This window comes from Adelges cooleyi, unplaced genomic scaffold, assembly GCF_023614345.1.
Source record: "Adelges cooleyi isolate 19-005CV unplaced genomic scaffold, UGA_ACOO_1.1 ACOO_flye_CR_arks_rails_tigmint_CR_PRNA_381, whole genome shotgun sequence".
In the NCBI taxonomy this organism is placed as follows: domain Eukaryota; kingdom Metazoa; phylum Arthropoda; class Insecta; order Hemiptera; family Adelgidae; genus Adelges; species Adelges cooleyi.
The window spans coordinates 1,586,751-1,875,108 of NW_026096058.1; the positions used below are offsets into that span (position 1 = coordinate 1,586,751).

General features: G+C 34.1%; 21 protein-coding genes across 37 annotated transcripts in view; 8 read left to right on the forward strand and 13 right to left on the reverse strand.

Moving 5' to 3' along the window:
- Positions 1-11,577: 11,577 nt before the first annotated feature.
- On the forward strand, positions 11,578-73,563 carry LOC126841428 (low-density lipoprotein receptor-related protein 2). The gene is made up of 47 exons (XM_050577908.1): positions 11,578-12,083; positions 48,984-49,139; positions 51,151-51,282; positions 52,389-52,649; positions 53,261-53,512; positions 53,598-53,714; positions 53,799-54,734; positions 55,452-55,595; positions 55,692-55,901; positions 55,978-56,173; positions 56,400-56,653; positions 57,329-57,772; positions 58,217-58,476; positions 58,539-58,752; positions 58,977-59,253; positions 59,326-59,503; positions 59,608-59,791; positions 59,852-60,054; positions 60,122-60,306; positions 60,403-60,703; positions 60,781-61,012; positions 61,092-61,297; positions 61,382-61,641; positions 61,711-61,882; positions 61,980-62,205; positions 62,292-62,516; positions 62,834-63,354; positions 63,430-63,867; positions 63,937-64,244; positions 64,332-64,987; positions 65,108-65,289; positions 65,358-65,805; positions 66,010-66,631; positions 67,379-67,958; positions 68,053-68,344; positions 68,414-68,738; positions 68,984-69,279; positions 69,360-70,118; positions 70,296-70,556; positions 70,633-70,770; positions 70,870-71,388; positions 71,457-71,720; positions 71,804-71,956; positions 72,036-72,191; positions 72,271-72,532; positions 72,782-72,893; positions 73,210-73,563. Exons 1-47 carry the CDS (start codon positions 11,981-11,983, stop codon positions 73,513-73,515), a joined length of 13,926 nt encoding a protein of 4,641 aa, XP_050433865.1. The 5' UTR covers positions 11,578-11,980; the 3' UTR covers positions 73,516-73,563.
- An 898-nt stretch (positions 73,564-74,461) lies between these two features.
- On the reverse strand, positions 74,462-82,334 carry LOC126841429 (clavesin-1). 2 transcript variants are annotated; one of them, XM_050577909.1, is made up of 8 exons: positions 82,208-82,334; positions 76,704-76,972; positions 76,194-76,353; positions 75,949-76,109; positions 75,768-75,862; positions 75,122-75,238; positions 74,955-75,048; positions 74,462-74,865 (listed from the first exon to the last, which is right to left on the reverse strand). In XM_050577909.1, the coding sequence occupies exons 1-8, from the start codon at positions 82,237-82,239 to the stop codon at positions 74,711-74,713; spliced, it is 1,083 nt and encodes a 360-aa protein (XP_050433866.1). In that variant the 5' UTR covers positions 82,240-82,334; the 3' UTR covers positions 74,462-74,710. The 2 variants fall into 2 exon arrangements, with proteins under 2 accessions (XP_050433866.1, XP_050433868.1); XM_050577911.1 differs by lacking the exon at positions 82,208-82,334 and adding an exon at positions 80,430-80,549.
- A 9,141-nt stretch (positions 82,335-91,475) lies between these two features.
- On the reverse strand, positions 91,476-95,818 carry LOC126841402 (uncharacterized). The gene is made up of 11 exons (XM_050577865.1): positions 95,686-95,818; positions 94,788-94,854; positions 94,560-94,589; positions 94,433-94,474; positions 93,858-93,908; positions 93,754-93,783; positions 93,626-93,661; positions 93,086-93,136; positions 92,592-92,621; positions 92,209-92,298; positions 91,476-91,870 (listed from the first exon to the last, which is right to left on the reverse strand). The coding sequence occupies exons 2-11, from the start codon at positions 94,846-94,848 to the stop codon at positions 91,635-91,637; spliced, it is 657 nt and encodes a 218-aa protein (XP_050433822.1). The 5' UTR covers positions 94,849-94,854; positions 95,686-95,818; the 3' UTR covers positions 91,476-91,634.
- Positions 95,819-97,915: 2,097 nt separating this feature from the next.
- On the forward strand, positions 97,916-102,533 carry LOC126841401 (uncharacterized). Its single transcript, XM_050577864.1, has 11 exons — positions 97,916-98,054; positions 98,749-98,815; positions 99,013-99,042; positions 99,150-99,182; positions 99,571-99,621; positions 100,343-100,372; positions 100,451-100,486; positions 100,882-100,940; positions 101,405-101,450; positions 101,672-101,761; positions 102,133-102,533. The coding sequence occupies exons 2-11, from the start codon at positions 98,755-98,757 to the stop codon at positions 102,375-102,377; spliced, it is 681 nt and encodes a 226-aa protein (XP_050433821.1). The 5' UTR covers positions 97,916-98,054; positions 98,749-98,754; the 3' UTR covers positions 102,378-102,533.
- A 3,233-nt stretch (positions 102,534-105,766) lies between these two features.
- On the reverse strand, positions 105,767-111,128 carry LOC126841389 (kelch-like protein 18). The gene is made up of 11 exons (XM_050577841.1): positions 110,918-111,128; positions 109,462-109,597; positions 108,766-108,997; positions 108,512-108,687; positions 108,326-108,434; positions 107,997-108,150; positions 107,723-107,811; positions 107,292-107,615; positions 107,053-107,202; positions 106,131-106,374; positions 105,767-106,065 (listed from the first exon to the last, which is right to left on the reverse strand). Exons 2-11 carry the CDS (start codon positions 109,515-109,517, stop codon positions 105,881-105,883), a joined length of 1,719 nt encoding a protein of 572 aa, XP_050433798.1. The 5' UTR covers positions 109,518-109,597; positions 110,918-111,128; the 3' UTR covers positions 105,767-105,880.
- Positions 111,129-112,540: 1,412 nt separating this feature from the next.
- LOC126841404 (dual specificity mitogen-activated protein kinase kinase 6) lies at positions 112,541-116,732 on the reverse strand. Its single transcript, XM_050577867.1, has 7 exons — positions 115,929-116,732; positions 115,810-115,864; positions 115,571-115,736; positions 115,267-115,503; positions 115,024-115,203; positions 113,268-113,485; positions 112,541-113,174 (listed from the first exon to the last, which is right to left on the reverse strand). Exons 1-7 carry the CDS (start codon positions 115,933-115,935, stop codon positions 113,027-113,029), a joined length of 1,011 nt encoding a protein of 336 aa, XP_050433824.1. The 5' UTR covers positions 115,936-116,732; the 3' UTR covers positions 112,541-113,026.
- Positions 116,733-117,104: 372 nt separating this feature from the next.
- Positions 117,105-127,276, reverse strand: LOC126841374 (cleavage and polyadenylation specificity factor subunit 6-like). Of its 7 annotated transcripts, none has more exons than XM_050577812.1 (12): positions 127,085-127,276; positions 124,599-124,814; positions 124,293-124,520; positions 123,877-124,207; positions 123,732-123,799; positions 123,446-123,635; positions 122,169-122,582; positions 121,970-122,096; positions 121,631-121,738; positions 121,446-121,541; positions 121,096-121,290; positions 117,105-118,040 (listed from the first exon to the last, which is right to left on the reverse strand). In XM_050577812.1, exons 1-11 carry the CDS (start codon positions 127,151-127,153, stop codon positions 121,107-121,109), a joined length of 2,031 nt encoding a protein of 676 aa, XP_050433769.1. In that variant the 5' UTR covers positions 127,154-127,276; the 3' UTR covers positions 117,105-118,040; positions 121,096-121,106. The 7 variants fall into 7 exon arrangements, with proteins under 7 accessions (XP_050433769.1, XP_050433770.1, XP_050433771.1 ...); XM_050577813.1 differs by having other exon boundaries at positions 121,631-121,726; positions 127,085-127,275; XM_050577814.1 differs by having other exon boundaries at positions 121,446-121,526; positions 127,085-127,275.
- A 4,767-nt stretch (positions 127,277-132,043) lies between these two features.
- Positions 132,044-134,347, forward strand: LOC126841321 (protein doublesex-like). The gene is made up of 3 exons (XM_050577724.1): positions 132,044-132,258; positions 132,538-132,961; positions 134,089-134,347. The coding sequence occupies exons 1-3, from the start codon at positions 132,147-132,149 to the stop codon at positions 134,102-134,104; spliced, it is 552 nt and encodes a 183-aa protein (XP_050433681.1). The 5' UTR covers positions 132,044-132,146; the 3' UTR covers positions 134,105-134,347.
- Positions 134,348-135,283: 936 nt separating this feature from the next.
- LOC126841319 (myrosinase 1-like) lies at positions 135,284-139,573 on the reverse strand. 3 transcript variants are annotated; one of them, XM_050577721.1, is made up of 12 exons: positions 139,463-139,573; positions 138,291-138,432; positions 137,444-137,577; positions 137,217-137,351; positions 136,995-137,117; positions 136,748-136,928; positions 136,572-136,669; positions 136,369-136,510; positions 136,004-136,149; positions 135,786-135,920; positions 135,614-135,720; positions 135,285-135,515 (listed from the first exon to the last, which is right to left on the reverse strand). In XM_050577721.1, exons 2-12 carry the CDS (start codon positions 138,424-138,426, stop codon positions 135,305-135,307), a joined length of 1,548 nt encoding a protein of 515 aa, XP_050433678.1. In that variant the 5' UTR covers positions 138,427-138,432; positions 139,463-139,573; the 3' UTR covers positions 135,285-135,304. The 3 variants fall into 3 exon arrangements, with proteins under 3 accessions (XP_050433676.1, XP_050433678.1, XP_050433677.1); XM_050577720.1 differs by lacking the exon at positions 139,463-139,573 and adding an exon at positions 139,162-139,294; XM_050577719.1 differs by lacking the exon at positions 139,463-139,573 and having other exon boundaries at positions 135,284-135,515; positions 138,291-138,659.
- LOC126841320 (translocon-associated protein subunit alpha) lies at positions 139,509-142,062 on the forward strand. Its single transcript, XM_050577723.1, has 5 exons — positions 139,509-139,716; positions 139,814-139,990; positions 140,690-140,949; positions 141,013-141,289; positions 141,376-142,062. Exons 1-5 carry the CDS (start codon positions 139,665-139,667, stop codon positions 141,426-141,428), a joined length of 819 nt encoding a protein of 272 aa, XP_050433680.1. The 5' UTR covers positions 139,509-139,664; the 3' UTR covers positions 141,429-142,062.
- Positions 142,063-145,148: 3,086 nt separating this feature from the next.
- LOC126841364 (ataxin-1-like) lies at positions 145,149-156,498 on the reverse strand. The gene is made up of 3 exons (XM_050577801.1): positions 156,262-156,498; positions 153,244-154,207; positions 145,149-145,705 (listed from the first exon to the last, which is right to left on the reverse strand). The coding sequence occupies exons 2-3, from the start codon at positions 154,189-154,191 to the stop codon at positions 145,259-145,261; spliced, it is 1,395 nt and encodes a 464-aa protein (XP_050433758.1). The 5' UTR covers positions 154,192-154,207; positions 156,262-156,498; the 3' UTR covers positions 145,149-145,258.
- A 39,069-nt stretch (positions 156,499-195,567) lies between these two features.
- On the reverse strand, positions 195,568-198,159 carry LOC126841391 (uncharacterized). Its single transcript, XM_050577844.1, has 3 exons — positions 197,749-198,159; positions 196,706-197,152; positions 195,568-195,801 (listed from the first exon to the last, which is right to left on the reverse strand). Exons 1-3 carry the CDS (start codon positions 197,861-197,863, stop codon positions 195,758-195,760), a joined length of 606 nt encoding a protein of 201 aa, XP_050433801.1. The 5' UTR covers positions 197,864-198,159; the 3' UTR covers positions 195,568-195,757.
- Positions 198,160-208,821: 10,662 nt separating this feature from the next.
- On the reverse strand, positions 208,822-213,380 carry LOC126841312 (sodium/hydrogen exchanger 8-like). Its single transcript, XM_050577709.1, has 6 exons — positions 211,959-213,380; positions 211,560-211,871; positions 210,706-210,848; positions 210,537-210,620; positions 210,306-210,449; positions 208,822-210,126 (listed from the first exon to the last, which is right to left on the reverse strand). Exons 1-6 carry the CDS (start codon positions 213,049-213,051, stop codon positions 209,986-209,988), a joined length of 1,917 nt encoding a protein of 638 aa, XP_050433666.1. The 5' UTR covers positions 213,052-213,380; the 3' UTR covers positions 208,822-209,985.
- An 80-nt stretch (positions 213,381-213,460) lies between these two features.
- LOC126841314 (aurora kinase C-like) lies at positions 213,461-216,204 on the forward strand. The gene is made up of 2 exons (XM_050577710.1): positions 213,461-213,785; positions 214,841-216,204. The coding sequence occupies exon 2, from the start codon at positions 214,856-214,858 to the stop codon at positions 215,795-215,797; it is 942 nt and encodes a 313-aa protein (XP_050433667.1). The 5' UTR covers positions 213,461-213,785; positions 214,841-214,855; the 3' UTR covers positions 215,798-216,204.
- A 1,167-nt stretch (positions 216,205-217,371) lies between these two features.
- On the reverse strand, positions 217,372-220,785 carry LOC126841342 (uncharacterized). The gene is made up of 6 exons (XM_050577757.1): positions 220,543-220,785; positions 220,361-220,445; positions 220,171-220,292; positions 218,320-218,358; positions 218,183-218,236; positions 217,372-218,114 (listed from the first exon to the last, which is right to left on the reverse strand). Exons 1-6 carry the CDS (start codon positions 220,592-220,594, stop codon positions 218,041-218,043), a joined length of 426 nt encoding a protein of 141 aa, XP_050433714.1. The 5' UTR covers positions 220,595-220,785; the 3' UTR covers positions 217,372-218,040.
- Positions 220,786-222,530: 1,745 nt separating this feature from the next.
- On the reverse strand, positions 222,531-226,991 carry LOC126841434 (ras-related protein Rab-30-like). Its single transcript, XM_050577922.1, has 6 exons — positions 226,739-226,991; positions 226,526-226,629; positions 226,234-226,317; positions 225,843-226,026; positions 225,423-225,574; positions 222,531-224,335 (listed from the first exon to the last, which is right to left on the reverse strand). Exons 2-6 carry the CDS (start codon positions 226,610-226,612, stop codon positions 224,237-224,239), a joined length of 606 nt encoding a protein of 201 aa, XP_050433879.1. The 5' UTR covers positions 226,613-226,629; positions 226,739-226,991; the 3' UTR covers positions 222,531-224,236.
- A 221-nt stretch (positions 226,992-227,212) lies between these two features.
- LOC126841432 (uncharacterized) lies at positions 227,213-245,264 on the forward strand. Of its 4 annotated transcripts, none has more exons than XM_050577914.1 (13): positions 227,213-227,730; positions 230,475-230,696; positions 233,253-233,378; positions 233,460-233,633; positions 233,706-233,897; positions 234,499-235,336; positions 236,197-236,344; positions 240,662-241,025; positions 241,195-242,965; positions 243,042-243,348; positions 243,465-243,691; positions 243,775-244,007; positions 244,141-245,264. In XM_050577914.1, exons 2-13 carry the CDS (start codon positions 230,535-230,537, stop codon positions 245,104-245,106), a joined length of 5,508 nt encoding a protein of 1,835 aa, XP_050433871.1. In that variant the 5' UTR covers positions 227,213-227,730; positions 230,475-230,534; the 3' UTR covers positions 245,107-245,264. The 4 variants fall into 4 exon arrangements, with proteins under 4 accessions (XP_050433871.1, XP_050433874.1, XP_050433873.1 ...); XM_050577917.1 differs by having other exon boundaries at positions 236,209-236,344; positions 244,141-245,263; XM_050577916.1 differs by lacking the exon at positions 227,213-227,730 and adding an exon at positions 227,759-227,876.
- Positions 245,265-246,059: 795 nt separating this feature from the next.
- Positions 246,060-248,048, reverse strand: LOC126841433 (probable asparagine--tRNA ligase, mitochondrial). Of its 2 annotated transcripts, none has more exons than XM_050577921.1 (3): positions 247,671-247,790; positions 246,544-247,590; positions 246,060-246,477 (listed from the first exon to the last, which is right to left on the reverse strand). In XM_050577921.1, exons 2-3 carry the CDS (start codon positions 247,573-247,575, stop codon positions 246,208-246,210), a joined length of 1,302 nt encoding a protein of 433 aa, XP_050433878.1. In that variant the 5' UTR covers positions 247,576-247,590; positions 247,671-247,790; the 3' UTR covers positions 246,060-246,207. The 2 variants fall into 2 exon arrangements, with proteins under 2 accessions (XP_050433878.1, XP_050433877.1); XM_050577920.1 differs by having other exon boundaries at positions 246,061-246,477; positions 247,761-248,048.
- Positions 248,049-248,363: 315 nt separating this feature from the next.
- LOC126841323 (cytoplasmic FMR1-interacting protein) lies at positions 248,364-253,466 on the forward strand. Its single transcript, XM_050577726.1, has 12 exons — positions 248,364-248,875; positions 248,938-249,117; positions 249,201-249,608; positions 249,675-249,779; positions 249,864-250,605; positions 250,676-250,846; positions 250,929-251,560; positions 251,622-251,955; positions 252,040-252,530; positions 252,624-252,862; positions 252,935-253,082; positions 253,159-253,466. Exons 1-12 carry the CDS (start codon positions 248,666-248,668, stop codon positions 253,354-253,356), a joined length of 3,858 nt encoding a protein of 1,285 aa, XP_050433683.1. The 5' UTR covers positions 248,364-248,665; the 3' UTR covers positions 253,357-253,466.
- Positions 253,467-254,137: 671 nt separating this feature from the next.
- On the reverse strand, positions 254,138-257,196 carry LOC126841324 (WD repeat-containing protein 55 homolog). Of its 3 annotated transcripts, XM_050577728.1 has the most exons (9): positions 256,835-256,895; positions 256,558-256,716; positions 255,917-256,301; positions 255,656-255,847; positions 255,415-255,488; positions 255,178-255,338; positions 254,760-254,980; positions 254,367-254,667; positions 254,138-254,283 (listed from the first exon to the last, which is right to left on the reverse strand). In XM_050577728.1, exons 2-8 carry the CDS (start codon positions 256,709-256,711, stop codon positions 254,406-254,408), a joined length of 1,449 nt encoding a protein of 482 aa, XP_050433685.1. In that variant the 5' UTR covers positions 256,712-256,716; positions 256,835-256,895; the 3' UTR covers positions 254,138-254,283; positions 254,367-254,405. The 3 variants fall into 3 exon arrangements, with proteins under 3 accessions (XP_050433685.1, XP_050433686.1, XP_050433684.1); XM_050577729.1 differs by lacking the exons at positions 254,138-254,283; positions 256,835-256,895 and adding an exon at positions 256,917-257,196 and having other exon boundaries at positions 254,299-254,667; XM_050577727.1 differs by lacking the exon at positions 254,138-254,283 and having other exon boundaries at positions 254,299-254,667.
- Positions 257,197-263,322: 6,126 nt separating this feature from the next.
- Positions 263,323-288,358, forward strand: part of LOC126841390 (ubiquitin-like protein 3) — a 34,674-nt gene continuing 9,638 nt past the window's right edge. The window contains exons 1-2 of one of the 2 annotated variants that reach the window (XM_050577843.1): positions 263,323-264,115; positions 278,440-278,548. In XM_050577843.1, the coding sequence (XP_050433800.1) occupies positions 264,080-264,115; positions 278,440-278,548 (145 nt within the window). In that variant the 5' untranslated portion in view covers positions 263,323-264,079. Of the gene's footprint in view, positions 264,116-278,209; positions 278,349-278,439; positions 278,549-288,358 lie in introns of those variants that run through there. The other variant, XM_050577842.1, reaches the window with a different exon arrangement.

Below are 288,358 nucleotides of genomic sequence, written 5' to 3' on the forward strand. Positions count from 1 at the left end.
CCTGTAGAATTACTTTTATAAAAATATAAATATGTTTTTATTACTAATACAGTGCAGCCAACATAATATAATTGTCTATGCAAAAACCCGGTTTTAAAATCCCGGTATCTGTGGTACGTTCCGGTATTTACCCGGTTACAGGGATCTCATATAATATAAAACTTTATTTTTAACTTCCCAAAAGCGGTACTGGATTAAAATCACAATATTACTGTATTATTCAATTAAATTAGAGGCGCAAAAGTAAAATATTATGTAATGGCCATATTGTACGTCTTGCAAGGATACTAAACACATTACGCGATCTAAAGCGTTATGTAACCTGTACCCAGTTTGATTTATAATAAAATTTGCGATGACACGTCATAATATATCTACTACTAGGACGTACTTAAATGATTGATTTTAATAACAAGTAAGTACATAGATATATTATACATACCCGCGTGACTTCCAGAGGGAACTCTTGATGTGCTCACCACATATTGTAGATAGTATATAATATATTACTAGTGTACGGCTATATGTATATAGGTATTATATTATATTTTAGATTCACACGAACGGCCGTCGCGTTATTAAAGTCAAGTCATTGAATGACTGTAAAGCAAAAGCGAATGGAAAAAAAACAATAGAGACAAGTGATTTTCGTGCCAATTCGAACACGGCCGTTATTATCGCTAACTATATATTTACAAGTCAAGCATATAATATACCGTTTAAATTTTAAGAATATTAAAATATAATATAGCCATATGGAATAAGTGACTGTTTTCTTTTAAAACCCAACGACATCTTACCAATTACACGGGTTCTTGTAGTATGAAATCAGTGTTGGCAGCGTAGGATAATTTTAAATTATAGTTTTGATGTCTGGCTACACTGATTCTTGCAAAAAATGTTTTTTTTTCTTCAAATTTTAAGTATAAATTGTTTTTTTTTTTTTTTACTCTAATTGCGTTTTTTGGTATGTAAAGATAATATTATGAAAACTGATTTCAGAAACAAGCGACCTAAAAAATTATTTTTGTTTTATCTAGTTTTAACTTTCAAAAATTGAACTCAAAGCATATGACTATCATATTAGATATTTAGTCCAACCAAAACCTGATTCGAATAATTTTTACTTGAATCGCAAATAAAAAAATATTTACATTTTAACACTTTTAATAATTCAAATTAAGATGAATCATTACTTCTACCAGTTTATTTGTATTTGAATAAAATATAATGTTTCCAAACTTTCATCTTTCAAACGCTACACCGACCTACTATTATATCTAGGTTTATTGTCGATTTTGTATTATTTTGTTCTACAATATTAGTATTAAAGGAAATAAAGGGAGGCGATGAGAACAAAATATAAGGAAAGGGATTAAGGAGAGATAAAACAATTTGATAGTCATAATACTGATAAGGAAGGAAAATATAAAAGTAGTGATCAACGTGGTAGGTAATGCATTTTATTAATAGGAACTCGCTGATGAAAGATAATATTGTGATAAGAATGGTGATTTGTATTTGGCAGGTACCAGCTGAAATAATATCCAGATATTATAATAAACCCGATTTCAATAACCCTAAATTGTTGGTTGAATTCTTCTTGTTTGTATTCGACCGTTAAGTTCATACACGGTTCTTGTCACTTTGTGTCCATCCATCGCCAAAACATGCCAATCAGTATCCGGCTCCATCGACATCCTTCTTCACTCGGTCGTCCCATCTTAGGTCGCCCCAAATGTAGCTCTCTCCTTTCCCCATGTGCTGCCCATAGGAGTCTCCTTTTTTTTTGTAGTTTCCCTAATTAGTTTGCCGGGCATTTCATACGGCTCTTGGTTTTTCTCCGAATTCTCCATTCCCACGTGATTTCGTCTAAACACACGGTCCGAAGATTTATTTTTGTGTTTAAGCCGCTGAACCGCGATTCCGTCAAGTACCTTCAGCCAGTTTATGGATCCAAAATACTTAACCGAAAGGTAATATAAAAACGCATTCCTTTTGACTTCGGTAAGAAACTTTTATCTTTATTTCACTTTTTAGCGAATTTTTTTGTGGAAAATCTGTAGTCAGTCATATCAGGGGCATTAGGCCGACGATATCAGCTGTCTCAATACGGCTTTGGTTAATATATTTTTGTTTCGGAGTAGCGGTAGGTTTGTGCTACTTGTCGTCTCCTCCTCGGCGCTTAATATGTATCTCATTACAACAGGTGGGTGTACACCGGCATTAGGTACTATCTGTTGAGTCGGTCGCGTCGCTTCCAGTTTGCTTTACACACACACACACACACACGGTTGACGGTGAATCCCAAAGACCAAGTTTATACCGGTTTAAAAAAAAAAAAAAATGAGTTAACTATGTTTTGGTGTGCGTGTGTGCACGTTTTATCGACAGCGGTGCAATGGCCAGTGACTTGATCAATGGAGAAAAGTCTCGAGGCCACGGCGACAACGATAATTAATTATTGTACATAATATAATGTACAATTATTTTTTGCACGTCGGAGATGTGTGTGTGTGTTTGAAAACTATTATATTTGAGTTTCCAAACGCGCAGGTCTACTCTCGCGGAGACGCTAAATAATAAATTAACAATTACAACAAAATAGCCGTACATGTGTTTCCCCAGTCTGGTTCGGTCCGTGTATAAATTGTATATGTATTGTATATTGTATATATATTGTAAATAGGAAGTGGTTTTATTTTTTTATTTTTAGTTTCAACGCAAGCAATCTCTGCACACACCGGCTAGCGTGTCAAGAGGAAGAATATACAAGAAGGTAAAGGCGAAGGAGCCGAATCCTCCTTGCTTTCGGTCAGAACGCGCGCATTGTCAGCTGCTCTGGTCGTCGGTCTGACCTAGAAATCAAAACGCTCGGTGTACGGTCTCTTATATACACACAGCGTGCATCTATACAGGTATATAACACATATTATATACCTATACGGATAGGTATATAATATGTGTTATATAGGTTTATATACCAACCATAACCGTTGTCCAACAGGTTTTCCACACACATACACAACCCACTGTATGTGCGCACGATTGGCCTGAATTTTCACGGCAACCCTTTTGGTTTTACTTGTTCTATTTATAGATAGACCTCTATGACCACGTGTGACGAATATAAAAACCTCAACGGTTCGCCCAAGAACGATGGCGCGGTTGTTTGTTTGTTGATTTTCTGTTAAAGAAAAACAGAAAAAGGTCGTTCGCCTTTCACGCCCCAAGTCGACCCTGTCGGGATGTTTATACGTGTAATAATAAATAGACTAATATAATATAATATTTTAATTCTCCATTCTACAGCCACATCAGCTGTTCTTAGGATAAATAGTCACAGTTTTTTGTTGAACTACCCGTAAACGTCTTTAAGTATACAGTCGATGCAAACGGCCAAACCGATATACACTAAGAAACCGCACTGTACAATTTAAATACACAAAACAATTACACACCTCTTGGAAAATGTTTTTTTTTTTTCAAAGCTAAGAGCTCCCATTTTAAATACACGGACTACGGATTCAGAAAAAAATACCAACTAAAAATATTATGGTTAATATATATATGGATTCAATAAATTTCTAGTTGGAATAACTTAATAAATAGTCGGACCAACTTAATTTTTAGTAAAAGCAACTTTTTAGTAAATTCCAATTAGAAATTCATTGTGTCTCTATATTTTAACCATAATTTTAGTTGGACCAACTATATATTTAAAAGTGCTGTTGGCGGTAAACTCGTTGAAGTGTTAAACAAAGAGGTAAATTTAAACGATTTGTTTTTATTAATAATTGTAGGTTTTCCTACGATAAAAAAACTACAACTAAAATCCGTTTAATAGATAAATCGTTTACCATCATAACAGAGCACTAAAAAAACGTATACCTACATTAAAAGTCATTTAACCATAAATAATTATTCGGAGGCATATTGAGGTATTTTAATTCGGTGAGAATTACTTCCAGTATTTTTGTTTTTTTTTTGTCTCAACAACCTATATCTGTATTGGGCTGGATACAAGAAATTTCATGACGCCATTTTTGCGTTACGCTAAGAGATGTGTGATAAGAGATAATATAAAGTGATAAATGATAATAGATAAGTGATGTGTACTACATACAATGAGTTGTTTTTTATTATTAGACGGGCTTAGCCTTTCATTTTGTTACTCCCGTCAAATTAGTTTAAAATTCTTCCCAAATCAATTGACGTGCCAATCTTCGGCTAGGTTATTAGCTGTTATCTCTTTCTGCGTGGGTTTCAACCGAATCCCTTTGGCGGTTAACGTATTACCACAAATTAAACGATACCTAAAGTAAAATTAAAAATCCTTTATACATTTGCCTAGTTTATTCACAATTTTCTCAAACGATCCAAATATTACACATGTAATAACATGCCACGTGTATCATGCTCGTGTGTGATTCATTTTTTTCCCTCTCTAAACGTGTATCGAATATTTAATAAATGATCATACTCGGTTGACAGTAATAATACAGCGCGGAGTTCAATTATACGCACCTTCCCCCATCTAAAAACAAAAAACCAAAAAAAAAAAAAACAGGTAGGTATGCGCGGTGTGCAATGGTGCGGTTAATGACTGTGGCTTAATCGGTTAAATTTTTGCATTCCTGTTTGACTGTTACGAAGACGGCGTGCAATCCAGGTGAATACACTATATGCTATACAGTGTTGCTCTTGAGATTTTACTATTCTGCATGCATCTAGTACCTGTTACTGAATTATTACTTCATATTATGTATGTAGAAAATTATTATTTCCCCAATAATTGCAGACACGGTTACTGCGGTGACGTCATCACTAGAGCTCGGACGTTAATGACCATAAATATGTTAGAATATGTATATTTGTAATATGCATCATATTTAGGTCTACATATCTAAGTAAAATATGCAATAATATGCCTCAATCGAGTTGGACAGTCCAACTCAATAAAGGCATATTATTGCACTTGGACTAAAACAATTTAGCCGACTTGAACGTATAAATAACATTTCACATAGGTTAATATTATTTAAAAAGGTATTATACGTATCAGGATGACATTGAATTACAATTATTTATTGGTAAAGTTTTCAAATTAAAACAACAACGGTGATTATTTTAGAAATTTTGGCCAATATTTTAAAAACCAACATTTTTGTGCAATACTATTTTCATAACGTTATGTATAATTTTCTTAACCTCAACTCATAAATACGATTAAAGATAATAATAATAAAATGGAACATTTTCAATAATTAATAACTATCCTTACAAATATGCTACTAAATCTAGAAATAATCGTTACAGGCGAATATATTATGCTCAAAAGTGTCGAAATCACGTTTTTGTTTCTTCTTTACTAAACGGTTTTTTTTTTTTTTTTAAAACATTGAGATTAGAATTTTTTTTTTTAATACAATGCAAAAACTGTAAAACAATTGGTCATGACTCGGTTGATTGTTCGGTTCCTGTCGCAAATTTAATTTGGTCAGATTAGATATATTTTTTTGTCTAACGTTTTTTGGGTTGTCGTTTATTTTTCAACAAGAAATCATCAATACGGTTTTTTGTTCATTAAAACATATAAAAAAAATTATATTATACTACTCAATCGGTCCTTTAGAAACTGTTAAAATGCGCATTTTGGTAATAAATAACGTAATGTAAAACTTGTTTTTTTATTAACGGTAATTACAAAATTAGCTCAAAATCAACAACAATAATATGATTTTTGTATCAAAGGTTTTTTTAGCCAATATATAATATATATGTAAAGATGTACCTCTTCAATCACTATATTTTGTATTTCTTGTTATCATAGAATATTATGCTGTTATCAATCTCACTGCTTATGATTACAGCAGGTCGATAACAGATAAGATGAGTCGAGTAAAGAGTGAAATATTGTTATATTAAAGTGTTAAGAGTTTATTTTAATTAACGTGTACTATTAAGGACAGACTTTAATTGTCGTTTATTTGTTTTCAGGTAAGTTTTGTATATAGTAAAAATAAGGCATGTAAATAATAAAATAAATAATTTGTTTTCAGATCAAATGTTTCTTATAATTGATTATAAATTGAATGTTATATAAAAAAACTATATATATATATATTTTAGGCTATATGGAGATTACACAGCACTTGGCAATGTTGACGAAAACACGCATATTAACAATAAAAAACTAATAGGTAGGTAATTAACTAATATGACGTCTTGTGTACACCATTATTATATTAATAATTTGATGTATATATATATAGCTCCTTTGTTATCTCGTTTACAATACAGTTTAAAGGAAAAGGAATGTCAAATAAAATAATATTCGAATAGCACGGGACCAATGGGTTTAACTTTGGCGCGGTTATATAGCAGTTGGGCTGTAAGTTTTATTGGTTTAACAATGATGTATCATTTTTAAAAACAATTTTTTTATTAATTTGATGTCTTTTTTTTTTCAGAGGTTGGGCACGTGGACAATACTATGCGGTGGGTTGCACCATATTGACCTTCATATGTAAATACAGTATATTATAATAATGAAAATGATGAGGCCGAAATTTTAGCACTATAATATAACATAGGTATGTATTTTAATGGGAAACGGATTTATCGCCAGCACAAATCAGTAAGTCGGTGTATTTTTTTTTTTTTTAATGTAAAAAATCCAACTTAAAATTACAGAATGTCATTTCGACAACAACAACAACAAGTAACAACGTTATAATAATATTTTACAGTACATATTCGCCAACGCGTTTAATTAGATTCGTTTCAATAAAACTACTCCACAATACTTTTGAAACAATAGCGACAGAGTTGAAAAAATTATATACCATGATTTTTTTTTTTTTTTTAATACTAAATTTCGTTTTCAATAGAACAATACAACAACTTCGGGCACAACACAACCGTATACGTTTTGATTTGAAATAACGGTGTCTATATTATTATTACTATTATAACTTATTCTGAACATATCCTGATCGAAAATAGCAGGGTACCTAGAGGGTGAGGGGGTGGAGTGGTCTAAGTAAGTTCAGACCTTTTTTTATAGTATAAAAGGAACACTGGAATCTACTTGCCTAGCCCATGTCCATGTGTGACTGTGAGCTGTCCAAGATGATATTATATTAAAACATATTATAATTAATTAGTGACGGTGGTTTAATATTGTAATTACTATTATTATTATTTTATTTTAATGTCGGACTCGAATAAACTCGTTGCAGCAACCCAAGTAAAACTACTTGGCACGTCACACGTTCACATCTGTCTGACAAACTGGTTTTCTTTGTATGTATATACAATATATAGTAATAATGTATTACTATTAAGCCAAAAAGGTCATTGTATCGAAGACACCGCGCAAACACGGGTAAGCGTATATGATATATTATAATATGTTAAAAAAAAATTAAACATGTATAATATATGTATATAAATTATATACACACAGGTACAACCGTATTAAGACTTAAAAGCAAAAAACAAATTGTATCGACTCAACTGCGCTACACTGTACGATTTTATTTGTTCGTGCTTATACTGTTATATAACATATAATATATTATTTAGATACTTGAGATTTTGTTTTTTTTCAAATTAATTTATACTCATTTGCGCCACGATTTTTATTGCACTTAACTGTTTTACTTTTTTAAATAATTTTTTTTAAAATAAAATCCAAGATAGCCGTTTTATTGAGAATAATTTTCTGAGTATTTTGACTGGTCGACAACCAGTTTTGGATTATTAGAATGGAAGATGGTGTGCGGTAGATAGTTATTTTTATCTGCACGCATCACAAAATAATTATCCAAAAATAGTTGTCGACCAGTAAAAATGATCAGCAAATCATTCTCAATAAAATGGCTATCTTGATTTTTTGAATCTTAAAAATATTCACTAGAACACAAGTTATTTTATTTGTTTTATCTTTGTGGGACACCTTGTTGTGTAACGGCAAATGTAAATTTGATATTCAAAGAGCTTTTATATAATAAAGCTTAATAATTTAATATTGATTATATATTTAATCAATATTTTATACATTGGAAAAAAGTGGACAAATTTTGGAAAAAATCTTCTAACAAGAAGTGTGTGCGCTACTAAGCCCAATAGATGTTAAAAAAAAACCCCTCCCAGCTCTAAGTTACACAGGCTTTAAGGTTTTTTTTTTTTTAAAAAACTATAAGACCCAAAGCATATTATAACACTTAACCTGGGTCTCACTGGACGTTTTTGGGAATTACTTAGAAAATATTTTCCTTCTTATTATTACTACTCCCATCCAAGTATCGGACGACGGTTTTTTGCACACAGCAGCAATAGGTGTCTCTTATCGCGCCGGTGTTTTATGGACTTATATTATAATATGCAGATTTTCGTTCGTGTGTTAACAACGGGCATACCGTGGGGTTTTTAATGTATATGGTACTAATGTACTTATATATGTGTATATATATATATATATATTAATATATGCCGTGGGTGTGGGTTCGATGTGCCGTTATATTCGCTTTTATTCCGTCGTGACTGTGCACAGACACTGATGGCAATATTATTATTTGTCTGCCAAGCCGGGGGAGCCGGTCGTCATCCGATTTTGCATATTATCATACGAATATATATATATATATATATATAAATACATTTCTTATTTTTTTTTTCCATTCCTTACCATACTCTTCGGCGTACAACCGTACAACCTCGCCGTATGTGGATGAATAGAGTGCCGAATAATTGTTGTTTGTGTATATGTAAGTGTGTGTAAAGTTTCAATGTCAAAATCGTTATGTATGTGTACACTCATAAACACTGATCAACACTACCTAACAAAATAGATTGTTTGCCTTTTTTTTTACAGAAAGACAATAATCTAATGTACATATAGTTGTTATTTTGTCAAGTATAAGATCTGCCATGGCTTTACAACAGTTATTATAGTATAACATACATTAAGAAGATTTCCACAATTAGGGCTGTCTTTAGTTTCCAGGGCTGTCTACCGAATAATGGGGATATTAAATGAAATGCCTTGGACTATACATAGTATATACCTATAGTTGTTGCATATAATGACGGTACAGACAGTATACACATGTATTGTATAATATGATACCAGACGATTACAGAGCTGTACAGTTTAGTCGAGGGATAATATACATTACACTGGTACGGTTTTACCCCTTGGCAAATATAATAATATAGGCTCTTAGGTTTTTGACATACTGATTGCCAATCAGTAATGGGATAGTGTGTGTATTATATAATATATAAACTATTTGTGCTCACAGTATTTATTTCAAGTATACATTGTTTTTGTATACAATTATATTTCTAATGTACTTGTTTGAAATTAGAAAATAGGAGTCATTTTTTTTTTTTTTACTAAAAACCGCTTCACAGTGTTCTCACTGAACTCAATTCCGTTCTGTGTACATTCTATTTTATTCAGAATTCAGCATTGATCAATAATTCAGGTAAGTAAGTTTTTTTTTTTTTTGGAATTTCTTATGTATTCGCTCATATATTGTGGCCGTGCACGTCATCGGTGATTATTATCCGAACAGGCATAATTATTATATTTAAAAATACATCTATTAGATATCAATTATCGTTGAATGGCACGCAGAAAACAATACTCTAAACTACATTTTAACACTATGTATACGGTGGTGATATTCTTATTACCTATGTTACCTATATGTTCATATATCTTAATCTATGTTGCACGTTGCGGTCTGTACCTACCCGTGTGTGTGTGTAAATTAAATATGAATTAACTATCGTTTAGTAGAAAAATATCTGAAAATCTATAGTGGCCTGGTTGTTTTTTTGTAACTGCTATTTACAAGAGCCAGCACAAAATTATTATTTATATTCAGCTAATTTATTCGGCACTGTGGTCGCATCTCGAATGACATCTTAGAATTTTCTAAGATTTCACATTTTAATTATGTACATATTGATTATTATTATCATAGGCCATATTAGTGTATTTGTATTCATAAACAAAAATTATGCATGAACATAAAGATGAAGTTTATAATTTTACAAACGCATGTGTCGTCGTTACTCGTTCGTTGTAAAACCAGTTTTTTACAGTAATCATTGTCGAGTTAATAAAGTTAATAAACATAATATGAATCATGCAAGAGTTTTATGGCGTCTTATTGTCTCTCCTTATCTCTTGTGTGAGGCGTCGATTAGTTACAAAAACCAGCTAAAAGCGATTATTGAAAATGGTTTGAAAAATGTTTTCAGTGTCTATTTTAGCTGGTTTTAATAAAGTAGACGCCTCGTTTAATGTCAACAATGGCACGGATATTTGATCTTACTAAAAATCATTAGGCACCTTTTTGAACTGACTCCCAACCGTAGAACGTGTTTAAAATGAAAACCAAAAAAGACAAGTTTTGATATACTGTGATCTCAATTTTCATGTTCTCACCCCATTTCCAAATTAGTTTTTTTCATAGCAACTTTTGAAACTTGAATGGTAATGCAAACGTTTCATTGACTTTTTAAATCGAGAATAATTTACTAAACATATTTTTGACTGGTCGACAACCAGTTTTGGATAACTATTTTTGAAGTTATTCAAGTTTCAAGGGCAGGGGGAAAGGCGGAGTGTAGTATTATTTTGATCTGCCCGCCATTCCCCTCTTGTCCTAGCTTTTAAACTCTTATAACTTTAAATATAGTGGGAGGGGGTAGGAACATAAAAAAAGTTAAGAGTACCTATCCACACTTCATGCAGATACATGTATCTCTAGACTCTAATCCACTATCTGTATAATCCTTAATACTCGTCCATACTCCTCCGTAATTCCTTAATACTCCTTCATACTCCTCCATAATTCCTTAATACTCCTCAATGATGCTCCTCCATAACCATAATGACGTCAGCACTGTGACACAAAACGTGATGGACAAATTTTCAGAATTACCCCAGCCATAAGACACCCCGTGTAACCATAAGTCGCTTAAAGTTTTTTACTAGACCTTAAAAATAAAGTTCAAAAACCATTTATTTGACCGTCTAATTTGAATTTTTATTTTGTACCTACCGCGGCCGCAGTAAAGTCTAATAGGGGTGGTCGAGGATTTTATTGATAATTTTTTTTTTTTTTTTGGGGGTCGATAAGGTGCGGCGCCTGCACGCGCCATCAGGTAAAAAAAAAATAACAAAATAATTAAACGCCTTTGCGTCGCGCGGCGTCCGACCTCACCGCGGGCCGCCCCGGCACCTGTACACCACTATACACACCGAACCGGTCGCCGGTGTCTTCGGTGTACGTACGATCCGGTTGTTCGTGCGTGTGCCCGGTCGTCCGTCGTCGTCGCGGTACGTGCGTGAGTGCGTGCGTGCGTGTATGTACGCGGTACGTACCGGCCGAAGAGAGAGAGAGAGGGCGTGTGTGCGTGTGTGTGCGAGTGGGAGACCGATGTAGAGCGGCGGCACCGCGGAGGAGCGAGCGAGAACGCGGCACCGGAGAGCGGGCACAGCGGCAGCGGCTCATTCCACAAGCGAACGCAGTCAACAAGTAGGTAGTGACTAGTGCCGCCGCCGCCTCCGCCGCCGGTAGTTTGTGACTTGGACGCCAACAGTGACAACGCGCGCGCCGCAGAGTGCTATCGATAAAAACGTTGACGACCTTTTTTTTGTTTTTTGAAATCGTTTTCGATTATAGTTTCGGCAAAATTAGCTTCGAAATAATACAGTAATATAAATATATATTTATTAATTATACTCTACTGATCGGTTCGCTTTTTATTTTTTTTTTAATAATAATACTACTACAATATCGTCGTCGTCGTCGTCTTATTCTTCGGGATATCGAAACCGTTCCGGCCGCGAGTGCATGTCTCTGGCGGTCACCACTGACGTTTGGTTCGGTCGTGCGTGCCGCGCCGCCGTGATGTTCTGAAAGCGAAAAAAGTGAGCCGTACTCATCGCCAAATGGTGGAGACGGTGACCCGACCGTCGGTGACGGCCAGCCTGCACGTCCTGGCCGCAGCCGCCGTTCTGCTGGCGGCCGCCGGATGCGCTCGGGACGCAACAGGTACCTACTCGCGAGCTTTTTTTTGCTTTACAGTTTTTATATTCGAGCGTGTATCTATTATAGTATAAATTTTATAAAAAAAAAAGTTGCGCAGGAGGATGATTTTTTCTTCTTAAGATTTATGATTTATCTAGATCGATATCGAAACGATTATTGTCTGCTGTTAAGTGCACAAACGACTTAAGTCTCATAGCTGTCTAGAAAAATATACCGTTTTCCCAAGGTATACCCAAAAGGAGGACGGGGAGAGCGATCTGATCCGGAATAGCATAATATAATAAACGCAGCTATCAACCCTCGAAAACAATTTCCGGCAACAGTATTGACAATGTTATATTGTTTGATATGATTTTGTTTATTGCCATTTATATATACATACACACATATATACCTATTATTTTGCCGGCGTTATCATTCGTTCGTATCACACAACGACAGAGTGGTTATATTTATAGCAATCCAATACCGGAATCGATTGTACCGGACTTTTGTAAACAAACGGTATTGTAATAATTTTTATTAAGAATTTTATAAGCGCAAAATATAGACTGTGTCCGTACCTGAAAGTATTAAACCTTTAAAGCTATTTGTGTCGAAGCTGTTTTCACAAACTTTCATTCTAACCGTGTCGAATTTTTATAGATTTGTGCCCATGTGTGAATATAAAACCGTTGGTTGTAACGGTGTTGAGTTAATAAAAAAAAATCTCTACGCTTGTATTAGTTTTCTCTATTAGCGAAATTAGTTCAAACTAGTTGGACGATTAAAATCCCAGTTAGTGTCGATAAGTCTAGTAGTGCCCAGGCGGTAGGTAGATAACATATATATATATATATATATTAATATAAAGTGAGTAATTTGGGTTAGTTTTGCGCAATATAAAAAAAAAAACTCGACTAGTTAGATTTGTCGACTAAACTAGCCTTATCTGTTTTGACTCTGACTTTGTTTTTTTTTTACCAAATTCGGTATTACCTATATTTCAATCTCGTTGACGTTTCTATCAGACTAAATATTATGATAATTTATCAACTTGAACTTTGATGAATTGTCATTGGAGATCACATATATTATACAATATAATAAACTAGATTGCTAAGTGTACATGCCGCCAATAATATTGAAGTTACCGTTTTCCACCATCTTAGTGTGTTGTTAGAACCCAGAATCACAGATGTATTATATATTATTTTATACCACAGATAGGTAGATAGAATAAAGTAGAATGGGAATTTATGTGTGTATAAAATAATATATCTAAATTTGTAGTTCTGTGTTATCAGCTAAAATTGTAATTGTGATAAGCAGTGATAACAGTTATAAACATGAGATAAGGTTCTAATTCCCTCAAAGATGGCAAAAGAAGGTTAAATCAATTAATCTCAATTGGAGGCATGTACACGCGTGCGATCTAGCTGTATAATTATAATTAGTTAGAATTATACATATATATTATTTTCTACACACATAAATCCCATAAAAAAAACGGCCGAGTCGATTTCCATTCTTATCACTAGTTGGCGCAATCATCTATGGCGTCGACTGATAAGAATTTTTAGTTAGTAAACCGTTGGGGACTTTAACGAGCCCCCAGCCTCGCCGTCGCATCGGTAGACAAGTTTTTTACACGAGCTATTCTTGTGCTAATTTTTTTAGTTTATCGAGTTTCCAAGTATCGGAAACGGCTTTGAGTAATATTGTCGATGGAGCTGTCTATTATTTAGGTAGGTTTTCGCACAAACGTACTTAATTGCTCGGCAAGTCCGGTCATTGGTTCGGTCGTTTGCGGACATTTGTCCAATTTTCGACAGTAACAATAATTTACAATGGCATTGAATAACGACAATAATAATAATGCTTTGACGGTGTGTGTGAAAAGAGTGCAAATTAGCAGCCCGGACGGTGTGTATGTGTGTGATAATTGGTTATTATTTTCCGAACCGGTTTACAGTTATAACTTATATATATATATATATATATATATATTATATTATACCCGTGCAACCGACTGAAATATTAAATGATATTATACTAATACGATATTGTTATTTGGTTATCAGTGAAAAACCGACCAACCAACAAACTTTACCCGTTATCTGTCGGACCGGCCGGCTATTTAGCTGCAGCTATAGGTGTGTTTAGTATAATACACCTACTGTTTATAATATTGGCAAGTGAGCTAAGAAGGAAGGTGGAAAAAAACCGCACAAAAGTATAAACATGTATTTGTTTTTTTTTCTCAACACAACGCACGTATTATGCCCATTGTTTGTGCGCCGATGATAAAAAAAACAACACATAAAACTAATATAATAATATGTACGATATTTTCTACTTTGGCTGTATTTTTTTATTTGCATATAACGCGGACACATTGTTTTTTATGTATGCACCACTCGTTCAGTGACCAGATATAAAAATCCTCCCAAAAAAAAATGTACATTTTAAAACTCTGCTCTTCCTCTATCATAATAATTGGCGAATGTATGTATGTGTACATTTCTACCCATTTAGCCTATGCGGTATACCATATCCCATAGGTCATCTCTCCGTCTATATAAATTGTTTTTTTTTTCCATCTGATTACTCTATTATTTCTATTTTTATTATCAACTATGAAAACTAATAATTTGAAATTATAATGTCAACTTATTAGGTGTGTGTTTTACGATGAAATCACTTTGAAGCTTAACGCATTGGAAATATAAGAAATATTCTAATGTATCATTATTGAATGAAAAGTATGTACATTTAAATTACAAGTACAAAACTTTATTAATATAATTCCTACATATTATTTAACACGCTTCCTTCATGGTGAAAATGTAATTTTAATTGTATTTTTAATTTTAACATGATAAAAAAGTAAAATGTATTTTTGAGATCCGTGAATTTCATTCAGTAACTTAGTGGCCGACTTTAATGTTTTAATTAATATTTACTACAATTTTCATCAGGGCTTGTAAAATCCAGCATTATATATTCATATGCATAAGGTACAATTTCATGTAGTTAACACATAGTGTTGAGGGCACCAGGACAATGCATAGAAAAAAAGTACTGTCCTACTAAAAAAAAGAATACGTCTGGTCACCATGTTATGTATAGTCTATGTGATAAAAAAAACGAAAAAAAATGTTTAAAAAAACGTTGGCACTACAAAATAAAAAAACAGCCGTGGTCGACAGCGGTCGCTGCCGGTGTGTTTACCGCGGAAACCCCGGGGAAGGTCAGCTCCGGCCCCGCTCTGTTGCACCGGTTGGTCTGTGTGTGTGTGTGTGTGTGTGCAGTAGGTACACTACAGGTGGATCAATACGGTAAAAGTGTAAATTATAATTTATATTATGTTATAAGTACGTTTAACGCGGACGAGATCGAACGGGAGTGGAGTAAAAAAAATATATATACGAGTAAACCGGCCGTCGCTACCGTTAACTCTATCAAGCTAAAAAAATTACTGGTTTAGGCGCTCACGAGCACTTGGATAGAGAGAGAGAGAGAGAGAGAAAAGTTCTGTTAAAAAAAAAAACTTTATTAATACATACAACGCGGCAAATAGATAAGGAATTAGTTTTCTCCCACGAAAAAAAAAAAAAATTAGAGCTACTAGATTTCCCCTGACGCGCGTCCGACGTAGCTTCTGTGTGTAATAGTAACCTATATAATATGTTGTACATATAAACACTGTTAATTAAAAAAAAAAAAAAAATACCGTCCAAATTAGACTTCACCGGTCACACACACACACACACTTGACGGTCACGGTCGACTTACTTTAAGAAGGATCGACTGTGTTAACAAGCGTTTGCTTGTCACTTTATTTTTTTTTTTTTTTGATAAAGTCAAGACTTTTGACAAACAGTCTTCCGACCGTCAGAAACTGAAAATCAGCCAAAGTCACCAAAGAACGATCTCTTTACAGCATTGAAAAACCGGTCCATCCCATATGTAGTGGACATTTTAGCTGGCTTTTTTAAGCATAAAAAAAAATTCTTTTTTCTTTTACTCTTGTTTGAAACCCTAACTTAATAAATCTTACCTATTTCGACGATACGAACCGCACGTGAACTGCTCACGCGAACCGTCCTAAGTGGCGCAATATTCCTCTCTCGTTGGACTGTATATTGATCAAATTATTTGGGATTATCTTCGAACCGACTCGAGGAGACTCGATCATCGTTGTCGGGGCGTTATGTATAATATTATAATAATACGGAGAATGATTATTACGTTTTTTTTTTTTTTTTTTCTATAATCTATATACGTATAATATACAAGATCTGCGATGGCCGACCAGCAGCACCGAGGAGCTGGATGTGTTTTTCTTTCTCGAAACTGGTTCCGCCCGGAACAACCGGTTTTCGCCAACCAATAAACGCGCGGCCGTCGGACTTGTATATCGCGTGTATTATTATCATTAATGTTATTGAAATATAAATTTTCAAAAAAAACATCAACACCGTAACAAAATTACATGTACCTACTCCTCCTACTGTCGACTAGCCAAAATTATTACCAACCATTTGCGTTTGGCCGGCCTTTTCAGATCACTTGACCAGCAACTTGATAACTTATTATCATATTGCATACACAAAAAGCTAGTACAGCGTGAGGTCGAGGCATAGTGGGAACGGCGAGGTCTGATAATTTAAAAAATATTTTTTTGGTGTTTTTCCACGATTATTAAGGGGAAAGAGTGAATTATTATTATTTTCCAATCATATTGTATTGGTGGAAACCAAATTCTTATGAAGATTGCTCGAACAATCCACAAATTCGTTTGTTGTGAAATAAAAACAACCTATGTTTTAATTTTGTTATGTGGTTAGGTTATGTTAGGTTAGGTTTAGGTTAGGTTAGGTTAGGTTAGGTTTGGTTTAGGTTAGGTTAGGTTTAGGTTAGGTTTAGGTTAGGTTAGGTTAGGTTAGGTTAGGTTAGGTTTAGGTTAGGTTAGGTTAGGTTTTACATTGAATAATTTTATTCTAAACAACACGGTTGGTATGTCAAGGAAGAGCGTAGGGCCAAATGCTCTACGGCTTTCTTATGTACCTTAGGATATCCCTAACATTCTCAAAAATTTTACCCGAGTTGCGCTCATGTACAGTGTGTAATATTATTAGTGTGACGTATACAATACAACAAGTGACACGTCTTGGGCATTCGGCATGGCGACGGGGGTTTATGAGGTGGAATACTTTGTTTCCTTCTTGTTCGTGTGGTTCGCCTTCTTTCGTTGCTTCCCGCGTCCGTCTTAGTTATAATTTTACCCAAACAATGAAGGGCGTTGGTCGTCGTCGTCGTCGTCGCCGCTGCCGTCTTACCTGAGACGGGCGACCGCTATCAGACACAACCGGCGACAACCGGTGATCTTTTACGGCCCCGAAGATTATTATCTTTTGTGTACGACATGATGTATTTATTTTTATGATCATCTCGTTGCCGTTTAAGCCTTATTATATAGCCTGGTAACCCTGGTAATAACCGCCATAACCCTGGTCTCGGTCCGGCAATAATTATTACTACTTGTACGTTGTATATATATATATATATAATACAAATTAAACTACTATTACAATAGTAATGGAACTTTGGGAACGTTCTCTGGTGTGTACCTACCTACATATTAATAATAATATAATATACCTACTGATTAATGGTGAAAATATTTAAAGGTAAAACCCGTGACGCGGGTTAGGTTAAACAAGAAAAATAAATCTATGAGTCACGTTGGTAGAAACTGTCGTCCGGCTACAATAATATACATATAATAAATTAATAGCCGAGACAAAACAAAACACTGTAGTCGATTCGCAGTATGTAGTTTAAGACGTTGAAAAAAAACGGTTATATATTAAAATATGACCGTCCTCGCTTTTCCGAAGACGTTTGATTGTATATATGCTGCGACTTACCATAATAATAATAATAATAATAATAAACAAGTTACACGATTAATTATAGAATATTAATTAGCGTTTAAGTAATTTGCGCCGCAAAAACAATTTTTAAATATTTGTATGTGATTAAATAAAAATATATTCTATTATAATGTCGTGTTAAAACCGGCCAATTTATACACTTTGGACGAGCGAGCAAAATAATAATAAGAAAATGTTCTACGTTTTATAGTTTGGCCGTATAACTTGCTTAATATTTTTTTCTTATTATGGTCTTACACGGAAACGTTATAACAACTTCTTCATAACATAGTATATCATACTTAGGTATAAGTGCATAATAATAATAATAATATTGTAACCGTTGTACGGCGTGGCAACATTGTCAGTGTGTTCGATTCATTAGTCTTGAAAATAATATCTCATCACCCATAAACCACAGTCTTCAATGTGTCTGGACATGGAAAAAAAAATAATTAAAAACCATTTTTTAACGTCAATGTAATAATGTTTAAGAGCTTCCCGTTATAGTAATAATAATTATCGTTATCGTTGTATTTCACGACGGGCAACTGACAACTTGTTAATGACAAGAACCTAACCGCGACAAAGCGTCTTACTTACTTTTGTACTTACATGGACGACATTCGTTAGCACACACACACACACAGACTTGACAGTTTATAGCTCATTTAACAATATGTGCACATGTTAGGAAGGATTAATCGTACCTATATTTATAAATTAGTGGATTTTGGTGTAACGGAGGGATTTTTTTTTGGAAGGGAACATCGAGCTTAAGCCTTTTTAGACACTAGAAAAAAAAGGCTATTAAGTGTTGGTTTATAAACCAAAGTATAAATATAGTTTTCATTAAAAAAATAATATATATGTACCTAGAAATATAGCTTTTTTTTTTGTCCTTGTTCTAATAAGCGTTGGAAAAACAGAGTTATATTATACATTAATTTTCAGTAAAAACTTAAACCATATTGAGCGACGATTGAAAATACTTGTAAACATTTTTTTTTTTTTGTAGAAACTAAGATTTAGATTAGGACATAAATTCGATAGAGAGACCTGAGACCTATATTTTAGCTTCGGTTTGCGGAAGTGACGATATGGCGCAATAAATTCAATAATAGTTTTTGTTTTTGAAAAACACACTGGCCAGAAGATTATGTTTATCAAACAAAACATCGCATGCATTTGGAACGTAATAGAAAATAATAATAATAATAATACACTAACATTAGCAGTCGGACTTGTGTTCAATTCAGTCGAATTGAATTATTTTATATTTTTCTCTACACACATAATACGTTTCTTCTCCGCATGGGCTTTTCTTTAAACTCTTCAACACCCCCTCCCTCTCGCCCTTTGTCGGTTTGCTGCGAATCATAATTACTTCCCAACTGTGATATTAAAATATCGACTATCGACTAAACTTGTGTGCACACACGCCAATGTCGCATGGGTATACAAACTACACATTATATGAATAATAACGACGCTTTTTCCCGTATCTTAGCGACGTGTGTCGTCAAAACAACACCGGATTGATCGTTTCGTGCTTAGGTTTTTGAAAATGAGCGGTGGGGAGGAGGGTTGGAAGGGGTCACTCGACCCTATAGTAATATAGCACCTATCGCAACGGGGACGGGATGGTGGTAGTCTATATTTTATGTTGTCAATCTATGAGAAATAGTAATAGGCAAATTTTCGTTATTTTTTTTTTTGTTTGTTTATTGAAAATTACCTGATAACGGTCAGTTCGATAACGTAGTGATTAGATATCAATGATAACAAGGTATCATTGATGTCTTATCAGTGATAACATATCAAATCTCTTATTATCTAGGGGAAAAAAAACAATAATATTTCAAGATAAGAGGTGAAAAATGTAAACCATCATAATAATATAGAGAGTAACGATGAGGACTTTTTTCTTTTGTGTGGCCATGTCAAGTATAATATTATGTCAGTTCACCACTTTATTATATTATTACTCTGTTTCCGTTTTCCGCCAAAATGACTCTAGACCATAACGCCGTGACTATTTTCGGCCAAAATAAATTAAAACTCGATGCTAAAACCACTGAACCAAAATCTATACAAAAATAATCCGCCATAAGCGAGTATTAGCTCATATAGATGCTATATATTAATTATTCTAACGAGTTCCTTATTATAATTTGTAAAAATGTTAGCCGTATACTTTTTTATTTTTATGGCATTTCCGCTGAACTAAAAACGAGTCGCAAAGCTCTAATGAATGTGTATTAATCGATAGCGGCTGTTCTCAGTATAATTATTAATGTAAAAAAATCGCTCCATTTTTTCAAACCTGCCTGCCAATGACGTTATAACAGCTATGTCAGCAGAAAGTCTTGGGGACGGTCGTCTTAGAGCGGGTGAAGGATGTGAACATTTTAACTAGGTGTATTATTAAAATTTATATTTTTAGCGTTATGTCTATTTGTCTAGCTGTTGTCTTGAGCTCTTGTGATTTGCAGGTAGTCAGTCAACTGCGCTCTTTTCGAATACACCGATTTGCTGGTCTGTTTTTTTTTTTTTTTGGTCTTTGGGATTTTGGGCGAGTTACGGTTCTTAGTATACAGGTAAACAAGTCTTGTAAACACAAAAAATAGTGTATAGCGTTGAATCAAAGATTTTCGGGCAAACGGACAACAAGAAAAGAGAGGTGTGAAAACAGGTACGACACAGTGTGTCGGTGTCGTTTTTTTTTTTTTTTTAAATGATAATATATATCTTATTAACACTATATATATATATATATATATATATATATATATTGTGTTTCAAGGTGACCTTTCTCTTTAGCATCTAAGTCACGGCAGGCGCCTCCGGCAAACTCGGAAGACGACCGAGTGAATTTTACTAAATTGTATTGACTGTAGATGATGGTAACATATCTTTGAATATACCGTCGTCTCGTCTCTCGGCTTCTTAAAAATAATCTAATAGAATTTACCTGTACGTCATATTATATATACAACGTTTATTATATACCTACCTACTGGGCCACCTTCGGTTGGTACTGCGTTATTTGTTGTGAATGCTCAAATGAGACACGGCCGGGCGCATTCACGGTCACAGAGCACACACACACACACAGCCAAGGCGGGGGAGCGGTCAACACATAAAATACCTGTATAATATTATAGTATCCCATTAATAAATATTAAAAAAAAAAAAAAAATACCTGGACGTTTATACAGTCGTCAATAACCAATGCGCGTGTCGTCGAATGTCGTCGTTTGCCGCCAAGTATACTAATAGTACAGCTAAGTACACTTAGTATATACCTGCTCTATAGTCTATTTGATTATCTGTCCAAAAGTGGGAAAGTTCACCGTAAACTGTAACAAGCAGAGAACAGAAAAAACGATTAAATGGTGTGCGTGCGGTCTGTTTTCTTTTTTTAATGTAAAAAAAATGAGTTTTTTAATATTGTAAAAAACTGCAAATTTAATTCCTTCAATACTAACAAGAAACTGAAATTTATAAAAACCACTTTTTTCCTAAATATTGCCCGTACAAAAAACTCATCAAACACCGACAGCGTGTATTCCCCCCTTAACCTATGAATTAACCAGCTACCATTTTGAACCCGGACTAGTTAAACATTCTATTTTTGTGATAACACTTTATCCGTAGGTATATCCGTGTTCTACATACGTCACTTAGGAAGTCACGATTTCGGTTGTTGTTGTGTTTGTTGATCTCAAGTACTATGTAGACATTTCTCTGAGGTTAATAACTGGGTTTCAATCAATTGGGGTTGACACGAGACAAGTTTTCGACAAATCTCTATTGTGTTATTAAAATATATGGGCATGAGGTAGTGATTAGGTCCGTGTATAAAAGTTCAGTAGTTACCTGTACTTTCGAATGAAGCCAAAAGAGTTATGGGTACAGCTGAGTGTACTTAAAAACACCATTAAATCGATATTTCCATTTATTATTTATTCGAGAACTGTTCCAGTACAAGCTCTGTTCGAAGATGTTTTAAGTGCTTGCCATCGGATCATATGTCTTTTGCTGTGTAAAAATAGTCACAACCAAAAAATCTAACACACATTTGTTTATGGACATGTTCACATTAAACGATTCATATTATTTAATTAGGTACCCAATGATCGTCGGGTGAGTTACAATATTAAAATTGACTGTACAGTCATATTTGATATCTACCTAATACAAATAAAGTAGTACCAATCACAAGTATACTCGTGGATAAAAGTGTTTTAAAGATTTTTTTTATTTTGGTATATCATCGAACGTAATTGAAAATACTTTTACTTGAGTGTACTTAACAACGGAGCTCTGTTCTTGTACACGCTGTACTCAGGTTATTGACTACACAGTGTTATTGATTAACTATATGACACTGCATTTGCGTTGTGTTCAAAGACCTATACATGGGTTTTGTTAAAGTCTTTTTTCATTAATTATTTATACTAAACTATAATAGTAATAATAGTGTGTACTTTATACAAATGTACAATCAACTTGAGCGATTATTATATTTAAATAATACCATTCGGATGTTGTATTTTACTCTCAAACACCTTTTGAAGTAGTTTCGAAACCGCACACTGGTAGTACATAGTCAAATCGTGTATAAGCTTAACGGTATACTTATAAACGACGTTTGCGCCCGTATCCACCTTTTTTTTTTCACTTTGATTGAATGATTATGATGCTGAGATTAAATTGAACTTCCCATTCCGACCTAACCGTTGAGAGAGAGAGAGAGAGGGAGAGACAGTGGTGCATTGCCGGTCAATTGATGATGATGGTGCGTTAGACTTTTATTTTCAGTTCATATACAACAGCATTGTTATCCGTCTCTGTGTTACCATTATTATTGTATATATGTATATTATACTTTCCTTCCCCTCCCCCGCCCCTTCTCACCGGTACACGTCGTTGCCGAGTCGCATACACAAAATATTATTATTACTATAAATGTGATAATAATCGATGATGGCCGATGACACACTTACGGGCGGCGACTGGTTTACAAAACAATTCAATTTTACCATTGGACATGACGTGAACTAAACAAAGCAAGACTATGGACTCTGGAGAGAGAGAGAGAGAGTAGCGAGAGGAAAAGAAAGAAGGAGAAGTCTGTCGGTCGTGGTCGCAAGTGTGTCACGAAGAGTATAATACACGTTGATGATCGTTGGAGCTGTGTGTGTGTGTGTATTTTTTTCAAATTGCAAAAAAAAACATCTTAAGACAATTGTTTTCTCAGTATATTAACCCTAGTCGTGGAATAAGATTAATAATAATCGATCTAAGCGCACTAGGGGAGGGGGTGGTATTTTTATCACCAAGCAACACTTGTGGTTATATCACAATTTTGTTACTTCACAACGACATATTATTCTCAGCCAGGTTTGTCCTATTGTTGTTAATATGTTAATAACTATCACAGACTCTCTTATTTCCAGCCTAAGTGAGAACTCCAAGTGAACATTTTGATTGTGTTAGATTTGGCGCGTTTCGAGTTTGGTCGTATATTCGTTTGTTTTACTTGTAATTTTCGAATCGGTTTAATTTAAATTTTATCCAACTTACCTTGCGCTGGCCGTGTTAGACGCGTTTGTCACAAGACACTTAAATCTGTGATCATATTTAACTATTTTCGGTGGTAGATTCGATGGCTTTACAAATGGCTAATGCTCCATAATTATGCTACACGTGAATGGTGTACAGCATTTTTTTTTTTTTTTTGTCTGTGTAGATTCGGTTTTTGGTCGTTGTGACGATTAATTTTTTAAATTGAGATTTTTCAATAATACACTTTTTTTTATCAAAACGAAACTATATTTTGGCGAGTTTTCCGACTGGGTATTGTTTTTTTTTTTCTTCTAAAGTATATAAATCGGATATCCGGCCGGTCTGCCGCGGATGTGTGTCAGTGGCGACCGTGAAAATCGGTGGACTTGTCCACGGTGTAGTGCATACTGTAATAACACACATATACACTGTGGCCGGGGTAGGGGTGACCCAGTTACTGACCGTGAAGAGATCGCCAAAGCTTATATAGGTACCATAGTAGAGAGAGAGAGAGAGAGAGAGAGGAGCTCCACACACACACACACATACACTACACTTATAATGCGTTTAAATGTGTTTACAATAATTATTGTTCCAATAACATTTTTTGCCGATTGCTTTTTTTTATTATTGTTAACAAATTTTTTTCCACCCAATCTAAAATATACATGTATACGAATATCCCGGCCTACTTACGGCCAAGTACGGTCAGTAGTATACACAAGTACACTGAGTACCATTGTACTACACAAGTACGCAAGTATACTTATACACTGTCTGTACTGTATTAAATAAAAATGAATACCTAATAAAAATGAATAACAAACGTTCAATTAAATCTGGTACAGCAACGTTGGAAAACGATTGTTTTTTGCACTCTGTACCCTTCAAATAATTATATTCTTTAAGTTCAACACCAGGCGTTTATTTTACCACAAAATTCAATAAGTTTACAAATGTTGTTTTAGTTTAATTTCAAATTGTTCGAATTTTCCGAGTTAGGATTACATAACATAATAATACTATAGGTACATAAATATTATACTGGTTCTTAAAAAAATCGCCTATGCGGTATGTCGTCTGAGCGTTTTTCTTGGGTTGAAAAATGTATTTATTTTATTATTATAATAATGAACAAAAATATAAATCATGAGCGCGTTAAGATTATTATCTAGTCACGACTATAATTTAACAGTACGACGATTTGGAGTTATTATTTTTTTTTTTTCCTCGACTTTATGAATGAAACGGTCGTTTTTTTTAAAATTAATGAACAGGCTTTCTTTTTTTGGCTTCGACGCCGAAGCGGGTACAACTGTTTCGCATTGGAATACATAAAAACACACACACTGTTGGCTACATTTTTTTTTTACGCCTTTAGATTTTATGTGTGTGGCCACTCAGCTTATAGTAAATATTATAGCGATTATTCTATAAAAAAAAAAAACAAAATAATAATAATAATAGAAAGTATCACCGTTTTTACATTTTGGTAACATCATTTTTTTCAAACAAAGTTTGCATTTATTATGCTGAAATTTTATAAAAATATTATTGCACATATTTGTGCAATGTTTAACGCATAATATAATAAATGCGTGTGTGGTATATTCGTCGTGTGTCTTTTGTATAATTTAATATGTATATACCTACTAGTATTATATTTTTAACGACGACGGAATTGAGTAGTCAATACAGTCATCGGCCATCTTACTCTGTAAGTATGATAATAATATGATAATTAATAACTCAATTACATAAAAAACGTTTATGAAATCAGTTTTTTGCGCGTTTTGTTTGTCTTTAATTATTCTTGAAATCCGACCTTGAGCTACGGCTAAATAATGTTTATCTATTGTCGGCCACTTTAAGAAAATACGGTATAGTCATGACGGATTATACCCATATAAGTCGATAATAAAATATACATACAAATATATTAACCCTTAATTATGGCGACCAAGTTGTTGTAAAAACACTATTACATTTTACACAAAACTTTTATAGGCAAGGCACTGCGGCGACAACAGTACATCATATACGGATAGAAAATGGCCGGATTTTAATAATTAGTGATAACAATAACGTCGGTAATAATATTATAATAATCGATATAAGAAGGAACGCCTTGTGGTGGCCGTCTGTTGTTAATTTTTACCGGTAATTAACCGTATATCAAATAATATGCGAGAGGAGTTATTCGATTCGATTGAAATGGTAATGGGTTTTTTTCGGTTTTTTTTTTTACACTTGCAATCGTATGTAAAAAAATTGTTTCTTAATTACCTACGACGTCTAAGTTCGTGAACCCTTATAATATATTATATATTTATCGTGGTGGTTTATATGGCCGCAGCTCTCTTGTCGAAGGTCGAAACCGCGGGATACGATACACTACATAGATAGATAGATAGATAGATGGGTACGCATACTTTCATAAGACGCAGGAGTCGATGGCTGCTCTTTTGTCGTCATCATCATGTTATTATATTAGAAGCAAGCGACCTATAGGTATATAACTATACTATAGCATAGCATGTATAGAGACCGAAATCGAAAAGAAAAAAGAAGGAGCTCATTTTGAAAAACACCTCTCGGTTGGCCTCTTGCGGATTACACTATACGGATCGAAAGAATGTTGTTGTTTGCTATCCCAATATTTTTATACCTATATAGAGTGATAGGTGCACATGACGTGACTCTTCTGTTCTTTCTGGTCCACCTCGTGCTTTTATAGCGAAAAAAAAATATGCATTAACGCAATCGTCATCATCGCCCAAACAGTGCCGGAATAATGCGCGAATAATAAACATAATATTCTAGCAAAAAAAAAAAAAATTTTTAAATGGCGCTATGTATTTTGTAAAGGAAATAGAAACGTGTACATAGAATAGGTCGATCGGTGAATTACCGAAATAAGTTTCTCACAACGAAAAAAACAAACAAAAATGTATAGGAACATAGTTGAAATAAGGTCACGATAGAATTTATAGTTGGAATGACTAAATAAAATATTATATAGTCTGGTAAACCTAAACGCGGATAGTCGATTTAGTTAAAAAGCATAAAAAAAAAACCTAGTTATTTTCTACGTTCCAGGGAAAAACATTAATCAATCATGGAAATGTTATCTCTTATCACATATCTTATCACTAGCTGAAAGTTTAAGTGTAACGCGAAAACGGCGACAAACATTTCGGCCAAACATAATATTATCCATGTTAAAAGGGGAGGTTTATAAGGTTTTTTTTAGATTGGAAATATTTTAGGAAAAAGTGATTTTAATAAATTTCCACCATTTACCAATTTGTATTCAGGCTAAATCAAGTTAAGGGTATTATTTTGAACGTATACAATTTTTTCTATGAGTAAAAGCCATTTTGGTGTTGGAAAAAATGCTTTCGCTGTGACCAAATCGTGAGAATCGTTGTGTTTAGTGACCGATTTTCATTTAGGTTTTTTTTTTAACGGTTATGTTATATTATATCGAGTTATATTGGTTCTGGTTGCTGTTCGGTCAAATTGTGATTTAAAACGATTTATCTAGTGAAAATACCCGCATAGCCTGTCTGGAATTCCTCGCCTGACGGTATGTTATTGTATTAATTAAACTGTAATTTTGCATATTTTATTTGAGTTAATAAAGTCCGGGGACAAAAAACCCCAACGTTTGGCATGCTGGGAATCCAACGGAAAACATATTTTATTTTTGTTTCTGTTTTTGTCGCTTTGGTCCGAGACTTGTTGTCTACGTGCAAAATACCGTCTTGCGTTTAATTATTGTGGATTTGGGTGTTTGATAGTATACAAACAACGAACGGGACATGCTAATTGCAATGGCAGACTTTATAAGTACCCAAAACCCGAATGTCGTAGTGCTATATTGCTCGGACTGATGTGTTTTGTTGGCGATTTCTCTTGCTGTTGTCGTTTGTTTGTTTACACGGAATTCCAGCTGTGTTTTCATGGACTGCATCTGAGCCCTCCGATTAATTATACAACGATAGCATAAGTACCTACACTTGTACAATGCGTAGGTACAATGCTAGTATAAACTTTTAAATGTAATTTTGTAGTCCACAAAGTATAGTTGTTGATCCTCTTTCCGCTGAATTCAATATACTATCGAATCGGTTTGAAAAATAAATTAGCCAAATAATATGCATAATTATGTATATATATATTACAATTGACAGTAATAATTGTTGTAATTGCATGGTAACAATTACTCGATAAAAATAAAAACACTAACTAAAGCGACGAACGGCTAGAAAACTATAACTGTAAGTGTGGAAGATTGGCCGTAGATGTTGTTGACTTGTCGATAGTAGAAAAAAAAAATCGTTTAATTATCTCTCTGTAATTCGATATAATTGACGTTTAAGTATTTGATTACTCGACGTGAGAAACCGATCCGTTTCAGTGTGTATATAATTATATTATTTCTCGGTAAAAATCATCATTATAATATTTTACATTATGTACCTAAATGTAGTGTGCGCATTGAACGATAAACTCGAGTCGATTGCCAAGAATAATAATACAATGTTTAAAACAGTAAACTTAACTGTACATATTATCACAGCGCGGCAGTTGTCGATTGACGCACACAAATTTAGAAGTAGTAAAATTTATCAAAATGCTGATTTTTCATGTTTTTTGAAAGTATTAATGTTTTCATATGAAATTAGGTACCCAAGTCGTTATTTTTTTGGGGAATTGAAATTAATTTTAACATGGATACGTTATTAGGCTTGATACAAGAAACACAATGTCGCCATTTTCGTCTTACACTTTTGTTTTCGGTGAGAGATAAGTGATAAGAGATAACAGACCAAATATAAGAGATAACACATCTATGATTGATTAATGTTTTTTCGTGGATCGGAGAAAATAGCTAAGTTTTTTTGTTGGCGATTGATTTTTATTTAAAAATAAGAAAGGAAAATGTTTACTTCTTAGGAGTTTTGGTTGTGAATTTTGGTAAAGTAAATTTTGCCTTTGCACAAGTGTTGCGATCGTCTCCTCGGTCGTCACCGCCTTTGCTTAGTAATCCTTTTGGGCCCCGCACACAATAGACCGGTCGACGACAATATAGAGTAGTAAGTAATATAATATAATATAATATGATGATGATGATAATAGTAATAATAATAATAACTGGGCGACCTATAAATGTTAATAACCGCCATCGTCCCCGGCTCGCGTATGTATCACTTAACAGTATAATATAAAAAAGAATGGTCGTTACTAAAGTTAGTCTTCCGGCCAATTCGGCGGTCATCTCCGCCGTCGATTTAGAATATAATAATTTAATAGTTGTAATAATAATATATCACCGTAATAGTGTGTATATATTATCACACATAGGTCGGATAAAAATACCGCCGGACACCGTGACAGCGTTCACGCTGGGATGGTCGAGAGATGTGGGTTTTATTTTTGCATAATAATATTATCAACGATTATTATTTCACACAGTAAATGCCTACCGTGTAGGTAAAGGCTCGACCAGAATTTATACACTTACACCCCAATTGTAATATAATAAAAGAGGAAAAACAATATTATATTGCTAGAAAAAATGTTTTTTTTTTGTGGTGTAAAATATTCGAATACAATTTTTTATAAATCAATTATTTTAAATTAAAATTTCGAATTATTGTTTTATTTATTAAAAATAATAATACAATTTTAGAAAAAAATATTTACACATCTGTCTTTATTCAAATACAATATTATTATTAGTGTTTTTTTTTTTATTAATTTTAACTATATTTCGTTTTCAAAGTATTCCAAGTATTTTCTAAGATCTAAAACGCACCTGGTAGATTTGATAAATAACATACAAATTAACCAACTCTCTATAGTTATTCTATTCTTACAAGAATTTTATTATAAGTCTGGTTTTTTCTAGACCATACTTTAGACTTGTTGTTACTTAAAAATTATCTCTCTAAATGTCTCAATGAACCGCTATCTCTCCTCCTCTGGTCGTTGTCTTGGTCTCTTGCACTTGTTATTTTTTCGGTTAAGTATAAGTCGGCATTCTTCTGGTCGGCTCAACTTATAGTCTTGGGCGTTAGAGATGACTTTGATACTATTACTAGGTGCCTATAGTTGATAAAAATGCATAGTATTCGACAAATAACACACAACGGAGGAAGTTTTTTACCTAAACAAACTTTTGTACTTGTACCGGTAAAAAAAAATTTACACACATTCCCCCTGGAAAACTCGCAACAAGAAACTTATTTAATTATAATTAATCCATTTGCTTTTGCTCTACTATATGAATTTAAATATAAAGTTTCCAGTGCCGCCTGTGTGAACGATGATTTTGTCCAAGGCACGGCCGATTGGAATTCGTCTGTATAATATTACTACATTATAAGTGTGTGCGAGGAGGGTCTTTAACAATTGTCGTGATTACCACTGTGTACATATACTGTACACACGGATAAGGTTAATTGTCCGAGGAGTGTTGGTGGAGATATTTTGTTTTTTTACAGGAAACCTCCGTCCTTATATTATTATATACCGAGAGAATTAGTCGTTAGTTATATACGTGTAAAATAATAAAAAAATTTAAATGATTTCACACAGTCACACACACACCGATACGGTGGTTACCACTTATACGTTTTGTTGTTTCTTTTTAGCTTTTTATAACATTGTAGGCTTATTAAAAAAAAAAAAATACACTATATGTACTGTGTGTACATGCGAGTAGCATTCCCGTCGATTAATCATTTCCAGAGGTAACTTGTAACACTCGGGTGTATATTTTGGATACGGATTGTAATAAAAAAAAAATCAGTCGATTAAATAGTACTACTCATAATATAGCATAAGTAATAGAAATAATTCTGACCTTTAGAGGGTGCAATGTACGTTTGAACCATCAATAAAATACTATTAGAAACCAAGTGAGTTCAAGCTCTGGCAGAGAGGTGTTCAATGTACTTGCTTAACTATCCTGTTCAATTACAACTAAAATGAAATAACCCACCGTGACAATACTTGCAGGTATTTACTAATAATTATAAAAATAATGGCAAGGTATTGGCCGGTATTGTATATACTTACTAACGGGTGCAATTTGGCGACAACTAATAGCCTACATACATAGCATTGTGGACTATAGTTGGGCAACTTGAGTAGTATTTGTGTAATAAACGAGATATTAATTATTATTCGATTTTCTCAACCCGTTTAAAATGATATTCGATAATATGTTTGTAATGTCGGCGTTTGTGGATATTGTGTACAATTTTTACCATAAAACAAGTATAATAAATGTGGATAGTTTGTTTTACCAATTAAATACCGCTATTTTCAAACGAAATCTTGGTAATATAATATTCCAACATTTAGTATATATTTTATATAATCAATTAGTACTATATAAGAAATAATGCCCTCGTAAAACTCTATTATTTGCAAAGAAAAACAACCATCGACCGTGTTTTTTTTAAAAATTAGCACATACACAATATATTGTGTTTTTTAATCCTTTGTTAAAAGCGCATGTGTGTTTATCAATCGACCACCAGCATCGCGCGGTAATAAAAAAAAAACTTAAATCGCGCAATCGTGTAATTGTAAAATAATAACAATAATAGAGTACATATAAAAAATGATAAATAATTGTCTAGTCGGTGATTCATAATAATAATAGCGTGGACGTACAAACGATAAGTTCGCAGAAAATATCAACGCGAAGGGTTTGGGCACAGACAAAAACCATGACGTCACATGGGTCATACAATGTAATCAGTGTGACCGCAGATTCGAGCATAAAATTTCACAATAATATCACAGGTTATTTAACAAAATTATCCAATTAATGATAATAATATATAGTCGGTTGTCATTTAAATCGGTTAATGATTGATGAGTACTGTACTAATGTATAAAATATCTGCACGATAATTATTCACATACTGTAAGTCACGCGGCTACACTGATTTCTTTGCTAATCGGTCTTTTTAAACGTTTAATCCTTTGTTTTCGGCAGAGCCGTCTGTTTTCATATTATTATTACAGTCTGTGGTTTATGTATATATTATGTTGTATAGTTTAAAATCTTAACGGATAGGAATATCGTTGTGTGCGCTGCTGCGCTTTGCGACTCGCGCCAAGACGTTATGACAACGTCATCTTGTCTATAGGTTGTTTTTTTTTTTTTTATTAGCAAAACAACTACCGTCACCATCGTATCTACATTGACAGACGGACCAAACGAAATGCATAAAAATATCACGAGAACAGAGATGATCGTAAAATAATAATAAGTAATAACCGACGGACGTTCTACGACGACGGTACACCACCACCACCTGTATTGTACCTACATAATTTATGGAATGCGCAATATCGATGAAAGTGTATGCACCTGGGCATAGGATCGTATACACGACTCGTTAACGAGGGTATTATTATTATTCTAATAGGTGAACGGACTTTCTACGGGTATATATGTGTACATACATTATATATTGTATTCACACGCACGCTCAGGCATTCGTCGGATATGATTTGAAAATTGCCTGGTTAATGCTTGAAAAACGTGTGCCCCCCCCCCCTCGCCCCCACCCCCATTTAAGGTCGCGCTATTAAAAAGAAAGATTTAGGTTATACGAATTTCACCGGTTTTACAATAATAATAATAATAGCGGTAACTAATAAATATTGTATACACACGCGCGCGATCCCTGAACTATAGAAAATCGAAAAACGTAGGAAGGGTCACTTTCGAATGTAAACAAAAAAAAAGTGACGACCATTTTGTAAAGATCAAAATATTCAGTATTGTGCGTTATATTATATTCTATACACAACGAATAATAATAACGTAAGGATTTATTGTAAATTATATCATAATGTGAAATTGTAGACGTGGTGTGTAGTCTTAAGAAGATGATCGCCTCGTTTTTGTGTGATAAGGATCTTCCGGGGCCTGATAACACAGTACAGGCAAGATGATGTGATAACAATAATATCATTAGTTTTCTATGTGAAATCCATGTATATATATATATATATGATATAATAATATTATTGTATAATAACGACAGCAAGTCAATAATTATAGAAACATTTTTACTATGGCGGTCCGGGGTCTAACACTACATGATAGTGGTGTAGAATATGACCGCCGCTTTTTTGTGCGATAAGTACCTATCAGCTTCGCCGTGTTAATTTTCATCAGCGTCCGGAGCCTGCCTGAACCGGGTTTTGCTACGACCACGACCACGGTCGCGGTATCGCGGTATTCAAGAAGATCCATGCGCGCGTGCGCCTACCTACTGTGTTGCGTATGTGTGTGCGCGAGAGATGCTAATGAGAAAACCAATTTTTTTTCTTCTTTCTTTCTTGTTCCACCGTCGACAAACGCTCCTGGATGTATAATATATTATTCTTTCCTGCATCGTCGTTGTTGTACTGTATTATTTATACTTGCGTCACACACCGGCCAAGGTCGTCTATGGTCGATCCGTGCACGTGTAATTTCTCTATACCTAACCGACCAAGTGCACATTACCCACACGCAAGCCCATACAGGTAGGCGCAACGGAATCGTCGGCGCGCATTAATGATCTCGCCAGTGTTTGTGTGTATTTTGTTTTGTATTTATTTTACCATTTTCGGTAGCCCCAATAAAATATAATTACCGCGGTGTTAATTACTCGGCGACGGTGCGTTTCCACGGCCGTCGTATTTTTTGCATTATTCATCGCAAGTGTGATATTGTCTCAATCACGTACCTACCTCCTTACACTATTTATATATGTATATTATATACTTAGAACTTATTAGTATTGGCGTCGTCGTGTGCGATGCGATGCGATGAGATAGAAGAAAAAAAAATAAACCACTGATTTAAAGAAATCGAAACCGAGTGCACGACTGTGTATTTGGGGGGGGGGGGCGTTTTAATAAGTTACAAGGAAACCAGAGTGCCCCTCTTCTCCTCCCCCGCAAGAGACGATTTTAAACTTATTAGAAATTTTTTTAAAATATCTGTCACAGTCGGTATTTATAAAATAGTAAAAGGGAACACGTTTTTTTAAAACCTCATCTATCGCGTGGAAGCTAATATTATAAGAAACAGACAAATTGTGTAGATCTTACCTTGAAAACAAATAAAGTCTATCCTTAGTAGTTAACGTTAATTTTAAATAAACATTTAACAATTTCATACAACAATATTTCACTCTTTACTCAACTCATCTTAACTGTTATCAACATGCTGTAATCATAAGCATTCGCTACAGTGAGTTTGATAACAGCATAGTATTCTATGATAACAAATATAATACAAATGGTGGTTGAAGAGGTACATTTTTAGGATTCGTAGGATTTCTTTCACGCTTTCTTATTTCAATTTTAAAATAGCAATGTTGTGAATTGCACAAATAAACAGAGAGTGGTCCCTTAGATTTTCGAAACGTATCCACGGCACACCCGGACCGTGTGCAAAAATCTGGGCTTCCATAGGTGGACTTATATACGGTTGCTTAGAGTTGTTCAAGAGGTTTTATCAATGGAAAAACCCTAGTCGTTGCAATTGTTATTTATAATACTAATTCGGTGAAAACCCGTTGTGGCCGGGTTGGCGGTCACGAAATTCCTTTTGGCCGACGTTCTTCCTCGTCGTACCCAACAACAACCTATAACCGTAAGATTTAATTACTTAGCGTTGTGTAAAGTATAGCCGTATACGATCGGTGTATTATAACAACGCCAACGACGGTACAATATAATACTTGGGTACATTATAATAACTTGTAAGGAAGTGTGTGTGCTTATCCGACGTCCTGCGGTGATGGTTTGTTTACATTGCACGTCAAGTCCTTGACAAGATCGATGTGGCCAACTGACAATTTTATCCCGATCGTACGCCTCATTGTTGCTGTGTGTGTGTTGATGGTTGTATATTATATTGTATTGTGAAAGAATAAGAAAAAAAAAACCAGAACAGACGTGCATATTATAATGTTTTACTATTATTATTATTATTATTATGGCGCGCACAACTATGGGAAAACGATAGGGAAACAAAACGCTTCGGGTGGCTATCGACGAGGAGATCTTCTAGGATAAAGATATACATTCGAATATGTCTTATTGCCGGTTCCCTATGGATCGCCCCTTTGTTTACAGCCTATAGACCGAGTTCAAAGTTCATGGCAACCAGTTGGCCCGTTTGGATGGCCGTTCTTTAGGCGGTATCAACACTTTCTTGGAGCCGTATGTCGGTGGTTTTGTAACAATGTATCCTTTTTGCTTTTTTGAATAGCTTCTCGAATCAGAATACAATTGCTGCTAGGTGTTGTTTTTTCGCGGAAAGAAACTACTACCATCGACGACTGCGGCAGTCATTACGGTGTTATGCGAACCCGACGATTGGATACAAATGCCGTTTTCTGATTTGCATTTAACGACCGCAAATACCGAGTTTCACCGTAATTATTCGAACCGATTCCGAAAAACGCACTCATTCTCTTGTGTGATTCATGTGTATCACAGGCCACAGGACGTGACAAAGGTACTGTCGCTGTGTTTGTTTATGTTGTGCACGAAAGACGTGTCGTTAAACCACAGATTAAACAAAAACCAGCTGATAGTGCGCATGTAAACTACAAATTCTCATAATCTCAGGTCAGTCTGACAACAAACAATGATCCAAAAAATAAATCCTTCTGTCGTACAGCGAGGTCAAAGAAATTTTATCAATCATCTGTAACGTATTATGACCATCGTTAATCAACTACTTGTTATCAGTTCGTAAACTGATAACAAGTTAACTGATAACGTTATCATTGCAAACAGTGTGCATAAATCTTTTGAAAATCCATTGTTTCACTATGAAGTGCTCTGTATTCTGGTTTTATTAAATCTGTGCTTAAACGCTCAATAATAATAATAATATGATTTATATGTATAGGCTGGTTAGGTATTATGAGGACCATATAGTTGCTTGTCGTGGACGCATAATAAACGCGGAAAGGGTCGATACGACCGTTAGACGGTAAGTCGTTGGCAAAGAATTTATAATCAATTTTTAACAATATATTCTTCGGTAATATAAATCTGACCTCAGCCGTTTAGTTATTATTATCATTACTTTAGCGCTCGCTTGTATTTTTATGATTTACCGCTCCTACGGCTAGAGTGTAACCTAGCCAGGTTAGACCTATAAGTGTATATATATACTATTTAAAAAGGTGAAGAAAGAGAGAGAGACCGTATCGGCCCCAATGTAATTATCCCGTCGGTTTTCCATCGGCTAATATACGAGAAAATCTGTAATCCAACACTGTACACACGATAAAGACCCACGAATCAGAATGTATAAATAATATATTATATTTATGATAGTCCGGCGAAAGTATTATTATCATTAAAAAAAAAAAGAAGAGTTTCCTTTCGCACTTTTGAGTTAATTTTTTTTAGTTTCGAAAAAAAAAATTATTTCAAGTGCGATTATTATTATTATATTATAGTTTCTAAACGCCGCCGTGTTTACGGTGCATTATCGTGATTATTATTTTGTATAAGTCTGCGGTCAGTATGGTGATGAATGATAATAATAATATATTATAATCATCAAGATATAATATATATTTAGTAGATATACATATATGGTACGCGCTAAGAACCGCAAAAACCGTACCTATAGTGTGTGTGTGCAAACCTTGTGATATATTCTATATAAGCCCGCACTTGAATAATGTATACACTCGAGTACTTGCCATAATAATAATATATTCTAATCGGGGTGCATTTAGCGGTCTTAATCTTGACTTAAATTGTTTGATTGCATACCTACTTTCCGGCACTGTCCATAACCGTTTGTCGCAGTGTACACTGTACAGGCAGGGCAAGATCATATTATGAACATTAACTGGAGTTAAAATAAATTCTATTTCATAAACCATATTATGTTTTAAATTGCATCAGTTGTTAAAAATGTATGAATAGTTTGATTTTGTTATCAATGTTTTGCATTAAAGTGGTGATAATGGTAATGTGCGTTATCATTTTATCATTTATTAAACCCTGTATGATAATGATATATTAACACCCTTCTGCTTATACCATTTATTCGATAACCATAAACCAGTATACTGGTATTAACCCGAATATAAAACACATGTTAATTTAACAAAAGTTAGTTTATTATGGTGGTAAATAATTCACCAAAAGATACCTAACGACAAGTTTGGTGCAACCGAGCATAAGTTTTCGAAAATTATTAAAATTATAAAAATTAAAGACAAAACTTTAGGATCACATTTCAATTGCCCTTTTTTCATAAGATAGGATTAGGATATTATACCTATATTTTTTTTTGCGGCCATTGGCGTTTGGCGTGTGAATATTTTGCAACGTTCACTAGGAGGTACACATATATGTATTTTTCACACAGGCGTTAAAGTCACCGGCGGCGCTTTATTGTATTAGATAATAATAATAATATATAGTTTAAGTCTATATAACTGTATAATATTGTTGTTTTACCGTCTTACTCGTTCGTGATCGAGACAATAGTACGCAATTACGCAATCCGACGCGTTATTTATTATCATTCAACATATAGATATAATAATGCTCATGATAATACGGTATATATGGCGTATATTGTGGTGCCAACAGAAGGAAAAGACAAGATGAGATTATAGATTTTAAATATATGGCGAGGTTGAACGAAGATGGGCGAAAAAGATCTCGTTTAAAATGTATATACCTACTGATATACCTATTCTGATAAGCCGCACAGTACACATAAAACAGAGTTGATTAAATCAGAGAGAGAGGACACCTACTATAATGACAATGTTTTTTAGTTGGAGGCCGCCATCTTCATCATTATTAATCCTAAAATGTAAAATGTAAAATTTATCATAAATCTATACACATAAATAATGTATGAAAATAATATTGTACTATATCCTATGCGTCTGTAGTATATGATACAGATCATAAACTAATGATCACAGTGCAAATAAAATTATATCACGAAATGTTATTTCACTCATATAACTGCTTGCAGTACGATGGTAACAAACTGATGAGTTTGTTAAAAAAAAACTTGTATGAAATAGATAAGACATTTTATCTCATAAAAGACGTCGTTAGTTTTTCTAAATTATTAATTTTATCTTTTATTTTTTTTTCAAATAATTTAACCAATTTTTTTTATTAGAAAAATATACAATTTATACAGTTAAAAATTAGTACAATATAGGAAAGATAATTAGCTGTGTATGGCGTGTCCATATAGATACTATCCACAATGATGGAACTCCAATGGCTAGGAAAAAGTGGTGATAACCAATCTTTTGATAGGTAAACAATTTCCTTCACAGCAAAAAAAACATACAGCTTTAAGTTAGAACTCAGGATACCTGGCACCCTTCACGTCCAAACTGGATGACACGAGACAGCTATTGAAATAGGTGGTTTATCCGTTTGTCAAAACTGTACACAGTTGATTTGTGCTTTTTGAAACGGATTTGTGGCAAAGACATAATATCGTGAAATAATTATATTGTATGTGGCAGCAGAACGGGCTTGTAGAGAGATAAGCTGTGTTATGACCGCTATCAGGAAATATTATGTGTTTTTTTTTTTTTGGTCGGAAACGTACAAAATTGCCATATAAACCGCTTGTAAGTGCGTATTATACCTATATGTGTGTATATAAATGTTTAGTATTATTTTTCGAGTGTACATGTACGTTCGTGCCGTACACACATTATATGTATATACCTATGCGTTCTCTCGCGGCCGCGGGTAAAAAACCAGTTAGAGGTCGGCTCGAAACAGATGGGTGTGACCCGGGCGACCGGGTGAACGAACTCCGCGCTCACGGGTCGGATGCAGGTCATGTTTGCCACGGGAGAGAAGAAATCAAAAGTACCGATAAATCCGCTAATTGCGCGTTGCATAACATAGAAAATAAAAATTATAAAAATTATTATACTTAAACCGTTCTCAGGAGAGGCGACGAGGGACCGTCGTAGATGAGATATTTTTCTTACACAGGAGCCGAGCAAAGATAACGGTACACGACCGATGCGATGACGACACCGCGTTAAAGTCTCTCCAATCTTACCTAAGCAGCTTGACGATATAGTATAATACAAGTAGTAGCCCAATAAAAAGCTCATTACACTAAACGAAAATGTCACCCAAATATATATCTTTTATCTGATACTTGCGTCGTGGACAGAATAGAAACATAATCGTCGGGTCCTAGTTGATAATTAGTTAAGTTATAATTATATTTAACAATTCAAAACTAAAAAAATATATTATATTATTATTCACGAAAAATCAATACAATACTATTGGTTTTTCTAAAGGAAATGATAACATATACTCATATCATACCTATATTTAAGTCATTGGCTCCCAAATTTTTTGTTATACTTGGTTTTGTGTTTTAAATTGAAGAAACGACCGAAAACTGAATCGGTTTTTACCAGTTTAGAGTTTAGTCTATTTTTGCAACACTACCGTTGTTATTCTTACCGAGTTTGGTCGTTTTCTACGGTTTGTCGGTTAAGTTCATATGCCCAAGTGGCTTTTTGTGTTGACTACCCGAACACGATATTATCATAATATAGAAACACAATTGAAATTTCACATTTCCACAGTTGCACACCGTCTCCCTTTGTACGGAGTCCTTCGTGTTTATTATTCGCCATTATTTTGTGTACAGCACACACACAGATAAAGCACGTTTCCTGTAATTACAGTGTTGTTTGGCGGCCCTTCAATAAATATGTTAATGAGTGCATACAAACATGTATGTATTCAAAAACAAACAAAAACCGTACACTATAGTTGTTGTTTTTTTTTCGCTCTATCAGCAAAGTCTATCCGTTAGGCTTCCATTAAAATAAATAATAATACAAAAAGAGCGGCGACTCGTGGCATCATCAGTGACGGCAAGTCCGCGTTTTGCCGATATATATTACAGTAACAATAATAATAGTAATAGTAATGATATGTAGACGATAACGTACCTACTACTAGTACTACTACTACTACTGTTGTCAGAAACGGGACAAAACAACAATAAAAAAAAATATGTTATATTACCCATTCGGTTGTATATTATAATAATATATACGTGGCCCAGATACTACACTCTGTGACACATATTATTATTATTATTACTATTATATCCTGTGGTTGCGCACCGGACCGCCATGCCATAGTAAAATTTTTATCCACAATTATTGACTTGTTGTCGTTATTATACAATAATATTATTAAATACATTTCACATAGAAAACTAATGATAATATTGTTATCACATAATCTTGCCCGTACTGTTATCAGGCCACTGATAAGAATTAACACGGAGAAGATCCTTATCACACAAAAACGAGGCGGCCATCTTCTTAAGACTACACCACGTCTACAATTTCATACATAATTTATAATAATCCATACGTTATTATAATTTGTCGTGTTTAGATATAATATACAATACTTAAATAGGTCATCACAAAATGGCTGTCACTTTTATGTTTACATTTAAAAGTGGCCCATCTGCTTTCATCAAAAATACTATAAATGACCAAACCGGAAGACTAGGTATTTTTAGGTGCCTGATTTTTTTACCCCCAACATTAGTGTATTGTGATACAATTATAGAGTAATAATACAAAGAGATGAACTAACATATACTAGATTGTATGCAATAGTGAAGTAAATAGTAGGACTAAAACCAGTATGGTCACACAAAGGAAAAAAGAGTCCACATTGTCAAGTGATTATTATGATAAACAATTTTTTTAACCCATATCTTAAAACATTTTTGTTTTTTCAAGATTACTATTTTTTTCCTTCTACTATAGCCACCCCTGGACACAATATACCGTATGTATGATAGTAAATAATGAAAATTGATGTATTTTTTATGTAAGCATATGTATAATTTCAACTTTTAGTGTAGACATCGTTTCAGTATAATGCTATTTTGATTCCTTGATTTGGAAAACACTGTTGTTGTTGGAGGGAATTAACTTTCTGACTTTCTGGTATTATCAATTTATAGTATTTGCTATCAACTATAATTCTATGCTATTATTGCGAACCGTGAAAAATGTGCAGGTATAAACCGCTATGGTATGATAATATTTTTAAGGTGTAGATGACATATTTTCGGTCTATACCTACTCTGTGGTCGTTAAACAATAACGACTCACGAAAATAATTAACCACTGTGATTTAGTTAATTCAATTTTAATTCGTTTGGTCGACGTTTTTATGAAATTATGTACATATATATATATATATATTATATATATATATATATGGTCATAATATTTTATATTGCCAGCTTAAGTACCTATACATAGGTTTGTGCGTGTGTGCTCACTGCAGGCCGTCCGGGACGAGCCAAATGTTTTTATAATGTATTTTTTTCTTACACTCGGATAGAGTAAGCTATGACGTTTACAATATTATATATGTTTTAGGTTAATGCGTTGCCCACTGCTGCCAAATTGACGGACTAAAAATGTATTAAACAACCAATTGAGGTTCTGCACACGATACCCTTTGACCCGGAACGTTACATTCAAAAGTCGTTAAGCTTAAACGGAAAAAAAACGCCTAGTCGGTCCGAATAAAATTAAGGTTTAACAATTTGGGACACAATACATTACTCTTGCAGGGAATAGTTGGCTCAACAAAACGTTTAGTTGACCGAACAAAATGTGTAGTTGCTGCTTTAAGTGAAAATGTATAAATTGTGTCCCTGTATCAACCATAATATTTTTGTTGGACCAACTATATGTATTTTTTTTCTCTGTTTAAACGTGCAAAGGTATATTGTTTAGATTTTTTCAACAAGTGTCCCTCTCCCCTCTCCGTCCATTAAGGTTCAAATGCTAATGTGCACTTGTATGTGAAATCCACCTCTGGTCGATTCCAAACAGACGGCTTGTCACCAGTCACTCGTATAGTAGTATAAAGTTTAGTTGAAAAAAAATTCCACTTTAGCGCAGGGCTTTGAACCCGAACGGTGTATTAGCGTTGTATATATAAGTTCTATGGTACTGGTTTTTGGAATATTGTTTTTTTTTTCTCCAAGATTTTGTCCGTCCAGTTCACAATGTATATGGTTTTATTCTAAAAATTACATTATTTTCTTTTCCAAGTTCAATATGGCATACTGAAATGGCCGCTTAGTATTTTATATTATAGGGGACTATTCTGGATTTACACTGAAAATAGCGCGTTTTGTATTTGCAGCCTAGATATTATTACGGTTGGTAGGTATACCAGGTATACCAGGTATACTATACCTATTCGGGTCAAGTGTATAATATATTCTATATATTATTTACTCGCCCGTGAGATCCCATGTTATGTTAAAGGCGATTTTTTACCATTACCGTATCGCGTTTTCTCTTTTTTTATATGAAAACGAAAACCGATCTCTCTGATTGAATATCATTTTTTTCCTCTTTTTTTTTTTTTAGACATTTTAACGTTTTTCCAGCATAATATTCCAGCATCGCGCATTGGACACGTGCAATTTCCAAGAGCCTATACAAATAACACTATAACCTATACCTTAGGTACTGCACACACTGTGGTAAAAAAAAAAAAAAAAAATTATGAATCATTACATTGTTGTTGGTTGCAGTGAATTTTGCTTTCACTCGCCATTGCCGCGGATGACACCGACCATAATATAATATATATGTGTATATATACAAGAGATGAGGTGAACGACACGGTTAACATTTTTTTTTCTCTCTTTCTTTTCTATACACGCTTAAGACTGAAGACTCGAAGAGAGTGCGAGGTGTTATTATAATATGGGTATGTTTTGTCACGACCAGAGTTGTATATATATATATTATTATATAGGCGCTACTGCTATGTATGATGCGCGCGTACGATGGGCCATAATTTTTTTATTGATTTTTTTTAATTTCGATATTCGGAAATTAGGCCGACAAAGAGGTTGGAAGTGGTGGAGTAGGTGGAAAAGGTTAATTTTTTTAAGATATGCGAGACGCCGCCTAAAGATATAGACAATATCCATACCGTACCAACTATGCTATTGTTGTATTCTCTACACGACGATTGATTAATCGTGTCGCGCTTATTGTTTAAGAAAAGAAATATATATATATATATATATAACCATTGTGCGGTGGTAGTATATATTATATACTCGACGGATCGACCCACCGACTTAAGTATTTAAAGTGTATAATATTATAATAATTGTGTATTATTATATTGTACAAATTGTGCCCGTTACACTTATATGGAGTGCACGTGAAAACAGAGTTCACTCTGGTGTGTGTTCCCAGTTCCTGTATATGTAAATCATGTTTAATTATCTGATTAACAAAAAAAAAAACCAACACTTACCTACTTTTTTTAGACCAACGCAGTGTGAAACTAATTTATTTCTAGTGGATAGACTTAAAGGGCAAGGTAAATCTGTCGCCTCTTGTATAGTACTAAAAAAAAACAAGTTACCATCCATTCTTGTTTCACCTATTAAAAACCTCAAAAGCGGTTTAAGAGCAATGCGATTTTTGTCTTGGTTATATAACAAAAATAATAATTTTGAACGATTAACCGAAACAGTGTGTGTTTGTTACAAAATATGATCAATAAAAAAAATATACACTAAAATAATAAACAAATTACACGGCTGATATGAATTATTAATCATTCGGTTATTCCAACGGCCGTGACTTGATAATATGTGTGTTGATCTTGGTATTGAAATAGCATGCTTGACTAACCCCCCAGGCATGAAATATAATAATAATTAATATTATCATCGTAACATAAAAAACTCAAAGTTTATATACCATCGAAACGTCGTTTCGATTGAAAAATTTAATGTACATTTTTTTTTTTTAAAGAAATTTCAAACTAGCGATTTATTTATTTGTTATTATGTAACCGTTATCACATCGACTATGGTCCGGTCTATTGTCTTTGGACTTGTGGTCGCCCATTTCTTTGAAGCGATGCTACTACATTCGCAGTGCTGTGCTGAGGACAAACGAGTAAATAATATTATTATTGAATAAAGAAATAAAAAAAAAACAAGTCTTATCCTCAATATGATTCATTGCTGCGGGACGACATAATATTACCTTATAACCTACCTAATTTTTTTTCATTTTTACTATGCACTATTGTACATGGGTAATAATAATATAGTATATTCTATTGTCGACCGTGGTTAATTCGTGAGATTATCGCGCATCGCTGGTTTACCAATAACAGTATTATAATATATTATATTATTTTTTATGTATATTGTAGAAAAAAATATAATATATACCTACAGTTCTGTCTCCGCCGAATATCTACTTACCTACTCCAGCTCGCTTGTATTATGATTTAGTCATGTTCATGGCCACGACAGTTTTTTTTTTTACTTTTTTTTGCTAGGGGAAAAAACATAAGAAATACATGAAAAAAAAAAAAAAAATGTTATTATATTATCGTTATAATTTTTTTTTTCTCTCTCTCTAAACGTTTTAGCATAGAATCACTATTTATCCTACTTGACTCGGCCTATTAGTTTAATAGTCATAGAGAATAAAAAAAAATCTGCTCAACGTTTATATTATTATTTATTTAGTATTATACACGAGCACAAGGTGACCGAGTTGCGACTAAGAATAACACACAGTATCATATTGCAGTTTTTCTTTCTTTTTATTTATTGGGGTTTTTTTTTTACATATCCGACTAGTTTGTGACAAGGTTGGACGAGACGTTTATGCATTAGTTTTGCATCACTATTTTTGTACTATTATTATTCGTGTGGATGATGATAAAAATGCATTTTTTTTTTTTTTTACCATTTGTAGTAAACAACAGTGCCTGTTTGTCTCTGGAATAGCTGTCAATTATACTGCAATACTTCTGCATAACGCAAACCGTACGTTATATAATATTATATAAATTACTAGTTGTGTTCACCGGTTGATGGTAACCTCGAAAATCGCACAAATTGCGCGTTTCGAACAGACTAAATTGGTGTAGGTATTTATTTCGAATAAGGTCGAACATTATTGTGTTTTTTTTTTTTTTTTTTTACTCTGTTTAATTGATCGATATTACTATTTTCCAACAGTACCTATACATTGTATTTTATTGGCCGTTTGCATTAAAATTCTGCCGTTATTATACAGTGGACTATTTTATTACAATAATTATTTTAACCCCGTTTAGGGTTGGTTTTCACAAGTACCGGATGACGTACACACATTAACCTTGTTGTAGTATTTCATCATATTATAGTTGATTAGACTAGACATGTATACCTGTATACATTTGTTTTATCACTATATAATATCTAATTTGACGGTAATTATTATTATCGTATTATAACCTCGATGGCATGATGTCAATAGGGTCTACGTTAATATTATTTTATACCATTTATTATTAGGCCGTCATGACCTCATCCAATGCATAAAACTTAGGCTATCACTTAGAATATTTTCCATCTAAATCGACAAACAGCATTATAATATTGCTATAGTCCACCTAGCAGTTTCGCCCCATCATTGTGTATTCGGGGAAAAAACCCCACTAATAAAGTTTACAAGTTAAATATTTTATTATAACTTGGAATCAAAAATATTGTCGTTAAAAAGACAAATCATACTTTAGCAGCCCTCCTAACTTGAATGTCACTTTAATGTCCTATTTTACATTTGTTTTTTTATAATTATTATCATTGTCATGTTAGTATTTACCAAGTTATAGATGTTACGCTTATAGTCGATACTGCTGGAAATTTGTAAAAAGTATTTTTTAAACAATTTTTTAATTTTATAAATAAAATGTAGTATTTTTGTCTTCAAAAAGTTCTTAACAACTATGAAATCAAGTCATTTGTTATGTAAATAAATATAGGTATATAAATATATTTTTAAAATAACTTTTTTTTTTTTAATGTCGTATAGGTATTTTATTAAGTTTAGTGGCGTAACTAAGGAGTAATATGATAAAATTGTTCATACTTAAGATCTATAAATTATATATTATATATATATATATATTATATTTATATTTATTATATATATATATATATATATATATTTATATACTAATATTAAATAGGCATTAACACATTTAGTTAGTGCACTTCTTTTTACATTTATTAAACCGGGTCCCCTTTTCTTAGGTGGCTTTGGGCTAAATTTCTCTTAGCCCTAAAAGGGGGGGAGAAGGTTCTAGCCCCAAAATCCGGATCTGGGCATGTAGATTAGAGTTTAACTAACGAAAACTCGAGTATTTTCTGAATATAATATATTATGGCGAAGTAGGTATATTATTTTGATGTTCACATCGACGATGCCAATTAGTGTGTACACGGCCCTTATGTGCACCGTATAACGGTGTCAAAGGCCCGGTGGGTCATTGTGAGCTCGTTTATTGTAATACATGTGTGTGTGTGTGTGTATGTACATTAAAAATATTATTATTATTATGTGTCGGTCGAGTACGTGGGCCGTAAGTCAATTCGCGAACGACCCGATTTCCTCGCAAAATGCGGGCAAATAATACAATTTTTTTTTTTTTTAATATTACTACTTGTACTATATTATGTACCTTCACGACATTCGAGTTCGGGTTTATTGCCATTGTTATTAACGTCCAATCGTTATTAGAGAATTACCAATATGACACCGGATCCGTCAAACGGAAATAACAATAATAGGTACCGATGGACAAATACATATTATAATAATATTATTCAATTAACGAAGTTCAGACCTTTTAAAAAAAACTCTTAAAGCTCCCTCGGAATTTCAGTTTACTTGGCAGCAGGCCGTGCCTGATTGGTTGCTGACATTTTTTTTTTTTTAGAGCTTAAACAACAAGTTTAGAAAGATTTTGAACACCGGGGCTGGGCTGTAAAATATTATTATATTATATTATAATCAACAAAAATAGTAATACGACATGTGTACACCTCTACAATGTACATAATATTATTATATTGTACCTGCCTACCTACTAATTATTGCGGTCACGTCCCCCGGGCTGTGTGTGTCGGTCGTCACAACTGCGGGTCAATGGTTCGTAAACCTATAGTCTAAGTACACACACTCACACAAACCGTTATAGTAAAAAAAAAACCACGTCTAAACCCTTTACCTCTGACGGATGTAGTGTAAAATGTGTGAATAGGCCGAAATAGAAACCGGTATGATCCGAAAATCAAATTGCTCACTAAACAAATAGCGGGCGCTACTTGATTTTTAGCTAAAGCAACAACAGCTATACGTTTAGTGGGGCCAGCTACATTTTTAGATGGACCGACTGAGTATTAGTAGATTTGTTTGTTTTTTGTCGAGGCTTACACAAAAAAATAAGACATACTCGTTAAGAAAGCCTTCGGTGTCCGGGATATGCACTATACAATGGGGAACTTGTTAGTTTTTGATATTGATCACAACTCTGTGTGTTTTCAAACAAACCGACAACGGTTGACCGTCAAAAATCTTATAACATAAGACACTGTGAGTCGAAGATTTCAGCCTACTCACGTCCAAACGGTTGGTGTCGCCAAAATGTGATGATTTATGCTCAACTACAACTAATAAATGATAAAAACAATAAATATCGAAAAACTGTTGTGACAACGTTTTCTTTTAAAAAGGTGGTATTTTTCAATTAATTTGCCGTCTCGATTATTTTTTTTTTTAACCTATCAAATTGCACTTCATTGAAGATTTACAACGTAGTGTAGGGCTCTTGTTCATAAATAATTAATTAAAGGCGGTGATCAAGTGGCGGCGCATTTATTTTAAGCACAAATTAACAGTGTTGGTAACGTTATCTATCCTTCTGCGATGAAATACGTTCACTTGTCGTTCCTATAAAATAATAAAAAGAACTACTTCCAATACTTTGTTTATTCTCTAAGACAATAATTGTTTCATCTACTTGTTTCTTTTTCCATAGCCAGAATCAAAAATTATAAACTATAATCAAGATAGTTTACTATAGTTTTGGAACGTATTACGGTCTAGTCGTTTGTTTTCTTTGAAATTATTATGTTTTTTTAATTTTTTTTTTATAAGCTAGACAGTGTTTTTCAGACTATACTGCGGTCACGCTTGGCTTTTAATTAAATTATAAGTAATTGTAAAATTCCTGATTCGCTTGTGAAAAAATTAAAATATTTCTCAGGTCATTAAACGTAGAATTATATAACCAAACAAACTATCCTAACCTAACTAGTTTAGATTTAATACAATACAATTAGTGTAGGAACGCGTTTTTGTGAAAATTGATTTTTTTTGTAAATTAATTGCCATTTGTGTCAAGTAGGCAAACTGATTTCTTATTCTTTCTGGTAGGAATTTATTACTATTGAAAAGACAAAATTTCCGAATTTGTTTGGTTCCTGGCAAAACTATAGAATAATTCCACGAATCCGTCGTGGTCTATAAGTCGGTGTGTTAAAAAATATAAAATATGCAAAATAATATAATAATATTTTTACTACCGAAAGACATGTTATACTGAAGAAAAACATACAGGTGCCGTTGCTGCTCGTCTCGACGGTGGCCGGTCTATTGTCGAACGTGGATTTGTCTGACCGATTAGGCGCATGATAATATGCATATTATTATTATTCGTACATATATTATAATATAATATAATAATATATAGGACGACACGAGGATTGTGTTGTGGATACCGTGAACGGATTTATTTTTTTGCTAGTTTGTTGATTTTGTTCCGGCATGAAATATGTGTGTCAGAAAAACTTCAGGTGGCTTTTCGGGTCGGTTTACAAGTGGATATTTTTAAACAGCAGCGATAGCACAACGACAGCTGTCAATAGCGTTGATACAAAGGAATAGCTAAAATAATTGCAAAAATAAGACATGTCCATAATGGCCAAACATTGTTTGGCCATCCACCTTTAACCCTTAAGCTGGCACAGGCTAATTTTTTAACAGCAAAAAATAAAATAATAGTACTTTTTAGAACGGTCGTGGAAAGTTTTATAAATAAGACGTGTATATCTTTAAAGATACAATATAAATTTATGGGTTAACAAAAGAATCCTCTCGATAATTTTCTGACTGTAGATTAACTGACTATATATTATCACAGATTAGATAATTTTGTTGTATCTAATCTGTGATACTATTATGAAATTTTATGCCCAAGACTGTGGTCACACTGATTTATTTTGTTTCATGGTTTTTGTTTACACATGCCAATTGAGGAACTACCCGTTTTAATAATATAGTCTGTGCTTTTGATTTGTTTGATCGCGTCTGGTTTTTTGTCTAATCTGCGGTAACATCATTATTAACATAATATTAACATAGTTTTTTTTTGTTTTGTTCAGTTACAGTTCCGGAAACGACAACGTCCTCCGTTCCCGTGGCTTCGACATGCGGTCCTGGCATGTTTCGGTGTTCCGACGGCAAGTGCATACCGTTAGACTTGCTGTGCAATATGCAAAAAGATTGCGACCGGGGAGAGGACGAGTTTCAAAGTTGCCGTGAGTAGACATTTTTTTATGGTTAAACATTTTTTAGTAAAACACTCAAAAGGGTGTCACGCGTAAAAAGTTTAAAAAATCACAACAGTGTGGTGACCACTTTGAATAATTTTTTAATAATGAGTTACTGAACGCTGCACAGTATAATAATTGTAATCAACTGTACAGATTAGCGTGATCATGTTAATGGCCGATAAGTTATGTGTTTTGTAGTACCACACGGTTGCAGTAGTAAAACAAAAATCAAAAATATATGTACCAAAGAAATGCGATTTCGTCGTACTGGTCACACTGCAGCTCGCCTTTTTGCTTACTTCATTGTATTTTACTCATTGTAAACAATATTGAAAATTTCATATTTTTCGGTGAGTTCTAATCAAACAAATAGTATGTAGGTTACCATTTAGGCTTTGACTTTTCATAGGGGCTCAACACATAAGGGGTGGAGTTATTTCGTTGAAAAATATATCAAATTCGGGCTGACTAATAACTTTATAAAGTATGAAAAAGAATAATTTTAAAAAGCCTAGGTAATATCTTTTAAGATTTTGACAGGATCATAGATAACCAATCGCTAATATAATATATTATATGTGCTATCTATATATTATAATGCATATATATATATATATATATATATATATATATAATTATAATTTATAGATCTTAAGTATGAACAATTTTATCATATTACTCCTTAGTTACGCCACTAAACTTAATAAAATACCTATACGACATTAAAAAAAAAAAGTAATTAAAAAAATATATTTGTTTTACTACTGCAACCGTGTGGTACTACAAAACACATAACTTATCGGCCATTAATATGATCACGCGAATCTGTATAGTTGATTACAATTATATATATATATATATATATATTATTATATACAAGTGTTTTCACTATTTAATTATCCCAAAATGTATAATTATTTATTATTTTTTATTCAGATAACTTTTTATTTGAATTAATTGTGAAAGGTATATAATTTACTCCTTAATAAATATGTGTGGTGTGACCCCCTTAGCGGTAGGTTAAAGGACAACGTGTAAAAAAAATAGTTGATAAAAAAAATATCTATTACTGCGCCTATAAAGTTTATATTATGCTGATTAAGATTAAGAAACCATCTTCTCCGAGAAGGCAGCGATTGACCCAAATGGACTGTTCAAGCTGTATTGCGAGTCCAATTTTGCCTGTTTTTTTTGGGGGGGGAGGAGGGGAAAAATGTCAACTTAATTAAAAAAGCTGTATTGTGAAAATTTCGTAATAAGTTTGTCCCTCGCAAAGCAGTCTTGATGGAAAAGAAACTATACTTTATCCTATAGAAATGACCGCGATGGTAAACAAAAATTACAATCAATAAAGAATCCTCATTGCTGTATCAATAAGTAGGTATACACTATAATAGTTCAAGGACTAAATTAATATTTTGCGAAAATCTTACATACTTAACTGTAAACAATTGATCTCAATACAAATGGAACGTCGCATATTCAGATTGAAAAATGTCCCGACCTGGGAGGCAGCCCTTTAGTGTGTCAGTTTCATGGAGAGTAAAAACGCTGCGTTACTTTTCCATGATAAATATTAAAATGTCAGGTTAGGTGATGATAACTCGACGACACAGATATGCATAATAAACTAGATTGCTAAGTGTACATGCCGCCAGTAGAGACAATCGAAGTTACCGTTTTCCGCCATCTCGTGGGAATTAGAACCTTATCACATGTTATAAACAGTGATAACAGTTATCAACATGTGATAAGGTATTATTATATTATATATATATATATGCATCTGTACATCTCCGTCGTATTTTAGATAAATCGTAGAAAAAACAATACATATCATCATGGACAAAACAATAACTATAAATTGGCAGCCGACTGAGTAGTTCAGTGACTGTAGGGCTGTACTTTTTGTAATATTTCTTAATTACTGACATGTTATATCAAATGAGACGTTGGCGGTGATAATTATTGAATGTCTGTCTTGTTGTGTTCACAGCTCCTCCCGAATGCGAGCCCGTCTTGTTGCCGTGCCGTCAATATCACTGGAACAAGACTTACTGTTACCCGCCGCACTACAGGTGTGATGTTACCGTGGACTGCGTGGACGGTTCGGACGAGGCCGATTGCAGTGAGTGTTTCTATACTCGAGCGAAAACTCCATGAGATACTCTCGTCGGCCTTATTAAAAAACAAAATAAATTAAATAAATAATGGCAACGAAAAAATGGGGAAAGAGTGTGTGATTGTGTGTGTGTGTGTGTGAGCTGGAATTATTTCAAACACAGTTAATTATGGTGCGCGTTTCGAAATGTTGTTATTAGGCTTGTGTAAAATAATACACACACCGCATAGTGAATCCAGTAGGGTATTGACAACGAGTATGATGTTATTATCATTGCACGGATTTTCACGAAATTCAGTGCCAGTCGACAGAGTCGAGCTCTGCTTTTGCGTTACAAATAATTAAATAGTTCAATTGCGAGAGCAGAGGGGAAGGGCAGAGAATCGGCTGATTAGAGACACGCTGGTACAATTTTCCTTCAAGGGAAGATAAGGTTAAATTGTACTTTTGTTAAAACGGTTATGTTATTGGGCTGGATACAAGAAATTTCATATCGCCTATTGTCATGCTTCGCTTTCACTTTCAGTTAAAATAAGCAACAGTAAGATACTAGAGAGAAAAGATCGGAGATAAGTGATTAGAGATAAATGATAAGAGATAAGAGACAAAAAGCGTATTTTCGCGGAGGTACCGAAAGCAAACGGTTTGCTGTTAACCATTTTGGCGGCGTTTTAATGTCAAAACTGTTTACTGTTTTATTAAAATGTTTATGCCCTTATCAGTAAAACGCTTTTCCAGCAGTTTTTAATGTTTGGTACTTGTGATAATGTAAAATCATTTTTGCGGACAATCCTTATTAATCCCATTATAATCAGCTCATATCAGCAAACTCATGTTTGTTTTCGGGGTAAGCGGTCATAGGTTCCCAAGCCATCCTTGTAGTATTATTCTTCAATTGGTATAATTTGGTTATAACCTGGTAAAAAAATAAAAAAGGACCACGAAGGGCTGGGTAAAGCGGGGCCGTCGTAACCATAGTGGTAACCTGTTATCATTTGGGAACCTATGACCGAATGCCTGCTCTCAAATATAAATGATAAAAGATAAGAGACAAATGATAAGTGATAAGAGATAACGCGTCCATGACTAACTGGGTTTTGTTTTTCTTCAAGCGTATCGAAAATGTCAGACCGAAGACTTTCGATGCGAGGTCAACGGTCCGGGCAGCGGTCCGTGTTTGCCCAAGTCGAAGAAATGCGACGGCTACTACGACTGTCGCAATCACAAGGACGAGGAGAACTGCGGGCCGGCTATCAACATGTCTTGTCCGCTGGACAAATTCCGCTGTTTGAACGGCCAAAAGTGCATCGACCCGAAACTCAAGTGCGACCACCAGAACAATTGCGGCGACAACAGCGACGAAGAGAATTGCAGTGAGTTTATCATCCCTTAGTTTTCGCCACCCTCGTGTATGGCCATAGGGGAGCCGTTCCGTCAAAATTGTTTATTCATACTAGGTCATTGTGTAACCTCATTTTATTATATTCAATCAATTCACAAAATGGTAGCGTAAGGGTGTACATCGTTGTCTTTTTTTGTTTTGTTAAATATGTACATAATACCTTTAAGAAATACATTAATTTGATCGGCTGACCCTTACGCTGCCATTTTATTTAGAGATGCAATAACCTAGTATATTAAGCCGTGGGTTATTATTCACATGGATATGTCTTATAGCTTGGGTTCATTCTGAAAACGTGTCCGTCACAGTGCTGACGTCATTATGGATTATGGAGGAGGATTATGGAAGAGTATGGAGGGATTATAGAAGAGTATTAAGGAATTATGTAGAAGCATGGATGAGTATTAAGTGATTTTGGAAGAGGATTATGGAGGTACTAGATAGTGGATTAGAGATACTAGATTGCAGGACATATCCATGTATTGATGTATATGCATGAAGTGTGGATACTCTTAACTGATATACTGCTTATGGTTTTACCTGTATAAATATATAATTTTTATATTATCATTATTTATGAAGACTTTGCCGCTTGTCACGTCGGACAGTTCCGGTGCGGCAACGGGCTTTGCATTCCACTCAATTACCAGTGCGACGGTTACGCGGACTGTCACGACGGCACGGACGAACTCAACTGCACGGCCCAGTCTTGTCCCGGTAAATATCTGTGTCCCCAGGGCGGCCCGAACAAACGGCCCAAGTGTATCAACAAGTCGCAATTGTGCGACGGACACAAAGACTGCGAGGACAACGCCGACGAAGAGGCGGCTTGTTGTGAGTGAATACAACAATACTAACAATAATAATAATCGTCAATTTCGTGCGTGCCTCTACACCTTTTTTTATTCATTTTCCACAGCCTCGTTGAGTTGTCCGGCGTTGGGTTGCGAACACAAGTGTCAGGCGTCGCCCACCGGAGGCGCTTGTTATTGTCCGGAGGGACGGAAAATCGCCAACGACTCAAAGTCTTGTATAGGTTAGCATTGTGGCGTTAACCGAACCTAACCTAACCCGACCCGACCTGATCTAATCGTATGTTTTTTTTTTTTTTTTTTTGTAGACCGCGACGAATGCGCCGAATGGGGATTTTGCGAACAGATTTGCAAGAACATGGACGGATCGTACGCGTGCAGTTGTTATCCGGGTTACGACCTGGTGGACCGCAAGAAGTGCGTGGCCAACAACCGGACGCAATCGTATCAGGTGTACTTCGCGCAAGACAAGTCGGTCATCAAAATGGACTACAAGTACCAGAATCAAATCGTGTTGGCCAACACCACGTCGGCCAGCGGCATGGACTACCATTACCAGTACAACACGCTGTTCTGGTCGGACGTGAAGCTGAAGAAAATCAAGTCCGCGCAGCTGCTGGACACCAAGAAGTTCATCCGGGACGGCAACGCGATGCCGTCCGAGATCACGCTGCCCGGCATGTGGGAACCCATATCGGTCGCGGTCGACTGGATCGGCAACAAGCTGTACGTGGTCGACGGCGTCGGCCAGAAGATCGACGTGTTCGAGCTGAACGGCCGGTGGCACGCCGTCGTCCTCAGCAGCAACCTGACCAACCCGTCGGACATCGCGCTGGACCCGACCCAGGGGTACATGTTCATCGCCGACGGCAACCAGCTGATCCGGGCCAACATGGACGGCAGCGACGCCAAGGCCATCGTCACCGACGCGGTGTACAGGGCGTCCGGCGTGGCCGTGGACATACTCGACGGCCGGCTGTACTGGTGCGACTCGCTGTTGGACTACATCGAGACGGTCGACTATCAGGGCAACGACAGGCATTTGATACTGAGAGGGCCACAGGTGCCGTCGCCTTCCCGGTTGGCCGTGTTCGAGAACCGCGTCTACTGGTCGGACGGTACCAAGCAGGGCATCTTGAGCGTCAACAAGTACGACCCGTCCACCGTGTCGTCCGTGTACAAGAACCGCGACATCAAAGACCCGAAATCGGTGAAAATCGTCCACTCGTTGGTCCAGAGAGACGGTGAGTGTAATCGGCAAACGAACCGGCATGTCATGAGGACAAAATTCTCCGGTTCTGGAGCGTACTGCTAGACTCTGGAGTACACGAACAGGCGTTTTAGTCGCTGACCTAACTTGACCGTTTTTCCAACCGTGTAGAGGGAGGGCGAGAAACCTAAACTGACGTTATATTTAAATTTTCAAAATTCTAGAACCTTTTTTCAACCAAGTAGAGAGAGGGAGAACAAAGCTAAACCTAACATTATGTCTTAAATTTCAGAATTTTAGAACCTAACCTAACCTAACCTTTTTTCTAACCAAGTCCAAGGAGAACAAAACTAACTTGACCTTTTTTTTTTCAATTGAGTGCAGCGAAGGAGAACAAACCTAAACTACCCTTATATTTAAATTTTCAGAATTGTAGAACCTAACCTAACCTTTTTTTCAACCAAGTGAGGGAGAACAAAATTAACCCTACCTAACTCATTTTTTACGCTGCAGAATTTTAGAACTCAACCTAACCTAAACTTTTTATTTAACACCAGAATTGTAGGCGGGCCCGGAAGCCAACCTGCAAGGTATTAAGATTAAAGTTCTATGATAAAAGCACAATACCACTGTTTTATGTCTAACAAATGGTCCAAGACCGCCGTAACACCCTTTACCAGAGTACTCTCTCCCGAAAAAAACGGTTCGTCAAATAGGTCTAAAATTAATTTTTTGTCCGTTGTCCCCGCAGTGCCGTCGCCTTGCAGTAAGAACAACGCCGGTTGCCAACACATGTGCATAGTGACCAAAGGCGGAGAAGGCAAAGGCTCGTTGGCTTACAGATGTGCTTGCAACATGGGATATCAATTGGCGCAGGACATGCACAATTGCGTTGGTAAGTTTTCGCACGAGAAGCAATTTTTTTAGAGGAGTGTGGGGACGATTCGAATTTGTTGTTAATTATTTCGTTGGTGTAATTTTTTGTCAATAGCGGTCGAAGAATTTCTACTGTACTCGCAACAAAGGTTCATCAAAGGTAAAGTGCTGAACAAAGTGTCGCAGGGATTCAGCGACGCCATACTGCCGGTGTCGTCGAGAAGAGCCAGATTTGTCGGTCTGGATTTCGATGCGCGAGACAACTATATTTACTATTCGGACGTTCTGCAAGACGTCATCTACAGGATACACAGAAACGGGACAGGTATGTGTGTTTTTTGGAGAGTCGTCGGTTCGAAATGAAATGTTTGGTGTGTAAAACACGTACCGTTTTGCTGCAGGCAGGGAAATAGTGTTGGCTTCGCAAAACGAAGGAGTCGAAGGGCTGGCCGTGGATTGGGTGGCGAAAAACCTGTACTACATCGACAGCAGGAAGGGCACGTTGAACGTGCTGAGCACCCGTAACGTGACCAACAAGAGGGTATTATTGAAAAACATGAAGAGGCCGCGTGCAATCGTCGTGCATCCCAATAAGGGGTAAGCATTTCTCGAATAGAGATTACCAAATGCAATACCGTTTAGGGGGCGAGTCCACGCGACTTCTTTACCTATGCTAAACTCCGCAATTGGACCACTTTTTACCATTATGGACCTCTTAGAAACGTTTGACTTCGATGAAATCACTTTCAGATTGTGCAATCCTCTTGACACGGATGCTTTTGCTAAATTCTCACTGTGCTAACTGTACTTTTTTTTTTTGCAGTTACATATTTTTCTCCGAGTGGGACCGTCCGGCCAACATAAGCCGGGCGCACACGGACGGCACGAACCTGGTCGTGTTCCGCAACATAACGCTGGGTTGGCCCAACGGTCTGGCCGTGGACTTCGAGACGGACCGGCTTTACTGGTGCGACGCGCTGTTGGATCACGTGCAGCATTCCAATTTGGACGGCACCGATTTGAAAACCATCAACACCACGTTGATCAAACATCCGTTCTCGATTGTCACGCATTACGGTACGCGTCGCTTCGTTTTTATCATCGACGGTGGTTTTTTTTTTTTTTTGTAAATGGATATGTTAATGGGGCTGCGTGTACAAGAAATTTTCGCGTTACACTTTCACTTTTACGTGATAAGAGATGAGCTAAGATTGATAAGAGATGTGATATGATATTAGAGATAACACATCCACGATTCAATGTTTTGCCGTGGAGCGGAGAGAAATAGTTAGAGTATCCACACTTCATTCAGATACATCAACACGTATGGATATGTCCTGCAATCTAGTATCTCTAATATCTTATCTCTAATCCACTATCTCTATTAATTCACCTCCATAATCCTACTCCGTACTTCTCCATAATTCTTTAAAACTACTCCACAATTCCTTTACACTCATCCATAATTCCTTAATACTCCTCCACAATTCTTTAATCCTCCTCCTATAATCCCTCCATTATTCTCCTCCATAATCCATAATTCTTTAAAACTGCTCCACAATTCCTTTATACTCATCCATAATTCCTTAATACTCCTCCACAATTCTTTAATCCTCCTCCATTCCCATAATCCATAATGGCGTCAGCACTGTGACACATAACGTGACGGACAAATGTTCAGAACGACCCCCAGCCATAATACATATCCATGTCTATAAAAACTAATTGTTTATTTTGTTTTTCGTCCCGCAGATTGGTTGTACATCACCGACTGGCGGCTAGACGCCATAATCAAAATACACAAGACGACCGGCGCGGTGGCCGGCATCGAAGTGCGGGAGCCGCAGAACAACCGGCTGTACGGCGTCAAGATCTACAGCGAACACGAGCAGTTCATCGAATATTCGCATCCGTGTTCCAAAGTGTTCAACTACGGCAGCTGTCAGAAGTTGTGTTTCGGCGTGCCCACCAACGGGTCGTCCACGCTGAAAGCCGTGTGCGGTTGTCCGTACGGCGAGAAAGTCGACGTGGACGGCAAGACTTGCGTCCCCGACCCGAACGCCGAGCCGCCGGTGACCGCTTGCCCGAACGTGTGGGACTTCACTTGCAACAACATGAGGTGCATACCCAAAGCTTGGGTGTGCGACGGAGACGACGACTGTCTGGACAATTCCGACGAAGAACAGAACTGCACGAGTGAGTAGACAGTTACTGGCAGTATCAGTGTTTCTTTAAGTCCCATCAACCTAACGGATTTACTTCCTAGAAAATCTTAACCTAACCAACAACGCCTGACCTTATTCTTAATTTTGCCACTTTAGAACCGTAAACCGCTTTAAGCGTTACTCGAGGGCCGCCCACGTCATTTATTAGGTTAAACAAAACAAACAAGTACATAAATAAAGTTCAAAACACAATCTGTTTCTCGGCTAATCTTCGCTCTCTCTTAATTTGCGTTACGGACACCCCGCCGGGTTCGGTGTCTCGGGTTTTGCCCGTTTTCGTTGCCTTTTGTTTGTACTTTTTGTAACGCAACGTAATTTCTAATTTTTTCTCACCTCGAGTTTTAGACGCCGCCGGGTTCGTTCCGTGCCCGATTCGACTTCTAAACGGTGGTTTTGATTTGTTTTATTGTTGCAGAACCCACCTGTGCCCCAGGCGAATGGCAGTGCGGTTCCGGTCGTTGTGTGCCCGGCACGTTCCGGTGCGATGGCGAAAACGATTGCGGAGATTACAGCGACGAAACCGGATGCACGAACGTGACGTGCTCGACCACACAATTCTTATGCGATAACGGCCGTTGTGTGCCATCCACGTGGAAATGCGATTCGGAGAACGACTGCGGAGACGGTTCGGACGAGGGTGACTTTTGCGCGGAGAAGACTTGCGCATACTTCCAGGTACGAGTCGCGGCTCAGCAAACGAGAGAGACGGTTTAACGAACGGTTCTTTGCCCTTTCAGTTCACTTGCCCGCGTTCCGGACACTGTATTCCGCAGACTTGGGTGTGCGACGGCGACAACGATTGTTTCGACAACCAAGACGAAGAGGGTTGCCCGCCGATCACGTGTTCGCCCACGCAATTCAAATGCGCCGACCTCAGACAGTGCATACAAGAAACGTACAAGTGCGACGGTATCCTGGACTGCAACGACGGCAGCGACGAACTCGGTTGTCGTGAGTACAATATACACATTAGTTCTCTCGGGGGGGGTGTCGAACCGTAGCACCGTGGATACATAACACTAGTGTCCGAGTTGTCGGCGCTTAAGTTTGTCATAAACTGTTCGTGTAGTTCCCTGAATTTTATAGGAATTTTCACGAATATAACCGTCCTAGATTTTTCAAAGCATACGTGGTCATGTTAACTGTTCACACCGTCGTCTGTCTTTATTATACAGCTACGTTGGCGCCCAACCAGTGCGACACCGAAAAGCAATTCAGGTGCGAAAAATCCGGCATATGCATACCGAAAACGTGGTACTGCGACGGCACGGCCGACTGCGATGACGATTCCGACGAGCCGAAAACCTGCGGCCAAGTGTCGTGCCAGTCCAACTACTTCAAGTGCAACAACTCGCAGTGCATTTTCAAAGGTTACATTTGCGACGGCCGGGACGACTGCGGCGACGGGTCCGACGAAGACTACAGGCTCGCTTGCACCGCTCCGCCTTTCAGGTACGAGATGTTTGTCTCTTTGGATGGAACTGTGAATTGTTACATGATTGTTGTGCTTTTTGTTTTTTGCAGATGCATGTCCGGCGAATGGCAGTGTCCGAACGCGACGGAACGTTGTATAAACGTGACGAGCGTTTGCGACGGTAAACCCGATTGTCCGAACGGCGCCGACGAAGGTCCCAACTGCGACCTGCCGGAATGCGACAAACAGGGTAGTTACTGCTCCAACGGTTGTAAACAAACTCCAGTAGTAAGTTAGTTTAGATTGCAGCATCACTGGTACAACTGTGTCGCGCACGTCCGGCGGTTCACGCGGGTACATCGTAATAATGGCAATTGTCAATGATTTTCCAGGGACCGCTGTGCACTTGTCCGCAAGGCGAAATCCTCAACACCACGTACGAGTGCATGGACTTGAACGAGTGCGATCCGCCCGGCCTGTGTTCCCAACACTGTACCAACACCAAAGGAAGCTACTTCTGTTCGTGCGCGACCGGCTACGTTCTAGAATCGGACAAACACGCGTGCAAAGCTCTGAGTGAGTTGTCGACGATTTTTTTTTAGATTTTGTACTCTGTTTCTAATCGGCTCGTATCAGATCATAGCGCGGCGTTTTTGATCATATCCAACCGGCACTCCATCCTGGTGGCCGATCTCAAAGAGCAGGGTCTGGAACGAGTGCCGATCACGGTGGAGAACGTTGTGGCCACGGCTTCGAACATGCACACGGGCACCATATTCTGGTCGGACATGAAACTGAAAAAGATATCCCGGTTGGACAAGAGCAGCGAACCAAAAGACGTAAGTACACGCGATTGTTTCTCAAATTGTTTCACACTGATGACAATTAACACGTGTCCTGCTTTAGATTATCACCTCGGGTCTAGACTTGGTCGAAGGATTGGCTTACGATTGGATCGGCGGACATGTGTATTGGCTGGACTCTCGGCTGAACACCGTCGAAGTGGCCAACGAGAACGGCACGAATAGAATTATACTGCTCAAGGAAAACATCACGCAACCCAGAGGAATGATGCTGGACCCCAGTCCCGGGTAAGTTTACTGGCAGAGGTTTGTTTTTGTTTTGAAACAAATACAACAACAACACGCATATGTATGGAAATTAATCAAAATCGTTTGTCCCGTCAGTGCGCGGTGGCTGTTCTGGACCGATTGGGGAGAAAATCCGAGAATCGAACGTGTCGGCATGGACGGCACCAACCGTTCTGTTATCATAAGCACCAAAATATATTGGCCGAACGGTTTGACGTTGGACATTGTCAATCAGCGCGTTTATTTCGCCGACTCCAAGTTGGACTTTATCGATTTCTGTTACTACAACGGCAGCGGCCGTCAACAGGTGATCGCCGGTAGTCATTACCTTTTGCACCCTCATTCGCTGACCCTCTTCGAAGACACGCTGTACTGGACCGACAGGCAACTGAACAGGGTAATTGCAACGCGTGACAAACGCGTGCGCGATGACCACGACCGTTGCTAACCGCCGAACTGTTTCTCGCATTTCAGGTGATATCGGCTCATAAATTTAAAGGGAAAAATCAAACCGTCATTTCGCATCTGATTTCGCAACCGCTCAGTATTCTCGTACACCATCCGTCGTTGCAGCCGATCACTCCCAACCCGTGTGAAAATGCCACCTGCGAACAGCTGTGTCTGCTTTCGCCGTACGCGCCCAACGGTTACACGTGCAAATGTAAACCAGGATACAAAGTCACCAGTTCGGGCCGGTGTCTGGAAAGTAATCGAACGATTTAAACGTTATTTAACCGGTCGCGACGTTTTTCCTTGTCTAAACCGCCAATGTCGTTTGTTTTTAGCCGAATCTCCTTTCCTGTTGGTCATGAGGGGCTACCAAATAATCGACGTCAGCTTAACGCCCGGCGACAAGACCACCGGGCACATTATTCCCATTGTCGGAATCGAAGGAGGCACGCAGACGGACTACGACACCGAAACCAGATCTCTGTTCTGGGTGGAAGGACTGAAAGTGAACGAAGAAGACGAGACGGTCAACACCGTTAATGTAACGATTTAAAACTAGCGGGAGTGTAAAAAAAAAAAAAACAAATACATTATTAACATGATATATTTCTCGTTTTCCGCGTAGTGTACGCTCATGATGTCACCGTATCACGGAGGAAACAAATCGTCGTTGCTGGGAGAACTCACAGGGTTCGTCGGCGCTCCGTTCGTGATAGCTTTTGATTGGATAGGCCGCAATTTATACATCGGCAACCGAGAGTCGTCCAGTTTGGAATTGGTCAAAATCGACGGCGTCAACAAGTACAGAATGGTTTTGCTGTCGAACAACGGCAAAGACGTATCGGTGGCGACACCCATCGGCATCGTTTTAGACCCCGGCGAAGGGTATTTAACAACGGCATAGCGTTTATAATACATTGTCGGTGTACAATTTGTTTCTCTGTCGGTTTCCAGAAAACTCTATTGGGCCGATCAAGGTGGGTTCGGTGTGCCGCCGAAAATCGGAAAAATGAACATGGACGGTACCAACCCTCAAGTGTTGATTAACGACGGACACACGCCGGAATCGATAGCTATCGATTTGGAGCAGAAAAACATTTACTACAGCACACAATATCCCAGCAACGTGAGTGCATCACTCCGGTGGTCGGCGGACACGGTCGGGGGGACTTGGGCGTTGTTCTGTAGATTTGAAAAACTGGACGTTTTTGGGTTTTCCGTAGATAAAAGTCATGAGCGTTAACGGAATGAATCATCGGACGTTGATGAGCGACTACAACAGCATCTCTTACCCGAAATCCATGGCCGTCTACGATCGGTACTTGTATTTCATCGATTCCAGGTACGATCATCTAGTGCGAGTCAATTCCGACGACGGGACGAACATGGAAATAATCATCGAAAACGACCCGGACCTGAAATCGTTGACGGTTTTCAACAAGCGGACCAGTAAGTGTTTACCAGGGATATTTGATAATATCGACTATTTCGGCGTGTACAACCTACATTGTTACGTTTGAATACATATTTTCCAGACGCCAACCATCCTTGCGCTTTGACCAAAAACGGCGGTTGTCAGCAATTGTGCATTCCCCGCGAAAACAACAACAGGGTGTGCGCTTGTTCGGTGGGCTACAAAAAGGAATTGGACACAAAGTGCACTCCACACACGTCTTTCGCGGTCGTTTCTCAAGTAGATCTGGTCCGCGGGTACAGTCTCACCGACACGTTGGACGCTATCGTTCCGATATCGGGACCAGGTAAAATTCACTGCCAGACGTATGGATTTCCAGTACGGTCGTAGTTAAATGCATTAGCTAACGATAGAGCGCTCATTTGGTTGAGAATTTACAGTCGAGTGATCTTTTACACTGAAAGCTGTTCGAAGATAAAAAAACTCCAGGCGTTCGATTTGGTGTAAAAGAGTCGTTTTTCTGCGAATTGTTTTCCAATTGAGAAGGCACAGCGCTCTAGAGTTAGCTATTGAACTATAACCTTAATGCAAACAGCTCCCAGACAGTGTAGTTTATATACAGTTTATACCTTTGTATGTTAATTGTGTTTTTCTTTCGCAAAGGACATCACATCTTGCACGTGGACGTGCACGTCGCGCAAAATTGGATATACTGGGTGGAGTTCAACCGAGGCATATGGAACGGCATATACCGGATAAGGCCCAACGGCACAGAACTGCAACACGTGATCAAAGACGGCATCGGCTCCAACGGTATCCGGGGGCTGACCGTCGATTGGATTGCGGGAAACATGTACTTCACCAACGTGTTCCCGCACGAGAACTACGTCGAGGTTTGCTGGCTGGACGGCTCCATGCGGAAAATCCTGGTGAAAACCACAACGGACGCGCCCAAAGAACTGGCGGTCAATCCGATCAAACGGCTGTTGTACTGGATCGACTACGGCCAGTACCCGAAAATCGGCAAAGCCTACTTGGACGGGTCCAACTGGATGCCGATCGTCACCACCGGCATAAGTCAACCCAGAGACTTGACCGTGGACATGGTCACGCACGACGTGTACTGGGTGGACGCTAGGCTGGACACCATTCAAAAGGTGTCGTTCAGCGGCGGCGAGAGACAGGTGAGTGGTTTTATTTTTCTTTCGCCAATCTAAACAAAACACGTTTAATGTGTGTCCCCGGTCGTTTTTGCCTAGGTCGTCCGGAGGAACGTGCCGAACCCGATGGGCATCGCCATTCACCTGAGCGACATGTACTGGGTGGACAGGAACCTGAAGACCGTGTTCAAGGCATCGAAACTACCGGGAAACAGCACGGCGCCCGTTCCGATCAGGACGGGACTTCCCAGGTTGCGCGACATAGCCATCTTCGACATAAACACCCAGCCCAACGACGATTCCAACTCTTGTTCCCGGTTCGGCAACGGTGGATGCGATCAGCTGTGTTTCTCGTTCCCGCCGTCGTATTCGATAAATAAATATCTGTTCCGGTGCGACTGCGCCACCGGCGTCATAGCCGCCGGCACCGGCACCAAATGCGACACCGTGTCCGAGTACTTGGTGTACGCCACAAGGACCGAAATAAGATCGGCCAGCTTAGACCCTCTGTCCAACATACTTCCGTTCAAACCGGTGGTGAGTGTTTTAATTCCAATACGACTCTGTCGATTCGACTTTTTCTATTACAATCAAACGCGCTTTCAGGGTAATTTGTCGAACGTCGTCGGCTTGGACTTTGACTACGCCGACAACAAGTTGTTCTTCACGCAAATACGGCCCATGTCGCAGATATCGTCGATCAGCAGTAACGCGCCCAGTTACAGTCAAATCAAAACGATAATCAGCCGCCGGATCAACCCGGAAGGTATATCGTACGACTGGACTCAAAAGAAAATCTATTGGACCGACTCGTCCAACAACTCGATCTACGCGATGAACCTGGACGGTTCCGGGGTAGTGATGATCGCCAGAGTGGACAGGCCGCGAGCAATCGTGGTCGACCCTTGCAACGGGTAAGAATACGAATTTCGAACGGACGTGCTGCCATAATCTACGCTGTCTATTATTGTGTTAACCGTGTGTGTTTGTTGTTGCTCTAGAACCCTGTACTTTACCGATTGGGGACGATTCGGTACGGCCGGCATGATCTACAGAACGACGATGGCGGGATCGTTGAAAAAGGCCATCATAGACAAAGATTTGTCGCAGCCCAGCGGACTGACGATCGATTTCGACGAGCAGATGTTGTACTGGTCGGACGCGGTGCGCGAGAAAATCGAAAGGTCCACGCTGGACGGCGCCAACCGGGAGGTGCTGATCACGGCCACGATATACCCGTTCGCGTTGACCGTGCACGACAACTACATCTACTGGACGGACCTGCAGCTGAGGGGCGTGTACCGGGCCGAGAAGCACACGGGCGCCAACATGATCGAAATCGTCAAGCGGCTGGACGACTCGCCCCGAGACATTGCCATCTACTCCAAAGGCCGGCAAAAGTGTTCGGTCAACCCGTGCTCGATAAACAACGGCGGGTGCGCCCAGAGCTGTCATCCCGGGCCCAACTCCACGGCCGAGTGCAAGTGCGACGACAATTCCAAACTGGTCAACGAGGGTCGGATGTGCGTCAACAAGAACATCACGTGCGAGGCCAACAAGTTCCATTGCCGTAACGGCAAGTGTATATCGCGCATGTGGTCTTGCGACGGCGACGACGACTGCGGGGACAACAGCGACGAAGACGTCAACTACTGCAGTGAGTACAAGTTACCACCGTCGTCGTGTCTTTACAATTAAAAATTTACATATATACTCGCACTTGAATCGCGGTACACGGTTTGTGTAATAAAGACGATTTTATAACGAACGTTTCCAGCGTACCATTCGTGCAGCAGCAACGAGTTCAGATGTGCCAACGGCAGGTGTATATTCAAAACGTGGAAATGCGACCACGAGAACGACTGTAAAGACGGTTCGGACGAAGTCGGATGCGTCTATCCGCCGTGTGCCGACGGGGAGTTCACCTGTGCCAATTTCAGATGTATTTCCATGTCGCAGGTGAGTGTGGTTTAATGCGTTGTTGTGTTTCGGGTAGAATAAAAACCCGCGCGTTTGTTCCTCTATAGGTGTGCAACGGCGTAAACGATTGCAAAGACAACGTGACATCGGACGAGACGCACGACCGGTGTCCAAAGAACCTCACCTGTCCGGTGAACCACTTGAAGTGCGAGAAGACCAACATATGCGTCGAACCGTATTGGCTGTGCGACGGCGACAACGACTGCGGCGACAACAGTGACGAGGATCCGCTACATTGCGCCCAGCGGACGTGCCCGGCCAACAGCTTCCGATGTCCCAACCACCGGTGCATACCTGCCACGTGGTACTGCGATGGCGACGACGACTGCGGCGACGGGTCCGACGAACCGCCCGAGTACTGCAAGTCGGAGGGACGGACTTGCTTCGGCGACCTGTTCACTTGCGACAACGGCAATTGTATACCCAGGATTTACATATGCGACGGCGACAACGACTGTTTGGACAACTCGGACGAGGACTCCAGACACCAGTGCAGTGAGTACCCGATAGGAAATAACGAGCGATGTGAGAACGAGCTGTTGAGACGAGTAATAGCAATCAAAGGAGACACGTAGTGAGTGAAGTTTTAAAGTGTAATAGTCTGAGGATGAGGAAGTGTGATGACGAGGGGCGATAAGGATAATCGTTTTGTGCCAACAACGGGACAGCTGATGACGACACGATCTCTTACGTTTACAGACAACCGCAAGTGCGACGAGACCACCGAGTTCACGTGTTTGGCAAACAAAGCGTGGAACCGAGCGCAGTGCATACCGCGCAAGTGGCTGTGCGACGGCGACCCCGACTGCGTGGACGGCGCGGACGAGAACGCGACGGCGCTCAACTGCTCGACCGTGGTCAACTGCAGCGCCGACCAGTTCACGTGCGGCAACGGCCGGTGCATCAACAAGGGATGGGTGTGCGACCACGACAACGACTGCGGCGACGGCACGGACGAGGGCAAGGACTGTCACTCGCAGTACCGGACATGTTCGCCGCGGGAGTTCGCCTGCCAGAACTTCAAGTGCATCCGCAGCACGTACAGGTGCGACAACGAAGACGACTGCGGCGACAACTCGGACGAGTTCAACTGCGCCGGCAAAAACGCCACGTTGTGCGCACCGGATCAGTTCCAGTGCACCAACGGCCAGTGCATCAACTCGCGTTTGGTGTGCAACAAGGTGTCGGACTGCTCGGACGACAGCGACGAGCCGGCGCACTGCAACGTCGACGAGTGCGCCAAGGTGGAACTCAACCAGTGCGCGCACAAGTGCATCGACACGCCAACCGGTTTCAACTGCGAGTGCAACGAAGGATACAAGTGAGCGTCCGACCGATGATCGCCATAATGTCATTAGATTTAGTTTTTACCCAACCGGTCGTTTATTTAGAAGAGGCTTTATTTTTGAAAAAATATTTTAATTTCAATTTTCTAAAAAAAAAAAAGACCTTCCGGGTATATTCTAGCTTCCATGTGATAGCCGAGAAGGTATTGGTTTCATAATGATGTGATTTATTGTGCCAATTTAGTATTAACTTTAAAAAAAATTAAACCGTCCTCCCTCCCAAGTAAGGGTTAAAACTGATGTTAAAATTGAAACCGGCATGGGATAAAATCACATTTTGATTTTTCATAATTGAAGACCTTGGGGCAACAACAAGACATGTCCTTTTTTAAAATTTTTTTTTTTTTTCAAAATGTTTTTAAACCCAAAAATGTTTTTCAAAATATTCCAAAAAATTTATTTTTTTTTCATAACATTTTAAATTCTAAAAAAAATTTTTTTAGAATATTTTGAAAAACATTTTTTGGGTTTAAAAACATTTTGAAAAAAAAAAAAAAATTTAAAAAAAGGACATGTCTTGTTGTTGCCCCAAGGTCTTCAATTGCTCTGCTAATTACTTTGTACTGATTTATACTTGGTTTGGACTGCGCCGGTTTAGACTGATCATGGTTTGAACTGTGCTAGTTGAACTGTTTGTTTAAATTAATCATTATAATTTTTTTTATAGACGCCATTTACCGATTAAACCAGTACATAACGTATGCTCGTGTGTTTGTTATTAGATTGATGGACGACGGAAAAGCGTGTCAAGACATCAACGAGTGTATGGAACTACCCGGAGCTTGTCCCCAATACTGTCTGAACACGCCGGGATCGTATTATTGCAAGTGCGACGAAACGTTCTACGACCGCACGTCCGACGAACGGACCTGTAAACGACGGGATCGGATCAAGCCGTGGTTGATTTTCACGAACAAATATTACGTGCGAAATATGTCGTTGGACGCCTCGGAATATGCACTTAACCACCAGGATTTGTTGAACGTGGTGGCGTTGGACTTTGACTATCTGGACGGTAAATTGTACTTCTGCGACGTCAGCGCAAAGACCATATACAGAACGGCGGTGGGCAGTACCGAGAGGGAGAAAATCATCAGGCACGACAGCCACGGGCTGGAAGGTATCGCCGTGGACTGGGTGGGCAGGAAAATCTACTGGCTCGACCGGCACAGCAAACATTTGGAAGTGGCCGAGCTGAACGGCACGAACAGAAGGACCCTGAAGTCCGGCATCCAAGACCCAAGAGCCATCGCCGTCCACCCCGGCACCGGTTACTTGTACTTCACCAGCTGGCACCTACAGGTAATCTCTATTGCGTCTATATCGCTTCGATTATAAACATCTCCAATCGAAACTCGCTACTAACTGATGAAAAAAAAAAATGATTGTTTTTAAGGCTTACATTGGCAAAATCGGCATGGACGGTAGCAACTTCACTCAGATTTTAACCCACGAAGACGACATAGCTTGGCCGAACGCGCTCACCATCGATTACTTCACCGAGCGCATTTATTGGGCCGACGCCCATTTGGACTACATAGCTTCGGCCGACCTGGAAGGCAAACACAAACACATAGTGTTGTCGGGAGATTCAGTGCCGCACGTGTTCGCCCTGTCTCTGTTCGAAGACGAGCTGTTCTGGACCGACTGGAACCTGAAGGCGATAGTGAAATCCAACAAATTTACAGGTAAATATTGCCGTTTACATTACCGGCCGGACAGCAACGTGATTTATATGTATATTTATTTCGTCGTAGGACACCATTACCAAGTGTTGAGAAACACCACGCACAGGCCGTACGATTTGAACGTGTACCATCCGCTCAGGCAAATACCGTACGCTAACCCGTGCGGAAGCGACAACGGCGGTTGTTCTCATTTGTGTTTGCTGCGACCCGTCCCGGGAGTGGAGCCGTCGCCGGACAGTTACTTGAACTCCAAAAGTCCGGTGGCGTTCACTTGCGCTTGCCCCAACCAGTTCTATTTGGATCCACGCGACAACAAGACTTGCGTCTCCAACTGCACTACCGGACAACACGAGTGCAAGCAAAACGATCAGAAATGCATTCCTTGGTTCTGGAAGTACGTTGGCTTTTTTTTAACGTTTACGAACTATGCGGGTGTCTCAAAAAGAATGGCGGGAAACGGCTGTAGGTTGTGAAGTATTGGACCTACAGCGCTGGCAGGGCAGTCATTCGAATCTTGGCGACTCCCTCTTTCGTTCGAGCCCTGCCGGAGCGCCGTACCGAAACCCAGCCATTCTTAACCCCACCATTATTTTGTCAGACACCCTGTATCGCTAAAAAAAAAAACCTATTATTGCGCAGATGTGACGGCGAAAAAGACTGTGCCGACGGGACGGACGAAATCCAAAGCGAATGCCCCACGAGATATTGTCGCGGAGGAGCGTTCCAATGTCAGAACCGCAACTGCACGCCGTCGGCTACTATTTGCGACGGAATCGACGACTGCGGCGACGGATCGGACGAGAAGAACTGCGATTTGCCGTGTCCCGATTTGGAGTTCAAATGCCGGTCGAACGGTCGGTGCATCCTGGACGCGTGGAAGTGTGACGGCGAACCCGACTGCAAAGACGGTAGCGACGAAGACCCGTCGTTGTGCCGTGAGTGTACTCGGGGAGGGAAATGATTTTTGTAAATTTCAACTGGTTTTTTTTTTTTGTTGTTGTTGTTCCGATTTTAGATAACAGACCTTGCGACCCGAAAACCGAGTTCTCCTGCAAGAACGGCCGGTGTATACCGAAGCTGTGGGTGTGCGACTTCGACAACGACTGCGGCGACGATTCGGACGAGCCGGCTTTCATGTGCCGGCAACGGAACTGCACGACCGGCTGGCAACGGTGTCCCGGCCGGACCAACTACCGGTGCATCCCCAAGTGGTTGTTCTGCGACGGCAAGGACGATTGTCGCGACGGCTCCGACGAACTGGCGGAGAACTGCCCGAAGTGCCACGTGACCGGCGACTTCCAGTGCAAGAACAACAGGTGCATACCGAAGAGATGGCTGTGCGATTTCGAGAACGACTGCGGCGACAACTCGGACGAGTCCGAAGACATGTGCAAGGGCCTGTACCGGCAGTGTTCCGAGTCGGAGTTCCAGTGTTCCAACGGCAAGTGCGTACCGGGCCAGTGGAGGTGCGACCACGACGACGACTGCGGCGACAACTCGGACGAGCTCAACTGCGGCGGTTTCCAGTGCAAAAACGGCACGTTCCAGTGCAAGAGCGGCCACTGCATCGCGTCGTACTTCCGGTGCGACGGCGACCGGGACTGCAGGGACTTCAGCGACGAGATCGGTTGCCCCCCCAGATATCCGGGAGGCCGGTACTGTCCCGTGTCCAAGTTCGAGTGCAAGACCACCAAACTGTGTATCTTCAACACCGAACTGTGCGACGGCGAAGACGATTGCGGCGACGGTTCCGACGAAGCGCCCGAACTTTGCTGTAAGTCAGTCAAAGGGCAGGCAAAGGGACTTGTTGATTCCTGTGTTGTTCGTCCATATTGTTATCAATATTTTTTTACCGCTATCGATCCTCAGTCGTCCCCCGTCTCCCGAGTGCTTTCTCTCCGAGGTAATGATTGATTCTGATTGTTTTTTTTTTTTTGTAATTTGTTCACAGCCAACTTGAGTTGCACTCTCGACAACCGGTTTTTGTGCGAAAACAAACATTGCATCCCGATGTACAAACGCTGCGACGGCGTGGACAACTGCGGCGACGGGTCGGACGAGAACGACTTGAGCGTTTGCGGCATAACGCACAACGGCCGGCAATGCGACCACTACACCGAATTCACGTGCGCCGACCGCAAATGCGTGAACAAGTCGAAACTGTGCAACTTGCAATACGACTGCGAAGATTTGTCCGACGAGAAAGGATGCAGTAAGTACCGTCGTACCGAAAACTAACAACGTCGTCGTCTCTGACCGTGTGTGTGTGTGTGTGTGTGTATTTTCAGTTTACAGCGGCACCTGTTTGGAGTCGACCAAAGGAGGTTGCGAGCACTATTGTTTGAACGTGACTTCCGGCAGGGGATACAGCTGTGCTTGTTACGCCGGATACGAAGTGAGCGCGGACAATAGTAAAAAATGCACCGGTAAGTGTTGTTGCGCCGTAACAAAAAAAAAAAAACAAGCCAAATCCAACAACCTGGCCCCCGAATAATCGTCATTTTTTTTTTTTTTCTACTCGCCAGATCTGGACGAATGCGAACTGGGACTGCACCATTGTTCGCAGGAGTGCACGAACGTAAACGGTACGTACATGTGTTCGTGTCGCGACGGTTTCGTCTTGAGCGACCTGTTGAGCGGCGTGTGCAAAGCGTTGGATCCAAAGGTGACGGTGGTCTACACGAACGGACCGGAAATCCGAGGGTACGACGCCAACGAGAAGAAGTACCTGTCGATATTGAGCAACGAGAAACGCATACGCGCCATCGACTTCGACCCCAACACCGAGATAATCTACTGGGCCGACTCGTACGACCAGTCGATCAAGCGGTCTTACATGGTGGACGCCAAGGGCGGTCAAGTCAAAGTGGGATACCCGCAGGACCTGGACATCCAAGGACCGAACAAGCCGGTGGCCGTGGCTATCGATTGGATCGGCGATAATCTGTACTGGGCCGAGATCGACATGACCAACGAGAAGCCCAAGGGCCGGATAATGGTGTCCAAACAAGACGGCCGGTACAGGCGGTCGATCGTCAGCAGCGGTATGTACTTTAGTCGGATAGTTTCGTGTTTCTTAAGCTCGACTGACTTTTCGCTTTTGCAATTGAAGAACTGGAATCGCCGTCGTCGATGGTATTGGATCCGGAAATGGGCAAAATGTTCTGGGCCGACGTCGGGGAGAGCCCGAAAATCGAAATGTCCTGGATGGACGGTTCCAGACGGCTGCCGTTGGTCACCACTAGGTTGCACCATCCCACGGGATTGACCGTCGACACGGCCGTGGGCCATTCCCTTTACTGGGTGGACACCAAACTCAACACGATCGAGACGATCAAATACGATCAGAGAAACCGTAAAGTAGTCGTACGAGGAGGTGAGTGTAGAGCGCAGCTGGTACTACTTGCGCGTCGTTTTTAACCTCGTCCCCGTTCGCTTATTCCGTTTATTTTTGTACAGAACACCTCCGCCATCCCGTGTCTTTGGACCTGTTCGAAAATCAACTGTACTGGTTGACCAGAGAAACGGGAGAACTGATGAGACAAGACAAATTCGGCCGAGGCGTAGCCGTGACTATCGCCAAAGACCTGGTCAATCCCGCCGGAGTCAAAGGTACCGACACCGTTTGCCTCGATTGTTTTGCTCGAATTAACGCCGTTTTCGTGTGTGTTTTTTTTTCGATCCGTTTCAGTTTATCACAGCCAGAGGTACAACGTGTCGTTGCCAAACCATTGCCTGGATGCCGGCTGTTCGCACTTGTGTCTGTTGGTGCCCGGCGGCGTGTACTGCGCTTGTCCCGACCACACGCACGTCCAACAGGGCGCCAGCGAGAAAATCTGCGACGCCGGTAAGACGGTGTTAACTCGACCCTTTTATAATGTGTGCCTGCCTGCTTATGTATGTGTTCGCTTGTGTGTTTTCCGTAGCCGAAGAACCGCCCAAACCGGCACCGCGGATCTGCCCGTGCCAGAACGGCGGCATTTGTATCGGCGACAACGCTGCTTTGGGTTCGACCGCCGAATTGAATTGCCTTTGTCAACCGGACTTTAGCGGAAGGTTCTGCGACATCACTTCCCGGCGATCCAGGCGAACCGGCATTTTCAGCTCGATGCTCGTCGTGCCGCTCACGGGACTCCTGTTGCTCCTGGTGGCCGGAGCCATATTCTTATTCATCCGGAAAAGACCGTTGTGAGTACACACCGTGGCCGCCACAGGGCCTGATTTTGATAACCGCAAGGCAAAATATCTTTGGTGACAGGTGGGAGGGGCTCCTCTGACAATTGTCTCTATTTTCTATTGCCACTAAACAGGGACCTCTTAAATGAGTAACACGTCGTCTACTTGGATGTAGCTGTTTCTTCAGTGCACGAAAACTCTACAAAGAAACCGTCGCTTTAAAATGTATATTGTTGTTTTGACCGTGTGTTTTTGTTGCAGTGGCAAAGGAGCCGTTTTGGGCGGCCTGACAAATTCGCAGAGCGTGTCGTTCAGACAAGGGACTAACGTGGAATTCGGTCCGAACGCGTTCAACAACGGTCCCGGTGGAGGGGTAAGCAAGCAATTATTATTGAGGTCCAGTGTTGCCAACTGGGCCGGCAAAGTCAAATTCCCCTGGAAGTTTTCAAAAAATCACAAAACAAATGCGATTATAGTATTATTTGTTTGAAAAATCTCTTATCAAATGTTCGGATGAACTGATCCTTCACCGCGGTTTTATGACCCGGTCTGGTAGCTCCCCTTACGCGGAAAGACAGTTGGCGACACTGGCCGCCGTCGGTCCGTCAACACTGGCCGCCCGTCTAATCGCCATACCCGATATTATTTCCCCATATTATATTAAACGTGTTCCTCATTTTCTTGCACAGGAACCGTTGGACGTGGAATACAACATGACCGACATAAGCGGCAAAAACCGGGACTTCAGCAATCCCATGTACGACGCCCTGGGCGGCAACCTGGACTCGGACACGGGCGGCGGTATTTACGAAGTGCCTCTGGACGTTACCAAAACCAAGGGTCTGGTGCAAGAGCCGGCCTCGGCCATACTGGCGCCTTCCACGATCATACAGAAGACCTCGCCGCAGATACAGAGAAGGCACCGGGAACTGGAACCGGCCACGACGGACACGGGCAAAGACACGCAAATGTTGGTCGAAGAAACCGACGACTGAAAGAGAGAGAGAGACCAAAAAAAAAAAAAATATTAACAATAATAATAGTAGCTACAACACAAAATCCACCTGGAGACGACCGATATGATGATATATGAGATGATACAACGAGAATAAAAAGTAATTATTCTTAAAAGGAAAAAAAAAAACCCGGAAGCCTTTTTAAACGGCCCGCGTTATATTTATTAAACATTTTTTTCGACACCGTTCCCCCCCTCCCTTATCTTTCCCCTCCCACCAATCCTCCTACCCCTCTCTCCATTCCTCCCTCTCCCTCCCTCCATTCCTCTCACCCGCTACTGGTATTTTAAACTATACGAGTGATTTTTTTTTTTTTTTTTTGAGAGTTTTTAACAGAGTAACTTTTTTTTTTTTGTCGTTTTGGTTAAGTTAATTTTATTGTAGTTTTTTTTTTTTTTTTGTAAAAATTTTCCATGTTTGCCAGTATTTAACAACAACAACAACAACAACATAGCCTTTTGGTTTACTTCTAGTATTTTTTTTTTTTTTTGTTTTTGTTTTACTGGTAGCGACTGACCAATACCATGGTGTAAGCGTGTAAAAAGAAAAAAAAATAAGAAAAGAAAAAAAATTCAAACGTATTATGTTATAAAGATATTTTTGTTTTTTTTTTTTTTTACACCATGACCCCAAAACGCGTTAATCGTTTGAACTTGTGATATCGATTATATATCATACTTTATAGCGTATAATATTTTTATTTTATTTTTTATTTTGTTAAGTGTATTATAAATATATTTAAATAATTTTACTATAAATATATATATTTATATATATATATGTATTTTTTGTTTTATGTACATTTTTAGCTTCGATGCGGAGCTGTTTTTTTTTTTTTTTTTTATTATTATTACTACTAGATACATTCGCGTGTAATTATTTTTAATGGATAATAAGACAATAAAATTTTATGAAATTTGTTGACTCCCGTTGTGCATTGTTCGTTTATTGTCTAAAAAAAATCTAAAACAATAATTACAGCTATCAATTATTGTTTACATGTACATACGTTCGCCGATGGTGGTAGTACATAATATTATAATATAGATGTACAATAATAATAATAAAATTAAAATAATAATAATATAATATAATATAGTATAACGATAACAAATTAAAAGGAATGTACAATTTTTTTTTTTTCAATTTTTTTCAATTATCATTTAATATCAATTTAGTCTACTTCCAGCTTTCTGAACGAGCCGACCAGTTCTGGCTGCGCGTCTTCGATCTCGCTGATTATTTTCCCTTTGTTGTTTATGTTGATTTTCATTTCGTCCAGAGCCAGGATCACGTCGCGTTGGGCTCGGAGCTTCTTTTTTAAATCGGCTAAGAAAAACGCACGCATTTGTTAATAAAAAAAAAAAAAAATAGATGTACAGTGACCGCGGGAAACCGAGTGCAAACACAATAATTACCAATCAAGCTGGCCATCGGTATGTCGCCGCCGTACTCTTTGGGAAGATACTTGGGGTCGACGAGTTTGTGGATTTCTTGAACGTCGTTGGTAAACTATAAAAATAAAAATAAAAATATATAGTAAAACGTTTCAGCGTAAAACCACCATATCCAAGCACACTGTTACCTTTATTCGGTTTTTGAATTTGGCGCTCAAAAACGACGTGCATATGTTGAGAAATTTGTCGGCGAAATTCGGCACGTTCAAGAAGTACGTGGATTTGTGTCTCATCGGCGCCGCGTTCTGGAAATATATTGTTTAGTAAGTACTTAATAAGGTACTCGAAGAAGTAAAAAAAAAAAAAAAAGTACGTCTGTCCCATTATAATCAACGTTTGGAAAATTCTCGTGTCAAGCATTCCAAAAAAAAAAAATCACGTTTACTCCTGTGCTAAATAGGCAAAACAAAACGTATGCTTTATCCTCAAACTTACAGACAGACTAGCTGTAGGTAAACCTAGATGTAAGTAGATGAAAATTGACAAAAACGCATTTGCACATATTGTGTCAACTCGAGTTCTGGTACTGTACAACTCGTTGTTGGTCACAGACAGACGATCAACCCCAACCGTATCCTTCCCAATGCTCGTAAAATGATTCATACGTTTTTTGTATACTGCTACAGTCTACAGATTATTTAAGCCTTTGCAGCATTTTATTCGAAAGCGATTTTCAGTTGGAATATTTATTCCTGTAGACCCGTGTTACCTGCCGACTACGGCCTGACCCTACCGTACCGGCTTTCTTCGGATGGGCTGGAGATTTATCCGTACCTGTATCATGCGGACGACTCGTTTCACGTCGGTGAGCGACCACAACGACAAGTGTCCCATCGTCGTACCGCAGTAGTCGTTGGCGTAACTGTATCCTGTGAAAGACGGTGACGGTGTTAAAAGCAAAAGCGTTTGCAGCAAATCGTCGCTAGACAAACATAGTACCACCGTAAACACATACCTTTGATCTGGTGTTCGGGATCGTCCATCAGACTCTCGGAGACCAATCCGAAAACCCGGATCATGTCGTCCGACGTGTACTTGTAAGCGTTGAACCGGCCTGTGCACGACAGCAGCACGCACCTGCCGTCTTTCTCCCGGCCCGGCAACGGTATTATGAATCTAAAGGGGCAAAAGAGTGATGATGAACGTTGGAAAAACGATTAACACTGTTCTGCACGGTGATATGCGCGACCACAACAGTACCCGCTGTCTAAGATGTCCGAAATCACGGGATCGTCGACGTCCATTTTCCTGTACCACTGCGGATACAGCTCTCTGATGATCAAGTACCGTTCGAGCATGTTCTGGGCCATCGGCACGCTGAACTTCTTGGTCCTCAAGAACCGCAGTAGAAACGGAGCGTCTAAAAACAACAATAAACATCAACCCTTGTAATATTAACACACACGCTAGCAACGCGCGCGGTAACAACAAAGCTCTTTTCGTTTTTCCAATCGATTCCACAATACGACCGTAGGAGTACTCTGTCTGTCCACGTCTTAAGGTTTACTCTCTGCATCGTTTGCAAACTATCACTGCCTCGCAAGGGTAACCGGAAAGAACCACGGCAAGGAAAAGGACAAGGTAGGGTCTCGTTGGAAAGCATCGGCTACGGATAGCCAAAGCGGTATCCAACGTGTATGACTGGATGGTCCCGGGGTCCAGGTGGGCCTAGATATGAATACGAATGCGCTCGGCCAAGACGCTACTTACCCACGCGGCAATTGATGATGTCCGGATGCTTCCTGATCCAGCTCCTCATGGCCCGCAACGAGTGTGTCCTGATCTCTTCGTCCTCGCGCAGTTCTTGTTTGGCGATCAGCCTCAAGTCGTCGGCCAGCGGACACTCCTCGAACGTGTCGTCGTCGCTGTCGTAGCCCACGCCCATGTTGTCGGTTTTGTATCGGGTGACGACGTCGTAAGACAACGGTAGATAGGCCGACTGGTCGGGAGACGCCCGGGTGTTGCACTCGAGACTTTGGCTGTGACAAAAAAAAAGAAAAAAAAAACCCCATCACAAACGAGTGACGATATTGTCGACGATACACGCCGAGTTTCCCCAGCGGGCAGATACCGGGTGGATTATGTCGCACACGAGCCACGCCGTACGCGAGAACGGCCGACGATTTCATGCGGGATTCCCGCCGTCGACGGCGGTACCCCCGCCGTAGTCTGCGGACCGGCGGATGGCGAACCGTGACGGGGGTACCCCCGTTGACGGCGGGAATCCCGGACGAGACCGTTGGCCGTTTTCGCGTGTAGCACGGCTCGTTACAACACAAACCTACAATAAGTACACTTATTTACATCCCTCCTCGCAGCGGCGCCCGTCGTTCCGCTTACAATTATCATTATTATTACTATCGTCGTCCGTACACGTAACAGCTGTCGCCGTGGCCGTATAGTTGGCTTCGGTCCACGTCGTCGGCCGGCGTTTACTTCCTGGTCCGGAAGGATTACCCCACGGTTACATAAATCGGTCGTACACACCGGTCTCGCGCGACCGGTGACCATATAATCGTTTTCCTTGTAGAGGTCTAACGCAGACTCTAACGTCTCGAGAAATAGCCAACAAATATATATATATATATAACATACACAGTCCTACCGACTGTAAAAATAAAAATAAAAATGATCACGGCCTATTATTATTGGCCGGATTCGACCGTTTCCGCGTTGGTCCTTCGCACGGGCACGGTAAATGGAAACGAATTTTGTGCCAATACCAATATCAATATGTGCACTCTAAGGCTAACGTAGAATAGCCCATGGTTGTATTATTTATTCGGCGCGCGTTTGCGGAAAGACGTACTCAAGAATCGAAGATGAGCACCACGCTATGTACACCGACCTTGGTCTTAGGTTTCATCGAATTTAAAATACATGTAAACACTTGAACAGTGTTCGCGGTCGGCGAAACGAACCAACAACCTGTCCGAGTCACTTGTAAAATATTGCTGACAAAAATAAAAAAATAAACGCCAAAGCCACTCCAGCCAATGTTTCGGAACCATGTTGGACAAACAAAGCAATGGCCGGGTGTCGGTGAACAAACGGCTGTGACGTATTGGAAAAAATAAATAAGAAAGCGACCTAGAAGCCGGAAAACCGCCAATTTGCGGATATATTTTCGACATAATATACCAGCGCACACACACACACACACACACATTTGTATTTGCCGTTATTGCATCAGTGCGCTTACTTTCACTATACACACACTCGGTATAATAATATTACAGTCGCTGACAAAGACATCCTCCCGCGGCCGGTCTTATTACCGGTTGCCGTATAATAATAATGTATCGTATCGAATCGAATGGAAATGCTGGGAAACAAATATATGAATACAACTTAAACCTCGTCCTTGGACAGAAATCGTTATTTTTATATTTTCGACCGACCAGTTATACGTAACTGGTCGATGAGTTTTATGTAAAAAAATACATATAACTATGTATATATTTATTTGCAGAGAAAGAAATAATCGGCGAGATGCAACTAGGTCAATTGCCCCGGCGCCGGTCCTTGGACTTTGGAGGAGTTGTTAATTTTTTTTTTTGTTGAAATTTGTTTATTTTAATTTTTATTACCGAGACGACGGCCGAAGACTCGCCGCGGCCGAGCTCTTTTCGGGCCGGTCGATTCGGACCAAAGAAACGAAAGTGGCAGCTGACTGGAGGTTGCATAATTCACTGACAGTGAGAAAACCGGTTTCGGTATCCTAACACGGCGGAGTGGGTGTGCACAGAGCACATATAATATTATATAGTTGGGCGACTTGACGCACCGAAAACGGACACGAGTATAGGTAAGTGCTGTGATGCAACTTCCAGCTGAGGTAATAAAAAAAAAAAAAAAACCGTACAAATAAAATATAATAGAGGTGCCCGATAATAATGATACGCACTACGGGCTCGGTTCGACGAATCTGCATTTTGTAAAGAAATAAAAGAGGTTAACACAGTAATACAGCCGACTTTTCCGCAACCCCTTTTGCGCAGAAATAGCGCACAAAACGAATTCCTATAAAAAAATCACTTGCACGTACACACGACAACTATACTCATACCATGGCGGTGGTAACCGCGGTTTCGGTTTCGGCTATTATACGATTCCTACAGATACAATTTCTACACGATAGGCTAGGTCTTGTTAATTAAACAACAACAAAGGCCCTTTCCCTCGTACCGCCTAACAATAATAATAATAATAATTACATTTAACCGATGATCGCTTTCCCTCGGCGCAACAATAACTCGGTAGGTGCGAAAACCGAACTCGGCACAACATAATAACATTATTATTATTATTATTATCTAGTTCCTATCTGTCCGCTTGACGGTGTACAAACGAACGGCCAGATTTGTCGGCCACGAGCTACCCAAAAGTGAATTAAAAAAATTATACTAATATCGACTCTGCTTTCCGGACGATCCAAGTGATGACAATCAAAACGGATGTAAGTAAATCAAACTGTTCGACGTGTTGACTAGTTCTGTTCAATTGGAAAACCAATACCGAGTTTCATTCAAAGCACACTGCACGATCAACCTTTTCGCTTCGATGATTATATATATATATATATATATTATATTCAATAAAACCAACAACCTTTGAAAATTACCCGGGTTTTTCCAGAAATTAATATATATATATATATAATTGATTCTATTTTATTCGTTATAATCAATAACAATAATAACCGACCAGGGTTTTCCCAGATATTAATAAATAATTGATTGTATTACAATCAAAAACAATAATAACCTTTGAGAATTACCCGGTTTTTCCCAGAAATGAATATACAATTGATTCTATTTTAATCGTTATGATCAATTATAATAATAAAAAAACCTTTGAAAACGACCAGGGTTTTTCCAGAAATTAAAACGGGTAGTCTGTGATCTCTCTATGGGAAAACGGCTGGACTTAACGACCGTGTCACGACACATTCGGTAGCATTTTTTACAATTGCTTTTTGAAAATTGTTTAATAATAATGTAAAAAAAAAAAAAAAGTAATAATCCAATACGCGCACACGACCGACCGTCACCCGAGTGGATGTGAATTGAATCTCGATTGGCCTTGAGACTTTTTCCTTCGAACGTTGCCCTACATTGAACGTACTTTGACGACGGCGATGAGTATAATATATTCTTATATAATATAAAAAAAAACATAAATAAATAAATAAAGTCCACGATATTATAAACGTACAATACCGGTGTACGACACGCCGTTTAACGCCTTTCGGACGAGAAGACGACCTCCACCTCGTTAGAAAAGCCTTCTTTTTTTTTTCGTTTGCAGCGATTATTATTATTGGATTTTTAATTGTTCGCCTACTCTTTTAAAACGAACCGACCGGATAAATATACGATAAACAACTTGGGCGACTAAAAAAAGTCAAAATAAAAGCGCCACTATAATATTTACCTGACTGTCTACAGAGGAGCTGGTTTCGTGTCCTGGTGTGCTATTCCGATCCGGGCGGCTGCGGGTTCAGAAGTATACAAACCCAATTGTCCGGACTATGCCGACAGGATAATAATATTTTGCCTTTCCCCCTTTCGCCGGTGTCGACCACCGCGGTCCCCTTCCCAAGTCGATGAAAACAAGATGCCAGTGTTTTATGTACGTTTTACATCACAAGTTACATACTGTATAAACATACACTACAATATACAAACGGGAACGGAAAGTGTCGAATTTTATAAAAAAAAAGAAGCTCACTCGCTTTTCAAAGTGTTAAATAAACCGAATGAAAATTAAGCACCCAGCGGGGTCAGGGCAAGACGCAGGGGACGAAGAAGCATAATATCCCGGGGCTGTTGCTTAAAAAATTAAGTAAATAACTGAGAATGACAGTAAAAAATTTAAAAAATTCCGTTTTCAACGGTGATTTCCGAATATTTGTAATTTTTTGTTTCGGTATTTTCTAAAGCGGTACTGGCATGTTATTCAGTTAGGAATAGTAATGTACTGGAAAAAATGACTTTTGTCAGTGAGCCGACGAAGCTCTGGAAAATGTACAGAAATGGTCTGAGCTGTCTTGGAATCGTTTTTGAAAAGGATAAATAAATAAAAACTTTCCTCCAAACTGTTTAAAACCCATGAGAATTTTGCCAGGAACGTTGCCAAGCAGTTTATTTGTTAACTAGTGTGAGTTAAATTACCAAAACAGATTGAAGTTTAAATTTTTGAGCCTCAGTAAAAAAATTCACAAAATCCCTCATCATTTCTAAAATATAGCTGCTACATTGTGTTAATAGCTGTAGAATGTTCTCATTGGTGACTTGCTATGAAGTTTATATATTTATGTGGTAAAAACATTTTTACTTGACAGATTGAGTTTTAGATTTCTTAGTAGACAACAAGCACAAAAAGGGGTTTGATATTTTTTGGGGGTTTTCGACGTATACATTGTTCCTTAAATTAATTGCCATACTTCAAATGACTGTTAGACCAATAATCTCCAAATATTTTGCCCTTTAACGAACAGCCCTTTCCATTCGTCTTAAATCGGCGATCGCTAACCAAATAATAATAACATATAATATTAAAAATTAGGTTCGTGTATACGAAAAAAGCAGGGCATGGCCGTTAGCCCTCAGATAAGATTTTATATACACATTTATATATTTTACGTTGATAAATTAATTTAAAAGGTCATCGACTACCGAATCTTATAAAAAAAAAAAACAAGTAAACCATACCGTGAGACCAGCGTGCCTCTTCCTTAAAATATAATTATTTTCTCTTATTATTATTGATTGCAACAATTATTGTAAATAATTCAAGGTTTAATTGCAATTTTATTTTTATGTAGCCTCGAAAACGCTATAAATTCATCGCGATAATGTCTTTCGTCATTGTTTAAAAACGTTATTTTTATGCGTGTTTATTTGCAGATAATATATTATATTTGTGTGAACTAGTTATTTATAACACCCTCACATTTCCAATATCAGAAAAACTAACAATCGAAAACAGAAATCTACAGAACCGAATAATTTATAATAATTTAAAAAACAACGTCTTAACTACAAAAAATTCCTTTACAACGTTAGGTATTACTTACAAATGTTATTTTTTTTTTTATATTTTATTTCTCGACTATAACCGCAAATTTTGTTTAATTTACTACATCATATCCCCTTACTTTTTTTGCCGCCGAGGGTAGGGGGGTGTACTTAAGGAAAATCAACACTCACATAAGCTGAAACGCTGCATTTCCACTAGTCATCTCGTATGGATTAAAATATTAAGGCGTTTCGGGTGGATTCCAACAGCCCGATGAACTTTGTCGATTTTGAATGTATAAAAAAACGATTAGGAATGCAAAACAAAATCACATACATTTATATTAATTTTTTATTTTTCACTTCTGAGTTCTCAGTCCTGCCGTGGACCGTACTCGACTGACAACCAAGACTTAACGACCAAGTGTATACAAAATGTACACTTTAAGTACACAAGGGCGAGGTTTTATGCTTTGGCTTAAGACCGGTAAAATTATATTTTTTTTTTCTATTAAAAATGACTAGGCATATTTTTCTATGTACACCACAAAAGAGTCGACCCGGACGACGAATAGGCAATAGTTAAAATCAAAATGTTTACCTACCAATTATATCTTGAAAATACATACGCCAATATTTACATATATTATAATGTGTATTATAAAGTATAATTTTCCAACATCCGACCTTGAATGCGACAAACACTATTAATAGGAAATAGGAATACTAACACAAAGAGTGTTGTTATTTATAATGTACAATTTGTATTTATATTTTGTTTTCCCATCCATTTCACACACAACCATTGTTGTACTGGACTTTGATTCATTTGTATAAGTACCTAATTAATATAATTAATTTGCACGGTTTTTTTTTAAATTTTAAACTATTCAATTATGACCATAATTATATACCACAGGCTATTAAAAGGAACATTACTTGACTGAACATTTTTTGAGTTATACACATTTCTTAACTAGACATTTTTAATTTTTGACATTTCATGATGGAAAATTTCTCAGTTGGCCTTTTTTTTTATTTGATCGCGTTCGTTAATTAATTAGTTGAATTAAAAAAAAAAAAGTCCAAATTGACTCACCAATTTTCATGGACATTTTTTTTTACATTATCAACCATTCTGGTTCAGGTTAATATTCCTTCTAGTAAAATACAACAAACGGTAGTAGGTATATACTGTTATTACAGCAACGCTGTGTGCCATGTCGATAAATAGCGTTGGTTATTATTATTGTTTGTGTAATTATAATAATATGATTAGGTATTATTATTATTAGTATGCGGTTGTCCTACAAAAATAAATTATTATATAATAGCGTATTGTATTTGCCAAACTGCGTGTTATCGGAACACACTATAATAATGATGTAACGAGCTCAGCAGCTATTGATGTGGAAAAAACAAAATAAACGGTGTGTATGTGAATTATGAATGCTCAATATTAGGTAATGCGGATTTAATCATATTATTTTCCAAACAACCCACTAACGGTATAAACTGATCCAACCGAACTTGACAGAAAATTATGTATATAAAAACAAATTATTCAAAAAAAAAAAATACATTTAACCGACCGATTTCCATATTGTTATATAGACATACCTAATACTATATCATTTTGCTTCCAGTAAAAAAAAAGTGAACACAACCATAACTCATAGAGTACACATATATAGAGCTAAAGATAACTAATCAAGAAGGCGAGCGACAGTGTGGCCACTTTAAATACATATAAATATATATTATTTTAAAGTGGCTGCTTCAAATCCTCTCTATTAGTGACATGTACAGTTAGCAATCTAGTTTATTATAATATATATCTGAGAGATCAATAGATAAATTTAAATTTCACATAATAATGTGATATTAATATTATAACCGATAAGTCAAATCACAAGTGAAACAAATTCAAAAAAATATATACCAGAGAAATGTAGTTTTGGGACTCTGGTCACACTGCTGCTCGGCTTTTCGCTCACTTCACACAAAATTTGAATTTTTGCGACCCCCTGTAAATTATACAACTATAATTTTGTAATACACGCTTTGTGTAAATTAATAATGTTTAAACACATTTGTTTAAATTATTTAAATTATATATTAGAGAAAAAACACGTGTATTTTTTTTATTTTGTCCTTAAGACTTTTTCGTTAATTAATATTATATTAAGCTCATACAAAATGAGTTTTGTACAAAAAATACAAACACTATGATGTGAATTACAGTTTCGGCGACCTTCTAGATTATATCGGGTGGTTCTTTTAACAGCCAACACCAGTTATCTCTTAAAATAATTGATATTTTTTCTCTTTGGAAACACTTTTGTTTACGCTATATTACTGTGTACAAGATTTTAAATATTTTTTTAGAGCTTTATCAACTTTTGAAACTTTAACGGTAACGTATATGGTATTTTATTAACTGTTTTAATTAAGAATAATTTGCTGGACATTTTTACTGGTCGGAAAATACAATTTTTTTAGCAAACGGTTATAAACTTAAAAATTGAACTAAATTTGTACATATATATATTTATTGATGTATGTTTCAAAAGTTGATAAAGCTTTAGAAAATAATAAAATGATACAAATTCGAACATTTTATACTATGATATAAATAAAATTGTTTCCTAAAATAAAAACAATACAAAATTACAATTTATTTAGAGCGTACGCTTTATTTTAAAAGTGTTTCAAATTTAAGACGTTAAAATAATCACCCGGTGTTATTATTATTACACATAGGTTGGGTTTTATAATGTATCAGTACTGCACTTGTAACTTACCTAGGAACATTTATTTTTTTGTTGTATTTTAGTACACCAACTAAACGGGTTTCTATATCCTCGACACCGTTATTTTATACACATTATAATACCATGTTCAATGTACAATCGTAAAACAATTATTATTTAAATGTCTTAAGGACTTTGTAAGACTGTGCTCGGCTGTTGGCGGAACGTCAAATTGAAAAAAAAAACGGTAACCGGTTGTCGACCGAGTGAAATTAAATTATATTAACTGTAAACCATAAAAAGTAAAAAGTAAAGAAAAATTGTTTTCTAAAATTCGACATGTTTTTGTGTGTGATTGAATAATAATAAAAAATACGAATGATAGTACATAAAATTGTTATTATCTATTACAGTGTTGTTCGGTTTAACCGGTCCAGTTTTCTATTTTCTTTATTTTTGTACAAGTTTTTGTACCAAACGATATTGATTTAAACGCTGAGCATTTTTCTTAGCTAAATTTAATTTTATTTTTTTACTGTACCATGGAAATAATACTTAGTAAGTTTTGTTGTTATTTTAGTTTTAAACAAATACATATTCACTATGATCAATTCTGTATTTTATGGAATTATAAATAATATTATTATTAGTATTTACTGAAGATGAGTTATTAAAAACAAATTTCATCTAAAATGAATTGTTAAAATGTACCTACGGTAAACGACTATTGCGTCACATTTAACTGTAGACAAAATGTAGATAATATAAAATATGATATAATAACGGTTTTGTTGAGATTATTCACTTCTCAAGAGTTATTAGTGTTAAAGATGAGCAGAAACCATCGCGGTCTGTGAATGATGAGCATTAGTGTTTACCAACCGTGATAGATCTGTTCAATTTGATACATAAAAAAAAAGTTACTTTTTTAGAAAACAGGAAACAATTGGCTTTCGTGTGCGAAACACAGAGGAAGTAAAAAAAGAGTCTATGGAAATATTTATGTAATCACAAAGTGGTCATAAGTAAAATAAAAAAAAAACCGCATGATAATAATAATTGTAAACCTACACGGTCTGGCAATTTGATTTCTATATTTTTTCAAAACGATTTCTTTAGGTTGTTCAATTTTGTTGTTGTTGTCCACCAAAAACACAATATTGTATACTTGTTATTAGCAAGGACGCTTAAGTATGATATTGTATTTCGTTCGCAATTTTGATTTTTGGAAAATAGGTATTCCTACGCGGTATATATATATATATATATTCTTGCGTGGTATATATTACCACGCAGTTTTTGTGATAATTGTTATTATGACAATACATTTCAATAGAATATCGTTTTAATTGCGAATAAACGAAGGACGATCATACTTCATTAATTAAAATTCTATTGTTGTGTGTGATTTTCTATTTTTACCATAATATATTTCTATTTTAAACGCGCATAATCTTACATGGGTCAAATTACACTGCATGTGAAAAGAATGTGCTCAAATTTTTTTGGTCCCCCCCCCCCATTATTTTGCTCATGGTCTCAAAAGGTATTTTTAATTTTTTTCTCGACACTCCTTTTTTATCGTAAAATAAAAAAGCGCCATATAAAATATGCACATATTTTGACAACATGTTGTTTTTACAAATTCAATTTAAACAAGTCTGCCATCATATTTTTTAATAAAGGCTAATAAAAAAAAAAAAAATTTAAACAAGTCTATTTTGCATGGAGGATCCAGATAATAATATAGTAATTATTGGAAATATAGTTAATTACTGTGTACGAGTACAATAATTAATAGAGTATTAACTATTATAAATATTATAACAGTAGTAACAAATCCATAATGCGCGCTCCGTACTGAAAATTATTATGTGTATCGATAAATAATAACCGATGAATGATGCCCTTGGAATAATTGATAATAATATTATATTATCAATGTGTAATGTTTTACTTTGGCAACTATTATTATACAAACGCTTAGGACGTGCCGGTATTAATATTTAACGAGTAAAATATCATTGATGATCCTGTAGCCTTAAGTGTGAAACAAATGACACCAGTGTGTGTGCGATGTACTCAATGTACTTCATAGTATATACATATATATATATATATCAGATTAACTCGAATTCAATTATATCTAGATATAAAACAATATAATAACGTTCAATTACCGGTTCTCGCTGTGGTCCATGGAGACGACGTCTTTGCAATACTAAATAAAAGTCGTCGACGAGACGTGACCGAGTTTGTATATGATGATTACCTTTCAAGGGTAAAACACTAGATAAACAAAAATGTACATGTATATTATATACGTCTCGACGACCGACAACGAATGAAACTCGGAAAACCGTCTGCGCTGGGTTTTTATTCTTCAACCGAATCTCGTTTATTGTAAAACAAACATTTCCCATGGTTTGCAATCGCTACTACTGTGAAACCGGACATTGGACGATAGTGAAACAATAATTAAGAATACAATACAAATAAATGTGCTAAAAATAAAATGTATAAACAGGGTGTCCCGCAAGCAAGTTGGACAAATGAAATGACTTTTGTTCTGACGAGTATTTTTGAGATATAGCATGATTTGTATTCACCTCTTAATGGGATTGCACGCGGTCTGTTTTCAAGGAGTTTTGTATAGGCAATATTTAAGAATGAAGAGTTTTTAATAAATTTCGACTATGTCAATATCGATTTACCGGTTAATATTTATTGGTAAGCTTCAAGGTGTATGTTATTATTTTATTTTTATTTTCTCTACAAAAGCCCTTTTGGTTTATTTTAGACCAAAAAGTCAGACAAATATTCGATTACACAGGATGGTCCAATTATTTCAGTTGTGTAAAGAGAAAAAATTGTTATGGTTCAGTTCAAGAGTTATTTCTTTCTGCATGTACAAAAGTTATTTAATTTGTCCAATCTTTGTGAAACATACTGTATATTATATAATTGAATCGATTGTTATTTGATTGCTGTATAAAACGACTAATAATACAACACGTTTTATTTTATTTAACTTCTAACACCGTCTAAATTTGCATAAATTGTATAAAGAATAGTTAAGGATGTGTTAGTTAGTGAAGTGTGTGTGAAGTTAGTGTTAAGGATAATAGTTGAATAAAGGAAATATATTAGGAATTAGGATACATATTATAATATATTTATAAATATAATAATACTAATATTATATTATATTATTTTAAAATACTATCAATATTAAATATAAATTTATTTATTGGAAAAAAAAAATTGAAAAGACTGAGCCCTATTATTATATTGTTATGATATTAGTTCATCTAAAAATGATTTTGAAATTTCAAAATGTACTTGGACATATTTCCCTCTGGATATTTTTACCTAGGCCCTAGACTAATATTTTTTTTTTTTGCATTTTGCTACATAACGAACACATTAACATATAATGACGTTTAATAAACATTTCAAAATATAGCCATTTCGTGTTGTTCAAATAACATGTAATTGATGAGAATTTTTGAAATTTAACAACAAAATGTAAAACAGCAAAACAATTATTGTACGTTTTCGTAATAACATTCATCATATAATAAAACAATAATATTTTAATGGCCTAAGTGCGGAAGTAATTAAAATAATATTCATTATTTCAAGTTATTATTAACCCTTTGGAACGAGGAAAATTTTTGGTGACTATTCTCTGTGCATACATCCTAGTCATGCTGAAACCGCAGCCGATGACATCACAGGATGAGTGTTAGGTATTGGACAATTTTTTTTGCAAAACAACCATTCAATGCCAATTTTATTTTATTTAATATTATACAATTTTTCTCATACAGATTAAGCTGTCGAGATTTTGGGAAAAATAAGTTAGCAAGTATACATCTAAAAAAGCACATTTTTAAAACATCTAATAGATAATAATATGTCTTTAATATCTATAGAGCGCTAGCTAAATTAAATGTATTTCTTTTCTAACACACTAAGCAATAAATTAGTAAAATATTAATTTTGATAAATTAAGTTACCAAATAGCAATTATATATTTTTTTCAATTCCTAAAAATTATGATTAAATGAAAACTATTTTGATTACAGGTTAAAAATATTATACAAATCATTTGTTTTTTAAATGTTTAAAAATATTAAATAGAACACATGTTTTTTTTGTCAAAGAAGATAACACCTCTGGCCATATAAGTAACATAGTTACCTAAAATACTTTTTAAGGAGTAGGAAAAATCATTAGAACATTATCAAAGTATGATTGAATTTCGAGTTTAACTATTGACTTCCCTAGCTGTTTCTTTTTTTAGGCGATAATTAATAGTTTTTTTTTTTTAATTATATATATATAAACGAAGGTAACCGACTAATTGCAGTGACCATGTACAAAATATATATATATATATATATATATATTATATAATTAAAAATATAACTTACCTATTAATTAAAGATAATAATAAAAAAACAACAATAATAATAGATCACAAATAGCTTTTTCTCTAAAATAAAGTATTAATTAGTATGCGTTTTTAGGAAAAAAGATAGTGCCGTTTTCAATCGCCATTAGAGTATAATTATTAGCCGGAGAAAGAGAGGAGACTTAGTTTTAATATTGTTAATGAAAAATGTGTCTTTGTAACAGCTGATTTTAAAATGTGTTTTCTCTATTAAGCGACGACAGTCTATTTAGTTATGCGGTAAATTATTATAAAGGAATTATTATACAAGGAATTCGGCCGTTTTCTTAGAGTTGATATTTTGAAGAAATCGTTATGTATATCGAATGGAGAGGTCTAGCAGAATGGAGATAAAACGAAGAAAAGAGATTTGTATTGATTCTAAGTGTTGAGTATGAAGACTGGCGACTTTGGCCTACTTCTCCTTCTAAATTTTTTATTTCTCTACACTTATCCGAGCCCATTAAAGCGCACGTGTTTCCGAATGGATGTGATTTTTGAAAATCATTACTTACGACGTTACACACCCATAGTGGCGTTTATTTGACAACTATTTTTTTTATTCAATTGCGATAAATCTAAGACACCATCTAAGACGTCACAAACCTCAAAGTCGAATCCGTCGACTGTCGTTGGACTTGGGCAATCCGACCACTGTAATCGTCATCAGAGTGGCATCGTTGATGAGTAGCTGCTGCTAATTGCGTTTAAATTAATGTTTCCTTTTCCGGATTTGTATTTTAATGCGACAAACCGTCCGCACCCTGTATGTACAAACACAAACACTACATTAAGCAACAACCACGTCGGTTTTAGAATTATTGTTCACAAATTGTGTACATCCGGTTAAGCAATATAATAATATAAGAACCATGATATGGCCATTCGTAGTGTCTTGTACAAAACAATATTGTTAATATATATTATGTTTAATGCTTTTGTATTTTGCTACGCAACCGACGTATTAATAATACATATATGTATGGTATATTATATTGTTATTTTCTGCGTTGTTGTATTAAGGGGTAAGGATAGGCAATTGTGGCAGTTTTCGATATGCCTATTAATTTAAACGTGAAACAATGCGTAAAGTAATTCTAGCTGTAAAACATATAAAGTCAATAATCGTTCTCCGAGTTGTGGCGAAAGTCTGATAAAAAAATGACCTAAATAGAAGTCTATTGGACGGATTAAAATATATTTTTTGTTTTATGTCAAGCTTATTATTTTCCCTGTGTATAGGGCTCAAGGTCGATTTTGATTTAGCTATTAGGAGACTAGTTATATTTATCAGAACACAACCACATATATATATACAATAAAATGTTGAGATGTTAAACTTAAACCAATATTGGAACTCTGTTCGGTGGACACTTCAGAAAGTGACTTGTCGTTTAACAAGTTGACTGGCAAGCTATATTAGAGCTCTTGAGTGTTGAATATTATGATACTCAAACCGGTCAACTTGTCAAGTCTATGTTTGTATAAAACTAGGCGAGTTCCGTCCCCCTGGACGGATACAACAAAAACACACCAAAGCGCTTGTTGTTGTGTTTACAACGATATAATAATAACTTAAGTAGCTAGGTACAAGAGAAACATACACTTGTAATTATATTATTATGTATTTTCTTATTATACAACGGCAATGAGTCTGTTTTTACCGTTTAGATTGCCTATCGTTGCGCATTACACATGTAAAATAATAGTGTATAAGTGTACAACGGTTGTTTATAACGACAATGTATATTTATTGGTTGTCATGCGGAATACTGAAAAAAAAATTTCAAACGTTAGATCATGCTTGTTTGGTGTATTGATTGGTTATTGCAAAATTGTTTTTGACAGGTTACTCAATAGAAATTTCTTAGAAACCTTAATATTTTGTCTTGTTTCAAAAAAAATTAGGCTTATGTCCGTTGAAGTGTTTTTTCCAAATATAACTTTAAAAAATGTACAATAGCCATTGTTTGTCAATAAAATATTGTGATATAAAAACTAAATTAAACGTTAAAGGTCAATTTTTTCCCCGCATTCAAACAACAAGCTTGCTATTAATAACAGTTGAACATTTTTTTTTCATGGACAGAGTTAATTGGACACAATATAGTAGCATATAAGAAGCATTGTATTGCAACACTTAGCGCCACCATAATAAGTCTAGAGCTATTATAGTGTGAACCGGACTTAGGGGTTCGCGATAAATATGTTGAGGCCAAAGCAAATAACATTGTGTTTGATTAGAGAAAAGTTGTTTATTAGGATTTATAAAATTAAACAACTAACGTCCAGTACATAAAGTGCGCGCTGAAAATCAACTGACAAAGTGACATCGACGCTATAATTTTACATACATAGTTTTCGCGTTGATAAATGTCGATAAATGTCTACAACTAGGTAGGTTTCGTTATAATATCTCATTCGTAAGTTTGCTGATTTTATTTAGAGTATGGTCAGCTATTTTATAAAATCCGTCGTCAAACTTTATGTAAGTGGAAACAATGTCGAAAATTTCAATAAGACGACAATCGCTATCTTCTTCGACTCTCACTTCCTTTATGCGATATCTGCGGTCCGTTCCAGTTTTCAACAACGCTATTAAATCACATGTCTGCTGTGAATTGAACCGAGTGACAAGTCCTCCTTCAAAAAATTATTTTTACTCTTATTAATTATTTGGAAAAAGAGTTGTAACATCATAATAATATAATGCCTTATGCCATGCACTCGGCAACGAATAGGGCAGCAAGAAGGCGAGGCGACAGTGTGACCACTTTAAATACAAATAAATACTTTTTTCTACAAGGTGTTAAACACTGCACAGTATAATCCTTATTATAGTATATTTTATAATTAATGCACTTTATATAGACTTAAATTAGATGTTTAAATCATTTAAATCAAAATCAATGGAAACTATTACCGTCCCAAGTACAAATTATACATCAAAGGCACGGGGCTTTATTCTTAAAAATACTTACTTTCGACTTTGTGCAATAAACGTTTCAAAGACGGGTAAGTTATACTTCTTCTAGTTATCCCCAAAGCTACTAAACTCTTTTTACTAAAATCTGTAATTACAAAATGTAGGTATAGTTATGATAACCATTTTTTTTTTTGATAGAGCTCCGATGCGAAGCTGAGATTTTGTTTAGAATGTGTATTTTTTTTTTTTTAAGAAATGTATTTTTTTTTGTGTGTCTTGATCTATAATTGGTATATTTTGGTCAAGAAAAACCTAATTACACCATTATAATTTTTTTTTTAAAACACTTATAGGTCTGTGTGTAATGAAAAGTTTCGCATCGAAGGATTTTTTTTGGAAAGTGATTTTATATAAGGGTTTTAATAGTTTTTATATTACCTATGCCTGCGGGAATAAGCACTTCGTTACCTGCAACAAAAGTGAGCTATTTAAATCTAGTGAAATATTTAAATTAAACAATAAAATGTATTTAAGAGCAATATAAGTATTTGTAATGTATAACATTTTTATCTATAACTCCGAAGACTAGTCAATCAATGTCGAAAAAATGTTTTTTATAATCAATTTGTCAATAATGTATAAACAATAAACATTCAACGATTTGGGTACTTTCGTTTGACTTTAGGACTTGCGTTATAGTTTGAACAATGAACAATTATGGTTTTGTTGAATGTTGGATATCAAATCTAATAGTAAAAAAAATACATAGGTCCCCTCAAGTTTTCCAATACGTTTCCTTTCGTGTTGTCTAGGTTTTAGTTCTCGAGATTTATGTCATATTAGTGGAGATCTAAATTGCAAGGAATCTAGGTAAGGTATTGTACCAATCGAATGTGTATTGAATTTATAATTTATTCAGTGCACATGTTTACCATGGTCCAATCTTATTCTGTTCTGTATTAGTTTCTCGTTGTTTATCAATTCTGAAATTCAAAACACAAAAAATGTTATGAGTTAATTTTATTCATATCATTACATAATTATTCCACTTATTATAGCTATAATGATCATGCGTCCTACCCTTCTTTAAATTAAAATAATCAGATAAACGTTCAAGTTTTTTTACAGCTTAGGTTTAGTTGTTATTACAATATAGTATTACGTTTTATTATGTATATATTTTCAACAAATTTAATATATTAATGTCCTTAAACGAATGGGTTGTTTACCTCCAACTAAACTCAATTAAGGAATATATTAGTAGGGCTGTATATAATTTTAATTATTACATAAAATTGCCCTAATTATCGACACTGAGATCGATATAGTAACGAATTAAAAACACTAATATCATAAAGTTAACCAAAAAATTGTGTACCTAGGCGATATCTCTATTTTTTATAATATTGATATTTGATGGACTACAACGTATAATAATTACTATTGGTGGTAAAATAAATAAAATTACTTACTTTGTAGATAGTCCGAGTCATAGTCTGTTGTGTTTTCTGAAATTTCGACAAATACATTGATTACTTAGTAAATATCAATCGTATAACTATCTGTAAAAAAAATACTGTCTATATAATCGTGTAATTACCTGGTGCAACCAACATTAATGCCAAAAACGCTGAAATTAATAAAAAAATTATCAGCAAACACAATTGGCTTACTTTACTATACATTTATCAACTACACACATACTAATGGGCATATTTGAACATATTAAAGCTTCGACCGATTTGTCCACTAAATCTAGAAATAATAAAATACTATAAAATTAACCAAAATTATATATTATATTATTAACATTTAATTATTTGATTTAATACATGTTTTTTGGATCTTTCACATTATTGTATGCTAAATAGGGTAATCTATTGGAAATTATGTATAATTTTAAGTGGTAAAAAAGAAAGCTATAAGTTACATACTAAGTTTTTTTTTAATTTAACTAAATAGTGCTCAAACATTTAAAAATACCATATTGAGAAGGCATATTTTCTCGAATACAAAGAAAAATAGAAAAAATATTTTTTAAAATACAATTTCCCCTCTGTTCCATCAGTACATACCATACTTTACAGTGTAACATTACACAATATTATAAACGTTATTTTTGGTTAAAAAGTATTCAAAAATAATTAGCTAGTTTGCAATTATTACTCTGTACTATATTATATAACAACGTGATTCTTCTAAAACAACAAGTATCACTCAGCAGAATAAACGTATATTATACATTATATTTCTATTTTTAATTTTTTTTAATATTTTACCTCCGAATTGCCCTTTTGATTCTATTGATTGGAAGAAGTAGTCTGTAATCGAAATGGTAAACAAATGTATTTAACAGTTTTAAATTATATTTGATGAATAACAATATATAAAAAAATAGGTACTGACTTGAAATGTATACTTGCTTCTTATAGTCAGCTGTAAAAAAAAAGTGAATTAAATTTTAGACAATCATTATAAGTAATCGATTTCTAAAATTATTAAAAAGTAATTAAAAAACAAAATCATCCTATAAAACATTTTATAAGTGAAACAGTAGTGCACGAAAATGTTTTATGTAGCACTAGACTGCGTTTTCTTAAAACTTTAAGTATGTCGAAAAATTGTAATGATTACTTTCGGTGACTGCCAAAACATTTACAATGGAAAATGATAAAAATAAACAATATAATTTCATTTTTATCTGGAAAAAAAATCAATTCATATTAGACACAATGACCAATCGATTATTTATTTATTTGACAACTATGATCCTTAAAGACTAATAATAAATAACCACAATAATCAATGATCATGGGTTCCAAATAAACTTTTATGGAAAAAGCAGAAAAAGTCAGAATTTTAAAATCACAGTATCCTCTTAACCATTAATTTTAATGTTTGCTCTAATATATTCTTAAGTAGTCAAAAAGTCATTTACCGAGATAATTTAATTTTCATATGTTAAATAGGCAACAAGATACTATTATATAATATTATAAATATGCTGTAAATATTATGTTCATCATATTTAAGCAAGTCTTAGGCAGTAGTCAGACTGTTCGACTAAAATTACTTGTTACTTATTAGTTATTCATATTAATATTACAAATACGTTTATACATTAAACAACAAACTGTTTCCTTTTTTTTATATTTTACAACTAATTGAGTAAAAAATCGCTATGATATAATAGTCTACAGCTGTAGGCTAATATATAGCAATTACAATAATTAACAATGATCCGGATAAAATTCGCATCCAAAAAATCTCTCAAACGGAAAAAAAAGGGTTTAAACTAACAGTTTAAACTCAAGCAAATCTTTTGTAATGGAGATTGTCAATTTCTAGTAAACACATTAATTTAAGACATTTTTTTTTAATGTGAATTTTGCCCGCAAATTTATTCGGCCCGTCGATACTGTCTTTTAGGCTTTATTAAAAAATTAAAAAAACCGTTTATAAATATTTGCAATGATAATTCATAAACAATATAATAAAAACGCTGACTTGTAGATTTGATGGAAAGACTTACTTAAAATGATTTTAACTCTTGAGAAAGAAACTAATTCGATTAGCTTGTTGAACTGAGTTCTGACTTTTTGAATGTGATATTCTTTCGGTCTTGTCTATGTGTTAAATAATAATCGTTTCGATTAAAATGTAAACATACTACACGTGCTGATCTGTGCAATATATAAGATGTTTGTTTTATAATATTTGTTTGATTGTTTGTGTTTGATATTTACTTTATTAAAATAATTGCACATCGAGGTCTGCAGTCTAGACGTTCTATCTATGAGTCATTCAAAATAATTAAATAAATATAAAATTTAAATCATTTTAAATCCTAATTTCGATATTTTATTCATGTTCATTATCTTGTTTTTTTTCATACAGTAGAATATTATTAATATACTATAGTTGTGATTTGTTTTTGTTTCCAATTAGCCATACCAAAAATATCGTTTTAAAAATGTGTTATTAAAAAACAAAACACAATTTTGCAATATAATTCATTTTTTTATATAGGCTGGAGTATTTATAAACACTGATAGTAAAATTCTATCAATAGAAACTTCTAAGAATAAAGGAATTTTTGCCAAGCTATCTCTCCTAGTTATCACTTGTCTCATACTGATTTGTTTGTGTGCTACTTTATACTCGCCCAAGTCCTTAGAGTGTTTCTTTTTATATCTTTTTTTTATTTAACACAAATCATAACAATAGTTAATTATTATTTATTCGCTGAAATATGATTAGATTATATCTGCATGTATTGGACATTATAACTAAATATATATTTGTGTCATAACAAACAGTGAAATAATGTGTAGATTTTTTTTATAGAATTTATTGATTAGGGTATTTAAATATTCAAGCTTTTGGTATACATACATTTTTCATACAAGCTATGTTAGGTAAAATTATAAGTTGTATCTAATGGCGTAGTAGAAAAATCGTGGGCTCTATGCCAGTATACAGATTGAAGCCCTTCTAAAAGACATAATCCATTCTTCTGAAAGGGTAATCTATTTATTAGAAATAGATTAACTAAAACATATTTACTTATATTTTATGAGTTGGACTATTGGTTATATCCAAGTTGTTAATTAGTCTAAAAGTTCATACGAACAGTTCAAATTCGAATTCGCGACCACTTTGAATTCGGACGTCAATTGAACACGATTGTTTTGGCGACGTTTACCAAAATATACGGTTGTGTTCGAATGTGTTTGTTTTAAATGTAACTCATACATAAATTAAGAATGAATTGTGTGAGCGCATCTTGCCGCCCCGGTAGAACAATGACACAATTGCAAAATTTGGTAAAATGGACTAAATGCTTCAACGTGTTTAGATATAGCGAACGCTTAAGGTAGAAAAAACGACGTAACTGTAGTTGTAATAATTTCCCAAGCATTCCCATTCCATTAAAATTACATCCCATAACATTTTAGTGAAAATAATTTAGTTTTTTGGTTCTCCTGAGTCCTGTAAAATTGTAATTATTGCAGTTGTGTCATTGTTCTACCGTGGCGGCGATATTATGTTGTAGATTTTAGGAATGCCTAAATTTACACATTTTTTTTATGGACGTATTGCGTTTGAATATAAATTTCCAACAAAAATACGGTCAATAATCATACATAAAATAATTAATGAAAAAAAAAACACAAAACGGGATTACCATTTAATTGTATAAAAGCGCACTTGTTCATAAATTAAATAAGGACTTAGAGGTGGAATGTAAACTCCAATAATTGAGTAATTCAATTTATTATAAGTAAAAGAGACAAACCTATGCCAAAAACACCTGAAAGGGAAAAGAACATGATGAATGATAAAAGTGTACAACGCATGCCAACGAGTACCACACCGCCAATTTGAGAGGAACTAGTTTGAGTCCTCTATGACATCTGTGAATTTTATAATTATTCAAAATGCCTAATTCAATATTACAAATATTATTATTTAACCAAGTTTCAGTTAAGACAACACAAATATGATTAAAACATGCAACGTTACTTTTTTGGTGTAAACTACTTGCAGTTACACGGTTTAGATGGGCACCGAGAACAGACAATGGACAAATTATAACAATTTACAGTATTCTTGCATTTGCGCTCAGAAGTTACCATTAGGAACATATGTAGACTCAAGGTTTTAACCGTATTATAAGGAACGACGAGCCGGCGCCTCCACGTGGCTAACACGCAACCAAATATTATAAAACAAACATCTCATAAATTGCACAAATCAACATGCGAATTTATTATAAAATTTTCCTCGATAACGAGCATTATAAAGTACACCGACAAGACCAAAATAACATAACATACAAAAAGTCAGAACTTAGTTTAACAAGCCTAACGTTGCATCGCAAGAGTTAAATCGTTTTAAGTAAGTCTTACCACCAAACCTACTAGTCAGCGCTTTTATAATATCGTTTTATGAATTATTATTTCCATAATTTATAAACTGTTATATTATTTTTATTTTTTAATAAAGCCCAAAAGACAGAATGGACGGTCCGAATAAATATGCGGGCACAATTTACATAAAACATTTTTTTCCTAAAGTTAATGTGTTTACTAGAAATTGACAATCTCCATTACAAAAGATTTGCTTCAAAATGTCTTTTCAAAATGTCAGTTTATACTCATTATTTTCCCGTTTAAGAGATTTTTTAAATACGAATTTTATCAGAACCTTTGTTAATTATTGTAATTACTATATAATAGCCTAAAGTTGTAGACTATTTTAACATGGCGATTTTAATCAATTAGCGGTAAAATATAAAAAAGAAAAAACGTTTGCTGTTTAATGTAATACTTATTTGTAATATTATTAGTAATAACTAATAAGTAACAAGTAACTTTAGTGGAACAGTGACTTCTGCCTAAGAATTGGTAATGGTTAATAGGCTACTGTGTTTTGAAAATTGTATTTTCAGACTTTTTCCATAGAATTTTATTTGGAATCCATGATCTTTAGCTATTGCGAATAATTTTTTATTAGTCCTTAAGCTTTATAGTTGTCAAATAAATAAATAATCAATTGGCAATCGTATCTAATAAAAATTGATTTTTTTCAGATAAAAATGAAATTATATTGTTTATTTTTATCATTTTTCATTGTAAATGTTTTGGCAGTCACCGAAAGTAATCATTACAATTTTTTGACATTCTTAAAGTTTTAAGAAAACGCAGTCTAGTGCTACATAAAACATATTCGTGCACTACTGTGTCACTTAAATGTTTTATAGGATGATTTTGTTTTTTAATTACTTTTTGATAATTTTAGAAATCCATTACTTACAAAGAATGTCAAAAAAAAAAATTTTCATTTGTTTTTACAGCTGACTTAAAGAAGCAAGTATACATTTCAAGTCAGTACTCAATAATTATATCAATAATAGTATTATTATCCACAAAATTTAATTTAAAATTGTTAAATACATATTAACTTTTTTTTTATTTACCATTTTCCTTACAGACTTCTTATTCCAATCAATACAAATATTCGGAGGTAAAATATTTAAAAAATGTGATAAAATGAAAAATAATGTATTACTAACGTTTATGCTGATGAGTAATACTTTGATTTTATAAGTATCACGTTGTTCTATGAAATGCAACCTTAAATAATTTTAGCATATTGATTTACCGTTCGATAATGTGAAAGATCCAGAAAAAAATGTTTAAAAAAAAATGAATATATATTAATTTGGGTTTATTTATAGTATTGTATTATTCAATGTTTTATATTAATATTTATTTCTTAAACAGCCTGTAACCTCACCGATCTCCCTTTGCGGGCTTTTATTTTATCATATTTACATCATTATACGACTATAATACACTATAATCTCTATTTTACTATACAATACACCATTTATAAGTATGTGTTTTTCTAGATTCTGTAGACAAAGTGGTCGAAACTTTAATATGTTCAAATAGTTCCATTAGTAAGTGTATAGTTTATTAATTTATAGTAATCATACGCCTCTTGTGTATGTTTGGTTGTGCCTTTGTTATACATTCGGAAGGGTACAGGAAAACGGAGGAATATCAATAATTCCTGGATAACTGATCAGAGATAAAGATTAAAGAATGATTAAAGAATCAGTTTGTAATAACACGAAAGCGCCATAAGACATTCCTTATTTCTAGCCATCATTCTTGGTCGGTTTGCCTTTTTGGCATCAGTCCATGCACAATAATAAATTACTAGTATACTATTGTTATTAGTTAGGACTTAGTTGTACAACAATTATTACTAATGTTTTACAACACTATTAAAAATAACGAGTGTAGATTTTATAAATTATTACTTATGCACCCATACCGCAAATATTAAGACTTCAATATTTCTTAACACTAAGTAGCCTTACTTTTGTTAATTTAATAGATTGCCGATAGGTGATAACGTGGTGTCAAGTTTGCGAAGTGTTGATATAACATATAATATAATTTTTCCAAATATAAAAATTTTGTAAATAAAAAAAAAATATTATTATTAATCATTACAGATTTTGTATTTTGAACCGGTTTTCTGTATTTTGTTTTTTTTTAAAAAGCTACAAGATACTGTATCAGATATATGTCTGTATCGAGGTTCCTATCATCTCCATAATAATGTCTAGTAATAACTAATCCTGTTAGCTGATCATTTTTTATTAATTTTAGAGTCGTTGGCATTAATGTTGGCTGCACCAGGTAATAATACGATTATATAGACAGTATTTTTTTTTATTGATATTTACTAAGTAATAAATGTATTTGTCGAAATTTCAGAAAACATAGAATACAATGACACGAACGATCTGCAACGTAATTGATTTTATTTATTATACAACAAATATTAACTATTAAATATGTAGTAGTCCCTAAATTTTTTTTTCAAAAAGAGGTATCGCCTAGCTGGTACCTACTTAATTTTCTGGTTAACTTTATAACTAATATTTCTTAATTGAGTTACGTTAGAGGTAAATAAGCCATTCGTGTAAGGACGTATATATTAAATTTGTTGAAAATATATACATAATAAAACGTATTACTACATTGTAATAATAACTAAAATTAAGCTGTAAAAAAACTTGAACGTTTATCTGTTTATTTTAATTTAAAGAAGGGTAGAACGCATGATCAATAGCCACAATAAGTGGAATGGCTATTAAATGATATGAATATAATTAACTCATAATATTTTTTGTTTGGAATTTCAGAGTTGATAAACAACGAGATGCACATGCAGGGCAGAATTAGATTAGCAAAATATGACTTGGTAAATAAAACAGAACACATGGTAAAAATGTGCACTGAAAAAATTATAAATTCAATACACGTTAGATTGGTACAATACCTTACCTAGATCCCTTGCAATATAGATCTCCACTAATATGTTATATGACATAAATCTCGAGAATTAAAACCTAGACAACACGGAGGGAAAAGTATTGGAAAACTTGAGGGGACCTAGGTGTTTATTTACTATTAGATTTGATATCCAACATTCAACAAAACCATAATTGTTCATTGTTCAAACTATAACGCAAGTCCTAAAGTCAAACGAAAGTACTCAAATCGTTGAATGTTTATTTTTTATACAGTATTGACAAATTGATTATAAAAAACATTTTATCGACATTGTTTGACTAGGTCTTCGGAGTTAAAGATAAAAATATTATACATAAAAATACTTATATTGCTCTTAAATATAATTTATTGTTTAATTTTAATATTTCTTAGTTTAGCTATCTTACAGGAACCGAAGAGGTTAATACCGCGGGCATAGGTAATATAAAAATTATTAAAAAGAAGTCTAATCTGTATATGGTAGAAGACGATTATGCAAAGGGTCGGTTCAGTTATTATAGATCCAGACGCATAAAAAATAATAATGAATTCCTTAAAAAAAACCACATTCTAAATAAAATCTCAGCTTCGCATCGGAGCTCTATCAAAAAAAAAAAAAATGGTTATCATAACTATATTAACATATGTTTACAATTACAGATTTTAGTAACAAGAGTTTGGTAGTTTTGGGGATAACTAGAAGAAGTATAACTTACCCGTCTCTGAAACGTTTACTGCACAGAGTCGAAAGTAAGTATTTTTAGAACAAAATCCTTTACCGTAATGTATAATTTGTACTTGCGACGGTATTAGTGATACAGCACCAGTTGTGGTATAGGTGGAGCAAGGCAAAGTTTTAGTTTCCATCGATTTTGATTTAAATGATTTAAACATCTAATTTAAGTCTATATAAATTGCATTAATTATAAAATATACTATAATAAGGATTATACTGTGCAGTGTTTAACACCTTGTAGAAAAAAGTATTTATTTGTATTAAAGTGGTCACACTGTCGCCTCGCCTTCTTGCTGCCTATTCGTTGCCGAGTACATAGCATTATATTATGTTTTTAGAACTCTTTTTCTAAATAATTAATATGCCCAAAAATAATTTGTTAAAGGAGGACTTGTAACTCGGTTCAATTCACAGCAGACATGTGATTTATTAGCGTTGTTGCAAACTGCATCAGACCCAAGATATCGCATACATTTTACCAATAGCGTTATAGTCGACGAGAACCGCGATTGTCATCTTATTGGAGCTTTCGACAATGTTGCCATTTACAGAAAGTTTGACGACGGATTTTATAGAATAGACGGTCGTGATTTTCATCAATATGTCAAACTTACGAATGAGATATCATAACGAAACCTACATAATTGTAGACGTTTTCGACGTAAAAACTTTACATGCAAAAGTATAGTATCGATGTCACTTTATGTACCGGATATAAGATCTGATCTACTTCATAAATCATAATAAACGACTTTTCTCTATTCAAATACAATGTTTCCTTTAGTCTCAAACATGTTTTTGCGAACCCCCATGTCCGGTTCACACTATAATGGCTCCACACATGGTAGCCAACCGTACAGTAATTCATGAATGTATTTTCTTGGCTGGCATTTGGCTCAACAATAATTATATTAACACACAACTTTTTTTATCAAATAACATAAATTAATATGTCCGAATCGAATTTAAATTAATTTAGCTATCTTATCTATAAAATACTATTTATCAACGCAGTTTATTGTTTTAGAGACTATATTATATATATATATATATATATAGGTTAATAAAATTAAAAAAAAAAAATTTTTTCACTCTCAGCTGGGTGAAAACCAAGCAAAAATTGAATAATTTGATAAAAAACCAAGGAATTGTCAATTGTTCATATTTACTTGTCGTTATTTATTTCTCTGTTAGTGTACACAAGTGTCTCGCAACCTATAACGTTTTTAAATGTAACAACTTAAAATTTAAAAAAAACTGCCATTACACTTAAATATAATATACGAACCCGTGTGCTCTATAAAAATACAAAACACAACAAAACATACATCATTAGACTTCTAAACGAAATTTTTACTAAATTGTCTTCATTACTAATTACTATAATAATTTACATAGTTATGCTACGTTTTTTTTTTTGCAATTATAAACAATCACTAGATTTATTAATACTAATTAATTAGTATCCATTAATCCTATTTTGTTAATAGTGTAAAAATTAAAATTATATTAATTAGCAGAACAACAATGATAGTGTAATAATAAAAAAAGAGAAGAGAGAGAGAGATGGAATGGAAATATGTTAGGACGGATTGTACATACATAATGTTCTTTATGTGAGATAAATGTGCGTGTGTGTGTGTTACTAATTTATCCTAACTTCTCCTAATTTTATTATTACTCTAAAGTTATTATTATATAATATTTCCACGTATCTTAATCTGGTCCAGCGATGATGTAGAAGTTGTATCTCTGACATCGATGATGATGATTTTATTTAAAACCTTTTAAGTTTTACTATAAAAATAATCGGTGCAACCCAAACGGCTCCCGTTGAAAAAAGTTTCACGAGTAGGTAAATTCCCCAACGGCTCCGGTATTCGGTACTACGCGTATATTATCAAGTCTCTTTAACTTTTCAAAAGAACTTGAACTTAAAGTTAAACCTGTAACCTCCTCCTATACTGTAGCCTACAAACCTAGGATATTTTTAGTTAGCGGAGCGAAGCGACGGCGCCGACGAGCGTAGCGATCGAGTGCCAAAACACTCGGAGACCTGCCGTCAAGTGGTCAAGACTGTACAGCCGTCTAAAATTCATCTAATCTAGTCGATGATCACCACGTTCAACCGCACTGCACACTACTAGATCGGCAAACAATAATTAGTTGAGGTACAAGGTAGTACTTAACTTTCAAGGCGTTTTTATGCACAAGGAACAAAACGAATTTGTGTAATAATAACTTATCGTGTGGAAGATTTCTTTCCAAATGAAAATCCGGTCGCATAACTCTCATTTTTATGAACCTGGCCATAAAAACTCTGTTGGCTATTAATTATTATGGTACGTTATCAAAATCGAGTGTTTAGCTCAAATTATTTGAACAATACCTAGAACCTATTTTCTCCTTGACGTGCAAAGTACTTTAATAATAAATAGACAACATGGACCATATGGTTTTCGCCAAAAAATTCCACATCAACCCAGGCGTTACCTTGTAAACGTTTTTTATTTTTTTTATTAAAAATATAATATTCGTTTTATTGCTATAAGTATGTAATGTGAATCTATTGAAGTTTCATTATAACATCTGTGATAATACATAAATAATATTTTATCCGTTTGACAACAAATGGCTAGCTGTGAAACGTTTTCAAACAGTCAACTTATGTCTAACTAATTACTTGATATGTCTTTAAGATGCTACACGGATGGTCCCAAACAAAACCTATTTATTAAGTCTAGCCTCCTAATGTCTCAGTGTAGTGCAATATACTTGAATCTTGACGTTACATAAATAGTGTATAAAAAGTAATAAAACAAAATTTAAATAAAAATATCATGAATAACATATGATTTTAGCGTTTTATATTATTAAAGTAAACAACATGACCAAACTCAACAAATTCCTATTGTTTTTTTTTTACAGACCGACACCAACGTTTTGCTCCAAAACAGTTAAGTTAGCTCTCAGTATAATAATATATATATCAACCATTAACTGATTGAAAACAAACATTACTTTTGTTTAATTACTTTTGATTCGAAACTACGGGAATATCCTTTAAACATAATTTACGTTTTTTCTAAGAAAATAATAGTCATTTTGTAGTTCTTGTTTTTTAATACATTTATTTTTTTTTTTTACAATGCTATAAAATGTTATTATTATTTAATACAAAATATTACATAAATATAATATAATATAGTGTATAATGGGCCCCACTGAGCAAGCTCGTGTGGGGGCTCATGTGTCTTAACTATAGCAATTACGAATTTTCAAAATACATTCCTTAATTAAAGTTAAAACCTATGTATACTTAAGATGTTTAACACATAAAACATATATAGGATAGAGTATTGAAGGTATGAAATTAACAATTTGAGAACATAATCAGCAGTTTGTTGTAGTAGCCAATTTGTTAAATTTAGTTTGAATATAACATAATTTGTAACATGTCATAGGGTCCTATCGCTGGATAGTTTCCCTACCCATAATCTTCAAGTCACATATTTACATTTTTAACATATTTGCTTATTGTATACTTTTTTTTTATGTACAGATTGTAAATGTTTTTTTTAAAAAATCAATTAAAAAAAAAAAACATAATTTGTATAATCACGTTAATCATAAGGTAAATTATTATAAATATTTGGACCAGTGTATTATAGAAAAGAAAATTGAGTTGCTAGATTTATGTACATTTGGGGTGATAATATTATGCAATTTACCTTTGGTGTTAAAATTATGTGAAATGGCTTTTATTTGATTATTTTGTACTAAGTAAGTAACTGCTGTTTTGTAACAAAGTATTTTTGCTGTTAAAATATTTAATTGTATAAATTGTATTAATTTTATATTTATTTTATAATTAATTAATTTTAATGTTCAAACACTTGCCTATCTTTTTTTTTTTCTTAAGTGTTATCGGCTTTGACATTTTTATGTTTTAGTCAAGAATAATATACACAATAATTTTTTAATTTCCTACTTTGACTAACCAATTATTATTGCCGTCAAATAATTGACAACAGTAAGTACAGAGAACACTAAATAAAATAATGGAAATTTCAGCGTAAAATTTAATAAGACAAACAAAATTTAGTTCACTAGAATTGATTAATAAAAAACTATTACTTTAAGTATATACCACACGATTTCAGAGTCTCCACACTACAGGCAATGATATCAGTAGTAACATATTCTCCATAACCGTCAATCCATTCCCACCTTTTTTTTCTTGCATCATACATTTCACAGAATACTCTCCCATTGCTATTGACAAATAAGTATAAGTCGTTCTTCTTGGTCACAATACCTGAATTTTCAAATTAACAGTAAATAAAAACATAAAAATAACTTGAATTATTGATGTATACATACATGATATTGCACGATTTGTTTTCAACTGCGTATTAGGCATTCCATTCCATTGGAAATTTTGTACATTTAATTTATAAACTTGCCGAGGTCTATTAATACCACCAATAAGATAAATTTCGTTTTCAATTGTCGCTACACCCATGTCCTTATCGCATACTGGCATAGGACCAAGTTTTTTCCAACGTTTTTCCTCAAAATCATAGTATTCTACAGTTGAAAGACTTTCCCCATTACTTCCACCAAACTAAATTAAAAAAAAATTCAAATAAATTCTCACAAACCATAATTACGAATATCAATTAAAAGTCATTGTTGAATAACAATGAACACAAATTTAAGTAGATATTTATTTAGTATTTAGACTTGGGGTACATAGTAATTTAAGAGGACGTTATACCCTTTAAAAATAATCGTAAGAAAGGGGTTTACGGTAAAGCGTGTAGGTCAAAGCGAATTGGTCGTAGAATAAAAATATTGGTACCGTTAAAAAGAGGAGAACTTTAACTAGGTTCTCTCGTCGGTTTTTATTGAAAACTTTAATTTTACCAATACAAGCACTTAAAAAAGTTTAAAAAATGTCAGAGTTAAAATATATAAATTGTGAATGTTGGGTTAATAATATCAAAAAAAAAGCCGACGAGAGAACCTAGATAAAGTTTTTATTATTTTAAATATGTAAAAAAAAATTGTCTACGATTGTTGTTTAGTTGATAAGAGAGAATATGCGTAACCAGTTAAGATTGCTGTCAAGGATGCTGTGACATTTCGAAAAATAAATAAACTACCAAAAAAAGAGTCAAGATTACTTAACTAATAATTAAACATCACAGATAAGCCTTTTAATTACGATTTTACAAAAAAATTGCCTATACCAAAATCCTTAATAAATAGGGGGTATAACGTCATCTTAATATTTACTCACAACATATAATCGATTGTTATTGATTATAACGCTGCACATGCATCGAGCTGTGGGCATGGGTTTAACAAGTTCTGTCCATATCATTGAACTTGTATCGTAGTATTCTACTGAATTCAAATAACTATTCGACACGGAATCGTAGCCTCCAACCTATTATCATAAAAATAGTAAATATATGTACACAAATTTTTTTAATTGGTGTTGTTTTGTAAACTATAAATAAAAAAAAAAATACACACCACATAAATTAATTCCTTGTGAACACAGACAGCAAATTTTGTTCGTTGTTGATTTAATGTACTTGTAAAATACCATTTTTTTAACGTTTTCTTGAGATCTAGTTCATCGACAAGATTGACCTCTTCGCCTTCTTCATTTATTCCGCCAATTGCAAGCATTGTACCGTTTTCAGAGATTACCACCGTAGAGTCTTCACGGGGAGGATGGAAATATGAAAGATTACTCGATTTCCATTTTAAACTACAATTGGGTGCTCTAGTATCCATATACATGAAACCGGACTCAGGAAAATTTGTAGAACATTCCTTAAGCGCCAAAATAATCTTAATACAAATAAATTATACAAATATTACGTAAAATTAGTAAAGTAGTAAAATAATACATTGCATTCTTTATGGAAAAAACAACATTTAATATATTGTTTACATACGTTAGGCATAGTCGAAAAGTTCCTCCCCAATACACTTATAGGTTTTGAACCGACACGTTTATCGAGTTCTTCTGACAAGTCGTTCATAACTAAAATAAAATAATAATAAAATAACTGTTAATATAATGAAAATACATAAAGCCGCTAATATTTCAATTATATAGACACATCAATAATACATAATAAATTTTACCTATAAACTAATGTACGTACAAAAAAAAAAAAAAAATTAGAGCGATTGCACACCACATTTGAAACAGAAATATATACTTACTCTCTTTGTTTTCTCTAATACATGGTATGTTACATATTTGTTGAAGTCCTTCTTCCGAAATTAAGTGCAAACGTAGGTTTTTCATTAGATTCGGTAGCAAATTATATCGTTCATCTATATTAAACATCATCCAACCAATGATGAAATAAAATATCTAAAACAAATGCTTATATTATTAGTACAAAATGTACTCAAACGTAATATAATAGATCCAACATTAAAATAATTCAGTTTTTCTTTTTATAATAATGTTATTAAAATATAATGTTACAATAATTATGTATAATTTAACAAATATTTCTAAATTGTATCTATTTAAATTAATACACCTTTTCCTCAGTATCGATTACCAAATCGTCATGTTTAATAATCTTAAGAACATCATCGATCGGAAACTCGTATAGGTCTACCAATGCTATATCCAACTCCACAATCATGCTACAAAAAATTATTTTTTTTTTACTTAATCAAGTAAAAAAATGTTTGCTATCATTAAACCAAATCCGATTACTCACTTGAAATTTTTTATAAAAAACTCCCAACAAAACCCGTAAGTCAATTTATCTGATACTAAGTCGGCAGTCTCCATATAACTAACACAATTTTTAGCATCTATGTTTTCTTCAATATATTCAACACACAATTCTTTTATAAGGCTAACATCATAGAAATCAGCAGCCATCCACAGTTCCTAAAAAATGATAATAGATAATTAGCAAAAGAGTAATGGCAATAATTTTTTAGTGTTTGTACTATTGTCAATTAATACCTCAACATAATGTTCTTTAATATCGACTTTGGTTGTGTAGGCAAAGTTTACGATGGATTGCAAAACTTCGGTGTCTATATTTTTTATATGAATGTAATTTTCTTTATTTTCCTTAAATGCCGCTGTAAACATTGTTTGAAATACAGTGCTCACAGAAGATAGTATTAATTTGTGTGCTCGTATTTTGGATCCGTCATCACTAATAAAAGTGACATCACATAGTATATTTTCTCTAAAAAAATGTTTTAAACGTATGTTTTGCATTGGTAGTAATAAACAACTATTAAATAAAATAACATTACTGTTAAAAAAACATTATCAAAATCACAATATCAAAATATGCAATGAAAAAAATAAACAACATTTTTATCGATGGTTTTTATACATATTAGTTATTTTATGGATTTAGCCTCAATGTGAAACTGAGAAGGTATTGTTTTTACATAGATGCGTTTTTATTTTATATGATATATTCCAAACCACAGAACTGATTTCTTTACTGATTTATTACAATATTTATTTTATAATAATTACTAACAAGGAAATTGTTATTAAGTCATTTTTCTCAATAGTTTAATAATAAGTATTATTACTCTTACGTTATTTTAAAAGGCACAACAAAATAGAAACATTAATTGGTAATAAATAACAGTTGTAAAGAGCTAATTAATTAATAACAATTAATTTATGACTTACGGGATGTATTGGTAAATATTGTCGAATTGTCGATTTCTATAAACCTCAATAGTCATTTTTCTTGATTTACAGTTAACTTGTGTAAATGTATCCTATCAATGTTTTGTTTGTTCAGTAACTGTCAAATTAGTCTTCCCTAAAGCATATAACAGATACAGATTAAAAATAATTTGCTATTAAAAACACGGTTAAAAGTTTTCATAAGATATTATTATTTCAAAGCCAAATTTACAATCAATAACAAAAATTCCTAAACATATCAAATTGAACATTTTGACATCTTAATTTTAATAAGTATTAAATTTTCCATTAAAAAAAAAAAAAATACTCTCAATTTTCAAATAATCAACTTATGATTATAATGAATTGTTGAAAATTAAAAACCATACTCTGTTCAAAATAATATCAGACTTGTGCAGAGACTGGAACGCACCCACCTTGCTGCGCTGGCACAGCCAAGAAGAATGTGTTTTCAGTTTCTACATAGATACATTCTTATTTTGAGCAGAGTATAAGTATTTAGGAAACTCTTGTTTTGATAGGATAATGTAAAAAATATATACATGTATAAAACATAATAATACACGTCCACTCCAACCTGTTTACAATTTGCCATTTTAATGAACGATTCAGAACAAATTTACTTTACTGAACACCCTTTATTATTTGAAATTTTTTTTCTGCCATCTTGTAGTATTTTTCATCCTGATTGAGAGTCGGAAGTCAAAAATCGACAGACTACTCTAGTTTCAAAGTTATAGCTACTTGAAATTTGCATATTTAATCGCAGCCGCTGCACCACACGATTTTTGAATACGCGAGGCTCGCTGTTACAGTATTACTAGTTAATTATTTATTTTTATTATTATTATTTATTATTATATTTTCAATGATGTTATATCAATGCTGTATCAAACAACAATATAGTTTTCTTAAGTTAGTAATTATTTAACTATATAAAACAACTCCCTACGCGTGCCGGCTTCGGGAGCCGACTCAAACCCATTGGGACTCTTCGCTGGACGCCCCCAAACCCAAAGAGGAAAAAATAGCTAGCCTAAACAGCTAAACTAACCTAACCCACTGCTCTGGCATCGTCAGCAACCTAACGAGACCGAATCTAACTTATCCCCTCGTCGCTGACAAATGTAAGAGTCGGTACCAGCCGACGCCCGACGCTGCCTAATATTAAACAAGTGGAAATATATAAATTTCAAGAATCTATAACTTTGGAACGAGAACATTCATGATTCGTAATAAGTGTAAAAAACTACAAGATGGCGAAAAACAAACGGTTAAGTGAATTTTTACAAAAACACTAAGAGATTACAAAAAAAAAAAAAAAAGGGTTGTCTGGTAAAGTTTATTTGATCGAAATAAAAAAAATGTGAATTTACGAATATTGTCGACTTCATAGTTGGTAAATACAAATTAAAACAATTGTGCAACCACTTACTTTTCGATTTTTGGTGTTTTGAAAATCATGAAAATAAACTGCTTAATTTAACACACGGCACAAGTCACCGTAGAAAAGGTGAATAATTAATAACGCAAGTCACAAACGCGAAACACAATACTGAATTATTATGTCTTCTGTAATAATTGATAAATCTTCAGTACTTTGATCGTGGACCTTTAAAAAGATTTCGACTAAACCTCTCACACATCCCGCCTATACTGCTGTGCGGTCGATACAAAGACCTATAAATAAATGGCCTGCGCCGTGTGCTTCCCACTCACCCTGTCTATACTGCTGCGCGGTCAATAAAATCGTTAGAAAGAGATAGCAAGATTTGCTGGGAAACTCCCATGGAATAAAAATTAAAAAGACATGGAGTAATAAAACTATACATAAACATAATAAATGACAACTCACTAATACACACACATATGCAAATAAATAATATAATATTTGATTATTATATTTTATTATTGTGTTAATCAAAGTTGTTAAGTATTTAAGTAAGTGTATTACATTCTTTTGAGCTGTACTTTCGTATAATACATTCACGGTATATTGTTTTAAACATATAGGAATGTATAATATTAGCTTCAAATAGTAATACATTATTAAATACTTAAAAAATAATTATAAATTCGTTGAAATTAAGTAATGCAATTTACTGCATTAGGTAGACTTTCCTTTTGAAAAATAATACATGTAATATTATATATTTATACCAAATATTCTCTTAATATTTCATTAAAAACTAGTAAAATACACTCGCCAAGAAGCTTAACCTGAAAATGATCTCTAATCTCTAAAGTATGCAAAATAACCTTTTTTTAAAGAATTCTCTAATATAAAATATTTTACCACAGAAGCCCGAAGCCAAGAAATGTGAAAACCTAAAAATTCACTCTATATATATATATATTTGAACAAAGGAAAAATGTATAATTACATATTATTTCCACGAGAGGTAATAAATTCAAACTGAATAACATTTTATTTCTACAAGATATTGGTATTGATGAAATTAATGTTCAATTGTAATATTAAAAGCAACCTCTCTAAAAACCTAAACATCTTAAGTAAAAACAATAAACTAATGTCAATACTCAGTATAATGTCGAGCTTCAACTTGACTTACTCTTTTAACAATATTAACTATTATTATTTCTCACCATTTCTTTGGTAGGTAATTAATTTATACGTAGTGACTTATGTAACTTAGGAGATTCACCATAAGAGTAAATGTTATTTGTCTACTAACCTAATCTTGACAAGTATTTTATACAGATTACTTAACCTAATAAAACGTATGGAAATGTCTTATTGATATCACAATAGGTTTATATATATACCACTGCAATTTCCTCTAGGACAAACAACGACTTCTTTTCCATTCTGGTATCATCAATACTCAATAAATAGAGTACAAATATAGAATTATTTACTATCCAATATTATACTTTTTAATCATTTGCATCTGATTAATTTAATTCATCGTGATAAATTTTGAGAAAAACAGATTTCATGATAAATAAGGTGTCTAAAAATAAATTTAGCAGTAAATACTTATTTTATTTCTAGTATTCAACTGGTTGGCTTACAATGAAAATGTTAATAAATATATTAAATATCGGGCAAAACAAATAATTTCAACATACACACAGGCATGGGCATGTTGCATAAACAATAATGTAAATTAATAATGAAACAGGTACAGTGTTTGATACAATTTCAGAATATAAGTATTAAATGATTTAACTATAGTACAGTAAAAATGACATAGCCAGTATAACAGCCAGTGCTACGTACTATAATAGGCTTATCTTAAATGACACAATATGAAGCAATGAAAAAAAAAATTAACAAACCATAATTGCTAAAACACAAAATACATTAAAATTAATACTATACAAATAAAAATAAAAAATACTTTAAAATATACTTTTTTTTTTAAATATATAAATAAATGTTGTGTGAGTTTATTTTAGTATAATAATTGTTATTGATTATTATTGTTGTTAAAACTAATTGTAATAACAAAATACAATAATTACTACTGTTAAGCACATAATATTCTTATAATTAGTGAATCAAATTCTTGTAAATTAATTAACCAGTTACAGAAGAATCGGGCGAATCTAGAATTTCCGATACAAATGATGCGACTAGTTCAGTTTGAGGTTGTTGGTGGGCAAGGCAGAATGGATGGGCTAGTAATTGAGAATAGTTTGGACGGCTTCGATAATCTTTTTGTAAACTATTAAATACAATCATCGAAAATATTATACAAACTATATAATATAGTATGTATATCGCTAAATAAATACTATCGGAAATATATAACGCTTACCATTGACAAATAAAATCCTCAAAATATGATGTAAATATACCAGTGGTCAGTCTTGGCGGTTCATCTTTGACTACTTGTTTGAGCTGCTCAAACGGAGTGCCCCATGTATCATACGGAAACTTGCCAGTGGCAAGTTCTACGAGCGATATTCCCAAACTCCATACGTCGCTACGTATGTCGTAGTTTGATGGATTACCGGTGGGATCTATTCGTTCGGGCTAGAATTAAGTAAAAAAAAAAAAAGTATTTAAAAATTAAACAATTAAAGGAAACGCAAATTATTTAACATAAGAAAATGTTTTAAATACTTTCTTTTTATGTAAATTGATCGTAATTACGCATAAAATTGACAACAGATAAATAATACCACTTATCAATTTTATTTATTTTAATTTTATTTTTTACGGGACAAGCCCAAAATTGACAACATATAGAGTACAGTAAATTTTAAATATGATTAACAATATAATTATGACTAAAATAATAACTAAGTAACTTAACTAACAGCAACTAGAACTACAATATAATTTAAATTGAAAACATTTTATTTATTTACACACAATAGAGAAAGATTATAGACAAGAAGTGAAGGCGTCGGTGTTTGCAGTACTCATTAAACGGTTAAGAGGGGAGTTTAGAAAGTAGTTTGTAGAATAATGGAGGATAAGGAACTGGAAGGAAGAGCGTGTGGAACGTACAGGGATTTTAAAGTTAACTTGTGAAAGGAGGGTAGGGGAATCAATTTTTCCGGACAGAAGGCATTTAAGGAATGATAAGTCAGCTGAGTGCCTACGATCAGACAAGGAAGAAAGGTTAAGTTTTAAAGTATATCTAATTTTTTTCATTACATTATCCGAGCCTCTATTTATGTCTAAGACCACCTATATCTCCTCAAAATTTGGTTTAAAGAATGGGGTGTAAAAATGAATAAAGCCAAGTCCATTTATTTTAAATTTATACTTTGTCATGGAATATGTCCATAACTATTTCTTAACAACCAGTCTCTACGATGAGTGCTACCTCGGTAACATCTTCGATTGTCGACTTACTTGGCTGCCTCGCATAACTAGTAAAATACTGTTACTTAATGATAGATTTTGCCTTCTTCGCCCGCTACTGACATCTAAACAAATAAAACTACCAACCAACCTGTTACTCTACAAATTATTGTTAAAACCCAGCTGGTTACGGCAGCTTTGGTACGGCATACAATTGTGGTGAGCTGCCAAAATTAGAAACAGAACCAGCCATCACCCTAGTCCTCTCATCTTTGAACTTTTATCAATAACAGCTATTCCTGGCAACCCCCTAATAAGATTAAAAAGGCAATGGTGTTGTGACGTGCTAGTTTAATAGCAAAAAAAAAATAATAATAATAATAAAGTAAATAATAACTCTGTCAGAGTACCTCCACTGGGAGGTCTCTTCACTTTGTCAATCAGACCTTTGTAAATAATACATCTGTTATGCTTATTGTTCTGCATTGTAACAGATTGTATCAATAAAAAATTAAATAAACAAAAAAAAAACATTACATTATATTTATTATAACAATGAAAGTACCTGATATAATATTTACATGGTTTACGGTTAACCTATATTTACAAATTGGCTTTGGGACAATTCAAATTTGTCTCAGAGAGGTGTCTAAAGTAATTTACAACAAATGATCTTACTGATCAAACTGTACAAAAATCATCATATATAAAAGCGATTATTTTCCTTTAACGACTATGTAAAAAATGTATGTACTCACTGCCATATAAGGTTTGCATCCAGCATCAATAGTTTTGGCGACTGAATCGACTAGATAACCTGATATGCCAAAATCACACATTTTGACGTCGCCATTGCGATTGATCAGTATATTAGAAGGTTTGACGTCTCGATGTATGACTCGTAATTGGGAATAAAGATAATGTAGAGCACTTACAACCTAAATAACAATCATCATCATTAGATACATTACAATGTAAATCATCAACTAAAAAAACATTACCGCCACAGTAATAGGACCAAGTATTTGTTCAGGAATTTTTCTGCCTAATTTATACACTTTGGCATAGAATTTATCGAGTGAATTATCCATGACTTCCATGCATATCCACACATCGCCTTCCATGAACAAAGCTCCATAAAATTGTACTGTGTGAGGACAAGCGGACGAACGCATCGATATATCCAAGTCCATCAGCAATCGTTTCTGTTCTTGTGTATTTACTGTAGCTGCTATTCTCTGAATCAAACAAAATATATAAAATGACATTATGATTTTACAGAAAAGCTAATTTTAGGATACCCACCTTGACAGCCATGATCGTTCCAGAAGGTATGTGTCTCATTTTTTCCACAATACCATAGGCACCGCGTCCAAGATCACATATTTTCTGCAAATCGCTCGCTTCGACAGTCGTGGTTTGATCGCCGATTGTAATCGTAGTACGTTTATCTAAATTACGAGGTAGATTTCTGCAAATATAACAATTGAAATAACATTTTTGAATTAGCGCAAGCCGCATAGACATGAAATAATTGTGCTTACACGACAGTGGGTGCTTCAGGCATTTGAACCTTTAGCGAAGGTCTCTTTTTACGGCCTAAAAACATAATTCCACCATACTTCAATGTTTATTAAATTAAAAATAACTGAATTTCACTAACCAGACATAGTTTTATTGGCGTTATCTCATGATTCCCGAGTTTCGTTCATTCATGTACATGTACATATAAATATAGATATTTGTTACGCTACTATTATTGTACAATTATAATTACTATAAATTATTATCTTAATCGTATTGTCATGTTTCCCAAATAACAACTAACTACAAAGTATTGTTAATACGTCTTACAGGTAAACGGTTTATCAGTTAATCCGACTACAAGACGTGAACTGCGAACATTATCGGCAAAGTTAGCAAGTATCTGTAGGAATTATCATACGTACATCAGAATAAAAATAATTCACTCTTGTATTTCTGAGGAATACTACTGTTATCAACCGTAGCCGTATCTCTTATTAATGTCGCGACCAATAGTAAAATCAAGATATTGTACAACGTCTTTGAAACGTTTCGGAGGCATATCATGTCTTGATATGATATTAAAAAAAAACCAATGCATTACAATATATTATGCATAACCCATCATAAATTTGACGTCCAACAATCTTACATGCGATCAATTGTTGGGATATAATCAAATTAAATGTATAATAAATGGATTATTACTGTGCATAGTACCGTGTACAATTATAATTAATCATCTATACATTTATATTCTCGCGTTTCCTGATCCACTGAGTATTGTTGCCACTTGTTGTAGAAAACGGTTCATCGCGCAGCTACAACTGAACCGCGAATACTTATCCGTAAACTTAGGAACTATCAAAAGTTAGTCCTACTATCAAAATTGGTAAAAATATTTTACAAAATTAGTGTCATCAGAATATCATACCAGTACACCGGTAGCTCGTCTAGATGAATACCGTTATCAAAAGCAGTCGTAGCTCTTATCAGCGTCTCGACCAATGGCAAGACCGAGATATTATACAACGTCTTTGGAACGTATAGGAGGCAAATTTGTAATTATTTTGAAAAAAAAAAAAAAATACCAATATTTAATAATCACGGATCATAACAAATAGTCATGATGAAAACTGACAGTCTTAAAAATGTATTCACAAAATTTAAAATACATAAAATTGCTCAAATATGCAAGGAGATATGTTCAAAATTGTTCAATAATTTAAAAAATTGTAAGTTTTACGTTCTTAAACGAACGTTGACAAATTAAGTCATATAAATGTTATAAAAATAAAAATAAAACAAAATATAGTGCGAGACTCGTATACAAAATCGATTTAATACGTAACATTGAACTACAACATAGAACAATTCATTAACTTACATAATTTTTGCAAGTAATACAATACTGGTATTCGTAATACATTAATTATTACAATAAATATTTGTTTACGTATCTTTTTGCACACATAATTCTGAAAAAAATTTGAATGCATACAAGTCTCGGAAAATCAAACAAATTATAAAATAATAATAATAATTTATCTTAAATACTACAACATACAAAAGATAGATGTAGCAATTAAAACGCCAAGGACAGATATGAAAAAATAAAAAAATTCACCTTAAATCTAATACACAAGTTTTATTAATAGGCTAGGTAAATGTATGTATTAAATTATAGGTTCAATATGATTCGGATATTGTTTAACATTTTTTAATAAATAATTCCTAATTAAATAATAATTTAGGCTTATTATTGAAGAACAAAAATGTTTTATAATAATGTAAATTGTAATAATGAGTAATACACGAGTAGGTTACTACCAAAATAATCTAGTCTAAAATTGTGTTCCAAGATCCAGCTGTCATTTGATGTCTTGATGCGCCATTTCAATTACATTTAATGTATAATAATATATATCAATCTTAACAGTTATACAAACATGATTTACAATTGTATATTTATAAAAAAAAAAAAGAAAAAAAAAGAAACACAATTACAGTAAAAATGTTAAACTGGAGAGAAAATGAAAAAATACATTAAAAATGTTCAATATTATTATTATTATTGACAATAAAGTTTTAAAAACCACCCGCAAAACAAAAAGGTTAATAGTACAATATTATAATCATCGTTACACGATCCATGACTTTTGTACATACTACAAATGGATACATTATTTCAAACAATACAGCCTTGTATAAACTTGTATTTATACAATATAAACGGATGGATCAGCGGCGCCTGTAAACAAATTAAAAAACATTGCAATGATGAATTGTCTCAGTATGTATAATTGACGTTGACATTTTTTTTTTTTTTAATTGGCTGCTTTACGGCTGTTTGATAGATTCTACGTGGACAGGAACTACAGGCGGAACACGATTGTATAAAATAGTTAAAAATATACAAATCAAGAATAAAAACTATTTTAAATAATAGTTTTTACACAATAAACAAAAAAAAATGTTTAATCAATAACATACATATAAATATATGTAATTTAAACAATATGTATGTACACAACAGATCTTAATTTTAATAACCTTTAATTAAACCTTATCAATTAAAATACTATATTATGTTTTAATACGTTTCTTTCAAGACATTACCTATCGTTTAGTTTGAACGCCTAATTGGAATAATGCTTAAATTATAGATAAGAATTACACTCATTCGATAGAAAATTAAATCGACCGGTTCAATTTCATTTTGCAAACACCACAATTGAGCAATTCATTTTAACATTTACATACGATCCAACGTGTTTCAAAAAAAGTTTTGATTATGATAACGAGTAGGCTATATTAAAAAATTACACAATTAAACAAATTTTACTTGTGTTTCTAAATATAATACAATTTTGAACGGGATTCATTCCTATATAATTTCCAAGTTCCATCACTAAAAAACATATCAGAACTACAAACATAGCATAAAATATACCTCCTAAACAACAGTGCAGAAATTATTTTATAGAACCGACACGACGCAAATGCTGAAAATACACGTTGAATGTCTACTAAAATTATATCAAGCATCATAGTTTCTCCTTTTATGAAATTTGAAGGTCCATTTTGAATCAATGTCAATGAAGAGCAAAAACCAAAAATTCATGACATGAAAAACTTTTGACGTTTGCTATGTTTCGTTCAGTTTAGTTCTAATGGATCTTAAATGATAAAGGATAAACACTCCCAACCAGTTTATAGCCGCCCAGCACAATATTTTGTTACAAGGTTGGGAAAAATAGGGGCGGAAAAAAAGAAGAAAACACTGTTTATTGCCAATCAGTTCACCCCCTTTAAAATATCGTAAATTATTTACCATTGTACCGTAGCCTAACGATCAAATGAAAAATATACAATTATAAAGCAGTCAAAGGTTTAGCCAAGCGGTGAGTACTTAATGAAGTGATGAATAATGAATAAAATTAACTAATATTAACATTTCTGTGAGTTTGACTTTGGTCATAATTATTGCCAAATTCATCAACTCGTATCAAAAATGTAACACGTAAACTAATATATAATTGTATGCAATGTTATTTTATTTAAAATCTATTATCTTAAATCAAATAACATTATATATACATATATATTTCTTTCTTTTTTTCCACCTGAAATTGACATAATAAGATGATAATTTTAGTGGCTAATTATTGTTATATACATATTTTTTAATTTTAATAAATATTTTTATTGAAAAATACCATTCTTAGAATCCAAATAAATGTTATTACTACATGTAGTAATCATTAAAACCCTAATATAGTTTGTATAGATACCAATAACAATGACATATTGTATTTATGTTCAAAAGGGCCGTCTGACAAAAATAAAATAATCAACTTTTTTTTCTTTTTTTTTGCTTATATTTGGACTGTTAACAAATAATAATAAATGTATAGATAGATATATTAATCACATGAAAATATGTACAAAATGCAGTCTAAAATTACACATTTACATTATAAATGTAAAAACGAATAACGGAGGAAATTGAACAGAAGTTTTAAAACAACGAATAATAGTTTGATGACACTAGTTTTTAAGGCTATGAAAAATGTGTTTCTTTAGAATAATAACAAAAATGATATATATTATTTTTCGAAATCCTCTATACAAAAAAAAAAAAAAAACAAAATTATTCGTTATTTAATTTAACACTGATTAATAAAAAACTATAAAAATGTTTGAGCTTGTCACAGAAATGAATATATAAAAACACAAATATATTGCGTCGATTTAAGTTATAGCAAAAAAATGTTTATATCAAATAGTATCAGGTAGTATAATTATTCTTAAATAATTCGAACAATAATGTTTAAAAATAATCCTGCAATAGGTATTATCAAAATAAAAAAAATAATTGACGCACTTAAAAAAATTCTCAAAAAGGAACACAAAACAAGTAGGTAAATAATTTTACGATAATAATGAAAACAAAAGAGCATTGCGCAATATAAATAAAGATTATTTACATCAATATTATGTACTCAAACATGTATAAAAAAAAAAAATTCTCCTAACTATTAAAACCCCCATATAAAATCATCAGTTGAAATTGTTTATAATTATTATAATAATAATAATAATAATAATAATAATAGATATAAATAAATATTTATATATGTGTAAATGTATATTATTATTAATATGTATACGTATATTATTATTATAATTATTCGTAGCAATACGTATTTTTATTAACCATAAAACGTATTATCAAATTTCAATCAATATCTTAAGTAGTCTATAATTAAGTCTTATTCTAGGCTCATTGTAACATACGCATGCAAATAAAATACTTAGCAACTAACAGCAGCCTGAAAAGTTGCCCTGGTTACGATTACATATCCCAATTACAGAGATCATCTTAATACTATTAATTTTCATTAAATACTAATCCGTATTTAATACAGTATTTAATAATTTTTTTTTTTTTTTTTTTATCACAGATCACAGATATCACAGTAATAAGACAACATGGGCAAAGAGCCGACTAAAATATATTGTAAAAAAAGTGGATCAGCCTTATTCAAAATAAACTAAGAGATTGGAACTTGTTTTATTAATAAACAATAAAAATTTAAATAAAAAAAAATGTAAATAAATGAGAATATCAATTAAGAAATGGCCACCAAACAATATAAAACAATTTATTTTAACTAAGACACAATTTGAATGGAATGAAAAAATTGTAAAATTCACTACACCTAAACTAAATTGTATATAACAAACAAATTAGACGAGACAGTCTAGCTTACAATACTTACAACCGAGATGAAAATACTTACCACATATGTATTTAATGTCTAGAACTACGGTGTGAAGATTCGGCTCTGTCTTCTCTACGATCGCGTTCTCGTTCGATATCTCTGTCAGGATCTACTGCACGTCTGCTCGACACTGGCTCTCGTTCACGTTCACGATCGCGGTCACGTTCTCGGTCCCTATCACGTTCACGTTCCCGATAACGATCATCATAATACCTAAAAAGTGTAATAATATTAATAAATAAGTGGTCCACAAGCCGTTTATGTTAATATACACATTAAGAAATCATACAAGTCTATAGACTGTTAAATTTTTTTTAAAAGGAAATATGATTAGAGGAAATGAAGGTTTATCATCAAGGTAATATTACCTGGATTTAGAGGATACAGGAACAGACTCGGTTACATCGGGCGGAGTGATTTTTCTACTGCGGCTGCTTGCTTTTACAGAACTGTTAAACAATAAACTTTACCCTCAATATTGGAAATTCGAAAAAGTTATTAAACTTCCAAGAAGAAGTTTTCATCATTTTTTGTTACGACTAGTAAATCTTACCTGTCTTCGCGACTCCTCTCTCTGTATTCGCGATCCCTTTCCCTTTCTCTATCTCTATCACCGTCTCGATCTGTAGCATAGTAACGGTCAACATACCTGTCAACATATCTTTGTTATGGCAATACAATAAATCGAGGAGATAAGAAGAAATCGATTAATGCTATTCTAAGTTGTTCTAAACCATTAGTTAATTTGAAGTTAGCTCGTTTGTGAACATAAAAGGACCTTACTTTTTCATTTTAAATTTGTTAAAAGGACCAAAATATAACGAAAACAAAGTCGAGGAAAACTACTATAGACTTGCAGAATTTCATTTTTTGTTAAAATTCAAAAGCTTACTTGTCACGATCCCTTTCTCGATCACGATCACGTTCTCGACTCCTATCCCTGTAGTCACGTTCACGAGATCGACTTCGTTCACGCCTTGACCTTCGATGCAATCTGTCACGAGGTGATCTAGACCTCTCTGGAAATACAAATTAAGAGCCATGTGAAAAATATATAATTAATGTCAAAATAAATAAAACAGGTAGATTACCTCTTCGTGAACTGTAACTCTTGGTCTCGATGCCATGCAATGTGTCGTGCAGAGAACTAACCAATATTTTGCATCTTTCGTCGTTTGCAACTTTTGACTGTTTAATTAACGATATTGCAGTGACCAAAGTTTCAATAGCATTTGAATATTCACCAGCTGCGGCATCAGCAACAGCCCGAGCGATAGCTGAACTAGATACAGTCCGATTACGACTCATTATTTCTTCCAATTCTTGTTCAGACATTCCCATATCGTTAGCCATGTAAGGGCGGGAAGTAGCTCCGCCGTTGGGGGGACCATATCCCGGATGCCCCGGAGGACCTTGCGGTGCACCAGTTGGCTGTTGGAAAAATGCAGGATTCACGTGAGGAGCTGGAGCTTGGCCAGGACCTCCTTGCATCATTTGGACAGGACCTATAAAAATTAGCAAAAACAAAATATTTAAAATACAATTTTTATCAATACATAATAAATATTCTGATTAATTAGCCAAATAGTAAACATAATGTAACATTTCAATCGCGAAGAGAATATGTTAACAGAAAATAGATTTATACATTTATAATAAAGTTTTGACGTGTCTTTAGCAAGTATAAATTAATGATACATTTTTTTGTATTTTTGTAGTTTTTTTATTGATTACAAAAATTGTATTATTTGTCGTCTAAATTCTAACATCTCATTTAGAAAAAATACAAATTTTCCTTAAAGATATTACAAAATGGTCAAATCGTCGTGGGACACCCTGTATTTAACAATTTATACTTATTTGGTGGTAATATCAGATTTTACTTCTAATTTGACTTAGAAATTTCATCAAGTAAAATAATTTGTTATCATTCAAATGTCCTAGAAGATAAAAGGAAGATCATAAGATAAAATGGACAAAATGTGCGGGTAAAACGCAGTAACTGAACTTGAAGTCAATTTAACAAGTAAATAAATACAACCTTGCACTATATAAAAAAAATGGCATTTCCACAATAAAGTTATGAAGATTTGTTAAAAATTTAAAACCGAGCCTTTTTTTTCCTTTTTTTAACTTGCACACCGTCAATATAATACGTCCAACTAAAGTGGAACCCGCCTAAGTTGGACCCTGAATAAACTATAAAAAGAATAATTTATGTATGGTCCCTAACCAAACTGCTTTACATGTTTCTTATTATAAAATAAAACTAAAAATAAGACAAACGAACTGCTGAAAACAGAATTTCTTTCAGTCCCGTGCGATTCGGTCTTAACAGATTTCACTGGTAATATTGTCTTGCAAGTACCTTGGCCAGGGGGAGGACCCTGCATCGGTGGACCTTGTTGATGTGGTGCAAAACCAGAGCCAGGTGGAGCCATTTGATGGGGTGGCATTCCAGGTGGGCGATTCCAATCAGTACGCGGACCGCCGGGTCCTTGAGGACCTTGTGGACCTTGTGGTGGACCCATTCGTGGTGGACCTTGCCCAGGTGGAAACTGTGGAAATAATAAAATATTGAAATGTATCTTCTTAAAGTGGCCAGAGTATCATTATAAAGTAGGTACGCATCCACACCACCAATTGTTACTAACCATTCCTGGAGGAGGTCCTCTTGGTTGTCCTACCGGTCCTTGCGGAGGCATTCCTGGTCTTGGCGGACCTGAAATATGACCAAATTGGCACAAAGTTATACTTGACAAATTATATTTTACTCATCAAACACAAATCAATAGTTACCCATTTGCTGATTAGGACCATTCCACTGGTTTTGGTAACCCGGTGGCGGCGGTCCTTGTTGATGAGGACCCATAGGACCACCAGGTTGCATAGGCATTCTATGGCCATTAGTCATACCCATGGGCGGCTGCATTCCTTGAGGGTTTTGTTGCATACCCTGCATAGGCATTCTAGGTCTCATGCCTTGTTGCTGCATCATGGGCTGCTGCGGGATCATGGGTCCGCGCATGGGTTGCTGCATAACTTGACCGGGAGCTCTCGACATTCCCATGGCGGGCATGTTCTGATTATTAGGTGGAGGTAATGGCCGAGTTTTAGACTGCGATTCAAACTGAATACAAGAAAGAAAGAAAAAAAAAAATGTGAATTCAATTCGCGCTTATACGCCAGCGATCGTTTTGATTAAAATAAATTACCTGCAAAAGTGCTTGTTTGGTTGGGAAAGTGACGACCGGCGATTGTCCGTGAAGTTCCTTCTTTGGCAGCCTGTCCATGACCAGCCGTAAACTGTGCTCCGATCCCAGAGTGACGACGCAAAAGCCTTTAGATTGACCATTGCCTCGATTTTCAAAGAATTTCACTTCGATGAAATCCGAAACACCTATGCTTGTCACGCTGTCTGTTATGTCTTGATCGGTAGTCCACTGTTATGGTATAAAAAAAAAATGTAGTTAAACATGACATTTGTTTTTTATACACATCACAATAGTCACATTACTTACCCATGTTAAATTTCCAATATACAATTGGTATCTGCGTCCAGTTGTAGTATTATTACTTGTGGTACTATTATTAGACGAGCCATTTGTCACTAACGGAGTACTACTTTGGCTGTTTGAACTAGGAGACGATTCTACTTGTCTTGTCTGAGTACTATCATTGGTCCCAGATATGACGTCATCATATAAGTCCACATTGTCATTTCCCGAAAATTCTTCCTAAAAACACAATTCACACAAAGTTTATTTATTTTGAAATTTTTAATTTGTCATCTAATTCGAAAAATTGCACACAGGAAAAAATAACAGTAAACTTTAGGGAAAAGATTTTTGAGACATAAGTAACCGTTTTTTTTTTTAACTGTCATACGATAGGAATTTACTTCTCAGATGTAAAATCTGAAAGTGTATTATTAAAATGAATATGGGATTCATTAATTCACCTAATATTTATAAAGAAAGGAATGCAACTTGCTCATTGTTAAACATAATATAGAAAATTAAAACAAAATTTACAATTCATATTGTCATGGCATTCCAACATTGAAGTTAAAAAATTATAGTTAGCTATTAAAATCCCACAAATAAGTGATTTAATACTTTGAAAATTAAAAACTCCGTAAATTATCATTATCATGTAAGGCAAACGGGCCTTAAGGACGATTTCACAGAGCACCTGTGACCGAATGTTGAACCGACGACAGTGAGCGCCAAACACACTAACGCTTTACCCACTTGGCCACTTATGCTCCGAAACTTCATAATACAAGATGAACATTTATTTTTGACGAAGACCTAGTTCACCTTATAATTGATTTACGATAAAGTCAATAACTAGCTCATAAAATATAATATTTCAAAATTTATGTTACCGTTCTGCAAAACGGTAATCTGAAAATAACTTTATATTGAAGCTAAAAATACTGTAGTATACTGCTGAATTTAAAGATTTTATAATATTTTAGTAGCCAATGCTCACAAAATCCGGGTAAAATGTAACTATCGCACATAGTGGTAGGAATTGATACCAAACACAAAAAAATAAAAACAATTACCTATGTACAATCATTCCCATAGTTTCTAATTTATTCATTAGATAACGTATAAATAATATAACAATAGTGAAGAATGCGATAAATGTAGGTCAGACAAAACAAAATATTGGGGTAAGGTTTAAAGAACACATAAGGAACATTAAAAACCAGGAAGTACACAAATCTCCTGTTGCAGAACATTTATTGGATACTAATCACAGCATTAAATCTGTAAAATTACTAATAAATGTAAATAACTCTAAAGAACTTAATATTAGGGAAGCAATAGAAATGTTGAAAAATAGGAAAAACTTGTTAAACTGGGACTAAAGTCCATTACAAAACATTTTATTAAAATGTATAAAACTTGTTGACGATGAGTCATCATTTCTGGTATGACGACACTGTATAGGTATAGAGGGAGATGTTCGCCCGTATTCGGTCTCAGTCTGTCGTGAGCGCTGAAGATGACAACATTGTTGCCGAAATAAAACGTATTCGCGGAGAGTATATAATTTTTATGATTAACAGTTTTTATTGTAAATAATAGTTAATTTTTACAGCAAACAGAACACAGTCGATATTCATGACTGGTAAACAAAACTCAATATCAACAATACAAATTTGTACAGTCAGCGATCACACAGCTCACATTTATCCAAACCAATTTAAACTGAATCTATACGAATTTAAAATTGGCTTTAGCTTTAACTACTAGTGATAAGAAGTCTCATAATATTTACATTGATAAACTGTGTTTCGTTCTGCACTGTACCAGTTACGGATTCAGTTAATTTATACAGTTAAGCAACACACCAAATTTATCTCAGACTCTCTAAAACACAAATGTATGAAAGACAACAAATCATAAAAATTGTGTAGTCCGCGTTATCAACAACCAAAACAATCATGACTTGACCGTATTACGTGATGTAATTTCGTAGGACTTATTAAGTAAAATGTATATAACAAACTAGTAGGTACGCTCCAAATTCAACTAGGGATGACTTTTAAAAGAAATACAAGCTAATTGTTGAGTTTTATCAAAACAAAGAACCGCAATAATAGATAGCAATGAGATGGATAATTCACAGCCAATGATAAATAGATTTGTCAATGGCAATGAAAACTGTAAATAATATCATTGTAATCGTATTCCAAATGCGTTTGGGTAGAGGCCATCGATACGATTACACGATTTACAGTGACGCTGTACGGCATTTTAGCCGTCGAATCAAAATAGCGCACATGTAATCGGCATTTGAACGTGTGACCCGGGCGAAGGCAAAGGCAAACGGGTACACGACCACAGGCAGCTGCTGCGGCGGTCGTCGCCGCAGCCGCCGAATGCCGGCCAGGCCGTCGGCGTCGGTTCGTCCGGTGTCCGGGCGTACGTCCCGTGCAACAATGGCGCGCGCTAGCAGGACGTGCTTGCGTCGGTAGAGCGGTATTTACCTGAGCAAAGTCTTGTTCCAAGTCGTCGGCGTACAAATCGATGTCCACGCCGTCGGCCATTTTTGTCATGTTCTATCTCGGTCGAGAACCTCGACAACACACCGCTCGGTGGGACGGGGGAACAACACACGAGACGACGATTTCTGTTGTTTAGTGTTTACAAGGGACGATGCGGACGGTGGACCGGCGGCAGCGGTAGCGGCGGTAACGGCGTTACAGTGCGGACGCAGGCCAGGGGAAAACGAACGATACGTTTTGACGCGCGCGCGTGCGGTCCACGCGCGTCATGGAAGAAGAAATCGGCTTGCAACCGTAAACCGACGGACGCGGTATCGAATTACAATTTAAAAAAAAAAATTACATACACAAAAAACATACATATAATATTGTTATTTCATACCAAAAGAGAGTTTACATAAATATTAAATACAATGTATACATATTGGTATTGATATTTGATAACTTATTCATGATCGACACTATGGTTACTGATTAGATAATATCATATTGAGACTAATAAATGCGTTTCTTGTGTTATCATTGATAATATGCGTTATAATAGCCACTATCTAATTTCTATAAACAACGATCGCTTGTCGGTCTATTGTAAACCATTAAACTGCTGTTAATAGTACAACAAAATTCGTTATCATTAAGCATATTGTTGATATCCATAAATGAATAACACTCATTTCATTATACTGTACAAGTATTGAAATAAAACCTTACGGATGGTGGGCCTATACAACTCCTTCAAGCTGCCTTCCAATAAATTAGCTAGTTTTAGTATAATAATATCATACATGTGTGTGATTCTAAATTCTTTACCAGACGCTATTTTTTTTTTTTTTTTTAATAATAATTTAAAACAAATTAAGTGCTATTGACGGACATTTGGGTGGAAATATTGATTAAGGGACAAAATATTAAAGGCAAGACTTAAAAAAAAAAAAAGGAAAACTTTTTACAGTCGGCATAGGTTTCCGAATTTATTTTAACTGTTTAATCTTCAAAACCGTATTATGGGAATGCCTTATGCGACACAAAGTACTTTTTAAGGCGTCCGGTATAGGCAATTTTTTTGCAAACAATCAATTAAGTGGAACGGAAAGCGCTATTTATTAAGGGGCAAAGGATAGGCAATATTTGACAAAAATTGATCTTATAGCCATTTTTCATATGCCTACTAATTTCAAGGACACATATTAAAATTTTCTATTTATAATACTTTTAAGATTATTTTTCTCCGAGTTATGGCGAAAGTTTGATAAAAAATTACTTTCCTAGAAGTCACATTTTCTAGCATATCTATTGGACGGATTTCAAGATATTTTGTTTTTTATGCGAAGCTTACAATTTTTTCGTACACAATACTAATGAGCATACTTTATCGATGGTTATTATTTTTTTTTTTTTTCAACAGACCATCACAGCCTTCATTATTAATGAAGATAATTTTCTAAAATAAAATTAACCAATTAGGTTTTTCTACCTATTAAAAAAATATAGTAGTTTAGTAGTTTAAAATTGAACGTTATAATAGTATAACATTATCATTTCCTCGTTTGGAACGAAAATCGAATTAAGCCGCTTGCAAATAACAACAATGGTAGTGATATAATTATTGATTCTCTTACTCGTTTGCATTATCACTATATTATAATGTTGTAAAGGTAGTTTATGAACAACAGTTCACGCAACCGGCGGCAAACGGAACATTTCAAATTGAATTAGGTAGTTTTGTTCTCACTATAGTGACTCGCCAAGTAAGATAAATACAAAGGTACGCACAGGACTTAGGTAATACCTACACCAGTGTGTGTGACGTAGGCACACATGAGTAACCCTGTATTGCTCAAGATATAAAGTGCCGGCCAGGATGTATGTAAGGGTCAAGGTAAAAAAAAACCACACATGGGATCCACTACGAGACGCCTCAGGGTGATGGTTTTTTATTGAATAAAAAAATTCACCGGCCAAACTCGTTCGCGTTATAATTTTATTCTGTTGGTAAAACGATGAAAAAAATCAATTATTTACCAGCAACGCGGAATAATATAAAAATGCATTAACGATCAGGAAATACTATTATTCATTTCCCATATACCTACCATGTATACTCCCAGTGTACAAACAGCAACGGGCAGACGACCTCAAGGCCGACTTTAGCGCCCACACTTGACCGGCAGCCGTGTTCGCACGATACGGGTGTAAAAATGAATCATTTGGGATTTCTGTGAATTTTTTTTATATATTAGAACGTATGCGCCGCATAGACCGAATGACCTACAGTCAAGGACATCCCAAAAGACTCTTCCTGCTTTAAGACGAAAATAATTAAAATATATGTATATATTATGCGAAAAATACCCACAGTCATAGGCGCAATTAAAAAGGGGAGGGGGGAGCTTAGGGTGTATAGCACCCCCAATTTTAAAATAAGCACCCTCTCTAGTAATTTTCCTGTTTATGTATTAAAAACCTCCGCTTGTATGGAAATGTTTAATAAAACCTAACCTAACCTAACCAAAAGCTTTTTGCAAAGTTGATAACAGCACTTATTATTCAGTATTATTTATCAATTTCATCTGACTATCACTTTCCTCATTAGTTGTGCATCTCGTGAACGCTCGTTTTTTGCTTTGTTAAGAAAAATAAAGATTCGACTTGGGGTTTCAACGAGACGGGACGGATTTGTTAATACTATAAGTAAAAAAAGATATGACACATTTGCAGAAAATCCAACCTAACCTATCCTACCTGTAAATAATTGTAATATTGCATGCATTTTTATTGTTTTTTGTTATAAAATTAAAATGCTAATAAACTAAAGTATTAAATGTTAAATTGTTAAACAACACCCTCGCTCAAAAGGAAACACATTGACCTCAATTATTTTTAATTTAAATCCATGGAAAATGAATGCACGGGGGCGGGGGAGGGGGCTGAAAAAAGTCGATGCCACCGCTGGTTATTATAATATTACAGTTTGAATTCTGCTAGTTATCATAATAGGCTATACCTATGTACGTATGTACGCAACGCTGTTCGGTATAAAATATAATATAATCAAATAATAAAGCCTATACAGAGAGGTAGGTGGTACTATGATTCAGCTATTGTTTTCGTGTTTTGAATAAGTGGCGAAATTCGGCGGGTATTACATCGATCGTGATCGATGCACTTTCAACAACAAATACTTTTAAGACGTTGCAAAATTGGTGTTTTGTACTTACCACTCGGACTATTCAAATAGGTATTTGGTGCTCGTTAAAAATTTCAGCGATGATATACGCGACACTATTAATTATATAACTTATTATTATATTGTTATATTATGTTAGATAACATAACAATCATTTAATTATGCTATCGGTATAATATTACCATAAATATAATGTTGATTATTGCCAATCATCAAAAATCTATGTCATTCGCAAATGAAATATTCGAGGAAGACAAAAAAAAAGAACATGTCAATTGATTTCTTCGACCATGTCCGTTTATTTTTCGATGTCGATTTGAATTATAGTCACCGAAAATATTATACTTGAGTTATAGCCATGAGATGAATTTCTGCAATGACTGTACGGAAAATCACTTGTCTGTTTAACGTTAAAATATTGTAATTTAATTCAAACGGTTCGATTTGAGAACGTTACTTTATCCAGTCTAACTAAGTAAACACTTATTATAAGTAGTTTTGTTTTTCCAAAAAAATATACATAAATCTATTTTAAGGTCAAGCATAATATACTTTAATATAATTTTGAACGAATTTTCATAATATTCCGCAATTTAACAGGAACAAAGCAAATGATAACCTTGAACTTATACAGCGAAAACGTTAATACTGGTCTAATATAATAAATATTAACACTATACTTACCTACATTATAATTTATTTATTTACACTCAATTTGATTACTCATCAACATATTATACACATAGGAAGTAAACAATTTTACCTGTGCTTACTTTTCGTACTATACAAATATTACAAAAGAAAATATTTAATACGGTAGGTATAGCGCCACTTTGTAAGTGTAACAGAGCATTAATTCTCTTACATCCTACAATTATCTAAATGTCTAACACGTGGAGATATGTTTCTTCCAAGTTTTATTCACCCCGTTAATTAGGTAAAAGTCTAAAAATAAACTCGCTAATCACATGAAATTTAAACGCCAAAATCGACAAATAATAGTCAAACATGACCCTTGCTACAGTGCTTATTTTAACAAAGAAAAAAACATACGTTTCAATTACTTTTTAAACTGAGAATAATATACTAAATATATTTCGACCAGTCGATAACCATTTTTGGATAACTATTTTTGAAGTTAATGAAGTTTAAAGTGTAGAGCAGAAGGAAAGGCGGAGTGTAGTATTAAATGTATATTTATCTGCGCTCAGTCTTAACTTTTAAACTCTTATAACTTTAAAAATAGTTATTACGACGTTTACAATTTTAAAAGTTAATAAAATATATACGTTGCCGTTTAAGTTTCAAAAGTTAATAAAAAGTTCAATTCGAAAGTTTTATAAAAATAATTTATTTGGGAGGTGGATAACAACAAAAAAAAAAAAAATGATTGGGATCACATTGTATAAAAACACTATAGGAAAAAAAAAATTGAACTTCTTATTATACCCTGTATGAGTTATTGGGCGGTTCACGATAAAATGATCACCCTGTATGTAGGACTAGTAAATTTATATTATAAATAATTATTTCAATCGACTGCGATGTACACAGCGATTAATAAAATCTTTGAAAATAAAAACATTAAAAACGATTATTAATCAGGAAAATTGGCATGGAACGTCTTAATAACCCGTGACGACCGGTTCGCAAATATTCTAGCACCGTGAAGTTCATGGCAGTTACCTTGGATGGGTATCGGAAACAAGCGTAATAAACTCTGGTGGGAAAGGTTATAAAAACGCGAGCCCCGAGCTCTCGTGATACAGTGACTCGCATTCAATCGGCACCTTGTTGTTCCATAAGTCTAGCTACACTGCGCTAGGAGACTTACAAGCAATAAAACTTGTCAAAACCATGTCTGACGGTCAGAAAATGTTTGTGTGCCAGCTCTGCCTAGTGTTCGTCGCAGCTACCGCGTTTGTCCGGGCCATACCTGTTCCTATCGCCGTCGAAGCACATCCGGCAGGTATAAATCTTTTTAAACAAAAATGCTGGTTTTTTTCTGAATTAAAAAAAAAAAGAATTTTAATATTTTTATTTTGATTTTTAGAAGGTCATTTTTTTTTTTACTCAAATTTAACAATTACCGTTTTTGTTTTTGAAAATATGTTATACTTATAATATTGTTTGTCGCGTCCAAACATGAAAATAAACTTTTAGAAAATATTAATATTTCTCAATAATTGTTGTTTATTCACATTACACACCTTTAAATAAATATGTTTAATGATTTTTTTTTTCATAGAAAATGGCCACTTTGTGGCCGCTCAAGTAGTTCGGACTGATGGCGAGCCAGCGGTGGCAGCAATCGAAGTGATGGATCCGTCTTCCGCTGTGGTCAGGCCAGCCCGATCAGCCAGTCCTATTTTCGGCCTTTTAACGGCGGGCGGCTTCAGCGATTACGGTGACGAATCACGTAAATTTTCGCACCATCACCATCACAAGCCCCATTACAAACCCGAATACCACCGACCCGAATACCAACACGGTGGCGGCAGCGCTGGCAGTTTTGCATCGGCCGGTAGCTTCGCTGGCGGACACGGCGGAGGAAATAGCCAGAGCCAGGCTCAAAGCCAGTCGGCTAGCTTCGGGTTCGGACCGATCCAAGCCAGTTTTTCGTCTAGTTCGGCCCAATCTGGTAGCCAATCAGGCCGCAGCAGGGAACGAGAGTGAGTTTTATACTTATTATTTAGAAAAAATTTAATTGCAAAAATCGAATTCAAAACATAAGAAAAATTGTTTAAAGATATTTAAACATGACCAACATGACCATAATCTAACAAAACCTGAAACTAAAAACACCGTTCACAATATATAATATACTTTTATTAGACTGCGAAATTACACACACTCGAGGCGGTATTTAAGGGACAGTTTAGGCCTTAGAAACATTAAAACCCGACCCCGAGTTACAATCCCAAACCCCCAGGGCACATCACCAAAACCTACCCCATAAAAATGGTTTGCCGTTGATTATTGACTGTTGATATAAATAAACAAAATACATGTGCATTACATAAAATACATATAACTATCGTTCAATGTCTATAAATTGATTCATAACAAATAACAATGAAATCTTAAGCCACCTGTGTAAAATATGCACAAGCCACAAACTCTATTGAGTATTGATATTTAATTTCGTTTATTGATATAAATAAGTACAGAAATTTGTTAATGCAAAAAAATACAAATAGGTATCCAAAAAGGCTGTAAAAATCGAAAACTAAATATAGGTACTAAATACAAATAAAGTTTTCCCTTTGCCACGTTAAATGTCTGTCAACTGTTGTTAAAAAATTGCCTATGCTTTACTCTATAATAAATTGGCGGTATGGCTAACAAAACAAATTTTAATTAATTGCCCACCAATTAAACACACGTGGAAATACAAGGAAATATATTATATCCTTTTAATTCTTATAGTTCCACGTGTGTTTTTTAATCATAGTAAATGGATGTTCAATAAGTGTGTAATTATTTAAATTACCCCGCTCTCTTAAAATAATTTTAAACTTAGCCTTGAGTACATTTTAATTTTCCATGTTTGTTCAAAGTACATTGTATCGAAACAGGGAATACTAAACTAACATTAGAGCATTTATTTACAGTAGAATACAATTATTGTTTCATTGTTTTCAAAAAATAGTAGGTATACCCGTATTGAGATATTAGTAATTAGCTAAAGTGGATAAACATATAAGCCCCACTTTAAATAAATATGTTGTTTTTAAATAGCGTTTCATAAGTACTAATTAATTATAAACTTATATAAAACAATTTTGTTTTTTCGCAGTTATTTCGACTATTGATGGATGTCATCAGCCAAGATCAACCGAGATCGTCTTTAGAATATTTTATTGTATAAGGAATTTTAATTTATTATTATTATTATATTGCTGCCGTGCCATTGAAAACTGTACATACACATCGTGTTGACACGGAAACTCAATTATAGCATTTGGATTAGTCATAATTTATTTGAATGTCTAACTGAGTTTTCTTGAATTTTCGTGTTATTTCATAAATAAAGTTGACAATTGTTTTTTTTTTTATTTATTTATTACGATTTCTTAACTATAATTATTACACAATCTATACCTTCATCTTGACATATACCTAGCTACGTATATATTGGTTAGTACCTACATAATGTTATTATAATAGTAGTTCTATAAATCTTAATTTTATTATTTAAATGCGAATAACTAAACTATATTTTCGCTTAAACAGGAAAACTTCTCTACTAGTATAAATGTAGTACTATCCTGATTAATAACAATATTTTAAATTACCCTATGCTAAGAGCATGCATATATACATGAAATCAACATTTTTAGAGTCGTATAAATATATATATTTATTATATATATATACAGTATACACACTATGAAACCCATAATCTGACTTCACACCACCGTCCACCCGTTTATCGTGTATTGGTAATATTTTTAAGTAAAACTTGATTATAAGTAATAAGATATTGATACTTAATATTTGTCTGAGTAGTTTAACTCAGTTTAAAAAGCGTATCTCCCGAGACATTTTTCACGTGCGAACAAAATATGGTTTGTTGCAGTTTTAAAATTTAAACGCATAAATAATTGTAAATTTCATGGTGGATTGTAGCATAAAATAATTCATATTATTATTATTATTGCCAATGATCAACTATTTACTATACTGTACACATGTGTAAAAGTTACATAATATCTATGTAAATTATTATATTACCTTTTATTTTCCGGGTTGCAATGTCGCCGTCATTAGCATGATAAAGGAACAAGAATAATGTTTTATTATCTTGTGCTATCTGCCTAAATAAACGTCATGTAATCGAAGAAATCATATTTTTAGTTTATAATAATTATTCGACAGTAACCGGTAAAAAAAATACAAAAAGTTTAAATTCACGGCCGGGAATTGAACCGCGGTGGACAAAACAAGGAAAAATGTCTTTGCAAACTGCATAAAAAAAAATATATACATTTTTTACCGAATTATAATTTCAATTATCTTGGTAAAATATAAAATATATATATTGAGTACATGGTGATTAAACAAAAAAAAATATTCAGCCATAATTTTAGAGAATGTGTTGTGGACGACGAGTCGTCTAATCCGTACGTGGCAACGACTTTCTTGAAAAATCCATACGACGCTTTAAGAGTACGAGGCCTTTGCGGATTATTGAAATCTACACTGACAAGTCCAAAGCGGTACCTGAAAAACATTTGAAATTATGTGAAATTATAACAACAACAATGTCTAACTCAAGTGGGTACTAGGGGTTGACATGGTATGTCATTTTGTGTACTTACACGTAACCGTTCATCCACTCGAAATCGTCTAACAGCGACCAAACCGTGTAGCCAAAGACGTTGCATTCGTCTTCGTGTATTGCCCGCAAAGCGGCGCTAAGATGACTCTAAAAAAGATCCACAACATCTTTCTTAAAGTTCAAAGTTGTTTTTTTTTTCAATTCAAACTCACTTTGATGTAGCTAATTCTTTCGAAATCGTTTAGCGTGCCGTTGTCGCCAAAACCGTTTTCCGTAATTATAACGGGCGGGTTGCCGTACTCGTTTTTTATCCAAACCAGAAGTCTTTTAAAGCCTTCCGGTACAGCCTGGAAAAAATTTAATAAAAAACATTCATATAGTAAACTCATATGTATAATAATTTTTTGTCAACTGTAACTATATGTATTACTATAATCCACGGTGCCAACGACACTGGCCAAGATTTGTCCACATAAGTCTCGAACTCGGCGTCCGGATTATAATTGACATCTGCATCTGAACCGTGCTTTACCATACGAGTCGAGTAATAGTTGAGAGCGTAAAAATCGGCCGTACCTACACAATGGTTGTTAACACATCAATAATTATAACAGCTATGTTTTACCATTATTCCATTATTACATTTTTTTTATGCGTAAAATATTGTCAGCCGATTTCACCAACATAAGGATTTAACTTATTGTTGATTATATTAAAACCGATTAAAAAATTGCAAAGTACTTATGACAATGTTTTCTTTTTAATTATATAAATTTAAAAAATCCGTTATTATACCGTTAAGGAGTTCGATTTCTTTTTTTGTAAATGTCGGTAATGTGGACCACGGTCGACCTTCTTGTTTGCTCTTTTTGTCTACCCATTGCCTCATCACTGGCGGATAATCGCCCTTATATACAGGATGACTAAACCATCCCCTCTTGATAATAAAACGCAATATTAAAAAACAATATAATTATAATTATCGTTCGATGAAGTACCTCAAATTGATTGGCCCGTTCGGCAGTGTCTACATCGTCTTGAGATTGTTCGTCTTTGGGTACGTAGAAAAATCCATTGACTGACAAACTGACCTTACCTTTAAATTAACGGGAAACATAAATATTATTATTTGACTTTGGATTTACTATTCGTGTGTGTGTTGTGCGGTTTGAACCTTGTTGTTTGGCTCTAAATTCGTCGTTGTACAAGTGGTAAACTTTACTGTGAGCTATGAGCTGCGTATGGCCAGCCATATAATAACCGGTCTGGTTCAAATGCAAATAAGGCGCGTAACCGTTAAACGAATACCCTTTGCACGTTTCCTTGGGCTCGTTAATCGTAATCCACCATTTCACCTTAAATACATATAAAACAAATAATACATAATTGAATAAACTTCAAATTCCATACAATATGCTTACCCTGTCGCCGAAGTGCGAGAACAGCACTCGAGCATACTCTTTAAAATAATCCGACATAATTGGATTGACCCAGCCGCCCAAATCTTGAAGGTACTGAGGAATATCCCAATGGTACATCGTAACCTGTCGGGAGATTTAATAACATAAACATATTTTGTACAATCGAAATATATTTACTTTATCAAATCATTTAAAAAAAAAAAAACCAGAATGGACTTTTACCAGCGGAACAATGTCGTTAGCGATAAGTTCGTCGATAAGCCGATTGTAATAGGCAATTCCTAGTGGGTTTAATTTGTGCACTTCTCCGCTCGGCGCAATGCGAGACCACGATATGGAAAAACGGTAACATTTTAACTGTAATGTTTTTTTTTTTTTTTTAATTTTAATGTCGTATGGAGAACAATACAATTTTGGGTTACACCGGTGGTTTAAGGATTATCGCTCACGTTTAAATCCTTTGCGAGAGCCACGTCTTCTTTGTACTTATGGTAAGAATCGCAAGCAACATCGCCGTTCGAACGGTCGCTGATCAATTCTGGACGTGAACGAGTCATACGATCCCAAATATTTTCACCCTTTCCTATGAAACAAAAACTATCGTTGATATTGGGAAATATTTTGTTCGATTTGTGTTTCGGTAAACTGGTCGAACGTTAATAATATAATAGCCGACTTCCTATAATAACAGGATCGAACATTGAAGTCGGGAAAATAGCCGACTTTTCTTATCAAAGAGCCTCTTGTTTACATATTTCTAGTGTATAAAATTGAAATAACGTATTGGAAATTGAAATTTGGATATCGGAAGGCGATAATTCATTCATACATTTTATATTTTAATGTTAGCGATTTCAATTTATTATACTTAAAATACATCATTTGTAATGTTCATATGTTTTAATTACCAAAGTTTCTATTGTTATGTTAGTTATTTCAAATTGTATTTTTAATCGTTAAATAAATAAAAGTTTTTCTTTTAATTTTTAATATTATAGTTAAAAAAAAAAAAGTTATTCAGAAGTAAAAACTTTGGTACATATGCACGAGCGAAACTTTTATGAGTTTTGTACATTAAGAACCTACCTATTATATCATCATAGTAAGTCAAATGTACTGAATTAAAATTTCTTAAAACTAATTTTACTATGATAATTTATAATGAAACACTTCATTATCATTACTCATAATGTAAACAATGGGCTCTTTGATAAGAAAAGTCGGCCATTTACCTGGCTTCAACATTATTTCTTAGTCGGCTATCTAGTTGTAATATGTATCTGTGATTATTATTACCGTCTTCGTTCCATCCGCCTTCTATTTGATAAGCAGCCGTAGACGCCCCAAACATAAATCCATCAGGAAATTTGTATCCGCTCGATAGAACGTTTGATGAAATTATCAACAAACCGACTGCGACGGTTTTGAACATTTTAAACTGTAAAATATCGTTCATCATTGTGGACGTCGATTTTATAGCGTTATATCTGATTTATCATGTTTTATTACAATATTGGATATTGCGAAATATCATAATAGTATGATATAATTTTGCATAGATATAGCATTTTATATGTGAAAAATAGTATTGTTGAAATAATTTGTCTATAGTCATGTAGAATATTCTTACTATACACTTAGTATACTTCATCTGATAAGTGTTGTATACGGACAATGAACAATCATATTATTGTTCCACACAATATATTATCTGATAAAAATATTCGCGTGACCTACGTGATCCTTTTGACTTCGTGGCCTACATACAAATATCAGTTGTTTTTTTTGCTCACACCCGCCACCCAGTTATTTTAATATTTATCACCAAATAGTCACTCGGACGGTAATAGTATTATTGTTAATTGAAAAAGTTAGATATTTTACACAAGTAAAAAGCATGTTAACAAAATTCGTTAAACGAATAGATGGGCTTATTAATTATCCAAATAAGATTTGGTTTGGTGAATTTTTAAACGTATATCTCAAGGTGAATTTCACGGTGGATTGGTTCTTTTTCATTATATAAAAATATTAATATTACTATTGATTAACTACACTGTACACAATAGTAGTTATGGCGAATATAATAATATGAAATTAGGACAGAAAATGTTAAACGACCTCTATTAATTGTTTATATGTAAATTTTAAATGTAAATTATGTTACCTTTTATTATACTGGCTACAATGTTTCGCTGTCGTATTCAAACAGATAAATTATTACTTATTGTAGTGCGATTTTAAATAAGCCGCCATTTTAGGTTGGCTAGCGTGTACGCTGCTGTAATGTTGATAAACGGTAAACATTTTTTTTTTTTAATTTAATAAAACTAAAAAACCTATTACGATACGAATTAAATTTCTCAAGACTTACAATTAAACGAATACAGCTATAATTATCATTGTAGTACGAATTACCATTACCAGTAAAAATTATTTGTTTTCGAACACGAGTTATGTTTACCAACCTGCGGTTTCAACGGGTATCGTTCCTGTGACGTTTTCCACGTCCTCAGATACAGCCGGCAACGTCATTAAGTCCACTGGACGTGTGTGGACGCGAAATGATGAGACGGTACTGTTAGACGTGTCTGTTACGCTCAATCTGTGCACTCTTTCTGTCGCTGTACGTTCGGTCTACGTTAGTGAAAACTGAAAAACCTATTCAACATGAAGTTTAAATGGATGTTTTTGTGCGTGTCTCTGCTCATCGCCTCCTCGGGTACGTACACGTTTGGTAAAAATAATGTGCCAATTTTCTAACTCGACGCTGAATAGTACTAATATTATGTTGCACATTGTTATTGTGATAATAATAGGTATGGGGCTAGCAGAAGACGATCTCGACACGGAAGATGAAATGACTGTCAGCGGCGAAGATCAAGTGCTGGCCGATACGGAAAGCGATGACACGATTATCGAAGACTTGGAGCAATCCGACGCCGATACGTACTTGTTGTTTACGAGACCCGTATTCGAAGAAAAAGCAAGCATTGGTAAGTTCATATAGGTCTAGGACTGCATTAGTCCGACAACGGTTTCAGCATACAGTTAATATGTTATAATATACCTTGATAAAAAAATAAAACGTATTTTGTAACTAAGTTCACACCACCATGGTAGCGCTAACAACATTAGAGAGTTTCCTTAACGTACTGTGTTTTCGCTATTAGATTGCCAATAGCGGTAGTGTTATTTTTTATATTAAAGTTAATATTGAAAAAATAATGATAGTCCCTTTTAACTAATCAATACCATACGTCATTTAAATACTATACATTTTTTTTTAAATCTACAATTATTTAATATTATTACTAAGGATTCATTATCTTTGTAATTTTGCCTGCGCAGTATTTCAATACTTGAGCTGGGTCAGTGCGATAATAAAGTAGCGCCACACTGCTCTCAATGTAATGTATTATGTTGCGTACATTTTTTTTAGAGACTGCGTCGTGCCGCATCAACCTAGTGGATGCCCAGCTTCCACAATGTTATATGGTCATTTCAAAAATGTTTATAAAGTAGTTCAACTGTTAGGTTTAGCATTCAAATATGTTGAAACTCAAAGTGCTCGTATTATTAAAATTATTTTTATTTTGAATTGTACGATAAATCCTAAAAATTGTATTTTATTTTTGAGTCGTAATTCCTATTGTTTATGAGTAATGACTAAATTTTATTTTGTATAATTTTAGAATTGCCAGCTGGTCGTTTGTCTGAATTCCTCGTGGGCTTCACCAACAAAGGTTCAAATGATTTAGTCTTGGAAACATTAGACGCCTCTCTTCGCTACCCGATGGATTTCAATTTCCACATTCAAAATTTCAGCACCATACTTTTAGAAAAAACCATACCACCTGGTTCTCAAGCTACGCTCGGATATGCTTTTATTCCGGCCGATGCTTTTGCTGGACGTCCTTTTGGACTTAGCATCAATCTCGCTTACAGAGACTATGTAAGTTAATATTTTATTTTGTTTTGTTTTTCCTCATATTTAATGTATAATTTTAATATTTAGGAAGGAAAGCAAATAATTAGTAAATTATACAACGATACTATCAACATTATTGAAGTCGAGGAAGGTTTGGATGGTGAAACTCTATTCTTGTACGTGTTGATGGCTGCAGCTTGTGTTCTCCTTTTGGTCGGCGGACAACAGTTTTTGTACTCTGTGGGCAAGAAACGTGGTAGCGGAAGTTTGCCGAATCGGGCAAGAGCTAATTTGGAGACTGGAACTAAAAGTAGCAAACAAATCGATATGGACTGGGTGCCCAAAAATGTTATTAACCATTTAAGTAAGTTACTTTCACATTTCAAATGTAATTTTAAACAGCAATTTTGGTATGTCACATTATAAAATTTCAAATTTTTAAATATTTAGACAAACAAAAAGCTCAGAGTCCAAAACAGAAGCGTGTTAAGAAAACGGAATGAGGAAATATTACAACAATGTGCTACAAGAAGTTCTCATTATTTTTCATGGTATTTGATAAGACTTCAATTCCCTAACACCAACGAGAAAAATAAATACACGTTGCAATTCCCTCTGAAAATGGGAAAAAAATCGTTCATTTTGTACCGATACTTATGTACTAGTATAGTACTAATATTTTTTTTTGTTATGTAAATATATATTAAAATAAATTGGTCGTCTTATGTAATTATTATATTTATAATTTTGTAATTATTCAAACAGAATTATATCCTTATGTTGAGTTATGTTTTTGTATAGTAAAATCATATTATAATTATTATTAGTCTTTTTATTTTTGAGCTACTTTAAGTTTGTATTAATCATTGTTATTGACCAAGCAATTGATTTTTTTCTAATTATACAGTCATAACTATAGATTAATTGTAAATTTTGCCTAAGTAAAATAAAATTGTATACAACCTTATGAAATTTAACTTTTGTGAAAAATGTCTTTGATTAACGAATAAAAACAAATGAATATAAGTTTTATGACTAACGAAAGCGATACGGTTTGAAGTGTATGTAGCTAAGACAGCATAGTCCACAAATGAGTTGACTTAAAATAAATAATTGGTTCAATGTTATTTAACAAAATTAATTGTTTTTGTAATTTTATAGACAACAATTTGTTTGCTAGTTACTTGGTTATTCTGACTAAGTAATTGTATATATTTGTCACCCTAGCAACATTAATGTAAAAAAAATGTACCTATATTATTAAACCAAATATATTTTTATGGTTGTAAAAATTATAATTTCACGTAAAGATTGTTAGCGGTATAATGTATCAATTTGAAATTGTCGGTAAATAAAAAAAGCTACAGGGTTGCCTCTATATCTTCCCTACCTATTTAAAATTACCCAAGCCCCAATTATTAGAGTGTTACCTGTTTACTTTTCGTTGAATTTTAAGAAATTGTGATATAATATTTCAATTTATTTTTCCATTTTTCTAAAATAAATGTTCACCTTTAAAAGCATCGAACATTTTTTTTCAATGTAAACTAGATCATTATTGATAACAAAAATGATTATAAAAAAACCAACTGTTAAATACACATGAGTATTGCATTTCTGTGATTCGTATGACAATTTCAATCGCCTTTAATAGTCCCTGTAAACATTTTAACAAATTAATTTGCCCATGTTTATATTGTATCGACTAACAGCTATTCAAACGTTCAAGAGTAAACCATTGCGCCGTAAAACAACCGTATAGGCAATATTACATACATTTTCATTGAAACCTACAAAGACATTAGTACCTATACAGTTTATGTGTTTTAACAGTGAATGACGAATTAGAGTAATAGAAAATTGTAAACTTAAAATTAAAAAACAATTAGTAAAAGAATTTTACAAGGATAATACACAATTATAATATAATAGCAAAACAAAATAATGCTATTCCAATAATAATTAAGATTTTCGCTCAAAAACCGTCGTCAACTTTTTTGGCATTGTTTTAGTCAATTTGTTTTAAATCGACTCTTTATAATATATTAATTCCACTTTTGATTAAGACGAAAAAATACTTAAGCCCCCTTAAAAATTGTGCAGCTTAAAAACATGAAACTAAACACGTTTGAATTTTACTCAATCGTAAAATGGCACCCGAACAAAATTGAAATATAATAACAATACTCAACAGATACTGTGTGCAATAGATAACCATGACTCACTGAAGAGATGCCCCCCACAAATACTACATTTTAAGGGGCTACTTTTAGGCAATTTTTCACAAAAGTTACACATAACTCTTAGCATTGATACCAGCTCAAATATAATACAATACACAATGCAATAGGGTATGATGAAAAAAACAACGCATAGTTTATACATAGACTCAACAAAATATTATATATATTTTTTTTTTTAACACAATAAGTACAATTAAAAGTTCACATCTATTAGGTAAATATATATATATATATATATATATATACTACCAACTTGTGTGAATGCATGTAAAATAATCAAAATAACCAGAGAAACGTTGGTAGAATAACCGATAAAATGTAAAAAATAATAATAATTTATAATAATAATAATAATAAAAATAATAATAATAACTGGTGAACTCAAAAGTAATTATTGCTATGGCCCATGTTCACAATATATATATTAAAATTAAAAAAAAAATTATATAACAAAATAAATACAAGTCTTTAACATTATTTTTCGTTTTCAATGAGAATCGTCCACACACAGAAAAAAAAAATTAACGTTAGAGGCGTGAACAAGTTCATGGGCCAAAAAATAAATAATAAATAATTATCATAATATTTTAATCGTTGAGAGGTAAATAGAATTTCACATTTACAGTCTTAAGACCCGGGAGGAAAAAATTAAAATTATATCATTAGGTTTAATGAAACCGCGATTATCATGTACTTGTCAGTCTCTTCAACATATCAGATTGTTAACAAAAATAGTCACTATATATATATATAATATATATTTATAAATAATAATTAAAAGAGAAAATAAACTATCATAGTAAAAAATATAATATATATATTAACTATATAGCCTTGAAAGTCAAACGTTCGTATATAGTATATATAAATGTTAGGTATTTTTTTTTTTTTTTAAATAAAGTATAATAATTTTTAATACATAAAATAAAAGTCATTTTCACTTCATTTTTAAAATATCACATGCGTAAAAAAATATTTTTAAATTTTGAGAGATAAGAATAAAAAAAAAATGTCCATAAAATTTGTTCAATTACGCGAGATGAGATCATTTAATCCAGAAAAAAAATGTATATAAATAATTTAGAATTTTTTCTTTTAAATACTGCGAACTTACAAACTTATAATAAATAATAATAATAATAACACATTACTGTATGGCATTTACGTTTTTTTTTTTTTTTTAGACATATTTACACGCATATTATTAATAATATAATATTAATATAGGGATTGATATTATTTGAATGGACTATTTTTGAAAAAATATATAGATTTTTACATACGATTTTTTACACGAATTTCTTTTTAAATTTTAAATAGTATATATTATTATATGTATAACACGTACTTAAATGTTGAAATTTTTAACAAAAATAACGACGATAAAAATAGGTATATATCTCATTTTCACACATAACAGTTTTATAATAGTTTTTAGGTATATAAAAAGAATATATATATATATATATATAGAGAGAGAGAGAGAGTAGCCAACGACGAAAGTTCTGATTTTACATAAATCGTCGGTAAGCAGAGTTTTATATTTTAATATATTATATATTATTTTTTTAACGTTTGATAATAATACATAGATATTATTATTTTCTTTAATTTGGCACTGCAAATAGTAGTACGAAACACTATAAGATTATTTTTTTTTGTTTTCTGTTCCTTCTTAACCCCACGAGATAACAATAAATTTGCATGTATTGTTCTTCAATCCTCTAGCCCTACATGTAAGACGTTCCCCAATGTTCGTCGCCGCAGACGACATTATTATATAATAAATTATTTTGAAAAAAAATTAAATGACACACACACAATGTTCGCTTGCAACAACGGCCGACTACGTTTTAAACGTTTTTTAGAGGTCTTATACGTTCGACGGCTGTCGGTTGTTTATTGGGCGCTAAATGGAAAGCAAAAAAAAAACGTATCCAAACGTTTTATAATTGTTATTAATGAAAAATTAATGGAAATGCACGACGGACTAGAGGATTTTTGACATGAATTTCGCTCGGGGACGTTCGTCGAGAAAGTCGAAATAAAATAATAATAATAACACAAACGCGGAATTTCGTTTAATTTTCTTAAGTAGCGGGTTCCGGGTCCGGCGCCGACCACCGCCTCTTGTTCCGGCCTGCGCTGGTCTTGTCGTCGTCGGCTTGCGGCGGCGGCGGCGGCTGCGGCTGCGGTTGATGGTGATGATGATGATGGTGATGCTGCGGCTGCTGCTGCTGCTGCTGCTGCTGTACGGCGGTCACCTGTAATTGCGACCGTCTTTTGCCGTGCACCGCGGCGTTGACGGTGACCGTAGCTTCGGTCACCGCCGCAGCCGCCGTACGTTTCGTTAGCGAAACGCACACGTCGCCCACCTGCAACCGCTGACACGTCAGACCGTACCTGGCCAACGTCTTGGCCGGGCTCCACGACGCCCAACCCCGGCCGAACACGAAATACGGATGTTCCGCGCCGCTCTCCATCTCCACCTGGTGCGACTTGCACGCCGCCGACGTCCTCTTGGCGTCCGCGCCGACCTACACACAACAAAAACAAATTAAACATTTAGTTTTTTTTTTCTACACGTCGCTACATTCTATTGTTTTTCAAAAAGCGAACGCACGTCCGAATGCGAATTATCAATTCAAATCCGTGTCCGTTATTGTACTATACAAAACGCGTGCGCCCGGAGAGCGTGTGCGTATAATATATTTTACACCATTATTTTTATTATTATATATTATGTATACAAATGTGGCGGAAACAATGCCGGCACTCCCACGTCTTTTTATAACGCGACACGCAACGATGCCGAGCAAAGGGCGAGGGGATAAACGTACAGATAAAATACTGCTGGAACAACAACAACAACGACGGTGTGCGTGTATGTCGTTAAACGCGGTCGGTCAATCACTATATATTGTAACAATAACAATAATAATTATTAATTCTTTCGACAACACCGCCGCGTAGTACGTACGTAAACTATATTATAACAAATACATATAAATCACTGCCGCCGTCGTACGTTGGCGTTGTTTATCTGACGGGGATTACTACGTGCGAACGGAAACTAATGGGTTCGGCGCCGCCGGACGCCCATCGTTCGTCCTCTAACAAGGCCAGCTTTCGGAACAGGATTTTTGGGTTTTGGCAACGACAGCAACAACAACAACGAGAAGACGGGTTGCGGGACGACCCGACCGAAGATGAGGCGGCAGCGACGGCGGCGGCGGCGGCGGTCAGCGTGGTCGTCGAGAGTGCAACAGGTCAACAAACCCACCACCGCCGCCGCCGCCTCCATCCTCGGGGCCACGGCCGTGGACGGCGGGAGGGAAACGCCGAAGAAGAGCATGTACGCGCGGAGAATAGGATTACTTCGTTGTTTTTTTTTTTTTATTATTATTATAAACCGAGTTACGCCGTCGTCCGGGTTAGGTAAAAAATGAAGGCGGCGGCGGCGCGCGCGGGACAACGTCGTCGGCAGGTGAGAGAAAGAGAGAGAGAGGAGGACACGTTGATATAAAATCCTACTACAACGGCTACGTTAGCCTACATAGTAATGACCCTGCTTCGCCTCAAGGACGAAATTCCCCCACCGACGGCCAAACGGACCGCCGCCGTCTTCGCCCGCCAGCCGGCGACGCGCGCGCGTGTGCTTTACAGTTTACACGCTGCGCCTTGTGCACCGTCGACCGGCAGTCCGTGTACACTGTACACACACGTACACGTACGCATACGTCTATATTATTATCAATATTAATATTATTGTTATATTATCATAACGTTTAGGCGGCCAACGCATGTCGGAAGAACGTGTATGAACGCGGCGGCCTCGCCCGGCCGGCAAAACACGCCGCCGTTGTCCGCGCCCCTCATTATAATATATATATATATATAAATGTATTTTACTATTATTGCTGCACGTCGGTTACACGTCTATAATAAACGTACGTTTGGGTTTTACTGGTGTTAAATATAATATAATGAAACGTGGACGTATCCGTATCATAATATTGTTATCCGCTAATTCCCAAACTTAAGAATATATTATAATGTCAATTTTCAATTAAAAACAAAATTAAATAAATATTCTAATATTAACAACGGCTTGACAATAATATTTGTGCTACGAGCAGTTATTAATTTTCAAGCGACATAACTGGTTAATTATTGTTGTCGCGCTGTCAGTTACACCGCCACTTAATTACATATTTCAATCGGTTCGAGTGGTATTTGTGGGAGGGAAAACAAAACAAATTTAATTTAAAAAAAAAAAATGGACAGCGCTCTATTATTATTAACACAGCAGCAGCAAAACGTAGGTTGTAAATCATTTAACCAATCGAAAAACGATTATAGCATTGTTTACTCAAACGGCAATAATACATTATTATTATTATACTGGGCAGAGGTTATTTTTCGACGACAGTTTGTTTAATTATTGAAAAAAATTTAATATCATTCGACTTTTTTTTTTTTGGTAACTATATTACCTATTATACATGTGTACATCTCTGCTGACCTATTTGCCACCGGTCGATTGCTCGCAAACCAAACGCATAATATCAGTCCAATGTAATAATATATACATATACATAAATCATAATAATATAATATTACACTATGCAATATTTACTACGAACTCGGTTCGGTTTGATTTTCGCCGAAACGATGATAATAATAATAAAAAAAAAACAATGTATACATTTTATTGGATAAAAAAAAATTTAATTATTTTATTTATGAGGAAAATAAAAAAACTTGGACAAACGTCGGCAAGTCCGGACTGGCCCGGCTTATCTGTATATATATATATTATATTACTTAACAACATCTGTCGGCTTACTATGGACAAGTCTATAGTAACATAATATACCATTAACAATAATAATAACAATATTAATAATAATACCAGATATTATTATAGTGTGTTGGGTAACGTGTACAAGAATTGTGTTGTGCAATCGTTTTATACTAATACTAATAATACCATGGATTAATATTTTTATTTTTTTTATAACGTTACTGGTAAATTTAAAATTGTTTTTATTGGCAACACAAATATTTTAAACGTTATCCCTAATTGTATAAGCCTATTTTCTGTGAGTGTGGGGTACAATATAATAATAATATTATTGCAATTGTAATGAAGAAAATTACGCCGTTGAACGTTTTTTTTTTTAATTTGACGAGCAAAATAGTTTTCAAAGCAATTTTTATGGTAATATTATTTAATTGTTTTTATGAATGGCCGACGACCGATTACGCAGAAACGACCGAGGTCATCAGACCGAATAAACCATCCTGTTGGTCGTGTTGTCTGTGTAATGTAATTATTATCAATAATAATAATATAGTAGTCTCCTTATCACAGTCATATTTTATAATATTATATTGTAATGTCATTTTTTCGCCCGCCGTTTGTTTTCGGAATTATTATTTTTATCTCTAAATATAATAATAATTGTATGAAAAAAAAAAACACTTAATATTATATACTAATTGCGTACCGCACGTCTTGAGCGGCGAGCTAAGCTTCTGTTTTTCTACAGAGAAATTTATTACTAAATTAATATTATTATAATTTTGCACATGTTGCACATGTTTTTTTTAACGACTGTTCCTTTTCTTGGGATTCCCCTCCGAAGACCGATGATATTTCAAACGAAATCTATCTCATATTATATTATTATTAAAAATATTAAACGGATTATCCGAAATTATTAATAGACATTATTGTTAACGTCCAGGTGTAATTTTATTAGCCGATGTGCATTGTGATCTTTTTTTTTTTACGGGTGTATCCAAGTGTTGGAAAATCTCTCCAAGTACTATTTTTTTTGTTAAGCAATGTGTAACACACACACACACACACACATCAATGGTGATATCGACGATTGGAAACGCACACAATATTACAACAATAGTACATATTAGTTATTATTACAATCGAAGGCCGGACGACGCGCGTACGAGCCGCCAACGGCGTTGTCCGTCAATGACTGTGTGTGTCATTCTCTTGCGTATTGTTGTATGTAGTACCCACACACACACATACATACATACATACATACATACATACATACATACATACATACATACATACATACATACATACGGGGATTGTTAGTGAAAACAAAAAAAAGGTGAACGCACGGGAATCTTTATTTACGTCGTAGGCACATACACGCACACGGTAGCAGCAGCTACGTTCGTGTTCTATGCAAACGCCGCCGCCGGGTGTTTCTTCTATATTATTAGCTGATACCGATCGAAGTCGTACAGGTGTATTGTGCTGTGTAAACCAAACGAGAGCGTACGGCAAAACGTGGAGACCGCGTCCATCTAGAATGGTTCAACTAATAATATACCCCACGGCGACCGGCGGCGGTAAGCGCAGGGAAGTTTGCCATTGAGCGACCGCCAACGCCGCACACAAGTCGATCTAGCCCCGCGCATTCGTTATTATATGAATGAACACCCCCGCACGATTCATAAGCTCTCCAGCGCAGCAATGCCGCGTGCGCGCGCATCCCTTCGTGTGCCGCCTTTGATCGCTTCTTTTCTCCATTGACCTCGTTTTGAAAACCAACCGAGCGAGGCGCGCGCTTGCGCGCGTCGTGTACGGACGGACTTTTGGTGGGTAAACGTTGCACGTTTTCGCCGCTAGTAAAATGAAATCTGCCGCACTTCTGGACTCGGCGGAGTAAAAAGCGGCGAACGACAAACCGAAAAACCAACCCGCCCGCCCGCGTACCCGACCATTGCGCCGATGTCGTCTCGCAGTCGGTTGCCGCAGCCGCGCATTATCGATTCCCCCGCCCCTCCCCGCTCGTCCCGGCAAGCTTTCCATTACACGTACGCGCGAACGGCTTTTATGTTCATTGAAGAGCGCGGTCGACCGACCCCGAGAGAGAGAGAGAGAGAGAGAGAGAGAAAAACGGCCGCCCGAACTTGCGTCGTCCGGTGCATGCGCGTTGTCGGGTGCACCTACTCGCGGTGTTGTTACACGCTCGCTCGCACACACAACAATATCGTTACACGTCCCGCCCGAACGTGGGGTAGGAACGTCGGCGGCGGAGAGCTGATATATTAGCATTTCCAATCGATGTCTGCATTCCGACCTTCAGACGGGAAAAAAAAAAATAAAAATAAAAGTCACGCGCGCGTTTGCTTCGCCTCTCTCTCTCCACCTCCACAATGCGTCCACGGCCGCCGCCGCCGCCGCCGCACGGGGTGATACGCGCGCGGTTCGTTTGACATCCACTTTTGTTCCTCTTCCATACCGCCGCCGCCGCCTCCCGTGTATCTGTTCCCGCAGAGCACACCGCCGTGTAGTAGTTATACCTTTCATGGGCATCGTCCGAACCAGTTTTCTATCGGGCGAGGAGGCAAAAAAAAATTATACACGGAGGTATAGTCGGCAGCGTAGTATTATTATGGCAATATAATAAAGGAAAAACGATAATAAAATATATATCATAACTACACGGCGGCGATGCGAAAGGGGTTGACGAGCACCGTAAGGAGAGGCTGAAGCGCCGCCCGTAAGTATGTGTGCTTTTATAATAACATATACTCCGCGTACCGGTACGTCGTGCGTGTAACCGGTGTGTAACGGCGGCGGCGGCGGCGTCGGTCGAGCGTTGCAAAACGACGCGACGGTCGGCCGAATATAATTGGGATATTGTTGAATGAAATTTATGCGTTTTCGTTAATGACACGGACCGCCGCCGCCGCGCCGCCGACTACCGCGCACACGCCCCGCACGCATTCCACCGCAGCCGCGACCTATTACACGTTGTTTTTGTTTGTAACAACAATAATAATAGTCGTACATAAAAACGCTAATGGCGAAAAGCACACCGAACGTGTAATATAATTAATAAAAAAACATCATCGCCGTCGTCACCGCAATGTTATATTAGATAATTAAAAAATGATTATCATGATAATATTGTAAGGTCGACGAAAACCGGCTATTGCATAACACATAATACTATTATCGAGAGAACAAAAATTGTAAAAACGGGGAAAAAAAGCGTCCAAGCGATAATAAAAACCAGTAAAACGAGCACAAAAACAGAAACAATCAACTTGGACACCAAACAAGGCAGCGGGGAAAGCATATAAACGCGTTACCGGTAAAAAAAAAGTCCTAGTATGGGAAGAAGAAAAAAGGTTAACCTTGCAACAAACTTGGACAACTGTTTGTACTTACAAAGGGGAAAGCTCGATTATTTTTATGATTGAAAAACCGACAGATTTTTTTTTAGTAAATGCCGTTGTTTGGCACGTGCATTCGCCATTTGTTGTCAACGAATATTTAATATCGAATAAAAAAAATGGGTGCGGGTTGATTGCCAAACGAAAATAAGCGCATACAAGCTGCTGCTGTGCAAACACACATACCTAACGAGAACTAGTGAAAACTATGCAGGGGCTGTGAATTGTGTGTGTGTGTGTACACCTAACCGTCGAAAGGCGATAGTAATTATTATTATTATGCAATATTGTCGACAATAATAATATTATAAAAAAAAAAAACCATCACCAAGGATGTTGTGGTCTTTCGGTGCTTTCTCAAACACAAGAAGTATTGTTATTAATTGTTCTATTCATGAATGGATTTGACATTGAAAACGAGAAATGGCCTAGCTTGAACAGGTAGGTATAGCAAAAAAAAAAAAAACTACTATTTTTGAACGCACTTGTTTTTTTTTATCAAATATGAATAAATCGCTTCTTTTTTTTAACGCGCGCGCCTTTACAGACTGTCAAAAAAGTTTTTAAAAAAAACTGTTCCAATATAAATAATAATAATTATGGTTCGTGACACGCGCGACCGAGGTACTGTTGCGGTAGACATTTTGCAAACATTGCGGCGGCAATGGAGTCTGCCCGCCGCCAACCTTACATGTCATATAATATTACTATATAATATTATGTTAACAAGTGAAATTCGTGTTGGTTTATACTAGAAAAACGCGCGCGGCGCAATGCACAATATTGTGTACGACAATATATGTAATTATTGCTGCTGCACATTTGACAACCGAATTGTCTATTGCGCGGCGGCAAGCCAAAAATCCTTATGCTCGGTTTTTCCGTTATTGTTTTCTTTACGGCCACACAATAATAATATTGTGCACTATTATTATTCTTATAATATATTCTATCTGGGACAACTGCCGCTGTTATGTCACAAGGCGTTCATTCATCTCGCGCGCGCACACACACTACGTTTCGCAAGTCTTCGACCGGACATGGCGAATAAAAAAATAACCGTCGAATATTTTATTTTTTTTCTGTTCTCGACAATACACATTATTGTTATTGCAAATACATACGCACAAACAGCGTCGTTTGTAACAGCTCGTGGACGGTCCGAAGAATTTCCAACGAGCGCGTGCGCCGCACACACACACATGGACAACTCGTGCCACTCAAATATGGCCGCCTCCGCAAGCTCCGGGTTTTTACCCACCACCACAAAACCAGTCCGGAACACAACAATGTCACTCGCTACTACAACACTATACTATAAAATACTACTCCGTTGTATACTATACGCGTTACTACCTACTATACACTTACTACCTATATATTATACTACTATACACTACTCTCTTCGTTCCGCGGCCGCGCCGACGGACTACGCCCAAGGTCGCGGATTTCACGTCCATCGGCCGCCGCCGCCGCCGCCTCTCGTCCCCTCGGGCACCCGCCCAAGCCGGTAAAAAAATAAAGAAATATATAATATAAACTCCTATCGCCGTGTGTTGGTCACATTCCAGAAGTTTATTATACACATACTACGGTAGTATATTCAACGACCAGCCACGGGTAGTTCGTTAAACCGCGCGCTAATGGCTCTTTCTCTATGTCCGCGGCGCGTTTACACGTCCAATCCATCCGCCGTGCGCGGGGAGATTATACATCGGGCATTATTGTTATTTATTTATTTATTTCAGGTGCTTAACACACACACACACACACACACTCGGACGCGGTCGCTTTTTATCTTTAATAATGCCCGACAGCAAACAAACAAAAAAAAATGCGTTCTTACCTGATTTCTTTGGTCGCCGTAGCTGAGCGTGATCCTTATGACGTTCTCTTTGGCGTCCGTCACCGGTTCGATTCTCACCACCGTGCTGGGATCGATCCGGTGCTGGTCGCTGTTCTCGACGGAACTCAGGAAGTCTTCGGTCCTCATGTCTTCCACCTTCTTGATGTTGCCGTTGGCCAAACGGATGAGCGAGCCTTTGGTAAAGTTTGACGTCTTGGCGGGCGGCGACGGCGGTTCGGGCGTTGTCCGCGGTCTTTTCACCGGCGGTTCGGCGGCCGCCGCCGGGGCGGACACCGGGTGCGGCGGTTGGAGTATTCTTTGCTGGGCCGTCGTCTGCTTGTTGTCCACCCTGCCGTTGGGCACCTTGAACTGTTCGGGCGGCGACGACGACGACGACGGGCTGGTTCGGGCGGTGCTCTTGGTCGGCGGGCTCGGGTACCGGCGTTCCTGCGGCGGTTGCATCAGGTGCCGCGCGTCCCTGGGCAAGACGGGCGCGTACGGGCTGGTGTACACGCCGTACGGCGCCGGCATCGGGTACGGGTGGTACGGAGACGCGCTCACGTACAACCGCGGGTGCCCGTACATGGTGTACGGGTGATGCCGGTCGTCCAGCCTCAGGTGTTCCGGCGGCGGCGGCGGTTCTTTGGCCTGCGTCAGGTTGACGGGGCGGCAGGCGTTTTCGGTCGGCGGCTGCGGCGGCGGCGGGTATTTGGACGCCCGCGGGGCTTTCAGCGGATTGACCGGCGCCGGTTTCGGCAAAGGCCTCAGGAACTCCGGCGTGGCGGACACCGGTTCGGACGACTGCGGCGACGGCGCCGGTACCGCTTTCATGTAGGACTGTTCCATGTACGACATGCGGCTGTGTACGACGGGATGATGGTGGTTGTACGGCAGATGGGTGGGCAGCCCATGGCCGACGCCGTCCACCACGAGACCGCTGGTGATCATTGTAGATGAGATACGCCTGCGCACAAATCAAAAAACAAAATCATTAAATAAATAAGTAAAAATATTTTATCATATTAAACACATACGAATTAAACACATTTTTTTCCTATGCATTTCAATCGGTTTCAAATAATCGCGTTTGTCTAGCGTGTGGGCGTATGCACACTAAACACGCGACAAACCTACTCCTAGTGTTATACACTTGGGACGACGACACAAGCGGCCGTACGCGCATATGGACCAGAGAAGAGCAGAGCGCAGACACTATCATAATACATTAATTCCTTATAATAATAATTATAACAACTGACAGAGCGAGTGAGAGACGAGCGAGTTATGTTTCATTATTATTAATATATTAATAATATTTAACATCGATATTCGTCCATTGTGCCTGGGTGGAATGTGTCTGGTTCGGCGGCGGCGGTGTGTACGCGACAATGTAAAAATAAAACAGACACAAAAAGTGCGGCCCGTTCGACACGTGCGCGCTGATAAAATAATTATTATTTTTAGTGCACGGCACTTTTGCTTTTTTTTGAATTAATTGTTTTTGTTCAAAACTTTGGTAATGATATATTTTTTAGAAAAAAACTAAAAAAAAATTATCGCCGGATAATAATATTATTTCGGTACTTACCGACGGAAAATTTCAAATAACGTTCACAATAATTATATTTATGAGTTTTTTTTTTTATATTATTTATATTAATATTATAATAGGTGTACGTTGCGCGAGTGTGCACACAAACGGAGTTTTATAAACTGTGTAAATTTGTTTACTATATAAAAAAAAAAATTCAACCGCAATAAAAAAAATATTTTATTTGACAAAGGAAATTAATTCGAATTAAACCCATTGGGTTTTTTTTTTTTTAGTTAACATTAACCGGACGATTGATATAATCATATATAAATTATATATCGTATATACACGCATGTTATACAGGGTGATTCACGAACTAGGAACGGTACCGTTTAATAGATTCGGACGACTCTGTTCAATCACCCTGTATTGCGCGTTACTATGACTTATTATCGTTATAATTTTTTTTTATCTAGAATAGTAATAATTATTATTATTACTGTGTTATATAGACGACCTAACCGTCGTCCATAATAACAATATACAAGTAATAAATGTAGTAGTGTGCAAGTCCATATTATCTTACGGGTTATTTTATATATTTTTTTATATCGTCCACACGATAGACTCGACCGAGATAACAAGCGGTCGGCGGCGCGGCGGCGGCGAGATGAGATTAATTATAATAATTAATCATACAATTTTTATGTAAAAAAAAAAAAAAAAAATACAAATCTATACACCAAAACCGGAAACACTGCACCAAGGGGTAGAAAAACGGTTCGAATGCGGTATACTTCACCGTACTTGTTGTTCAAGTATAATATGCTCTGTTTGTAAGTACCGTTATAATATTATACATGTAAACCGTGCTTGTGCGGACACGGTAACGACGACCTTGGATCCGACAAAACTAAAAAACCGGGTAAACGGCCGGAGCGAACAAATATTTGCGAAAAATACATATTATATGTGTTTTTTTTTACACAGACTGTGTATTTTTTAGCCACGTTTCACTCTCGTCCTCGTGTGCACACACACACACACACACGCCTAACCCGGCCGGCTTGTTAAATATTAAACGATCATTTCATATTTAATTTAATTTTGTTTTTTTTTTTTTCTAACAACGGTCGACACGAGGTTGACACGGGCGTCAACCGGTTGTTGGCAGACGGATTTTCGCACACACACACGGGGTTTAGGTAAAAGTTCAAGGCTCGCACAAACAATGTAAAAATAGGGTTTCGAGGATGGGGGAGGGGGGAGGGGTGAGCAACAAGTGTATGATTTAAAAAAACAAACAAAATATTCCAAAAAAAAAAAAAAAAAATGTACGCATGAAAACGCGTTCCAGACACACTTGCGCATCATCAGGTGGTTGAAAAAACGCGGTTTACACGGTCGCGCAACGGCGAAGCGCTCTGTATAGTCGATGATAATAATAATAATAATAACGATGAAAAAAAAATCGGCCGACTTACCGGACAAGTGACAGTGTGCGCCGCTGGGGCTGATAAGCATATTTTTCCGTGGGATCCACGCGTACCGGTGTATAATCGTGTGCGATGCCGGTCAGCGACTGTGAACCGTGTGCGGCGGTTGTTATAATAATAATAATAATATTCGCTGGGCGCAGATATCGCACACACACACACACACACACGAGCGGTACAATATATTTTAATGGTAAGTCGACACACGGCGGCGCGCGCGGAGGCGATTACGTTGCACAGACACACACACACACACACGCGCAGACGGTCGGTAACACACTACTACAAATGCGGCAAACGGCGAGGAGCCGGCTACGGCGAGCGAAATGAACGAGTGAGAAACACACACAACGATATAAAATATACAACAACGCGAGAGAGCGCGCTCTCCTCGGTGAATTTTACACGCGGTCCGCGCTCCCGGATCGAACAAAGTGTATTATTACACTGGCAAGTGGCAGCAGCGCTCGGCCCGTAGTAGTAGTAGTGTGTGTGTGTGTGTGTGTGTGGTGACAACGCATGCGAAAAAAAAAAAAAAAAAAAAACGGTCGGGGCACGCAACTATACACAATAATAAAATACTATGCGCCGTGCAAGGCGGCGGCGGGTGTGCGGGTTGTGGCGGCCACGGAGGGGGTGGGGGGTCGTTGGTCGGGTGGGAAGGACCGCGCGTCAGAGTCGGTACCGGTGGTGTCGGCGGCGGCGGTGGTGGTAGTATGTGGCGAAAGAATGGTGCACGAGAAGGAATAGGAGGAGGAGGAGGAGGAGGAGGACGAGGCTATAATATATATATATGTATACCTTTTTTTTTTTCTATGGGACGAGCGCGGCCGTCGTCGTAGGAATACTACGCGCGCACACACACACACACAAAACACTTGTTTTTTTTTTTTTTTTACAACTGTGTGTGTGTGTGTTGTGGAGTGCGTGAGCGCCGAGCGTATGCCCCGCCGGGAGGGACGAGAAGGGGTGGTGTACGACGACATTCCACTCTCGTCCCGGACCGTCCGTTGTCTGATGTGCCGGCCCCGACCCCGACCGCGTACGGCGGCGCGTACTACGGGCCGGCACGGCCGCCGCGTAGCAGGTGGATCCATGCGCCGTGACCGAAATACCGTGGTACTTACAGTTTACACGCGCTCGCCGAGGGCCCATTCACCACCGCGGCGGCGGCCGCCGCAAAGTTTTCGCCGTGGGCCGAGCTCGAGCTTTTGTTGCGCCACACGATCGGTATTGATTCCTAGACGCAAATAGAACGGAGGCAATCCGGATGGAGGGAGGGGAAGCTAAAGATCTACAAAACTCCTCCTTAGGGACTTGACTTTGATTGTTATTCGTAAAGACGACTTTGATAAGTTTAGTAGTCAAGTGGAATTTTCTACTTTTTTTTTTTTTTTTTTTACAAGAATTAACGACTGAAATCCAACGGCTTAATTTTCAGTATTGAGTTAAAAAATAAAAATCAATAAAGACAATCTAAGCGGCAAGAATTAAAAAAAGGGTGGCCAAAGTGACTCTCATATAATATATTACTTGGCATATGCGAGTATATTACTTTACATACATTCCAAAAGAGAAAAACTATGTTACCAATTTTGTTTTCTTGGGTTTCTTGAAAAAATGACCAAAAGACAAACCAAGTGGTGGTAAGAATGATATGACTCTAGTAGTATTGTAATCATATATTACTGAGTTAATTAACTAAAATGACAACCGTCGATGGATACATATGAGAACCCACGACACAATACTGATAAGTATTATACAAAATTATTTTTAGCTTTAAACCAAGACCGTGGAAAAGGGTTCTTTTCCTATCCCTTTTAAATAAGAGACTATGTACTACATGGAAGATGGTACACATTGAAATATTTTGGTAATTTACTTGGCTCAATCGCCATGGTTATTCGAGAAGAGATTAGAGAGAATATTTTGTTCGATTAAGTGGCATTTATTTTTATTGCTTTCGACGGGCCCGTCAAAACAATACAATAAAAATATCTTAATATTACCTAATTGTATTACTTATCTCAAAATCGCTTCTCGCTCCCACGATAGTACAGCTGCATACATAAATATATGATTATATAGATTTGATTTGTATGAGTAATAATTGCTCGGATACGGTATTTTTTCTTTTATACCGTTTTGGATTTAGCCGGAATTCATATTAAATCAGAGTAGTTCTTTATTGAAAAGTAAAAACGCTTTTTCTGTGAAGGTAAATATAACACCGCAATGTGACAAAAAAAAAATATTTAAAATAATAATATAATTCTTTTGTCGCACTTATTCGAATGTAATGCGCAGTAAACATTGACATTTTACTATACACATATATCTGGAGAAAAGTCAATGACTGTATATTATTATCATACGATTTGTATATATTTGGCTTGCACATTTGCTGATTGCTCAATGAAATCCAAGATAAAAATAATATCCACATTAATATACGCTACGACGTGACAAACGAATGTATAGTTTCGTTGGACGGCTGCGATCAAATTTTTTTTAAAAATTGAATTAAATAAATAAATAAATATGCAATATTTTCAAATATCAATTTTAAAATTTCAAAGTTCTGATATATCATAGGATTTTTCAAGTATGCAGAAGCCCCAACCTTTTCATCGGTTAGGTACATTAAAATGTTTATAAAACAATTAAAAAAAATACCTATTGTATATTTTGTCATGGCTTTGTTTCATCAATGATGTGATCGTCCATTGAACGATTAAATCCATCCAACGTCGCGGCCCGACGACTTAATTAAAAAAAAAAAAACTCCATTAACCCCTGGACAAAGGTTGGGGGAGGAGGTGGGTTTTACACCCCGGTGATCGTCTTCACCTGCCTGCAGAGTAGTGAACGATATGTGTTAAAGGTAAGTGACAGTGCTTTTATTATTATTATTAATTGTTATAATGTACATAATGTTTAAAATCAAATGCGCCTGACGATGATGATGAAATATTATGTGATCTGATATTGTATACATTTTTTATGTTCTGATTAACGCACCTAGGTTAAACTATAATTAGGTATAGTGTAAAACTAGGTGCGGTCACTGTATTATTATTATGGTTAAACGAAGATAAGAACGGACGTCTCAGATTATATATTTTATTATTGTCATAATACGGTTATGGTTTTGTGCTGGCACGTTCAAGACGGTACAACGATAATACATATATATTATATATGTATAATAATATCATAACAATCGGATGCCATCACGTTTTTTTGTCGTGTACGCATACATTATAATATATATATATATATATATAAATATATACTTACACAGCTGCCGTTAACGGGCTAACCGATTATTTCAAATATAATTACTGACCAAATACCGCCTTGTGAACACATCCCGTCCACGACAAGAGTGATTTTTAACCCTGTCTGCAAAGCCTACAAGTTACATGTTAGATTTATATTGTGGCAGTCAACCCGAATGAGGGCAACTCTTCTGAAAATCTTCACCACCGGCTAAGGCGGTTGTGTTCTATTATTATGTTCATTACTGCTTTACATACACACCAAACGGTACATGTTGCGATCACCGGTCTGTCCGACAATATTGAATAGTGTGTTAAATAATAAATATAATAATAATACCTATATTGTATTCCAAGTCGAGTGGACGGGTGTTCGTGTATAAAAAAATACGATTTGTTCGCTGTGGATCAAAAAAACATGTTTTTGTGAATGACACTGATCGCTCTAGGTAGGTAGGTACACGCACACGTTATTATTATTACATATTATCATTATTACTATATATATATATATTATATTATGCACGGACAATGGCAATGAAGCGTGTGTGTGTGTGCCGGTGACAATGACGCTTTGATCCGGACCCGCCTCGCTTGTATTATAATATATTATACATAAATTGTACAATGGTAATAATAATGATAATAATAATAGTATAAGATGTACAGCCGCCGCCGCGCAGCGTCCATAGTATATTCTTATGGGTAAGATTATTGAAAATCAATTTTTCGCAGTACAATGGTCGAACGTTTCAAAAAAAAAAAAAAAGGTCGAAAACGGGCATTTTCTAACGTTTTTTTTTTTCCACTTCTTCTTCAACTTGGCAAAGGCCCGGGAAAAGCGGATCCCGCGAAATCTATCTAACAGGAAGCGATAAATACATCCGCCGCCGACCTAACGGGTCCATCAGAGGACGGAAGTGGTTTCATTCAAGCGTGTGGCGTTGTATTTTTGACTATAACACCATGTTATTATATATTATTATAAATCACATGTATAATATAGAAATCCGACCCGAAACGTGTCGGCAGGACCTTCGGTAATAGCCGTGTCGGTCTGGCACACCAAAGACCGATGGGGCAGTTTAGTTTTTTGAAGGAACCCCATAATTAAACGCAGAAAATAGGCCATCCAAAAATGGTGCACGTCTTTGTTGTTTTAAATCTTGTCGAAACACCAAAATTGATCAATGTATGTAAGTAGGTACATCGATAAATATATTATACTTAAAATATATGATTGTTATAAACTAAAATATAAACATCAACGTGTCATTTTGTAAATAATACACAACGATAAAACGTTAAATACGTTGTAAAAGTAATTATGGAGTTTGTTACTTTAAAACAGTATTATTAGAGCTGTATGAATAAGAAAGAACAATTAAAAAAACGCTCTTCTTAAAAATCCACAATGAATACACTTAATGATTCAATCCAGTCAGCTTACGCACTCAGCGTTCAAAGAGTTCTCAATTAGTGTAAATTATTGTGCAGATATTTTACAATATTAATGATACAAACTCTACTTATCAAACATAACACGTTTAAATTTTACGACCGAGTATAATATAGTATCACAGATGAGATCATTTTTTTTTATATCCAAGCGTTTTGGTAAAAACATAATAACGACAGTGCTGATTTGCATTTTTTTTTGGACTCCCAAAAAAACCCCCTTCATAAACACAATACATCATATAGGACGTGTTCACGACCCGTGGGATGTCTTCTGCAGCAGAAAGCAAAAAAATCATTATAATATACACTACATTATATTATTATTATGGCTTCTTGAAAAGCGAAGGCGTCGGTGGTGTAATGTATGTGTGTGTGTGTGAAAGAAAAAAAAACCGAAACAACCAGCTATTCCGTTAAGGATGAAAATATAATATATCTATGTTGGCGGTTAAAACAGTCGAGTATGAAATTTTTTTTTTCGATTTTTTTTTGGACAACACAATACGAGGGGGGTACGCTCGCGGGAGTAATAGGGAGAAAAACGATTCCATTATCGGATACCATTGGGATAAATCATTTCTTATTCTTATTCTTCTACCGCGATTCTCCCTTTTCTTTTTTTTTTTTTACTTTTCCAGGTACGAAACGCGGCCGTTTGTATTATAATATAGGAACAACCCCGGCGTGACACGGTACACACATATACGGTGGTATATACTATTATTATATTGTTATATAGTATGTGTGTGTGTGTGTGTGATGTGTGTAAGCGTACAGGTTGTTGTATAGGGTCAGTCCAACACAATAATAATATAGTGTCGGCGGCGCTATGTACATTATATTCTTTATATTTCAGTTGTATTTTTTTTTCGCCCCCCCCCCCCCGATATATAATAGTGTATAATGGACCTTTCTTAAAAATACGGGTTTTGGTTTGTGTGTGTGTGTATTCTGATAATGGTCACAAAATACTTAACACCGCCTTTCTTATAATAATAATAATAATAATAATATAATACTACAGACGTATTATATTATATATATATATATATATATGTAGGTACGTACGGTGCTGCAGCAGCTCTTTATATACGTTTTATTTTATTGTTATGTACCTGTTGTGCTCGTAGTACATATATTCGTTTTATGTGTAGGTACCTGTATATATATATATATATATTATTGCCAGAGTCGTGTATTCTTTTATATAGTGTAGTACTGCGAGCAAAGGGGGCGGAGAAGCTCTGCGAAATTGGCGGTCTTTCAAGTGCACACCACTCGACACAACAACAGGTAGGTTAGGCGCACCCCCGTGGCAAGCCGATCCGTCACGGCACGAGGGTGGGCATACCCGTGTAATGACTTTGCGAGATCAAGCCGACAAATTCAATTTATTATAATTTAAAATATCATATTCGATCGGTTACGGTAATATGGTATTTCAATATATTATCATTATATAGTATGATATAAATTAGAGGGAAAAAAAATAATAAAGCGAATCCGTACCACCTGTATGAATTATGCGTTTGAATCGCAGATACACTTAAACACACTAAATAATAGATTATAGAGTACTAACATAAAGTTATCCAAACGTTCTTTTTGAGAAGATCGGTTTATCTTATGGGTATATGCCCTAACCTCAAGGTTTTTTTTTTATGAAAGCTCGGTTTTGTTTTGGGGTGATTTTTTTTTTAGTTATACCTACTCCATTAATTATGCGAGTATAAACACTTGGGCGTCATTATATTCCAATTAGTCGGCAACACGTTACTGCTTAAAATATGATAAAAAAAAAATGTACAATTACTAATGTATAGCCTTTTTAAAAATATATATGTACATATATTTTTTCCGTCGAATAGTCTCTAGCAATAAATCAATAATATATCTACTTTCTTAAACAGTTTATCGTTGTTCTTATCAACCGATTACAAAAATAAAAATAAAGTTTACACACTACCTAATTGATTTGGGACGCACAAAACGATATAGGCCAATCGATTAAGTAATAATAACGATCAATTGTCAATTATTGACTCAATGTGTCGGACATTGGAACTGTTTGCTTTTGTTTTTAATTTTATTTGTTCGGCACACAAAAGAGGTTATTTTAATAATTAGCTCAGTTAAACAGTGTGTTATTATCGTAGTCGGTGGATTTATGTGTTTAAACTCTAAAATAATGTACTATAAAAATATTAAAAAGTTTCCTCTTCAACGTGCCAGTTCAGATAAAATGTGTTTACGTTCAACGGCTATATACATTATACATTGTTTAGACACTTGTTATAAGCTCAATCGACTATGCTGACTGGCTCTTATCTATTACGGATTAAGTGTAAAACTGCGGGCTAAATATTGTAATAAAAGCTTATTTTTGTAAAAACAATTTTCATTGGGGAAAAAAACATTGAATTTTATTTCCATCAAAATTAAATCTATATTCGTTTCACAAAGTCATAACCAATTAAGTAAACAATTAAGATTTTTAATTAATATTGTAATTTGTAATTATTACATTATCACCTGTCAAATAAGTCAAAAATCGCCCTAAATCATCGAGTAAACGAACAAATAAATAATTTTCTTTTTTTAGATTTTACTCGGCAGGGAGGAATGAAGTAAATTCAGACTTCAAGAGATCAAAGCGAATTGGCCACCCATTCTCAATAATCGATTATGTACTCTATTTAGATTTATCCAATTCCGTATAATTGCAATGTGTATTATTAATAATATTATTTTTACAACACTCAAATGCCAATGGAAGTTTATGTATAATATATTATCGACATTTAACCAGATTACTTTATTACAATAATATTATGTATGTTCTCAGCCGAAACCCATTATTACTGTTGCGGTTGTCGAAAGGCAATTTCAAACTGGGCATAATAATATTATGTATTATATTATAGACATGGCAATGAACACGCAATTTAATGAAATTTTAATTACACTAACCAGAATAAATACCGTGTCTTTGGATTCCATTTAGACCATTAGGCACCACCAGACACCGTCCACACCTATATACTATATATTTCTCTCAGTGTGACACATTGTATGTCGCGCGGCCTTTCTTTGATCAGAGACCGCCCATGGTAGGAAATGCTGCAAAGGTTTATCATAATAATATAATATAAGGTGTGATCTTTTCCTAGAAAAAAAAATTGTGTACTTGGGTGCAGCCTACGGGCGAGGTATGTACATATTATGTATAATATTACTATATTTTGATGGTCGTGACAACAATATAGTACTGTCTCAAGACGATCGCGCGTTACGTCGACCGAACGTGAATATGTTTTCTCTATACTTGAAATTTGTAATATTATACAGCGTTGCTTTGTGAAAATTGGCTTATGCAAATAGCTTATGTATAATTCACAAAGAAAAAAAAAACACCAGCCATAAAAAATTGGCCGCTATTTTACTGCAAAACCTATACGTATATATACGGCTGATTGTTATTTGGTGTTTTTTGAACGCAACCGAAATCTAACCAGAAATACAATAAACGCTTTCCGGTCAAAACTGTTGCGCAATACAACATTCGTTATTATGCACTAAACAACGTTTGCATTACACAGACCACAGTGTGTTGCACAAGTATATTGTACAGATTCCTTAGACCATATTATGCCTCCTGGTTTGTCAGAAGTTTTACTCGTCTTACACGTCTTAACTTTGCCCTACGCCCGGCAGTAGTAGTTTAATATTTCAACTGACAAATAGGGAAAGAGGGGTAGTGGTCTTGAAGAGGGGTTGTTGTCTTGGAGGGCCTTGACGGGTGAAATTTGGAAAACAATCAAGGAGGCCGACGACCGCGCTAAAGATAGACAATAACGTTTGAATTGACGTCTGACCTGACAGCTGACCGTTGTACGCTGTTGTGCTGGGGCAAGTGGCAAACGACTTAACTCCCATCTCGCTCCGTCTCTGTCTCGGCTCTCCACGTCCGTCTTGTGCGTACAATATCAAAGCGTCGGGCTCCAGAACCCGGGCCCGAGTTTATTATTTTATTCATATTGTATATATATATATTTTTTTTGTATGTGTGTATTTTTGAATAGCTCAGCGCGATGCAGCTTCTCGCGCCACGGGGATCTAATTTGCTTCACTCCCCACAGCCGCGGCCGGGCAACAGCCCATTGTGAACGGTCTGGCGCCATCGATTCATTGTCAGTGCTGCGGTGAACGCGCGAGGCTTCCCCCGCGAGAAACCTTGTGCGCTCTTATACAATAATAATAATATATTATATTATACATATACACACACACACACCGTATACCAGTGCGTGTACACATATTGTATAGTATACTATGTAAGTATATACGGTTGTCGTAGTGTATTTTTACCCAGAAACCCTCAGTGGTCGTGCCATGGTGCCGCATTCCATGCGTTCACTCTCTCTCTCTCGCCGTGTGATAGCCGTGTAAACGACTACCCCGTAGTGGCTGGCGGGGGGGGGGGGGGCGGGGTAAAAATAAGAAGAAAAAAAAAGAGCAGACCTCCTTTTAATTAAACACATACCCTCGGAAAAACGATAATAAAAACCGATATCCTACCTGCTTCTACAATATGTACATTCACCTAAGGGGTAGTGTATGATGATGATGATGATGATGATAATAACAATAATAATAAATATATACAGTACGGATGGTGATGGATAGGGACGGGCACACCGTTTTCGTGGAATAAACTCTGTTATTACCGAATTATATTTTCCAAAGAAAACGACCGTCTTTTTACAATAAAAACGATAAACATTAATAACGATTGTACGAAGAATGATTTTGCGCCTTTGCCCCCGCCCATTCTGTAAGTTTGTGGGTGAGTAATTACACCTGCCCAAACGCATTGTAATGAATATTTATTTTTTAACAGTCGGGCAAATGAACATTTAAATCCCATGGTGGTTTATCGCAAACAAAGTCGGGCGGGGGGCGGGTAGGGAGGATCGTTGTTATACGTTTCGGGATAATAATATGAGCATTTTTTTTATTTTGCATATTATTCGGTTAGACGTTTTGCATAATAATATAGTAATAATAATTTTATCGTTGCCGGGGCGGTGGTATACACACTTTAAATTATTATGAAACGGCAACAAAGAACAATAAAAAAAAAAAAAAATTGCCCGGATATTTCCTGCCCGTGGCAATTCGTGCGAAATTATCATAGCATAAATTACAATATAGTTAGAGAACAAATTTGCAACCCACACGGCACACACTAACCGCCTCTGTAGACAATATAATATAAACGGTGGTTTGTTAACGTTAAATTTTGCAGACACACACACACATATTTATTTTCAAAAATTGTTATGCCGGGTTGCATAACAAATTTAGCGTTCAAACTTCAATGGACGTTTTTATATAACTTGTCAAAAATAATATTACAACGTACCTAAAATCTAAATAGATGTATCTAAATATAATATATAATGTACCTGAAAACTAAGCTAAACCACTCCAAACAGACAGACTTTTTTGATTATACGTCTACTATAAATAGGTGAAGATGTAATTCGTAAGTGTGCACTAACTACTATTTATTACTACATACCTGGAAATTATTTTATCTCTTCGGTAAATTTCATTATCCGATGTGTAGGTAAACCTGTAAAGTGTATATTATGGCGATAAAAGAATCACTACCATATACCGGTTATATATTTATTATTATAGAAACGGATCTAAAATATTATATTTCAGAAGATAGAAAAATAATAGGCATAAAATATTATGGTGTTTTATCGAACTACATGTACAATAATGTTTTCTACTTCCCAGAACCAATCAAAGTTTAAAATCTTCCCCGCATGGTATTTCACGTGGAGCACCTATCGACGATTTAACTCATTTTAATAATATACTATTCTATTATGTACAACGTCTGATGAGATAAAAATATATTTACCAGGAAAACAGTTTTAAGGGTGGAGAGTAGAGATATTTTTATCAGATTTTTGTCAAATATATGTAAATACGTTTCCATTTACAAGTTCTTACGGTTTCGACATGGAATGGAATTATATTTTTTTTAAATATAATATTAAATTTTATTTTATTTGTCTCAACATAACAAACAAGGACAACATAATAAGTATTTCGTTTCCAAATTTGAAAAGTTTGCTAATCAAAAAATTATCAAAATAAACAGCTGCTACGTTGCTATATTTTTATTAGCTAAAATATAATACTATTTTACCTGATATTATGAACATTTTTTTTTTTCTATTGATATTTCGTTTAAATCTTCTGCCAAACAGAATAGTAACAAACACGAGTTTTCTATTTAGCAAATCGATTATTAATAATAATAAAAGTTCTGCGGGTGTGGGGGAGGGTTGACATAATATCACCCCTTTCACCCCCTGTATGAATTCGATAACACCTTATGGATACAAATGCGTGGAGATATTTCCAAATGGATTTCGGCAGCTGATATTGTTTGCGTGGGAAGGATTCGCTTACATATTATTATGTAAACCTTTACCTGTACTTATGTACAGGTAATAATGTACGGTTTGACCCTGAAAGGCGGTTTTGGCGGTGATGAATAATTATTATTGTACACACACACAAGGGCGCCGATCGATAGAGCCTCGAGAAAAGGGTCGGTCGGAGGAAAGTGTCGACCATTCAAGGAAAATGAATGGCCGACTTGAACGAGAAGAACGCCATCCGTGCCGGTTTTTAAGGTGGTGAAAATAAGGACAAGGGAAAAATATGTTTATACTACCAGAAATTACTCGATTTTTACTACTCAATGTAGCCGTACGAGCGTCTTGAATAATAACGTTTACAATTATTATAATAATATATTAAAAAAATATATGCAAAAATCCAAATCAAAGCGATAAACGGTCGTCGACGGCCATTATTGCTGTATCGGCGGACCGTATAAATACCGAGAATAGTAATAATATTTTAATAATAATTACTATCGGTTGTATTACTATTATATTATTATTATTAAATACAAACGCCGTACTCAGGCTATTATGGAAAAGCGCACAGTACACACATTTTTGTTTTTTACGATACATTGCCATTCTGCGTTTTGTCGCGTACCCCGACTGCTAATTGTTTGAAAAATAATATTATTAATACCGTTGATTACAATACAGTTGATTGTACTTCATTACAATAATAACAATAATTATTATTATTTATTATCATCCGCGTGATTACCGTTCATGATCAATCATAATATTGTAATAATTTTTTACCAATAATAATAGCATAATAACCCCCACGGGAAGTTTTAATACTGATCCAATCAAAAAGTTGTTTATTAGAGACTTTGAAAATTCAAAATGGCCGACTTACGGTCAAAAACATGCTGTTTTAAAATGGAAACCATGTATTTTTTGTTTACCAAACAAAATATGTTCTTATCAAAACTAACAACTTACGAAGGAAATTTTTTTCGGTGAATCCCACAATTTGTGAGTTGAGTCTCTTAAGCTATTTTCAGTTTTCTTATTTTATTTTGATGCATAAGCCATATGGTAACCGTTTCATGTTTGATAACCTTGGTATGTGTGGTAACCGGGGTATTTTTAGTAACCTTGGTATGTGTTGTAACCGTGGTATGTGGTACTGACAACCGTAGGCATATCTAGGGAGCTTGGCCCCCCTCCCAATAGCTCGAAGGCTGTGGTACAAATTTAGCTTATTTTCTGATATAACTTATAAAACAAATTTCCGATTATTTTTCCTGGTTAAAAAAAACAAGACGTGTTTCGACAGAAATTGATTTTTTTTTTAGTTTTTTATTCGGTTTTGTCCAAAATGAGTTTGTGCAACTCTGGCCAACTAGTTTTTCTATTGTCTCGACCGACTTGACTTTTGATCCCTATTAGCCTGCTCTAATAGTTAACTATCATATACAATGTACAATGTATATTCTAATCTGTTTACTGTCATTATAGTTTTCATACCGAGCATTTTGCCAATTGGCTAAGCAAACATTTTCAACTAAACCCGACCGTCTCTTTTTTTTTGTTTTATAAATCTTATAAAATATCTCATTTTTTTTTCCTCGTATACTTTATCGGATTAAAAGCCGAGTTAAAAAAAACAAATTATCATCTCATAAGAGTGTACATAATCGTAAAAAACAAGTAAATATTGATATTTTTAAGTTAAACAAAATAAAACACATTTGGTTCTCGTAGGCAACCAATCTACCGCTAATACAACAAACATTAAGATAAAAGATAATAATAAAAAAAATAAAAAATTCAGATTTAGCTGTACAAGTGGAAGTTAATGTAATTATTATACAGCGTATCTTTTTTAAAAAAAACTGTCAAACAAATATTTACAAGATCAGACATTAATAGATGATAGACCTTAGCAATATAATAATAACGTTTGGCGTCTACATCAATAACAATTATTATTATAATAACATTATTATAGATGTGTGGCGTTTGCATATTTTTTTAATAGGTAGTTGTTTTTATGAATTATTTAAAACATTTTTTTAAAAATATTTTTATTGAGAATAATTGTTGTTGTTGGCAAACGCATTTTAATGTACATACAAATAATCGCCACGGAGACGGCAATAGATTAATAATAATTTATTAATTAAATATATTTTATATATGTGAATGGAAAGCGGTGGCGACCCGTCTATTTGTCTCCGCTGTTGAGCCGTTGTGGCAGCGACAATTTTGCGCATATTTATTGCGATATAAAATGTACTTATAATAACGCATACTATTACATTACTAGTATTGAAGTGCGATAGCGCAGCACACAAGCTTACTATATGACGTTATTATTAACAAATCATCATTATTATTATTATTATTATTCTAATCTACATAATGAATAATAATATATGCACTCGCTCGTCCCCGACTACTGTTTCGGTATATAATATCGTTTGCAGCTGACTACATTGCGGTTTTTATATTTTTTCATTATTTGCATAAACGCCGCAAAGATAATCGCATCGAAACGGTGTATACAGAGTGATCCGTCGTCCGACGAGAGACACTGTTTTACTAGGAAAATGACAAATTATTATTTCAATATCATCTTCTTACCTTATTGGCTTAATCGTCCCACCATTTTTTTAGGGTATAAAAATATACATAGTGTATGCACTGTGTACAACGCTTGTCGAATGTTGTGTATTATTTTCCATTTAAAATGTACCTACGTTTGCATAACGGTCGACGAACAATACAAGTTGTACACATTTATTATACTATTTTATACGATTATGCATTCATAATAATATGTAATCGGTATTAAACTAAAAAAAAAAAAAAACACCACTGTAAAATAAAAATAAAAAATGTCTCTTCAGCATCTCGTCGACTAACCGAGAAATAGTCGTGGAAATAATATAATATAATATGTTTATCGGTGGGAAAAATAATGCGTTTTACAAAATATCCGAACACGTTGTTTGACCACCACCCAAAGAATGTTTTGTGTATTTAAAAAAAAAAAAAATGCTCATGTCGCATAACAATAACAATTATAACGTTTATTCGAAATTTAACGCTCAAAGCGAGAAGAGAATGCATTTTTGTAAGAGCATAAAAAAAAAAAAAAATACAATACAACGACATAATATACAGCTTCGTCGATTGGAGAACAAAATACACACGGGTTGGACATACATAAGACAAGGAAAACATCATTGATGTGATAACATTTTTTTTTTTTAAACTTCTACTACTACTATATTTACTACTAGGTCGACGACTAAGTGAACTATGTAGTCAAAGCCGTATAGAAATCCTAAAACAAACGCAACTAATTGTAAGAGAAATAACCGTCGATTATGGTTTAAAAAAAATTAAATAAAAACAACAAAACGTTGCTGAGAACTCAACGTCTGCAGTACAGAACTCTGCCTGTGGGCTGTGTGTATGTAAAAATATCATAATGTACACACAAAAAACACATAAACAATATTAATTATTATATACACAATTATTTACCCTGTTAAAAAAAAAAACGAATAAACGCAATAATGTAAATAATCGTTAAAATAATTATGATTTGTGTCTGATAATTTTTTTATCTTGAGAGCGAATTAATAATAATTCTAACTAATTTTGAACGTTTTCTACATTTTGTCAAATGCGGTTTCAGTGTAATATTTTGTTGTAACAAACATGATATAAAATATGGTCTTTGGCACGAATTTCAATGTTTGAATATTTGGAAATTTGAACAATATCAGCTTAAAACTATTTATTTCTACAATTACTAGCATCTTAAAATACAATTATCTAAAACTTAAAATTAGTATATACAAAGTGTAACAATAATATTATTGATACAAACTTTGAACATGACAACTTGGCATCGCACAAAAGATTACATCATAACAACATTACACGGTCGAAACAAGATAATTAGATACCTGATTTACAAGATAGGAATAAATAATATATTATGATTATTAGGCACGGTTTATAAGTATTATTTATTTCATTCAATGCTAGTTTTGTCATCCCATAATAAATTGCGTACTCACCTAAACTAGTACCTAATAGGTGGTACGTTTTTTAACGTCTCTGATATTTTTTAATATCAGAGAAAATAAACGATTATTGTAATGAAATATTCAGTAGCCTAACAATTGACTCCCCCCCCCCCACACACACAAATTATAATTAATTATTGTAAATACATTTTTGTCTAAATTTACAATTTGCGCTTATATATTAATACGAGCGATTTTAATTGAATTCTAGTTCATTGCCGGTTCTGTATTTTTGTTTTGAATATTATGCTGATTACACGAAATACCGGATTCGGTTATTCTAGTTAATTTAATTACCAATAAATATAACGTTTGCCGTTGATTATGTAAACGACTATACCTACGGCGAAAACATTTGTATTGTTTATATACACGGTTAATTAATATTTTTGTTGATTGTATAGCAGTTATTACAATAATATGTTGTAACACCAATAGTAGTGTATATGAACTGAAATAAACAGTAGGTAGAATCGTTTTTAAAGTCGTTCAATTTAGTTGGCGTTATTTTTTTGGGGGGTTTAATCAATTCCATATATTTTATACCTGCTGTATCTGCGGTAGACAACTTTACAAAATAATAAGTAACATTTTATTATAAATCATTAGTAATTAATGGCCGTTACAGCTTGATCAGCTCTTAACTACAATGTCGTGAGATCTGTTGAAGATTATTGTGTTTTTTTTTTTTTTTTAAATAATACTCAAGTCACTTATTATGTGTGTGTGTACACGACATGTTGCCACCGTATACAAATTATTGATTATTAACAGAGTTAAAACATATAGGCGACAAAATAAAACAAAAATACTTCTCCACACAACCGACGTTTACACATGGTTCCTACGATGGACAAGCGACCACACACATGTTTAGCAGATGCCCATAAAATTTTATTTTTTATTTTTTTCTATCCTTCGTGGCCGAGCCGAGCAGTTGATCCTTTTTTTTTTTTAGTAGCCATGTAGATCTTGTATTATATTCGTGACACCGTTGTGTATTTTGTGCAACACAGTCGTGTCTTCGAATGTTTTCACAATGTGTCTTACACCATTGCCATATGATTTATGTAAACTATATTATACCAACAACTCGTCTATGCTATGCAATACTATCATTAGGTCTCGAGTAGTAAATTACACCCAAGAAATATGTAAAAAAAAAAAAAATCATTAAACGTGCCTAAACCACGTGAAATATCATCATATACTAATCGTTAGCAGACCTAAAGGGTTAAAAAAAAGTCTGCTGGGGGGACAAAACAAAATGAATAAAAAAATGTTTATGTTTTACTACTGATACCTAGGTATGATTAAATCAATTGGAACCGTGTTAGGCATTCTAGAACTTATCATAAACCTTTGTTTCTCTAATTGAAGTTTATGTAACTTACACACCACTATGTGGAAACCGCAATAACGATCCATTTAAATGTAATTTTGGACAAGTTTACAAACAATATCGTGTACACGACACAATTATGTGCGATTCGTACAAGACGAAGACCGAGCAGTACACTTCGACAGTATTACTATTAGTCTTAACTTTTGGTTTCTTAAGCGACTCGCGCAGACTTATGTAAACATATCATTATTGTTGTTTACCGGAGTACACGTTACCTAACCTAGTACTATGGTTTTTCTTGTTGAGTTTTCTTTATCTAAAATCATATTATTTCACATTTCACATGATTTTCACTAGACTTTTATAACAGCTATGATGCTGCTAAATTTCCAGGTCTAAAAATCACCAATTTTTACTTCTTCTTTTTGTGTTTTTAAATGAATTTCAACGGTGCATATTATTTGCGTTTAACCAACCACAGCCAGAGTAGTTTTTCAAAAAAAAAAAAAATTGTATTTGTATGAGCGCATAACTCCAAAATACAAATAACATATGGCTACATTTACAATATGTTGTTTAACAATGTCAAATTGTAGTAATGCACAAGTTCGGTGTGTATTCGGATGAACGGAGAGCAAACGCAAAGCAGAAACAAATAAAATCACTAACTTATGCAGGTGACTGATAAATTTGTTTTAACGGCCACATACCTTTCTATGTACCTGTGTACACGCTACATACAGGATAATTCATTGTAGTTTTGTAGTTTTTTCAATTGAAAACATATTTGTTTATATGTGATTTTAAATAATACTATAAAATTACCTTTTTATTTTTTACCATTTTTCCACGATTCTATTATTGACTTGGGAAAAATTATAGCTAAGAAAAAACGTTGATCGGTCGATACTCGGTTGTTGGAATGATTACATAATCATTCAAAACTTTAACAACATCATAAAAGACAATTAACCAAAAGTGGATCTAAAAAAAAAAAATGAAAAAAATTTGTATATTGTCTGATTGTTTGAAATATTACATAATATTTTAACTAAAGCGTGTAAGTATTTTTTAAGAGAACAAGTGCGTTAAATAGATCACCCTGTAAATACTATAACTCTACTTATACATATGTATGTGTATATTTTTTTTATTTTAAATTTTACACACACGTGTGTACGATTGTTTCGCACGGACAAACCTGTATAACAAGTGTGCGTCACGATGGGTATAAATCGTTTTGTGAAATCTATAGCAGTGATTCTACATGCACCTTGTGTGCACACACACACACAGACACTGCGTGAATTATTATTTGAAAAATAATAAATAAATCAAACAAAAAGTTTAAAAGCCCAAAAAAACGGCGATAAAGGCTTTTGCGCTACTCGGCCGAACCGATACTTGAGGTGAACTTGAGCGGTTCGCTAATAGTACCTACCTATTCCAAAATTGCATTACTAGGTGCCGAAAAACAAAAACAAAAAAACTATCCAAAAACTTAAACAGCTAGAAAATAAACCAAACAACCGGATCGCACGCACACTTAAAAAAAAATAAACCTCTTAATTGATCATTAAAAACTAATAGACCAGGCCACCGAATAAGTAATAACGTTCCAGAGGATCAGGAACCGCTATATTATTATTATAACTTAATGATACATTTAAATATTCAACGAATTCTCAGACATTTCAGTTGGTGGTGTGTACATTTTATTTTGTATACTACATTAATTGAATAACATGTAGGATAGTGTATTATTTATATTTTCCATATAAGTATATCGTTTATTCATTTTGTTTTTTACTATTTTATCGAAAAAAAAAAAAAAAAATATTCTCCCACGTCTCAATTATTATATTATGGTGTATTATGTTGAATCCGGCGGCGATATTTTTGTATGGATTATTATTTATTGCCTCAGAGAAAAAAAACAATGTCTAGCTAGTTAAAACTAATAATTAACAGTACAAATAACTGTTAGAGGATCAAATTCGTTAAGTCGTTTAATGTTTTTTTTCTACTCCTGTAGTGGCGGGTACATATTTAATTCATACAACTTGTTTTACCATCCTTTTAAAAAAATGTGTTGAATGAGTTGTATAATATAGTGACGTCATCGATTTTTGATTGACAAACAAATGCATTGTATAGTATACTATAGGTATATGGATAAATAACATTAGCAACACCTTGTAGAAAAATATTTGATAGCTTACAACATTTAATTCAAAAAAATCATAAACACGCAAAGATAATATGGATAATTGTGTTAAGTGACATTTTTTGTAAAATAGATTTTATCGAATAAATGAAAGTGTAAGGATATTATTATTAAACAATTAAGGAAAATACAAAATAAAAAAGTTCCAAGCATTTAAATATTGACAAAAATGTTGCCTCCTGAACAGTTTTGAAATTGTCAGATCAACGCCTTTATCCGTTAACCCCTTCAAATATTACCCAATGGACATTTGATGGTCTTTTTATTTATTTGCAAAACATAAAAAATAACAATAATTAATCCATTGAGTTAGGTACACATTTTTTGTTTCTTTTTTTTCCAAATTATTTTGCAATGCCGCCGTTGGAGGGGATTAGAGGGGTTTGACTGGTAAATTATTAATTTTATATTATCTATCTGGCTGCACCGGACCGACTGTATAATATTATAAAGCAAAATATGTGGAATTCGCTCGGAAATGAATTCCGTCGATTGATGACCGATTGCCAATTGCCCAGAACCGAATAATGCAAATCGTCAATAGGTTTTTATGGATTAACGGTAAAGTCTGTTATAGCATCCGTGTCTATCTAGGACATGTGTTTTATTTATATGTATTTTTTAATCTGGCCGAACCTGACCGAACTGAGTCAACGTGGACGACGTGGCTGTGTTGTAATAAAAAACCGAACTTATCAATTTTTAAATGAAAAAAAAACCCTCATAAACGAGTGTATGTTATAATATAATATTGTACCGACGAAAAAAAAATTCTATTGCCGATTCGGCCTTGGTATTTGTTTTACAATATATATATATATATATAATTATAATATTATTATTATCTCGAGCTCTATCCGGTAAATTTTAAATGAATATATTATAACCCAAAGCGATAAGTTATAAAAACAAATACCGGCGACATCGTGCACAGGTGCGATAAGTGCATTTTATTGAGAAATCCATATCTAATATAGCCTTCTACGCGCAGTGTGTATCAGTATAAATATTGAAAGACAAACACATTTTGAATTTACACCGGGCCAGAGGACGTGTCAAGTTTAAATTATTGTGCCTAATACTTACATATGTACACGTGACGGTATATTTTGGCGTTGTGAACTTTCAAACGACGTTTATTGTGAAATTATGCACTATATGTCATCGACGGATAAATAAAATAGTTAATAAGCGATGAAAAATTTTAAATGTCCGCATTGGCCTGCAGCGAGCGAAATAGGTGGATTTGGTTTGCCTATAGTAGACACACATACCTGGTTAAAATTTAGAAGAAATTATTATAAGACAATCTTTCCTATCCGACTTGCCACTTGGAAGTTTCAGTAAATTTTATCACAAACTTGTTTTATTTTCTCCCTTACATAGAACAATATTATAGCTGAGGGCATTAGCCTTTATTGATGTGTGGCCAATTATGTATAATTCTCCTGGCATTTCCCCCGGTAAATGCATAGGTGCAATTAGGGGAAACAATTTGGGGAGGGGGCTGAAACCACCGTAACAATTTTTTTAATCGACTTACCTCGCATGTTTTTCTTCCATTCCTACTGAAAAATATAAGTTAAAAATTAAAAACAAAAAGATTTCCTTAGAAGTCTAACAGATTATTCATAATATAACTTACATTTAATTGTATTCTTTCTACAACATTATTTTTTTCGAGTATTTTAGCAAATTTTTTAAAAATAATTTCATTGTTAACAATATAATTATGTCTCTCTCGATATTATTTTTTTTATTATTAAAGTTTTCCAGACTAAGGCCATTTAAATTTGGTGGTAAATTACATTTTTTTTTTTGCGGTTTTTAAACAAAATAACTTTTTACAATACCTAAAGTTCGGTTTTTTTGCTATAAATCCATACATTTTTATTTAGGTCCTCCAGTCCCCCTAATTGCGCCTACAAGAAAATGGCTAGCTCGGGCAAATCCAAAGTCGTTTGACATAAGTACATATATTTTTTTTGTGATTTAAAAACCAAAAGAGTTCAATAGACCATATTATCATCGTTCCCACCTTAAAGACATTTTTAAAACTTTTTCCGATTTTTTAACGTCGCTTGTCGTTACTAGCCGAGAGAAATATCATTATCCTATATAATAATAATTCATGTCCGCCACGCACACGCTATATGACATCATCATCGAAGTGATATTTTTTTTTATAAATAAATATATATTCATACATACAGGGTGATCCATCTGATGTAATAAACTATTTTTTTGGAAAATACTAATATTTTGAACATTTTTTTTTTAAGTACATATTTTTCAATACTTTGAAAACTGTTAGCATCATCCCTTATACGTAATAAGCTAATCAACTTTGTTTTTTCAAATGCAAACACATATTTTCCAGTCGATAATTGTGTTGTAAAATAATACATTTTGAAATTGTTAATCTGTTTGCCACTGTTCGGTTGTTGAAGACAGTAGCTCAGCGAGTATCCATTAAGTAATAATGTTGACCCCCACTCGTTACAAATTTGTTTTAAATATTATATGGATAAGCTATTCTTACCTACCGGCGTTGATAAAATGCTAGACGAGCGTTTCTTATCTATCTATTCAAACACTGTGACGGCTACTAGTCTTAGTAAAACGAAAGAATGTAGGTAACAGTTTTTGGAGAAAAATGAAAATCTTTACAGTCAGCCATAGCAAACGAACGGATTGATGAAAATGAAAAATTCACAGTAATTTTTTTTTTGTACAATTTTTTTCTCTACATATTTATGGAATTAAAAACATATTTTGCCATTTGCAAAAAATGCAAATGGCATGAAATGCCATGAATGCGATGATGTGCGTGAAGGAGGTGTAGGACTAGGGTGGCCGGCCAAGAGACAAGTATACCTACAAGTATAGGAAAACAATTATTTACCAACGCTCACTAATGCTCTTACACTCATTTCCCTAGGAAATTAACGTCTTACATCACCCTGTATGTATATATTTTTTTCCCCTATCTGTTAATATTGTGTTCGGCGTGGCCGTCCATCGACTCTGTATAGTTCGATTCACACATGCGGCTTAAGAGACTTCTCACGCACACACGTGCACCACGTTATTCGCCCGTGTAAAAAGTAGCTGTAGTAAAAAACTACAAAAAATACAAAAAAAAAAAAAAAAATACAAGGAAAACAACAACACGGCTCTCGACGTCGGACTGTAGTATATACTATCATGAGAGGTCATGGACCATATAATATGTATCTCTACACACGACTATACAACGATATATTATAGTATACCTACTTTACTTATACACTTTGTATTATTATTATTATAAATAATTTACTACGGTGTGTGTGTGTGTGTAAAGGATACTCATGCTTTCATCCGGAACGCTATGTGCATGACGGCCGAGAAAAATATCTTATGTGATATCTTCCACTGCACAACCGCGCTGCCGGTCTATGTGTATAGTAATAATAATAATATGTGATTCCGCCTGGAAGGTACAAAACGCGTTTCTCGAAAAAGAGATCCCGGACGACCACTTGGTTTATATATATATATACAGCTAGAATGTGTATGATGGAATACGGAGAGATAAAAAATGCGCATTCACGCCAAAGGGCGTGAAGGATTTACGCGCGCCGAGTTGTACTATAAAAAAAAAAATATATATAATGAAGATGACGTGTACAAAAAAAAAATATATATATAAATATATCGTATACCGAGAGAAGAGGAAGAAGAAGAAGCAGCAGATAGTGTAAGACGCATTTCTAATAATAATTATTACTCGGCAAGCGGCTTAGTAGACGAATATAAACGGCTGACCGTTCGTCGTTGATGATGATTAACAACGTTATAAAAGTATGGTATGCAGTATACGGAGCTGGCCGTGCTAAGTCCTTGGAGATATAGTTACCACCGACGGTGATACTTATATCCTGCGTGTGTACATATTAGGGTGTGTTAAAAAAAGAAAAAAAGTTCGGGCTACCTAAACTTGAAACCAGTAGATTATAAGAAGGAACTATAACAATGACGATAATACAACAAATCATACAACCGAAGTGAGTACACGAGGGAGGGGCTTCGGCCCCAAAGTCGCACCCCCTCGTATCCGCCCCCGGGGCTTAGCTTACCAAATGTGTAATTATATATGAGCGCAAATGACAGATTTCAAAAAATATAAATATTAAATAAATCTGTCAGGATAGATATTATACAATTCAAATGGCTACTGCAGTTTTGTATTTTATTTGCCATGTCTTTTGCGTTAAAAAAAAAAAAAATGTTTAATTTGGAAAGTGAGAGTTAATTGCACCGATTGGTCTTAAATAATAGTACAATGTGCGTCTAATAATAACAATATTGGCTGAGCCAAGTGTTATTTTTATGTTCAGTGCGGCTTATGTAGAAAAATATACATATAAAGATATCAGTTGTGTCATGTGTGTATGTGTGTGATGTGTGACGTCAAGTGCACAATACAAAATAAGTTCTACATACCTGGTGGTAAAAAAAAAAAAAAAACACTCTTTTATTGTGTCCTATGCAGTCTGTTGTTAGTACAAAAGCGAAAACGACTCGATTTTACGATTATTGTAAATAACACAATGAAACTCAGCTGACAATATAATAATTTGAATATTATAATAATAGTGCAAAGTTAACGCGCTTTGGTAAATGTTTCCATTAATACAACGTTAAATATTGCACAATAATAATTATTATCGACGGATAATGTGCAGGTCATTGACGTGCATATTATTATAATGTTTTAATTAACATTGGTACGACTTAAATGTATAATAATTAATAAATAAGTTGAAATCCAATATTATATGTAACGCAAATCTGATGGATTATAATAATTATTAATTATTCCAAGCAACGCGTAGATTCGATAAAACACAACAGTTACATACAGACATGTACAAAACAAATATGAAATAGGTTTTATGCTTGTTTGTTGAAACCTTCCAATGATGACAATAATACTATTGTTGGATTAATTATTAACAATTAAAACGCGAATAAATATAAATTATAGAATGAAAAATAATAATTATATTACATTATATTAATATATATTATTTTTTTATTATTGGGATTTTGCATAGGTACACAATTTATCTATAATACATTCTTATTATATTCTTACTCGGTCGATGACAATAGACATTCTTAGAAAGACTTCCCTATTCAACCGCCATGAGATCAGTGTAGCCGCATGAATTAGTATAAATTATCGTGCAGTTATTTTACATCGTTATTGTACAAAATCCTTGTCAATCATAAATTCATAAGATTTAAATGATAACCACGATGTAAGACAAAACCGTATCTCGTGATGATAGCTGACTATATTATCACAGATTAAATAAAACCAGATAGTGTATTCTAAACAAAGTAAAAAATGTAAACAACAAACTTAAATAATCTCAGGTCATGTGACCAAAAAATGACAAAAAAAAATTTTTTTGTTCTACAGTGTGATCAAAGAAATGTTATCAAGCATCTGTAATGTTATCACCATCAACCTTCTTTAATCAAATTGTTATCAGTAATTCTTATCAGTTTATGTTATTGTTGTAAAATGTAAATAGCGTGTACTATAATTTGGCTCTATCTAATAAATTGTTTTACTATGGAGTGTTTGACTATCTGGTTTTATTTAATCTGTGATATTATTATAAACATTTTATACATATAAATCATGGTGATTTCATTTTCAGTGATGTGACGTCATGGTTTTCGTTTGCATGTCGAATAAGCTATCTGTTTTCATAGTCTGTGGTTCAGATGTGTTTGGCTTTGGATGGATGGCTTTTATTTTAACATTAGGTTAAACGACAACGAAGGCTGATAGTTTATTTGAAAAATGTCTCTTCAGCTGTCGTTAACGTGCAATTTTTTTATCATTTCTGTTATTGTCGTTACGAGATAACCTTGACTCGTGACTTATTCGTGTCTCATTAATGCATTATAAAAAAATTGCAGTAGTTAAAAATTGTCTAGACAATAATTCTTTAGAAACACGGATAAAACTAATTGTACATTTTTACTTTGGTATAAAAAAAAATTCGATTTTTGTTTATTAACATTAACAGTTAATGTCTCAATAACTAATAGTATGAAAAAAAAATGTGCAACTGTATAATTTTAAAAAGAGTCTCATCGATAAAACATTTAGGTATTTTCATTGATGAACACTTGAAATGGCACGTTCATATGAATTACTAATAGTGCAAATATAGTGTATAGTAAATAATACTCAGACAAAATTGATAATAATTATATTGATTGGTTTTGTTTTAACGATTGCTAATTAATCCTGATAAAACTTACTGTTAATGGTTCATATTGAAGAGCTCGTGTAATTGGTCTACTTTTAATATTAGTTTTGTTTTATTTTATTTTAAAATTGTAAAAAAAATTTTCTCTCTTTTCTTGATCCATCATGATATTATTAAGTCTACCAACATTTTGTAAATTGGAATTGTGACGATGGAATAAATAAATATTATTATCATTACACTGGCACGAAACTCTGGAAACATAATGTACAAAATGAACTAATTAATAACAATAATTATTTTACTATTAATACGGTAACAATAATTATATTATTATATTTTATACCGAAATTCTGCGGTTATTTTTAGATTGTCCTGTTCAATATATATTATAAATGTATATATGTACAGCCGAATATATTATTAGTATGGTTTCATCTTTTCGTTTGTTAGGTTTGTTTGAAGTCATTTCCAATTAAGCGTTTGCTGTTTTTTGCTATAGAAACGTGCCTAAATATATCTACCTATATACATTTATGTAATTAAACTGTTGAGCAATTATTATTAGTCAGTTTACACAAGTGTGTTTTGAAAAATTGACGTTACGTTGACGAGGTTTTTAAATAACCGTATTGTATAAACACAAATAGTTGATACTTTTTGATATACCTACCTGACACCTGTAGCAATATCAAATTTTAGGCAGGTTAACTCTGGAATTGTTTTCTGTATTTACTAAGAGGCACAGATATATATTATATATTTATCTAATAAACCAGATTTCTAAGTGTACATGCCGCCAATAGGGATAACCATTTGGAGTTACCATTTTCCGCCATCTTTGTGGGAATTAGACCACATCACATGAAATTATGTTTATAACAATATTATAAGATATAGTTGATAACACAAGACCACAAGTTTATATGTATATACATAATTTAATACACACATAAATCCCACAAAAAATGGCGGACGTCGACTTCCGTTCTTATCACTAGTTAGCAATCTAATTTATTATAATATATTATTACATCTGTAAGCAAAAAGGCCAGTTGCAGTGTGACCAGAACGCTGAAATTACATTTTTCTGGTTCATATATTTTTAAATTCGATTTCGCCACTGCAACCACGCGGTATAAAACATAGATAACAAGACTTGTCGGTCAGGTATAATATTGTTATCACATTATTATCATGTGAAACTCGAATTTATCTATTGACCGGTATAATAGTTGGTAAGGATTATACTGTGCAGTGTTTTTAACAACTTATAAAAAAGTATTTATTCTTGTTTAAAGTGCCAAGTGGTCACAGGGATTTACTGGATTATGTTAATTATAATATCGGTTCGGACGGAAAACGGTGAGATTAGAAAAAAAAAAAATTACACCGGGTATAATAATAGTACTATTATGTTGGACGGGTCGTGTAAATGGAAGTCTGTCGGCAATGGTAATTTTAAAACGTTTTAGAAAACCTACTACTGTGTAGATGACTCATACCTTTGGTGTTTTCTACACAGTCTGAATGCTCAATAATCACGAACACTTCATTGGTATAGGTATTGTATATTGCTTGTGTACAAATTGCATTACAGAAACAGCTGCATTTTAGGTAGCTTACAGCAATAATTTTTGCTCGTTTTATTCTAAACACACATTTTTTCACTTGTATTATCTCATATAATATATATTTTTTATAAGTTTAATATAATAAATTATTAATACAAAAAATACAATACCGTCTTTGCCCCTGCACGGGCCCAACTGTGTTACGCTCTCTTTCTCATAAGATAATTTTATAATGGCTAAAAAAATTGTTTTAAAACTCATAATAGAATTTCTCGCTTTTAAATTGACCACTATGTATAAATCGTCGACAATTATTTATTTAAATATGTATAGTAGGTGTTTGACTTTTAATTTTAAACTATTATTACAACAAGAGACAGACATTGTTGATAAATTTTACAATATTAACCGATACGGATGAATAAATCTTTTTGATGGTTAGTTATAATTTAGTTAAGAAGTTCAAACCCCAACACCGGACCGGTGTTAGTCTAAAGTGAATTATGATATTGTTTTTATGTAAATTATGGCAGTAGATACCGACTCGGTTAATTTTCCTCCTACAAGAAAATGTTGGTCGAATAATTATTTCTTAATTTAAAAGATCAACCCTCTCGATGTATCCCCCACTTAATGTACCTATATGAAGGGCACATGGGAAAAACGGTAGTAGTCACATTATGAAAATTTTAGAGTATAGCAAAAACTAAGTTCGTGATTTCCTCTCCCTCTTTGATAAGAACAAAAAAAATCACATTAAATGCTACTCTAATAATAAATGTATTTATTTAAATAATCTATTGACATAAATAAAAAAAATTAATGGCATAAATTGAAAAAAACTATTTGAAAAAAAAAATGTTCATAATGTGACTACTACCGTTTTTCCCCTGTGCCCTTCATATATTATCATTATTATATAACAGGTTTTTTTTAAGTGATACTGTCTATAATTAAACAGGTATAGCTGTGAAGCGGTATAAATACTGTAATTTAAAATAACAATAATTGTAGTCTATTTATAAATACTTTATTACCTTTTTTTTTTTTAGGTCGTTCGCATATTATAAATAAATATCACAAACGACGAATACACTTTGACGTGTGTATATTTTACAATTTTATTGAAGTAAAATATCAAAATTTAAATATTGTCCGTGGAAACAACCGGATTTGTAATAGGCCAGTTTATATTGTATTATGCTAACAACGTGCAACACCAACATTTAAACGGTATATGATATTTGTTCGTTCTGGCGCAATTATTTGGAGGAATTCTATTTTACCTAGTCTATGATATTATTATGATAATTTTTATATAGAAATCGTTAAAAACGATAATATCTACTATATTTATTGTATTCGGTAAAATGCGTCATTTTATGTGCAAATATGTCATTCTAATGTAAATATCACATTGACACAATCGTAAATTATTATTATATTTATATTATGCTCGACAGTTTGTGAATCAATGACCGGACGACTTGCGGCTGATAATATTGTTGTCTTGTTGACATAATATTGTAATACCTACTTTGTGTGGTATTCTAATATTATGTGTCGAAATAAAACAATACTATATTAAGCCAACAAAGTATTTTCTGATGTCGACCGACGGGATTCGATAATAATAATTATGTGACCAGAATAATAATTATTGACCGCAGCAGCAGCTGCGACGGTGACAAATCACAAATCCGTATATTATTATTATTATTGTTGGTGAGAACACTGTTAATCTGTTGTTTTGGCTACACTGTAGTCTTCAGTTATCACAGTCCCCGGACACTGATAAAAATAATTAACACGGGGAAGATACTTATCACACCAAAACGCGGCGGCCATCTTCTTAAGGCTACACCACTGTTATGTTATAACTATATCTACATTACTATTTTTAGTTGTGTATAGATATAACACGCAACACTAAATAGGTCTTTACAAAATGGTCGTCATTGTAATAATTATTATGAACAAATAATGTACAAAACAATTATTGTTATTATGAATAATTATTGTGGTCACACCGTTTAGGATATTGTAAAAAATGATAATAATACCTATATCGTTTTCAAACAGATAAATCAACATTGACGATAAAGAGCGTGTCGTTGTAAAGCTATTTGCTCGCCGAACAAAGGAATCCGACTGGCGCGTGCAAAAAACATTTTTAATAATATACAACTAGATATAAAAAAATTGCATTGTATAATTCCACTCCTCGCCTTTGGTTCCTATGTCGTAGTTTGATATTATTATTATGCGGCTGAATTGAAAAGAATATTATAATTTTAAATTTCTACGTCGACAATAAAAACAGCAGTGGTGGTCAGTGACCACAAGGGCGTTTAAACGATTTTTAAAAACGATTAGCAAAACGCAATGGTAGTTAACAAAAAAAAAAAAAAATAAATAATAATAATAATAATTGCATAGTCACCATAATAATGGCGTGTCGAAATTGTAATTATTCCTTTAAAATTGTGACAAATATTTTTAAAAACACTCCTATACGAGTCCACGACAAACGGTATCGATTAATTATTCACGAAAGAAGTTTTTTAAGCTAGTTAAAATTTCGGGAAATTAAAATATTACTAAATCATTAACGGGATTGTGTCCAATAGAATAATGTAAGCGACCCGTCTATAGCCACAGAACATATTTATTAAAACAAAATAATTTTCAACAAAATTGTGACTTATCTCGTTTTATAAATAAACGATTCAAATGGTATCGGGTATGATGCGAATTATTAAATAAACACCTAGACATTTTGTAGCAATAACAGCTAACTGTGAGACTTTGATATTGATTGTATTAAATATCACCATTTTTATAATCGTTCCAAATGATAATATTTAACCGTGTTATCTTTTTCGCAATATTACTAAATAAAAATTTAAAAAAACATAGTACAATATTTTCGTTGGTGATATCAAACCACTATAATTTTTATAGTCTGTAATAAACTGAATAAATAAAACTATCTTTCTGTACATTTAATCCGCAAAACATTGTCGAGCCTATTTTAAATAGAACGCGATCGATGGACACAATAAAAACATTGCTATCGAAATCATAAAAAAACACACACTTGACAATTGGAAAATATTACCTTTTCTTAAAATAATACTGAAATTTAGCAACAATACTTGTTAACCGGTTTTAGATGTATTGAAAAATATTTGATTAAAAAAAAAAAAAAAAAAACTCTTAACAACACACCCCTTTTGGTCATTTAGCTTTCGGGGAGGGGGTTCGAAAAATTAACTTAAAAATACACTTCTAACGCATGATCAATTTAAGTACATCTCTGTTAAACCCCCACTTTTTTTTCCTGCTAATAGGGTAAATTTACTTGGACCATAATTTATGGTCCATAAATCAAAACCGCACAATTGATCAGGTAAATTAAAAATATATTAGATGTATAAAACTGTATAAATATATTAAAAATGTAAAGATAATATTAATAAAACCAAAATCATTGTGTAACAAATTTCTAGTCGACTCTCAATAAGATAATGTGACGAAATAGAACAAATTAATGGTCACTAAACTTGCATCCTAATACTTTGAAATATTCATTGTTTTCCTCTGTTGTTCAATTGTAGGTGTTTAATATTTATTAAATTGTATGTGCAATAAACAAAAAAACTATAATAATATAAGTAATGCTATTCGATTGTTTCCAAACGAAAATTGTATACTATTCTAAAATTCGTTTATTTCCCTATCCGCTTTACGTTTAGGACGCTTTACATGGCTTTAACAAAAATAACGCTGCTTCTCTTATTATTTTTTTTTTTTTAATAAATCAATTTAACATACGTGTGTCCTACATACGACTACTGCTGACGCGTAAAACCCTAAAGGTGTTTTTAAAAAATTTTTTTTTCTTCTTCTAACACACGACGTTCTTGCGACGGGTCTCGGCGCCACCGCGTTCTTCTCGGACAACCCGTTTTCCGGTATGCGACCACTATATGTATATGAAAAACAATAATATATAATGTATACAGTGTGCACTGTTTGGAATAGTAATCATATAAAGTATACGTTGTTTTTTTTATTATTATATACTATAACACACTAAGGCAACGCTGCCGTTTGATAGTAGCTGTACGTTCAAAGTGTACACCTTGTACAATATATAGGACGGGCGATCACCGGGATACGGCGTGAGCTGTAGTAGTAGTAGTAATATATAATATAGTAGTAGTAGTAGTAGTAGTATAATATAGTAGTAGTAAAAAAAACGGCCACTACCGGTTTTCCTCTTCCACTACACCACACCTATACATATAATATAATACTTACAATAATAACAATATAATAATATAATATAATGGTCCCGGTAGATGGGCACGGCGGCCAGTGTGAGTCACGGTAAAACCGTATTATTATATACTTACCATATAATATTATACCGGATGACGTCACGGGTGAATCTCTCTATAGCGTTTTTTTATTATTAATTTTTTTTCTCGAACGTTATAGGTACATTGTTAATATGTATCGAAAATGCGTGATTCGACTTACGGTTTAGAAAAATAAAACTACCTTTCTTACCGTCGACTCTATACAAAATATGTGTACCTATTGCAGACCATATACTTACAAACGTAATCTGTCCTGTAACAAAACTGGGGTGCTCTATACAAAATATACCTATTTATTATTATCATTTCGTATAGCGTTCATTACTCCTGCGGTAATACTAGTAATTGTAGGCATGACACTATCGATTGTTTTTACAGTGATATTTGTTGTCTAATAAAATAATAAGGGGGATGGGTTGGAAACGCTGACTAAACGTGAAACGTGAGGGTTGACATCCATTGGAACGGAGGCGGCTAGGAATCCTTCTGGTCCTTCTGAGAAAACCCCCCAAGTAAGGTTTTTAGTTTTTTTTACTGAAATTTTCAAAGAGCTTTCAGAGTTTTGAACAAAGAGGGTTTGAACTTCTTTAGCCCCCCCCCCCTTCAGTTAAGCCAACGTATGACATCCTCCCCCCCCGTGTCTCCTCCCATTTTTCTTAGACAGTGATATTTTCATATTTACAATAATGGTTCCTTCGCCGCACTCACTATAGGTATGTTTTTTATTTAACAGGCGACGGTTTTTTTTTTTAAATTTTCTTTTTGGAAATCTAAGTGATATCACGTTATGTACCTGCCTACCTCTAAACGGGGGAGACGGGCTTTTGTGTATCGGGGTCCGGTTTTTTTTTTCGTGCACAAAAGAATGCGGTCGGGACAGTGTGCCTTGTAAGTGTGTGTGTGAACGTCTGAGTATATTTTTTATTACACTTATACTATATATATATTTATATACATAGGTATACAATATTAGATACAGTGTGTGCGTGAACGAGTTTCCTGTATAATAGTATACACACACACGATACTAACGTTATAGTAAAACGACAAAAACGAGAAAATTAAAAACACTTGATATTATTATAATAATGTATTATAAAACCGAACCGGTTGCGAGGACCGATCCGGATCGATAGCCAAGTTTACTTTGGTTTTTTTATTTATTTATTTTATAACAAAATATTTACAATCCATCTATTTACAATAATTAGCGCAATAAGTAAATTGGTTAGCTAAAAACAAAGAAAAAAAGCAGTCGGCGAACAACACTAATCTCCCAGTCGAGACACAGTTAATTTTAATATTGTTCTTGAGGAGATCTCTTGGCCAGTTTCATTAACAGTATTCTTAGGGATAGTTTTTCGATGTGAGTTGGGCGACCAGTTTTATTTTCATGAGACTCTAATCTTATCTAAATGTCTATCTCGAGGTCGGGACGGAGTGAAACTAACATTTGGGAACATACCAAAGGGGCTTTTGTGATTATGCCGAGGTACATATATGCATTGGTGTGTGAAGTTCTTGCTTATCCTTATTTTATAATCATATAATACCGTATAGCTTGTTTTTTATTCTGGTATTTTTCTGGTGCAGAAAAGGTTGAAACCGTCTGGTAGTAATAATAATAATAATGCTTAAACAATACCGAGTACATAATAAAATATTATGATATATATATATATATATTACACGTCTCTTTGGATAAAAAAAATGGACGATTTGGACAAGAGAGAGGGGAAAAAACAAAGGAATTCCAAGAAACTAGCAATTTTTTTTTTTGTTCCATCGTTCTAATTTTATCTTTGGCATGCCATCTTTGGATTTTGACAGACGTTGGAATATTTTAATTATCGCGCCTTTTTTATTGCGCTTATGTATATTTATATATATGTGTGGCCACATCACACGCCGTGTACGACGCGCTTAGTCAAACTGTCGCCAGAGAATTCGATTGTTCCTTTTTTTTCTTTTTATTGTTGTATGTAATTATTAACCGTACGGAATTTGTCTTTGGGTAACGCCCAAAAACGTCTTAGACGAGTACACGTGCTTTTTCGGGGGGGGGGGGGGCAATCTGGACAGTAATATTATGTAAATTTCCCGTTCGGCCTGACCACAAACCTGATATCAGTTTATTTGTTGTTTTTTCTCATTTGAAATGACGTGTAACAACTTGGCCGTTTGTTACATAGTATGGCCTTATTTTCATAATTGTAAATAGAACAAATTTGATGTGTACAACAAAAGAGAACAAATGAATACATTGTCATAGAAATTTATCAATCAAATATGATACCTACCGAAACTAGTAATCATAGTCCACATATAATGTGATATGATATGATATCATTGGATGTAAATTGTCCGGTATCTTATAATACAAAAATATTAGCAATGTCGTTAAAAATGCAATTTTTTTTTTACACAATTTTGTGAAATCGTTCCAAATATCACATAACAGGTGTGAGAAAGAGTTGTCAGTTGTCAGCCATGACAGTATTTTCAAAAATTCCAATTCTTTTGAGGCCTATAGTCGGTATAACAGTTTTTCAATGTTCCTTATGTTCTTTATGTCGATAACACTATTCTCCGATCGATTACACTCAAGAGTAGGTATTTTATTTCAAGTTTAACTAAAAAAAATGTATAAAAAGTATGAACTTCAAAGAGTTCCAGTTTTTTCCAGTCAAAAAGCGCTACACAATTGAACACAATATGAGTATAGTCAAAACAAAAAATACGGTCTTCATTATTGTGCTTTTTTTGCACTTGTTTCCTTTCATTATTACACGGGGGGAGGGGGGTTCGAGGGGGGGGGGGAGCAAGACTTCTTTTTTATCGGTCTGTGCAACAATGGTCGGTGTCGTTCGATTCATGCGAGTGTCCTCTTTCACATATTAAGCCCGGCCAGGAGTAGCATAACAATAATAATTGTATTATTATACAATATCGGTGTCGAATAATAATAATGGAAAATCGATCCGGTAGTTCAATACACGTACACAGTGTACAATAGAGACGACGACGATGATGATAATAATAATAATAATAGTGTTAACATAATATAATGGTTGTGTTTTGGTAACATAATACAGTAGTAGTAGTAGTATTAGTAGTAGTAGTAGTCTGTATAGTAGTAGTAGGTAAGACGGCGTGTCCAAGGTCGTTTCCGTTGCACGTGGGGGTGGAAAAATGAATTGTTAATAGAAAAAACGAAATCGGATGTATTAATATGTGTATAGTACAAAAAGGATTGTATTAAGGTATTTTTCTATACAATAATAATATGTACCTACACACAGAAAAAAGGGTTATCACGAACGCGGTTTTGTCTACTGCAATCTAACACTCGGCACCGCGTTTGTATATTATTTTTTATTATTATAAAAATAAATAATCGACCGAATAGAACAGATCGATGATGGTACACTATTGAAAAAAAAAAACCAATTATATAATATTCAATATTTGGTATGTAAGTCGGTTAGGCGTTTCATTAATAATCATTTATAGCCAGTAGTCCAGGCAATCACTAAATCGACCGTTTATTAAGTATATGCTCGTATATTGAATACAAAATAATTAATATATTTTAAGGGGCTTGCACGCGGTCTGTTTCAAAGGAGTTTTGTATAGGAAATATTTAAGAAAAAAAGTGGTTTTCAATAAATTTCGACCATGTTAGTGGTTTTTGTTATGAGTAAAAGTAATTTCGGTTTATTTCAGACCAAAAAGCTAGACAAAATGTCGACATCTTGGGATGGTCCAATTTCAATTCTGTAAACAGAGATTCAGGTTCTTTGGCTATACTTTACTTGCATTTAGTTTTGATAGTATTATCATTATACACGTATAATAACAATAATAATTATCTTAGCGTTTTCATTAAAAAACAGTGTACAGACAAACGTACCTATCACTGCGATACAGTACATCGTATTTAGGCTTAGATAATAGTATAGTATTGCATGCACTAGCTGTTAACATAATGAATAGTGACTGGCCTGACAATATTATTGTCACTATAAACGTTTCAAGCGCCAAACGAGTAAAAACACCCTTTAAAACCTTAAAAAAAAAATGATCTTAATAAAACAATAATATTAAAAATCGAGCTATTTTTTTTATCAAGCTAGTTTTTTTATTTATTATTATTTCTATGTGCAATGTCATGCTCGGAGGCGATCGTGGACGTTTATTATTTGATTTAAACAACAACTAGTTGTATTAATCGAATAATAATACAGCTGAATAATATTATTGGCGCATCAAAATTATATTATAACCAGTTATTTTCATATTATATAAATTTCCAAATTTAAATCGACTTGATTATTTAAACGATTTGTATATTTTTAGTTATTTAATTATTATTATTATTTGCATATACTCGTATGTGTGTGTGTGTGTTGGTAAAATTGAATAATTTTTATTCCGTATAGTTGTTGTATTTGAATAAATTTGCATTATAATTGTTTGAATTTTTTTTTCATTTAAACAACTTCCACTTTTGCTGCTTGGAGATTTAATTATTATTATTCGTTGTAAAGGTGATTAGGGTAGAGGTTTTGGCAGACGACAAGCGAAAAACAGGTATCCATACTTATTTTAGTTAAAAAGAGGTAATTTATTCTGGACTAAACCCGAATTTTCGTTCAATCGCAAATAAAGAATAGTATTATCGGTTAGAGAATTACATTTTTTTTTTTTTTAGTTAACAATGCATATCCAAATTTATTGTTGTTTAGAGCCTTTAAAAATGTTTCCACGTGTCACTTAACCACACTGTCGTCGTTCAAAAGCCAATCCATAATAGGTTGTATTATATTAACATATTTTATGCATGTGCACTTAGAGCACATGATATATTAAATTTAATTTAAAAAACGCTCTAGGTATACTGTATTAATATTTTTTTTTTGCACAAGTACCTATATTAAAATAATTTATTTAAATGTGTGCAATCGATAAGTCAGCGTGTGGAAATTCAACGGTCATTAAAAAAAAAATAATATTGCATGTAAAACAATTTACTACAACACTGCACTTTTTATTTTGTTTTACTTCTACAGACTACTTATCTATATATTATACGCTCTATAGTAAATTTTACACTTGCAGATAACACACACTCGTAGCCAGAACCGAATATAATAATAATTATTTGTTTTTTACAAATGTTTATATACTTAATAATAATAATGTGCTAATTTTAATAATTATATTACTATAGTGGTATAGTATATGTATTGAAAACGCCGACGTGTCGTTAGTCGGTTAGTTGGTTTTTTTTATCCGTTGTATGTATGTAAATATTATGTAATAAAAAAAAATACAAAATTGTAAATAAATATTTGTACATATTGTGCAAAAAAAAATTGATTAAATTAGTTAATACTATTATCGAGGTCGCTGACGGTCGATAATGATTTTGAATGCACATATTATTTTAATTGGTATAATATCATCATATTGCAACGGTTGCAAATTCTAACACAAAATATTGACAAAAATATGATTTTTTGGAATCAATCCGATAGTTGGTTTTAAACACAATCAGTTGTTCATTGATCCGTGTCGAATACACGGATAACTGCACTTAAACTGCACTTAGATAAAATATACTCGAGACCCGATTTAGGCCAAAAAAAAAAGTCCAACATCACAAGCTACTGGACTTAGGTACCCTCGATTTGTCGTCTCAAGAGAGGTCGCCCTCGAGACAAGTAGATCAGTTAAAAAAAAAAAAACTTAATTAAAAAAAAAATTAAGTAGGAGTAGTACGTTTTGGCTGTATGACCTTCTGTTATCACACCTCCGAACTTCTGTTATCACCCCTCCTCCACTTATCAGTGATAAGGTAAGTTCGTTCGTAATCACAGCCCCTAATCTCTTCATGACTTAGATAACGCCATATCTACACCTCCTTATCACTGATAAGAGACGCTTTTATCGCCTATCCGATTCTGTTATCATTGATATCTCACCACCACATATTGGACAATATTGTTTTTTTTCCTCATCTAACTAGACATAATATGCTGACTTTGGTAGTCATTGTGTTGGCTTCACATTAAAACTATCGCGTAGCCCTTGCCAACGAACCGCTGTCGGCAATGCTCTTCGGTTGATGTCAGGTCTACGGTTCTCCAATATTAATGTGATTATGAATTTGAACAGGAAAAATATCCATCAAAAACTCACAATAACCATAATATCATCAGTGCCTACAAATACACATCTATATACATAACTTAACTTATATATATACACACATGTACCTACTTATGGTTGAGCTTGTTTAACGGATTATTCGATTATCTCGGTGATTAATGAGCTATTAGATAGATAAGTAATGACCAGCGGTTGTCGTAGAAACTGGTACCTACCTAATAACATTTTATGGATGATTATAATTTATAATTTATGAACTATGCGAGTCTGCCTGCACGTTAACAGTGCCGCCCGGTATTTGTATTATCCAGTTTATGACAGGGCTTATAATAAAAGTTGTAATTTATATACTATGATGAGTATGTGTTTGTGTGCTAATTGTCATTCCAGTGCTAAATACCTAACTAGGTGTACGATAGACCGACGTTATTATGTGTGGATTATAACCATTAACATAATAGGCGTATGATATATAAGATATTTTGCATATAAAAAAAATAAGGCGTTAATATATAATTGTATTTTTTGGTTGGTGGATATATTATAATTAAATGCGTTTTAATGTAATTTGATTCGTCCTAAAACCAAAAATGCGTTTGAATTGATTCAGTTTAGTAAAACATACATTATGTTGGGTATGTACTATACGGCATCGCTAAAAAATAGAAAGCAAAATCAAACGATAATATAAACTGATATAATTAATTTTTTATAATAAAAAAAAACAATATTAATATGCAATTATTTCATTCCGACGCTCTTCTCTGTAAAAAACTGAAAAATGATGAGTAAGCATTCTCCTTAAAGTCGACCGTGCGACATCATAAGATACATTCATGTGTGTTTGGTTGCCTACGCGAGGCGCCTTTTTTTTTCTCCAACGCCGAACGAATTCCCCGTTGTTTTCTATATGTATAGTACAATCAAATATTATGATAGCAAAGCCAATCAGTTATTTTTACATAATTTATTCGATAAAAAAAACGTACTATACGTTTTAATTCGATTAAATTATAAATAAAATTCGTTATTTATACAACATTTTAGTGTCTATTAATAGACCGAATTTGCATCATTTAACTTAGTCCTTGTAGATGCTGCATACAAAACGAGATGCATGACAATATGTTAGATATTGTGGCATTCAAATTGCCATGAATATATAAATAATATATTAGCCCTTCGCTGTGCGTTTTAGTGGAAACGCAACACGGTTATTACATTAGGTAGTTTGATTTGTTTGTGAACAATTCCATATGATGTATTTTTATTATATTTGCGTTTTAATGTTATATTTTATTACGACGGATTATGATATGCATTTAACATTACAAAAATGTATATTTAAAACAAAATATTTTGCCGTAGAATAGTTGCCATTTAGTAACCGTCGTTGAAACCTATCCAAAAATGGAATGCATATAAGGAGGGACTCTATAATAACACTCAACCGATGCTATTAACACATCTGTTATGTGCTCTTGTTTGCTAGCTGTTGTTATTTTCATTTTTATTTCAATATCAAACTTTTCAAAGAATTTTTTTTTTTTAATACACCTCGTCGTGAACGTTTGTAAACTTAATTACCGCCTCAGCGGTTTGCCGTGTAGTTTTACTTTTTTTCCCCTACATTTTCTGTAAGCCCATGCAAGCTCCTGTTAGATCTAAATTTTTTAATAAAAAAACATTGACAACAACGTTCTTTCGAGAGAATAAAATATTCCCTTTGTCTCGTCGAACAGAGCAAATTACTTGTTTTAGACGATACCACGGTATAAAACATAACAGATACCAATAACCGTTATCAAGCGTTTGATAATGGTAAAGTACAATAAAATATATGTATAATATTTTCAATCTCCAATTATATGTTTTACTTATTTAACTATTGGGTAACAAGTACCATATTATTTATTTACATTTTTTGTTGTTAAGATGATAATAATTTTTAACATTGAAAAGTTAACACATCAAAGTAGAAAGTACACATTTCTATTCTTATATTTTAATACGGACACACATTTTTTCCCCAAAGAAAAATTAACTTATAAATTAATATACACGTGATTTAAACACATATCTTGAATTCGTGTATTTATCTATAGATTTATATTATACAAATAAATATTATAAAGTTGTGAAACACATTGTGTTATAAGCCGCCAGCGATGTACCAAAAGGAAAACAAGCCTATCCCCGTATTGGTCTTAATCTTGTGCTTGAGCTCTAGCTTGTGCTTTTGCTTTTGCTTCTAAATTAAAAAAATTAAACATAAATTAATATGGTTATGGTCAGTATTTTTTTTATCCGAGTTGCCTTCTAAGAAGATCCGAATATCCTTTATACATCTTTTACATAAACGCATTCAACCAGCGCACTATTTTAGAATATGGTAATCATCGTGTGCAACCATATACTGATTGTGTATGTGTTAAGATAAAAACAAAAAGATCAAATTTGTCAAAATTGTGAGTTCACAAATAAAGAAGAATTACTTCGTGACGATAAAATTGTGCTGGGAACAAACCATGTTGGCACACAATAAACAACTAATTAAAACGGACGATTTAAGTTCAAATAATGCGATTTAGAACAGCAGAAAGATTAGCAGAAATTAGAAAAGTTCAAACTAAACAAATACAATCAGAAGTAGTAGTCAGTATTGATGCGATACAACATAAGAAAGAATGTCGATTTCAAGGAAGGACAGCGTCTCCTTTGTGGGAAATGACAGGAAGGTAGGTAAGTTTTCTCTATGTACACCTTAAAACGGACGTAGCCCATTCGGCTCCCATTTTTCCTAAACGGCTCCCGTTTTACAAAAAGGTAAATTCCCAAATTAATAGGGGTTGCTACCACTTTTACCAAATTCGGAATTCGTATTGATAGCTGATAAGGACGGCAGATCTCCGAGTGTTTTGGCACTCGCTCGGTGCCGTCGCTTCGCTCCGCTAACTAAAAATATCCTAGGTTTGTAGACTACAGTCTAGGAGGAGGTTACAGGTTTAAATTTAAGTTTAAGTTTTTTGTAAAGTTAATGAGACTTGATAATATACGCTTAGTACCGAATACCGGAGCCGTTTGGGAAAAAACAAACAATGGATGGGAGCCGTTTGGGTTGCACCGCTTAAAACCTCTGTTAATGTCATCCTTACTCGTCCTTCTTTTTAGTTCCTCTTGCGCTTTTTGATAGTGCTCGTGTTCATAATAAACACTGGATCCAGCAAAAATATGATCATACACCCCTTCGGCTGCTTCAGGTAACTCATCTGCGAATTCTGGGTGTACAGTGTATAATGGTTCGTAATCAAAGTATCCTGAAGAACCAGCAGATAAATCATCTTCTGGGTGCGACCGAGACGGTGGATGTGCTGGTGCTTCTTCTGCTGCTGGTGGTGACTCTGGTTCTTCTTCTTCTGCTGCCGGTGGCTCTGGTTTTGCTGCTGCTACGGGTTGTTCCTCTGCAGCGGCTTCCTCAGCTACCAGCGATTGCTCTTGTTCTAGTTCTGCTTCTGCTGCTGGTAGTGGTGGTTCTACTACTTTCTTATCTACCATTGGTGGCGACGGTGCTGCTGCTACTGATGCTTCCATTGGTCCCTCTTCTAGTAATATAAAACAAAAAAACAATAAAAAATCTAAACGTACACAATTACCTACTATAGCTAAATTTTTATCCAGATAAATTGTAACATATTTTTAATCCTTAGGTAGGCGTTACCAGACCTACTCGACGAATATAGGTACATAGTATTATAATATGTAAAATATTATATCGAAATTTAGATTTATTTATGTGTGCACCGGCAAGCCGGAGTAATGAGCAGACCTAACCGTACACTGATAAAAATTAACGCGGGGGACATCCTTATCACGCAAAAACGCGGCGGCCATCTTCTCAGATGTCGCAGTGTGACCATTTGTTGTGTATACAGTATAGATATAACGCTGTGAAAAAAACCATTTTACAAAATGGCCGTCACTTTTTTTGATTACATTGAAAGTGACCTTACTGCTTTCATCTGTTCTGTGTAATAAGTACAGTGAAACAAAATCAGTAGATAAGTACAGGAAAAAAAAATTCAGTATATTACGCTATACATAATGTTTACAGATGCATGTTAAAAAAAAAATTAAAACCCCAGTGACTTATGTTAAATTCATCACTTTTTTTTGTTGATAATTTTGTGTGTATACTTACCTGTTTTTGACGATGAACCGCAACAGAAACACTTAGAAAGAACAGCAGTAGCCATGGCCGTTTCCAATAAAATCAAAATACATAATACGCTCAAAGTTGTTCCACATGACGCCATGTTGAAAACCGTAAAAGTCTATAGAAACTGAGCGATCAACTGTATAATATGATAATAAAAAATCTATTGGGATGGTAATTTTTGATTTGCAGTAGCCCTTGTTAAATCGAGTGAGTTTTATTCAATATTAAGCGCGGGTGCATATGAAATTTTTCTATTTTCTCCAATAACAGTTCGTTGCCGCTTAATAAACTGCGTTCGTTTTTAAATAAATCAATAAAACAAGGTGCAAAACTCGATGCGAGATAAGTACACAGTGAAATGTGTTAAGTACACATTGTTTGAACCGAACACACCGAACGATATTTGTTTGTCTTTTTGTCTAAAGCTGGGAGGGGAAGGCAACACATTTATAAAGTTAACTTATGAGTTTCAGTATTCTTGCGTTCAATGCCACTGTTTTTCCGGGTCGAATTATTTTCATAAACCATATCAGATATGATTTTTGAATATATATTTTTTGTGTTTGTGTAAATAAATTCTTCTTCGTTACTGTATTATATTTTATCCGCAAAAAAACTAAACTTAAACGTTAAAAAAAAAAAAAAAAAAATGTGCACAAGTGTGTTTTATATAACGCATTATTAATTATTATACGTATAATCACCGTCGAGATGATTTTTTTTTTTTTGTCGCCCGTGTAAATAATATCATGCGGATCTACTAATTAATATTTAAAATGAAAAAAAAAACTTGTATTCGTTTTTGTTTTCTTTTAAATACAGACTACCTAAAAACGAGTATTTTTTTTTTGTTTTTTTTTTTTTAATAAACATCGGATTTCCATTTCAAATGGCAATGTAAATAGATTCATTCAAGGCTAGGTTAGGTTCCATATAACCTGATTTCTCAGATCTAGCGTGCTCTAAATTGCCGGCAATGAGTTGTAACACAGTTTCCGTGTTGCGCGTAACACGCTGTAGATAATATAAAATGTAGAAAAAAAAAACTAATCAAGTTAACCGAACTTTTGACAGTGTAGAAAAATAATTTATGGTTATAATTTTAAGCGTTGCCTGTCTAGTTAATAGACATATGACGCATAGTTAACACTCGAGTTGAATTCAAATCAGAAATAAACTCTGTAAGTTGTCTGTAACTACAGTAAACACAATATACACATTTTACTCAAAAATGCAATCCTTCCCGCTTTAGTTGAAAATTGAGGGGGAAACGTTACAAAAAAACTATTAGAATTTTCAATTTTTTTTCAATTTAGATCATCTTTAATTCCGAGAAGAACTGGTTAGCACGTTGTCAATAGTGTGCTTAAAATTATATTTTTAGTTATTAGGGTGGATCCAGATTTTTTTTCAAGAAAACTTAATAATATATCATAGCCCCACACTAGGTCTACTAGGTCTGTATGTACACATTTTCAGACCCATAGGGGTTCTAAGAGTTGGCAGAAAAAAATGAAATAAAGAAAAAGTTTCCCCCCCTTTCCCTAGTCTTCTGGTATTTTGTTTCGGTTTGTCAATGTCCATCGGTAGTACTATACTGTCTAAAGAATATTCCATACGAGTTTGGAATAACTAATTCGACCATTTTATTAGTATTATTCTAGAAAATATCAAATAAGTAAATGTTAAAAAAAAAAAAACATTAAACGTTGGTCGGTTAGCTAATTCCGCTGCACGGAAAAACATTGAATCGTGGATATGTTTTCTTGGTTTTTTTCTAAGATAGTTTTGATGAGAATCAACGACTAATTCAGAATTTTTTTTTCCCGCAATGTCAGCTGCCACAAAAATAATGTTAAATTTTCACCATCACGGTTGACCCATACAATTAAGTGCTTAGAATATTTCAAATTTTAATCACAATTTTTCCAAAAAAGCACAAACCAATATTAGACAGCGTAATATTTTCTTTGTGGAGATTGTGTAGCCAAGTTGGGAGTAGTGATTTTTTTTTTTTTTTTTAACCAAGTATTTATACAGCGTGATTTACAGTTGTTAATAATTGAAAAACTACGGTATCTATCCATCAGTGTACACCGTTCAAGGTTAGCTTATATACATAATTTGTATAGACAATTACGGAGGTAATTGCTGTAGAATATATATTATTTTTTTTTTATAATTTAAGCGTACGTATAATTTTTATTTAACAATATAATTTCATTGCACATAGGTACAACAATATTTATTATTATCTTTTGATTGATCATCGCCAGGGGCCGGATGGGTTTCTAAAACGATACACACGGGCAATATTATCTGATTCGCAGTGCACCGATATCATCTGTGCACATGTTCAAGGCTGTTGCCGTTCGGTCAAGTGCGTTCTACACAACAAGTGGCGCGTAGGAGCAGTTCCAGGTTGGCGTTTTGGAGTGTAAAACTGGGTCGGCTGTCACAAATGAGCGGTTCACTTCCGACAAACCTATTGCGAAGGCGGAAACAAGGCGGAAATGTCATTTTATTTTATCAGACGAGATTGGCGTTGAAACGAGTCTGTCTTTCTTACTTTATTGGCGCTACTAGAGAGGGGGGTGGGGGGAGCCAGGGAAGTCGAAACCCTTCTACACTTGTTGACGCTCTAAAAAAAAAAAACCGTCTGCAACCAATCAGGCGCGCAGTTCCTAATTTACAGAGACCTCGAGCCCCGAGTCTATACTGAAAAAAGTGAAAAAAAAAAAAAAAAAGTTTCCATCCCTTAAGTGGGAAAGGGTTAAACGTACCTAATGTTTGGTTTGTCAATGTATATATATACTCTGATAACACCGTGTCTATAGAACATTGCAAATTTCCAATGTTTTTGATAACGAAAAGGAAGATGGAGATTTTTTTCAAATAATCGACTTAATAAAAAATTTAGAAGATACCGTGGGTATATGATAACTTTGTAGAAATGTAAAAAATTCAAATTTAATAGACGGCTAATTTTTTTTTACATTTCAACAACATTATTGTGTGTTTTATAAAGGATTAGAGAACAATTTTAAAATATGAGTCATGTTTTTTCCCATTGGCAATCGCATGGCCTATCTACCTCGTATTGACGCCTTAACGTTTTTATTTTCATATACCTACGTGTGAAGCAGATTAATCGTTTTTACTATGACTATTACCATTGATTATGTAATAGACTATTATATAATCAATTCTATTACTATTATTTTATAATAGATACCGTTCGAATATAGTGTATTGTGATAATTAATCGCTAGTGCTTATGGATAGCTAAAAATTTGTTTTCAATGTTTTACTATTTATTGCTCATTTTTTTTTTTTTATACAATATTTCAATTGTGTTTTAACTTATGGCAAAAGAAAAACCAAAAAAATAATATAATTATGATGTAATACAGAAATATACTGATCGTTTTTTGCTGTTTTGACGAAAAGTCGAAAGTACCAAAATAATGATTATAATAATAATGCTTTTGTTGTGTACATTAACTGTTTGAACATTAACGCGCTACCATGTACGGTTCCTAATTATTGTCCTTACTTGAATTTATACTACTTGCAAACAGGCGTTAAGTACTTTACACATTTTATTTTGGGTAAAAGCATCTGTGCACATCGTGTATTATACAAATTAAAAACAAAAAATACCTAAATATATAATAAAATGTAAACGATGCAATCAATATAAAAATAATACAATTAACAATAATATGCCGAATGACAATTATCAACATGAAATAACCACGAACAATTGTTGATAATAGTATTTCTTAAAGTAGGAAAAATATCTTGTTAGTATATATTAAGAGGGCGCCGCACCGTCCATTTTTAAGAAGTAAAGTATAGGCAATTTTATTACAAAATCTTAATTTAAAGGTTAAACTGTAATGTGTGATTAATAGTCCAATAACTAGGACTCTATTTTGGTAGTTAATTTATTTTTTGGACTATCACAGCATCCCTGAGAGCGATTTAAAAATGTTTTTTCGTCTCTACATGTTTAAGCAGACTGAAAATAACTCGCTTAGTTTTGGTTTTAGAGTAAAAGCATCCATTATAATATATTAAAAGAGAACAATATTCTAAATACACTTTTTACTGAATACAAAATATGTAAATTAATTCAATTTAATTTTTTTTTACCCTTATCGGGTAGATAATTTGGCAATACAGCCTATTTAAATAGTATACTGCATAGATTTAAAAAAAAAACTGGTAAACAATTTTTAATGCAAACATATATGTATAATATATATATATAGCATCATATATAGCATATTTCCAGTGCATATAGCTCCATGCCTCTAGTAATGTGTGATTACAAATGATTGTAGTGCATGGCGTGTGTAGTGTAGATCAGTGATCATAATTTTGTAATAAAAATATGACATGTTAAACGGAGTGTCAAGAAACTAATATCCGGCAAAATGATTTAGATTTTCCATCATAACACCGATGGTTTTAATGCTACAAAAATGAAAAAAAAAAATTGAATTTTGAATTTTGTTGGGAACTAAATTCTACACAACTTTATTTTAAAACTTTTTTTTCTTCATTTTTTACTTAAAACGCTAAAAATAAAATTACGTAGACTTTAGTTTTTACATTTTTCGAGTCATGATGGAAAAACCAAAATCATTTTGCTGAATATTGGATATTTTTTTTTTTTTTACTCGGCGGCTGAGGAAATATTAACAATTTTCCTTAGGTTCTTTACACACACCAAAACGATTACAGCGATTGCCTTTTTTTCACTACACTCCAATACGGTTTTAGTCGATGCTACGTGTAAGTACCTAAGTGTTGTGAATACTTGCTCTGGGAAATAGATAGCGTTGTGATGCGCGGGGTAGTCTCGGAAAACGACCTAGAAACCAGCAAAGTATAAGTATAAGTATTGTACATGTTGTCTTAACAGTCACAACGGTCGCATTGTTTCAGCCGACGCTAATGGCAATGGAACTAACGCAAAACCGATTATAGAAACGGTGTGTTGTAAAATATATTAAATTAATTTAAAAATAATATCAAATAACCGCGTTAAAATGCATACAATTAACGTCGTTTAATTACACCAGTATTTAAATCAAACAAATTTACATTGAACATTTTTGTTTGTACAGATTTGCATTTTTAGCCGAGCTCAACGTTCAGTCACACATACTTGAGATATTAAATAGGTAAGTACGTACAAGGTATAAATCCAAGTAATTTCAAAAAGCGATCCGACATTACAATAACCCACTTAACGTATTACCATAAGCAACAATTTACGAAAAAAAAACATACACTTTTACTCCCTTTGCGGGATACACTATTTTTGGGGCTCAATCCGTTAGTGGTCCCATTCGGTTTTTTCCCTTAACCCTTGACTTGGCACCGTGTCTTTGAAGGTTAGGTTAACTTTCGACGACCAGGCATCAACGTTTTGTCAACAACTCTCAATTTGTAAGATCAGTTCTGAGTTTAGCTAAGAAAATATAATTGAAGGATAATAATATTTAGAACCTTTTTCTTTACACGCACAGAAAACACTTGAAAATAGTGGTTTTTTTTTCCAATAACTTACTGCGTTTTATCGCACACTAAAACCGGTAACAAGTTTATTATTTTCATCCTTGTGGTAAATTCAAAAAAAAAAAATATATATATACCTATTTATATATATTTAAAACCAGTTGTCTGTTGATTTTTTACACTACCGAAATCGTCTTTAGCGCGTATACAATTTATAAGATTACTTGATTTTCGTACTTACAAGGCCAACTCGATAAAAACTTGATTTGAAAAAAATAAAAAAACGGAGCAAATTAAACACACAAACGGGCTTTGCTATACCGTATATTATTATGTCGGTTAGGTCTGGCAAAACAAAAAAACCTGCTTACTCCTCAACACTGCATCGATGAGTTGATCGTTTAATATGCATAACATAATATGATATCGACAATTTTATTTATAAATAAAGCCCATTATAATATAGTTTCAATGAAAAACAGCTCCGCATCGAAGCTAAAAAACCCTAACGAACATTTTTCATTAGGATTGTTTTTTTTAAGATTCAAATGTTAATTAAACCAAAATCAAATAAATCAGCTTCCTGTTCCGATGGAATAATTATTATCAATTTTAAACACAACATTCGCGTTCGTTCGGTATTTTGCTTATTTTTTTTTTTTAATATATACATTTTTTCGTCCAAGTGCACGTCACTACAATTATTGTACGTGACTTGACATTGAAATCGCATTTTGCAGCTAAACCGGTAGCGTTGTTTGTAGTAAGGAGTGTTTGAAAAGACTGGTTTTTTTTTTTTTTTATAAACTTGATAAGTAGCCTCAGATCTTCGCGCTCAGAGATATATAATAATAACAATAAAATAACAAGAGGACGCTCAAGGAGGCCAACTTCCCCTAAAACGTCTTCGAACCCTTCCCTCACCCCCCCCCCCTAGAAAATAGTCTAGAGTATAGCGCTTTTTTAATCGCCAAAACACACAGTTTTGTGGTGATTTGTTGGCTTTTGAATAATTTCCAAAAAAATTGTAAAAAAAAAAAACAAACACAGAGGTTATTTTGTTGTTATTGTCCGAGTTTCTAATATTTTGTTGTTTTTGTTTTTACCCACTTACTCTGTGTCGGTTGAGCGTGCGTTTAAAATTAAATCGTTTACCTTATACTACTCGATTGACACAAGGCTGTAAGTATAACATATAATACATACACATAGGTCAGTATTGCCGGAAACTACCGTTTGTATTTCTCGAGACTTGTACCGAAGCGAGTCGTTGAAAATGAAGCGGCACTTGTCAATAGATGTAACTTTGAAGTTTAGACGACAATAGTACTGTTGTTAAGTTAGCATAATTTATTCGGTTGAACGACAATCGGGTTCGACGACTTTGCTGCCTATCAAACCAGTTATGGACTTATCAAAAATATTTGTATTTACCGGGTGACGCACATTTCCAGTCCTAAATTTTAAACACACGTTACCATCATGACGTCTTGTATAGTTATATGTTTATGAATTTTAATGTGCACTCGGATATATACTTAACCGGATATACCTTAACCCGGTCAAACTATTTTCAAACATTTTCCATTTGTCGAACAACCGCAGTGTTCAAACTAAATTCTTTAATTTAACAAAATCGACACAGAAATTTGCCCGTTCCTTATGTTGTATCAACAAAATAGGTATATACATATAAATATATATATATATTATAGTTTTTAAGTACAAAATAACGTTGGACATTTTTTTAAATGTAGGCATTACCCACGAACGGTAGGTTAGAGTTAAACGGATCACCCTGTATACACAGCTCTAAACTTGCCAAACGAGCGGTTATGGGATTTTCGTGCGATTCGACCTTGCGGCGGACGTCGCCCGGTTAGACGTACACGTTGTTTGCAGTACACCATCGTCACACACGTTGTTGGACAGTTGTCGGAGTGCCGTCGAGCCGGGTCGACTCTAGCGTACGGTAGCCGCCATGCTCAAGTGCAAGGACGTCGAACGGTTGATGGCGTTGGCCGCCGAAGGGATCGACGGCCTGAGCTGGCAAAGGTTCGCCACAGTTTTCGAACAGGCCGTGCGGTTCTGGTGCAACGGACACTGCTGCGACGACGCGGACGATCCGTTTTCGCCGCCGCCCGAAGTCGACGGAACTGCAGCAGTTCCGGCCGAAAACGCCTCGACGCAGATACGCGACCGGGCCCCCCCGTCGACGCAGGTACCTAATAATATATTATCTATCATTGTCGACAATACGGACGTGGCGCTTCGATGGCTATACAGGGTGATCAAATTCGACGTGAGACACTGATTTTCTCATGAAATTAAAAGCAATTTCGTAGTTTATCTTTGTGAATACGTTTTTTATTTGTGTTTCAAATTAAAGCTTTGTCGATAGAACTATGAAAAAATAAAAAAAATACATAAAATTTGAATATAGTCTAATATTGTAAGACAACAATGGTGAAAAACTAAAAAAATTGCAATTATTTTAAGAGAAACGGAAAATGTATTAACTACGTTAATCGATCACCTTGTAATCATCAATTCGTAAATCCAATGATATTGGCCAGTAAATCAGTAGGTTAATTTTGAAACAAAAAAATGTGAAATTTGCAAATAAATCAACTATGTAGTTTGGACACTAAATCGAATGGGTGAGTGACCTATACAATGACATTATACACAAACATGTTCAAGAGATTACATATTAGTCGATACAATATAATATGTGGGGAACTTTTTTCTTTTTTAAGCTAAATAAACATTCCACTATATAAATGGTAAATGAATGATGGACACTCATCGATTGAAATTCACACACTCAACCCTTATTGTGGTATTTTGCCACAATACTTTCATCCATTCGTCAAAAACCACTTGAAAAACAACAAAAAAAAAATGTCGCTCAACACCTGTTGTTCACATACTCACCCCTTCGTTTAATGACAGAAGTAAAAATTTTATTTTAATAAAGTAATAAAATTGTATTTTCATTATATAAATGGCAAATAATAAAAAAAACGATTGTTAAATAATAATAATAATGAAAAAAAAATACTTGTAGTTCAAAAAAAAATACTTATTTTATTCCTCACCGATGTCAAACACATTTTAAGCATTAAAAAATAGTTTTTTTTTTAATAATTCACGCGACGAAATCTCAAAGTCAAAAACAAAATAATTGTTTTATTTTAATTTTTTTTATCCGACCAACACCACATTATTAGTGTACAAAACAGGAAATCGTTTTTGGAGAAAGTATCTATTATGTAATGTGATCCATACCCAATACAATATTTATGATAATATTATATTATATACCTGAGTGTTATAATTGTAAACAGCAAAACAACAAAAAACAATCAATTTGAATAAATGGGTTTCCGGACTACGTTTTTCAGATGTCTTAACAATCCGCCCTTTCACAATAATAGGTGTAAACTTGTATTAATATTTATTGAAAAATTCCCACGTAGTGCGGTACAACCTTGGTGTACATGTTTTTTTTTACTTAACACACATCTTCGGGCCATTAATAATATTTTAATATGGATATTATACGGTTTTAATGTTTACAAAAAAAAAAAACAGTCTGTACATAAATAGGATATGTTATACAAGATCATTAATGTAAATAATTAAATAAATATAAAATATAAAAAAAAAATATTCATAACAATTTGTATAAATCGTTAAGATAATTATTATTTTGTTTTTTTTAGGAGACCAAAATATTATTGTAGCCAGTCACTCTACGCTGTGTGGATCCAACCGGTGTTACCTATAGTAATATCACGATGGAACAATAACAGCAAATATTATTATTGGGTACCTATTAACTATCATCGATAGTATTGTACCCGTACGATTATATAAATAATGTACATTTTGTGAAGTATATTATACTTAATACACTATACTTAGTATACACACGTGCCAATTGAAACGTTTCCTATAAGTACAACAAAAAATATATATCTACACCCACGCTCTACCCCGACTATACTACAAATATGTAGTAGGGATAGACTGTGTAAATTATCGTGAAGAATGTACAGAGAAAAAATACAATTTTTTTTTTTATAGAAAAACTGAGTTTTTTTTTTTATAATGTTTATTTATCACAGGACGATAGTGTGCCAGTGGCAGAGGTTCGAGGTACAGTAGAATTTCGTGTTCTTCTGCCCCCCCCCCCACTCTTGCCAATTTTGGATCTTGACCCTAAATGGCTGGCGCCGATTACAACGGGGGTGTGTATGATTAGGTAGCCTAAACTTCATGATTTTGATTTACAATTAAAATAAGTTTTCATCTGGTAAAACACTGTGAAAAACACATCGCCCACCGCGTTATATTATATTTAGCTGACCTATCCGAGCTCGAGATACTGCCAAGATAGTTGTTTTAAGGAAATCGTTACAATTGTATACATTTAGAACCGATTTGGTAATTGAAAAAAAAAAAATAATAATATGACAAACCATAAAAAAAAAAAACTGCCGTCGATGAAACGGCGTGGCGAGTAGGCAAAACAAGTACACGAGTGACACACGGAAACTGTTTTGATGTACATATTTTCTCTTCAAAAGTAAACGGGAGGGGGGGGGGAATCAACCTCTAACTTTCACAGTTAGTATATTTAAATACGTTTTATTAGTACTTTTACAAATTCTAAAAAAAAAAAAACTATTTTAAAATTATGAAAATGCATGTAAAACTAACGACAATTTGAAATTTTTTTGGAGAGGGGGCGAAGAGGAGGGTTATAGTAAGTTTTAACGTTTACACTTCACGTATTATTTGTTTTTGATTACAATGTTACAAAAACATATTAAATCGTATTTTCATCAAATATAATTTTTCATTATCGGTATAAAAAAAAAAAAAGATTATAAACATTTTTAAACTATCACAATTTTTTTTTAAATAAACTGTTTACTTGACAAATATTTAAAATTTGGCACGTAGAATTTTATATTATTCTGATACAAAAACAACGCTTTGTTTTTTGCAATTTCTTCGCGTCAGTCGACACGTTCCGTAAATATTTAGAAAATTTGTCCGTTAAACAGTTAATTACTTAGATATAGATTTTTCTTTAGTTGAGATGACGTTATAATATGTACAAATATAAAAATCAACAATTACCCCTTCGGTAGGTAAAAAATATTATAATATTGTGATTCGATACAAAAGTAAAATCAAATTTTTGTCTACAAAGAGGATTTTTTAAATTAAACAATTAAATTAAATATAATATACATACATTTCTTATTTGAGCGCGAGTGTTTAGACTCAATTTCCATATTATTGTTCTGAGACACACCAACACGTATCGTTACAATTGCTTATGCTAATTGAGGAGACGGCAAGTTTTTTTTAAAAAGTTTTTACTCAAGGTCATACAAATAATCATAAGTCAACATCATTAGCATAGTAATATGATTTGGTAAACGATAACAAACAAACCAAACCGTGGTGTTTTGCGTGTGAATGAGAGACGCTCCACTAAAAATAACAAATGAACATACAATTTTTTTGTTTCTCCATAATTACACATTTATTTTTATCACAAGAAAACAACTCAATAACAATACAAACATATCAGATGTACAAAGATTACATTTTTCAAGTACAATTTATTATAAAGAGGTAACGTTACGAGTAAAAGACTGCTGCCGCCGTTGCTTGTACGTTAGGAGAATGCGATGGTTTTCCCACCTTCCCACGGTAAATTATTATATATAAAAAAAAAAATTTTTATAAATCCGACTTATGAACATTTTTTTTGTTTAGAATATACAATTTTTCAAGGCATTGGTCGTTTCGAAATACCAATCGACACAAAAACGTATATAAATGCACGTTTGGTGGTGGTCAAGTTGTACATATATATATATATATAAAAAAAAGATACCCTGAATTTAAAAATACAACATTGTTTGTCAGTTGAAAAAAAAAAAATTAATAATGGAAAAAAAAAATTGCCCTCGTGTGTTTTATTTAGTAAATAATATTTATACAAACGTAGAATATATACCCCAAGATGAAGTTCGTAAGAAACAAAATTTAAAAACAAAATAAACTAAATATTCAAACAAAAACAATAAATAAATAGTACGTCGTCGCGTGGCGACCAACGACGAATATAAACTATAAATCATCATTACGATTAAATGACTATCACACTTTTTATAATTCTATTAGATAACAATATAAATTATGCGTTTTATTGTAAATGAATATAAAATATATATTTATGTACTTAAATTCAGACTTTAAGCGTTGATTAGAGTACACTGCGAACGGGCCATCTCCTCTGGCTTTAATCGTTTGGTTTTCGTTAAGTTTTTAAAAATTTTTTTCTTTTATTAGGTATGCTACAATTAACATATATTGTTTATGTAGTTGTATTTTTAAATAAATAAATAAATATATATATATATATATAAATTTTTCTTTTAAGTACGTAAAATAGAAACACACATAATAGATATATATATATTACTGCGGCTGGCCGGTCGTATGTGGTAAACTCGATGCCGACAAGATTTGAACGTCACTAAACATATTATTACCTGTAAAACAAAACCGTTACATTTTGATGTTTTGACGATGTAACAACGACTGCGTTTCTCCTCCATTACTTTGCCGTGCGACAACCGGTGGCTGCTGTAATTGTCAACTGGATTGGCGACTCGACGTCTGAGCTTGTCCGTTGCTGTTGGTCTTGTCGTCGTCGGACGCCGTGGGGGTTATGCGAATCGCTTGATACCACTGGTTGGTTAGGTCGGTCATTTGCGTTTTACAATCTTTCAATTCCTGAAATATATCGACGCGACGTATTACAATTAGACAACTCGAATGATTAATTCTCAACGACTTGATTATAATTTTTTTAAAACCACTCTTAAAGAAAGTGGCATGTTTGGAGTCTGCGTAATATTAAGTGTTTAAATATCGTAACAGCTTGATAAGATTTTATTATTATGTAAACTCACCTCTTGAGTGAAACGCCTAGTGAAAAACGGTATAAAATATTTGATGTCTAGTTTTGCGAAACCGCTGATTCGCGACTGTATGAAATTTACTTCCATTTCCTCTTCTGTTAATTCAGACAAGTGTTCGGAATCGATCGCTTGTCCCTGACATAAAACACATTGATATACAAAAACAATATAATAATGAAGTCGAGTGCGGTTCTCGTAATAATTCAAACATTAAGTAAATACCCATTCTTTAGTTTTACTCAGAGATATGGCTTTGTCTTTCCTGCGCCGCCGAGCGCTTCGTCCTGTTTTTGTTGATTGTAATATCTAAAAGTATAAACATATATATATATTTGAAATACATTGATGTAAAACTTGACGAAAACTTGTACGTCAAATAAATAAAAACTACCTTCATTAACGGCATAGTCGATCCGCCGAACAACAATGTGGTCACCAATATTATACACAACGTGGTGGTGATAATAACGTGTCTGGTTTCGTTACTGAATTCCAAATGCAATGACAGCGCATACGAAATAGCTCCTCGTAAGCCTAAAAAATAATTTTAAATTAAAAGTAAATACCATCAAAAAATTAGTCCATTCGAAACAAACAGCTATTTTAAAATAATACTATATTTGTATGTTTTAATTTCGTAACAAACAAAAAAAAAGCCAGTGCATAAACAAACATAATACAACTAGAATGTAAATTTTATCTTGCGTGTTGTTCGTTCGAAAACAAGTTCATTGCCATCTAACAATATTTTTTTTTGAAACACAAGTACAATGAAAATCGTGAGCTTGCATGTATTTCTTCTGTAATTGCACGCGACATAAATTATCGCAGCAAAGAATTTCCGATTGAAAAAGAACTTTTTTTCATTAAACTTCAAAATGTTATCCTAACCAAAATGTTTAAAATGAAAATTGAATGCAGATTTTTTGAAGGGCTGTCTGATTTTTTAAATGTATTGAAATTTTTATAAATTAATCGATTATTTCGGTTAATTTTGTTACGATTGTTGATTATTTAGTTTTCACATCCGGTATAAACCGATTTATTAATTATTATTAATATATAATTTTTTTATTAATCTGCGATTTAAAAAAATATTAACCGATTATTTAATATTAGTCTTATGATCTACCGATTAATTCAATTAAAAACGTAAAATCACGACAATATCTGCATCAATAAGCTTCTTTAAAACGAAAACAAATACGTATTATACTAAAAAATAATAATAATTATAAAGCTTACCGCTAAACCACATGATGAACATCATATGTTTGGTGATTTGATGTTCTCTGAACTTATTGCACAAATAAGCCAACGGGAATATGTTGCACGCCCGACCGATTAGGCACAAAACGAGACTCCATATCACCAGAGCTGGTTCAAAGTGCAATCTAAAGCTGAATAACGCAAGTCCAAGGTACGCAAACACACAGGTTTCTGCAATGAACGCCAATGTCCTCATAGTTTGCTGCATGGTAATTTGAGTGACAGTAGACAAGTTAAAATGAGTGTAATGCGACATGACAATGCCGTTGAACAGTATAGCCATAATACCTAAGAGGAATAAATTGTCGTTATCCACAACTACCAATGTTAAAAATACAAATTGTACATGAATTTCATTTCAGTAAAAATAATTACCTGACAAATGAATGCCTTCGGCCAACACGTATGGAGCGTAAGTGAACACCAACATCATGGCGAATTCCAACGAAGGCGTCTTTCGTAAATCTACATACTTCAGTAACAGAGCACTGATCAACGCAAACACGACTCCAATGCCGGCTGAAGCGAAGAACATCAAACAAAACTGCTTGATACCGGTCAACACGGCTTCGGAAGTGCTCATGGTCGGCCCATTCGATTGTAACACCGACGTGGTCAACACAATAGCGATGGCATCGTTCAGTATACTCTCGCCGAAAACCAACATGTTCAAAACGGGATCTACGTCCAATGCGTGAAAAATGGCTACAGTCGCAACTGGATCTACAGCAGATATCAAAGAGCCAAAAGCAAAGCTCTCGACAAAACTTAATTTGTACGCAACGTCAGCCAAACCGAGAACGTAAATACCGGCACCAATTACCAAAGCTGATATTGTGGTACCAATTATGGCAAATACCAAGATCGATCCAATGTTTTGAAAGAAATTTCCTTTGTGCAAGTTGTAGCCCGATTCGAAAATGATCGGAGGCAATAGGACGAGGAAAAAAGCTGTCGGAGAAAAGGCCTCTTCATTTCGCCAGTTGGCAATGTGTTGTTCAGACATAAGGTTAATGATGAGACCGATGATAGCACCGAGGAACACTATGACAACACTTTCCGGTAAATATTGGAAATGTGTAGAAAGCATCAAATGGATGAGTAGTATACCCAAAGCGAGCACGCTGAGCACAAAAAATATAGCGATCGAGCTGTTGCGTTCTTCTTCAGCTGATCCTTTTTTCGGCAATACGGGTTCGCCGGGCGTGACCGGCGGCAATTTTTCTGTGGAATTAGCAACTACAGTTTCATTAGATGCCGCCGTCGTAGCGTCCGTAGTCGAATTAGCCTTTTTTTCTACGTTCGTGGTCGAATCGTTTGCCGACTGCTCTAACGGAAAACCGTTTCCACCATCGGTTATATTTATCTTCTTAATTTCTACTACTTCCTTCACAGCAGGTTGCTGGTCATCTCCATGGCTGTTGCTCCAACAGCACAGTATGAGTAGTACGAGAAATAATTGTTTCATTTTGATCACTTTTGTTTTTAACAAATTAATATTCACTATTACTTTGAATTTATTGATGTTAATGTAATACCACACTGGGCGGTCACAAACCAAAAACCGTATGTTTGTGAATTCGTGAAACGACGGATTACCACACGCTTGACGGTTTCACATGGTTAATAATAATTAATTAGTCGTACATTGTGACGGGACCATAAGACAAAACGTCCACAATACGGATGATTAATACGCAGAATAACTAGTCGAAACAAATACCATAATATTATACCCTGCTGTTGTCGGCGGCAGGTAGGTACGAGTCACGGCAAAAAATAAATAATTATCGCGACAACCTTGGGTTTTTTGATAAGGAAAACCGATTTTTGACTCGCCAAGTGATAAGCCGGGCGGCGATGCACATAGAGCATCCGACCAATGAGCGGCCGGTATTTCGAACGCCGGCCTGCCATTGGTCGCCACCTCCGGCCGCAGTGAATCTCTCTGAAATTCGAACGCAGATTGCCGAACGTCTTTTGGATTTTTTTCATTTTTATAACGAACGAACTGATGATGAACAACTAATATATTATTACCTTAATATTATTATTTATTCTAAGGTACAATTTACAATCACCGTGTCTTACGTCGATTACGTCTTAATTTAACCGTTTTTGTTAAATTATTGTCTCGATTTTCGGTTATTTTTTACCATTCCGAGCAAGTATTCGCCTTCGTCACCTGCCGACCGACATAAGGTATGTTTTTGAAAATTCCGTCAGCCGGATATATTTTGTGTGTAGTGGGTTTGCTGATATCTAAAATAATAATTAGAGCTCCTAAATATACTTACTACCAACCAGCGATATTACAATCGAGATTGGCATAACTATAGTAATAACATTATAGTATCAATATACTTACCAAAAAAAAAACCGTACAATTAGATCAGGCATTAGTAGCGGGGACGGAGCATGTAAATATTGGAAAGGTTTGTAATTTTCGAATAAACGCTTCATTGTGAAACTGTAGACGACAAAAACGGTTATGATCATTAATCATCTTGTAGACAATGAGTTCTATTGGTTTTATTGGGGGGTTTCTCACAATTAAAAAAGTGTGACTACAGATTTTTTTATATTTCATAGGTTTTTCTGACCCCAAATCCTAAGACTTTTTTAAAATAACGATAATATGTATGCTATTAACTTTTTAAAAAGATTAATCTACAGAGAATGTTGACTGGTCGATTGGCAATTGTATACTACAGTGACAATATACATAATTACTATTATTTCTAAAAAAATAATGTTTTTTACGTTAAATTAATCACCCTGTGTAAATGAAAAAAAAAAAATAAACATCAATGAAAATTGTAATAAGTAAACATCAACAGGTAACAATTGAATTTTTTTATAAAAATGATTGTGTAATTGTTTTTCATTTATAATAATATCTTGACTATAGGTTTTTGAAAAAGAAATTTCTATTTTATAGAATCACATTAGATCCACCCTCAGTCTAATTTTCAGACCCTGAGTTAAAAAACTACGGCTAAAAAGATGAAATAAAGATAAAAATTCAACCTCATCTAAGGGAAAGAGTTAGTGGTATTTTCTTGGGTATATACTATTCAATAAATAATAGTTGTACAATATTATCTACCTAAACAGTATACCATACAAATTTGTAGCTCATTTGACTGTTTTACTAAAACTTGTCCTACTTTTGGCCTTATCAATATATAACTCATGTTGTATTATTCATATTGTAAAAAAGAAATATTACAGTGAAAATTATTCTATGATTTCAGTCTGACGACCAAACAATGACGGCAATAGTAAACATCAACATCCCGGATCGTATCAAATGTGCGGTGAAAGAAATCGAAAAGAAAATGATAGACCTTAGCGCTAAACGGCCTGCAAATTTTCAATGGTCGTTAAGCGATTTTGAGGTAGGAACACCGTTGAGTCGCGGCAAATTTGGTCGTGTTTATCTGGCACGTGAAAAAAATACCAAATACATGGTCGCTTTGAAAATGATGTTTAAATCGGAACTAGTAAAGGATAAAATGGAACACCAAGTGCGACGCGAGATAGAAATACAAACGCATTTGAGCCACCCGAACATTCTAAAAATGCTTACGTACTTTTGGGATGAGAAAAAAATCTATTTAATATTGGAGTTTGCTCAGGAAGGCGAACTGTTCAAGGTATTGAATGCACAGCCGCAAAAGCGTTTTACCGAACCGAAAGCCGCGTACTATTTGCGTCAAGTAGCTGACGCGCTACAGTATTGTCACATGCAGAGTGTCATTCACCGCGATATAAAACCCGAGAACCTGTTGTTGTTCAGCCATCACGTGGTGAAACTGGCCGATTTCGGATGGTCCGTGCACGCGCCATCCAAATGCCGGAGCACCATGTGCGGCACCATCGACTATTTGCCGCCGGAAATGGTCAATTCTCAAACGTACAACGAGTATGTGGACAATTGGTGTCTGGGAGTTTTGTGTTACGAATTTTTGTGCGGATCGCCGCCGTTCGAGAGTACCGAACAAGCTGCGACTTTTAAAAAAATCTGCGCCGTCATGTATGGTTTCAAACCTCACATGAGCGAAAGTTCCAGGAGTCTGATTTCAAAACTGCTAGTCAAAATTCCCAAAAACAGATTACCTCTGAAAGAGGTTATGGAACATCCGTGGGTATTGGAAAATTGTGAAATTTTTAAATCCACCGAACTTAAAATTTCAGATAAACTAGTATAACAACCGTGTTTAATATTATCTACAAATTAATCTTTTAAATACCTTAAAATGTAAGGGTTACATAGAAAAAAAAAATGTATTAAGGGAATCAACTTACAAGGTTGTTAGCCATACATTATTAAGTATTATTCAATAATAATTCAAAATATTATTTATTCAACTACTTGGTGATGAACATTACGCATTATTTTTTTTTTTTTATTATTATTTAAACATAGAAAAATGTGCTTCTTTTGGAATATATATGATGTCTACATTATATTATATATATTTTTTTGTAGTTGAATTGTAGTATAAAAAAAAATACTAATACAAATAATTTGAATTTTTGTAACTGGTATAGAGACGTCGAAAATTAATTTTTAATGTATTAATTGAATTTTTTTTAATTTTATACGTTAAGACTAAAATTAAAGTGAAATGAATTATACTGATAAGACGTTATAGTTGTTAATGACTAAAATTAAACTTTGTTAGTTTATAGAATTGTAAAAAATATACGTTTATTTTTATTTGTCGCTGTTTTACTGAATTTACATAAAATCCCTTATACAATTGATCAAAATGGTTTTACGAAAAATAAATTATTATTTTACAAATTTGTGGTTTTGACAAGATGAGAATGAATTATAACCTCGACGTAAATTGGTTTTACTCTTCATTACCATACACAGTGTTATGTCAAATATAAATTTAATTATATTTTATTTTTACGATTAATAAAATAGTGTTGTTTTGCATGTAACTAGATAAATAATATATATTTAAAAAAAAACATTACCTTGGTTAATTTAAAATACATTTTTTTTTTCATTTATAAAAAGTTGAATGATCTAGTTTTTGGTATCGACCCAGCTTTTGAATTTACACAAACTCTGGGTAATATTTCAAAAAAGAAAGACATTATTGAAAAGTCATTTAAATTAATTAGACATTTGCACCAATAAAAAAAATGTATTCGTAATTAACAAATAAAATAATTTAACAATAAAACAGATGATTATTTCACTTTTATTTTATTCACTTCATTTCTAGATAAAAAAACTCAATGTTGTAAATAGTAACTAATTGCAATCCTATAATCAATTGTATGTGCTTAGTCATCCTTTTTGAAACAACATTAATTATTATTCTTTAATAATCAATTATTAACAATAAGTTTTTGGCTTTTGTTATAATTTGTACATTATATTTCTTCTTTTAATGTCTCATTAGTGGGTCATTTTTTTTTCAGTGCAATACTGTTCATTTATAGCCATAAGTTATTAATTTTGTAAAAGAAAATAATATCTTCTAATCTGCAATGATGGCATAACGTAAAGTTAGACTCCAAGTAATAAACAGTATTTCTTCAGTGTTTTTTTTTTTTTTTTTTTTAACTACTATAACAGATAACGACTATTAATTAATAATATGCAAATACATTCAGTCTACATAAATAATGTTAACGAGTGCAATAAATATTGTCTCGTGTATAAAAAAATATGGCAGCACGTTTTACATTTTTTTTTTAACTTCTATTAATTATAATTAGTAAGACAACAAATAATTTTCTAACGAAAAAGCAAACAAATGCCATTTGAACAAAATTTATTCCTTCACTTTTGCAATCTAACAGAAAGAAGTTTTACATCTACAATATTGTCTCGATGATGTATAGATATATAAAAAATGTACTTATATAATCAAAAACGTTCAATAATAATAATTTAAAAAAAATATCGGCATAAGAATTGTTCGAACAATTCTTATGATTTCAACAGGTTTCGATTCTTATGCCGTTAAGAGCTACCAGAGTTTTAAAATAAAATCGGGTTCAACGAAAGCAAAACAAAAAATTGTACACGATCAATTTTTTTTTTTATACAAATTTCAGTCTTGTTCAGATAACTCACAACATAAATTTGTATAATATAATAACGAAAAAATAATAATAAAACAGTAAATTAAAAGGAAACATCGATTAACTAAACGATACTTGCACAATAATTTCATAATAACAGCGTCGACATACTTGACTTTAACTAGACTAACTACGTATTTAAAAAACTACTATTGCCATTTTCCCTCCCATCCCTTTCAAGGTGTCTTAAAGACAACGGATGTTCTATTGTGACACAAATTTGACTAAGTATGCATGCACGTGTCCATCATGTCTTCGCGACGACTTTGTAAGCTACAGGCGAGTCTGATAACATTTTTTTTTCTTTCTAATACCTATGCGTAGGACTATAAAAACGGTTTCACGGCACCGACTTTGTGATATCGTTGTACAACCGCTTGATCCAGTACGTGTCTAAGTCGAAGGCTTGAAAATCTTAAACAAAAACAAAAAGACCCGAGTTAACGCGATTGTTATTTATAATTAACGAATCGTTTAGTTACCATTTAGCAAGTCCGTGTTATTTTCAGGTTTAAAATAAACAATTTTCTGAGAACCTAAATTAAAAAAAAAATGATAAATTACAATATTTGGAAAAACATGTCAGCCGTATTAAGTACAAAAAAAATAAAATATTTACTTTCTGATGATTCTTCCTTATCTATGACCGAGTGCCAAGCTAAAACATAAAAATACAAACAAATTAATACAATATTTTTAACAAACTATTAAATAATAAATAAGGCTAAAATTATGTTTGTACTTTGTCAAAAACATCACGTATTTTGTGCCCCTCAAAATGGGGAAGTTGCATAAAGTGTAATAATATATATATATATATATTTTTTTTATTTATACAGTACTGAGGAAAAATAAAATATGCATTTTGCAAAATAATGTTGTCATCTTCAGGCTAGTGTATTATTTTTATGGTTAAGGGTTTAAATATTCATTTCTCTACTATCAATTATTATTTATTAACATTAAAACTTCTCAAAATAATGAATTGTTGTATAAAATTTTCGCTTTTGTTTGGCCAAGTAAAACAAATGTACATTTTTCTTAGACTGAAGAAGCTCACCACATAATTATTTAACAATTCAACAATAATTACCTACTGTTAATATTTTTATTACTATAGGTAATTAAGTAATATTAACATTAAATTGATTGATTAAATTTCAAGGTTTTTAGTATTATTAGTTAGTGAGGAACTAATTTCTTTGATGAGCAAGAAAGTTTTATTACAATATAAATTTTTTTATATTGAGTTTTTTATTGCATAAGTGCTGAATGAATAAATAGTATAATATTATCAGCCTATTTACATTTAATGACTAATTAATGAATGCATTAATATCCTCCTGAATCGTGTGATCGTTGGCAATTAGTATATAATTATCGTGCTCTTTAAGAGAGTTATTAAGTAATACTAATCCCAATTATTGGCAAAATAATTTTTTAATAATAATAATAATGTAATAAATATATATTACTGTTATTCTTTTGGTCATAAACTTGCTAAAATCACATACAAAACATTGAAAACTTTTATAATAATAATGAAATGTATTCCACAATATTTGTGCGACATTACATTTCTGGCCAAAGAATTATTATAAAATACATCTCATTATAAACGACAAGGAAAATCCATAAAAGTGTTAATCGGCAGATTATAATAAAGTATATGTTGAAAGTTCCAATAAAATGACATTTATTGGTTATTATAATACAAACCAGTTTTACAAGTTGCTATTTGATTTTTGCTTACAACCGATATTATTAACAGTATTTTTTGTAATTATATTTTAGTTATTACAATATAACAGTTTATCAATTATCAGAATTAATGAATAGCTCCCTAACAATAATAATGAATAATACTTGACTTAATAATACTTGTAAACACTGCAAAAGACAAACAACATTGAGATATCATACTAATTAACGACAACTTTGAATACTCGTTTTTCAACATAATTCAATATAATATCGTAAAGAAAACTACTGTGACATTTAACAAATTGCCATTTTATTATTAGCTTAAGTGGTACTTAACAACTTTTATAATATTGAGGTAGTTAACTTTTCAACAAGTCATTTTGAAATATTACATAATTCTAGTGGTAAAACCTCATGGCTGATGTCTACCCATTTTTGTCTGTTAAACACCATTTAGGTAGTTTCTATATAAACTTTAAGTGTAGCGTGAAACCTAAGCTTAGACGAAATATTGCGACACTAAAATTTCATTTTAAGCAGTTTCCATTCAACTTTTGTAAAAGACTATATTAAAAATAAAATTTGTCAACAATTTTTCGTACTTCCCCACTGATCTATTTTTATTTTACACGTTGATTTTTTTCCCTCAATATCGATCGGTTGACTGTACGATATTAAAAATAAATGTATTAAGCATTAGGCTATTTTTTACCAGTCAAACGGGTCAACATCATGAGTAGAAGCATAAAAATAAATAAAATCTTACACTCATTGATGTAATGTATGAGTTTCTCGTGCTGTGGACTTATTGCGTCGGGCGGTGAGGGGTGACACCTGTGATGTGATTTCCTATGACCGTTGGAATGAAAAACTGGTTTTGGTTCGGGCCTAGAAAACAAAAAGTTAATCCGTACGTTATTAAGCGGCAGAGACGTAGGTGAAAAAATCCAAATTACGATGATAGTTCTTCGTCTTCCGCTCCGTTGACTTTCTTCAAGTTGTCACGAAACGAATCGAGTCGGTCGAAACTGTGTCGAACGCCTGCGAACCAAACAAGAGAAAAAAAAAGAAATGTAATTAAAATCGAAAAACTGTATTACAATACTATAGTAACGAATAATATTTAAGTATAGCTCACCTCTTCTGGTCTTTGCTGTCATGTATTTACTGGGCGTTTTTACAGCGTACATGTTAGCGCTGGTTCTTTGGTAACTTAAGTTGTTGCACGATCGAAAAATAGGAAAAAAAGTGTTTATTTACAGTAAATAGAATAATTTAAAATAAAACGAACAACAAAATTTACAAAAAAATAATGAAAGCGTGAAGGATAGGAAGAAGATGATATATATATAGAGGAACGAACTTCCCTCTCGGAGAATTATTCGTGACTGAAGTATGATCCGAATTTCCGTACCGAGATTATAGCACGGATAGATTGTCGACCATGACGTTAGGAACGTTTCCAAAGCGTTTGCATATGATTATTCCCGCCTAATTTCAAAATATTAACGTCCAAAGAAATATTATAGCTGGTATATTACGACGCATATTACTTCATAGTTGATAATATCATGGTTTATTACTTTTTAATCAAGGGGACGTCATGCCCCTATTTATTAAGGAGCGGTTGGTTGAAGGCAATTTTTTTTTAAAATCTTAATTAAAAGCAAAAAGTTGTAATGTGTAACTGAATCGGTCATTTCAAAAACGACATAAGTCACCGATTTTTCAAATATGACTTTTTGTCAAATTTGATAATTATAAACCTGGTTACGTTTTCTGTGTAAAAACTACATTTATTTTTAAAAATAATACCAGTTTGTCCAATAATATTAATAACATTTCTGTGTTCATTTATATGAAATTATACTTAATTTACACCAAATATATTGGTTCATTTTTAAACGGAAAATATACTGAACTTCGACGAATGGTTTATACACGGAAAATACACCAATATAAACGAATTATATACGTGTAGTGTAAATCTAACCGTTACATTTTATTCTGAATTTATACGTTTAATACTGAAATATATTTAGTATAATCGTAAAATTTATTGATTTGTATATTTTGATTTAAATAGTACAGCAGTACCTATAATGAGAGATTTTTTTTTAACCTGTAATTTCTAAATAGTGAGGCTGTTTCTACAGCAATGCTGACCAGTGCAGTAGATAGGAGGAAAGCTTGGATACTTTAAGACTTCCCAAAACTATTTCAGTTTAACCTTAAAAAAAAACACTACATGACATGATGAACAGATTTGTCTGATACTTGTTGGCTATTGATTCACTCACACATTACAACTTGGAAATTTACTTCTGTCAAAGTTAAATTTTCCCCTTTTTGGGGAAAGAGAGGAGGTATTCCTTAGTAAAAAAAAAATTTGACTACAGGTTTTTTTCTAATAAACTGTTATAGCCTCACTCTAGGTCTGCCTTCAGTTTTATTTTCAGATCTTAAGCGGCTTAAATTATAGCTAAAAAAGTAGGCAAAGAAGTTCCTACTCATTCTGGAGGGAAAGGGTTTTTAATACTATTTTGATTTGTCAACGTTCATCAGTAGTACTATGTTCAAAGAATATTATAAACATAATACTACAATTTGAAATAAATTCGACTATTTTAAAAAGATTTATAGCGCGTGTAATTTTATTAGTTGAAAAATATGCAAATTTATTGAGTGTTTTTCTTGCCTTTCTAGGGTAAACCTTTTTCAAATTTTTGCCCAATAAGCCCTTGACAAAGTCTAATTTTTAAATATAAATTACTCTTCATTAGTTTGGTCATGGAAAATTATATATAAATAGTATGTACCTTTAAAGATACAGTGGCAAGTTGAGGATAGTCAGTTTCAGTTACGATTTAAGACCTCTATGCAGATAAAGTATAACTAAAAAATAAACATGGTACTGAAAATCAATACATATTATACCAGTACAAAAAAATAATAGTAAAAAAAATACCCATAACATAATAAATGTGTTTTATTTACATTTTAGTGTTTTTTTTGGAACAAATTTTTGTCTAAATACTAAAAAAGTCTATTGCAGCCAAAAAACTGACAATTTCATAAAAAAAAAAAATTATGTGAAAAAACAAAACCAAAGTATACAACGATAAAGGATTTCATAACAGTTACAAGTAAAAAATTTGATAGACCGAAGGAGTATGATTGAGCCAATTTTAATGTTTTTTAATGTATTATAACATTTTAGCGTAACATCATATGTATCACGTTATAGTGAATGTTGTTTTTTTTCAACCAGCCATTTCATTACTTTTATAAAAAAAATCATTCTGAATTCAAGTTAGTAATAAGTAATACAACAGTATATAATAGCCAAATTAATAATATAAGTAACCATTTTTTGATAAACACAAAATTGAATTATATTTGTATTATTTTGTTATTGCACAATAAATAAAGAAAAACTAAGGATTTACACATAAATAATTTATTTACATACACCAACAAAAAAAAAAAAAAAAATGAATTAGATATATAAATATTTATATATTGATGTGATTGTTCTCATTTGTTTATTGACATGAAATATATACTTTTCAAAATGTTCATTAATTTAACAATAAATACATTTAACATTGGCCTTATAAAAAAAAAAGTGTTTATAGAATATATAAGTTAATTTTGATGAGAGGTTTTTTTTTTAATGGTTATAGTTGAGTAGTTAAAAAAAAAGTGGTTAGTGTGTCAAATGTCAAAGTAATAAAACAATTGAAATGTCATTTATAAAATGTAAATAAAGTAAAAAAATTAACACAACACTGATGACGTAAAGTTTATAACGAGGCAAGAACATAAATGTTAAGATAATAATATTATTATATAAAAAATAATATAAAAAGAAATGATCAAACAATTTGTGTAAAAACATATTTTATGTAATAGTCAATATATAAATATACTATTATTAGTATTTATAACGTTAATTAATACAGCCACTAGTAGTTTACAAGGTATTGCACTGATTTATATTAAAAAAAAAAAACATAACCAATAATATTATGTTATATATATATATGTATAATATTTTTGTTCTAAGGTAAGTAAACACGTTTAACTAAATATTGTTTTTGAAACATGTAATGTACGTAAAAATACATTTTTAATTAAAGAGCTATTAAAACGTCAAATACGTTATCTCTTCATAAAAGGCATAACAAACCTAAACCATACACTTTTCTACATTTATTAAATAAAATAATTACTATGTTTGATCTATGCTAAAATTGTTCTATTTATTACATTTAAAAAATAAGCGTAAAAATAAAATTGCCTTAGACACACAATTGAAGGTAAACATAATACTGAGTCAAATACAAATTTATTAGTTTCGAATATTAAAGAATAAAACGACGTATTTCATAACAAGCTCAATAAAAAAAGGAAGTTAATTTTATAATAATAATAATAATCGTAATATTATGTTTTTGCTGATTACTTAGTAACTAACAATTAATCGAATCAAACGCACAGCGAACAAACTAGGATTGAGCATACTGCTTTGTTATAATAATACCTAATAATATTATGCATAAATTAAGTACAACCACGTTGACTAAAAATAATAATAATATTTTGGAAATAGTAAGTCAAAACTATGATGGCCAATTCGGTATTGATTTACAGTATTAACCAGTACCAAACTAGCTCATCGAGCTCAACTGCCAGGTAACTAATAAAAACAATTGGTTATCGAATAGTTTCTCAGAGGGATCAGTAAAATTACAAGTTACCCTGTAATTAGCGTTACAACAATGATACATTTATATAAGTTAAAAAATAATACTGACGAATTAATACTTTCAACGGTTACAACAAAAGTCATTGATTGATCTAGTTGTCCTCGTGTTGAATGGCAACGACTGTGGATTCTCGGTCGGCATTCCTTTGGATTTAGCTTGCTGAAATAAAATTATTTAATATATATTATAATGAATAATTAGTCGGTATCCCAGAAAAACATATGTGACTAAAACAGATATGAGTCAAACATCGAGTGACGTTGCGCTCTCCTAAGTCTTGTGCTTTCTTGAGAGCGTCACTTCAACGTTTATATTCTCTTTATTGTTTATATAATACATAGGAAAGGGTATTATAAAGTAAGTATAATATTATTTCTGTTATCAATTTTTCAAGTGTCAATGGAAAAAGCATTTTCTGGCTTGAGGTGCATTGCGCCAGATATACGTATGCCTTTTCATTTTAATTGCATTTAAAATTATAAGTTGGTGATTGATTTTTTTTAAATAGTTAAAAAAATTAACCTTTTTTTTAATCTAGGCCGCCCCATTCCTCCAAATATATGCTCGGTAGTCACACCTAATCATACATATTATTTGATCTAGAGGTGGTTCAAAATATTAATACAAACCTAGTTGGGTAAACAGTATAATATTATTCTCTATTATTTAGGTGGTTTTATTTATATTTTTGGGTTTGGTTTTTTTTTAAATCTTAATTTAGTAGAAAAAAATGTCAAAGATAAGTTTTCGATTATTTAAAGTAAATGAATAGAAATTAAATTTCCTTTACAAAATTTAAAAACCCAATTATAGATAACAATTATCTTCTTTCTTATCGTGGGAATATTTCGCGACAATAAGGAATAAAATTGAAAAGTTTTAAATTAAAATATTTGTACAACAATTTTTTGTTAAAGTTATTTGAGTTATTAGAAAAAAAATGAACAAAATATTTAACCTACATGATATATGAGGTATAATATCAGTTAATGGTAAACATATCTTGTAAAATTAATATGTATATAATTTTTTTTAATACTAGTTTTTTCATTGTCAAAAAATTTGATAGTACTAAGTTGCATAAAGAAATACTTGTGTATTTTTACTTAGTCAATTTGTTCAATTAAATCAGTTCTCGTCAACGTCAATTATAAAAGAATGCTAATTACAGACTATGGTCGTAAAACCTTATGATAAATATATATATATCTACTATTGTTATGTGTCTATTATTAAAGAATTTTACCTCCATTAATTCTGAAGCAATTTGGACAAATAGTTTTTCAACATTATCAGCTTGCTTGGCCGATGTTTCTAAATAACGCATATCGTGACGCTGAGCAAAATCTTGACCAACGTGAGATGGTATTTCACGGTCTTCTTTGTCTATTTTATTACCTTAAATAAACATAAAAAACCAATTAAAAAAAAAAAAAAATAATAATATAAATTATTTTAAATATTATTGATTTAACATAAGCCACCCAAATATTAAAAGTGGGAACGGCCGATGTGTATTCAAAGGAAATGTTTTTAGGTTTGAGGGTACATGTCTTTGTTACATTTACTCGTTTTAAATACACACAAGCCGCTAACAATTTGCAACAATAGGATAGCTCAGTCTACTAAAAATAAATTTTTTGAATTTATTACTATTTTTTTTTACCAACTAAAACTCTTAAAACTCTATTGTTAGCATATTCGTCGATTTCTCTAAGCCAATCGTTGAGACAATCAAACGTCGGTTGTGATGTTATATCGTATATCAGTATTAATGCATGCGCTGATCTATAATAACTTTGAGTTATAGAACGGAATCTTTCTTGGCCTGCAGTATCCCAAATTTGAAGCTGAAAAATTATTGGATAGTATTAAAAACAGTATATTATGTGTAGAACTGTGAAAATAATTTAAAGACATAGTACAATTTAATGAATATATACTATAGTCTATACTACATTCATTATATAACAATAGCTTTTATTAATTTATTAGTTTATTTTCATTGTCGAGGATACCCCACTAATAAGACTTTTATTATTTAATAACACACTTACTTTGACTTTTTCATTGTCAATTTCAATGGTTTTAATCATAAAATCTACACCGATGGTAGCACCTTGGCCCGGAGGAAACATTCCCTGCATGAATACAAAAAAATTTACATCGTTATGTATGTGATCAAAATAGGTGAAAGTTGCAGTTACAAACAAAAGAAATACAATTTCTTACTTCAACAACAATAAACCCATTAATGGGAATAAACTGTTGCAATTTTTTTATTTGTTTTTTTTTCAAAAACTATGTATATATTATTTTTGTTACTAATAATTGTGAATAAGTAAACACCTGAGTGAATCGACGAACCAAACATGTTTTTCCAACACCTGCATTGCCCACGAGAACCACTTTGAATAAAAACTTATAATCTTCCATTTCTCGGTGATAAAACACTGCGCAATCGGAATACAATTAAAATATTTCACATTAACGCGTAACTCGAGTTTTCGATAATAACCGTTTACCGAATGAAAATCGTTGGTAAATTTCAAATTACATTACCTAATGTAATATTAATAGGTATTAGACCAACGACGTTAGCGGTGGCCTGCGATTATTATAATATGTATTACTTTTAAGTAGTAGCGGTGGAAACTACGAAATCCCTAATTAACATAATATGACGAGTCTCGATGAAACAACAATGGAATTAACGGGTAAATAATGTACTCATGTAATACCTATTGCATTGTATAGGTATAATAATCATTATAAGTACAGCTACGCCGTGTAATCAGTACTTCAATTTATTACTCATTTGCAGGACAGGTGCTGCTGCAGTCAGATACTACGTGTAGATAACACTGTTATTATTAATGGTGTGTTTATGTTTTACAACTGATAACGAACGGGTGTTTACCAAAACTATCGTACGCGGGCCGTGCCAGGTTGGCCGGACAGGAAAATACTAGTATAACCGAACGCACGTTGGCTGCACTGCGTGCACGCGTATGGTGGCGAGGACGGACGGGCGTCGGGCGAGCTGCCTCCGACAAACCACAACCCGTGTGCGTCGCTCCGATTGTCACGTCCGCCATATTGAACAAACGGCATACGGCTCTCAGAGCAGCACACGGCACTGCAAAGCATAACCGACGTCCGACTGGCCAATTCAATTGGGTCGGCCCCCGTATCCGCCACGCCGTTGTAAATTGTCCATTTAGATTTATTTTTTATATAGTTGTAACTTGTATCAACTAAAAAAATCGTGTTTATTATTAAATATTGTAATATCTTTTCAAAACGAGTCGGTACGTGTAATTTCTTTTTTCTTTTTTCACCGCTTGTTATTTGTTTCTATATAATGTGTAATAATAATATTTCGAGTACAAAGTTTGCAATGTGAAAATATTTAATTTAAAATAATAATATTTTACCTATCTACCTACCTACCTACCTATATATATTTATATATATATACATTTTTATAATCGGCCGGAAACCGCAAGACCGCCGTCGCCAGCCGACGCCGTTCTCGACGACACACATTTTGGGTAAGTCGATTATTATTTATATTAACGTTTGTACAACGCGTTTTGTCGCGTCATAAGGTTCGTAGTAGCTATTGGGCCGATAGCCGTGAATTTTGTAAATTTTTTTTTCTCCCGTTCAATTTATATTTAAAAAAAAATAAAAATTAGTGAGTATAATTATATTATATTTCCATCGCGCGTTCCCTATAATAATACTAATAATAACGTTCCGGCTTTTGTGCGTATATAAAATATTATTAAATTATCTAATTGCTCACAAACGCGACGGCGGCGGCCATGACGACGGCGAATTTATTTATGTCAAAAACGACAGTCTCGGCTACCATATTTTTAATGTAAATATATACTTAAGCCCCCCCGACTTTTAAAATATTCTGTTTGTTTTTTTTAATTCGTACCCATTGTGAACTTGGAACGACGATGGCGACGAAATTATCGATTTAAAACTATTATTTACACACAACATATGTTTGTTGTGTGTGCAATTCAGACAGTAGTTAAAGTCTGCTGTTTGCCAAAGTGATTTATGTGTCGACGATGACAACCAAACAATAATAATTGCAGTTCTACATTAATATTACCACCTACCACAACATTTAACATTTGTGTGACGTAAATTAAAAACGTCTATTCATATATTAAATAAAAATCACCTTATGTTTGCTGCTAGCATATGCCTATTTTACATATTATCTAGGTATTACCTATCTATATTATATAATAATCGTCAGACTTTTTGTTTTTTTTCTGTTATAACATACAATTAAAAACAAATTTAACAATAATTATTGCACCATATGTGCAACAACCAAAAAAAAACTAATAGAATATCTACCATTACATCCAGGTATGAAAATCGTGTTAAAAATAATTTTTATAACAATTTTGTTTAAAATTTGTGAACGATTGTTTAAATTCTCTTTTTGTATTTTCATAATAATATTTTCCGTTTTATCAGTTGCGTCACACATAGGTTGTTTAGAAAATTTAAATAATATTGTTTATTTTTTTAAAAATATTAATTATACACACAGTTCATATATTATGCTACTATTTTATGATAAATGATATATTTTATATTATATTGTTTCGTGATTTGTTAAAAATTTATTTCTTAAAAAAAAAAATGTAAAGAAGTAAATATATTTTTTTTCATTAAACTGTATGAAATAATTATTAAGCATACAACAAATGTAGTTTTGTTTTGAAGTTGGCATTATATATCGCTATGAGTAGGTACTCATATTTTTTTTTTGTACGAGTTTGTTTAAAGGTAATACACTTAGGTTTCTATTGTATCCTATTTAAAAACTGCCCACTTAAAAAAAAAAATAATAATAATATGTATTAGCAAAAACATTGTTATAAATACAGTTTTACAATATTTCTAAATTAATTCGCAGATAACTTAATGGTAATATATACCTACTTGTTAAAAAGAACATTTTTACTAAATTTTAAACAATTCATACCTTGAGAAACTTGATCACATGTGTGCATTATACAAATTAACATAGCATTTCAAATATTGTGTTTGCTAACAAAATTAGAGCCATGATCATCATGCCACTGGTGATATTTTCCTTAAAAAATGTTCAGAATGGTAATATGTACATTAATACGTGGTGATAAAAGTTTTATTAAATGATATTTGCAAAGTAACTTTAATTGGTTAAATATGGCACAAATTAAGTTTTTTTTAGTAAAGAAAATTCCTTGTTTGTCATGTGACAATTGTAGCTCTAATTTCTTTGGCCGTACTATTATTTTATATAATCAATATTGATAATTACAATTTTTAATTCATAAGTAACAATAACAATATTACGAGAACCAAACAAATTTAATAATGCTGTTAGCTATAGCAGTTGGGTTTAACCTCTATGAAACTGAGAACTAATAATACGTTTTTATCTTATGATGAAATTACATAACTATTTTGAATTGCTTTTAAACATGAAAGATAAGTATGAGTATTATTTTTTAACCAGATGAATAGCCTTTTTTAATAACATGATACATATTTATCAGCTAATGGTTATAATTTAAAAAATACATTTATCGTATATTACTAATTTAATCTATTTAAGTTGCGCCGTTATTTTTTTTTTTTATAAATGTCTACATGTAATTTTATTGGTATTAAATGTGTGCAAAGTCGGACTGGGTTAAATAAAAATGATAAAATTTGGCTTATTTGTAAGCTCAAATGGCTCAAAACTCATAGCAGCTGTTGTTTGGCGGAGTCTAATTATGTGTGGAATATTTTCTTTAAATTTAAAAAAATATATAAAACATATTAAAGAAAAGATACTGGTAAATATTATAGTATCCTTAAAAAATATATAATATATATTATAATTTGAATTCTTTTAAAAAAAACATTGAAGACATTTGGTTATTTTTTATATTTCATGGTTATGATTTTTATTGGCTGGCCAATAAATTGTTTTATTTACTATTAAAATATGTACATTTTGTTACAAACAGTTATATTATTTTACTGTAGTTATTTTCATTTGTTGTTTCTAACTGCATTTTTACAGAGTTAATTATGTAATTTTTGTTTAATGTTTACCATTCGATTACGATATTTTATGATAACATGGCAAAGTTTGTTTTTTGCACAGTTATTGATTCTAATCGAGAAAGAAATATTATTAAAAAAAAGTACACATTTAATACAATTTTAATTAAAAAAAAAAAATAAATGCTAATGACTTAATTTTAACGTTTTCTTTCAGTTGATGTGGTCGAATTGAAAATTGTGTTCGATCGGTGAAGAATATATATTAATTTATACAATGACGGCGAAAGAAAAAGAAGTATCGGAAGAGTATTCCAATGCTTTAGGAGATCTCAACATCAATAGCAAACCGTTAATAAACATGCTGACAATGCTGGCAGAAGAAAACTCCGCCTACGCACCAATCGTTGTACAGTGTATTGAAAGACAGCTTCATAAGGTTTTTAAACTTTATAATAGTAACGAACATATTTTTACACTCGTACCAAAGGGATGGCTCCGTTTGTTGTATGTTTTAGAATTTTTTCGAAATCTCCGTATCTATCCTACTTAAGGTTAATTTGTAGACCTCATTTTTGTTATTTTGTTGAGCCGTGTTGAACTGTTATTATTGTAACAACAATGACTACTGTGTTGCGAGTTCAGAGTTTCGAGTAAAAAATACTAAAAGTCATCCCTCTGGTCGTGTGGCATATATTTAGTTAATTTACAAATATATGTGAATATTGAAAATTGAAATCGAATATAAAATAAAAAAAATATATGATGTGACTAAATATGGTATATGTCCTTTTTGGTCCTCTCAATATCATCTGTTAGTATTTTAAATGAAAAGAAAATAACGGTTTTTAAGGTGTAAAATATTATGTTTTTATGTATATACTACATTATTGGTAAATAACAAAATGTCGCTAATCGCAACAATAATTACTATTCGAGTTTTATTTTATACATTTGAACCACTACTACGCGGTTCCTTTCAAACATAATTATTTTACTGTTTACTGGTTTATAATATTAATAAATCAAATTTGTTAACATTAAAATTTTCGAACAACTATACTAGTAATACTTATTCTTTATGATTTCTATTTATACAATTTTCGACATATTAAGAAATTATAGATCCTTGGTAGTTTAAATAATAAGGGTATATAATCGATATAATAGTATATTGAATGTTCACGATAGTAAATTAATAACACTACTTGTTAAAAAAAAAAAAAATAAATAATTTGAAGAAACTGTATTTTGTTATTGTTGATTGATGCAGCACAAATAATTATTATGTGTGTTCTTTTCAAACACGATATTGTTATGTACAATAATATACCCGTATTCGATTTTATTTGCGAAACTTACGCAACATTGAAGTACGGACGTTTTTAAAAGGTGTATATAAATCGTAATGTTGGTTTTTTAGGGTATTTTAACATGCGTTAATACTACGTAGACGTACATAATATATTATATATATATATCTTGATTTGTATGGTCGAATGCTTAACTGCATAGCGGTAAAAAGAAAAATACTATTGGAGCCATCGGATTAAATACTAGCAGGGTGTCTCGCGTCTTAATTTAAAAATTAATTGTCAAGTGTGGTGTATACAATAACACACTTTTTATTATAACATTTTAAGTACAAGTTTTCTCTCTATGTTTAAAAAAATAATAGTCTACTTTATTGTTTTATTTTTTTTTATTAATATATTTGAATTTCGATTGGGTTTGTTTTGGTTTACGTGACCTGTTAATAATAATAATAATAAAAAAAGCAACGGTATGGGCGTGGTTTCTAAATTCGGTTGACAAGACAAATAGTTTGGTCTTGATTTTACAACCGGTTTTAGAAATTCAACTCAAGAAATAGCGGTTTCAATCCTTTTATTTTTGGTTGTATCTACATCGTATCAATTAGGACATCACGTCTTACACAAGCATCAAGAATATAACCAAAGGTCAATCAATAGTAGACTGGTCACCAGTGTATAAGAAAAAACTGAACTTAAAAAAAAAAAACATTCATGCCAAAGGTAGGTATTATACTTCCAGAGTGCTTATATGACAAATGACGATTACAAAAATATATAATTAAAACACTTATAATTGAAATTGTTTTATTTTCGTAAACTCTATTGTCGAGATTATCGAAAACCTTTTAAATATATTATATTATTTTGCCACCATAAAGTATATTCAATTACAAATACTAATTTAACCTACGTGAGACACCTTGTATTTATTTTTATTGTAGATGTATTGAATAAATATTATCTTCTAGTGATAAAATACATATTTGTATTTTAAATTATAATAATAACTATAATAATTGCTTAGAACAAATACGGCTGTATTGTATCTCGATTGAAGATTAAGAAATAACATTAGTTTTTTTTTTTTTAATGAAATTTTTAAATAACGTAAAATTGTGACAAATTATTGAATTCAATGTTTGTTTATGAATTAACGTTGTAGTTATGTTGTACATGATATGTTATTTAAATTAAATTCAAATTGTTATTCTTATCGAAAACACTTGGAATTATTTTATTTTCTAACTATACATTGGGATGAACAATATGAAAATACGAAATATGTTTATCCGAGTTTACAATGTTTCAAATAATTTATAAATATATATTTTTTTAAAAAAAATTTGGGTTTTAGTTAAATAATATCAATCTTGTTCATTTAAATTTGTTTTCCTTACTGTTATTATAATATTTAAGCTATTACGGTTACATACGTAAACATAAAAAAAAAAAAAAATTGGAATTAACAACGAGTACGATATGGAAAATAAATAATTAGTATTCTTTGCACTAATGACTAAATATTTTGAGAACCCGAGTGAGTATTGTGTTTATTTAAATATATTATATTAGTCTTATATCTACACTGTCCGAAAGTTAATGAAGATTTGGAGGACCGTAAGGATAAACCATTTCAGGTTTGTTTCACAATTACATTTAATAATGAAAATTATACTTAGGTGCAGGCCGACAGCAAGCTGCCAGTATTGTATTTGATCGATTCGTGTATCAAAAACATCGGACAGCCGTACCTTGGATTGTTCTTACCGAGTATCGAAAGACTCTTTGCTACCACTTTTTTGAAAGTAATGGTCGATTCAATATTATATTCAGTTTGTCGGTGGTCGGTTTTTCAAAAACTAAATTTTATTTTATATGTTGTTTAGGTTGACGAGAAAACCCGAGCTAACATGTTTAAATTGCGGTCTACCTGGAATGAGGTTCTGCCATATCGTAATCTATACGAGCTAGACGTGGCCGTTCACGCCATAGACAGCGCTTGGCCAGTCGGCCCCCCTCCGACTAACATACACGTGAATCCAAAGTTTTTAAATAACACTGTAAGTTGTAATTAAATAAAACGAAATCTGTAACATTAAGGATGTTTATAAATTATTCGTCGGTATCCTTAGGGTAAACATACTGAAAAACCTGCAGCTACGAAGGCTGTTAAAGACGACCGGATTTTGCGCCAAGAACTTCTCAAGAAACACCAAGAACTGTTGGAACTGCAACAAAAGAAACTAGAACTAGAGCTGTTGCAAACAAAGAACGAATTGGAAAAACAACAAAAGAAAATCGACAAGTTAAACACAACAGCAAAAGTAAATAAAACTGATTTATTTTTTTGTATATTATATACAAATTATTATTATTATAAACAATTTCCCGGGGTTGGTCTCAACCCACTAATTTTGGGTACTATAACTAAACATTTTTGGGCCTAAATACACCCCACAGAAATTGGGTTTTTTTCCCAACTCCGTTCATGATGTATCCCAATGATGTCTAAACAGCATCTGTTTGTTGCTTCAGTGAAAATTGTCTTTAACATTCTCAATAATGTCTATTTAAAATATTTGTAAAACTGTCTACTGACGTCCTTCTTAAATTATCATATGTTAGAATAACAATCATTAAACTAACTATTTGAGTCAAGGTATATTGACGATATGAACTGCTCGTGTAGATTGTGATTGAACACTGATTTCATTATTTCAGCAATGTCGAAGCAGACTCGACTCGGTCGGATCCGTTGAATATTTCTATCCACAATTTTCTCGTTTATCTTTGTGAATATTAAGGACTTTAAATTGCCTCATTCGTATCTAATATATTAATTATTATACTGAATTTGATAAAAGCTATTGTTCTTTTTTTGGATTATAATCATTTGACTAACACAACTTTTGCAAAATGTTGTAGGACGTTCCGACTCCCTATTCGATTGCATCTCAACCGAGTATTGCGAAAATAACTCCAGTCAGTACACAGCTGTTGCAAGCAGTCCGGCATCGTGATCCGCGGCTAAGAAAAGCAGCAGACACCACTTCGAAACCAGTGGCGGCCATCGAAGACAATGTCAAGCTGACGTTTTCGAAGAAAAAAGATGATAAAAAACTAGAAAAACCTAAACGCGACAGCAGTAAACATCACGATTCGAGGAAAAAGGAAAGAAGCCGTAGCCGTTCGCCGGTCAAGAAAGAACTGTCGAAAAAGTTACATAAAAAGACTGAGCATAAAGAAAAGAGTCCTAAGGATGATAAGTACCATAAACGAAGAGACGAAAAGAAAACAAAAGATTTTGACATCAAGAAAAAGAGCTTATCCCCTAGTTCGAAAGTGCCTCCGATTGGCCAGTTGAACGAACCACAATTGAGTTATTCTCCTAAAAAGGACGTGAGTGCTTTCAAAAAAGACTTTCAGTCGAATAATCTTTTGGATGACCTAAAGGGGAATGTTCCTAAAGCAATCGAAACACCTATCGTCGATGTAACAAACGTGTTGCCGAAAAAAATTATTCTGGAACAAGCAGTTAATGATAACCTAGACGTTAAGCTAATTCAGTCTACGCCTGCCGTTTCTGAACAAGCCAAAAATGATACTACTGTGCTGGAAGACTCAGATTCGTTAAAGCGACTTCACATGTACATGCAGACAATGAAGAAATCACCGGAACCGTCTACGACTGCTGCAACAGCGTCGTCTTCATCTTGTATAGAACCAAATGACAAAATTTTACCAGTCGTAAAGTCCAATCAAAGTAAGATTACATTGTCAAATCGACTATATTTTAACAAAATATTCATTGTTGGCGAATTGTTGTTATTTTTAAATAAATTGGATTCTATTCTGCGCCACTTTAAAAATAATAAAATACAATTTCACCTTTCCACTTGGTCCTGTCATCTTTTTATTATTATTTTTTAAATTTATTTTATTTTTATTTAAATCTTTTAACCGAAAGTATCTACTTGGTTCAAAATTAGTGCTCCGTCGACACCAATATTTGGTTTGTTTGTACGGTTGGTTACCCTTTGTTTCCCTTACTTTTATTTTTTATTATTTCAATCAAAACACGTTGTCTACACATAGAAGACGTAGAAGAACAACATGAATCGTAAAAACGAGGTTATTATGTTGTTGATTTTGTGTGTATCGACCGTAAATGACGTGTGCCAAACAAAAAGGTTTCACAGAAGAAAATAGTCTAAGAGTGACCTTTTTAAGTAGGGCTTATAAGGTTTAGAGAGTATTTTGTAAATTGTATTTACGTACCGTATTGTGTAGTGTACATGAAGAGTATTAAACGAGTAAACTTTGTATTTTACGTATTATAACGAGGTTAATAGTTAACTCGAGGTCATAGGTTTATGCTATGAAACAAAATTACAATTAGTGTATTAATAAGTATATAATATATAATTATATATGTATATTTATTCATTTGGATTGAGTTAATTGAAAAAAAACAAAAAATTAAATAAACGAAGAAAATATGTCAACACGTTACGGTTTTTATGTGCTTTTTTTTTTTGTTTTTATTTTGTTACATTTGTATTAGAAAATTGATTTGAGCACGCCTTACATGTATTATGTCTTGTATTGTTATGAAAATTAAAGGTATGCTTGCAGACGTATTAATCAAACCACAAAATGACATAGACCTAAGAGTTATAGCCCCGACAACCAAGAGGACATCTACGGACGCGATCAAAGCTGACGATAATGAACCAGCTGCAAAGAAAAGCAAATCTGAAATCATCGATGAGTAAGTTATGTTATTATAAGTTTTTTTAACCGTCGTCGGTAAACGGCTTACAATAAAATATAATTATTTAGTGGTCTCCCTCCCCTACTCACCGTCTTTGTATTTAAATAATAATTGTTTAAGTACTTTAAATTGTAATATTAAAAAAAAAAAAAGTGACTATTTCAAAGAAGTTTAACATGTCTGTTGTTATGTACGACAAATATATAACGTTAAAAGTTCCGGTTAGGTTCATTTTAAAATATAAAATAATTCATTGACAGTGAATAGACATATCGCTTGGATAGTATAAAACAAGGATTGGAATTACAGAAATAAAACATTAAATAAAAATAATCTTAAGCCATTTTAAAATAAAGTGTAGTACAAAACTAATACTTGGAAAAAAAAATGCGCTTTGTGGGGAATGTAGGATTGATTTCTTCTACTTTTATCTCTACCTCTTAATCTGATAAAACATCTTTTTGTTTTATTATTACACTCTTTTTCATTATTTTACACCAACTTAGGCATTTTTAAAGATTTTAATAGCATAATACTGTTTTAATTGCTATTAAAAAAAAAATGTTAATTGAAATACTTTTTTTTATTTAGCCCATCAAATAATTTGTATTATTCCCAATAATTTAATATTTACAATTTAAAGATGATATTTTATTAGACCGTTTCGAATAACCTCTGTTGCTTAAAATAAATGTTTACCAAACTAATTTGTTCAATTCATTATTTCTATTTCTATAATAATTAAAAATGGATTGAAATAATTGTGGAATTAATTTAAATTCAAGTTAAAAGAAAAAAAAAAAGAACTTAAATACAGAGCAGTCTTGTATTTTTTTTTTATATATATACTCTATTTTTTTGTGATTTGTCGAAACCAATTTTTATCAATCAATTATTCAATAACTCAATCTCGAATTTGCTTACCATGCTCGGCATTTAGATATAGGGCTGTTGTAATATTGAAAATAGGGTTGTCAAAAAAAAACCCTGCATTAAATATTTGGGATATATACCCCTAAAAGAAAAGGCAACTAGGGTAGGTTAGGTTTGATTATTAGTTTTTGCCAATTAATTCAAATTAAATATTAATCAAGTTTAAAATTTTAATCAAATACTAAAGTTATCACTTTCAGTTTTGCTCGACGATCGTTTCACAATAGAACTAAATGTGATGGTATTAAAACCCCATTTTTTTCATCTTTTATAAAATGCAATTAATTAGATCGTTACATTTTTTATCTGTCAAAAACACAACTTTTAAAAAAATTACAACAGGCCGCATATGATTTAAAAGTCGAGTTTTACTTATTTTAATTTTAAATATTGACCAAATAATAAGAGTAGTTTTCTCTAAGTCTATATAAACAAAAAAACAGATTTACTTTAAAAGAAACAAAAATAGATGTTTAAAGGTTTTTTATTACCCTTTCATTACCGAATTAATTTTTTTGAAGAAAAAAAAATTTTCCGTGTTCATATCTGGAACTTTTTGTGTACACAGTAAATCACAAAAGAGAAAATAAAGTCATGTCCATTGCAATGGACAGTGGTAGTGAAAGGGTTAAAATAATTTCTTTCAAAGACACATCAATTTAAACAACTTCTCATTCCATTACAGTTTAAACCGATTTCAAAATGTTATTTTTATTCTTGTCGTGGACTAGTTGTATATAATATAATATTACATAATATTGATTATGTAATGGGAAAGTTCTCGGATAGAGACTGAGAGTGCATTCTTATTGTAAAAGCGCATTTTTTTCTTGTAAACCGTTTTATTAACAATTAATGGCCGACCCTCCTCCCCCCCCCCCACCAGTTTGGCCATAAATCGTGGTCAACATAAAAGTATATAGCTGGGGCCCTTTATAAATAATTTTACCGTCGTTGATTTACTAATATATAGCGATAATAATACATTTTAAACTTTGTACGATATTTTTCTTATCACAAAATGTCCATTAAAAAAAAAAAAGGAAAAAAAGTAGGTTGTATTTATAAATTATTGCGCGTCAAATGAATTATAAAATATGTTTCCCCGAAACGATTCAAGGATGAGTAATTTTTTTTTTCTATAATAGTTTTCTTTTCTAATAAAACGCGCAGTGTATGTTTTCGTGGACTTTTGATCTTTTAGTTTTAACAAGGTTGAGGTCTCCGAATGATCAAACCGCCACCGGCTATAATTAGCTGCTACATTCAGCCAACCGTTTGTTGGACTTGTCCTAGTTGCCAAAAAAAAAAAAAAAATCTCTGCCAGATAGCTTTGGAATGAATGGATTTTTATTTGTGAGAGATCAACAAACTTCAAGCTCGGTACAATGTACACAAGTGGTCGTTGACATTCCTAGTGTTGTATAAACACTTAAATGAAATAAAAATAAAAATTGTATCCACTCGATTTGTGTGTGTGTGTGTATTGAGGAATAAACGGCGTATTATTTTCATCTTATGTTTAACCCCTTCATTGGCCATTGTAGCAGAAATGCAACATATTATGTTTATTACATGATTTTATTTTGACAAATAAAATTAAAAAAATTGTAGTAGGGTCAATGGGTGGGTTTCATTTAAGTGTACACCTCCTTTAAATCTAACTTTGAACTTTAGAATCTAACTTCTGGCTGACTGCAAAAAAAAAAATATAAAAAAACTTAAATTATTATTGCTTGATAAAAATTTAAAAAGGAAAACATAAATATATTTTTCAATATTTTAGTATATCGTCAAAAACTCAGGTGTTACATGAAATACTGAACACCTTTACAACATTTTTACTTTGAAACGAATTTAATCCCTAAAATTAATTTTATTGAAATAATAAAACGTTAAAAAAACTCAATTAGGTCCGGCCATTTTGTATGGTGTTAACATTAAAAAACACCTTCACTACTTCGGATAGAAGCCAAAATTAAAATTTGACAAATCTGTTGACTTTTTTTTTTGGAAAGATGGCGCTTATTATCCGTTTGACCCAATTTGAGTGTATAACACTGATTTCGGTATTTGTATTTGAGACCACATTATGTTGTCCTTGCTGAAATATTAAAGTACTATTTTTCTACTAAAAGATTTCTGAGAAACCACTCCAATCGTCAAAAAAAAACATCTTAAGAAAATATTTTTCTAATATTTTTATAAAAGTGTCGAGTAATGTTAACTTAATTTCGAGTAATTAAACCTCTTTTTTTTCTTGGCGGATAATGTTCTTTTAGGATAATCGTTTTTTAATAGCCGATTAAACTGGAAACCATTTGGCACGTTTGGGAAAATAATAATATTAATAATTGCTCGATTTTTTTCAACTAATATTAGTAGGTATGAATTAAGTACAATTTGTTGATCAAATTTAATCTAATAATAACACAAGGACGGCCTTCGAGACTCTTTTCCAAGTCATTTACAAAAATTATTTTTAACGTTTTTAATAGATGGTAATGTTTTTTTGACCACTCTGTATACCACACTTTACACTTATGTTGCTTGCAAACCAGTACATCTGATAGAGTGAGCATTGATAATATAAATTTAGATGGAAAAAAAACGCTTGCCAAGTGTGTGTCGGCATGTAGACTTATGTGATTTTTCATTTTTGGAGAATTATTTAAAACAATTTTTTTTTTGTTTATCACATCAGATAAAGTTCTTAAATTCTCCATTGCACATCTAATGTGCCAAGGTGATTCTGACAAGATGCTAAAAAACAAAATCTGTTCATAGGTTTCAGAGATTAAAATCGAAAAAAAAAATTTAAAGTGATTTATTTACATATTTTGTATTTTCTCGAACATCTCTTTCTAACGACCTCAGAATAAATTTTCTATTACTTATAGTTTAAGAACGAAAATTAAGCGTCTTATAAGATGTCGTCTTGAGTTCCCATCAAGTGCGATTTCCATTTTTGAATTCCTTATCATTTCTTCTGTGGTTTTGTAATATCGGTTCTATTAAACTGATATCATTTTTAAATAGTTAACCTTTTTTTTTTTTTACAAAAACAATTTTAACAAAATATAATTAGAAAAAATAGTTGACTATTTTGTTAAAAAAAATAGATCCTTTTTGCAGGGGACGTAGAAGTTGAATAATAATAGAAGAAAAAAAACGACCCCTCTTTCCCCTATGTTAATATATGTTTACAAACCTTAGCATAAATGTTAAGTTTTAGTGAACAGTTGCCTATACAATGCCCCTTAATAAATCGCAACCGCGAGTCCCATTAAGGCTAAGACAAAATGTCATTATATATCTATTCGCTATTAGTGTGTAAAGCCAAGTTAACGACGTGGGATTTTTCTTCTCCTTTGTTTTCAGACTGTTCGGCGCTGAAGATGTGGATCTGCGGACGTTGACAGCGCCTGCGGTCGTGCCCTCGCCGCCGCCTCCGCCTCAGATATCGGAAGCGCCCAAACAACAAGAGCTGGGCAAGTCGTGGGCCAAGTACAAGGAGATCAAACCGGACACGTACAAGGCGCCGTACAAGTCTCCGACGAAAAAGATGCCCGGCGAAGTCAGCGAACATCATCCGGCGGCCGACAGCAGCCAAGACGACGCCATGGACGTGGACATGAGAGCCAAACCCACGCAGAGCAACAAGAGTCTCATACTTAGACAAGCGGAAGAAGCGTTGAACGCGGGCAGCATAACGTTCGACGAGTACAAGAAAGTCATGTGCCAGGTAAGATGGTCGTCGTGTGTGATGTGTATTATATTTGATTGACATGACTGTCTTAGGCTATGCATGGGGGGGGGGGCTTTAGATGACACTGTTTACCTCATCGTGCCCACAATGCCCCGACCACGTTTTACTGGCTTGTTTATTTACTATGTCTATTGTGTATGTTCAGGTAATCGAAATGACCGAAGTGGAAAAATTGGAAGAAGTGAAAAACGCCGAAGACACCAACAACGCGTTAAAAGTAAAAAAATCAAAAATCGCTCATCCAACGCCGGCGGTGGCCAACGAAAACGGAACGGCCGATTGTTTACTTCGAGCCAACGTCGTTGTCGCCGATGTACTCCAAACCGCCGATCAAATCCTAGAACGGCTACCGTCGTCGCCGGTCAAGCCAACCGTTGTTGAAAACCAAAAAAACGATCATCGTCATCCGACCAAGTATGAGGAAGAAACGGCGCAGCCGGCGTCAGAAGAACCGGCGGCCAAACCCGTAGACAACAACAACCAAAACTGTTGTGCGGCGGACACCGACGAAGACGGCGTTAGCGGATGTAAACCGATGGACATAGACGAGAGAGTGAATTTAATAAAACCTATACCGGCAGAACATTTCCCGGTCACCACCACCGGTCCGTGGAGTATGGTTAACAAAAAACCACCTACCGGCGGCGCCGACCACCTGAGCGGCAGCGAAAGCGACAGCTGTTCCAACAAAAGCGGCGGCGGCGGCGGGTCGTCCGAATCCGAATCGGAGAACTCGAAGAACGTAAGAAAATCGTCTCACACGGCGGCGGCCGACGACCGGCCAATGTTCAACAGACGTACCAAGATGTTCCGGCAAAAAGAAATCGTCAAAGGCGTCCGGGCCAACTGGAGGAACAACCAGAACAAAAACTGGAACCCGAGACCGGACAGCGGACCGCCGCCGCCCAGGTTCGGCCAGCAGAACAGGATCGAACCGTGGTCGAGAGGGCCTCGGCCTAATTACTGTCATTCGTCCAGGACGCTGGTGCCGCTGCCCCGGTACGAAGTGCCGCAACCCACGGCCTCGTTCGCGTCGTCCACGCCCGACTGGACCGTTCCCGTCATCCCGCCGTCCGATCCCGTCATACTGGACATGATCGCCCGGGACCCCACGCAGACCATCAACATCGACGGCGTGTCCCGGGAAATCCGGTTCTACGGTCCGACGGCCATCACGTTCGTGTCGTGGGACGATCCCCGGGAGATATACTTCCAGGGGCCGCCCAAGAACGTCATATTCGACGATCTGTTCTCGGTGCTGTGCCATTTCAATCAGAACGACATTGAGTTCCTGTTGGACGGGCAACCGCACCGCGTCCGATTGGGCGCGCCCACCCGGGAACTGTACCTAGACGGCAAGTTCTACGAGTGTTTCTTCGGCGGGCCACCGGTGTACACCGAGCTGGGCGGCGTCAAGCGGTCCGTCAAACTGGAAGGGCCACCGCCGTCGGTGAACATCGGCCAGGAGCCGCGCAAAGACTTGGTCGCCGGACGCATAGCCGTTATCATCGACGACACGTACACCGTGCCTGTCTATCTGGACGCCAAGCCGCAACGCATCGAAGTCGGCAACACCGCTCTGATACTGCGGTTCATCGACGGACTGATGAGGGCGCTGATCAACGACCAGCCGTTCAAAGTCAACTACAACGGACCTCCTCAAGCGATAACCGTGCGGGGCAAGAAGCATTACCTGCGGTTCACCGGACTGCCGCAGACCGTCAAACCGGGCTATGCGGTCATCGCTCAAATGATGGGCGTCGTGCTCACCGAAGACACCGCCGTCGACGCTCTGCAACCGTTGCCGGCTCCTCCGATGCCGCCCAACTTCACCGGCATGAACATACCGCTGTCCGTCGAAGACATCAGTCAACCGCCTCAGTCGTTTGCACCTTCGACTTATTCTTTGGTTCCACGTAAGTTTACTTTCCGTTTTTTCCATTATAACAATATATTGACTTGTTGTTAATTCTTATTGTTTGCCCGCTTTAGCCACTACGATGCCGCCCGTCAATATAATGCCTCCGGCCGTTATACCGCAACCGCAGTTGGAGCAGCCGGTCGTCAATTCTTTTTCCACTCCGCCGCCCAACGTACCATCATCGTCTTCGGTTCCGTCTATTTTGCCCAGCAACATGGACATCAACGAGCTGTTCATGAAACTGGTGGCCAGCGGCATCGTGCCCAAAGACAAACCTAAAGAAGTCGTTGTATCGCCTATAATCAAGAAAAAGGAGAAAGAACAAGAAGACTTGACCGTTAAACCCGTAGATTTCTCAGATCCGTCAACGCTAAAACAGTATGTGTGACGACAAATTTACCGTTTAAATATTATTGTAAAAAAAATCCATAAACACAAATGGGGTTTGGTGTAATGTATTTATATTTTATTTATTTATTTATTTTTTGTCACAGGAAACAACCCGGACTGATACACAACTTGTACACCGGCATCCAGTGTAGTTCTTGCGGCATACGTTTCACTGCCGAGTATACGATCAAGTACAGTAGCCACTTGGACTGGCATTTCAGACAAAACCGTCGCGAGAAAATGGCCAGCAAGACTGTGCAGTCGAGAAAGTGGTACTACGACACCAGCGATTGGTGTAAATACGAAGAACAAGAAGACGAGACGACTAGGGGTTGGTTATTTTTTACTGTAACAAAAAAATTACCTCTACGAATAAAAAAAAATATATTAAATACATTTATTTTGTTTTATTAGCTGCCAGTTGGTTCGATTTACAAGCCGAACAAGGCGTCAAAGAAGAAGAGAAGGACGAAGAAGACAACGTACCGTGCGTGCCGGCCGGGGAAAACAGCGAGTTGGCCGCCTGTTACCTTTGTCACGATCAGTTTGAGCAGTTTTACAGCGAAAAAGACGAAGAGTGGCAACTCAGGAATTGTATCGATAAAGACAAACACCTCTACCATCCAATGTGTTACAACGATATGATTGTAAGTCAAATTTGGAGATAACGTTTGACCGTATCATTCATCACAACAATGTGCTAATTGTTTATATAATTTTGCTTGTTTGTTTTAATTTTAATTATGTGTCTAATTGTGTTTGTTTTTATTTTCTTTCAAGAAAACCCGAGAGGAGAAAATCCGTAAACGCAACGATGCCATCGAAGAGGCCAAACGATTGGAAATCCACGAAATGGAAATCAAACAGGAACGGCAATTAGAAAAAGAAATCAAAGAGAAACTACGACAAGAGGAACAGTTGAGAATCAAATGCGAAAACGAAGACAAACTGAGAATTAAACGCGAATACCAAGAACAGGTACAAAAAGAAGCCGAAGAGCTGAGTCGATTAGAGAGTAAACCCGTAACGCGGGTTGACGCAAAAGCCGATCAGCAGCCGTCCGATATTAAAATGGAATACGTCAACGAAAACACCGTCGATACCAAAACGACAAACGGCCGTGGAGACACCTTTGACGATATAGACATTCCGGAGAATATGGAGGTCATTCATTCGGAGGAGGTTTCGGAGGACATATCGACGACAACGACGACCGTTAAACAAGAACCGAACGTCGTCGGAGAGAATGTCAACGACAACGATGTCGGCGTCGAGGCCGAAGACAAAACCGAAGTGGTAATCGTCAAAGCGAAATCCAAGTCGCCGTCTCCGGTGTTATCGACCATGACGTGCTCGATCGACGGCAACACCAACACCGAGTGGAACGTTCCAGTAGCGCCGGCCATGGGAACCATTAAAATAAACATAAGTCAAAAAGCTTCGGCCGCCCTCAAACCGTCGTCAAAGCCCAACGTCGTGGAAACGTCGTCGTCGTCGTCGGTGGTCGAAGTGAACCCGCAAGACCTGACGCCGACCTTTGGCGAAATCGATCCGGATCAACCGCCGCCGCCCGGACTAGAAATGGACACCGTCCTGGTGGTGCCCGCTAAACCACCGCAGCAGCCGCAAGTACCGCCGCCGCAACGAGACTTGAAACCGAGAATAATGAACAACGCTAAGAAACTCAGGGAATACCCCGTCGTCAACAAGGGCAAGGAAATGTCCGGGCTGTGTTCGATCATGTGATGTTCAAAAATCTTTTTCCTGTCGACTTCCGAATTTTTTTTTGTATATTACAATCGTTTTTGAATTTTGTAAATTTTACAAGTAAAAAAAAAAATAATAATAAAAATAAAACAAAAAATGTGATATAAGTATAAGAGAAAATATTTTGTACATATTGTGTATATTATTTTATTATTATATATTTAAGTAAAAAAAACTGTTGATTTTTATTTTTTTTTTTTTACCAAAAATAAATTATAATTTTTTTTTATTATATTAATAGTGTTAATATTTAATAATAATTTTGTCGTCTCTCGAAACGATTACTCGGTCGCAAGTAATAATAATAAGAATTAAAAGATCCCTTTTGTGGTGTAAACGGCTGATGTTTTTTTGTAATCTATTTTTGTATATCGTTTCGAGTCGCAGGGTAAATAAAAAATACATCTGATGTGTGTATATACATATATATATATATATATAGTTTTATATATTTATAACTACAAATTGTTTTGTAATTTCGTAGGCCGACTCGTTTGGCGCTTACGGCAAAATTTATGTAATTAAATAGAATGTACAAAAATGAATTAAATTACCACACCAATAAAACTATTATAAATAATTATTTAATTGTCTATATGCCTATAATTATTATTATGTATAGCGTTACGAGCTTATTATAAAATTGCATTCGCTTAGTCGCGGTTACAACGTAATATAATTATTATCGTCGTGTCTTAAATGGGAACATATTTATAAATATTATAATTATATAGAGTAAAAAATTATTTTTTAGAATTTTGTTGTAATATTATACTCAAAAGGCCTTAACTCCTCGTAATGTGCAACAAGGAACATCAAGAGTAACTGAGATTTAGTTTTTTTTTTGTTAATTCAGTAGGTTGTTCAACGCGACGTTTATTTAATTGGATTGTTTTTGCTAACGACGTAAAAATATAATTTTTTTCAATAAACGAGTAATTCAACAAAATTTTTAGTTGAGTTTTTATTTATTTTCAAGTACACCCAATTAATAATAACAAATAGGTTTTTCACTACACAGAAATGAGAAAGAGAACTTTCTCAAATCGATAATATCGACGATGTTGCCGATACAAATGGTTAAGTTTTACAATTATGCGGGTAACGAGGGAACGCGACGGTGTCTTTGATGTTTTGGACGTTGAGCAACACTTGGATGAATCGTTCGAATCCTATTCCGAAACCGGCAGTCGGCACGTTGCCGTACTTCCTCAACTCTAAGTACCAATCCAGTTTGTCCAGCAACCCAATTTGCGATAGCTTCTCTCGTAACGCATCGTAATCGTCTTCACGTACGCTGCCGCCGCATAATTCGCCGACGTTCGGACACAGCAGATCCACGGTCGATACCTGTAAGTGTACAAGTGTTTAAAAAAACCGATCCCTAATAATTGTTGCCGAAGAAAACGTACTCACCAACAAACTGTTGTCGGGCGACGCTTTGGCGTAAAACGGCTTGAGCTCTTGCGGCCAATCCACGACGAAAATAGGTTTGTTGCCGTTGTATTGGACTAAAAACAATTCGTGTTCTTTGGTCAACGATCTACCTCGGACTAGAGGTTTCTTGAAATTGTCATTTGCCTTCTCGAGAACGTTGCACGCTTGTTCGTAACTCATCACTTCGTACGGAGTTTTGACTAGGTTCGTTAAATCGTACTCTTCGGACGTGCCATTTGATTTTCTGTAAAAATCAATTTCATCGCCGCAATTGGCTAACAGTTTTTCGACAACAGACGACGTGGTATTTTCTATGACGGCCAACAGTTGTTCTATGTTGCCGATAAAAGCTTGTTCGGCTTCGATCATGTAAAATTCCGATAAATGCAGTCTGGATTTGGAATTCTCCGCTCTAAACGTCGGACCGATAGTGTACACTTTGGTCAATGCCCGGGCCAAGCACTCCAGATGCAATTGACCGGACACCGTTAAGTACGTCCGACCGTTGAAAAACGCCTCAAAGGACGATTGGTTGTCTTTGGAAATCATGGTTTTGATCATGTTTTCATTTTCAGGCCGAACTACAAACACTTCGCCGGCGCCTTCGCAATCGTTGGACGACAACACGGGCACGTTCACTTCGGTGTAGCCGTCTTTGGAAAACGTATTCCTGACGGCCGTGGACAATCGGTCTCTGATACGCAATAGACTGCCGAAATCGGCCGTACGCGGTCGCATGTGTAAATGTTGACGTACGTAATCGGATTGGTAGGTCTTTCTGGGCGCAAACGGATAACCGTCCTCGACAGAACACGGTCCGTGCACGGAAACACAGTCGGCGGACAATTCGAGCTGATCGTTCCGATTGACGGCCAACACACCTTGCGCTTCGAACGAAGCACCGTAGGACAGCGAATCGGGCGTCCTATCTCTGGGTATTACCACTTGAAGACGTCGATGAGTAGAACCGTCGTCTAGATCTACGAACATCTTGTCTTTCATTTTGCGCATCGCTCTGGCCCATCCCTAAAACGAGCCATATCCAAATATTTTTAATGCAAAAATAAGCAAGTAAGTCATATTATAGTAATTTATAATAACAGTACCTAGGATTTTTTTTATAGCTTCGTGCAGATTGTTTTTGGACCCGGCTTTAAAATCCACAATCACAGGTATTACTATTTATATTTTATTACCTTTAGTTTTTTTTTACAACCGATCGGTCGCGTTTCGAAAATATCTTTGACCGAAGTGCTGGAATAAAATCTTTTCAACGGACACAGTTTAAATAGCGACATGGCGACTATGAATATTGTTATTAATTAAACTTAATACGAAGTGAATAAAGACTTAGACATATTTTTATGAGTACAAAAAAAGCTGAACGATATATTTATTATTTTACAAACTGAAAAACATTGTATAAGTGTAAAGTGAATAAGTCATTACTCATTTCGTTTGGCATATTCAAAAATTGATACTCGATTTTGCAGCGGTATGAACTTACCAGCGGTACTCGAATCGAATGATAACAGCGACCGATCAGATGTTAGACACCAAATGGTATAAACATGTTTGCGCTGATAACAGTGTAACAACAATCGTATGTACCGCGTCGAGACCAAAGGTATGCCGGCGGCTCGCGTTATCAGTTTTTACAAAATGGTCACCGGTATCGGACTACGCGATCCGGCGTCCATTTTGCGCTTATCACGATTAGCCGACATACCTGCGGTTTTTTTCTTCGACGCGTTGTGCAACTACACTGCGTCAATCACAAAATATAATAAAAAAAAAAAAATAGGTGTATCATACAAACGGCGTCGGATACGACGAATTCGTCGACTGATATTAAATTCCTTTTTATAATTTAATTAAATCCAATCGACGGTACCGCCGTTTGTGTGTATTAAAATGGTTAAACGTTGTTGTTTTTGCTTTCTACACAATCGAAAAGTCAAACATTCGCGTGTCAGTTCAAGTTTAGTGTAAAAAAAACAAACAAACTTTATAACACTGTTATAATAATACATAATATATTTCTTTCTTGTACACCTGTTTAATATATATTTTCATTAATACTTCCTCTTACAACCGAGTCATGGCCACAGACAAAGTAACGTTGACCGACGCCTTGTCCAACGTGGACGTACTCGATGAACTCACGTTGCCCGACGAACAGCCGTGCATCGAAGCGCAACCGTGTTCGATATTGTACCAGGCCGACTTCGATACAAACTTCGAAGACCGCAACGGCTTTGTCACGGGCATTGCCAAGTACATCGAAGAAGCCACCGTACACGCCAGTCTGGTAAGTTATTATTAATCGATTAGCAAAATTTCTCCGTACTTAGCTTTGTACAATTCGTTTAGAACGAGCTGTTGGACGAGGGTCAGGTACACGCCGTCATGTTGTACACTTGGCGATGTTGCTCGCGCGCAATTCCTCAGCCCAAGTCCAACGAGCAACCCAATCGCGTCGAGATCTACGAAAAGACTGTCGAAGTGCTGGGGCCTGAAGTCAACAAGCTCCTTCAGTTTATGTACTTCCAAGTGAGTAGTGTTTAAACCTCTAAAATTTACACTACCTTCTCGAATAGTAGTGTACTAATTTGTTTTTTGCCTCCGCGCTCAAGCGCAAAGCCATTGAACGGTTTTGCGGAGAAGTCAAACGTTTGTGCCACGCCGAAAAGCGTAAGGATTTCGTGTCCGAAGCGTATCTGTTGACGCTCGGAAAATTCATCAACATGTTTGCCGTGCTCGACGAATTGAAAAACATGAAGTCCAGCGTGAAAAACGATTATTCCAGTTATCGACGTGCCGCTCAGTTTCTGAAAGTCATGGCCGATTCGCATACCCTACAAGAGTCGCAAAACTTGTCCATGTTTTTGGCCACTCAAAACAAAATCCGTGACACGGTGAAAGAGAATTTAGAGAAAATACCGGCGTACGAAGAGTTGTTGTCGGATGTCGTCAACTTGTGCGTTCAGATGTTCGAATCGAAAATGTACCTTACGCCGTCTGAAAAACATATGCTGGTCAAAGTTAGTAACAACAGCTAATTATTTACCGTCACCGAGGTTTGTTAATATAACGAAAAAATGTTTTAGGTGATGGGATTTGGATTGTTTCTGATGGATAACGAATTGTGTAACATCAACAAGTTGGATCACAAAAAGAAACTCAACTTGGGAAAAATCGACAGGATTTTCAAGGTACAATTTCAATCGGCGGCTTATTATCTATACTTATTGGGGACATTGTAATTGAATAATATTGTGTTTAATTTGTTGATTTAGAATTTAGAAGTAGTCCCTTTGTTCGGTGACATGCAAATCGCGCCGTTCAACTATATCAAGCGATCCAAACACTTTGAGCCGGGACGATGGCCGTTGTCGAGTTCACTGCAAATTAGCCCTCAAGCCGACCTCATGGTGCATTTACCGCAAATCCGAGAAGATCACGTCAAGTACATAAGCGAGTTGGCGCGTTACAGCAACGAAGTGACCACCACGTACAAAGAAACGAGGACGGACATCGAAAACAAAGACACGGCCGAGTTGGCGCTGAGAGGCTTGCAACTGTTGTCCGAATGGACGAGCGTGGTGACGGAGCTATATTCGTGGAAACTGCTACATCCCACCGACCATCATCAGAACAAAGAATGCCCGATAGAGGCCGAGGAGTACGAGAGAGCGACCCGCTACAATTACACGGACGAGGAAAAGTTTGCGCTCATCGAAGTGATCGCCATGATCAAAGGTCTACAGGTGCTGATGGCGCGCATGGAAACGGTTTTCACGGACACCATCCGCCGTAATATTTACGCCGAACTGCAAGATTTCGTGCAGCTCATATTGAGAGAACCGTTGAGGAAAGCGATTAAAAACAAACGAGATTTGATCCGCAGTATACTGGTGTCGGTCCGAGAAACGTGTGCCGACTGGCAGAGAGGCGTGGAGCCTTCGGCGGATCCGGCTCTGAAAGGAAAAAAGGACCCGGACGTCGGGTTCGGAATCAAAGTGCCCAGAAGGAATGTCGGTTAGTATGCAAAATCAGAATTTTTTTAATAAGTCTACGAAATTCTACTTATCGTTTAATCGCCGTTTAGGTCCGTCGTCCACTCAACTCTACATGGTCAGAACAATGTTGGAATCGTTGATTGCCGACAAATCCGGCGGCAAACGTACCCTTCGCAAAGACATCGACGGACAGTATCTTATGCAGATAGATCAGTTTCACAAGACTTCTTTTTTCTGGAGTTATCTACTTGGGTTTAGTCGTACGTATTGCCGTTGTGTTTAATCAAAGTAGTACTTTTCTAGCTTCTGATTGGATAAATTATTGTAATATTATTGTTTTAGAATCTTTGCAACAGTGTTGTGACCTGTCCCAGTTGTGGTATCGAGAGTTCTATTTGGAAATGACCATGGCCAGACGTATACAGAAATGCACCGTCAAACATCAGCACAACGAAGAGTGCAGCGATCTGATCACCATGGAAAAGCGCATTCAGTTCCCCATCGAAATGTCGATGCCCTGGATCCTGACCGATCACATATTGAAAACCAAAGAGCCGTCCATGATGGAGTACGTTCTGTACCCGTTGGACTTGTACAACGACAGCGCGCAGTACGCCCTCACCGTTTTCCGGAAACAATTTTTGTACGACGAGGTCGAGGCCGAAGTGAACTTATGTTTCGACCAGTTTGTCTACAAACTGAGCGAACAGATTTTCGCGCACTACAAACAGCTGGCTTCGAGCATACTCTTGGACAAAAGGTTCCGCGTGGAGTGTGTCGCCATGGGCACTTACCTTGTGCTGTATCCTAGGGCTAACCGATACGAAACCTTACTAAAACAGAGACACGTCCAACTGCTGGGACGCAGTGTCGATTTGAACAAGTTGATCACGCAACGAGTAAACGCCGACATGTTGAAATCGTTAGAACTGGCCATAGCCAAGTTTGAAGGCGGCGACATCACCGGCATTGTGGTACGTACACCGTTGTTTTGTGGCGTCGCTTCGAATGCTTAAACGTGTATTTCTATTGCAGGAACTGGAGGGAATAATGCAAGTGAACAGATTGTGTCACAAGTTGTTGAGCAAACTGCTGGCTCTGGACGAGTTTGACGCAATGTTCCGCGAAGCCAACCACAACGTCTTGGCTCCTTACGGTCGCATCACGTTGCACGTATTTTGGGAGCTCAACTATGATTTCTTACCCAACTATTGCTACAACGCCGCCACCAACCGTTTCGTCAAGTTCAAAGGACTGAACTTCACCCAAGACGTGCACAGAGACAAGCCGCCTCAAATGGGCCATCAGTATCTGTGGGGAAGCAAACAACTGAATCTGGCTTACACTACTATTTACGGACAATACACCGGTACGTGGCCAACGGGTCGTCGACTGATTAACTAACCGAATAGAGGAGTTTTAATGAGTTTGTGTGTCTGTTGTTCGATTTCAGGATTTGTCGGAGCGCCACATTTTCGCACCATGTGCAAAATGTTAGGCTACCAAGGCATCGCTGTGGTCATGGAGGAACTGTTGAAAATTGTCAAGTCGTTGATTCAAGGCAACCTGTTGCAATTCGCCAAGACCCTGATGGAAGCCATGCCCCGACAGTGCAAACTTCCCAGGTACGATTACGGGTCGCCCGGCGTGCTGGGCTACTATCACGCTCAGCTGAACGACATCGTACAGTATCCCGACGCCAAGACCGAACTGTTTCACAACTTCCGCGAGCTGGGCAACACCATCTTGTTTTGTCTGCTCATGGAACAAGCGTTGTCCCAAGAGGAGGTGTGCGACCTCTTGCACGCGGCACCGTTCCAGAACATTTTGCCCAGGCCGTTCACCAAGGAGGGAGAGAAAGCCGAAAGCAAACAAAAGCGGCTCGAAGCAAAGTATGCCGCCCTGCAAATCGTACCCAACATGGAACGTTACGGAACCGCCAAGGTTTGTGTCGTGGGTTCATCTCCGTTCCCACTTACCATTAACCGGTGTTCGCTTTAATTTATCGATACTAATTTACAACGTTTGTTGTCTTAGCAAGTCGGAATAGCTCGCGACGGAGATTTGTTGACGCGTGAACGGTTGTGTTGCGGCTTGTCCATCTTCGAAGTGGTGCTTTCGAGGTTGCGCGGCATGTTGGACGATCCAGTGTGGGTCGGACCGCCTCCGCAGAACGGCGTTATGAACATTGACGAATGCACCGAATTCCATCGGTTGTGGTCGGCTCTTCAGTTTGTCTATTGCATTCCAGTCGGCGATACGGAATTCACCGTCGAGTCAGTAGTGCACTTGTATAGAATATAATCGACCCGTAAAAAATATATTATAATAAATTTGTCGATTTACAGACAACTGTTCGGTGAAGGTCTGCACTGGGCCGGTTGCACGATGATCGTACTGTTGGGCCAACAACGGCGGTTCGAAGCGTTGGACTTTTGCTATCATATCCTCAGAGTGCAGAGGGTCGACAGTAAGGACGACAACGTCAAAGGAATCGTGAGTGGCCGTTCCGTAGCCATAAGTCACTCGTCTTTGTAATTTAATAATAGTGTACATTTTTATTTTGTCGCAGCATTTGAAACGCATGGTCGACAGAATACGCAGGTTCCAAGTGTTGAACTCGCAGATATTCGCCACGTTGAACAAGTTTTTGAAAACAAACGAAGCCGACGCCAGCGCCGTAGAACACGTCAGATGTTTCCCGCCGCCTGTCCATCCGTCGCACCCGTCGTCTCATTACTATCGGCCCGACCAGACAGGATCTCGATAATCTCTTCAGCCGTTCATACCGGACAAACTACATACACAATATATTTTTTAATCGACGTATTATTTAATTATAATTATTTTAGCAATTTACTATTATTTTATGTACGTATTTCTAAATATTATATATTTATTTTAATTTAATGTTAAATCGTCTCCCATAAAAATGAAGAAAAAAAAAACCTTAACATATGTAAAATCGTTGCGTTTGTATTGTTAATTATTATTTCTGCAGTATCGGTAAATTGTCGGTTTACTAGTAAATAATATTAATAATATAATATCTTAGCCGTAATTTAATTTAGTTTGTATACATTCCAAACCTACTTTTGTTAATAACATAAGCTCACTATGATTGTACACACGTCTTTGGAGTTGTACTCGATATTATTATTATTATTATTATATTGTAAATACCTAAATAATAATTTTTAATACTTACAGTCTATGTTATATCATTGGAAACACATTTTGAGACTTGAATAAAATGATTTATTATTATACCTATTTATTGCAAATAGCGTAGTTTAAATTATCGATTTGTACGACTACGTTTATTTATGTTTAAGCAAATTACTAAAATAGTAGTATAGTAATATTCGAATGTGTATTTTTAGAAAATATTTTCCGACACATTTTGGATTTTTCTCTATTATTTTTAGGGGAAAATGTAAAATAAAAAAAAATAATTTAAATGTTTTTTTTACAGTTGAAAAAAAGTATAATAATTTTTCAAACTCGATAAATTTATCGATACAATGTTATTTTTCTTCTTAAACATCATAGAATATGGTTTGAATTCCATAAATTTTAAAAGACCAATTAAATTTAACAGTATACAGTCTTTGTGTAAAAATACACCAGCGGTTTATAATACAAATTTTAGCCCAGGTCACGTTGTTATTTTATCTACTTTGTCGTACGAGAAACTCTAAAAACAAGATTACAAGATTAATAGCAATATATAATTATATTCATTTTTACAATATTTTTAGACACAACGATGTTATTTACATTTTTTAAACGTAGTAGACGACTTTTATTTTGTTTTTATTATTGAAGGCCAGAGAAGAAGTCCGTAGCGTTGACGGCGTTCGACGACGGAAGGTTAAAGTCTTTGGCGTTGACAGTCTTTAAATGCTTTTTGATATCGAAATCTTCGAAAAATTCTATATTCCAAAACTTGACGATGTTACTGAAACACGAAGACGAGGCGATGAGTCGTCCGTTATCGGATATGTCCAACATATCGACGGACGTCGCCTGATGGTGTCCGACTATACCCAGATGACAGTTGGGAAATAGATTTGTCGCCCTGTGGACGTAAAATTAAAAATAAAATCGGGATAAAGCGAAATTGTATTAAAAATACAACAGTAGTCGTCCAAATTAAAAATCATTTTTAACCTGATTTTTCCGTTGTCCAAAGCGCTCAAGACGATATTCTCGGTGACGGGCACTAACTTGTTGACGACGGCCCCTTTGTCGACACAAGGGAATTCGTCGTTGTACACGGCGTAGTCGCCGGCGTTGAACGTGATCAACGATCCCTCGCCTGTGCCGCACACCACCTTTGTTTTACGCTTCATCGTCACGCAACTCGTCAACACCGATTTGTAGGGTTCGGACTGGGAGAATAATAAAATACGAAAAATTAAATAAATGACTACAAATATTTTTGTATTATTTTTATGTAAGCTTGTTTTCGATAAGAAAGTATTTTTTTTTTTTAACTGAATAATACAAAAAAACAAATATTAATTATTGATTCAATATTTAGTATGTATTGATTGAAAAGGAAACTAAAATAAAAGACTCTTTATACCTGTAAAATCATTTTTTTCGTAGCTAAATCTATAACAGTCAAAACGCCGTCGCTCGAAGCGCAAGCCAGCCGACTCTTGTCGTCTAAAGCAATTATAGAGTTTATACTGTCGTCGGTTTTTTTCAATGAAAATCGACAACCGTGCGCTCTTACGTCCCACACTAACAATAAAAACGTGAATATCGAAAATTAATTGTTTACATTGTAACAGTCAAATAATAGTAGTTTACTCCTTACCGTTTACTATGCCGTCTTCGTCACCAGTAGCGAACGAGTTTTCGTCGAGAAGACACAACGACGTTATAAAACCTCTGAAAACGAAATTAAAATTATAATAATACGATTTTAGAGAAAATAAAACAACTGTATTTATATAGAGTGCCGTCGCAACACGTCTTCCAATCCTGGAAATCGGTTTTGAGACAAAAAAAAAAAAAAAAACCTAATGGCGCGGTAGTCTAACTATGTAAAAACTAACCCGTCTTTATGAGCTTTTTCAAAATACACTTTCATTTTGCCAGTTTCAATGTCGGACACCGATACATTGTTTTCTTTACAAGCCGAATAAATGCTCTGTCCAGATTCGTCAAATTCTAAAATCATGACTTTCTTCAAATGAACATTATCGTTGGTCCTCAAGTGTTCATTCCTTTCGTTGTTGTAAGTGTACCTGTAAAAAAAATGTAAAAAAAAAAAATTATCTAAAACGTATTACATATTTTTTCGGGACAGAACGTACATAGATATATCACCGTTTGACAAACCGAATGCAATGACATTGGTGCACGGATGAAAAGACAACGCACTGACGAGGACGTTACTGCCGACGTTCAAATTTGGCGGATGGTTTCTATTTCTTGTCGAACTGGCAGCAAGGAAAGCGGCTACAACATCATCTTCTTCTTCTTCTTCGTCTTCATCGTCGTCATCATCGTCATTACTGTCACTGTCGTCGTCATCGTCACATCCGTTAGGCACTAAGTTTTGATCATCGTCGTCGTCGCCGTCGTCTGATGTCCCGTCTGTGTCGTCTCCCATATTGTCAATATCGTCGCTGTCGTCGGACATTGATACGTCACCGTCGAAAAGATCGTTGGCATAGTCGTGTTCGCTTATCCAACTGACTGAAAAAATATTGATATTTTGTAAAACCTAAATCTACAATTTTAAATACGTTTAACATGCATATTTTTTTAAAGGGTTTGAATTTCAAGCTTGAACAGCTACAACATTTTAATTTAACAATCTTGAAAACTTAAGAGGGCGAATTAACCACGATTTATCACAACGATTGGTTTTGATTGATAGCGATCTATTGGAGACGTCAAACGGAAACCGACGTTGCTGCGATATACATATTCAGTTTTCTACGATCGTTACCTATGCTCGAGTCCGATGTGGAACCGTTACTGGACGACGACCGTTCGGCATCGGCATCGCCATCGACTTGTTCTTCGTCGTTGTCCACTTCGTCGACTTCTTCGTCGGATACGGGCAAATCGTCGATAGGTTTTTGGTACTCAGGCAAACACATTTCACCTGTAAACGATTTGGTTAATTTTTTTTTTTTAAAACATGGATACGTTATATGATAATGTATAGCAATTATTATTATTATAATTATTGTACATGTAAAAAAAAAATGCAACATACTGACCTTAGTCCGGAAAACCAAAAAAAAAAAAAAAAACGACTGAATAATAGTGGAAAAAAAAAATAATAATAACGTGACCACTTACGGTACGAGTCGAATGCGGTAAATAAGATTAAAAAAAAAAAACAAAAACCTATTACCGTGATATTGTAATATTAGTCTATTTATTTATTGGCTTTTACACGGCGATAAGTCGGCATTGTGTTTATTAAACGAAAATATTGATAAACAAATAATAATAATGTTCCACTATAAACACGCGAAAAAGACCGGAGTACGCGGTCCACGAGACACTGGGATGAGATAATGGCCAACAAATATTATGAATGTATACATGTATATTATACTATATTTATATACACATATATTATAAAACGTCTTACAATACCGAGACGGTGGGAAAAAAGTCAATAGGTACAATCGCAGAATAGAATCTGTTCTGTGATAATAATATTATGTAAATCAGACAACTTTGTGGCGCTCTCTGTTGGTCGAATTTTGCAGCTACCAAATCGTTTGGACATATTAGCGCGCCAATTTTAAATTTTGACAAATTACAAAGTAACAGTTAATGTATAATAGGTACATAATGCTATTTTTTTTATGTACAAATGTATAATATGTATTTATGTTTTTAAACTGTATCATGATAATAACTATATTACTCTATTATAATATAATATTTAATTGTCATTAATAAAGATGGGAAATGTCGATTATAATCGTTTTAATTTAGAAAAATATCTCTCTGTTGTTGCAGTGGTTACTGTTGAAGGAAATATTATTTAAAAAAATAATTTACGACCAAATGATTATTTTCAAGAATAAATTGCAAAGCTTCAACAACCGAGCACTGGAGGAATTATTTTACGAATCATCTGGGTGCAATTCAATACCCTCAATGTCACCATCCAATGTCGTGTGTAGATCCTTGCAACACTTTAGCAACTCATCTTGATTAATATCTTTCAGTTCATTTAAAATTTAAATTATACAGGTAGCAAAATTGTATTTCCATGTTATTCGTACGTGATAAATATTTTTTTTTTAATGAAGCTTTATCTTTAGATATTTTACACGTCTTTATGTCGACTGCCACAGAGAAGAAAACCTTGGTTTTTGTCAATTTGAAGGTGATAAAAAAATAAAAACAAGCAGTAGCTTTAATCTTTTTAATCTTTGGCAAAAATAAGAATCTATGAAAAAAGTGGAAAATTTGTTTTTGCTTTCCTCAAAAGTTCCAAAAATCAAGTGACACGGTACTTACCGTGGATTAACACAAATCATTTGTATTGTTTAATTACAAATACAAGCAGTCTGCAGTGAAGTAGTTTACTGATAGATAGCACCTCAAGACTGTGAACTTCTTATAGTACAATTTTAGGCAATCGTAATATTATTATCTTTAATCGTGTAAGAAAAAAAATCGAATGAACCTTCTGCATTTCATGGAAGAAATTATTGACATTGGTCATGGAAGAAAAAAACACAAGAATTGATAACGGCATTCTGTCGCCTTATCAATGTATTAACTATTAACTTGAAAATCAAAAATAAATATTCAAATAGTAAATACAATTAAGTTTATTTTGCAGACGGTTTCGACGTTTGCTTTAATTCTTAAGCCATTAAAGTATAATTTAAATATGTGTATTTTTTAGCTTCGATGCGCGGCTGAGAAAATATTGTTTTTATAATGATGTGTATTATAATTTATTTTTGTCTCTGGGCAATTTCTTCAAATAGGAAACTTGTAGATCAGAAGTCGTGCCTCAATGGTACTTTATTCTGCCATAAGTTAGAAATGTTCACCTCTTGACAATTTCATATTTTTGAGATGAAAATCAAGGCGCTCTATAAGTTTTTATAATATAGATTAGTTACAAAAACCAAGTTACAAATTTTATTCTAGATTTTAATCGTTTGGCTATTTTTTGTCCGTAAATAATTTAATCTGATTTCTTTTTTTTCTTTTCTATAAAAGCATGTATTTTCGCGCAGCTACCCAAAACCAATAATTGGCCACGTCATTAGTTAATCTCGTTTTTTTCTTTTCATCGACACTACCTATCAGAAAGTATTGTTTCTTTGGTAACTATCTGAAAATCCATTGTTAAGTACGGTATTGTCATTTGTCATTAGGCACAGTGGTTTTACTGATATTTGTACTTTATTCGAAAGTGATTTCAGATAATTTTCAGTTAAAATAATATTTTTTTGCACTAGAAACGTATGAATAAATAAATAAATCAAATAAAAACTGATTAAAAAAAAAAAATGCTTGAAGGTATATTTTATGGAATTTACAGCGTTGACTTGTTTTATAAAAATATACATAAACGTACAAACTATACATACAAATAACGTGATCGTGTCAATTAACAAAAATGTTTTAGCACCAAAAATATGTCTCTTTTAAACTAATGAGGTTCACTAATGACTCATATTGACCTTTAACTAATTTACTTTAATTCGGGAATAATACCACGACACCTCGCTGTACATTTTTTTTTATAAATATGATGTAATGACATTGATTTTTTAATATATCCTGATTGAGGATTTTTTTTTAAAAATTTTTTTATCCGAGCTATTGTTCAAAATAACAGCGGCTTGGGGTGAACGTATGGGGAAGGCTTTGTCGCCCGCATGTCCGCATTTGTTAATGCTACCATTTATTTTCTTTTTAACAATAGGACAACTCAATTGTGTATTATAAATAGAATAAATCAATACACTACAGTAACAATCCGTATTTTCTTCGAAAACAAAAGCAATCACTTCTGTCGTAGGTCCTTGAAATATTTTCCCTGGAAAACGTCACACCACCCGTTTATTAACCCTTTAATGCGTCAATGGCATGATATATGAAAACCACTTTTATTCCTAGGGTAGACGTGCAGAATTATTTTAATGGTTCTTATAGCTTGCTGTCGTGCTATTGCCATTCTACTATAAATTATAATTATTTGTAAAATTCTTATTCGATGGACCATCAAAATCTAGTCAGAATCTAGTCATCTAGAAAGATGCCACCAAACTATAAACCTTTATAGTTTAGTGGCGCAAATTTCAGCTTTAGGAAATTTTCTGGACTTGGAATTATTTTGTACTTCTTTCGTAGCTAAATAAATGTAGAAGTATCGGTTTGTAATAAAATACAATTCCATCGGAACCGTTGCATGAAAAACATTCAACTTAGCATAAAGTATAACACAAGTCAATGTGAAATAAATCAATTCTTGTAATAGAAAACCTGTAGGTACTTATATAGATAAAAGTTATTTGGCTCATAAATCTTCTTCGGGCAAATATTAACCTTGGCAAATAGTATACAATTAAACGATACAGAATGTAACGATTTCAATGATATGTAATTGAATAATAATTAATAATTAATAATTGATAACCGATAAAAAAAATTGGATACCATCTATGTCACAGTCGAGCAAAAGTACAATTTTCAAATTTACACTTTTATTACATTTATGGCTTCTATAGCTTCTAGCCGCAGATGTTAAATATTTTATTGAATTTTAATTTTAAGTGGTAAAATATAGGCAATTTCTGGCAAAATTTAAATTTAGGGCTATTAATAATCTGTTAATAGTATTGTAAACTTATTAACACAGTAATGTGGATTCTTAATCGGTTTTTATATTATACATATTTTTTTCGTAAGATTAACATTGTCATTTCTATAGAAATATTTATAATTTATTGTTCTAATAAAAATAGATAGTTTTGTGCGAATCATAAAATGCCATTACTATACGACAAAATTTCTAAAGTTCAAAAATCAAAATGCTATGTTTTTAGATTATTTAGTCCTACAAGGTTTGATGAATTATACAAGAATAATATTTGTTTCATAATATACAAGTGTAATAATTATAAATATTTCACTGTTGTGGCATGGTTTGCAAACTTTCAAAACTAAAAAAAATATAGCAATTGCTGGAAACTGTATTTGAATAAAGTTTGTATTTAAAAATATTCGGTTTTTTTAAAGCAATTCCTTTAAGAACTTTTAAAGTATAAGTTCCTGCGCGTTTTACAACTTTTCAATTAAAATTCGTGATAAACTATTACATTGGAATTTGTTCATTTACAATATTTCAAATGGACTTTTTAGTTTTAAAAATTTTTGACTTACATTTCCGATGAAACTATATCAAATTCGCTTACATTTTAATTCCAAAATGTATTATTCGCAGTGTTTAACACATATACGATACCATTTAAAACTATAATATTAATCAGTGATAATACTTGTCTGTTTAATCAAAACTTAATAGATTATAACTTAGTATATTAAACATATAAACCGTTTAAATAGAATAAACGAAAAATGCGAACACGTTTGTTTACCGAGTCGACTGTTATATTATGGGTAACACATTTTTTTTCTTTCTTGACGAATAACCTTGAACTTATATTACCATGTAATTTCAAAACTCCAATAATTTACACAAAACTAATTATTTGAAATCAGAATTTGGTAATTGCAAATGAAACAAACACATTTAGAAAAATAACTTAAAATAAAATATGGGTAACACATTTTTTTCTTTCTTTACGAATAACCTTGAACTTATATTACCATGCAATTTAAAAACTCCAATAATTTACACAAAACTAATTATCAGAAATCAGAAATTGGTAATTGCAAATGAAACAAACTCATTTAGAAAAATTACTTAAAATAAAGAGCAATAAAAAAAAAATTTACTCTATTGTACAATTGTTTTTTTCTTATTTTGTCTAAATTTCAAAAAGCCAACGAACGGTGAACGATCCGGTACCGGATACCGGGTTAACGGTAAGGATTTTGCGGTTTATGATTCATTGGACACCCGCGGTACAACCGGAGGCATGTAAGCATATCATACATTGTTAGAGACGCTATGTAGGCTGTAGTCGCTGTGTACAGGGTAATTCAATATAACGATAAGACACTAATTATTCTCTTAAAAGTAATTGTAATAATTGTATTGTTTTTTTTTCTGGAGACACTTTAGTTTATGTTATTTTGCAATATAAGACATCATTCAAATATTTGTTAGATTTGTTTTTTTTTTCAGTTTTATCAATTTTTAAAACGGAAACGGTAAAGTATATATTTAACTAAATTTTTAAAGTAAGTTATGTTGCCCTAAAGTTAAAACGACTTTGTTGGCTAAAAATTGAAAAACTCAATACATCAGTATGTACTGACGCACATTATTTTAGAAAAACAATATTAATCGCTGCGCTCTCGCGTTGTGTAGAAAAGATCTTGGAGTTATTTTCGATTCGAAATTGTTATTTAACTTGCATATAATAAGAAATTTAAAAAAAACCTCTGTTTTCTTTACAATTAAACGTAACTGTTTTAATTTCAACGACAACGATCCAATTACGTTTAAATAATTTATTCCTCTCTTATAAGACCTCATCTCGAGTACGCTTGTCTCATTTGGCAAACAAGAACTATAAGTCATAGTAACCTGCAAATTGAAGTAATTTCACTCCGGTTATGAATACATTCTCCAAATTATATTAAATTTAAAAACATTAAATTACAGAAGACGTTATTCTTAATTCACGTTGGGAAATTGTTAATGAACGACATTGACAATTCCTTCCTTCTTAGTCTAATATCCATTAAAATGAACCCTCGCAATATGCGAAGAAAGTACCTTTTTTTTGCGTTCCACAATTTTCTAAGAATTATTTAGCGTGTTCATTAAGTAACTTGTAAAAAATAATTTTTGTGGTTTTCTTAATATTTCTTTTTCCTTTACAACTATTTTATGTTATTGCTGTAAAAAAAAATTTCCATTTTTTCACTTAAAATTTGTCTATGCGTAATTTTAATCGTTGTTATCATTGTGCCTACTGTGATTTTGGGCACATATGCCCGTCAAATAAAAGCTAATAAATAAAATATAGAGCTATTTTTTTTTTTTTGCTACTCGATAAAGCATCTGTTATCATGTCGAAAATGAATACATTTCCAGTCGTGGGCTGTCTCGTTTTGTATGTGCGTATTATTGCCTACACAAAACTCCTCGATAACCGACCGACCGATGAATCACTCTGTATGTACAGTGTACACAGCGTATGATAGTACTTATACATATATATATATATATATATAATGTGCTCGTGTGTACACCGTGTAACTTGCCGAGCTGATGTGCATAGCGTTTTGTACACTGTTATGTATATATATATATATATATATTGTGTATATTTTTTTAATCAGTGTTGCCACGTTTCGCGGCCGTCGTCGGCGGCGGATGTACGCATGCACCTTGCGAACGGCGGCGGCGGTGGGGTACGAAACCACCTGACACGCCCCCACCACCGTTTTTTCCCCCCGGCCGTCACACGCACACACAAAGGATCCGCTATAGCATCTTCTAATCAAGCACGGCGCGCACAGTGCACAGTGCACACACACACACACACACACACACTGTTACGGATACGTTTTTTTTTTTTTTTTTTACATTACATTACACTGTTATTATTACCATTACTGTATATTTTATCGTCATTGTATAAATTATTATTAGTGTACACATTTTTAAAATTTTTTTTTTTTTCTCACATACGACTCGTTTCTCATTTTCGTGTGCGCGCCGCCGCCGCCGCCGATGCATAATACAAAATAATATTTTATTTGTCTTGTTACATTAATTCGGCCGCGTCATTAGCGTTCGGGTGCAGTTGGTGTCACGACGTCCGACCGAACGCGGTTCGTTCATTTTTGTTGTTCATAAAAAAAAAAAAAAATATATCGTCCTGCGATTTTTCCAATATAATATACTAATATAGTTTCGTTATTTCACCGTTGTGCGGCACGTTGTCGATACATTCTACAATGTACGTGCATCGTACCCGCGGCAATATGGCGTAGTGCGCTGCCCCGTTGCCCCGTCGCGATACACACTTGGACCGACCCTCGCCCCCGACAGAGCGGCGCAATACCGATAGTTGTTCATAGAGAATTTTTTTAACCGATTACAATTAATATAAATACAAAAATCAATTTATCCGTAGACGAGAAAACGACGAGTGTGTGAAACGCGGTGTTATTGTGCCTTGTGTGCGGTGACAATTTCGAATACACCGTCAAACTCATCGGTGGTACGGTCGTCGCTGTGCGGTCGGCGACCAGCTGACGGACTTCCATGAATCCGTCAACGGATATCGTACTAGCTTAACTTCCGCAACCGTACAACGATCACGACAAGCGACATGACCACGTCAATCAGATCCATTCCGTCTGATAAGGTAAGTCTTTCAACCCTATCGACGTTTTTACCGTACACACCTAGTCCTGTGTCCGTATCGTAGTCGAGTTCATCGAGGACCGTAACACTATCGTCGAAAATGTTGTAAAAGAAAAAAGAAAGTCTCCCTAAGTACACCGAAACGTAGCCTTTGGAAATTCGTATTAATCCCTGTGTTATACCCGTATCAAAGGGATTGAATAAACAGATAATCTTATAATAACGTGTCAACGTGTTGCGTAAAGTAACGGTCGACATTTGGTGTATTGCGTTAACCCAAGTCATCAAAGAGAAAGTTCTGATGTTGTGTACAACAGAATTGGATATAATAATATACTTGTAACGTTATTTCGGAACTATAGTAATTATCATTTGATTGTGTTCAGTTAAAAAAAAAAACTAATTTAATAAATATAAATACTGTGGCGGCGTTAAAACACTTGATAATGAACAATAATATAAGTTGAGTTTTAAAAGCAATTTTTTTTTTGCCGTTAAATTGATCATTGAATTGCATATTTATATTAGTAATTACCAATTATTAATCAATTTGTCAAATTTGTTAAATTAAACTATTATTATTAATTAAAAACATTTTAAATCATCAAACAAGAGATACTAGTCGTTGGGTGAGAGTTAAATTTGTCACTATTAAATCACTGTGCTATCATTCCTATTTTTAATATTTTGGTTTTTAATTTTACCCAGTTTATAAGAGTTTAAAAGAGAAAATTATTAACTACCGTTTTATTATTATTATCGTTATTTTCTAAACAGTTAAACGTTGTTTTTATCTTTAATGATTTAATTTCTATGCAAATTCCACAGCGACAAAGCAATTTAGTACTACAATGTTGTTATTTATTCATTTTTTTAATGTTATTTTGAAGTGATTGAAGAAATACTTAAAAAAAAAAAAATTATTAAATGTTAACAAACAATGCTAAAAAATGTATTCTAATTGAGGCTTTGAACCCAAATTATATATTTGAGTTACATTTAATAATTAATTGGGTTAATATTGGTTATGGTTTTATTATGAAAAATTGGGTTCAATTCATAGCGGTATTGGTTTTTGGAATTCAGGTTTTTATTGTTGGTGACATTTTGATTTTTCCATGTTAAATGTCAATTATTAATATTTGCATTTGATTTCCATTATAACATACTTGAACGGTCGATTGGCCAAAAAAAATATTCATAGAAGTTTTAACTAAGTTTGTGTACTGTGTCGTTGTGTAAACCTTTTCTTAGAAAGTGCCATCGTATTTAATTATAAATAGGAACACTAGTTTGGCAGTTAATTAATGAGTTCCCGAAAGTTTTCTCCGTTGCAAAATTGTCCTTATTGTGTTAATACTTACTGACGGAATACGGACTGTGTGCCGCGTAACCCATATTAAAAGTTATATATTATACAAATCATTGATTCTGGATTATTGATTAGTTTGTCGTTGTTTATATAACTTTACATGTGCCACTGGTCACGTTTATGTTCAATTAAATTTTTAGTAATTGATATTACTGAATATGTATAATATTACTGATTGAATAATTAATGTTATGAAATTAAGTTATATTGGTATCAAGAAGTATAGAAATAGAAGATTTAATTAGGTGTGCAGTACGTTCTAATTATTAATCGTGTAATTTACATTTATGAATTCATTAGAATATACATTTTTTTTGCTTTGTCGCTTTTTTTGTAATTGTTCGAAAAAAACTGGATTTGTAAAATATAATACAAATACAATTTGCATATATATATATATATATATAACCCTTACAGTAATATTTATAACCAAATACTGAGATAATCAAATACGTTAACGAACTCTTGTATTATGTTTAACTACGACGTAGTGCAAAACTCTCTCTAATATACATTTTTGCATCCAAAATATATTATACATTTTATATTTAATAATCTATTTTTCATAAAAAAAGAGACAAAGTTCTTGTGTAATCACCTATGAGTGTTTTGTAATTTCATTGTTAAACCATTGACTGACATTACGTTTACAAATTAATTGATTTATTGATTAATAACAAAAAAAAGACAATAGTTTTGCAATCGTCTCTTTGTCGCTTGAAAGGTATTTAATTATTTACGTACGTTTGATCGTACTTCAGTAGGATTAGTACTTTTGTCATTAAATAATATTTACATTGATGGAAAATTTGGTATTGAGAAATGTTGTCGAGTAATTTCTTTAGTAATAAATGTTGATGAAAAGTATTGTCATGTTGGCGACAAAGCAGAACCTTTTTCGGGTACTTAACAAAACCCACATTTTTGGGTTTTTTTATTTTGCTAAAATTTAGAAAATGATTTAAAAAAAGTAAGGGTTGAACAGCGTTGGTCGTAACTAACCCGTCGATTTCGCTAAAATATGGGGGTGGGGGGGTGTTAAAGCACTGGAAATATTAGAAATCCCTTTTCCTCCCCGAGTACTTTTTGTACGAAACACAAAGAAATTATTTTTCTGACGGGGGGGGGGGGTGCTAATTTCAAAACTAGGGATGCTCATCACACCCCCTCTCACGCTTCCCCCCTCCACAATTCGCGCTTATGGTTCTGACGACAGCTGTTCTACTATGCACAACAGACGTGTATTGCTTGTATGTAACGAGGTGTGCTATATTTTTTTTTCTCCCCTATTTCTTTCCCACAGGATATAATATACATGTGTCGCGGTCTTGTCTTAAGTATTTCCTCCTCCCCTCCGCACGGTTTCGGTTAACCACAGACCCAATCCTTTTTTTCGAAACAAAAAAAAAATGCCACACCCTTTGCTTTGCGATTGGTATAATATATCATAATATATTATACATAGTATATTATATATTTATATATATAAACCCCCGGCCTCGTTTGAAACCCGACTAATTCCGCGTATCGCATTACCAGTCTGACACTTGTCGATTCCCGCTCCCCCCTCCTCTTCTTCATCACATGTGCGCAATTTTTGTCCTGTGTAAACCCCTCGTATTGTTTTACACTAGTCAAATATATACATATTATATAGGTAGCACACAAAGTCGTAAGTATGTGAACTAAAAAAAAAAAAAAAGGCCAGTAGGGGCAGCCCAAAATAGCAGCTAACCAAAATATGTACACTAACCGCGCTCAGAACTCAAATTTGTGCTATTAAAAAAAAAATCATTCAAGGTTTCCCAAACTAATTGGGGGCGCCTCTCGTGAGTTCTTTGGTAAACGCCCGGTCGACTGAGTAAAACTTATTTTTATTCACAAGTTATGGCTTAGGTTTTCGTGGTAATGATTAAAATGTCCATCACTTCATAAAAGTCCGTCACTGTCGTCGGTTTTGAGAAATGTGACTTGCATGTTTTTACAGTACACCGCAATCTCTGTGTGCCATCAACAACACTACCACTTGGGCTAAACATCCAAGAACTTTCCAAGTTTATTATTAAACAATGATTGGAATAAAAAACGAAACATGCGGTTGACACGTGTAATATTATCACGTTACAGTAAGCTAAAAAATATAGTTAGAAAGAAAGGGCAGCAGTGTGTAGTATTATTATTTTTATACAGCGCGTCACACTATTATATTAACTTCATAAGTTTTAATACCTAATAGTTTTATTTTTTTTTAAATTAAATATTTTTTAACCGCTGAATTTATTCAGTTTGGCATGTGTAATTAAACTACCTGTTAATATATTGACCTACATCTGCTGATAAAAAAACGGGGCGCAGTTCGAGTGTGTACCCTGGGGCATATCGGGGAGAAACCCATATATAATGAAAGGACGGATAGGACATCAAGCTTATCGCCCGAGAATAAAGTGAGATAACATTTTAAGGTTATATGGGTTTATTGATTTATTTCCACATACATTTACATACTGAATAGTCGCAAACGATTAAAGTCTAAAAATGTTAGGCAATTGACAATTAAATAATAATATAGTTATTTTGTACACTGGTTGTAAAACTAAACGTATGTATTTTTGTAATCGTATAATAATTGTTGTACCCATAACCTTTTAACGGAGTTCTATATAGGCAATATTTGAGAAAAAACGCGAGACCTGACCAAATTACCCCTATTCATATAGATTGGCCTGATTTCAATTTTGTAAAGAGATTCGAGTTCTTTGAGTAGTTTTATTGTAGTAGTATTAGTTTTTGTATTTATTCTATAAGTTCTTTGGCTACTTAACTAGATTATGTAGGAAACCAATTTTCATTTAAAAATTGCAGTTTCTTGTATTATAATAAATGAAATTTCAAAAACTAATACTACTACAATACAATATATAATATGTTCAGAGTCGATAAAACTATTTTTAAATCTATATTGTTCTTAAAATTATATATTAAGTTAACAATGTAATAAAATATTTTTCTGCAATTTATTTAAAAAAATATATATATATATTTAACCATACATTTTCCAGAAAAGTGTATGATATATTATAGTCCCGTTCTATATCTATCTTTATATTGGTTTTTTGTTATATGCCTCTTTTAGCGCAACCGTTGACAATGACAATTTGTTTTCCGGTTACTATGTACAAGCTTCAGAGTGTTATTTTCAAGGTATACTGTTTTTTTTCGTTGATTAATTCCATTTAGATGGTAAAAAACGCTTTCGCCGTGAGCATATTATGCCATGAATTTGCTGGTCCAATTTTAATTCTGTTGGTCTCTCTATGGGGTCATGTTAGAAACCGGTTTTTGTATTTAATTCAGTTTTTTTGCAATTAAATATTAAAACGCAATAACGTTGCAATATTTTACAAAAATAAGAAATCCGTTTACAACATAACCTAGTACAATGTATAGCCGAACAACTGGAATAATGCCTTTTGTCAAAAAAACGAACCGCTTCAATCCTAAATTTTTCTCCTTTTAACTTGACTTTTTTTTCTTCTATTTTTTATTATATTAACCGCGGTTAATCCGTCATAATATGTGATTAACGTCCCTGTTATTTCATTAGCCTCGTTTGTACGTACATAATAACACTATACAGTTACATGATATAATATTATATTGGAGTTGTCTATATTTAGCCATATTAATATACGGTATTGTGATGCGACTCCGTGCCCATCCCGAATGATAATAATATGTATCATCATAGTATAATAGTATATATACATGTATGCTATATTGCTATATACAAAACGCAGTGTGTTACACCGAGAGCCGTGTGTACTCCAGGAGGTCTTTATAAACAAGCCTCTGCTAAAGCTTCTGCTAGTGTTTAATGACCCAGATGCCATTGACGGATACTGTATATATACATATATAAATAGTTTTTTTTCCACATTAGAGGATCTCTTTTTAAATTTTCAGGGTTTCTCAGACGTTAAATCTTGATTTGTATGTTTGTTGTTTCGAACGGTTGTTAAGTGTGTAAACACTATACAAAACAATAATTGTATTCCTTTTTGTATTTTTGATTTTTGTGTGTATTTGTTTTCAAGCCCAATCCAGTTACGTTTTTCTATTTCGAGTACGCGTAAACCGTACAAAACGAGTTTTATTTTTTTGGATTCATACCAAACACTAGCCGAGCTTAAAAAATAAAATGTCTATTTTGTAGATTTTTTTTTTTTAACAAACTCATTTCGTCCGCTTTAATAGGCGCGTTTCCACACCGACGACTTTGGTGTTGTGTGTAATATATTGTGTTCAAGAAAATGATTAATTATTATCGGTTTTTTTTTGTTAAATGTCGATTAGAACGTTACAAAATGTTATTTATAATAATAACAATAATAATTGTGTGTAAAATCGGTGCGTTGCGATAGGATTCACGGACTTGTGCACTTGTTTACATAAAAATGTTTTTTTTTTTATTTATCTTCTTTTGACGTATGACTCAACCAACGCGGTTTCTGGCGTCTTAGGAGGGGACAGCAAAAGGAAAAAAAAAAAACTCGACGGTCTGAATAATTTATATAATAATATGCAAAACGGTACAAATTGATTTTTCTGTGTGTCTGTTGTAACTGTATTATTGTGCACACCGTTGAACGAAATTGGAATGATCGTCAGATATAATATTATTCGACTGCTGAACACACAGCGCAGCGGTCTTGCTCTGATAATCGAATTTTTCTCTAAAAAAAAAAAAAATAATCTTATGTCCATTTAGGTGTGTAAACGAGAAAATTACAGGTAAAAAAAAACAATTAAACACAAACGAGAAACACCACTTGACCACCGCTACTGATGTACCTACATGGTAAAATTGTTTTTATACATATTATTCGAAAACTTATTTTCACTTGGAATTCCGTACCTAAACAGACATAGATCACCGTACTAGATAGATATTCGTCTTAATTGATGATAAGTTATATTTTGTATTATATTAATATAATATTACATTATCGAAATACAGCCAATGTGTTTGTAGAATGTAAAAGAAATTGCAAATTAAACATGCAAGTGTCTTCTTACCCGTCTAATGTCTATAGTTTCTATATAACAATTCTAAATAATATTCGCTTAACTGCTGATGTACCTCTGCTAAAAAATAAGCGTAATAAGCCAATGGTGTTGTAATTTGTTCACAAAAAAAAAAATATGTTTAATAATTAGACCGCGGTAGACGACGACACGAACGAAAAGTGTAAAACTTTATTTTTTATATATATATATAATTCTGGCAAATATTAATAAATATATTTATTATATATAGGTAGGCACGACAAGGTGTACAGCTAGGCTAAATTACCGTGTTATTCGAACTGTTACATCTGTTTTCGTTGTCAGTGTCATTGTGCAAACGAATATTTAAATTACCTAAATAAATGTGTTATGTGCGGGTACGTCATCCGTGTGTGCACGGGTTTTGAATATTGTACGATTGCTGCTCGATCAGGGTTAAGGTTTTTTATTTTTTTTTACAAATCCGCCCTTCACCGAATGATAATGAATACGTTATGCGGACACCGGTCAACATTGATGTTGTTTACTCGGCGTTTTTCAAGTATAACTATTTTTTTATTTTATCGAATGAATTTTTATATTATAATAATATTTTATCTCGGTAGCTATATTATAACCTTTCATTTTTTTAATCGCATTAAATTAAAAACTAGTGTAAAAAATAAGTTATCGATCCAAACGACTTTGACATAGTGATGGTAATAATCCAGATTTGCTCGAGTAAATTTCAGCAATCCGAAATCCGGCGATTACTTAAAATTATGCACTTTTAATAATAAAATCATTATAACTACAATTGTTTTTGCATGCCAGTGCATTGGGGTCGTGGCATAGTGGGGGTGGGGGAGGTCAAATAGCCCTATATGAATAATTACAACTGAAGAAAGTGTTAAGACCACTTCCAAAAGAACGCTTCGATGCGAACCTGTAATGGTAGAGTTACTAATATCGATAAAAGCATTGTCGTGTCATGAAACGTGTTAAAAAAATGCTAAAGGGTGGATACGATTAAGGTTCATCGTCTGTCTGTACAAATGTATTGACATCGTTACCCAAATTTGGATATTGTAATCAACAATATGATGAAAATATGTTGTCTTTTGATTCACTCATACATAACAAAATTTAAAATTGTACTACGGTCAAAAGTGTAATTTTCTCCGTTTTTTATTTTTCCTTAATAATAAAACCGATTTAACTACAGATTTTTGCGAAAAATGTATGTGTTATAGCCCCATGTTAAACCTACCTTCGGACTAATTTTTAGAATCCTTATCCCTAAAACATCACCTAAAAAGCGAAATAAAGAAAAGCGTTCCAGCCTTTCCAGGGAAAAGGTTTTATGATATTTGTTTGGTTTGTCAACGTTTACCAAAGTGGTACTATGTTCTAAAAAATATTCCATACAAATTTGGGACTAATTCGACTATTTAAAAAAAAATTATAGTGACTTAATTGTAAGTTTGACATTTTTTTTTTTGGTGTTTTTTTTCTACTTCCGACCCACAAAAGTGTACTACAATCGCATGGACTTGGGACAAAAACATCAGACATCATTGTAAAACTAATACCTTCTTGTCGGCTAACGCATGGAAGCTGAAATATTAGCTGTATAATTTTTAAAAACGGACTTCTGTCACATCACTACGTTAATGGGCCAGAAAGATTTTATGTTTTTTTTTTTTGTGTTTTTCCAAAAAAAACTTCACCGAAAAGCTGTCTGAACAATTGTCGACCTTCGGCCGCACTTGACGATGTCCTCGCCTTGGCGCTGTTCGGGTTTCCTGTATTATGTATCTAGTATTAATTATTAAATATTTTGTTTTGTTTAATTAATAAAAACATTAAAAAAAAAAAATTTTAGCATTTAAAAATACTGCCTTAAAGCTATAATACAATATTATCATGTAGCTTAACGGGTTATGTAGGCCCAACGCTCTGCCAGCATGAGATGGTTTTCTAAGCTAAAATTCAATATTATATTGTGTATAAGTATATATTTTTTTCGTTTCCCATAAACTAAGGCGTTAGTGATTGATTTAACGTCGTCCAAATGGCAAAGGCAAGCCCGTGCATTAATGATAATTGTCAATGAACTTGTATGGTATGACCTTATTACACGTTAAGTTCAATCGCCACGTGGGTCACACGGGGTACATGGATCCCGGAACCGCCTTCGTTATTTTTTAAATGGCAAAATGTTCACATCGAAAGTATGTAATACATTATGTAGTGTAATGTCATGATATCATACACATTTGTTTTGTGTCACTTTTTGTTATCGGTATAACAACACCTAATTCAAATAATATGCCGGTTGTGTAACTGGTGGTGATAATTATTCTTTTTTTTGTAACGTTTTGATGATGCGTTTAACCGAGTGGTTTTGGTGTCGAGGAGGCAATTAGATAGTTTTTGATACGTCATAATATATTTTATATGTATATAGTATTTTTTTAATCTGTTTTTTACGCGTAGAATATTTTCGCTATCTAATCGCCGAACACTTCCTCCGATATTATTGTTTTTAATAGTAATTTAACCGTTATATTATTATTCAGTATACCGTCAGCTCGCTGTATACAGTCTATTATTATTATTATTATTATTATTACTTTGCCCGTGTAAAACAGTATTGACGTGCTCGTCTGACCTGATTGATAGATATGTGGCATAATATATGTAATATTATGTGGCCTGCCATTTATTTTTAATCGCCGAGTTCTTCTCCATATACATATACCGTTGATTATAAATTGAATTTGTTTATATTATAAACACACCTAAAACCCGTTGTAACCCGTCATATCGCGCTTTTATTTATTTTTAACAATATCGATAATAAAATAATTATAAATCCACATGGGTCAGCAGGAGGGACGGTGGGGGGGGGGAGAGAGAGAGGAAGTTGTGGTAGTTTTGGAGGCTACTAATAAGCTTATAACCGAAAATACAGCTATGCTTTTTGAAATTGTCGCGTTGAAGATGCAACGAAGCTAAGAAAAAATACATTATATAATTGTTGGAAAACTTGAGTTTAGAGACTTGACTACAAGCGCCTTCATCTAATAAAATAACATTGTAATATTTTAAAGGGGTCGGAATGGGATTTCTTTTGTTTTTTGAAATTTCCAACTATAGTTTGAAATTTATGTCTAAAAAACACAATATTGTTGTTTAATTGACAGCGTTTTTTTTATCTGTTGTATTAGTTTAGTCCGCAATGCAAATGTTGATAATTCCTAAATTTTAATTACAGGAAGGATTTTTTTTAATTTAAAAGGTACCTATATAATTTCATATTGTTCATATTATATTTTGCTGTGTAATAGGTTTATTTTCTTACTTCGACCATATTAATTCTTTTGATAGTTTACGATAAGAAAAACATTTTGGAACAAAGTTCCTTATTTTTTTTTGTTTTAATCTCGTACTTGTTTTATTTTCGATTTTTCACAAAGACCCAAGTTTAATTACAATACTTCTTACAAGGAAGTTCGAGAGAGATATACAGAGAGTTTATGGTATGTTTGTATTTATGGAGATATGATGTGAATTTATTCGGTGATAATGATACTATATTCGGTGGCAGGATGTTGATTTTCATCACGTTAACGGCATAGAGTGAAACGTTATTATGAATAGTTAATATGATTGTACGATGAATAAACGATAATAATTTTGATAAGAGTGTAAAAATGTCTCTAGGCGGCCTCCTAATTTTTTTCTCTATTAAATTATTGTCCATGTTGCGGTTTTTCTGTCTGGATTTTTAATTGTTCCAAGAAAATAATTGACATAATCGAATGCATGCTAATGTATACACATATAAATGTGTGTGTGTGTGTGTGTGTATATATATATATATATATATATATATATATACACACACACACAAATATTTAACATAAATTATTACTAACACGATTGTATAAGGTGTAATTCTTATGGTGATTTTTTGTAGATACGGCTATTGTCGATTTGCACGAACAAAAGCTTTTGACTTTGACTTTTTTTTTTTACTTTACTTATGACCGTAATTTCTTCCCTTTTTTTGGCGTTATCCCACTAGTTGGGTTTGTCAACGGTCATCGATCATCTAAAGAATATTCAATAAAAATTTGAAACTGATGATTCGACTATTTTTTTTTTTTTAAAAAAGACGTTATAGAGCGTCTTCATTTTTGAAGAAATTTTTTCAGTTGAAAAATATTAAAATTTTATGGGTGTTTTTATCGATTTTTGAAGGAGGAGGGGTGAAATTTTAAAATTGTTCGCCCAATATTCAATTAAGTACCAGCTTTCGGGTAAGATGTCTTATGTGTATAGACTTTCTAACAAACAAAACTAAAAACGCATTATTGTAAAAACAACAACCTTCACAATTACACGCGTCATAGATAATATCGGAATATACAGGCAGAGAAGTATAACGTTTTATAAAAATCAAAATAAATCACTTGGTTTAATTTGAATCACGTTAATGCCGAAAAAAAAGGCCATTTTGTTACAACTTACAGCCGAAAACGAAATCTTTCTCTTTGACGTACCCCTTAAGAAGTGTAATCGCGCTCGATCACTCGACGTACAGTAAACAAAGGCGACCTGCAAAACGGTAGTGCTCTTTAAAAAAAAGGCAATTCAAGTCGTCGCCTTGCTTTGTGTAACGACGAAACGGCAATATGTAATATCGATCTTTGGAGAAAATAAAGTAATATTCAATTTCTCTTCAAAACGGTTGTTGTTTGGTTATGTAGGTACGGCGCGCGTAATATGGTGAAATTCGATACTGGTTTTTTTTTTTTTTTTTGCCATCGACGAACGTAACACGGTTGATTGTGTATAGTGTTTGATATCAGCAGTTTTCCGCCCTCGTTTTCTTTGTACCGCAAACCGTGTCATGATATCGATTCCGGCGCCCTTCACCCGGTGGCGGTGGCGGTTTTGCGCCGTTTCGTCCTTATCCTTGCCGCCCTCTCTCGCCCTCTCCTCCTTCCCAAAGGGGCGGCTGGGCCCGAGCCCCGGTGACCCATTTACGACCACCGGCGTTAGCGCCATCCCCCCCGGCACGGCTGATAGACCGGGGACGGCTGGTGGCAGTGACCTGATTTCCACATGATCTCAAAAATCCGGATTTCGCTTGTAGCAGCATGTACCTAAATATAGTTGATAAAACATACAAGGCGATTCACTAACTGCGAACCCGGCCAACGTCTCGGAAGATTGTCTTGAATTTTACCTTAAACACGACCACTTAAAAAATACCGCAATTAAACTATAGAATTGTGTGAACGTTGGGGGTTGATAATATCGAAAAAAAACCGACGAGAGAACCCAAAAGAAGTTCGTGTGTGGTATTAGTCGTGTGTTCCTTTAGAAATCCAAACATTTATTATGATTTCCCGCTTTAAGACTCGTCACGTATTATAAAACATTTTAAGCGCAGCCTGGAATTTGTAACGTTATAAAATATATACATTTAAAATTAAATAAGAAAATTCTTCGTACATTTTCCCCGCCCCGTCTTTAATTATTTTTTTACCCACTCCAAGTTTGAGATGGGTCTTCTGGAGAAGTACTCTGTATTGGGCAAAAAATATGATATAGGTTTCGTATACACGCTTGTAGTTTGTTATCATTTAAACATTGATTTTTAATAGAACATATATTTAATATAACACACTACAGTATATCTATATATGTATATATATATACTATTAGCCTGCTATTAGATTATGTGTCCCTGAATAGATAAATATTAATAATATGCAGTATTGTAGTAAGTGCCTACTAATTTATTTGGTAAACCCTATAAATTCAACCTTAAATGTAGGTAATAATAATTATTATTTTTCTTGATATTTATTCGATTTACATAATTAAACGAAGCACCACGTCAATAGAATAAACAAGTTTAATGGCTTCATTTTTTTCAATTATTATTTAGCCTTTACCTATGACGTGTTAAATACTGTTGACTGATTTACCAGTTGTGTTAAAATTACACAATAATACTTAATTACTAGGGTACTCTTTAGTGATTAATTGTAATAAAATTCAATAAATAAAATCGTAACGTACATAAGTAATTAATTAAAAAAAAAAACGAAATATCAACAGATTACAAACGGTGAGACACATTATTATTTTACTATTTATTTAAAACAATATTTAACAAATATGTACCAACTTTAGCTTAAAAGGTAATTATTTAGTTAGTATAAAATATTGTAAGAGAACATTTTAAAAATGATTTTCATTTAAAAAAAAAAACAACAGTTCCATTTATTTTTATCATTCAACTCTTGAATTTTTGCCTTTTTATTCACTCAAAACTTCACAGTATTTGATATACAAAAAAATGGTTAGGTGGTAAAATATTGTAATAATTTTCACTGTGATTATCTGTCAAAAAAAAAAAAAAAGAAATAACCAATAAAGTATCATCATTACAGTATTGACAAGTATGCACTTTAAACAACGTATTGAATAAGTATTTAAAGTTAGTGGTTCTGTTATAATGTCAATTTTTTTTTAAATTATTTCCTTCCGTTTTTGTTTTGATATTTATTATTTTATATTGTTTGAAAATAACTACTCTCTGTCTCTAACACAACCTAAGCTTAGAAGTAATCTTCATAAAATTGTATTTTTATTTGAATTATGTGTGTATTATGATTTTTAATAAATAAACAAAACAGTTGAAGCTCTAAATTAAGATTTTGCGAAAAATTGCCTATATTTTATCCCTTTAACGTGAAGATGTAATAAATAAAATTCAATAAATATAACAACTAAATGTATATATATATATATATATATTTTGTTGGTAATATTATAATGTTATCCTGTGAGTCATAATTTGATTTGATACTAAATGTATGATAATTATTCAATATGCACGTCCACTATTTAACATATAAGTGTACCTATCGAAGAATCAACAAAACCATTGTGTTATTGTCACTGTTTTAATAATCTATAAACGAAAAAATAGATAACTATTCGAGTTTTGTGAAAATACTCTTTATGCGATAACATGTTATATTATTATCATTATTCAGTTCCGTATAGTAATGTAAACATAATAATAATCTACGACTGACTTTTCATTATCAGCTGTTTGTTTTTAACTGTCGAAAAATATATAAGAAGAAATACCGTTGTTGGTTTTTCTTTGTTTTTTGTGGGAAAATCATGTGTGTGTGTGTGTGTGTGTGTGTGTGAACAAACCGTTAGTCGGATTAATTATGGAATTTTTAAAATATATGCAATGTGAATTTAAAAAAAGTATAATAATATGCTAATATGATATTAAATAAATAAATAAATAATAATAATAATGAAGTATAATATACTACGGAAGAAGACTGCTTAGCAGTTGGCACAAGGACGATATTTTTATAATAAGACTGTTCGATCCATCGCACGTTTTGCCATTGTCCTTGTGCCAGAGACAAAGGGGGCATTAAATAATAGGACGGGTGTATATGTGATAAGGAATTTCCAATTGTCCTTTTGTAGAACTTATTGATTTTCGTTGTTGTTTCGCCACAGTCGTCGTACAAGCTCGACCGGAGCACTCGGTCGAGAGTTTTACGGCCATTTCGGTGCTTTACACATAGATTACATCATTATTATTTGTAGACACAAAAAAAAAAATATATAAATTAATTAAAAAATTATGGTTTTCGGTTATACTCCCACAAGCGACGGGTCGGTGTTGGTGGAAAAAACGGCCGTTCTGGTCTCGGTGGTGAACGGTCTCGAAGCTGAGAATTTAATTAAAAAAGAGGTTTTTTTATTTTGTTGTTATTGAAAATTGAAATTGATCGTATTCGAATGTTTTTAATATTAATGTGCGTTGTTTTGTATTTTTATTGCAGATAAATCTCCGACTGATTCTGGTCAGTGGCAAGACGAAAGAATTCATATTCAGCCCCAACGATTCGGCGGGCGATATAGCTCAAGCGATATTCGATAATTGGCCCGAAGGTAAGTGGTCGTTTTTGTTATAAATTTTTTTTTTCACAAGTCCACAAGAGTCGGCCTAGAAAAAGGTCGGTACTCGCCCAAAAATTATTGCTTATACTTAAACAAAATACTCAATTTGATTATTGCTAATTCTCTTGTTTGCAAAAAAAAACCTTTGAAATTCAAAGCAATTTAACTTTTTTCACCGGACAACACAAATGTATAAGATACTATAAATACAATATATTAATGTAATCAGTACGCCAAGAGTACCTATTGGATTTAAATAAAACATATATTTATTTTGACCATCATTTTTGGGTTGAAGACGTCGAATAATACAAATTAAATTGAACACAGAAATTAAACATTATTACTTGTAATGTCTCAAGTTTACTGAATGCCTTGAATACTAAAAAGTCTTTAACGATTTTTGTGTAACTGATATTAGACGTTTTCCTTCGCTCGATGCAATGACCATCTTATTTATTTATTTTTTTTTTTTTGCTTGTGCACTATAAAATATTGCCAAGCTGTTTGGAAATTAATCGCGCGTTGGCGATAAGGTGAACCTCACTGTTTTATTACTTTTTGGTTTCAAAGACCTAGGCAGTTTGTAGTGTAGTCGATATAAGGGAATTTGTATTAAGATAACAAAAAAAAAAATCGACATCTGTGCAATTTTTTTTGTATTGAATTATTGCTTTTTCTTTGTATTTCGATTGAATAGCCGTCATTATTTTATGACTTATTGTCGATTCATGTATTTTTATAATTATGTATGTTGGACACTCTAGAAATATCGATGTTGAATCATTTAAGCACAATATTCTTATTTTAATTGGACAATTACATAGAATCATTTTTATGGTTTAGGAAATCGACATATACTCCAAGTCTATCTAAGTATTGACTTGCAATATTGGATATTTGAATCTAATGGATTGTTTGGGTCAAAGCTACTGTTGGTTCAAAAAAACAAAATTTCTATAATAATTAATAAATCGTATCTTGTTTGAAACCTAGAAACTTTAATCATACTGCCAGTGAAAACTCATATTGGTTTTCAAATGTCAAAAGTAAAATTTATTGCAAAATATCTGTTTTGTTATGACTTATGGTCATAAAACAATTTTATTTAAGTATTGAATGCTCGGAATTCGGTTTAATTAATCGTCAGAATTATTATCATATAAAATTGTTATTGTTTTATACAGAATTTATTAATGTAACGTTGTTGTTGATAACAATTATAATATTACTCTTAGCTTCCTTCCTGGCTGTAAAATCAATCGTCTATTATTGACGTTTCCGGTGAACAGGACATTCACACCACAGCACAATGCACAGAAATCTCATTAACAGTGCCTCAAAATATTATTTTAGTTATGCATAAGTCTGAACGTTTATTTAATAAATATTACAATTAATTGTGGGCTTTATTTATCTAAAGTACACCGTCGAAATAAGTAATAACACAAAACAGAATATGTATAATTAAAATGTATATTAAATTTGTGCATAAATTAATCTTTATGACCTAATACTGGAGCTTTTCATGTAGGTCTTGAATTTTGTTTTATATAATGGTTTAATGTTATAAAATTGGAAAAAATGTCTTATGATACTTATAAACTACCTTATGAAATAATAAATTTGTCTTATTTTGAAAAGTTATAATTATCGATTTCAAAAAGGTTCTAAAAGCTAAATTATATAATGTTAAAAAACCTTACTTCAATTGGTGTATTTAATTATTAGTGCGATCAGCTGTGACCGTTAACCAACCTAATATTGGTAATTTTTCGATTCAAACTTGTTTGGAAGTAAGATTCTTTATCGTAGACTTACAGATGAGTAAATGCGGATGAGTAAATGCAGATGGCTTGTTTATTTTTATTGAATGATAATTGAAAAAAAATCCACAACATATTTATAGTGTTAACGATTCTAATAAAGGTAACCATATTATTAAATTAGAGCCCTAAACGACATAACATTTTCTCTAGAAATAGTTGCAATTTGGTAGTTTTACTTTTTGGAGACATTTTACGTACCTTAACATGTTTAGAATTCAATAACTTTTTTTTTTAACAGCGTTCTCTTTAGATAGAAAGAGGCGGCAATCGAAGATTCTTATTTTTTTTTTTTAAATAAATAAATAAATGAGAAAAAAATACATGTGGCCATGTTGTTTCTGTATAGAGAACAGGAGATGAAATTTATTTAATTTTTTTTTTTTTTCGAATTCCGGAGAATTTATTAAAAACTACTCACTCGAACGGTGGTCGTATACGTTTAATTATTATTCACAAAGTGATTTACCAACGCTAAAATATTTTTTTGGCCCATTGCGTGTGTGCGGCACACCGTCGATTTTACTTTACATGTGTACAGTTTTAAACGGTGCCGTACACAAAATCGGCGACGGATTCCAAACGGGATTCCCGCCGTCAACAGAGGTACCCTCGTCGTGGTTAATGGACGGGCGGCCGGTCGACCATGACGAGGGTACCTCTGTTGACGGCGGGAATCCCGCACAAAATCGGCGGCCGTTCTCGCGTATAGCGCGGTTTCGCCGATGACTTACGACCCGACCCGAACCTTGTCGACGTATCCCGCCGAGTGTAAATTTGTATACCTACCTGTTATTATTATTATTATTATTATCATCGTGATCGTCATCGCCGTCGTGTTTTATATTATATCCGTCTTATAAGAAATGGTCGCCGCCCGGATACCGAACGAACGATGATGGGGAGAAAAAAAAAAATACTTATCCGACTCGGTATTTAATGATGAGACCTATTTCCCGTTTGCCTGCTGCCGCCTGTATCTATTATTCTGTGTGTGCGTGCGATACCCCACGTGTTATAGCCGCGGGAGGGCAACGGTGAAGAATAAAAAAAAAAAAAAAAAACATAATAATATTATATGACACGGCTCGTTTTGGTGGCATAAGTAAAGCCTATAGCTGCTGCTGGTGTGTGTGTGTAAAAAAAAAAAATACCAACTCCACATAATAATATAACACACAAACCGGTTGGCTCGACTACGGCCGAGATGGTATTATGTTTATTTACTATTGTCCGGGAACCTAGCGAGTCATTCACTGCCCGGCAGTGTTGCCACATTAGGGTTTTCGATTATGAATTTGGGCATATTAATTTTTTACTACTAGGATAATTTAGAGGAAGCCCCCAAAATAAAGCGTCCGATTTCAAAACCAGCCAAAAGACACATTTTGGAAACGGATTTTTTTTTTAAAGTGGCTACATTTTATTATTACACGGTATGTGAAATTTGTTATTGAGTATCAAATAAAGATATTATTATAATTAAAACAGTGTTTGGAAAATATTGGTCGGTCTTAACATTGCCCACCTGAATATATTATTTGTTGTTTGTGAACGTTTTTAAATATTGCTTTTAGCAGGTTTTCAAACTAGACCCCTTAAATGTCAGGTGTCATATTTTTTTGTTTGAATAATATTATAAGAACGTAAAATAGACAAAATAATAAAAACAAATGTTGTCGAAAGTATTTTGTTTTAGTATTTTTTTTCTTGTGATTAAAGATTAAACAGTAAAAGCCTTGACAATGATGTCTACCACTCCTATTGTATTCAAAATCGAGAAAATCGCTCAATCAATGTACACATTTTTTAACTTAAGGGGATTAAAGCTGTATGTTAATTTTTACTTCTTACATCAAAACACCTGACAACATTTTGACTACTTAGCTGTGCTTTACTAAATTTATTAATGTAAATGGATTTTTTATGTTTTCCTTTTTTTTGTGTGTAAAAGAACTACGTTTTAATCTTGAAAAATGTTGACATTTTGTTTATTTAATTACAAAAAATGGAAAAAATCTTAGTTATTTACAAAGTTGAAATGGCATAAAAAAATAAACTATTGAATTAGTTCCAAATTCGTATGGAATACTCTTTTTGGACACACGTTGATAAACCATAATCAAGTATTAAAAACCCTTTCCCTCTAAAGGGGTGGAAACTTTTTCTTTATTTATCTTTATTACAAGTAATTTTAGGGCTCCTGGTTGAGGGTTTGAAATTACACTGAAGATACTTCTGAAGTGTGGACATAACATATACAATTTGTTCGTTCTTCTGTACACTTATTTATTTTTCTGGAAAAAACTGTAACTGTCTATCAACATATTTTATTAGTGAAAACCACTCGACTTCTTTTCACAATACAAATTTTCAAACAATGTAAATATTTTACAAAGCCTTACACGCGTACATAAATCATTAAAATTTATATCTTCCCAGCAAAGAAGCCATTGCAAAAAGTTTGTTTTTTATTATTATTATTGTTGTACACACAAATCAATCAATTTATGGTTAATAAAATATCACCTGTTAACAGTTTGACGTTGAAATTAAAATATTCTTAAACGATTACATAACCTATCCACCATTTCTTTTCTTTTCTTTTTTTTTCATGCAAAGTACATTAAAATAAAAATAAAATATATAAATAAAATACATTTCGACTCAATCCGCCAAATCCCATTTACATAATAAAACCACTGGCGCATGACCGTCCGATTGTTTTCACTTTTCTCGTTTAACTTTTTCCCTTTTTTTTACTTAATTTATGTGTATAGAATTTGTATTTTGTAAATTTTACATAAGTTGTAAACTAAAATAAAAAATCACACGATCCAAAAAAAATTGATCTTGGAAGCTATTTTAATAGATCTTAAAATGGTTTTTTTTTTTAAAAACTATTTTGTGACAGCGAATTCTTTTAAACTTATTTTCATGTTTTTTTGTGTTTCAAACAAAAAATTAAAAACTTAGGAGACGACTAAATATTGATTTTGATGACAGATTCGTGGCCTCATTATTATATTATATTTTATTATATTTCTACATTATTCAGGTAAGACTACTCCATTTTTTTTTTTTTTTTGCTTTTTCTGAAAAATGTGATTTTTGGATCTTGTGAGATATTATTTATATATATATAGTTAATTTTATCATCATTAAATCACTTAAACACACTTGAACAATATGTCTAATATGGCTATGGGGAAGGTAGGGTAGAAGTGTGGACATTGCTGGATAACCGATATCAGACGGTTGACATAACAGAATCGACTGATAACAATTGATTGATAAGAGACAGAAAAATGTGTGATCGCAAGGTGTTATTGTTTTTGATGATCCTCTTCGGGGGAAAATATTGATTTTTTCTTTTCAAATCACATATTTTGGAATAGACGTGGACAAAGACAGGAAATTCCGCTTTCCCTCGAATCAGCCTTATTATTATGTATAACTGTCGGTACCGAATTTAATTAGGTAAGAACGACGAGAGAGAGAGACACGTTCAAAACGGTCTTTCGATGTCAGTAACCCCCGTCGTCGGTTCGTCTGACTGACTGACTGAGACTAACTGTGTGTATAATAATAAAAAGAGTCGGTGTTGTGTCTTGTTGGTTGTTGTGTGTGTGACAGGCCACGACCACAATGTCGTCTAATTAAGAGTGTTATTTTTACAGTACGGCAAACGTTATTCCCATGATAATTAATTTATTACATTCAACACAATCGACGGCAAAAAAAAAAAAAAAAAATACAAACAAGCCATCCAAACGCCAGTAAATGTTATTGTTTTTTGTTGTGTTTTACCACGTGGTGTACTCAGCGGTGTTCGCAACATAACACTGTGGTCGCAGTGTTGCTGAATAATTGATTTTCGGTTATCTTGAAAAGTCCGCCGAAACGCGGCATTTTCCGAGCAGCAAGTCTTCGGGTTGTATTTTATTTTTTTGTTCCTGTATACATTTTTTATAGTTATATGTTTAATAAAAAAAAAAAAAAAATTATATTTAGTAGTATAATTAAAAAAAATAATAATTGTCCAATTAGTTTCAAATTTGTATGGAATATCCTTTAGACATAGTGTTATCGATAAACGTCGACAAACCAAAAAAAAAAAAATATATATATATATATATATCATAAACCCTCTTTCTTTTAAAAGGAGGACGGTACATTTTTCTCTATTTCGCTTATTTAGGTGTACTTGGCGAAAGAATACATACTTTATTAAATATTCGATTATTCGCCAAAAAAAAAAAAAAAAATACCTGGAATACAAGTTTTTATAAAGTAAAAACGACAACTCATGACGAGGAAAAAAAACACTTGTCCCGTCTGGGAAACTCAGAAAATGCTTGTGAAATTTTCAAACGAATTTTATTTTAGAAAATTGAATCCGTATTTTCTATGAGACTACACTTGTGTCAGTTAGCAGTTTTATTTACAGAGCACATTTCTGCTTATTTTATTTTTATTTTTCGCGAAATACAAATTCGATTTTGTTCGTTTGGCTATTTTTTTTACCTGTAAATAATTTAGTCTGATTTCTTTTTTTTTTTTTCTTATAGAAAACGAAAAGCCATGTATTTTCGCGTACCTAAAACCAATCGTCCACATCATCACTAAATCTCGGGTTTTCTTTTTATCGACATTACCTATCAGAAAGTTTTCTGATTGGCTTGTACTACTGTTTTTTTTTTTGTGTGTAGGTATCTATTTTCTTTTACACTCGGACGACTTAATTCCGTTTTGTTGGCAAGTACACATTTTGCATTTAATAATCGTATTTTCGTCCCCATCCGTACGGTAGTCACCTTATGAAAACAACAAAATTCTTCTACTCTGTGCCAAAGTGTGTGTGGTGGAACTAACTATTAACATTTCTATAAATTATACTTAAATAGATATTTTTTTTTCAGAGATCACCACTTGCTATTGGCACAAATATTGATATTACGTTGATGTAAAAAAACAAAAATATCACACACTGTTGTTAATAAAGAAAAATAAGACCGTTTTAAAAAAAGTTACACGTACCTACGGTTTTTTCTCGATTTTGGCAAGTGAAAAGCGGATGAACTTTTTTAATTGTTTTCCCAATAAAATTCCTATATTCATCTGTTTAGAAGATGTCCAGATATAAAAGTAAAAAAATACATAATTGTAAAAACAACACAGTACCTTGTTAGGTGCGCATCGAAGCTAAAATAACGTTTTTGATACTATATGGACAAACTATTTACACCTTGAAATAACTTTGGCTACACTTATGCTCGTATTTTGTTACAATATATTTCTATGTGTAGGTTAGAAAAAATTTGACATTTAATAAAGTTGTATAACTTGCCCGATTCCTTGTTATTAATTAGCCGTCATCGTTAACAGTCGGTCCATTTTTTTTTTGTATTTAATTTTATTAAATAATTTGTATGGAATTAATTTCCGTCCGTTTTCTGGTTAGTTAGAAATATATATAGGTATACACATTTTTGTTGACATTTTTTTGCGGTGATTGCATTAGGTAGGTGCACTATATGTATGTATAATGCGGACGTTAATTAACAGATTTACCTGTACACCGAGTTTTTCTCTGTTTATTTATTAACTTCAATATGAGTAATAAAAAAAAATACCTAATAACAACATAATTACGTGTTAACTGTTATCGTTTTTACTCAGCAAGATATAGTGTATTTTTTTTTTTTTATTAAATATGCAAAATACTTGTTTTGTGTTTGATTTTTTTTTTTTTGCAGAATTCGCTTTAAACGTGTAATTTTTCACATTCGTTTTCGTCTAATTCACCTACCCATTTTTAAAATTTTTTTTATCAATTACCCGTCTGTAGGTCACACTAATTTGTTTGTATTATTATTATTAAATAAAATGTACTAATAAAATACAACAATAACAATGTAACGTGTACGGTAATTATATATATATATTTGATCGATTCCTATTGTGTGACACGGTTAGCGTAGATAGAATAAAAAATAAAATAGGTGAACAATATTATTAGTGTGTGTTCACATTTCGGCAAAAGTAGGTTAGGTCTCGTACGTACGTGTCATCGTGTAAATGGGTGTAATAATAATAATGATAAAAAAAATTGTATTCATATAATAATCTAGTGACAGAAGAGAATATAGGATAAGTGTGTGTGTGTGTGAGAAAGAAACAAGGCGATCGAAGAAAACCATATTTTTGTGAATAGAAATTCTAGATTGATTTTTTTTTTTAATTTACACGGAAGGTTAGTGTTGTAGTGTTTAACCTTGATGAGGTGTTTTTTTTTTGTTTAATATAATTCATAAAACGATATTTTTCTATTATAAAAAGGAAAATTATAGCCTCGTGAGAATAATCGGGACTGGCCGACGCCCCTTGGTCATAGAAATTTATCGTTTGGACGATATTGGAATATTTGTTTTGTTTTGCGAGCAATCGAGGTGTAAAGGTAAAGGTTACATACATTGAATTGTAAACTGTGTCTTGGTAAGGCCGCCCGGAGGTTAAAGTGATAAAATATGTTTGGGGGCAATTTCGAATCGGTTACAAATACACACAGAAAGAGCCACCGAAAATCGTAGTCCTTAATTTTTTATGTCAACACATCTGCCTACAGCTATTTACTTTTTAATGGATTGCGGAGAAGCGTGGAAAACATTAGGGCTTATATTAGATTTAAGGATACCTACGAGCGGTGCTATACACAAAAATGGCGTCTGATTTTATCGCTTATTAAAAACAAAAAAAAAAAGGAATAAGTTGCATCTTGTGATTTGAAACGAATGTTTGTATGGCAAAATTATAGAACAAATAAACTTATAAAATATGCTTTTGAAAATAACATTGTTTATTTATGAAGTGGAGTCTTTTATAATATTATATTAACTATAATAATATATGTAAAATAATATTGGTGTAGTATTAGTATATTTTATAATATTATAACTTACCGTGTCAACGATAAAGTTTTTTTGATTACATTTGTTTTATTCAGGGGTGTATTAATTGCAGGGGCGGAAACTAGTCACTTTCATTCACTACTTTGATAATTAGTCAAATTATCTCACTGATTTGATGATGTCATTTTTTAAAATTTTATAAATATATTATGCATATACTTGCCGAATACTGGAAAAATATATACAAAAACCCTTTATTTTATATTATTTAAATCTAAAGGAAGCCACGAGTGCTAAGTTCCGGCAAACATTAGCAACTCTATGTACAAAAAATATGTAGCTACTGTTTCAATTAATGGATTTCCTTTTGATTCATCGAAATGTTTTAAACTATTGTTCTACTTTCTTTTTGTATTTTATTTAAGAAAATGGTACAGGCTCCTCCCCCAGCTGTGGAAGGGACACAAAATAAGTACCTAAAAAATCTGGGAAAAATAAAACAAATGTTACTAATGTAAAAAGTTTTGAGGTTTTTTTTATTTAAAATTTTGTATTTATCAAAAAACTGGTTTTCCGGGAATTTTAGATTTTTTTTACTTTTCCCCTATTTTCGACTTATTCCCTTTCGTTGTTGTAAGTGTTAAAAAAATAATAATGAAGCGTTATAGAATTTTTAAATTTGTGTCAATTAAAAAAAACTAAGAAGAGGAGAAAGCTTCCTTCTTTATATATTATGCGTATTCGAATGTATCTTTCTGCCAGCGATCGCGTACAATGGTGTGAGTGTGTGACTTTCTCTCCACCTCTTTATTTTTTTTATTATTAATTTTATAGTTCCACTCATAAGCTAGAGTAACCGGGCCTGAAATTGCTTCGCCGTGATCGTGCAATATCTATGTTATGTTATACACTTGTATGTCTAATACACGGTTGAGAAATAACAGAATTAATGTCCACTCGTCGTCGACGTTGAAGTCGATTTTTAATTAATTAAATCTACTGGAAATTAACAAACACGAATTGTGTATTGTTGTACGACACGTGTATTTTTCACACACGGTTGG

Bases quoted from the DNA above. Each gene is read 5' to 3' on its own strand.
- LOC126841364 (XM_050577801.1), bottom strand. From the start codon at position 154,191: ATGATCACCAGCGGTCTCGTGGTGGACGGCGTCGGCCATGGGCTGCCC. The intron at 145,706-153,243 runs GTAAGAACGCAT...TGTTGTGTGTAG, and splicing joins ACGGCGACCAAAGAAATCAG to GTCGGCGCGGACGCCAAGAG.
- LOC126841429 (XM_050577909.1), bottom strand. From the start codon at position 82,239: ATGACTAGTGGAAATGCAGCGTTTCAGCTTAT. The intron at 76,354-76,703 runs GTAAGTAGCGTC...TGTTGTTTTTAG, and splicing joins CATCATCAATTGCCGCGTGG to ACGCTCCGTTTCTACTGCGG. The intron at 74,866-74,954 runs GTAATTATTGTG...CGTTTTTCTTAG, and splicing joins ACCGATGGCCAGCTTGATTG to CCGATTTAAAAAAGAAGCTC.
- LOC126841324 (XM_050577728.1), bottom strand. From the start codon at position 256,711: ATGTGTTTGCCTGAGTACCAAAAACCTATCGACGATTTGCCCGTATCC. The intron at 255,489-255,655 runs GTTAGTTTTTAC...TTTCGTTTTCAG, and splicing joins GAAAAAGCTCATAAAGACGG to AGGTTTTATAACGTCGTTGT. The intron at 254,668-254,759 runs GTTAAAAATGAT...TTACGTCCACAG, and splicing joins TTGGACAACGGAAAAATCAG to GGCGACAAATCTATTTCCCA.
- LOC126841402 (XM_050577865.1), bottom strand. From the start codon at position 94,848: ATGAAATTATATTGTTTATTTTTATCATTTTCCATTGTAAATGTTTTG. The intron at 94,475-94,559 runs GTCAGTACCTAT...TTTCGATTACAG, and splicing joins GAAGCAAGTATACATTTCAA to ACTACTTCTTCCAATCAATA. The intron at 93,662-93,753 runs GTAATTACACGA...TCGAAATTTCAG, and splicing joins ATTAATGTTGGTTGCACCAG to AAAACACAACAGACTATGAC.
- LOC126841432 (XM_050577914.1), top strand. From the start codon at position 230,535: ATGACGGCGAAAGAAAAAGAAGTATCGGAAGAGTATTCCAATGCTTTA. The intron at 233,634-233,705 runs GTAAGTTGTAAT...CGGTATCCTTAG, and splicing joins CAAAGTTTTTAAATAACACT to GGTAAACATACTGAAAAACC. The intron at 235,337-236,196 runs GTAAGATTACAT...TGAAAATTAAAG, and splicing joins AGTCGTAAAGTCCAATCAAA to GTATGCTTGCAGACGTATTA.
- LOC126841323 (XM_050577726.1), top strand. From the start codon at position 248,666: ATGGCCACAGACAAAGTAACGTTGACCGACGCCTTGTCCAACGTGGAC. The intron at 248,876-248,937 runs GTAAGTTATTAT...CAATTCGTTTAG, and splicing joins CCACCGTACACGCCAGTCTG to AACGAGCTGTTGGACGAGGG. The intron at 250,847-250,928 runs GTACGTATTGCC...TTATTGTTTTAG, and splicing joins TTATCTACTTGGGTTTAGTC to AATCTTTGCAACAGTGTTGT.
- LOC126841342 (XM_050577757.1), bottom strand. From the start codon at position 220,594: ATGTACGCTGTAAAAACGCCCAGTAAATACATGACAGCAAAGACCAGA. The intron at 218,359-220,170 runs GTAAGATTTTAT...TTTATGTTTTAG, and splicing joins CATACATTACATCAATGAGT to CTTGGCACTCGGTCATAGAT. The intron at 218,115-218,182 runs GTAACTAAACGA...TTTTTGTTTAAG, and splicing joins TAACACGGACTTGCTAAATG to ATTTTCAAGCCTTCGACTTA.
- LOC126841312 (XM_050577709.1), bottom strand. From the start codon at position 213,051: ATGAAACAATTATTTCTCGTACTACTCATACTGTGCTGTTGGAGCAAC. The intron at 210,849-211,559 runs GTAAGCTTTATA...ATTATTTTTTAG, and splicing joins GTTCATCATGTGGTTTAGCG to GCTTACGAGGAGCTATTTCG. The intron at 210,127-210,305 runs GTGAGTTTACAT...GATATATTTCAG, and splicing joins CTAGGCGTTTCACTCAAGAG to GAATTGAAAGATTGTAAAAC.
- LOC126841434 (XM_050577922.1), bottom strand. From the start codon at position 226,612: ATGGAAGATTATAAGTTTTTATTCAAAGTGGTTCTCGTGGGCAATGCA. The intron at 226,318-226,525 runs GTGTTTACTTAT...GTATTCATGCAG, and splicing joins TGGTTCGTCGATTCACTCAG to GGAATGTTTCCTCCGGGCCA. The intron at 226,027-226,233 runs GTAAGTGTGTTA...ATAATTTTTCAG, and splicing joins TTGACAATGAAAAAGTCAAA to CTTCAAATTTGGGATACTGC.
- LOC126841374 (XM_050577812.1), bottom strand. From the start codon at position 127,153: ATGACAAAAATGGCCGACGGCGTGGACATCGATTTGTACGCCGACGAC. The intron at 124,521-124,598 runs GTAAGTAATGTG...ATACCATAACAG, and splicing joins ATATTGGAAATTTAACATGG to TGGACTACCGATCAAGACAT. The intron at 123,800-123,876 runs GTAACTATTGAT...GTCATATTTCAG, and splicing joins TGGTCCTAATCAGCAAATGG to GTCCGCCAAGACCAGGAATG.
- LOC126841404 (XM_050577867.1), bottom strand. The intron at 115,504-115,570 runs GTGGGTATCCTA...TGTTTGATTCAG, and splicing joins GAACGATCATGGCTGTCAAG to AGAATAGCAGCTACAGTAAA. The intron at 113,486-115,023 runs GTGAGTACATAC...ACTTAATTCTAG, and splicing joins GATGCAAACCTTATATGGCA to CCCGAACGAATAGATCCCAC.
- LOC126841314 (XM_050577710.1), top strand. From the start codon at position 214,856: ATGACGGCAATAGTAAACATCAACATCCCGGATCGTATCAAATGTGCG.
- LOC126841320 (XM_050577723.1), top strand. From the start codon at position 139,665: ATGAAGTTTAAATGGATGTTTTTGTGCGTGTCTCTGCTCATCGCCTCC. The intron at 139,717-139,813 runs GTACGTACACGT...TGATAATAATAG, and splicing joins TCTGCTCATCGCCTCCTCGG to GTATGGGGCTAGCAGAAGAC. The intron at 140,950-141,012 runs GTAAGTTAATAT...TTTAATATTTAG, and splicing joins ATCTCGCTTACAGAGACTAT to GAAGGAAAGCAAATAATTAG.
- LOC126841428 (XM_050577908.1), top strand. From the start codon at position 11,981: ATGGTGGAGACGGTGACCCGACCGTCGGTGACGGCCAGCCTGCACGTC. The intron at 57,773-58,216 runs GTGAGTAGACAG...TTATTGTTGCAG, and splicing joins CGAAGAACAGAACTGCACGA to AACCCACCTGTGCCCCAGGC. The intron at 60,307-60,402 runs GTAAGTTTACTG...TTGTCCCGTCAG, and splicing joins ATGCTGGACCCCAGTCCCGG to TGCGCGGTGGCTGTTCTGGA.
- LOC126841321 (XM_050577724.1), top strand. From the start codon at position 132,147: ATGTCTGACGGTCAGAAAATGTTTGTGTGCCAGCTCTGCCTAGTGTTC. The intron at 132,259-132,537 runs GTATAAATCTTT...TTTTTTTCATAG, and splicing joins CGTCGAAGCACATCCGGCAG to AAAATGGCCACTTTGTGGCC.
- LOC126841319 (XM_050577719.1), bottom strand. From the start codon at position 138,453: ATGATGAACGATATTTTACAGTTTAAAATGTTCAAAACCGTCGCAGTC. The intron at 137,352-137,443 runs GTGAGCGATAAT...AAAACATTACAG, and splicing joins CTCTCGCAAAGGATTTAAAC to TTAAAATGTTACCGTTTTTC. The intron at 135,721-135,785 runs GTGAGTTTGAAT...GATCTTTTTTAG, and splicing joins AAAGAATTAGCTACATCAAA to AGTCATCTTAGCGCCGCTTT.
- LOC126841401 (XM_050577864.1), top strand. From the start codon at position 98,755: ATGAAATTATATTGTTTATTTTTATCATTTTTCATTGTAAATGTTTTG. The intron at 100,487-100,881 runs GTAATTGATTTT...TTGGAATTTCAG, and splicing joins TGACACGAACGATCTGCAAC to AGTTGATAAACAACGAGATG. The intron at 101,451-101,671 runs GTAATATAAAAA...TTACAATTACAG, and splicing joins GGTTAATACCGCGGGCATAG to ATTTTAGTAACAAGAGTTTG.
- LOC126841389 (XM_050577841.1), bottom strand. From the start codon at position 109,517: ATGACTATTGAGGTTTATAGAAATCGACAATTCGACAATATTTACCAA. The intron at 108,688-108,765 runs GTATTAATTGAC...ATCATTTTTTAG, and splicing joins TTAAAGAACATTATGTTGAG to GAACTGTGGATGGCTGCTGA. The intron at 107,203-107,291 runs GTGTGTATTTTT...TTATGATAATAG, and splicing joins ACAAGGAATTAATTTATGTG to GTTGGAGGCTACGATTCCGT.
- LOC126841433 (XM_050577920.1), bottom strand. From the start codon at position 247,862: ATGTCGCTATTTAAACTGTGTCCGTTGAAAAGATTTTATTCCAGCACT. The intron at 247,591-247,760 runs GTAATAAAATAT...GGCTCGTTTTAG, and splicing joins GTTGTAAAAAAAAACTAAAG to GGATGGGCCAGAGCGATGCG. The intron at 246,478-246,543 runs GTGAGTACGTTT...GTACACTTACAG, and splicing joins CGCCCGACAACAGTTTGTTG to GTATCGACCGTGGATCTGCT.
- LOC126841391 (XM_050577844.1), bottom strand. From the start codon at position 197,863: ATGGCGTCATGTGGAACAACTTTGAGCGTATTATGTATTTTGATTTTA. The intron at 197,153-197,748 runs GTAAGTATACAC...TTATATTACTAG, and splicing joins CGGTTCATCGTCAAAAACAG to AAGAGGGACCAATGGAAGCA. The intron at 195,802-196,705 runs GTAAGGATGACA...TTTTTAATTTAG, and splicing joins GGAACTAAAAAGAAGGACGA to AAGCAAAAGCAAAAGCACAA.